Raw genomic sequence first — 243,072 nt, 5'->3', positions numbered from 1 at the left:
TTTGACTATTGGATGTTCTTATCGGCACTATAGTATTGCCAGCCTAATCTCAGGAGTTGATAGGCTTGAAGTCATAAACAGCGCTGTGGTTCAAGCATTGCTAAGAGCTGCTGGCAAACGCAGTAAAGTGCTGTTTGAATGAATGCTTACGAGCCTGCTGCTGCCTACCACCGCTCAGTCAGACTGCTCTATCAAATCATAGACTTAATTATAATAAACACACAGATATACGAGCCTTTGGTCATTAATATGGTCAAAACCGGAAACTATCATTTCGAAAACAAAACGTTTATTCTTCCAGCGAAATACGGAACCGTTCCGTATTTTATCGAACGGGTGGCAACCCTAAGTCTAAATATTGCTGTTACATTGCACAACCTTCAATGTTATGTCATAATTATGTAAAATTCTGGCAAATTTATTACGGTTAATTAAGAGTGAAGTTTGGCGAAGTTGAGGTAGACTGTGATTCGATGGTAAATTAACAGGCACCGCTTTGATTATATGCAACGCCGGACAAGCTAGTTAACCAAGTAATATCATCAACCATGTGTAGTTAACTATTGATTATGTAAAGATAGTTTTTTTTTTATTAGATAACTTTAATGCTAGCTAGCAACTTACCTTGGCTCCTTGCAGCCACAAGGTCCTTTTGATGCTGCACTCGTAACAGGTGGTCAGCGTCCCATGCAGTCTCCTCGTGGATTGCAATGTAATCAGCCATAATCGGCGTCCAAAAAGGCCGATTACCGATTGTTATGAAAACTTGAAAATCGGCCATGCCGATTAAATTGGTCGACCTCTAGTGAGGACCCGTAATTTCTCGACAGTGAGGACTCGTAATTTCTTCCCCAGACCATGCGAGACCAGCGGAGTAAAAAACTGAATTATCAGCTTCCATTCAGTCAGCGCATAAAACGCCTTTGCCAGGCCAAATACAGTTGAAGTCAGAAGTTTACATACACTTAGGTTGGAATCATTTAAACTCGTTTTTCAACCACTCCACAAATATCTTGTTAACAAACTATAGTTTTCGCAAGTTGGTTAGGACATCTACTTTGTGCATGACACAAGTAATTTTTCCAACAATTGTTTACAGACAGATTATTTAACTTGTAATTCACTGTATCACAATTCCAGTGGGCCAGAAGTTTACATACACTAAGTTGACTGGCTTGGAAAAGCTTGGAAAATTCCAGTAAATGATGTCATGGCTTTAGAAGCTTCTGATAGGCTAATTGACATAATTTGTGTCAATTGGAGGTGTACCTGTGGATGTATTTCAAGACCTACCTTCAAACTCAGTGCCTCTTTGCTTGACATCATGGGAAAATCAAAAGAAATCAGCCAAGACCTCATAAAAAGAATTGTAGACTTCCACAAGTCTGGTTCATCCTTGGGAGCAATTTCCAAACGCCTGAAGGTACCACATTCATCTGTACAAACAATAGTACGCAAGTATAAACACCATGTGACCACGCAACCATCATACCGCTCAGGAAGGAGATGTGTTCTGTCTCCTAGAGATGAACGTACTTTGGTGCGAAAAGTGCAAATTAATCCCAGAACAACAGCAAAGGACCTTGTGAAGATGCTGGAAGAAACAGGTACAAAATTATCTATATCGACAGTAAAACGAGTCCTATATCAACATAACTTGAAAGGCCACTCAGCAAGGAAGAAGCCACTGCTCCAAAACCGCCATAAAAAAGCCAGACTACGGTTTGCAACTGCACATGGGGACAGATTGTACCTTTTGGAGAAATGTCCTCTGGTCTGATGAAACAAAAATAGAACGGACCATCGTTATGTTTGGAGGAAAAAGGGGGAGGCTTGCAAGCCGAAGAACAACATCCCAACCGTGAAGCACAGTGGTGGCAGCATCATGTTGTGGGGGTGCTTTGCTGCAGGAGGGACTGGTGCACTTCACAAAATACATGGCATCATGAGGGAGGACAATTATGTGGATATATTGAAGCAACATCTCAAGACATCAGTCAGGAAGTTAAAGCTTGGTCGCAAATGGGTCTTCCAAATGAACAATGACCCCAAGCATACTTCCAAAGTTGTGGCAAAATGGCTTAAGGACAACAAAGTCAAGGTATTGGAGTGGCCATCACAAAACCCTGACTTCAATCCTATAGAACATTTGTGGGCAGAACTGAAAAAGCGTGTGCGAGCAAGGAGGCCTACAAACCTGACTCAGTTACACCAGCTCTGTCAGGAGGAATGGGCCAAAATTCACCCAACTTATTGTGGGAAGCTTGTGGGAGGCTACCTGAAACATTTTACCCAAGTTAAACAATTTAAAGACAATGCTACCAAATACTAATTGAGTGTATGTAAACTTCTGACCCACTGAGAATGTGATGATAGAAATAAAAGCTGAAATAAATCATTCTCTCTACTATTATTCTGACATTTCACATTCTTAAAATAAAGTGGTGATCCTAACTGACCTAAGACAGGGAATTTTTACTAGGATTAAATGTCAGGAATTGTGAAAAACTGAGTTTAAATGTATTTGGCTTAGGTGTATGTAAACTTCCGACTTCAACTGTATATACACTCCTTCCCTGAAACATTAATTTCTCATCGCCTATTGAAAACTGGGCTTTCTACTTTACTCATAACATTGTTGGAAAGTTGCACGCTCACTGTTAGTAAGGGGAGACTAGGGGGAATTGTAACAGAAGGAAATTGTAACAGTTTTTATATCTATTATAGACATGTTTGCTCGGTGGTGAACCTATAGACCTTCAGTATGTAACAGGTTAGTACAGTGGTGAACCTATAGGCCTTCAGTGTGTGACAGGTTAGTAAAGTGGTGAACCTATAGGCCTTCAGTGTGTGACAGGTTAGTACAGTGGTGATCCTATAGGCCTTCAGTGTGTGACAGGTTAGTACAGTGGTGATCCTATAGGCCTTCAGTGTGTGACAGGTTTGTGATTCTGAAAGAACAGCAACCATAATACCAGCGCACTCATGTAGAAGAGTGCACTTTTTGTAAAACACAAAGGGCCAGTGGTGTAGTGGAGGCTATACACAGGTATACACCACACCAATGTTCCCTCAAGTGTTTTCCATCACTGAGCAAATTTCAGGTCGGCCGAGCGCAAACTTGAACATTGTGAAATTCTGTGCAACTTCCAGTGAGCGTTTACTGTGAACTGAGACTGAGACTGAGACTGAGACTACCCGTTTTAAGTTACAGTTTTAACAGTGGCCAAGTAGACTACTGTGGCTATTTGATTATAATGTAGACCTACCAGAGTGGCCTACCATCACAATCAATGGAGAAAATGCATCCCATTACATTTTAACATGGAAATAGCTGTTCTATCATTCAGCCTACAGGAGCAGCCAATGTGTGGTGATCAATGTAGGCCTACATTTCATGAGACTTTTGAAAAAAACATGCAGGGCTTGTCCTTCAGACAAAGAGGTCACTGAAAATGTAGTGTTGTTTGATGCAAAAAAAACACAAAAAAAATAAAATGCATTACTATTCCCATACCATTATTACAGAGAATCAGACAAATTATGCAACCCTCTGCCTTTTGGCTACTTAGCTTATTCAAGCCTGTCTCAAAATACAACACTGCCCCTTTAAGACAAAAAAAAGCCCTTTACCTAACTTGCTTTTCAAAGATGTCTGGAAATGTACATGTGTTGTGCTCTTGTAGGAAGCATTCACTCCCCTATGGCTGAATACAAATGATCTATAACTGGGCTAATAACTCACTTATTAGCAAAGAACTTGTACAAAATGTGCACATGTGGTTACATGCAGCTCTCGCTCTGATCTCAAAACGAGCACATCTACTCACAGCCAGTTTAAAGTCTTCTTCTTCGATGGGGTTTAACGGCGGTTGGCATCCAATGTTAATGGTGCATTACCGCCACCAGCTGGACGGCGTACCAGTTCAAAGTAAATGGCGCAGATCCATATATGGAAATGGTCTATTTGCCTATAGGCCTACTGCAGCTATGATTGGTTAACCTTTCTGAACCACCCATCCCGGATCCGGGATAATTGTCATCAGCAACGCCGAATAGCATAGCACCACAGGTAAATAATATTACTAGAAAATATTCATATTCATGAAATCACAAGTGCAATATTGCAAAACACAGCTTAGCCTTTTGTTAATCCACCTGTCGTCTCAGATTTTGAAATTATGCTTTACAGCGAAAGCAATATAAGCGTTTGTGTAAGTTTATCGATCGCTCGACAAAACAATAAGTACACTTAGCATCAGGTAACTTGGTCACGAAAATCAGAAAAGCAATCAAATTAATCGTTTACCTTTGATGATCTTCGGATGTTTTCACTCACGAGACTCCCAGTTAGACAACAAATGTTCCTTTTGTTCCATAAAGATATTTTTTATATCCAAATACCTCCGTTAGTTTGGTGCGTTATGCCCAGGAATCCACCGGAAAGAGCGGTCACGACAACACAGACAAAGATTCCAAATTATATCCATAATGTCCACAGAAACATGTCAAACGTTTTTTATAATCCATCCTCAGGGTGTTTTTCAAATATCTATTCGATAATATATCAACCGGGACAGTTGGCTTTTCACTAGGACCTGGAGTAACAATGGCTGCCTTTCCCTTTTGCGCACAACATAAAAGCCTGAAACTTTGTCTAATGACTGTTGACACCTTAGGGAAGCCATAGAAAAAGGAATCTGGTTGATATCCCTTTAAATGCACGTTAGGCATGCATAAGAACAGAGGTTTCAAAAAAGAGGGACTTCCTGATTGGATTTTCCTCCGGTTTTCACCTGCAATATCAGTTCTGTTTAACTCACAGACAATATTAAGACAGTTTTGGAAACTTTAGAGTGTTTTCTATCCTAATCTGACAATTATATGCATATTCTAGTTTCGGGGGCTGAGAAATAGGCAGTTTCAAATGGGTACGTTTTTTAGCCAAAAACAAAAATACTGCCCCCTAGTCTTAAGCCTCAGGGCTACTGCGCGCCGGCGCATGCAGTTTAGACGGAACATTGCACCAGACCATATACCCACTTCTTTTTCAGTGGGCATTGTGTATACTGGCTTCTTAATCCCCACTGATGTGTATCAAAGTAGTGTAGTGGAGGTATACAATTTATCAATTATGTAGTTACGGGTTAGGTCGTCATTGTACATAATAATTTGTTCTTAACTGACTTGCCTAAAATAATAACACACATAGCCTAGTTTTGGAATATCATCTGAAGGCAGCAAGAGCATGCAGCTCTCATGGTTGTGGCATGGAGCAGCTCACAGAAGAACGGTAGGGTAGCAGGTAGGGTATAGGGTAGGTAAGGAAAGACGTTTCAACTGATGATACAGTGTCTTTGGAAAGGATTCAGACCCCTTGACTTTTTCCACATTTTGTTAGGTTACAGCCTTATTCTAAAATGTATTAAATCGTTTATCAATCTGAACACAATACCCCATAATGACAAAGCAAAAACAGGTTTTTCGAAATTTTAGCAAATTTATAAAAATAAAAAATCTGAAATATCACATTTACATAAGTATTCAGACCCTTTACTCAGTACTTTGTTGAAGCACCTTTGGCAGTGATTACAGCCTTGAGTCTTCTTGGGTATGATGGTACAAGCTTGGCACACCTGTATTTAGGGAAGTTCTTCCATTCTTATCTGCAGATCCTCTCTCTCTCCAACGTTTCGACAGACAAGCTGTCTTCATCAGGGTATAATGACAAACACTGCGGAATGACTCATTTATATAGTGTCAAAAGACACACAGGTGTCTGTAATCATGGCCAGGTGTGGCCTGATATCATTGGTTAATTCTCATATATTAAAATAGCATACAAAAAAGGTGAGGTGAACCTTAGCCTAAGTCTGGGGTCCTGAGAGCTCTGGAGCAGGTTTTCATCAAGGGTCTCTCTGTACTTTGCTCGGTTCATCTTTTCCTCGATCCTGACTAGTCTCCCAGTCCCTGCTGCTGAAAAACACCCGCTCTGCATGATGCTGCCACCACCATGCTTCACCGTAGGGATGGTTCCAGGTTTCCTCCAGACGTGACGCTTGACATTCAGGCCAAAGAGTTCAATCTTGGTTTCATCTCTCATCTCTCTATCTGGCCATTCTACCATAAAGGCCTGATTGGTGGAGTGCTGCAGAGATGGTTGTCCTTCTGGAATGTTCTCCCATCTCCACAGAGGAACTCTGGAGCTCTGTCAGAGTGACCATCGGGTTCTTGGTCACCTCCCTGACGACAGCCATTCTCCCCCTATTGCTCAGTTTGGCCGGGCGGCCAGCTCTAGGAAGAGTCTTGGTGGTTCCAAATTTCTTCCATTTAAGAATGATGGAGGCCACTGTGTTCTTGGGGACCTTCAATGCTGCAGACATTTTTTGGTACCCTTTCCCAGATCTGTGCCTCAACACAATCCTGTCTCTGAGTTCTACGGACAATTCCTTCGATCTCATGGCTTGGTTTTTGCTCTGACATGCACTGTCAACTATGGGACCTTTTTATATAGACAGGTGTGTACCTTTCCAAATCATGTCCAATCAATTGAATTTACCACAGGTGGATTCCAAAAAAGTTGTAGAAACATCTCAAGGATGATCAATGGAAACAGGATGCACCTGAACTCAATTTCGAGTCTCATAGCAAAGGGTCTGAATTCTTGTGTAAATAAGGTATTTCTGTTTTTTATCTTTAAAAAAATGCTAAAAAACTGTTTTCGTTTCGTCATGATGGTGTACTGTATGTAGACTGATGAGGAAAAACATGAATGTAATCCATTTTAGAACAAGGCTGTAATGTAACAAAATGTGGAAAAGGGGAAGGGGTCTGAATACTTTCCGATTACACTGTATAGGCAGCTGTTGTTCTCTGAGTTTGTGTGCTGTTACAATATTGATGTAGCCAAGCCTAGTTGTCATAGTGAATTAAATGTTCCACTATTCTTACATTGGCCTAACTGTGCAGACACCTCATTCCTTCCACATGGTGGAGGCATACACTAAAAAATGAAACGCCAGCGTGCACTGCAAATGCAGCCTAAATGTGGTGCATTTGTAGCAGACAGACGTGCAACACTGAAGGGAATTTCCACACAAACCTCAGTGATATGTGGTTGCAAACTTTGCCTGGCCTGTATCAACCATAGCACCACATTGCTTTTTTACATTGCTTTTCTTGTGTCAAGGTCGATAAATTAGACGTTTGATGTTATAGGCCAGACAATAGGGATGCACTGTTGGGTCAAACACGCTTTATTTATGGATACATTTAAATATAGATATTAGGAAAATGTGGCCTCTCTTCACATTTTATGGATTATTAATCAGGTCGCAAAGAAATCCACAATAATTTAATTTCCTATGGTTTACCCAATGCTAAAACCGTGTGTATTGTCATTCATGTAATCTTATGGTCATCATAAGCATCCGCGACGATATGGTTTTGAAAAATAGATAACGTATTGTTGTTATAGCTATGGGTGTATTTCAGGTGCAACGGTCAGTTTTATATAAAGTAAGCTAAAATAATCATATGTTCCAAATACCAGACATACCGAACCACCCCGATGATCCACCCCTTTTCCATGTATGTATGTATGTATTGATGCAATAGTCCCTGTTTATAACAGTATTTCCCCGATATGTTCCCGAAATGGAATGAGTAGGCCTACTCCAGAAAATAATATCCCAGTGTCTATCACTTGAGCACTTGGGATGCGCCTATGTCCTGACAGCCTGGTCGGCTCGCCTACACTGACTGTTGCGTCGCACTCCCCCATCTGGCATAGACAAGACGCGGCGCGCCGAGAAACTGACGTGTTTTGCGCATTTCCTGCAGCAGCGTTTAGACGGTCGGGGGGGAGAAGAGGTAGGTCTGCAGGAAACCAAGAACAGCAACGGCGAGAGAACATCCTGGGAGGATAAGGAGCGAACAGAAACCAAGAAAACCACAACCTAGAGTCGACCTGCAACTATACATTGCTTGAGCTATTCACAACTCGAGTAGCCTGTTTGGGAAACATCCCAAATGCACTGCAAGGAGGCAGGAGTCGCCCTATCTTCCAACAGTGGAATACGAGTGTTTCCAGAGCCTAGTGGAGTTGCCGAGGATAGATATCTTTGATAGATTTTGCTCTGTCGGGTTGCGGTTTGGGTAGGCTGTTGATATCCCAACTGCTGCATGGTCATATTTTTCCTGCGTATACGCTTCTCAATACGTGTATTAATTATATTCAAAAGAAAGGCTTTGTCTGGTTAAAACCCAAATGTGGATTATCATTGTGAAAACCGAAACTGTTAGAGAGCAAAAACAAGAACATTTACTGTCTCTGGACTGTTTCAAAACGACTGATAAGCATCCGATTGGTACGTGTGTGATAGAGTGACACGGGACGGCATTTTCCCGTTATATTCAAGTCACAACCTCTTGGAAAAACCATTCAATCCGTGGTCTTAATTTGAGGATTCAAACGCTACATAAAACTAGGCTAAATTATTTATGACCCGTTGAAGTGGCTGGGTTAAAGGAATATATTGTAAACAACCATTCTTGTTCCAAAGCCCATTGAAGAGGATTACATCACCGCAATGGTGGTTTTCAATGGGTTATTGAAGATCAAGATTTGTGAGGCGTTGGACTTGAAACCGACGGCTTGGTCTCTCAGGCATGCGGTTGGCCCAAAAACCCAGACTTTTCTCCTAGACACCTACATCGCACTAAACGTGGATGACTCGCGTGTGGGCCAAACCTCCACCAAACAGAAAACCAACAGCCCTGCGTGGAACGACGAGTTCGTTACGGAGGTGCATGACGGAAGGAAAATCGAACTGTCGGTGTTTCACGACGCGCCAATTGGATATGACGATTTCGTGGCTAACTGCATCATACAGTTTGAAGATATATTGCAGAATGGCAGTAAGCACTACGAGGAATGGGTAGGCTATGTCCCGTTATTATTTGGTGCTCCTTGCACATAGTGCCTTTTTACCAAGTTGTTTTCATCTCACCCTCAGCATCCTGATGCCTTTACGATTATAATAAATTATACAAAGTCTCCATTATTATTTGGCAAAACAGTCTAGACCTATAAATAATGTTACTTTATCATCATCATCAACAACACCATCCTCACAAAAAACCCTGGCTGGCATTCACCGTTAGTTTCCTGGCGCTTTGATACTTCTCTAGGCCACCGGTATCATCCCACGATCTGGACCCAGACAGATCCATGCGCATATAACCCTGTTTCGTAGGAACGGTGCAGAGGACGGCGCTTACAAGCAGGTCATAAATATTCCTATCAGCTGCGATGTAGGCCTGCATTCTGAGAAAAGCAACGTTTCCATGTCAAAAGCAACAGTGCGTTAAAATCCAATGTGGGATGACAAGGCCAGTCAGCTATGAGTCTCCCTGACAGAGCTGCTTCTGAGCCAGTAACATAACTTGCAATTGATTGGTCATTTGCATGTCTTGGAAACCATGATGCCCTTGAGATGGACACAGAGAAGAAAGTGGACACAGAGAAGTCTCTCTTTCACAGGCTTCCAGTTAAATACTGGAATCATGAGGTTACTTTAAGGCCATATGCTCTCTTATCAGATAAGCAGCTGCAGACTCATTTGAGAAGACATGCAGCACATTAGGCTACACCTAATGAAGAGTTATGCACATGTGGTTTCTCAAAATCTTAAATTGTCCACCAAATGAGATTATCAATGCTATGTCCAACACACAATACATGCTGACATGTTTCTTGGATTATGAGGAGACTTTAATTTGGATCATGTGACAGATTGGATCATGTGATCAACGTAGGCACATCTTCCTCGAGATTTTCACTATAGGAGAGTGGGTGAGGTTCACTGAGGAGAATAGGTTATGTTTTTAGGAAACCTGTATATCCCTACAGGTTCCAGCCCCGGCCAAGACATGCAAATATCAGCATCTGTCCTGACTACCACACTTCACATACACTGCCCAACATAACATAAACATCATAAATCCACTAAAACATAGTTAATAAATATGTAATTACAGTATTAGATTTAACTGTATGTGTTCAGTGCCCAGTTGACCACATACAGAAGAACTAAAGAGCTGTTCATATTAGGTCAATTAAAAACAATGCTGATTGTACTAACATAGACAGGAACAAAAGCTTCAAATAATAAAATCATCTATTCTCCTCATTGCTGATAATCAGTGGTAAGATGGGTAACATGGACATATTATTTTAAAGGGTATATTCACAGTAATACTGGGACTATTCATTGTCTTTTAGGCAATTATGTTCCTCAGGATGCCACCCAAATATATCATAACACTTTCCCTGTGAGGGAGGAACCTTTTCATAAATACTGGGTGGCTTTACTCTTGTGAGTAGTGTTTCCTTTCATGGTGAACCACTGACCCAGAACTAGAACGGCAAAACAACAACAAAAGGCGCAGGGCAGCACTCTAAAGCAGTTCTCCTGGCCTCGGCATGGCAGGTGGATCAGTGTGCTCTGTTCTCTACTGACAGACAGCCTCCACATACAGTACAAGCTGAAGAGGAATCTCTTGTCTTTGTTGTCAAGTTTATTTGTCATATGTACACAGTACAATGAAATGCTTACTTGCAGGTTCACTCTTAACAGTTTGTCTGAGGCAGGCGGGAGTTTGGATTATTGATTAGACTCTATCAGGTCCATTATGGAGTGGAGGAGGTACAGTACACTGTTTTTGGACGGGCCTGGGAGGCTCACGGCAGTAAGGGTTCTGTCTGTGTTTGGCTTGTCAGGCTGGGAATGTTCTTTGCTGACGTTGACGGCCCAGGCTATGTCATCTGCTTGCATGTCTGGCTGAGGAGGCTGTGCTTGGCTCAGAGGGCTAAAGGCACTCTGTGGTCGGCTGGATGGAAGGATCCCTACTAAGTAGTTTGGAGATCGCCTCCCTGGTTGCAAAATGTCTGTTTAGTGGTGTTGGTGCTGAGAATTGGGTATGGATTCTAGATGGAGACTGTTTTAATTCTGACCTAAACAGCATTGCTCTCTGGGTCCTTTCTTTCCATCTCTCTTTGCTCCTTTTGTATGTGCAGCTCCCGTGCACTTGCTTTCACCTTTACTACTCCTTTAATATTTTACCTTTTCATTGAATTCATTCTGAGGTCATGTCTCCATGACCTCAGAAAGAAGCCCCTCTCCCTCTCTCTCTGTCTGTCTCTCTCGCTCTCTCAAATTTGGATTGCTTTATTGGCATGAAATACAATTTGTAGATATTGCCAAAGCAGTATAGTGGTACAGCATTTCAGTAAATACAGTACAATGCAGTGAGGATAATGAAATACAGTTAATATCAGTAGTAATAATAATAGTACATACAATCATGTATACAGGTACAACACTACTGCTGTTTTATGGTGTAATCTTCGGTTGAAATTTTGAATTAATTAAAAATAAGATTATAAAAAATAATAATAATAATAGCTAATGTACATGGATGATGGTTACACTGTGTATTATTTATTTTATTTTTATTTAACCTTTATTTAACTAGGCAAGTCAGTTAAGAACAAATTGTTATTTACAATGACAGCCTACCAAAAGGCAAAAGGCCTCCTGTGGGGACGGAGGCCTGGGATTAAAAATAAAAAATAAATACAATATAAATATAGGACAAAACACACATCACAACAAGAGAGACAACACAACACTACATAAAGAGAGACCTAAAAACAACATAGTGAGGCAGCAACACATGACAACACAGCATGGTAGCAACACAACATAACAACAGCATGGTAGCAGCACAACATGTTACAATCATTATTGAGCACAGACAACAGCACAAAGGGCAAGAAGGTAGAGACAACAATACATCACACAAAGCAGCCACAACTGTCAGTCAGAGTGTCCATGATTGAGTCTTTGAATGAAGAGATTGACCAAGTAATGAAGAGTAATGACCAAGTTATTTACAATGTACATACTTCAGGGAATTAATGGTCATTGGATGTCCCTCAGGCTATAATATAAATATCTGGCAGTAATATTTGCGCTTTCTTCCACACCCAGAATAATTACCAGCTTTATGTCATTAGTAAATGCATAGAAGTTGGGAATTGAGATCAATAAAATCAAATAAAATTGTATTTGTCACGTGCCGAATACATGTGTAGTAGTCCTTACCGTGAAATGCTTACTTCCAAGCCCTTAACCAACAATGTAGTTTTAAGAAAAATAAGAGTTAAGAACATCAGCACAACAGTTTTCAGCTGTACTAACATAATTGCAAAATGGTTTTCTAATGATCAATTAGCCTTTTAAAATGATAAACTTGGATTAGCTAACACAACGTGCCATTGGAACACAGGAGTGATGGTTGCTGATAATGGGTCTCTGTACGCCTATGTAGATATTCCATTAAAAATCTGCCGTTTTCAGCTACAATAGTCATTTACAACCTTAACAATGTCTACACTGTATTTCTGATCAATTTGATGTTATTTTAATGGACAAAAAAATGTGCTTTTCTTTCAAAAACAAGGACATTTCTAAGTGACCCCAAACTTTTGAACGGTAGTGTACATGTAGGTAGGAGTAAAGTGACTATGCATAGATAGTAACAGTGAGTAGCAGCATAAAAAAGGGGGGGTCACTGCAAATAGTCCAGATAGTCATTTGATTAGCTGTTCAGCAGTCTTACGGCTTGGGGGTAGAAGCTGTTAAGAAGCCTTTTGGACCTAGACTTGGCGCTCCGGTACCGCTTGCCGTGCGGTAGCTGAGAGAACAGTCTATGACTAGGGTGGCTGGAGTCTTTGGCAGTTTTTATGGCCTTCCTCAGATATTGCCTGGTATAGGGTTCCCAAGTGGCGCAGCGGTCTAAGGCACTGCATCTCAGTGCTAGAGGCCTTTATCACTACAGACCCTGGTTCGATTCGAGGCTGTATCACAACCAGCCGTGATTGGGAGTCCCATAGGGTGGCACACAATTGGCCCAGCGTCGACCGGGTTAGGGTTTGGCCGGGGTAGGCCGTCATAGCAAATAACAATTTGTTCTTAACTGACTTGCCTAGTTAAATATATATATTTTTTTTAAATAATAGAGGACCTGGATGGCAGGAAGCTTGGCCCCAGTGATGTACTGGGCCTTAAGCACTACCCTCTGTTGCGCATTGCGGTCGGAGGCCGAGCGGTTGCCATACCAGGCGGTGATGCAACCAGTCAGGATGCTCTTGATGGTGCAGCTGTAGAACTATTTGAGGACCCATGCCAAATCTTTTCAGTCTACTGATGGGGAATAGGTGTTGTCGGGCCTTCTTCACAACTGTCTTGGTGTGTTTGGACCATGATAGTTTGTTGGTGATGTGGACACCAAGGAACTGGAAGCTCTCAACCTGCTCCACTACAACCCGTCGATAAGAATGGGGGCGTGCTCGGCCCTCCTTTTCCTGTAGTCCACGCCCCTCCTCCTTTTGTTGCCTACCCTTACCACCTGGGGGCGGCTCGTCAGGAAGTCCAGGATTCAGGTGCAGAGGGAGGGGTTTAGTCCCAGGGTCCTTAGCTTTGTGATGTGCTTTAAGGGCACTATGGTGTTGAACGCTGAGCTGTAGTCAATGAACAGCATTCTCACGTAGGTGTTCCTTTTGTCCAGGTGGGAAAGGGCAGTGTGGAGTACAATAGAGATTGCGTCGTCTGTGGATCTGTTGGGGCGGTATGCAAATTGGAGTGGGTCTAGGGTTTCTGGGATAATGGTGTTGATGTGAGCCATGACCAGCCTTTCAAAGCACTTCATGGCTACAGACGTGAGTAGTAGTCATTTAGGCAGGTTACCTTGCTGTTCTTGGGCACAGAATACACGTCCTGGTAATCCGTCTGGCCCTGCGGCCTTGTGACCTGTTTAAAGGTCTTACTTACATCGGCTACAGCGAGCACGATCACACAGTTGTCCGGAACAGCTGGTGCTCTCATGCATGCTTCAGTGTTGCTTGCCTTGAAGCACAAATAGAAGTAATTTAGCTCATATGGTAGGCTCGTGTCACTGGGCAGCTCGCGACTTGGCTTCCCTTTGTAGTCCGTAATAGTTTGCAAGCCTTGCCACATCTGACGAGCGTCGGAGCCGGTGTAGTAGGATTCAATCTTAGTCCTGTATTGATGCTTTGCCTGTTTGATGGTTCTCCAGAGGGCATAGCGGGATTTCTTATAGAAGTCGACCGATTATGATTTTTCAACGCCGATACCGATTATTGGAGGACCAAAAAAAGCCAATACCGATTAATCGGTCCATTATTTATTTATTTATTTGTAATAATGACAATTACAACAATTCGGAATGAACACTTTTATTTTAACTTAATATAATACATCAATAAAATCCATTTAGCCTCAAATAAATAATGAAACATGTTCAGTTTGGTTTAAATAGTGCAAAAACTAAATGTTGGAGAAGAAAGTAAAAGTGCATTATGTGCCATGTAAAAAAGCTAACGTTTAAGTTCCTTGCTCAGAACATAAGAACATATGATAGCTGGTGGTTCCTTTTAACATGAGTCTTCAATTTTCCCAGGCAAGAAGTTTTAGGCTGTAGTTATTATAGGAATTTTAGGACTATTTCTCTCTATACCATTTGTATTTTATATACCTTTGATTATTGGATGTTCTTATAGGCACCATAGTATTGCCAGTGTAACAGTATAGCTTCCGTCACTCTCCTCGCCCCTACCTGGGCTCGAACCAGGGACACATCGACAACAGCCACCCTCGAAGCATCGTTACCCATCGCTCCACAAAAGCCGCGGGCCTTGCAGGGCAAGGGAAACAACTACTTCATGGTCTCAGAGCGAGTGACGTCACCGATTGAAACGCTATTAGCACGCACCCCGCTAACTAGCTAGCCTTTTCACATCGGTTACACCAGCCTAATCTCGGGAGTTGATAGGCTTGAAGTAATAAACAGCTCAATGCTTGAAGCACAGCGAAGAGCTGTTGGCAAATGCACGAAAATGCTGTTTGAATGAATGCTTACGAGCCTGCTGCTGCCTACCACCGCTCAGTCAGACTGCTCTATCAAATATCAAATCATAGACTTAATTATAACATAATAACACACAGAAATACGAGCCTTAGGTCGTTAATATGGTCAAATCCGGAAACTATCATTTCGAAAACAAAGCGTTTATTCTTTCAGTGAAATACGGAACCGTTCCGTATTTCATCTAACGGGTGGCATCCCTAAGTCTAAATATTGCTGTTACATTGCACAACCTTCAATGTTATGTCATAATTATGTACAATTCTGGCATATTTATTAGGGTCTTTGTTAGGAAGAAATGGTCTTCACACAGTTCGCAACGAGCCATGCGGCCCAAACTGCTGCATATACCCTGACTCTGCTTGCACGGAACGCAAGAGAAGTGACACAATTTCCCTAGTTAAAAGAAATTCATGTTAGCAGGCAATATTAACTAAATATGCAGGTTTAAAAATATATATTTGTGTATTGATTTTAAAGAAAGACATTGATGTTTATGGTTAGGTTCACATTGGTGCAACGACAGTGCTTTTTTCGCGAATGCGCTTGTTAAATCATCACCCGTTTGGCGAAGTAGGCTGTGATTCGATGATAAATTAACAGGCACCGCATCGATTATATGCAACCCAGGACAAGCTAGATAAACTAGTAATATCATCAACCATGTGTAGTTAACTAGTGATTATGTTAAGATTGAATGTTTTTTATAAGATAAGTTTAATGCTAGCTAGCAACTTACCTTGGCTTCTTGCTGCGCTCGCGTAGCAGGTAGTCAGCCTGCCATGCAGTCTCCTCGTGGAGTGCAATGTAATCGGTCACAATCGGTGTCCAAAAATGACGATTACCGATTGTTATGAAAACTTGAAATCGGCCCTAATTAATCGGCCATTCCGATTAATCGGTCAACCTCTAATTTCTTATAAATGTCCGGGTTAGAGTCCCGCTCCTTGAAGCGGCAGCTTTTTTACCCTTTAGCTTAGTGCAGATGTTGCCTGTAATCCATGGCTTCTGGTTGGGATATGTACGTACGATCAATATGGGGACGACGTCATCGATGCACTTATTGATGAAGCCGGTGACTGATGTGGTATACTCCTCAATGCCATTGGATGAATCCCGGAACATATTCCAGTCTGTGCTAGCAAAACAGTCCTGTAGCTTAGCATCTGCGTCATCTGACCACTTCCGTATTGAGCGAGTCACTGGTACTTCCTGCTTTAGATATTTATTTTTAAAAGATTGTGTTATTTGGAAGTATTTCTCACAGTAGAGGAAGAAGTACATCTCTGTGTCTACTTCCCCTGTCGTGCGTGACCACATAGACACTCCTCTTTGGGTAGCCATGTCGTTTTGTGTCTCTTTTTGTATATCTAGTTGGTTGTCACTGAACCTGTATTTGGTCAGGATCTGTCTCTGTTTTGTATCTCTGACAGAGCAGAGATATTTTAATTCCTGTAACAATTTGATTGATTTCCCTGTGTGTTTACATATTAAGGTTGTTTAGTTTTTTAACAGCTGACCAAGGGGACTCTTTTCAAGGTTCAGTTCTTGGGTTTTCAATGCTTTGAATTGTAAGGATGTTTTGGGGCTTCATTTCAATATGGTGCTAAAATGAATGGGTTCTTTTTTATATTAAGGGAATCTTCCGAATTCCACTTTGCATGCATTATTTGGTACTTTCTTTGGGATATTTAGGGTAATTCTGCATAATTCTGTATGTAGATTTTCTATAGTTTTTCTTCCAATTCTTATCATCGTAATTACAGATTGGACCCCAAACCTCGATTCCATATAGTGCAATTGATAAAATTACAATATTGAATATTTTGCATTAGATTTGGATAGGAATATACATTTTTGAGAATGTTCTTTTTATGAAGTAAAATGTTTTGCGGACTTCTTTCTTTTAGTGCATTCACTGCCAGATCAAATCCACCAGAAGCACTGATTTTTAGTCCCAGGTAGTTCAACCTTGTTATTTCCTAATTTAAAAGAGTGTCTGCTGTATTCCCAAAGAATGTGCAGTTGTTCCTGTAGACCTTGCTCTGTTGGTGACAGTAGGACGAGGTAATCTGCGTAGAGCAGAAATCTGGGCTCCTCATCTTTGAGGGTGAATCCAGGGGCTGCAGATCGGTCCAACAACACTGCTAGTTCCTTGATGTAGTTGTTGAACAGGGTTGAACTTAAACTGCACCCTTGTCGCACACCCTTGTGCAAAATGTTTTGTTCTTTTATTGTTCAGTTTAATACTAAACTCAGCAAAAAAAGAAACATCCTCTCACTGTCAACTGCGTTTATTTTCAGCAAACTCAACATGTGCAAATATTTGTATGAACATAACAAGATTCAACAACTGAGACATAAACTGAACAAGTTCTCCAGACATGTGACTAACAGAAATGGAATAATGTGTCCCTGAACAAAGAGGGAGTCAAAATCAAAAGTAACAGTCAGTATCTGGTGTGGCCACCAGCTGCATTAAGTACTGCAGTGCATCCCCTCCTCATGGACTGCACCAGATTTGCCAGTTCTTGCTGTGAGATGTTACCCCACTCTTCCACCAAGGCACCTGCAAGTTCCCGGACATTTCTGGGGGGAATGGCCCTGCCCCTCACCCTCCGATCCAACAGGTCCCAGACGTGCTCAATGGAATTGAGATCCGGGCTCTTTGCTGGCCATGGCAGAACACTGACATTCCTGTCTTGCAGGAAATCACGCACAGAACAAGCAGTATGGCTGGTGGCATTGTCATGCTGGAGGGTCATGTCAGGATGAGCCTGCAGGAAGGGTACCACATGAGGGAGGAGAATGTCTTCCCTGTAACGCACAGCGTTGAGATTGCCTGCAATGACAACAAGCTCAGTCCGATGATGCTGTGACACACCGCCCCAGACCATGACGGACCCTCCACCTCCAAATCGATCCCGCTCCAGAGTACAGGCCTCGGTGTAACGCTCATTCCTTCGACGATAAACGCAAATCTGACCATCACCCCTTGTGAGACAAAACCGCGACTCGTCAATGAAGAGCACTTTTTGCCAGTCCCGTCTGGTCCAGCGACGGTGGGTTTGTGCCCATAGGCGACTTTGTTGCCTGTGATGTCTGGTGAGGACCTGCCTTACAACAGGCCTACAAGCCCTCAGTCCAGCCTCTCTCAGCCTATTGCGGACAGTCTGAGCACTGATTGAGAGATTGTGCATTCCTGGTGTAACTCGGGCAGTTGTTGTTGCAATCCTGTACCTGTCCCGCAGGTGTGATGTTCGGATGTACCGATCCTGTGCAGGTGTTGTTACACGTGGGTATGCCACTGCGAGGACGATCAGCTGTCCGTCCTGTCTCCCTGTAGTGCTGTCTTAGGCGTCTCACAGTACGGACATTGAAATGTATTGCCCTGGCCACATCTGCAGTCCTCATGCCTCCTTGCAGCATGCCTAAGGCATGTTCACGCAAATGAGCAGGGACCCTGGGCATCTTTCTTTTGGTGTTTTTCAGAGTCAGTAGAAAGGCCTTTTTAGGGTCCTAAGTTTTCATAACTGCGACCTTAATTGCCTACCGTCTGTAAGCTGTTAGTGTCTTAACGACCGTTCCACAGGTGCTACTCATTAATTGTTTATGGTTCATTGAACAAGCATGGGAAACAGTGTTTAAACCCTTTACAATGAAGATCTGTGAGGTTATTTCGATTTTTACGAATTATCTTTGAAAGACAGGGTCCTGAAAAAGGGACGTTTCTTTTTTTGCTGAGTTTACATGTGTTAAATAGATTTTATGGTGTCATATACTTTACCCCCAGTGCCGCTTTTGTGTGTATTGTAATATAATCCATCATGTCATATGGACTCAAAAGCATTCTTAAAATCAACAAAACATGCACATACTTTCCCTCTGCTTTTCTGATGAACATGCTGGTTTATTAGTGTGTGTAATGTCTGTATGTGGTCTGTTGTTCTGTATTTGGGTAGGAAGCCAATTAGTGTTTTGCTGAGAGCTTTATGTTGTATGAGGAAGGTCATTGAGAATACAGCAGAACAGTTTCCCCATGTTACTGGTGACACATATTCCGCTATAGTTATTAGGGTCTAATTTGTCACCTTTTTTATATATGAGCCACTGGTTCCAAATATCAGGGAAGTAGCCACTCTCCAAAAGCAGGTTGAATAGTTTTGATGAGGCATCCTGCAGCTCAGGAGTAGTGTGTTTCAGCATTTCATTCCTGATGCTGTCAGGGCCACATGCCTTTCCAAGTTTAAGGCTTTGTATTTTCTTCAAAAGTACAGCGTGTGTAATTTGGTAGTCAATTGGGTTCTGGATGTTTTTAATTGTGTGTTCTAGGGAGCTGAGTTTTTCTTGCATATTTTGTGGGATTTAAAGTAAGGTCTTCTGATGGTATTATTCCATAGAGTTTCAAAATCATCTTTCTGGTTCTTCCATCTTAGGTTTTGTCTTTGTATTTTTTTCAATGTTTCACAATTGTGTTGCGGAATGTGTCTATCCTGTGGTTGGTGATGTTTTCTATTTGTTTAAGATCTACCTTTTTCTCCTTGTGAGATTACATTCAGCATCAAACCATTTCTCTTTTTGAGGTTTTGAAATAAAAACTGTTTTCTCATTTGAATAAATGTGCTTTTGTGGCTGCTTTACGATAGATCTCATTTAATTTATTCACAGACAAATTTAAGTCAGGAAGGTTTGGGCTGAATGCACTTGAAAGGTCATTTCTGCGCAGTGCAATGCTGTGTAGAAGTGTGTCGCACTGTCAGGCACCCATCTGTATGTTCTATTTCGATGAATCAGTGTACAGTGATCTCCCGGGTGGCGCAGTGGTCTAGGGCACTGCATCGCAGTGCTAGCTGCGCCACCAGAGTCTCTGGGTTCACGCCCAGGCTCTGTCGCAGCCGGCCGCAACCGGGAGGTCCGTGGGGCGACGCACAATTGGCATAGCGTCGTCCGGGTTAGGGAGGGTTTGGCCGGTAGGGATATCCTTGTCTCAGTATGTAAAAATGTAATAAAATGTATGCACTCTACTGTAAGTCGCTCTGGATAAGAGCGTCTGCTAAATGACTAAAATGTAAATGTACAGAGCTCTGTTTGTGTGGTCTTTGGGTGGAGAAGTCTTTAAAAAAATACATTAATCTGGCAGTGGTCGGACAATGGTGGCTGTGATCTGACAATCAATGCACTAATAGGGGGTGGGGGTCCAAGTCTGAGATTGCATAGTCGACAACACTGGTCCCAAGAGCTGAGCAGTAGGTGAACCTTCCCAAAGAATTCCCTGTAATCCTGCCATTAAGAAAATACAAGCCTAAGGTTTGAAAGAGATGCACAAACTCCTTTCCATTTTTGTTCACTACCTGGTCAGGTGCTGGTGTTTTCTCCAGCAGTTGATGTGACTGAGGATATAGAGTATTCTCTCTCTCTCTCTCTCTCTCTCTCTCTCTCTCTCGTCTCTCTCTCTCTCTCTCTCTCTCTCTGCCTCTCTCTTTGAAAACAATCTGAATCAACTCACTGATAAGAAATCCATATGAATTGATATTGGAAATGTAGTGTAGTGCCATGGATGGAGGTCTGACACATGGATGTCAGATGTTGTTGTACTGTGGGTGAATGTGTTGAGTCATCAGGGTTACGGAGCTCCCCATTGGCTGGCTGTCCCTCTGTGATGGGTGTGGCCTCTGGGGGACAGATGTGCTCATGTGGGTTCCATGACTAATGGCGAAACAGCAAGGCATTTAGAGGCCTTGCCAACGATGACTCCTTGAAAATTCTGTCTGGACTTGTGCCCTTGTGGGAAAGTGTAGACGCGCAGGTATATGCATGCACAGACAGTACACTCTCTCTCTCTCTCACACACACTTTCTGAGGAACACACATACTGACTCAAACATTACTGTCACAAAAGCAGTATTTTCCATGGTTGTTTGAGTTTCTGTTAAAACCGGTTATTAAGGAGGCTTGAGCGGGAGTTTTGTATAATATGACTCTGATTGTAGACTATCTATGACCAAGATAAGTGTATTTGAGCTAATATATTCCATACAGTTTTAGTCCACAATAGGTAGTGTGTCCCTGGAACTGACCATGTATATACAGTAGTTTACTTACTTTCTCCTGTGTTTTTGTTCTACTTGACTTAGTACTACTAATATTGATTGCTGCATTATCTGAACGAGCAAGAAAGGCAATTCAATGTACCTGTGCAAGTGAAAATAAAAACTTGAAACGTCTTCATTTGCTTTCAGTCAAGGCAGTCACTCAAGCAGGGTTGGTACTAGTAAGAGTGAAGCGTGAGATTGTCCGGCTGTGTAAACTTTTGTGGTTTAGTATGCTGGGGGTGGTTTGAAACAGTAAGGGGTGGGCCTGGGCAGGCCTCTTTGTCTGGGCCCCTCCTTTGTCTGACTTATCCCCAGACAGCAGTTGCCTCTCTGCCCCTCCTGTCTCTATGTTAGCCCCAGGCTTTTGAGCCTCTCTCTGCTTCTCTGCCTCTCCTGTCTCTAAGCTAGTCCCAGGCTTCGTAGCCTCTCTCTGCCTTCCCTTTTTCTTAGCTAGTCCCAGGCTTCGTAGCCCCTCTCTGCCTCCCCTGTCTCTAAGCTTGTCCCAGGCTTCGTAGCCTCTCTCTGCCTCCCCTGTCTCTAAGCTTGTCCCAGGCTTCGTAGCCTCTCTCTGCCTCTCCTGTCTCTAAGCTTGTCCCAGGCTTCGTAGCCTCTCTCTGCCTCTCCTGTCTCTAAGCTTGTCCCAGGCTTCGTAGCCTCTCTCTGCCTCCCCTGTCTCTAAGCTTGTCCCAGGCTTCGTAGCCTCTCTCTGCCTCTCCTGTCTCTAAGCTTGTCCCAGGCTTCGTAGCCTCTCTCTGCCTCCCCTGTCTCTAAGCTTGTCCCAGGCTTCGTAGCCTCTCTCTGCCTCTCCTGTCTCTAAGCTTGTCCCAGGCTTCGTAGCCTCTCTCTGCCTCTCCTGTCTCTAAGCTAGTCCCAGGCTTCGTAGCCTCTCTCTGCCTCCCTTGTCTCTAAGCTTGTCCCAGGCTTCGTAGCCTCTCTCTGCCTCCCCTGTCTCTAAGCTTGTCCCAGGCTTCGTAGCCTCTCTCTGCCTCCCCTGTCTCTTAGCTAGTCCCAGGCTTCGTAGCCTCTCTCTGCCTCCCCTGTCTCTAAGCTTGTCCCAGGCTTCGTAGCCTCTCTCTGCCTCCCCTGTCTCTAAGCTTGTCCCAGGCTTCGTAGCCTCTCTCTGCCTCCCCTGTCTCTAAGCTTGTCCCAGGCTTCGTAGCCTCTCTCTGCCTCTCCTGTCTCTAAGCTAGTCCCAGGCTTCGTAGCCTCTCTCTGCCTCCCCTGTCTCTAAGCTTGTCCCAGGCTTCGTAGCCTCTCTCTGCCTCCCCTGTCTCTAAGCTTGTCCCAGGCTTCGTAGCCTCTCTCTGCCTCTCCCAAAGCCAACACATACTGGATTTGTCGGACTGCCACAGTTACGCTACAGTCCCAAACTTTATGATATAATATTTCTATTGTGAAAAGTCACAAGTAGTCACTTTGCATGAGCAGTCAGCTCATCAAAACAGTGTCCTTTTTTTTCAAGAGGCAATATTGTGGCAAAAAATATCTTGCACAAAACGCAGCCAGCTTGCTTCACCTACTTCCACGAGACATAGATTGAATCAGACTTAACTCCAGTGAGTGTGTGTAACAGAGTGTGAAAGAGAGAGAGAGACAGAAACGGAGCGAGAGAGAATGTGTGTGTGTATGTGTGTCTTTGTGAGAGCATGTGTGACGGAGCGAGAGAGACCTCTCTGAACTTCTGGTGGGATTCCATCCTTGCTGGTCTATAGTAGAGGAGGATAAGGATTCCAAATTGTGTTTGGGTTGGTCTGGTCTGGTAACACGATACTTCCTCTCCACAAGCCATCAAACCATGATTCAGTACTACTCTTACAGCTATATTGACACTTATTTCCATCCCACACAAAAAATAGGTTGAGAGACTGTGGAAATTGAAAAACCTGGATTTCAAAGTATGCAGGTTTGCCGCCAACAACACAAGAGAATGGCTGGGTTGGCTGACTGTGGGAGGTGATCTTTTCCTCTTCAGGGTGAACGTTAAAGTTGTTTAGATCAGGACAGGCTGATTATGGAGCTCAACAACGTAAAACAAAACCAATCAAACCCGTCTGAACCTGTCGTCCCAATTGTGTGGTGCCGACTCACTCAGCGTAGAAGGTGTGTGTGCAACACTCTTGAGTCATGCACTGCAATGTGTTCCCTAGAAAAGCTCCATGCCCTAAAGGTAGGAGAAGCACAAATTGCCCTAACTTGCAGTGCCCTAACCTTCTTCATGTACTACTTGTTATTACACATGAAATGGGAAATGTGGTCTTGTACTGTTGAGTATTTGTCAGAATTTAACCGTTTACCTGGGTTTAGGAAATGTCTTATTTTTTTATTATACAATTTCCTTTCTATTCCCTTCCTGCCTTCCTTGATCTCTCTCTCTCTCTCTCTCTCTCTCTCTCTCTCTCTCTCTCTCTCTCTCTCTCTCTCTCTCTCTCTCTCTCTCTCTCTCTCTCTCTCTCTCTCTCTCTCTCTCTCTCTCTCTCTCTCTCTCTCTCTCTCTCTCTCTCTCTCTCTCTCTCTCTCTCTCTCTCTCTCTCTCTCTCTCTCTCTCTCTCTCTCCCATCTCTGCATTGCCATTACAGTGGAAAGGTCTGCTGTAATTGTGTGTGATGGATTGTGTGTGCAGGCCCTGCTGTGTGTTGTTCAGCAGCAGCAGTGATGACAGTAGAAGCAGCACTCGTTTTGAACAGGGAGTTAATCCCTGAAATATGTCAGCGCTCAGCTCCATCGTGGGCATACCAGGAGCATTCAACCACTCTAACCTCTCTGACTGTGTCCTCCCCCAGTCCTAACCCCTAGCCCTAACCTCAAAGAAAGGGAAAAACTGACTCGAGATCATCGTTTAGAAGTAATTTCATCTCACCAACTCAATGACCACACACTGTGTTTGGGGGACTGTTAAAATAGGTGCACAAAACTGCACTCCCATGGGGAGGGAACTAAAAACACATGAGTGAGTGGGGAAGGTTAACAAAGGTTACAGGGGAGGTTTAGATGAGTGTTGAGAAGGTTTGTGCATGATAACAGCCCAGACGACCAGGAAAGTCAACACATAGGCTATTCCACCAGAGTTGGGGTCAATTAGTCACTGAGAACAATATAATGTCAGTCATTCATTTTCAGCCCAAAGTACAAATCATATTTCACAAACACAGACATTTTCACATAGGTGTGCTAAGCACTACACATCATTTACTGTATGTCAATGACTCTGACAACAAGCACTCCACTGATATGATACATCACAATACATTACATTAGCCCTGGGAAGGGTCGGTAGCTTAGCAGACATTCCTCCCTTACTTGCTGTTAAATTCATCTTGATCAGGTGGCCTAGTGGTTAGAGTGTTAGGCCTGTAACTGAAAGGTTGCTGGATTGAATCCCCGAGCTGACAAGGTAAAAATATGTCCTTATACCCCGGAACAAGGAAATTAACCCACTGTTCCCTGGTAGGCTGTCATTATAAATAAGAATTTGTTCTTAACTGACTTGCCAAGTAAAACAATAATTAAATAAAAAATCCCGGTGTAACGTCACTGCTCCAGCCATTTGCAGATGTTGTTACAGGGTGGCAGGTAGCCTAGCGGTTAGAACGTTGGGCCAGTAGCCAGAAGGTTGCAGGTTCAAATATCCGAGCCGAGAAGGTGTAAACTCTGTCCAGGTGCCCTTAGCTAAGCACTTAAACCTAATTTGCTCCAGGGGTGCAGTACTATTATTGCTGACCCTGTAAAGCAACATATTTCACCTTTCCAGTGTATATGACATTATTATTCTTATCTTTTTGGGACTGTCCGGTAGATGGACATGTTAAGTAAGGTCACACTAGTTCTTCCTTTCATAGACGCTGGGAGACCAGCGGTGGACAGCCTTAGAGATCAGCTTCACCGTAGGGAGTCTGTGTGTAGGACTCAGGTGTCAGGAGTCATTGCATGGTCACATCAACACTACACACAATCAACACTACACACACACACACACACACACACACACTAGCATAGACACACACAGCACACAAATTCACACACACACACACACACACACACACACACACACACACACACACACACACACACACACACACACACACACACACACACACACACACACACACACACACACACATCAGCCCCCCCTGCCTCCTTACTGTGCTGTCTCCTTGCCGCTGCTGCCCACACTCTCACTCTCATAATCCCATTTAATCTCTCTATCTCCCTTTCTCTATCCCCCGCTATCTCCCCATGCCATGCTGTATATCTTCTCCCCCGCTATCTCTCGTTCACCCACTCTCTCCTGGTCTCTCTCTCTCTCTCTCTCTCTCTCTCTCTCTCTCTCTCTCTCTATCTCGCCTCTTGCACACACGTTCTCTCTCTTAACTGGACCAAGTTTAAGTGAATGTATGGTGGGTCACCATATACTGTACTCAGATGCAAAGACAAAATGTAATACTGATACCTGGTGGACGGCACAGAACGTGTGTTTCAACCTACATATCTATTATTGTTGTTTCCAACTGGTCAACCCTACAGTAGCTATTTCTTTTGGTTTGGTGGGCTCGTACAGTATGTGATTGATGCCAGTAACAAAGAGGTTGCTTTGTACTGAAGGAGATGTATTTTTTCTGTTTGACTGTAACATTATCGTCACATGGTTTTTGCTCTTTCCATTCTCCATAAAGATGCATAGTATACGATTGTAGACATGGGTAATGCTGTATATATATGCAAAAATATAAACGCAACATGTAAAATGTTTGTCCCATGTTTCACGAGCTGAAATAAAAGTTCCCAGAAATGTTCCATGTGCACAAAAAGCTTATTTATCTCAAATTTTGTGCACAAATTTGTTAACATCCCTGTAGGTAAGCATTTTATCATTTGTCAAGATAATCCATCCATCTGATAGGTGTGGCATATCAAAAAGCTGATTAAAATTAAACAGCATGATCATTACACAGATGCACCTTGCGCTGGGGACAATAAAAGGCCACTCTAAAATGTGCAGTTTTGTCACACAACACAATGTCACAGTTGTCTGAAGTTTTTAGAAAGCGTTGAATTGGTATTTCTGTCTGTAATAAAGCCCTTTTGTGCAGAAAAACTCATTCTGATTGGCTGGCCTGGCTCCCAAGTGGGTGGGCCAATGCCCTCCCATGTCTGCAGCCCTGCCCAGTCATGTGAAATCCATATATTAGGGCCTCATTTATTTATTTTAATTGACTGATTTCCTTATATGAACTGTAACTCAGCAAAATCTTTGAAATTGTTGCATGTTGCGTTTATATTTTTGTTCAGTATAGTTGTATTGTGCCTCGGTGGTTGTGTGGTGAGCAAGCGATGGTTATTGGGCTAACAGGATCACTTTGTGTAGTGTTCTTACCAGGTTCTTCACCCCCAGCCTGTCATGATGCCTGTATCTGGGGCACTCCTCCCAGCCCTCTCTCACCACGAGACACCCCACTCCCATACCGCAGGCAAACCTTGGCCCATTCTTCCACCTTGACCCTGCTCCCGAGGATACGAACAGTCATGTGAACAACACTTACAGAGAAAAGGTGCTTGGTGCAGCAAGTTGCTAGATAGAGTATTTGTGGGGCCTTTTAGAGTAGGGTAATATACAGTAGCATTCATAGGTTCATTATTGACATAGGATAGTATGTTACCCTTACTGACTGGTCCAAACCCGTTGGGGGGTGCAGCACTCTCAGAAAAAACGGTTCCAAAAGGGTTCTTCGGCTGTCCCAATAGAAGAACACCTTTTGGTTCCAGATAGAACCCTTTTTGATTCCAGGTAGAACCCTTTTGAGTTCCATGTAGAACCCTCTATGGAAAGGGTTATACATGGACCCCAAAAGAGTTCTACCTGGAACCTAAAAAGGTTATCCGAAGGGTTCTCCTATGGGGACAGTCGAGAACCCTTTTAGGTTCTAGATCACCTTTTTTTCTAAGAGTGTAGTGTCATGCATAGAGAATGGTGTGAATGGGTTTGCATGGATCATTTTGTGGTTACGGTGTGGTTTAGGGTGTTGCCACTTGTGGTGTAGAGTAGACTGACAGATAGGTCAGAGTAGTTGAGTTGAGCTCAGCGGCGTGACTGGCGAGTTGTTTGTGAGCTATATTGTATGTTACAGTCAGCTAGTGTCAGAAGTGACAGGACCCTTTCTCATCGTTGACCCTGTTTCCCAGTGGGACGCTGTAGAGGAGCGGACAGCAGTGTCCTCTCTGTGGCCCGGCGGAAACTGGCTGGGGGCTGCAACTAAAAATACCAGCGGTGCGTTTGAGTCACACGGTAGGCTCCGCTTCCTGTTTTCACTCTCCAAGTTTACTTCCCAGAGAGAGAGAGTGCGGAGAGAAAGAAATTGGAAGAGGTAGGAAGGTAGAAAGGGAGAGAGATGGAGAAGAGAGAGGGACAGTCAGCTATACTTGTTGCTTGTGTTATAGTCCTCTAAGGTTTTCTTCTCTACAAACCTCTAGTGAAACTAGCTTAAAGACTTTCTGGAATCCCAGGATAGATGGGATGTAAAAGGATGACTTGCAGTTCAGCAATATTATGAAAAACACAAAAAAATACTCCCTGTCTCTTTGCCCTATCGTACTCCTGGCACGCACTACATATCAGATAGAATAGCAGACAGAGAGAGGCATGGAGATAGAAAATCCTTTTCCATTAATTGAATGGAACCTTTTACGATATTGATTGATTTCAAAACAACAACCGACACCTAATGTACTTGTGCATTTGCGCCTGATTTCATATCACTCAGTACACGTGATAGTCTATCTAGTTTTTGACATCATTTCCCCAGATGATCCTGGGGAAAAGGTTTGCCTCCTAAACGTGCTGACATGGACCTCAGTAGAGCAGGATGCTCTATTGTTTACCTGGCATGTTTTGTTCAGTTCCTCAAACAACAGAAGATGACAGGAAGTCAGATGAATGAACAAAAAAAGGACAAGTGAGGTGGTAGAGTAGAGAGGGACACCTGCGAGACAAATATCTGCAGCCTTTAATTAACTTTAAAACCAACCAACTAACCAACTTCTGTAGGCTACCACTGTGAGTTCATGGACTGGGGATGTGTTACACAATATAAAGCCTATTCTTGTTCCAGCTCTTTCAACAGCCCACTCCAAAGTCCACTCTCAGCTCCTATAGTCATCTCTCACAGTCTCCATGCTCCTTGTATCTGGTCCACGCCACACTGGCTTAAAAAAAGAAACTCTGCATCCTCACAAACAGGAAGTGAGGAGAGAAACCCCCCCTCCCCATCTTCTCTGCACAGGAAGTTGTGGAGAGTGGATCCCCTGAGAGGGAGCAAGCCCTGGGGAAGAAATGCTGAATTCCAAATCGGCCCCAGCCCCCCTACTCCCTAGCCACTCCTGTATATCTGAGAGGATTACATAGTGGGAAGACTAGGAAGTAGAGCTACGGGTCGATTTTGAGTTCTGTAAAAGAGGACAAGGGTACGGCTGCTGTGAGGATGGAAGGCAGGGCCTGCCTGTGTTTTATGATTGGCAGATATACAGTATCAGTGTATCTGAGGACATGAGCAGGGCTTTTGCTAACACTGCCTTCTGATTGGCTAATATAATATTTCTGGAGCATACCAGGCCAGGGCAGCATTTAGGTCTTGTGACAGGCAGATGGCATAGTATTGAACAGATGTAGAGAAGGTGGTGGGGGACATACAGTTGTTAGGGGTGATGGTAGGTCACCTGATGATACAGTACCTTAGGACCCTGATGACACATGAACTCCTGTTTGCTTGTGGTACATGTGATAGCAGCCCCTCCAACATTCTGTATACTTGTTCACATAGAAACAATCACACATCAAAACATAAGAACAGAGATACAGTGTTCTCCACTTAGGTCCTCTCATCTCTCTTTAACACACACAGCACACACACAGTTTGTATTCCTCTGTGGTGGAATGTGACTGTGTGTGTGTGTCAGGAACACTCTCAACTGTCAGCCTGTGATTATGTCTTATTAAAATGTAGCCGTTGGTCATTAACCCTAGTCACTGTTGTAAACTTTCCTAATGTACTTAGAGGGAGCCCCATTTATGTTTAGGAGACGTTTTATGAGTCTATTTTAATGTGGTCTGATATCCTTCGTTTAGAAACAAGATCAAACACATTGCTGACATAGATGTCTAGGTTTTAAGAGCATATTCAATATTCAAAGTCCTGTTTATTACCATAGCATCATCAGACATGTCACTCGTAGATTTTCAGTCTTCATGGTGGAGTGTGAATTGTGCCAGAAAAGTGTCCTTGTATTTGGCCAGTAGAGGACAGGTTTGGCTGTGGGCCATTTGGGAGAGTAATGGATGTCAAGCTGACCTTTGACCTTTCAGCAGGTGTGACCTGTCTCCATCAGATCAGCTCACTCTGCTGCACCAGATAGAACCCCTCCGGCTAGGTCTGTCCACAATGCTAGGGTGGGCTGGAAGAGTAACTAATGTTAGAAAGATGTGGGAGTTGATAGTGATGGGGGGAAAAATCAATACACAAAATCAATACTTTGACTTTTGTTTGTTGCTTGGTAGCGTTAGTTAGCGCTAGTCGGCTGTACCTGCACCAAAACTCCTGTATTTCTCATCCTATAGCTTGTTCTCCATCTTATTTTTAAATAGTGAGCCAACATGTTTTCAGAATTTTATCCATGACTGATCAAAACTCATTTTCTCATGCTCTCATCTGTCTCTCTGCAGCAGACATGCATGTATAGTGAACAATATGTTTCGAATACGAAATCGCAATGAATTGGCAGTATCGAATCACAAAACACATAGAATTGTGAGAATTGTGAGCACCTGGCAATTCCCAGCCCTAGGAGTTGATCCAGAATAAGACTGTAAAAGTACAATGGCAGATGAGTGTGTGTGTGTGTGTGTGTGTGTGTGTGTGTGTGTGTGTGTGTGTGTGTGTGTGTGTGTGTGTGTGTGTGTGTGTGTGTGTGTGTGTGTGTGTGTGTGTGTGTGTGTGTGTGTGTGTGTGTGTGTGTGTGTGTGTGTGTGTGTGTGTGTGTGTCTGTATCAGGGTTTCCATTAGGAAAATGTTTCGCCAGACAACGTGACCGGGAAAATTTTAATTTACCGGACATTTGAGAAAATGACTGGACACATACGCATTAGGTGTGTAACCCATTAGGGCATCCACCCACGGTGCACAGAATGACAGAAATCACATTGAGATTACGGTAATCCATTTTAACAAAACAACTGTTGTAATGAAGCAGGCAATAAAACAACATTTTCAAACATTTGCAAAAATGCAATTCAGGAGATAAAGGGAAAACACCATTCTAATCTCCAGAATCCACTCAGCTGTCTCCCTCCAATTCATGCGCATTCATTGTTTCATGTGAATTGTTTGCCCTTTGATTGTTTATTTCTATCAATTCCCAATTACATAGGTCACCAGTAGTAAATGTACCGTTAATCCCTATCATTTGGTTACATACATTACTGTTCAAAAGTTTGGGGTCACTTAGAAATGTCCTTGTTTTTGAAAGAAAATCACATTTTTTGGTCCATTAAAATAACATCAAATTAATCAGAAATACAGTGTAGACATTGTTAATGTTGGAAATGACTATTGTAGCTGGAAACGGCAGATTTTTAATGGAATATCTATATAGGCGTACGGAGGCCCATTATCAGCAACCATCACTCTTGTGTTCCAATGGCACGTTGTGTTAGCTAATCCAAGTTTATCATTTTAAAAGGCTAATTGATCATTAGAAAACCCTTTTGCAATTATGTTAGCACAGCTGAAAACGGATTAAAGAAGCAATAAAACTGGCCTTCGGACTAGTTGACTATCTGGAGCATCAGCATTTGTGAGTTCGATTACAGGCTCAAAATGGCCAGAAACAAAGAACTTCCTTCTGAAACTCATCACTCTATTCTTGCTCTGAGAAATGAAGGCTATTCCATGAGAGAAATTGCCAAGAAACTGAAGATCTGGTACAACGCTGTGTACTACTCCCTTCACAGAACAGCACAAACTGGTTCTAACCAGAATAGAAAGAGGAGTGGGAGGCCCCGGTGCACAACTGAGCAAGAGGACAAGTACATTAGAGTGTCTAGTTTGAGAAACAGACGCCTCACAAGTCCTCAACTGGCAGCTTCCTTAAATAGTACCCGCCAAACACCAGTTTCAACATCAACAGTGAAGAGGCAACTCCGGGATGCGGCAAGTAGCCTAGTGGTTAGAGCGTTGGACTAGTAACCGAAAAGTTGCAAGATCGAATCCCCGAGCTGACAAGGTAAAAACATGTTGTTCTGCCCCTGAACAAGGCAGTTAACCCACTGTTCCTAGGCCGTCATTGAAAATAAGAATTTGTTCTTAACTGACTTGCCTGGTTAAATAAAGGTAAAATAAAATAAAACTAGTCTAAAGAAGGACAGTTTTATTGCTTCTTTAATCTGCACAACAGTTTTCAGCTGTGCTAACATAATTTCAAAATTGTTTTCTAATGATCAATTAGCCTTTTAAAATTCCAACATGCCATTGGAACACAGGAGTGATGGTTGCTGATAATGGGCCTCTGTATACCCATGTAGATATTCCATAAAAAATTGGCAATTTCCAGCTACAATAGTCATTTACAACATTAACAATGTCTACACTGTATTTCTGATCAATTTGATGTTATTTTAATGGACAAAAAATGCTTTTCTTTCAAAAACAAGGACATTTCTAAGTGACCCCAAACTTTTGAACAGTAGTGTACATGTGTGTTAATGCATTTGTATTTGGTCTACAGTCATTTAGCGTTCTCATTCTCGGAGTGGAAACATAGCTTGCAGAGTTCACAACCTGCTACACACAAGTTTTGGTTTATTTCATAACCATCATTTACAAGTTGTCCATTTTTTCATTGTCTTTTGTTTGGAGTGCTCCGTGTGAGCAATGAGCTTTGTCAGGTTTCTCTGTCTTGTTAATGATGAGGGGGTGCGTAAGCCTGAGCACGTATAAGAATTAGCCTACCTGGCCTGCTGCACACTAGTTGCCCATTTGGTGATGTTTGAGTTCTGATTAGTCACGACGTCCACCACTAATAAGCTGAGCTTCTCAGTCATTTTTTCTTCACCTCACACAGTAAGTCAACGCAGTCTGTCTTTTTTTAACATACATTGCGAATTACAGCCTATTAGTTCCTCAAAGTAGGCCTAGAAAAATCTTTTTAACTTTCTCCCCCTCGATAATCACCAAGCCTCAGTGTGAAAGAGAAAAATATAATTTATATGATCAAAAACTGGAGTGGGAAACTCTGAGGGCCTGGAATAGGCTAGGTATACAATGTTGCACTTCACTAGTGATAGCTCAAGTCAAGACAAATAGAAAGGGAGGCAGACAGAATGAGTAGAGAGATGAATGTGATTGAAAGAACCAGAATATATTTTCTGCTGTTTTTATTTGTGGGCTTTATGTATTTTTACTTAGTTGACAATGGAAGTTGTAGGCCAACGGCTGCACTGGCCATCTCTGAGTTCCATGCGCTCATTTATGCTATCTAGCCGTCAATGATTAAGGTGTATGTGTCCAAATGGCAGAGGCTGGTGCTCTCACGTTAGTTGAATTTTAACTTTGATATTTTATCATTTTAATTAAGTTTTTATGATTAACCACGTGACAATGATTTTGAGAAACGAAAACAGTATTATTGAAATGAATGCACATATGAAAATCATAACTGACACGCAGATTGGTGGAAATGGTAGGATAAATTGTATGCTTCCCCAAACTTGAAACTCATGCGCCGCCTATGAAGTCTTTATAAAATAATTTCCTCCACATTTCTGTGGTCGGATTTTCAAGCAAGGTAAGACATGCCTCATAATGCCTCATAATAATGAAATAAAACATTCAGGTTTCAAACAATTAGGTATGTTTTAAAATACATTCTGCCTCCAGCTCACATTGTCAAGTGGTGGGTGACGTGCTGATAGTCTGCCTAATGTTGTTTTTTCTCCCGGTCAATTTGGCCTGCAACAATTTTATTTATCGGCTTTTCATTTTTTGGGGTGGCCAAAAGACAGCAATTACCGGCTAACGGAAACTCTGGTCTGTATGGTAATTGTCAGGGTTGGAGGAAGTAGTGATGGCAGATGGATGTGGGTGGCTCATACCACTCTCCTACTTTCACGCTGAGGATAGGAAGATGATGGATGGAGGAATAGAGAGAGATGGAGAGAGAGAGACTGAGGTATGTGTGGGAGTTGATAACCTTAGAGGAAGGCTTCATATGATAACATTCTCTAAAATAAATTCTGTATATATCTTGAATATTTGTCTGTATGATAAAAGCACTTAGCAGTTTCTAGTCATACACACACTGTATTATGCAGATACATTCCTTTGCTGGATGTACAGATTTGGCTAATGTGTGTGTTGTGTGTGAATTTTGGCAATGGCATTCATGTCTTGTGTGAATGGTCAGTGCTGTGCTGAGGAAACAGTGATGACAGATGGGAGTGGGAGGACTACCTCTCACTCAGAGAGAGAAAGAGAGTGGAAAGGAAGGATTGGGGAACAGTGTGAAATGACAGAGATGGAGAGAGCGGGAGGAGAGAGAGGGAAGAGAGAGCGAGAAAGAGATTAAGAGAAGGAGGAAAGGATGGATTGTGGAACAGAATGCGAGAGAGGAGAAAGGACAGAGAGAGTCCATGCACTATTTGATCCCCTGTATCATGGAATCTGTTCCAGGTTCCCAGGTCTCACACTAACGAGAAACTGTAATTAGCCAAACAGCTTAATGGACAGGCCTGGTTTCCACTCCCCCATCGCCCTCAGAAAGCCTGCACTGACAGACACACCCAGAGGGTCTCCTGGGTCTGGGCTGGGCTTGCCGTGGGGGAGCAATGTACACTATAGAGCATCACACTAAAGGCATACAGGCCTAATCATCTATTCACTCTTTTCAGTGTGTGAACAGGCTTATGTCCTGTTCTCACTTATATAACTGACATCTCCATCGCCCTGTGACTGTCCCCACCGTCCCGCCAACACCTGCCAGGTTGTGCTCTAAAACCACTCACTTTACAGGATTATAATTCAGTTTCAGAGGATATTAATCCAAGATTACATTTTAGCTCGCAACAGCAACATGACATTGTGGAGCAGTTGGAGCTCAACGTGACATCAACGGATGTGTCACCCCCCCTCAATTAAATTAAATTCATAGGGCTTTATTGGCAGGGGAAACACATGTTTACATTGCAAATGCAAGTGAAAGAGTGTCTTCCTGGAAAGCAGCTGGCTGGCAGTGTCAATCAGTAGTGTGGTAGTATGACTGACACATTGGCTTTTCATCTCTGAAGTATTGGACAGCCCGCGTCTGTGATGCTGGGCAGACGAGGAAGTAAATGTCACAGGCATGTGGTTAGAAACCCATAGACAGACAGGGAGGGGTCCATCTCTTGGGTGCGTCTTAATAGTCTAAAGTGGTTTTCTCTCCTAATCTCCTTGTCTTTCATCTCTGATGTTAAAGAATGGGATAGGTGAAAGCACATTTCCTGTGGACATATTCCATTCTGCTTTCACCTAACCCAGTGTTTTCCGATCAGTGTTATGTGAAGCTACAGACCTTTTTTGTAAGGCCACAATGGCGGCCATTGTTTATTTTCTGCAAAATGTTGGGATTTTAGTTTGTGGTCAGCACTGTGTATTATTTGTCTACTCCTCAGATGTCTTTAGGGTCCGCCTGATTTCGAGCAGATAGCTGTCCAGTCACTTGAGCTGCTCTCTGGCAAAAGGTGCTGCATTATTTATTCAGCAGGGACAAATTAGTGAAAGACTGACATGGCTGTCGAGGGGGGACAGGGATGAGTGGCCACTGACAGAAGAGTGTGTGTGTGTGTGTGTGTGTGTGTGTGTGTGTGTGTGTGTGTGTGTGTGTGTGTGTGTGTGTGTGTGTGTGTGTGTGTGTGTGTGTGTGTGTGTGTGTGTGTGTGTGTGTGTGTGTGTGTGTGTGTGTGTGTGTGTGTGTGCTTGTATGTACAAGCGTATGTGGTGTGTGTGCAAAGAGAGCTTATTGAATATTTAACAGTTTACTCTTTTAATCGGTGAGGAACCGTCAGAGCCTTCTAGGCCTTCAGATAAGGCCTATATTTCTATTACATATTTACAATAATAGTAATAATTTTCTGATTTAATCTCATCAGTTTGTGTTGGAAAGAGAAGGGTTAATACGCAATAGAAAAATTTATCCAATCAGGATTTTCTTTGGTGGTGTCAGGTAGCCATTGGCTAGGCCTTCAGATGCTGTCATTCAACTGTATTAAAGCAGAATGTTGGAGTGACAGTGGAATGAACCAATGGCATTTTGACTTGCAATGGGTGTGGCCGTAAAAAAAGTGATTCTCAAAGGTCTGGACATGTCACTATTGAGAGCACAAGAGATCATGAATTCATAAAACAGCAGTGGTGTAGAGTACTTAAGTAAAAATACTTTAAAGTACTAATTAAGTAGTTTTTTGGGGGTTTCTGTACTTCACTATTTATATGTTTGACAACTTTTACTTCACTACATTCCTAAAGAAAGTTATGTACTTTTTACTCCAGTTTCAAACTTAGTCTACAAATGATCATCATCTGGTTCGTGGCACAGTTTTCTGTTGCAGCTGGCTTGCTGTTAGCTAGGCTATCTCTTGCTGTTAGCTAGGCTATCTCTTGCTGTTAGCTAGGCTATCTCTTGCTGTTAGCTAGGCTATCTCTTTGAAAATATTGACTGTAAAGCATGGTTGCATTTAAACTTTAGATCTCCGGTTAGTATGATGAAAGTGATCAAATATATTTGCAATGGGAAGTTATAGCTGGTTTGTTAATTTCATTTTGGACATTAAGTGGTTGAGCTTTTGTATTGTCATGATTTCATGGGGCCTACTGGAGTGAATGGGCTCCTTATTCTTTAACATGATGCTGTGTGTGACTGCTGTCTCCTGTCTATCAGCCGTGTCTATGTGTTTGACCAAAATGGTCTCTCCTTCAGCGCCATGAAGTGCACAGGTATTAAGGTTGCAGTCCTTTCAGCACCATGAGCCTGTCACCTTTGATGTGACACTGTTGTTGTCGCTATTGGTGATAGTGTGATAGTGATGTTGGCTTCCATGAGTTGTGTAATCATGTTGGGTCCATGCCGGTTCTGTCTCTGTGTGTGTGCTGCAAGCTGAAGCGCGGCCAGGCCTGTTTCATTCATTCATAATGTCATAAAAAAGCATTGCTCCCCCTTCTGTAGAACTAGAATGGTCTGACTACAGAACATATCATGTCGGGCTTTTTAAGTGATGCTATGTTTTATATATATTTATATGTTATATTCTTGATTTTTGAGTTTGATTCAACGTATTGGAAGAGTTTTGGTCCCTCTGAAGACCTAGGTCCTATAGTCACGGTTCTACACTGCTTTTAATGGATGGCCTCCCTCACCCCATCCAAAAAGCATTGCTCTCATACGCAGTAGGGCACACACACACACACACACACACACACACACACACACACACACACACACACACACACACACACACACAGTATCTCCAAACAAGTCAGCCTTGGTGGGGAAATGAGGTATAATTAGGACTCTCTGGCTGGTTGTGGAAGAGGACAGAGTGTGTTGAGGGGTGAGAAGAGTGTGTATGTATGTACTGTATGTATGTATGTACAGTTGAAGTTGGATGTTTACATACACCTTAGCCAAATACATTTAAACTCAGTTTTTTCACAATTCCTGACATTTAATCCTAGTAAAAATCCCCTGTCTTAGGTCAGTTAGGATCACTACTTTATTTTAAGAATGTGAAATGTCAGAATAATAGTAGAGAGAATGATTTATTTCAGCTTTTATTTATTTCATCACATTCCCAGTGAGTCAGAAGTTTACATACACTCATTTAATATTTGGTAGCATCGCCTTTAAATTGTTTAACTTGGGTCAAACGTTTCGGGTAGCCTTTCACAAGCTTCCCACAATAAGTTGGGTGAAATTTGGCCCATTCCTCCTGACAGAGCTGGTGTAACTGAGTCAGATTTGTAGGCCTCCTTGCTCGCACACGCTTTTTCAGTTCTGCCCACACATTTTCTATAGGATTGAGGTCAGGGCTTTGTGATGACCACTCCAATACCTTGGCTTTGTTCTCTTTAAGCCATTTTGCCACAACTTTGGAAGTATGCTTTGTACATTTGGAAGACTCATCTGCAACCAAGCTTTAACTTCCTGACTGATGTCTTGAGATGTTGCTTCAATATATCCACATAATGTTCCTTTCCTAATGATGCCATCTATTTTGTGAAGTACACCAATCCCTCCTGCAGCAAAGCACCCCCACAACATGATGCTGCCACACCTGTGCTTCACGGTTGGGATGGTGTTCTTAGGCTTGCAAGCCTCCCCCTTTTTCTTCCAAACATAACGATGGTCATTATGGCCAAACAGTTCTATTTTTGTTTCATCAGACCAGAGGACATTTCTCCAAAAAGTACGATCTTTGTCCCCATGTGCAGTTGCAAACCATACCGTCTGGCTTTTTTATGGAGGTTTTGGAGCAGTGGCTTCTTCCTTGCTGAGCGGCCTTTCAGGTTATGTCGATATAGGACACCAAAGTACGTTCAGAACGCGTCTCCTTCCTGAGCGGTATGACGGCTGCGTGGTCCCATGGTGTTTATACTTGCGTACTATTGTTTGTACAGATGAACGTGTTAACTTCAGGCATTTGGAAATTGCTCCCAATGATGAACCAGACTTGTGGAGGTCTACAATTTTTTTCTGAGGCCTTTTCCCATGATGTCAAGCAAAGAGGCACTGAGTTCGAAGGTAGGCCTTGAAATACATCCACAGGTACATCTCCAATTGGCTCAAATGATGTCAATTAGCCTATCAGAAGCTTCTAAAGCCATGACATAATTTTCTGGTATTTTCCAAGCTGTTTAAAGGCACAGTCAACTTGGTGTATGTGAACTTCTGACCCACTGGAATTGTGATACCGTGAATTTATAAGTGAAATAATCTGTCTGTAAACAATTGTTGGAAAAATTACTTGTGCATTCACAAAGTAGATGTCCTAACTGACTTGCCAAAACTATAGTTTGTTAACAAGAAATGTGTGGAGTGGTTGAAAAACAAGTTTTAATAACTCCAACCTAGTGTATGTAAACTTCCGACTTCAACTGTATGTGTGTATGTTTGTCTTGTATGCTTCTCCTGTCCCTAGTGTTTAGATGCAGGCCCAGTCTTGGCTTCTAGAGTTGTGTTCTGTTCTGTTCTGTTCTGGCTGGTGTAAGTGCATTAGCTGCAGGAGCCAGGCCAATCCCCAACCTTGAACTACTCTCTGCTGACACACAGCAGGGTGTTAGTGGTGTGTGCGTGCGCCCATCCGTGTTTGTGTGTGTGTGTAACATCTCCAGTCGTATCTCTCAGAGGGTCCACTGAGGCAAGCTCCCCGGGTCTCAAGTGTGTATGTCTGTTTTGTAGAACTGTGTTTGCGTGTGTGTTAGGGTTGAGATGATGTTGGAATTTTGTTCCATGCTAATAAAAAAGTCTTCATCACACTAATTGACTTTGAAGTGAAGTGCTGTTTGAAAAAGTACCCCGGAGAAATGCTTGAAATGTAAACATTTTAAAATGTGGTGTTTTATTCGCTCTTCCTTTGACTTTGTGTGCAACTGGGCGTGTGTTTTCACTGCACACACTGCTGCAGTTTTCCTTCAGCATATCACCAGAGTCATTTCTGTGTTGCCATCCCCAGTTTTGATCTGTGTGCGCACACAAACACAGATATACACACACTAAAGGCTTACGATTGCAAATCAGTTGGCTGTACATTGCAGTTTATTTCCTCCTTTACAACATGTGGGTTCCTTGAGTGACACAGCGGTCTAAGGCACTGCATTTCAGTGCTAGAGACATCACTACAGACCCGGGTTTAAGCCCGGGCTGTATCACAACCAGCCGTGATCGGGAGTCCCATAGGTTTGCACACAATTGGCCCAGTGTCGTCCGGGTTAGAGGAGGGTTTGGCCGGGGTAGGCTGTCATTGTAAATAAGAATTTGTTTTTAACTGACTTGACTAGTTAAATAAATGTTAAATAAAAAATCTATACAAAAAGTGTTGTTTTCCAACAGAAAATAAACAGATATTCATGGGGTCTGTATTCTGAATCATCCTACTATAATTAAAGTATTGCCTGCCATGCGTGATAGCTGTTGTTTTTTAGACAGCAGTTGTACTGTTTCACTTGTATAGCCTGTGCCTTGATTGCTAATTGCAAATTATGATTGATTGACGCTTTGAAAAGGGTTTCTTGCCAAGGCTAATCTGGGTAAGAGGTCACTACCACATAAACTCAGTTGGTTGAATTTCACATGCGTCCCTTTCTAACTGAATGTGATTACCATAAAGAAATACTACAGTATTTGAAATTGCAATGATACATTCTATATCACAATACTCTGTGAGGATTCATAGGGGGCTCTGGTGAGTGTATGAGTGCTTTTCAATGTGTTTGTGTGTTTCACAGGGCGTGTGTGTTTTTTTTTAAGTGTGTCTGTGTATGTGTGTGTGTGAGAGAAGGCTCTGGTGTGTGTCACTCTTCGGGTGCACACTGTCACTGAGGCCAGAGATAAAACACAATGTGCTCTGTGTTCTCCCTGCTCCTGTAACCTTGCCCCCCCCCCCCTCTCTCGCTCGCTCTCTTTCTCTCCCTCTCTTTCTCCCTCTCCCTCTCTCTCTGTCTCATCCATTCTTTATCCCCCCTCTTTGTCTCTCCCTCTCCCAGTTCACTTCATTCAGTTTTTGACAATAGCGATAAACAGACTAGAAAGACCAAATAGAATAAACAGAAAAAGGAAAGAGAAAATTACCTAGAAACTGTAACTAAGAACTATTCAATGTGTGACTCATTGTAGCACTATGAATGAGCCACAAATACTGTATGCAGTTGTGTTAGTGTGTGTGTGTGTGTGTGTGTGTGTGTGTGTGTGTGTGTGTGTGTGTGTGTGTGTGTGTGTGTGTGTGTGTGTGTGTGTGTGTGTGTGTGTGTGTATAGGGCGACAGGTAGCCTAGCAGTTAGTGTTGGGCCAGTAACCGAAAGGTCACTAGTTCGAATCCCAGAGCCAACAAGGTGAAAAGCTGTCAATGTGCCCTTGAGCAAGGCACTTACCCATAATTGCTCCAGGCTTGCCGTTGATCATGGCTGACCCTGGCCGTGACCGCACACTCCGAGGGTGTCTGAGGGGGAGCTGGGATATGTAAAAAAATGAATTTCCAATTCACACATGCATATAATACACAGTTGAAGTCGGAAGTTTACATACACCTCAGCCAAATACATTTAAACTCAGTTTTTCACAATTCCTGACATTTAATCCTAGTAAATATTCCCTGTTTTAGGTCAGTTAGGATCACCACTTTATTTTAAGAATGTGAAATGTCAGAATAATAGTAGAGAGAATGATTTATTTCATCACATTCCCAGTGGGTCAGAAGTTTACATACACTCAATTTGTATTTGGTAGCATTGCCTTTGAATTGTTTAACTTGGGTCAAACGTTTCGACTAGCCTTCCACAAGCTTCCCACAATAAGTTGGGTGAATTTTGTCCCATTTCTCCTGACAGAGCTGGTGTAACTGAGTCAGGTTTGTAGGCCTCCTTGCTCGCACACACTTTTTCAGTTCTGCCCACAAATCTTCTATAGGATTGAGGTCAGGGCTTTGTGATGGCCACCCCAATACCATGGCTTTGTTCTCCTTAAGCCATTTTGCCACAACTTTGGAAGTATGCTTGGTGTCATTGTCCATTTGGAAGACCCATTTGCAACCAAGCTTTAACTTCCTGACTGATGTCTTGAGACGTTGCTTCAATATATCCACATAATTTTCCATCCTCATGATGCCATTTATTTTGTGAAGTGCACCAGTCCCTCCTGCAGCAAAGCACCCCCACAACATGATGCTGCCACCCCCGTGCTTCATGGTTTGGATGTTCTTCGGCTTGCAAGCAACCCCTTTTCCCTCCAAACATAACAATGGTCATTATGGCCAAACAGTTCTATTTTTGTTTCCTCAGACCAGAGGACATTTCTCCAAAAAGTACGATCTTTGTCCCCATGTGCAGTCGCAAACTGTAGTCTGGCTTTTTTATGGCGGTTTTGGAGCAGTGGCTTCTTCCTTGCTGAGCGACCTTTCAGGTTATGTCGATATAGGGCTCGTTTTACTGTGGATATAGATACTTTTGTACCTGTTTCCTCCAGCATCTTCACAAGGTCCTTTGCTGTTGTTCTGGGATTGATTTGCACTTTTCGCACCAACGTACGTTCATCTCTAGGAGACAGAACGCGTCTCCTTCCTGAGCAGTATGATGGCTGCGTGGTCCCATGGTGCTTATACTTGCGTACTATTGTTTGTACAGATGAGCGTGGTACCTTCAGGCATTTGGAAATTGCTCCCAAGGATGAACCAGACTTGTGGAGGTCTACAATTTGTTTTTCTGAGGTCTTTAAGTCGCTCTGGATAAGAGCGTCTGCTAAATGACTTAAATGTAATGTTAAATGTAATGTAAATGTCTTTGCTGATTTCATTTTATTTCCCCATGATGTCAAGTAAAGAGGCACTGAGTTTGAAGGAAGGCCTTGAATTACATCCACAGGTACACCTCCAATTGACTCAAATTATGTCAATTAGCCTATCAGAAGCTTCTAAAGCCATGACATCATTTTCTGGTATTTTCCAAGCTGTTTAAAGGCACAGTCAACTTAGTGTATGTAAACTTCTGACCCACTGGAATTGTGATACAGTGAATTATAAGTGAAATAATCTGTCTGTAAACAATTGTTGGAAAAATTACTTGTGTCATGCACAAAGTAGATGTCCTAACTGACTTGCCAAAACTATAGTTTGTTAACAAGAAATGTGTGGAGTGGTTGAAAAACGAGTTTTAATGACTCCAACCTAAGTGTATGTAAACTTCCGACTTCAACTGTACATGTGTGAAATAGGACAGATATTAGCACCCACACACACTGCTAGGGTCATAAGAAATTATTGTTTTTGCAGCACTAACTGACATAGAGGCACAGTGAGAAGGAGAGTGAGAGAGCCGGATGAAGCGAAAGCTACAGAAATTGAATTGCAGCCTGTGTTTTATATATATTTCCACACTATGAGGATGGAATAACACTGTGAAATTGTGAAAATTATGATAATGCCATTATGATGAGAACAGCCCTTAGCCATGGTATATTGGCCATATACCACACCCCCTCCTGCCTTATTGCTTAAGTATACCAATAAAAAATAGTTCCAAACCTCTCTGCCAAAAACAGCTCATTTTCATTTTTCCCTCCTCACTCACACCACTCCCAGACAGTCCTAGCAAAATTCTTACTTGACAAATTGCTGTTTGCTACGAAGCTGTTTTGGTTTCTTTTTTTACCATTTTAATTGAAAACAATCACAGTAAGGTACTTAATTGTTACCCAGAAATGATTTGATATTGTGATAAAAACAGCTGGATTGGACATTTAAACTATACAATTTAATTTTCTGGTGCATGTGTGTGGTTCTGGGGTGTACTCTGTGTGTGTGTGTGTGTGTGTGTGTGTGTGTGTGTGTGTGTGTGTGTGTGTGTGTGTGTGTGTGTGTGTGTGTGTGTGTGTGTGTGTGTGTGTGTGTGTGTGTGTGTGTGTGTGTGTGTGTGTGTGTGTGGAAAGCAAGGTTATTGTAGTAAACTAAAACTGAAGAAAAATAAAATATGATATGGGGTTTTCAACCTTTTTTTTCTAATGCGGTTTTCAAACTTCTGAATCTGGCGTGTCACATTGAGATTGACTTTAGAATTGAAAGGTAGACTCAGCGAGATGACGTTGCAGATATTGAGATGAAGTGATATAAAGAAGTGACATAAAAAAAACACTTAACACTTACTTATGTGTCCCGAACACAAAAACTAAAACTGAAATGAAATAATATAAAAACCATGAAATGTAAGCTAAATAAAAATGTGTAAATCAGATCAGAAAACTAACTGAAACTAAACTGAATTTCAAATAAAAATCTTCAAACTAATATAAAAACACAGAACTATGACCTTGGTGGAAGGAGACATTGAATGGGGATGAATGTGTCTTGTGTTTAGAGTACAGCACTCACTGACATATCAGTGTCTGTGCATATGGTGGCTGGCAGAAAAGACAAAGCAACTGACAGGCTGAATATGACTATAGAAGAATCTCATCTCTCTCGCTGTATCTGTCTGTCTGTTTTTCTATCTGTTTATATGTATGTACTATGTACAATATATCCCCTACTATTTCAATTTCAAGACTTGTTTTTGAAGTTTTCTGATTACACAAACAAGTAAGATTATACAAAAAAAGGTGTGAACTGTAATTCCTTTAATTCAGTGGTTCTCAAACCTGGTCCTGGGGACCCAAAGGGGTGCACATTTTAGTTTTTGACCTAGCACCGCACACCTGATTCAAATCATCAAAGCTTGATGATGAGTTGATCATTAAAACTCAGCTGTGTAATGCTATTGCAAAAAACAAAAACCAGGATTAAGAAACACTGCTTATATTTATTGAAAAAGTTTAGTAAAAAATATTTGATTTCCTGGTCCCCTAGCCATCTCCTCCCCTCCCCCACCCTGGCTACATGTAATCCCATTGGGCAAAGACGTAAATTCAGCATCTATTCCACGTTGGTTCAGTGTAATTTAATTGAAATGACGTGGAAATGTTCAACCACTGTGTGCCCCGTGGGATGCCATCACATTACGAGGAGTATAGGAGTGCTGCTGCACCTAAAGAGGTTGATATATAGGATGAGTAATCAAAGATATTCAAAGCATTCTGAGTGTATTGGTCACAGCACTAGAATGAGAAGCAATGTCTTCTGATTCATTCTGTTGTACCTAGCTAAACAGTCTTTCTGCAAGTCAGTTTAAGAACAAATTCTTATTTACAATGACGGCCTACCTGGACGACGCTGGGCCAATTGTGCGCCTCCCTATGGGACTCCTGATTACAGCTGGTTGTGACACAGACTGTGAACAAACCAGGGTTTCTAGTGACACCTCTAGCACTGCAATGCAGTGCCTTAGACCACTGTGCCACTCTGGAGTATGAAGATTAAGGGGAGGAGATAGGTTAAAGAAGGGTTTTTAAGCCTTGAGACAATTGAGACATGGATTGTGTATGTGTGCCATTCAGAGGGTGAATTGGCAAGACAAAACAGGGTAGTAGGTCCCAGGCCATTGGAGATGCTTAATGTGAGTCTGGAAGGAGAGTTTACAGTCTAAACAGACACCTAGGTATTTGTAGTTGTCCACGTATTCTAAGTCAGAACCGTCCAGAGTAGTGATGCTGGACGGGCGAGCAGGTGCCGGCAGTGATCGGTTGAATAGCATGCATTTAGTTTTACTTGCGTTTAAGAGCAGTTGGAGGCCACGGAAGGAGAGTTGTATGGCATTGAAGCTCGTCTGGAGGTTAGTTAACACAGTGTCCAAAGAGGGGCCAGAAATATACAGAATGGTGTCGTCTGCATAGAGGTGTATCAGAGAATCACCGGCAGCAAGAGCAACATCATTGATGTATACAGAGAAGAGAGTCGGCCCGAGGATTGAACCCTGTGGCACCCCCATAGACACTGCCAGAGGTCCGGACAACAGGCCCTCCGATTTGACACACTGAACTCTATCAGAGAAGTAGTTGGTAAACCAGGCGAGGCAATCATTTGAGAAACCAAGGCTGTCGAGTTTGCCAATAAGAATGTGGTGATTGACAGAGTCGAAAGCCTTGGCCAGGTCGATGAATACGGCTGCGCAGTAATGTCTCTTATCGATGGCGGTTATGATGTCGTTTAGGACCTTGAGCGTTGCTGAGGTGCACCCATGACCAGCTCTGAAACCAGATTGCATAGCGCATCTACAGATGTAATATACTGCAACTTAAACACATATTCAGTGTGAAAATAGATGATGTACTGTTCTTGCCTAAGGCACTCTATAGTGGTAAAGCACTGTTGTTGCTGCATAAAGATGTGGTTCTATACAAGTCCACAGAAACACCCACACAAATATAAATATACAACTCACATCCTCATCTATTTGGCTTTCTCTCTGGAACCCACTCACATACACAGGACACACAGAAACATTCTCTCTCTCTCTCTCTCTCTCTCTCTCTCTCTCTCTCTCTCTCTCTCTCTCTCTCTCTCTCTCTCTCTCTCTCTCTCTCTCTCTCTCTCTCTCTCTCTCTCTCTCTCTCTCTCTCTCTCTCTCTCTCTCTCTCTCTCTCTCTCTCTCTCTCTCTCTCTCATCTCTCTCTCTCTCTCTCTCTCTCTCTCTCTCTCTCTCTCTCTCTCTCTCTCTCTCTCTCTCTCTCTCTCTCTCTCTCTCTCTCTCTCTCTCTCTCTCTCTCTCTCTCTCTCTCTCTCTCTCTCTCTCTCTCTCTCTCTCTCTCTCTCTCTCTCTCTACTCTCTCTCTCACACACACACACACTCAGCCTTTCCTTCCTTAGCTGGCGTCTATATTTAGTGGCCACTGCACCTGTGAGACTGAGCGTGCCCAGAAGGCTGTTGATGAATGGAGTCCTGTGACCTCACAGGAAAGGAGGCAGGGGTGGGGGGAGTCGGGGGTCGCATGGCGGGATAACAAACATGTCGCCACTCCACCATGGCTCTGTCTCTACTCCGTCTGGACAACAACATCATCTTCTGAGCAGCACTCAGAGGCCTTCTCAACAGCACTGAGAGGGGAGGCACTATGCAGTAAGAATAGGCTACTTGTCCCTCTCACAGTCTGCATTCTACAGAATGCACTTCAAGAGCACTGATCTACAAAGTGCCCGACATCCTGTTCTTGGCTATCCGTCTGTAGTACACTCTTAGCAAAAAGGGTCCTGAAAGGGTTTTTCGGCTGTCCAGGTAGAACCCTTTTTGGTTCCAGGGAGAACTCTTGTGTTCCATGTAAAACCCTCTGTGGAAATGGTTCTACATGGAACACAAAAAAGTTCTACCTGGAACCTAAAGGGTTCTACTTGTCATGTTTAATGTTTTTTTGTGGACCCCAGGAAGAATACCTGCTGTTTCGGCAAAAGTTAATAGGGATCCCAATAAACTAATAAACCACTACCTGGAACCAAACAGGTTTCTTCAAACGGTTCTCCTTTTAGGTTCTAGATATAACTTTTTTTCTAAGAGTGTAGAGATCTATCTATTATCTATATGTTCTATTTCTATGTGTTTCTGTGGCCTCAAATACAGACGAATGTATTGTCTAACCTACTGCTTCAAGACTATTGTTCCAACATGCAGGCTGGGGAAGAGGCCTACTCCACCCTCTCTCTGTCTCTCTTCTTCCGTCTTTCTCTTCCTCTGTCTTTCTCTCCCTTTTGTCTGTTTACACTGCACATCTTCCAGACGACTACACCGGGGCACGGAACCTTTCTCAGGTTACCAGGGAGGGAGAGAGAGGAAGAGAGGGAGCGAGAGAGATTGCAAGGCAGTCAACACCTCACATGTGTGGGCCCTATTTGTTCTGCACTTTACCCCAGGCTGCGGGGGGGGTCCTGTACTGCACTGCTGTACCCTAGAAGGGCTTTATTTACTGGGCTGGCTGTGGGTTTGATGGATGGATCTGGGGCACCTGAAAGAGAGAGAGATGAAGGAAGGCTAGAGTGTTGTATTGTGTTAGGGTGGCTAGAGAAGGCTGCAATATCTATATAATTGTAGCATATAATCTGTGAAAGCCACCTATAGCTGCAGCCTAGTTCTGACATCTGCAAATGTTGCCATATCCCATTTTAGAATGCATTATGGTAGAATGATGGATTTTGTCACTTTAGCGCCTCCTCCTTCACCTCGTATCTAGCCCAAGCCCACGTCCTCTCTGCGGTGGAGATTGCACCAATTCTCAGCAATGTGTGTGCTCAAAACAGGACCAGATGAGGAAATTGCTGGGTGCAGTCTGTGTGTGTGTGTGTGTCTGTGTGCACTGTGCAGAAGGGGATTATGGATGGGCCGTGGGCGGCTGCTGCCGGTAGAAACTCTCTGAGCCCCAGCCGCCGCGATCCCTGCCCACTCTCTCTTATGAGATGAGCTAACACACACACACACACACACACACACACACACACACACACACACACACACACACACACACACACACACACACACACACACACACACACACACACACACACACACACACACACACACACACACACACACACACACACACACACACACTAGCTCCTGAGAGCCATACCAGAGATACTGTAATGACGAGATGGTCTTGTTTCCACCCTAACAATGGGAGTCATTTTCCCAAAGGAGGGAATGCAGGTGGTCTGCTTATCGCTTATCACGTGGACAGATTTTGACGGGTGTGGACCCTCTCTCTTCAGCTCTTCCTCTCTGGCCATACTGAATATTAGCCATTACTGTAGCAGTCTCAGTACCCTCAGAGAGAACGATGTGTATGTGTGGGGTGGGGGTAGGGGGGGGGGGGGGGGGGGGAGTCAGACATTGCTGTACACTACGTAATTTTCTACAAACACTGAAATGGTTTCATGCTTCCATACCATACTATACTTCATATTCAGTGTTTCTACTCCAGTATGAAAGCTGACAGTGTGTTCTGTTTCGTTCTTCTCTCCCAGATTGACTTGGAGCCTGAGGGGAGGGTGTACGTCATCATGGACCTATCTGGATCGTCTAGTGAAGGTAAGTTGTGAGCTGATATAGTATCAGCGATGAGTGTATCTGACTAGTTTACACTGAGGCACAGCTTGCCCAAACGTATGGCCACATGCCCAATTTCTACTTATCCCACGACTGACAAACTTTCCCTTGAAAGTGCATTATTAGAGTTTTATGCCAGATGTCACATTGTATACAGTCCCTATGTATTTATTTGAACAGTGAAGCTAAAAGTTTGAATAATACTCCAGCATTTTGGATTTGAGATCAAACGTTTAATATGAGGTGACAGTACAGAATGTCACTTTCTATTTAGACATAAAAGCACTTTATGTATCTAGTCCCCCCCATTTGAAGGTGTTTAGACAAATTTGCTTATACTGTTTTAAAGTAGTCAAAAGTTACGTGGTTGGACCTACACTACCGTTCAAAAGTTTTGGGTCACTTAGATATGTCCTGGTTTTTGAAAGAAAAGCAAAAAATGTTGTCCATTGAAATAACATCATATTGATCCGAAATACAGTGTAGACATTGTTAATGTTGGATATGACTATTGTAGCTAGAAACGGCTGATTTTTAATGGAATATCTACATAGGCGTACGGAGGCCCATTATCAGCAACCATCACTCCTGTGTTCCAATGGCACGTTGTGTTAGCTAATCCAAGTTTATCATTTTAAAAGGCTAATTGATCATTAGAAAACCCTTTTGCAATTATGTTAGCACAGCTGAAAACTGTTGTTCTGATTAAAGAAGCAATAAAACTGGCCTTCTGTAGACTAGTTGAGTATCTGGAGCATCAGCATTTGTGGGTTATATTACAGGCTCAAAATGGCCAGAAACAAAGAACTTTCTTCTGAAACTCATCAGTCTATTTTTGTTCTGAGAAATGAAGGCTATTCAATGAGAGAAATTGCCAAGAAACTGAAGATCTGGTACAACGCTGTGTACTACTCCATACGGGACTGTTTCGTTTTCGTTTCGTGTCATTCACGTTGTTATTTTTGTATTCTTAGTGTTCAGTTATTAAATTGAATATGGACACTTACCACGCTGCGCTTTGGTCCTCCTCTTCTTCCAACCACGACAAGCGTTACATTCTTATTTGAAAATGACACAATACATTATTTACCATTCATTTCTATTGGGCACAACATAATCTGAAACACAACCAAAACAAACTGCAAATGCATCCAACAAGTTTGTGGAGTTACAAGCTTGATGTACAGTAGTCATTGTGTGCTAGGAATATGGGACCAGTACCAGTCAAAAGTTTGGACACACCTACTCATTATTTTGACTATTTTCTACATTGTAGAATAATAGTGAAGACATCAAAACCATGAAATAACATCAATGGAATCATGTAGTAACCAAAAAAGTGTTAAACAATTCAAAATATATTTTATATTTGAGATTATTCAAATATTCACCCTTTGCCTTGATGACAGCTTTGCACACTCTTGGCATTCTCTCAGCCAGCTTCATGAGGTAGTCACCTGGAATGCATTTCAATTAACAGGTGTGCCTTGTTAAAAGTTAATTTGTGGAATTTCTTTCCTTCTTAATCCGTTTGAGCCAATCAGTTGTGTTGTGACAAGGTAGGGCAGTATACAGAAGTTAGCCCTATTTGGTAAAAGACAAAGTCCATATTATGACAAGAACAGCTCAAATAAGCAAAGAGAAACAACAGTCCATCATTACTTTAAGACCTGAAGGTCAGTCAATCCGGAAAGAACTTTAAATGTTTCTTCAAGTACAGTCACAAAAACCATCAAGCGCTATGATGAAACTGGCATTCATGAGGACCGCCACAGGAAAGGAAGACTCAGAGTTACCTCTGCTGTCGAGGATAAGTTCATTAGAGTTACCAGACTCAGATTGCAGCCCAAATAAATGCTTATTGAGTAACAGACACATCTCAATATCAACTGTTCAGAGTAGACTGCATGAATCAGGCCTTCATGGTCTAATGGCTGCAAAGAAACCACTACTAAAGGACACCAATAATTAGAAGAGACTTGCTTGGGCCAAGAATCACGAGCAATGGACATTAGACCGGTGGAAATCTGTCCTTTGGTCTGATGAGTCCAAATGAGAGATTTCCGCGGTGTGGTTCCCACCGTGAAGCATGGAGGAGGAGGTGTGAGGGTGTGGGGGTGCTTTGCTCCCGAGTGGCGCAGCGGTCTAAGTCACTGCATCTCAGTGCAAGAGGCGTCACTACAGTCCCTGGTTCAAATTTAGGCTGTATCACATCCGGCCGTGATTGGGAGTCCCATAGGGTGGCGCACAATTGGCCCAGCGTTGTCCAGGTTTGGCCGGGGTAGGCCGTCATTTTAAATAAGAATTTGTTCTTAACTGACTTGCCTAGTTACATAAAGGTTTAAAAAAAAAAAAGGTTTTTACAACAAATGTTTTGCTGTTGACACTGTTAGTGATTTATTTTCAATTCAAGGCATACTTAACCAGCATGGCTACCACAGCATTCTGCAGCGATACACCATCCCATCTGGTTTGCGCTTAGTGGGACCATCATTTGTTTTTCAGCAGGACAATTACCCAACACACCTCCAGGCTGTGTAAGGGCTATTTGACCAAGAAGGAGAGTGATGGAGTGCTGCATCAGATGACTTGGCCTCCACAATCTTCCGAACTCAACCCAATTGAGATGGTTTGGAATGACTTGGACCGCGGAGTGAAGGAAAAGCAGCCAACAAGTGCTCAGCATATGTGGAAACTCCTTCAAGACTGTTGGAAAAGCATTCCTCATGAAGCTGGTTGAGAGAATGCCAAGAGTGTGCAAAGCTGTCATCAAGGCAAAGGGTGACTGGATTGGCTAGCACTGACCAAGCTCTGATTGGTTTGCATGCTCCCATTCAAAAAGTAGATCTGTAAATTCTCTCTTTCAATTTCTTCCCTCCATCCTCTCCTTCTCCTGGATGCTGATTAGAGCCACTAAAAGGAGAAGTCCCTCTCATCTGTCTCTTTCTCTTGTCATTCTCTCACCCCCTTCTTTAGGGTGGCTGGATCACTCAACATGATGTCACTGATGTGTCACTCAAACACGGGGGTGGTAGTGCTCTGTCACAGTACGTCACACTCACCCATTTCTCATGAGGCTTCAATTCTTTCATTCGGTTCTTGCTCCTTTCTTCTCTAGTCTTTCTCTCTCTCTCGTTCTATCTCTCCGTAATGTGACTGTGGCCATGAGAGAAGTGTACATGAGTCAGAGTTTCAAGCTCCCTTATCATTGTTACGTCAGGAAATGGACAGTTAGCATTTCCTGTGACTTGCTAGTGTGAGCGAGTCATTGGACAGTGGCAGGAAAAAGACCTTGTCGTCATAGAGCGGCAACCATCTGTTTGTTCCTGTCTGGGGTGAAGAACAACAATAATAATATACACTGAGATTCATCATCAACTATTTTATCATAAGTACTCTGATTATTTCAATACCATTATCATGAATAAGTGTATCACGCCCGTACATTTCAAAGCTTTTCCTGAGACGGATAGGGTTAGGTTTAAGTCTGTGAGTGAATTAGCTGTACATATTTTAGCTGTACATTCGTTGTTGTAAAAGCTGATTTGCTTTGATAGTAAAAGACACTCATGTCCTTTCCTAGCTAGGTAGGTCAGAGCAAGGGTAGTGTCTTCAGCACCTGTATTATAAGACAGAGGATGTGTAAAACAGGGTAGTTATAAGGCGTCCTGTGTGTAGCTGGTGTGAGAGTCAGGCGCAGGACAGCAGATACGAGTAAATAAACGCGCTTTACTCAAAAAAGAAAAAAAGAAAAAAATCTTGAGCACACACAGACAGACCGAAATTTACAATAAACAATCACTCACAAAAACCATGTGGAGAACAGAGGGTTAAATAATGAACAAGTGATTGTGGGATTGACAACAGGTGTGTGAAACAAAGACAAAGCAAATGGAAAATGAAAAGTGGATCGGCAGTAGCTAGAAAGCCAGTGACGTCAACCGCCGAACGCCGCCCGAACAAGGAGAGGGACCGACTTCGGCGGAGGTCGTGACAGTAGTGTCTTCATCAGCTGTATTATAAGACAGAGGATGTGTAAAACAGGGTAGTGTAGAGAGCAAGGGCAGTGCTTTCCTCTGCCTTTGGCTACAGATGGTTGTTAATTCATGCATTATAACCCTGACTGTAGCTTTCGGCTGTAGGATTCTCTCTTTTAGTGTATCTTTACATATTCATTAATTATACAATTGTACACACATAGTTATCATTATTCTAGTTATCAGAGAAGTAGTTTTACTATGCCTGCTGCTTTGAATAAAAGTAATTTAACTGGGAAGGGAGGATAAGAGCACTGTGCTCATAATGTGTACTGTATGTGTAAATGTGTGTGCACGCACGTTAGAGTGTGTGTCTGTGTCAGTGTTTGTGTGTGTGACCTCTCATTTACCCCACAAGAACTCTTCTCTCTTCTAACCAGTGTCTTCCTCTCCCACTACTCGTGTTGCACTCAATCGCTACGTTGATGACCTGTGTCAAGTCCATAATCAATACAGGGATCAATATGTAGAACACATAATCCTGACGCTAGCTAGACTCAGGCGGGTTAAAGAGATGTAGGAACACCGAGTTCTGACACACAAACATGGGTTATAGCGGTGTTGTAACTGTGTTGTTCGTTCAGATTGTGGCTGTGGGGTCAAAGCTCTGCTTAAGGACAAAGCATCAAGTTGGAGAAGTGTTAGTGAGGAAAGGCAGAGTACAGGCAGATCCCCTGTCAACCATGTTGAGAGTATGCCCAACTCGCTGAGGGAAGAACAAAAGAGGAGAGAGAGGGAAAAGGAGAGAGGGAGAGAAAGAAAAGAGTGTGAGCAGCTTGTTTTGTACAAAAGGAGCTGGCAGGCGTCTGTGATGAGACTCACTGGCTGCCTGCCTCCCGTCAGTACTGGTCTGCATCAACAGGCCCTTACACACACACACCACACACACCACACACACACACACACACAGGGCGAGAGCACAAGTCAAAGGCAGTCAGGTAGTAAGTATAGGTGTGTAGAGTTTTAGAGTGATATAAAAGGAAACTGTATTTTTATAAGTGCAGACAGATTTTTGTGATGCATGATTGTGCCCACTCCTGTACTCACTGCAAGGCAACTCTAATACCATGCTCTGTTGTGAAAAGTAGACTTTTCTAAGGTTCAGCTTTGAAAGCAGTATCTTGCCACAGAGCCAGCCTCTACTAACTCCAATCCATTAACCACTTCTCCTTTCTTCAGCTGAAATATTGTAACACTTTCTAGAATGATGTCTTAACATTGCTATCTTCACAGATCAGATCACTTGTCAGGTTTTAAATTATGAGAACAGACCATTCTGTATGGGCTCTACCTTTATATCATAAGTGAAGCTATGACCTTACCTAGCATAAATGTGCTGGAAGTGCTCCTTGCATGACTGGGCTACAGCACTAGAAGTGATGAACTACAGTTCCCATCATTCAGTGGTGCAAGGATGTCATTCACTCTCATAGGAGGTAAACTGATGGAGGAAGGGAGTGGGCTCTTTTGTGCATTCTGGGGGAGTGAGGCAGAACATTTTGCTCCCTCAAAAGCACCATGAAGATTTAATCTGCCGGGTCAAGTTGTTTGTTATGAACCTTCTCTCTTTCTCCCTCCTCTCTCTCTCTCTCTTTCTCCCTCCTCTCTCTCTCTCTCTTTCTCCCTCCTCTCTCTCTCTCTCTTTCTCACTCCTCTCTCGCTCTCTCTTTCTCCCTCCTCTCTCTCTCTCTCTCTCTCTCTCTCTCTCTCTCTCTCTCTCTCTCTCTCTCTCTCTCTCTCTCTCTCTCTCTCTCTCTCTCTCTCTCTCTCTCTCTCTCTCACTCTCTCTCTCTCTCTCTCTCTCTCTCTCTCTCTCTCTCTCTCTCTCTCTCTCTCTCTCTCTCTCTCTCTCTCTCTCTCTCTCTCTCTCTCTCTCTCTCTCTCTCTCTCTCTCTCTCTCTATCCTCTCTCTCTCTCTCCTTCTCTCCCTCTCTCTCTCTTTCTCCCTCCTTCTCTCTATCCTTCTCTCTTCTCGCTCTCTCGCTCTCTCTCCCTCCTCTCTCTCTCTCTCTTTCTCTTTCTCCCTCCTCTCTCTCTCTCTCTTTCTCCCTCCTTCTCTCTATCTTTCTCTCTTCTCTCTCTCTCTCGCTCTCTCTCCCTCCTCTCAATTCAATAAAACATATGTTAACATTGCCAAAGCAAGTGAGGTAGATAATATACGAAAGTGAAATAAACAATAAACATTAACAGTTAACATTACACTCACAGAAGTTTCAAAAGAATAAAGTAATTTCAAATGTCATATTATGTACAGTGTTGTAACAATGTACAAATGGTTAAAGTACAAAGGGGAAAATAAATAAGCATAAACATGGGTTGTATTTACAATGGTGTTTGTTCTTCACTGGTTGACCTTTTGTTGTGGCAACAGGTCACAAATCTTGCTGCAGTGATGGCACACTGTGGTAATTCACCCAGTAGATATGGGAGTTTATCAAAATCTCTCTCACTCTCTTTCCCTCCATCTCTCGCTCTCTCTTTCTCCCTCCTCTCTCTCTCTCTCTCTCTCTCTCTCTCTCTCTCTCTCTCTCTCTCTCTCTCTCTCTCTCTCTCTCTCTCTCTCTCTCTCTCTCTCTCTCCTTGTCTTTCTCCCTCTATCTCTCTCTCTCTCTCTCTTTCCTTGTGTCTCTCTTTAGTAAGAGCTTTGATAATGATACTGCAAAGTTTTAGGAATTTGGGGTATTTGAGAGAGTGAAGGAGATAGAGAGGGAGAGAGATACAGTATATAAAAGGGAAAGAGAGATGGAGGGAGAGAGTGAAGGAGGGAGGGAGGTACATTGATTAGTGAAGTGGATTCTCTGAAATGGAGCTGCTGTTACATTATAGTAAAATGAAAGAGAAAGAGAGTCGGGATGAGTTACAGGAATACAGGAAATGCCTCTCACCTCCATAAAAGCCCTTCTATCCTACTTTACTCCATTTCTCCCTGTCTCTCTCCCTGTGTCTGTCTGTCCCCTCAGTCTGTCTCTCCCTGTGTCTGTCTGTTCCCTCTGTCTGTCTCTCCCTGTGTCTGTCTGTCCCCTCAGTCTGTCTCTCCCTGTGTCTGTCTGTTCCCTCTGTCTGTCTCTCCCTGTGTCTGTCTGTTCCCTCTGTCTGTCTCTCCCTGTGTCTGTCTGTTCCCTCTGTCTGTCTCTCCCTGTGTCTGTCTGTCCCCTCAGTCTGTCTCTCCCTGTGTTTGTCTGTCCCCTCAGTCTGTCTCTCCCTGTGTCTGTCTGTCCCCTCTGTCTGTCTCTCCCTGTGGCTGTCTGTTCCCTCTGTCTGTCTCTCCCTGTGTCTGTCTGTTCCCTCTGTCTGTCTCTCCCTGTGTCTGTCTGTTCCCTCTGTCTGTCTCTCCCTGTGTCTGTCTGTTCCCTCAGTCTGTCTCTCCCTGTGTTTGTCTGTTCCCTCTGTCTGTCTCTCCCTGTGTCTGTCTGTTCCCTCTGTCTGTCTCTCCCTGTGTCTGTCTGTCCCCTCAGTCTGTCTCTCCCTGTGTCTGTCTGTTCCCTCTGTCTGTCTCTCCCTGTGTCTGTCTGTTCCCTCTGTCTGTCTCTCCCTGTGTCTGTCTGTCCCCTCAGTCTGTCTCTCCCTGTGTCTGTCTGTTCCCTCAGTCTGTCTCTCCCTGTGTCTGTCTGTTCCCTCTGTCTGTCTCTCCCTGTGTCTGTCTGTCCCCTCAGTCTGTCTCTCCCTGTGTCTGTCTGTTCCCTCTGTCTGTCTCTCCCTGTGTCTGTCTGTTCCCTCTGTCTGTCTCTCCCTGTGTCTGTCTGTCCCCTCTGTCTGTCTCTGTCGCTCCCTGTGTCTGTCTGTCCCCTCTGTCTTTCTCTGTCTGTCTCTGTCTGTCTGCCCCCTCTGTCTGTCTCTCCCTGTGTCTGTCTGTCCCCTCTGTCTGTCTCTGTCTGTCTCTCCCTGTCTCTGTCTGTCCCCTCTGTCTGTCTCTGTCTGTCTCTCCCTGTGTCTGTCTGTCCCCTCTGTCGTGTCTGTCTCTGTCTGTCTCTCCCTGTGTCTATCTGTCCCCTCTATCTGTCTCTGTCTGTGTCTGTCTGTCCCCTCTGTCTGTCTGTCCCCTCTGTCTGTCTGTCTCTCCCTGTGTTTGTCTGTCTGTCTGTCTGTCTGTCTGTCTGTCTGTCTGTCTGTCTGTCTGTCTGTCTGTCTGTCTGTCTGTCTGTCTGTCTGTCTGTCTGTCTGTGTCTGTCTCTCCCTGTGTCTGTCTGTCCCCTCTGTCTGTCTCTGTCTCTGTCTGTCTGTCTGTCTGTCTGTCTGTCTGTCTGTTTCTCCCTGTGCCAGCCTGTCTGTCTTTCCCTGGTAAATCCTGTGGGTACCAATGGCCTGCTGTCGCCAGGCTTAGTGCAGACTGATCCTCGGGGCCAGTACTAATTGGGCAGTCTGGCTCTATGGCACAATTCTGGCTGTGGATGTGTGATTGATACCAGCACATGTAGTCGTCCTCCTCTCTCTCTCTCTCTCTCTCTCTCTCTCTCTCTCTCTCTCTCTCTCTCTCTCTCTCTCTCTCTCTCTCTCTCTCTCTCCTCTCACACACACACACACACACACACACACACACACACACGCACACGCACACGCACACGCACACACACACACACAGAGAGAGTGGAAGGTGTCAGGGTGACGATGATGTCTTCATTAAACACACTGTAGGCAAATGCTCTATTGGGCCTCACTGCGTCAAGCCTAACCTCTTAACACTATGACTGTCAGGACCAAGCGCCGAAAGACCAAAGCATCTTTATTGAGTTGTGTACAGGCCAGGGTTATGTTGGCAGCTCAGAGCTAAGGGTGTGTACACTACAGTGGATTATGTTGGTCAGACTCAGTGACATACAGACTCTGAAATAACAGTATAGTACAGTATGATAGCAGTAAAGTACAGTATGATAACAGTATAATACAGTATGAGAACAGTATAGTACAGTATGATAACACTATAGTACAGTATGATAACACTATAGTACAGTATGATAACAGTATAGTACAGTATGATAACAGTATAATAGTATGATACATGTATAATACAGTATGAGAACAGTATAGTACAGTATGATAACAGTAAAGTGCAGTATGATATCAGTATAGTACGGTACAGTATGATAACAGTATAGTACAGTATGATAACAGTATAGTACAGTATGATAACAGTATAGTACGGTACAGTAGGATAACAGCATAGTACAGTATGATAAGAGTAAAGTGCAGTATGATATCAGTATAGTACGGTACAGTATGACAACAGTATAGTACAGTATGATAACAGTATAATACAGTATGATAACAGTATAGTACGGTACAGTAGGATAACAGTATAGTACAGTATGATAACAGTATCGTACAGTATGATAACAGTATAGTACGGTACAGTATCATAACAGTATAGTACAGTATGATAACAGTATAGTACAGTATGATAACCGTAAAGTACAGTATGATATCAGTATAGTACAGCATGATAACAGTATAGTACAGTATGATAACAGTAAAGTACAGTATGATATCCGTATAGTACGGTACAGTATGATAACATTATAGTACAGCTTGATAACAGTATAGTACAGTACAGTATCATAACAGTATAGTACAGTACGATACCAGTAAAGTACAGTATGATAGAAGTATAGTACAGTACAGTATGATAACAATATAGTAAAGTACAGCATGATAACAGTATAGTACAGTACAGTATGATACCATTATAGTACAGCATGATAACAGTATAGTACATTACAGTATGATAACATTATAGTACAGTATGATAACAGTATAGTACAGTACAGTATGATGAAATTATAGTACATTACAGTAGCTCTGACAGATCAGAGTATTTACTACAGGTTGTAGCTCTGACAGACCAGAGTATTTACTACAGGTTGTAGCTCTGACAGACCAGAGTATTTACTACAGGTTGTAGCTCTGACAGACCAGAGTATTTACTACAGGTTGTAGCTCTGACAGACCAGAGTATTTACTACAGGTTGTAGCTCTGACAGATCAGAGTATTTACTACAGGTTGTAGCTCTGACAGATCAGAGTATTTACTACAGGTTGTAGCTCTGACAGATCAGAGTATTTACTACAGGTTGTAGCTCTGACAGACCAGAGTATTTACTACAGGTTGTAGCTCTGACAGATCAGAGTATTTACTACAGGTTGTAGCTCTGACAGACCAGAGTATTTACTACAGGTTGTAGCTCTGACAGATCAGAGTATTTACTACAGGTTGTAGCTCTGACAGACCAGAGTATTTACTACAGGTTGTAGCTCTGACAGACCAGAGTATTTACTACAGGTTGTAGCTCTGACAGACCAGAGTATTTACTACAGGTTGTAGCTCTGACAGATCAGAGTATTTACTACAGGTTGTAGCTCTGACAGACCAGAGTATTTACTACAGGTTGTAGCTCTGACAGACCAGAGTATTTACTACAGGTTGTAGCTCTGACAGATCAGAGTATTTACTACAGGTTGTAGCTCTGACAGACCAGAGTATTTACTACAGGTTGTAGCTCTGACAGATCAGAGTATTTACTACAGGTTGTAGCTCTGACAGACCAGAGTATTTACTACAGGTTGTAGCTCTGACAGATCAGAGTATTTACTACAGGTTGTAGCTCTGACAGATCAGAGTATTTACTACAGGTTGTAGCTCTGACAGACCAGAGTATTTCCTACAGGTTGTAGCTCTGACAGATCAGAGTATTTACTACAGGTTGTAGCTCTGACCGATCAGAGTATTTACTACAGGTTGTAGCTCTGACAGACCAGAGTATTTACTACAGGTTGTAGCTCTGACAGATCAGAGTATTTACTACAGGTTGTTGCTCTGACAGATGTGTAGATACTTTTCTTTTTCTACGTTAAATACCAGATTAACTTTAGATAAAACATTAGGAAACGTAGCTGGCTACATTCTTTCTATGATAAACATTAGACATAGGATGGCCATGTGTCGTTTTTGCTAAAAAGACCTTGCGTTTTCATTGTAAGCTCATTTACTTGTGTGGCTGCTAGCCAAATAGTGTTGCACTTCTGTTGTCATCTGATGAAAATTAAGCTAAAACTATTGTTGCACTTCCTTGATCACTCTATTGAAGTAAAAAATACACTGTTGACCTTCATAATAAAACGTGACCCGTGTCAATACACAGCTGGTCTCATCAGCTCTTGCTTTCTCCCTTTGTGCTATTTACAAACAAATATGTGACTGTTCTGGTGAACTAATGAAGAACGCAATCTGCTTTATCTCCTAACGTATTGCACAAATTGACTGCATGTATTTACTTAAAAAGTAGTTACAAATATTTCAATGTATTGAAAACTTCAAAGAAATAGTTTAAACGGTATTGACGGTATTGAAAAACCATCCCGTGACTATTTTCAAATTCCCCGGTATACGGTATATACGGTATACCACCCAAGCCTACTATCCTCCTACTATCCTCAAGCTAATGAATTGATTGTAGCTTCCAGGGCCTGTTGTCCCCCTCCTTCCCTGTTAGCGTGTCATGTCTCCTCTTCCAGGAAAACAGATAATTAGCCAATGAGTGCAGTCTCTGTTAGTAACCCCAGTGGGCCTGGATAGAGTCAGAGAGCCTGTCATTCACCTGCCCACCAAAGGCTAAACACAGACAAACATGCTAACCCGACAGTGAAGACAAAACAGGTGTAGATGTACTCATTCAGCACCTACAGCTTTCTTGTTTGTTTATTGTCTATTTAGAGGAGTCAGTTTGTTTTAGCTTTCTAAACCTACTGGGCACAGCTTTGTGTCAATAAAGGGACAAAGATATATTGGTCCATTACAGAACTATGGTAAACAATTATTTTAGAGCTTGTTTACATTCAACCTATAAGGGTCGTGGTGAGTTGGTACTGTACAACCTCGATCTGTACAGAAACTATAGCCTAAATGCTCAGAGTGGGATAGGAGAAGTGCCCAATCCCAACATGGCAATATCCGCAGGACTCAAAACTAGCCTACACAACACGTTCCTAGGGGAATGGGGTCGATTTGCGACTGGGCATCTGTCATGACCTCCAGGACTGGGCATCTGTCATGACCTGCAGGACTGGGCATCTGTCATGACCTCCAGGACTGAGCATCTGTCATGACCTGCAGGACTGGGCATCTGTCATGACCTCCAGGACTGGGCATCTGTCATGACCTGCAGGACTGGGCATCTGTCATGACCTGCAGGACTGGGCATCTGTCATGACCTCCAGGACTGGGCATCTGTCATGACCTGCAGGACTGGGCATCTGTCATGACCTCCAGGACTGGGCATCTGTCATGACCTGCAGGACTGTGCATCTGTCATGACCTCCAGGACTGGGCATCTGTCATGACCTCCAGGACTGGGCATCTGTCGTGACCTGCAGTACTGGGCATCTGTCGTGACCTGCAGGACTGTGCATCTGTCATGACCTCCAGGATTGGGCATCTGTCATGACCTGCAGGACTGGGCATCTGTCATGACCTCCAGGACTGGGCATCTGTCATGACCTGCAGGACTGTGCATCTGTCATGACCTCCAGGACTGGGCATCTGTCATGACCTCCAGGACTGGGCATCTGTCGTGACCTGCAGGACTGGGCATCTGTCGTGACCTGCAGGACTGTGCATCTGTCATGACCTCCAGGATTGGGCATCTGTCATGACCTGCAGGACTGGGCATCTGTCATGACCTGCAGGACTGGGCATCTGTCGTGACCTGCAGGACTGGGCATCTGTCATGACCTGCAAGACTGGGCATCTGTCATGACCTCCAGGACTGGGCATCTGTCATGACCTGCAAGACTGGGCATCTGTCGTGACCTGCAAGACTGGGCATCTGTCATGACCTGCAGGACTGGGCATCTGTCGTGACCTGCAGGACTGGGCATCTGTCATGACCTGCAAGACTGGGCATCTGTCATGACCTCCAGGACTGGGCATCTGTCATGACCTCCAGGACTGGGCATCTGTCGTGACCTGCAAGACTGGGCATCTGTCATGACCTGCAGGACTGGGCATCTGTCATGACCTGCAGGACTGGGCATCTGTCGTGACCTGCAAGACTGGAGTTGAGTGTTGTTGAGGGGAGGCAGATCAAAGATACTGTGTTATGTGTGTGTGTGTGTGTGTGTGTGTGTCTGTTCTATGTGTCTGTGAAAGCTACAGGGACACCAGTGTTTACTCATCACTATGAAAATGACAGTCTCGGATCCTCCTTACATAGTCAAGCTTTATTCGGGAAGCTCTACACACACACACACACACACAAATCCCCCCGCACTTTTTAATACGGGAGAGTAGCTCACTCCACCTGTGTTTATGTAAACGTGTCAACCAGCCCTGGGCCAGACCGACAGTAGCACATGTTTATTCGCATCTCTCTCTCTCTCTCTCTCTCTCTCTCTCTCTCTCTCTCTCTCTCTCTCTCTCTCTCTCTCTCTCTCTCTCTCTCTCTCTCTCTCTCTCTCTCTCTCTCTTTCTCTCTCTCTCTCTCTCTCTCTCTCTCTCTCTCTCTTTCACTCTCGCTCTCGCTCTCTCTCTCTCTCTCTCTCGCTCTCTCTCTTTCACTCTCTCTCTCTCTCTCTCTCTCTCTCTCTCTCTCTCTCTCTCTCTCTCTCTCTCTCTCTCTCTCTCTCTCTCTCTCTCTCTCAATTCAATTCAATTCAATTCAAGGGGCTTTATTGGCATGGGAAACATGTGTTAACATTGCCAAAGCAAGTGAGGTAGATAATATACAAAAGTGAAATAAACAATAAAAATTAACAGTAAACATTACACATACAGAAGTTTCAAAGCAATAAAGACATTACAAATGTCATATTATATATATACAGTGTTGTAGCAATGTATAAATGGTTAAAGCACACAAGTTAAAATAAATAAACATAAATATGGGTTGTATTTACAATGGTGTTTGTTCTTCACTGGTTGCCCTTTTCTTGTGGCAACAGGTCACAAATCTTGCTGCTGTGATGGCACACTGTGGAATTTCACCCAGTAGATATGGGAGTTTATCAAAATTGGATTTGTTTTCGAATTCTTTGTGGATCTGTGTGATCTGAGGGAAATATGTGTCTCTAATATGGTCATACATTGGGCAGGAGGTTAGGAAGTGCAGCTCAGTTTCCACCTCATTTTGTGGGCAGTGAGCACATAGCCTGTCTTCTCTTGAGAGCCATGTCTGCCTACGGCGGCCTTTCTCAATAGCAAGGCTATGCTCACTGAGTCTGTACATAGTCAAAGCTTTCCTTAAGTTTGGGTCAGTCACAGTGGTCAGGTATTCTGCCACTGTGTACTCTCTGTTTAGGGCCAAATAGCATTCTAGTTTGCTCTGTTTGTTTGTTAATTCTTTCCAATGTGTCAAGTAATTATCTTTTTGTTTTCTCATGATTTGGTTGGGTCTAATTGTGCTGTTGTCCTGGGGCTCTGTGGGGTGTGTTTGTGAACAGAGCCCCAGGACCAGCTTGCTTAGGGGACTCTTCTCCAGGTTCATCTCTCTGTAGGTGATTGCTTTGTTATGGAAGGTTTGGGAATCGCTTCCTTTTAGGTGGTTGTAGAATTTAACGGCTCTTTTCTGGATTTTGATAATTAGTGGGTATCGGCCTAATTCTGCTCTGCATGCATTATTTGGTGTTCTACGTTGTACACGGAGGATATTTTTGCAGAATTCTGCATGCAGAGTCTCAATTTGGTGTTTGTCCCATTTTGTGAAATCTTGGTTGGTGAGCGGACCCCAGACCTCACAACCATAAAGGGCAATGGGCTCTATGACTGATTCAAGTATTTTTAGCCAGATCCTAATTGGTATGTTGAAATTTATGTTCCTTTTGATGGCATAGAATGCCCTTCTTGCCTTGTCTCTCAGATCGTTCACAGCTTTGTGGAAGTTACCTGTGGTGCTGAGGTTTAGGCCGAGGTATGTATAGTTTTTTGTGTGCTCTAGGGCAACGGTGTCTAGATGGAATTTGTGGTCCTGGCGACTGGACCTTTTTTGGAACACCATTATTTTGGTCTTACTGAGATTTACTGTCAGGGCCCAGGTCTGACAGAATCTGTGCAGAAGATCTAGGTGCTGCTGTAGGCCCTCCTTGGTTGGTGACAGAAGCACCAGATCATCAGCAAACAGTAGACATTTGACTTCGGATTCTAGTAGGGTGAGGCCAGGTGCTGCAGACTGTTCTAATGCCCTCGCCAATTCGTTGATATATATGTTGAAAAGGGTGGGGCTTAAGCTGCATCCCTGTCTCACCCCACGACCCTGTGTGAAGAAATGTGTGTGTTTTTTGCCAATTTTAACCGCACACTTGTTGTTTGTGTACATGGATTTTATAATGTCGTATGTTTTACCCCCAACACCACTTTACATCAATTTGTATAGCAGACCCTCATGCCAAATTGAGTCGAAGGCTTTTTTGAAATCAACAAAGCATGAGAAGACTTTGCCTTTGTTTTGGTTTGTTTGGTTGTCAATTAGGGTGTGTAGGGTGAATACATGGTCTGTTGTACGGTAATTTGGTAAAAAGCCAATTTGACATTTGCTCAGTACATTGTTTTCATTGAGGAAATGTACGAGTCTGCTGTTAATGATAATGCAGAGTATTTTCCCAAGGTTACTGTTGACGCATATTCCACGGTAGTTATTGGGGTCAAATTTGTCTCCACTTTTGTGGATTGGGGTGATCAGTCCTTGGTTCCAAATATTGGGGAAGATGCCAGAGCTAAGGACGATGTTAAAGAGTTTTAGTATAGCCAATTGGAATTTGTTGTCTGTATATTTGATCATTTCATTAAGGATACCATCAACACCACAGGCCTTTTTGGGTTGGAGGGTTTTTATTTTGTCCTGTAACTCGTTCAAGGTAATTGGAGAATCCAGTGGGTTCTGGTAGTCTTTAATAGTTGATTCAAGGATTTGTATTTGATCATGTATATGTTTTTGCTCTTTATTCTTTGTTATAGAGCCAAAAAGATTGGAGAAGTGGTTTACCCATACATCTCCATTTTGGATAGATAATTCTTCGTGTTGTTGTTTGTTTAGTGTTTTCCAATTTTCCCAGAAGTGGTTAGAGTCTATGGATTCTTCAATTACATTGAGCTGATTTCTGACGTGCTGTTCCTTCTTTTTCCGTAGTGTATTTCTGTATTGTTTTAGTGATTCACCATAGTGAAGGCGTAGACTCAGGTTTTCCGGGTCTCTATGTTTTTGGTTGGACAGGTTTCTCAATTTATTTCTTAGATTTTTGCATTCGTCATCAAACCATTTGTCATTGTTGTTCATTTTCTTCGGTTTTCTATTTGAGATTTTTAGGTTTGATAGGGAAGCTGAGAGGTCAAATATACTGTTAAGATTTTCTACTGCCAAGTTTACACCTTCACTATTGCAGTGGAACGTTTTACCCAGGAAGTTGTCTAAAAGGGATTGAATTTGCTGTTGTCTAATTGTTTTTTGGTAGATTTCCAAACTGCATTCCTTCCATCTATAGCATTTCTTAATGTTACTCAGTTCCTTTGGCTTTGATGCCTCGTGATTGAGTATTGCTCTGTTCAAGTAGACTGTGATTTTGCTGTGGTCTGATAGGGGTGTCAGTGGGCTGACTGTGAACGCTCTGAGAGACTCTGGGTTGAGGTCAGTGATAAAGTAGTCTACAGTGCTACTGCCAAGAGATGAGCTATAGGTGAACCTACCATAGGAGTCCCCTCGAAGCCTACCATTGACTATGTACATACCCAGCGTGCGACAGAGCTGCAGGAGTTGTGACCCGTTTTTGTTGGTTATGTTGTCATAGTTGTGCCTAGGGGGGCATATGGGGGAGGGAATGCTGTCACCTCCAGGTAGGTGTTTGTCCGCCTGTGTGCTGAGGGTGTCAGGTTCTTGTCCAGTTCTGGCATTTAGGTCGCCACAGACTAATACATGTCCCTGGGCCTGGAAATGATTGATTTCCTCATTCAGGATGGAGAAGCTGTCTTCATTAAAGTATGGGGATTCTAGTGGGGGGATATAGGTAGCACACAGGAGGACATTTTTCTCTGTTAAGATAATTTCCTTTTGAATTTCTAGCCAAATGTAAAATGTTCCTGTTTTGATTAGTTTAATGGAGTGAGTTAGGTCTGCTCTATACCAAATTAGCATTCCCCCTGAGTCCCTTCCCTGTTTCACACCTGGTAGTTTGGTGGATGGGACTACCAGTTCTCTGTAACCTAGAGGGCAACCAGTGGGTCCGTCTCCTCTGTACCAGGTTTCTTGCAGGATGACAATGTCTGCATTACCGATTTCTTTGGTGAAGTCCGGGTTCCTGCTCTTTAGGCCAAAGGCAGATGACCTCAGGCCTTGGATATTCCAGGATGATATAGTGAAGGCTTTTTGTTCCATAAAGTGTCCAATGTTGTCTCTCTCTCTTTCACTCTCGCTCTCGCTCTCTCTCTCTCTCTCTCTCTCTCTCTCTCTCTCTCTCTCTCTCTCTCTCTCTCTCTCTCTCTCTCTCTCTCTCTCTTTCACTCTCGCTCTCGCTCTCTCTCTCTCACTTTATGTTTCTCCTGTCTTTGTGACTGTGTATATCCTCTCACTTTGTCATTCTCTATATCTCTGTCTATGTCGTTGCTTCAGTCTAGGTGTAAAACATATATTTTATAAACACACACACACACACACTTAGACTCCCTCCTGCCGGCTGCCACTGTAGGATCCATCCTTAAAGTGCTGTTGTGTAAAAGGAAGCTGAGTGTCTTGCTTTAAAAAGTCTCTTTCTCTGAGCAATGCCCCTTGAGGAGCTGTACTCTCCCTCTCTCCCAAACACAGAGGGTGAAACAGGAAAAGCCTTATGCTGAGGAGGTCATGTGACACTAGCGCATGGTGTGGCCTGGCCCGAGAGCTCATGTGACCAGTAGGGATCCATGGCTGTGCCCCAATCGCCTGGTGAAGCTTCCTCTCCTCATCTCCTTTCCCTCAGATTCTACCACTGAGGCCTTGATAGATGAAGGCTACGTGATGGAGAACTTTTCTTACACCAAATTTGCTCTTTGTCCCTCTGGGGATTATTAAAGTTAATTGTGTTCACATTTGTATTAATACCAAACAGGAGAAACAATAGTAGAATATAAAGGGAAAGGGGGATACCTAGTCAGTTGTACAACTGAATGAATTCAACTGAAATGTGTCTTCCGCATTTAACCCAACCCCTCTGAATCAGAGAGGTGCGGGGGGCTGACTTAACCGACCTCCACGTCTTCGGCGTCCGGGGAACAGTGGGTCAACTGCCTTGCTCAGGGGCAGAACGACAGATTTTTACCTTGTCAGCTCGGGGATTCAATCCATACAATGAGTATATCAAAATAAGGTTACAAATGGTACAATTTGGACATGACAGTGTGTAAAACAAAACATGTTATTGATAGATCATAGGAACCGCTTAATAAAGTGAATACGTACTCTCAGTTCATGTTTTCCTGGGTGTGGCAGTTGTAATGACTGTAGCAATGACTTCTGAACGACTTGTTAGGCAGCTGTAGTGATATTCCACTCTAGTTAAACTGGCCTTAGCTGCTATGGTCCTGTCCAGGGTGAATACTAACAAACACAGTGAAAGCAGTGAAGGTTGTGTACTGATGACTCTGAGGTCAGGAGGACTGCAGCAACAAGGCTAGGACAGCCACAAGGTATTTTCCAGCTCACATGGAGAGCAGCCGTGCAAGTTGTCTACCTGGCAGGAGCAGCCCCGGTGGGCAACGCCTGAAAATAGCTCACTAGCTGGGCTTGATTAGCACCTCACACCACCTGCCCTGAAGGCCCACACTGGTCGATGCAACGGAAAAACAGTCCCATTACGGCACTCTGTCAACTCTCCTCTGTAAACACGTTCTACCCATTCTCTCTCTCTGTCTCGTTCTCTCTCCCTCTCCCCTCTCTCTTTCCCTCGCTCTCGCTCCCTCTCCTCATCCCCTCTCCCCTCCCTGTTTGTGCAGAGTGAGTGATAGAGTGAGCGACTCCACAGCAGCACTTCCAGGCCTGTAAGGTCCAGATGGCTGGTTAGATAACTGCTGTTGTCTTTGACTATGATCCTCATTAGATCCCTTCAATTCCCCAGCAGTGGCGCTTATGGCTATCCATCTATCTCTGTCTCACCCTAACACACAGGACTGATGCCTTTGACCTTCACAGAGAGCTGTCCTTCCATGCCTTGTCGTGCTTTCACTGTGACCTGCTTCCAATGTCCTTCACATACCAGTGTTCACCATCTCACCTAGTGTTCTACATCCTTGTATGAGGTCACTCACATAGGGCTGAGACTGAAAGACCTGCTGTCATTGACTTGCTGTTGGTGACCTTTATAGAGGCATACTCGCACTAGAGATCACACACATGGGTCCAAAGACGCTGATGCACTAGCATGAACCTACATGAACACTGGTGGGCCAATGTAGTTGTGTTGTTACACTGTGTGTGTGTGTGTGTGTGTGTGTGTGTGTGTGTGTGTGTGTGTGTGTGTGTGTGTGTGTGTGTGTGTGTGTGTGTGTGTGTGTGTGTGTGTGTGTGTGTGTGTGTGTGTGTGTGTGTGTGTGTGTGTGTGTGTGTGTGCCGTGCGTGTGTGTGTGTGTGTGTGTGTGTGTGTAATATGCATATTGATGTGTGGGTGGTGGATGTGCTGCAGCGGGCTGGGTCAGGTGTCTGTGTCTGTCTACTGCCAGTGGGTTGTGATTAATGCAGCTTTAATTGGGCCTGTGGATGGCTCCTGTGTGAAGAGCTGTGGGCCTGGGGACATGGAGTAGACCCTATCACCCACACAGAGGCCTGGGAGTGCCTCTCATCCCTCCTCCCCTCTTCCTCCTATTTCTCTCTTTCTACACTCTCTCAGAGCCGGAGCAGCTCTCTGACAAGGACCTACACTCAAACACTCAATAGCACTGCTTGAATGGGTGTGTGTGTGTGCAGTTTTGTAGAATTTATATTTGTTTCTGCGTGTTTGCATGTTTGCATGTTTGAGTGTATGCATATACATGCATGTACCTGTGTAGTCCTGAATATATGCAGTGCTCAATCTCAGTGATGTGCAATGGGGATTGCCAGGAAGGTACTTCACTCACATATCTGCAGGCCTTATATAGTGAGCACATGTTGCCACACACTACTAGCACCCCCTTGTGTAGAGAGATCCTCACCAAGTGAGATGGTCACAGCGCTAACAGGGGACCGATGACATCACACATGAGTGACGTGTCCTCTACCATTGACAAAGAGCCATCTCCCCTCCTACAGCGGTATGGTTACGGCTGTTGCTAGGCAGCCAGGGCCAGTTGCTAGGCGATGGTGACGGCATAGGGGCTGGAGGGGTACGACTGAGGACTCATTGGAGGAGAAGGTCAGAGGGGAGGGACCTCTAGCTTTCTCATCCAATGGGTTTTGAGGAGGAGATGAAAGAGGACGTGAGGAGTTGAGATCTTCCTACAGAGTGCATGATGAAGCGGAAGGCCCAATGCACTGTGGGAACAGCCCTTAGAGAATGGTCCGATCTGGGTGTATCACACCTCTCCATTGACACATAGTTGATTAGTGGGTGGGCCAAAGCCAAAAAACATTAAGTTCATCTATCCCCGTCGAGAGAACTGCTAAACTTGCAACCAATCAGAACTCCCGCACGTACCCCTTGTGATGAAGGCAGCCAATGGCCTGCTTCTATCTGGGATGTAAACATCCTCAAATGAAAACTCGAGCTGCTTTCTGTATGTGTGTGATGAGCTCCCAAAGACTGAAATAAGATAAATATCTGTTTTTGAGTGCACTTGACATATGCAGCATACAATACGAAAGGTATTGATGGTATGAAGAGCTAACTCTGTTGACCATTTAGCTAATGTTACAGTTTGACTAGCCTAGCCAGCTACTGTAAATGTCAGTTTGCATGCTCAGGGGCTAGTGTTTCATTAGCTATCTCTCTGTTAGTTAATCACATTTTTGAATCATGTTTTGACATGATTATATGTCTCATTTCAAGTAACTAGATGCAATAATATACTTTGCATAGAAACCCAAATAAAAGCAGATCCTATAATGGAGGTTTAAAAAGGACAGCTGCATACTAGCCAACACAGCATATCCTACACGTGTATTTATTTGTAATTTTGTAATTTTTAATTGAACCTTTATTTAACTAGGTGCGTCAGATAGCATACCTTGCAAAAACAGCTGGGAAAAATGTAGACAATGTGCTCTCCAATGAGATGACCAGAGTTTGATTTGTAAACCAGAGGAGTTCTCAGATGAGTCCACAACACCATGATGTGCATGCATCACGTTGGATGCATTGGAACATAAGATATGGACAATGATAAAGAGTCTGCAGGATTATAGAACAAGCAGTTGGGAAATTAATGTTTGAGATTCAAATACTAAATGTTCAGTGAATGTGAGTATATTTAGGTGCTTTAAATGATTAGCCTAACTTTCCTACTAAAAGTTGAACGTGCCAAATTCTTGCCAATCCATTCTACTACTAACTATGACTGAGTGTGAGACATGTTTTCCATAATGTATGTTTCATGCATATACATTCAAACCAAGAACACCATCACATTTAGTGTATCACCCTTTATTGAGTACGGAGACAAATAGCAAAGGTGTCTCAGGCATATTTGAAGTATCTAAATATAGTGTAACCTACCAATCAATAGAGAGAGACGTGCCGTGGAGGGCATAATCTTACAATGTTGCAGTCCAGAAATGAGAGCTTTTTTTATCCATGCCAAAGCCTCTAATGGAGACAGTAGAACTTTCGTCAATGCATGCTTCAGTATTCCCCCGTCTCCCTAGGAAGCATTCGTGTGCCCAAGCCCCATAGCGCGTATCCCACCCTGTTCCCACCCTGGTCACCAATGTAGCTGACCGATGTAGAGAGAGAGACAAGTGCCTTAGCGGACTGAATCTTAAGATCGTGTGATTCAGAGACGAGAACTCTACCATCTATGTCAAAAGCCTGGGCTCCTGATGTGGACAATAGAATTCTCATCACTGCATTTTACAATAGTAAAACTGAATCTGTTTCTCACCTCGTCAAACTGATTCTACATTCAATTTAGTCTTTGAGATGCTCAAACAAGCATGTGTATCTGTAGTGGGTGTTCTTCAACTCTAAACTGCACTAGACTGTGTAAGACAAAATCCACAAAGAAAAGACAACAGGCAAATGCGTATTTGGTCTCAACGTCTAAATAATGACGACAGGGCTAGTTCAAACTGCAGTAGGATGGTTCTCCTCACAGGTGAATGAATCAGCTGGGCCCATGCTTGGTGATTAACACTTGTTTGATCTCTGGGCGCAGGACAAAGGAGAGGAGAGCTGAATAGATCATGGGAGACAAAAGTGAGAGAAGAATGAATCAAAGAAATCACAGCAAAGGATTGTAGTTTATGAGCTGGAAAATGAACATCCTGACAGACAATAAAGGCAACAGCTAGGCTACTAGGAGAAGGACAGAGGAGGGTGCTCTGCGTCCGACTCCAATTTAGCTACAGATTGTAAGCCAGATAATGTGATGTATCCAGTACTGAATGTTTCAGGTTATAGAAAACACCGCCATAGATTCTTCAACTACATGATTTTCTCCTCGTTCTCGATTCTGGAAAACAGGTATCTTATAAATGTCCATGTCCAGTTGCAGGTGGTTCCACAAACATCAGAGAAAACTCAGAAAGATATTAAATCCTTTTGTACTGTGTGAGTCGTCATCTTAGCTGCCGAATTTCAATTGGTTCTTTATTTAGTACTTGGCATCATTTGCCTGTCCAGCTAGCAAACATATAAGTACGTCTTTTTTTTATTGCGAGAATTGACAACAAAAACGGAAATTTGTTAAGAATAAATAAATAACAATATGTAAAAACCAGCTCCTCCCTCGCCAGGGACTGATAATCTCGTAAACTAAAGCAGATACGATGCTTTAACCCACCACCTAGATGTGATGTATTGCTTATTACTCCTCTGGATAAGGTCTGATTCATCCATCCCTACCCACGAAGTCATCCACTCCTCTGGATAAGGTCTGATTCATCCATCCCTACCCACGAAGTCATCCACTCCTCTGGATAAGGTCTGATTCATCCATCCCTACCCACTAAGTCATCCACTCCTCTGGATAAGTTCTGATGTCATCCATCCCTACCCACTAAGTCATCCACTCCTCTGGATAAGGTCTGATTCATCCATCCCTACCCACTAAGTCATCCACTCCTCTGGATAAGTTCTGATGTCATCCATCCCTACCCACTAAGTCATCCACTCCTCTGGATAAGGTCTGATTTCATCCATCCCTACCCACTAAGTCATCCACTCCTCTGGATAAGGTCTGATTCATCCATCCCTACCCACTAAGTCATCCACTCCTCTGGATAAGGTCTGATTCATCCATCCCTACCCACTAAGTCATCCACTCCTCTGGATAAGGTCTGATTTCATCCATCCCTACCCACTAAGTCATCCACTCCTCTGGATAAGGTCTGATTCATCCATCCCTACCCACTAAGTCATCCACTCCTCTGGATAAGGTCTGATTCATCCATCCCTACCCACGAAGTCATCCACTCCTCTGGATAAGTTCTGATGTCATCCATCCCTACCCACTAAGTCATCCACTCCTCTGGATAAGGTCTGATTCATCCATCCCTACCCACTAAGTCATCCACTCCTCTGGATAAGTTCTGATGTAATCCATCCCTACCCACTAAGTCATCCACTCCTCTGGATAAGGTCTGATGTAATCCATCCCTACCCACTAAGTCATCCACTCCTCTGGATAAGGTCTGATTTCATCCATCCCTACCCACTAAGTCATCCACTCCTCTGGATAAGTTCTGATGTCATCCATCCCTACCCACTAAGTCATCCACTCCTCTGGATAAGGTCTGATTTCATCCATCCCTACCCACTAAGTCATCCACTCCTCTGGATAAGGTCTGATTTCATCCATCCCTACCCACTAAGTCATCCACTAAGTCAGGGGTCGGCAACTCCAGTCCAGAGTGGTGTTACACTTTCCCTTCATCCCTAGCAAACACTGCTGATAGAACTAATTACATTCTAAACTGAAGATCATGATTAGTTGATTATTGGAATCAGGCGTGTTAGCTGGGGCTGGGCCAAAAGTGTGACACCAATCAGCCCCCCCCCCCGCCCATCCCTGCAATAAGTCATCCACAAAGTAATCCACTAAGTCATCCCCTCCACAGCCTCCCTGATCATCCTTCTGTCTGGCCAAAGGCTACAGATGGGACAACTGTCACAGATAGACTGAGCTGGGAATGTTCAGGTCCACAAACAGACAAATTCACAAACACACACACAGGCGCAAACACACACACATGCTCGGTGACACACACACTCACACACACACAGCCTGACACACACCCACGGTGACGTCGACACACACACGCACACACACACACACACACACACACACACACACACACACACACACACACACACACACACACACACACACACACACACACACACACACACACACACTCACCGGCACACTACACACCGGCACACTACACACCGGCATGCGCGCACATGCTCACACACACGCACATGCTGATACAGGCACACACGCATGCACACCTACACATAGGCGCACACATTCACACCGTGGGGGTGAGAATGAGAGCAGGGGCGTGTGGCGCAGTATGTCTGAGGGTTGGTTTCTCATCTCTGGAGTTGAATCATCATGCCTGCAGAGTGAGGAAGGGCCTAGCAAGAGACACTGTAGAGGGGAATGGTGTTGAACACTTACAGTATATATACAAAAGTATGTGGATCCTTCAAATTAGTGGATTAGTCTATTTCAGCCACACCCGTTGCTGACAGGTGTATAACATTGAGCACACAGCCATGCAATCTCCATGGACAAACATTGGCAGTAGAATGGCCTTAATGAAGAGCTCAGTGACTTTTAACTTGGCCACCTTTCCAACAAGTCAGTTGGTCATATTTCTGCCCTGCTAGAGCTGCCCCGGTCAACTGTAAGCGCTGTTATTGTAAAGTGGAAATGTCTAGGGACAACAATGGCTCAGCCTTGAAGTGGTAGGCCACACAAGCTCACAGAACTGGACTACTGAAGCACGTAGCGCGTAAAAAATCATCTGTCCTCAGTTGCAACACTCACTACCGAGATCCAAACTGCCTCTGGGAGCAATGTCAGCACAATAACTGTTCGTCGAGAGCTTCATGAAATGGGTTTCCATGGCTGAGCAGCCACACACAAGACTAAGATCACCATGCGCAATGCCAAGCGTTGGCTGGAGTGGTGTAAAACTCGCCGCCATTGGACTCTCGAGCAATTTATTTTAATTTTATTTTATTTCACCTTTATTTAACCAGGTAGGCAAGTTGAGAACAAGTTCTCATTTGCAACTGCGACCTGGCCAAGATAAAGCAAAGCAGTTCGACACATACAACACAGAGTTACACATGGAATAAACAAACATACAATCAATAATACAGTAGAAAAATCTATATACAGCATGTGCAAATGAGGTAGGATAAGAGAGGTAAGGCAATAAGTAGGCCATGGTGGCAAAGTAATTACAATATAGCAATTAAACACTGGAATGGTAGGATGTGCAGAAGATGAATGTGCAAGTAGAGATACTGGGGTGCAAAGGAGCAAGATAAATAAATAAATACAGTATGGAGATGAGGTAGATTGGATGGGCTATTTACAGATGAGCTATGTACAGGTGCAGTGATCTGTGAGCTGCTCTGACAGCTGGTGCTTAAAGCTAGGAGGGAGGTAAGAGTCTCCAGCTTCAGAGATTTTTACAGTTCGTTCCAGTCATTGGCAGCAGAGAACTGGAAGGAGAGGCGGCCAAAGGAAGAATTGCCTTTGGGGGTGACCAGTGAGATATACCTGCTGGAGCGCATGCTACGAGTGGGTGCTGCTATGGTGACCAGTGAGCTGAGATAATGCGGGGCTTTACCTAGCAGAGAATTGTAGATGACCTGGAGCCAGTGGGTTTGGCGACGAGTATGAAGCGAGGGCCAGCCAACGAGATCATACAGGTCGCAGTGGTGGGTAGTATATGGGGCTTTGGTGACAAAACGGATGGCACTGTGATAGACTGCATCCAATTTGTTGAGTAGAGTGTTGGAGGCTATTTTGTAAATGACATCGCTGAAGCAATGGAAATGCGTTCTCTGGAGTGATGAATCATGCTTCACCATCTGGCAGTCTGATGGATGAATCTTAGTTTGACGGATGCCAGGAGACGGATACCTGCACCAATGCATAGTGCCAACTGTAAAGTTTGGTGGAGGAGGAGTAATGGTCTGGGACTGTTTTTCATGGTTTGGGCTGGGCCCCTTAGTTCCATTGAAGGGAAATCTTAACTCTACAGCATACAATGACATTGTAGACAATTTTGTGCTTCCAACTTTGTGGCAACAGTTTTGGGAGAGGCCCTTTCTTGTTTCAGTATGACAATGCCCCCATGCACAAAGCGAGGTCCATACAGAAATGGTTGAGATCGGTGTGTAAGAACTTGACTGGCCTGCACAGAGCCCTGACCTCAAACCCATCGAACACCTTTGGGATGAATTGGAACGCCGACTGCGAGTCAGGCCTAAGCAGCCCAACATCAGTGCCCGACCTCACTAATGCTCTTGTGGCTGAATGGAAGCAAGTCCCTGCAACAATGTTCCAACATCCAGTGGAAAGCCTTCCCAGAATAGTGGAGGCTGTTATAGCAGCAGGGTGGACCAACTCCATGTTAAGGCCCATGATTTTGGAACGAAATGTTCGACGAGCAGATGTCTACATACTGTTGGTCATGTAGTGTACATGAATAACAATAATATTATTATTATTATCATTCTATTGTGTTTTTTTCAGTAAATTTGTCTTGTATCTCAACAAACCACAGCACAGCATCGCCACATAAGTACATAAGTACATAAACCACAAGCAATAACTACAGCAGGTAACACGTTGATACAGTTCACAGTTTGTAAATTCAAATTGACTTATACTAGTGCGGACGAATGATTTCTGGGCTCTGGCGGTTTTGTACAGAAGGTCTCTGTATGGACAGGCTGATGGTAGGAGCTGGTACTCTTGGTTCAGTGGGTGTGTCAGGTCGGTGGAAATTCTCACTCCTGCCTGCACCACTCTCTCCAAGAACAGATTTTCCATGCTCTTGAGATTAACTCCATTGATTTTACTGTGTGTGTGTGTGTGTGTGTGTGTGTGTGTGTGTGTGTGTGTGTGTGTGTGTGTGTGTGTGTGTGTGTGTGTGTGTGTGTGTGTGTGTGTGTGTGTGTGTGTGTGTGCGTGCGTGCGTGCGTGCGTGTGTGTGTGTGCCTGTGTGTGTGTGTGCCTGTGTGTGTGTGTGCCTGTGTGTGCGTGTGAGCGTGCCCCTGTGTGTGCACATCCCTGTGTGTGTAAACGTACACTACCGTTCAAAAGTTTGGGGTCACTTAGAAATGTCCTTGTTTTTGAGAGAAATATAAAAAAACACTCCTGTTTTCCAATGGCACGTTGTGTTAGCCAATGGCACGCTGTGTTAGCCAATGGCACGTTGTGTTAGCCAATGGCACGCTGTGTTAGCCAATGGCACGTTGTGTTAGCCAATGGCACGCTGTGTTAGCTAATAAGATCTTCAGTTTCTTGGCAATTTCTCACATGGAATAGCCTTCATTTCTCAGAACAAGAATAGACTGACGAGTTTCAGAAGAAAGTTCTTTGTTTCTATTTTTACCCTGTAATCGAACGCACAAATGCTGATCATTTTCTAATGATCAATTAGCCTTTTAAAATGATAAACTTGGATTAGCTAACACAACGTGCCATTGGAACACAGGAGTGATGGTTGCTGATAATAGGCCTCTGTACGCCTATGTAGATATTCCATAAAAAGATCTGCCGTTTCCAGCTACAATAGTCATTTACAACATTAACAATGTCTACACTGTATTTCTGATCAATTTTATGTTATTTTAATGGACAAAAAAGGCTTTTCTTTCAAAAACAAGGACATTTCTAAGTGACCCCAAACTTTTGAACGGTGGTGTATAGCTGCTCTGTTTTCTGTTCCTACTCTCACGTTCTTTCCTTTTCTCCTCTACTTCTCTGCTAGAGGTTGGTTGTATCTCAATTCAATTTCAATTTAAGGGGCTTTATTGGCATGGGAAAAATGTTTACATTGGCAAAGCAAGTGAAATAGATAATACAATAAACAAAAGTGAAATTAACAATACAAAATTAACAGTTAACATTACACTAACAAAAGTTCTAAAAGAATAAAGACATTTCAAATGTCATATTATGTCTCTATACAATGTTGTAATGACAGTTAAAGTGCAAATAGTTAAAGTACAAAAGGGAAAATAAATACAAATACATATAGGTTTGTTCTTCACTGGTAGCCCTTTTCTAGTGGCAACAGGTCACACATATTGCTGCTGTGATGGCACACTGTGGTATTTCACCCAGTAGATATGGGAGTTTATCAAAATTGGATTTGTTTTAGAATTCTTTGTGGGTCTGTGTAATCTGAGGGAAATATGTGTCTCTAATATGGTCATACATTTGGCAGGAGGTTAGGAAGTGCAGCTCAGTTTCCACCTCATTTTGTGGGTAGTCTCTCTCTCTCTCTCTCTCTCTCTCTCTCTCTCTCTCTCTCTCTCTCTCTCTCTCTCTCTCTCTCTCTCTCTCTCTCTCTCTCTCTCTCGCTCTCTCTCTCTCTCTCTCTCTCTCTCTCTCTCTCTCTCTCTCTCTCTCTCTCTCTGTCTCTCTCTCTCTCTCTGTCTCTCTCTCTCTCTCTGTCTCTCTCTCTCTCTCTCTCCCTGTCTCTCTCTCTCTCTCTCTCTCTCTCTCTCTCTCTCTCTCTCTCTCTCTCTCTCTGTGCTGTATAGAGTTAAGTGAGGAGAGGAGTGTGTGATTGATTAGCTTTAGGGGTCAATTTTGACTAAATCAAATTAGGTTAGGGTTAGGCAGACAGACAGACAGACAGACAGACAGACAGACAGGCAGGCAGACAGACAGACAGACAGACAGACAGGCAGGCAGGCAGACAGGCAGGCAGGCAGACAGGCAGGCAGGCAGACAGACAGACAGACAGACAGACAGACAGACAGACAGACAGACAGACAGACAGACAGACAGACAGACAGACAGACAGACAGACAGACAGACAGACAGACAGACAGACAGACAGGGATACAAGGCCTGATCTTGCAGCTCCACACAGTGGTCATATATGATACAACACCCTGGCACACTGAGGGGAGAGAGATATTTTTTCAACAATGGACATGACTTCATTGAGGCGCAGCTGTTGCTCCCAGTTACAGGTAAAATTGCACACAGCCTCAGTTGACCCCAGAAACCAAAATGTGCCAGTCAGTGTATTGTGTGCAGGGGGGCATGCAGACCTGGGGTCTTACTCAGCAGTAATACAACCAGCACTGTGCCGACACCTTAGGGTTGTGTCTGTCTGACAGTGAATCCCTCATATGGACCTAGATCCCACTGCTTTCACTCAGTGTTTTTTTCTGGGTCAGAGTGAACCACTAGACCTTTAGGTTATCTGAAAAGAACTGTGTGGCAGGGGGTTGTCACCTACCAGACCATGTGGCAGGGGGTTGTCACCTACCAGACCATGTGGCAGGGGGTTGTCACCTACCAGACCATGTGGCAGGGGGTTGTCACCTACCAGACCATGTTGGCAGGGGGTTGTCACCTACCAGACCATGTGGCAGGGGGCTGTCACCTACCAGACCATGTGTGTGTGTGTGTGTGTGTGTGTGTGTGTGTGTGTGTGTGTGTGTGTGTGTGTGTGTGTGTGTGTGTGCGTGCGTGTGCGTGTGCGTGTGTCCATGTACAAGTATGTGCTGTGTGCATACAGTAAATGTGTGAAGCTGTGTAAGAGAGAGAGAGAGAGAGAGAGAGAGAGAGAGAGAGAGAGAGAGAGAGAGAGAGAGAGAGAGAGAGAGAGAGAGAGACAGAGAGAGAGAGAGAGAGAGAGAGAGAGAGAGAGAGGGGTGCAGCTCTCTCCTGTGCAGCTCTCTGAGTGACCTTGTCTGCTGCCCTGGTGAGTAGGGCTGACAGGTCTCCAATATGGTTGCTCTGTGTCACAGCCTACACCGTCAATCCATTGATCCAGACCTCAGCAGCTACAGTACACTACATACACACTCACACTGGGACACTGGGAGAGAGCTCAATCACCAGCATGTCATATCCTGCATTCTTCTTAGTTAAGGTTGAATCAGTCACTGGTTAGCTAGGTAGCATATAGGCAATCCTATCCGGACGAGACAAATGTTTGATTACAAGTTTTCTGTGTGTGTGTGTGCGTGTGTGTGCGTGTGTGTGTGTGTGTGTGTGTGTGTGTGTGTGTGTGTGTGTGTGTGTGTGTGTGTGTGTGTGTGTGTGTGTGTGTGTGTGTGTGTGTGTGTGTGTGTGTGTGTGTGTGTGTGTGTGTGTGTGTGTGTGTGTGTGTGTGTGTGTGTGTGTGTGCGCGTGTGTGTGCGCGTGTGAGACAAGCCTGTTAATCACCTCTCCAGCGTCTGCATAGCGTTGAGGGAATTATCTGTGTTTATTCACCTCTGCGGAAGTACCACCATCTAGAGGTAGTCATGTGTAATTATAAACTGGGTGCTTCGATCCCTGAATGCTGATTGGCTGACAGCCGTGATATATCATGGGTATGACAAAACTGTTATTTTATTGCTCTAATTACGTTGGTAACCAATTTATAATAGCAATAAGGCACCTCAGGGGTTGTGATATATTGTCAATATACACTATACAGTGCATTCGGAAAGTATTCAGACCCCTTGACTTTAGGTTACAGCCTTATTCTAAAATTGATTAAATAGTTTTTCCCTCACCAGTCTGCACACAATACCCCATAATGACAAAGCAAAACCAGGATTTTTTAAATGTTTGCTAATTTATAAAATATAGAAAACTGAAATATCACATTTACATAAGTATTCAGATACACAGCCTTGAGTCTTCTTTGTTATGACGCTACAAGCTTGCCGAACCTGTATTTGGGGAGTTTCTCCCATTCTTCTCTGCAGATCCTCTCAAGCTCTGTCAGGTTGGATGGGGAGCATCGCTGCACAACTATTTTTAGGTCTCTCCAGAGATGTTTGATCGGGTTCAAGTCCGGGCTCTGGCTGGGCCACTCAAGGACATTCAGGGACTTGTCCTGAAGCCAATCCTGCGTTGTCTTAGCTGTGTGCTTAGGGTCGTTGTTCTGTTAGAAGGTGAACCTTCACCCCAGTCTGAGGTCCTGAGTGCTCTGGAGCAGGTTTTCATCAAGGATCTTTCTGTACTTTGCTACGTTCATCTTTCCCTCGATCCTGACTAGTCTCACAGTCCCTGCCGCTGAAAAACATCCCCACCGTATGATGCTGCCACCACCATGCTTCACCATAGGGTTGGTGCCAGGTTTCCTCCAGAGGTGATACTTGGCATTCAGGTCAAAGAGGTGGATCTTGGTTTCATCAGACCAGAGAGTATTGTTTCTCATGGTCTGAGAGTCTTTAGGTGCCTTTTGGCAAACTCCAAGCGGGCTGTCATATGCCTTTTATTAAGGAGTGCTTCCGTCTGGCCACTCTACCATAAAGGCCTGATTAATGGAGTGCTGCAGAGATGATTGTCCTTCTGGAAGCTTCTCCCATCTCCACAGAGGAACTCTAGTGCTCTGTCAGAGTGAACATCGGGTTCTTGGTCACCTCCCTGACCAAGGCCCTTACTCCCGATTGCTCAGTTTGGTCGTGCGGCCAGCTGTAGGAAGAGTCTTGGTGGTTCCAAACTTATTCCATTTAAGAATGATGGAGGCCACTGTGTTCTTGGGGACCTTCAATGCTGCAGAAATGTTTTGGTACCCTTTCCCAGATCTGTGCCCTGACACAATCCTGTCTCGGAGCTCTACGGACAATTCCTTCGACCTCATAGCTTGGTTTTTGCTCTGACAACTGTCAACTGGCACTGTCAACTGTGGGACCTTATATAGACAGGTGTGTGCTTTTCCAAATCATGTCCAATCATTTACCACAGGTGGACTCCAATCAGGTTGTAGAAACATCTCAAGGAGAATCAATGGAAACAGGATGCACCTGAACTCAATTTCGAGTCTCATAGCGAAGAGTCTGAATACTTATGTAAATAAGGTATTTCTGTTATATTTAATACATTTGCAAAAATGTCTAAAAACCTGTTTTTACTTCATCATTATGCGGTATAGTGTGTAGATTGCTGAGAAATGTTTTTTTAATACATTTTAGAATAAGGCTGTAACGTAACAAAATGTGGAAAAAGTCAAAGGGTCTGAATACTTTCCAAATGCACTATATGTACAAAAGTATGTGGACACCCCTTCAAATTAGTGGATTCGGCTATTTCAGCCACACCGTTGATGACAGGTGTATAAAATCGAGCACACAGCCATGCAAACTCCATAGACAAACATTGGCAGTAGAATAGCCTTACTGAAGAGCTCAGTGACTTTCAACGTGGCACCGTCATAGTGCCACCTTACCAACAAGTCAGTTCGTAAAATGTCTGCCCTGCTCGAGCTGCCCCGGTCAACTGTAAGTGCTGTTATTGTGAAGTGGAAACGTCTAGGGGCAACAACTGCTCAGCCACGAAGTATTAGGCCACACAAGCTAACAGAACGGGACCGCTGACTGCTGAAGCACGTAGTATGTAAAAATTGTTGCAAAACTGCCTCTGGAAGCAACGTCACCACAATAACTTTTTGTCGGGAGCTTCATGAATTGGGTTTCCATGGCCGAGCAGCCGAACACAAGCCTAAGATCACCATGCACAATGCCAAGCGTCGGCTGGAGTGGTGTAAAGCTCACTGGAGTGATGAATCACGCTTCACCATCTGGCAGTCCGACGAATGAATCTAGGTTTGACGGATGCCAGGGGAACGCTACCTGCACCAATGCATAGTGGCAACTGTAAAGTTTGGTGGAGGAGGAATAATGGTCTGGGACTGTTTTTTATGGTTCTGGCTAGGCCCCTTAGTTCCAGTGAAGGGAAATATTAACTCTACAGCATACAATGACATTGTAGACAATTTTGTGCTTCCAACTTTGTGGCAACAGTTTGGGAGAGGCCCTTTCCTGTTTCAGCATGACAATGCCCCTGTGTACAAAGCGAGGTTCATACAAAAATGGTTTGTCGAGATCGGTGTGTAAGAACTTGACTGGCCTGCACAGAGCCCTGACCTCAAACCCATCGAACACCTTTGGGATGAATTGAATCGCTGACTGCGAGCCAGGCCTAGTCGCCCAACATCAGTGCCCGACCTGCTCTTGTGGCTGAATGGAAGCAAGTCCCCTCAACAATGTTCCAACATCTAGTGGAAAGCCTTCCCAGAAGAGTGGAGGCTGTTATAGCAGCAAAGGGGGGACCAACTCCATATTCAAGCCCATGATTTTGGAATTAGTGTAACGGCTGTCCTCGCTGACAGAAGGAGAGGACCAAAACGCAGAGTGGTTAGTGTTCATTATTTAATGAAAGTCAACAAAACACTTCAAAATACAAAACAACCAAGACAAAACCGAAACAGTCCTGTGTGGCACAAACACTGACACAGGAACAAACACCCACAAACACACACGTGAAACCCCGGCTGCCTAAGTATGATTCTCAATCAGGGACAACGATTGACAGCTGCCTCTGATTGAGAATCATACCAGGCCGAACGCACAAAACCCCAACATAGAAAACAACACATAGACAACCCACCCAACTCACGCCCTGACCATACTAAATAAATACAAAACAAGAGAAAACAGGTCAGGAACGTGACATAACCCCCCCCCCCCTCAAGGTGCGAACTCCGGGCGCACCCCCTAAAACTCTAGGGGAGGGTCTGGGTGGGCGTCTGTCCGCGGTGGCGGCTCTGGCGCGGGACGTGGACCCCACCTTAACAATGTCTTTGTCCGCCTCCTTACTCGCCCCCGTGGCCTCCTCCTAACAACCACCCCCCATGTCAATCCCACTATACCAAAGGGCAGCACCGGACTGAGGGGCAGCACCGGACTGAGGGGCAGATCCTGGCTGGCTGGCTCTGGCGGATCCTGGCTGGCTGGCTCTGGCGGGTCCTGGCTGGCCGGCTCTGGCGGATACTGGCTGGACAGCTCTGGCTGGTCCTGGCTGGACAGCTCTGGCTGGTCCTGGCTGGACGGCTCTGGCGGATCCTGGCTGGACGGCTCTGGCGGATCCTGTCCGGCCGACGGCACTGGCTGCTCCTGTCCGGCCGACGGCACTGGCTGCTCCTCTCCGGCGGACGGCACTGGCTGCTCCTGTCCGGCGGACGGCACTGGCTGCTCCTGTCCGGCGGACGGCACTGGCTGCTCCTGTCCGGCGGACGGCACTGGCTGCTCCTGTCCGGCGGACGGCACTGGCTGCTCCTGTCCGGCGGACGGCTCTGGCTGCTCCTGTCCGGCGGACGGCTCTGGCTGCTCCTGTCCGGCGGACGGCTCTGGCTGCTCCTGTCTGGCGGACGGCTCTGGCTGCTCCTGTCCGGCGGACGGCTCTGACGGCTCGGGACAGACGGGCAGCTCTGACGGCTCGGGACAGACGGGCAGCTCTGACGGCTCGGGACAGACGGGCAGCTCTGACGGCTCGGGACAGACGGGCAGCTCTGACGGCTCGGGGCAGACGGGCAGTTCTGACGGCTCGGGGCAGACGGGCAGTTCTGACGGCTCGGGGCAGACGGGCAGCTCAGACAGCGCTGGGCAGGCAGGCAGTTCAGACAGCGCTGGGCAGGCAGGCAGTTCAGACTCTGGCTGCGCTGTAGAGGAGGAAGGCTCTGACAGCGCTGGACAGGTGGGAGCAACTGGAGAAAGAAAATGGAGAGACAGCCTGGTGCGGGGGGCTGCCACCGGAGGACTGGTACGTGGAGGTGGCACCGGAATTACCGGACCGTGAAGGAGGACACGCGCTCTTGAGCACCGAGCCTGCCCAACCTTACCAGGTTGAATGGTCCCCGTAGCCCTGCCAGTGCGGCGAGGTGGAATAGCCCGCACTGGGCTATGCTGGCGAACCGGGGACACCATTTGTAATGCTGGTGCCATGTACGCCGGCCCGAGGAGACGCACTGGAGACCAGATGCGTTGGGCCGGCTTCATGACACCCGGCTCGATGCCCAACCTAGCCCTACCAGTGCAGCGAGGTGGAATAGCCCGCACTGGGCTAAGCACGCGTACTGGGGACACCGTGCGCTCCACCGCATAACACAGTGTCTGACCAGTACGACGCCCTCTCACTCCACGGTAAGCACGGGGAGTTGGCTCAGGTCTCCTACTCGGCTTTGCCACACTCCGCGTGTGCCCCCCCCCAAGAAATGTTTGGGTCTGACTCTCGGGCTTCCGTGCTAGCCGCGTACCTTCATACCGCCGGTTCCTCTCTCCGGTTGCCTCTGCTCTCCGAGCTGCCTCCAGCTGTTCCCATGGGAGGCGATCCTTTCCAGCCAGGATCTCCTCCCATGTGTAGCAACCCTTGCCGTCCAAAACGTCCAATTCTCCTTTTTGCGCTGCTGCTGCTGCTGTCCTTTTCCACTCCGCTTGGTCCTTTGGCGGTGGGTGTTTCTGTAACGGCTGTCCTCGCTGACAGAAGGAGAGGACCAAAACGCAGAGTGGTTAGTGTTCATTATTTAATGATAGTCAACAAAACACTTCAAAATACAAAACAACCAAGACAAAACCGAAACAGTCCTGTGTGGCACAAACACTGACACAGGAACAAACACCCACAAACTCACACGTGAAACCCCGGCTGCCTAAGTATGATTCTCAATCAGGGACAACGATTGACAGCTGCCTCTGATTGAGAATCATACCAGGCCGAACGCACAAAACCCCAACATAGAAAACAACACATAGACAACCCACCCAACTCACGCCCTGACCATACTAAATAAATACAAAACAAGAGAAAACAGGTCAGGAACGTGACAATTAGATGTTCGACAAGCAGGTATCCACCCACTTTTGGTCATGTAGTGTACCACGGCTAAGGGCTGTGTCCAGGCACACTCTTAGGCGTCGTGCCTAAGAACGTGGTATATTGGCCATATACCACACCCCCTCGGGCCTTGTTGCTTAAATGACACCCCTGCAGCACTGGACATTCCCTCCCAGCTTTAAGGTGTTTGGAGTAGCACTAGACTGTTCCATTCCCTCCCAGCTAGGGTGTTTGGAGTAGCACTAGACTGTTCCATTCCCTCCCAGCTGTATGGGGGTTGGAGTAGCACTAGACTGTTCCATTCCCTCCCAGCTGTATGGGGGTTGGAGTAGCACTAGACTGTTCCATTCCCTCCCAGCTTTAAGGTGTTTGGAGTAGCACTAGACTGTTCCATTCCCTCCCAGCTTTAAGGTGTTTGGAGTAGCACTAGACTGTTCCATTCCCTCCCAGCTAGGGTGTTTGGAGTAGCACTAGACTGTTCCATTCCCTCCCAGCTGTATGGGGGTTGGAGTAGCACTAGACTGTTCCATTCCCTCCCAGCTGTATGGGGGTTGGAGTAGCACTAGACTGTTCCATTCCCTCCCAGCTAGGGTGTTTGGAGTAGCACTAGACTGTTCCATTCCCTCCCAGCTGTATGGGGGTTGGAGTAGCACTAGACTGTTCCATTCCCTCCCAGCTGTATGGGGGTTGGAGTAGCACTAGACTGTTCCATTCCCTCCCAGCTAGGGTGTTTGGAGTAGCACTAGACTGTTCCATTCCCTCCCATCTGTATGGGGGTTGGAGTAGCACTAGACTGTTCCATTCCCTCCCAGCTGTATGGGGGTTGGAGTAGCACTAGACTGTTCCATTCCCTCCCAGCTGTATGGTGTTTGGAGTAGCACTAGACTGTTCCATTCCCTCCCAGCTGTATGGGGGTTGGAGTAGCACTAGACTGTTCCATTCCCTCCCAGCTGTATGGGGGTTGGAGTAGCACTAGACTGTTCCATTCCCTCCCAGCTTTAAGGTGTTTGGAGTAGCACTAGACTGTTCCATTCCCTCCCAGCTTTAAGGTGTTTGGAGTAGCACTAGACTGTTCCATTCCCTCCCAGCTGTATGGGGGTTGGAGTAGCACTAGACTGTTCCATTCCCTCCCAGCTGTATGGGGGTTGGAGTAGCACTAGACTGTTCCATTCCCTCCCAGCTGTATGGTGTTTGGAGTAGCACTAGACTGTTCCATTCCCTCCCAGCTGTATGGGGGTTGGAGTAGCACTAGACTGTTCCATTCCCTCCCAGCTGTATGGGGGTTGGAGTAGCACTAGACTGTTCCATTCCCTCCCAGCTTTAAGGTGTTTGGAGTAGCACTAGACTGTTCCATTCCCTCCCAGCTTTAAGGTGTTTGGAGTAGCACTAGACTGTTCCATTCCCTCCCAGCTGTATGGGGGTTGGAGTAGCACTAGACTGTTCCATTCCCTCCCAGCTGTATGGGGGTTGGAGTAGCACTAGACTGTTCCATTCCCTCCCAGCTGTATGGGGGTTGGAGTAGCACTAGACTGTTCCATTCCCTCCCAGCTGTATGGGGGTTGGAGTAGCACTAGACTGTTCCATTCCCTCCCAGCTTAGGGTGTTTGGAGTAGCACTAGACTGTTCCATTCCCTCCCAGCTTTAAGGTGTTTGGAGTAGCACTAGACTGTTCCATTCCCTCCCAGCTGTATGGGGGTTGGAGTAGCACTAGACTGTTCCATTCCCTCCCAGCTGTATGGGGGTTGGAGTAGCACTAGACTGTTCCATTCCCTCCCAGCTGTATGGGGGTTGGAGTAGCACTAGACTGTTCCATTCCCTCCCAGCTGTATGGGGGTTGGAGTAGCACTAGACTGTTCCATTCCCTCCCAGCTAGGGTGTTTGGAGTAGCACTAGACTGTTCCATTCCCTCCCAGCTGTATGGGGGTTGGAGTAGCACTAGATTGTTCCATTCCCTCCCAGCTGTATGGGGGTTGGAGTAGCACTAGACTGTTCCATTCCCTCCCAGCTAGGGTGTTTGGAGTAGCACTAGACTGTTCCATTCCCTCCCAGCTAGGGTGTTTGGAGTAGCACTAGACTGTTCCATTCCCTCCCAGCTGTATGGGGGTTGGAGTAGCACTAGACTGTTCCATTCCCTCCCAGCTGTATGGGGGTTGGAGTAGCACTAGACTGTTCCATTCCCTCCCAGCTGTATGGGGGTTGGAGTAGCACTGTGGAGAATCATACTACTGGCAGACTCTTCACCAATGTGAAATAATTCATCAGCCTCCTTCTTGTGGCATTCTGTTGTGTACCAGTTGATACATTAAAGAGGAAGTCATGTGTTTCCCATGTTACAATCTTATGATTCCTTGGTTTTGCTAATAATGTGTTTCTCCAGCTCCAGGCTCCAGTGAGAATGCAGAGGAGCGTGTGTTTCGGGAGCGCATGCGGCCAAGGAAGAGGCAGGGTGCCGTACGAAGGAGGGTCCATCAGGTCAACGGACACAAGTTCATGGCCACATACCTACGACAGCCTACCTACTGCTCCCACTGCAGAGATTTTATATGGTGAGAGACACACACACACCTACCTATGTTAGCCTGTAGATACTGTATATGGTGAGAGACACACACACACACCTACCTACGTCAGCTTATAGAGACTTTATATGCGTGGTCATGGACGGTCGGCGCTCTTGTCTGTCAGTGTTGCCATGGAGACAATGGGAAAAGCCCCTAGGCTAGCCATTACAGTGTGACAGTGGAAGCTTTATGCTGGAGAGTCCAGCTGGTTCTCTGCTCCCCGATGGCACCAAGCTACATGCACCAAGCACGCATCTGTAGTACAAGCTGACAATTCCTGCTTCCCAGGGCTTATGACCTAACAGATCACTGTAGAGCACACAGAGTCCTAGTGTCTTAAAGCTGTGAGAAGAGTCTGATCTGAACTGGGAACAGTGCCTGCCTACAGGTTGATGTTACTTTTAACAGTATCTCATTGATACAACATGAGTCTTGATGGTAGTGCACAATAGTCTTTCTCTCACTGACAAGTGCCTCCAGTTCTCTGATGAACTTTGAAACACAGAGTGTCGCTGTCAAAAGGTCCCTAACTGACTGCAGGATACTGTCGCATTTTCAGAAGCTCCCATTTCCCCCTGAGACTTACCCCACACCATTGTGTCGTCAGTGTTTATGTTCATGTAAGCTCTAGTGTTATTTTTGGGGAACTGTGTTTCCATCAGGAGTGTGACACAAAAGACTTGTGAAAAGCAGAATCAACAACCTCTGCATCATTAAGACAGTTGCTTTGTGAGAAGGTGTTTGCCGTGGAAGTTGTTAACCCATGTTCACAGTTAGCCATTTTTCTGTAAATGCCAGCTAAAAAGACCCAGTTTCCAGGGCCTTGGCTCCAAGTCAGAGCAGGTCAGCTGAGGCCATTGCCCAGTGAGACACTGGAGATGGTCCATGGAGGTGGAAACAAAAAAGTCTGAGCCTTTTTGGTAAAACACTGCGGTAAGTCTCAGGTGGAAATTTGCCATAAGTGTAACAGGGGGGTAATGGTGTGACGTGTCTCCCTGACAGAGGTGATAAAGAGTGTTAGCACACAGCTGTGGCTATTTCAGGCCCAGCCTCTCCATCTTCCCTCCACCCCCTCCTCCCCCTCTCACACCCCGACTCAGCCATAAAATATGGCCACATTGCCACAGTGACAGCTCTGCTAAAGGTGGCAGAACACACTGCTATGGCTCAGGAACCTGACATGTAGCACCTAGCACTGTACCTGATGAACTTATTAAATTAGACTGAGAGGCACAGTCTGTAAGAATTCCTGCTGTTCAATGGTTCAATTTCAATTAAAGTCGCACTCCAGTCTGCATTTATAACCTGATTTACTTAGCAAAAGGCACATCTCAATTGGTGGTCCAGGTATCCTCATGACATGGCACTAGTGGGGGGGTGGGCCTTTCCTTTCCTTTTGTTCTCTATAGAGCCCCACGGTGGAGGTGTCATAATATCCATAACATTTATTGGTCAAACATGGAAATGGTTCCAATCGGTTTTCCACCATACATTTTATCCATTGTGGATTTTAGAAACACTTAAAATAAGGGCTGTGTTTCATGTAGTCTTACCCTGGCATGACATTTTGATAACCATGTAAATCTCTCTCGGACAAGGTGACTTTTATCAATATATTCGGCTCTATTTACTCTCAGATTCGAAAATCCTAATTAGCATCAAAGTAGACATCATGCAAGACTACAAATCCCTGCAATCTCCTGCACGTCATCTCTAGCTGACACCTTTGCTAACAGGTATTGTGTCAATTTAAAATGTGCGCAAGACAGTTTACAGAATTGTCCATTTAAAGAAATGTAGCCAATTTATTTAATACTAAATGTAGCTAGCTTTAGATAGTTAATCCAGAGATACTTACTATTGCCTCTTTTCGGCAGTCTCGTCCAGATCATCATGGCATTTGTAGTTCTTTATGATAGCCACATTAGCAGCTAATTACCATTTATTTTGGGGGTGTAAATACAGGTGAATATATTGATTAAAGTAGTCTTGTCCTCGAGAAATGTACACGATTATCAAAACATCACGCCAGGATAAGCCTACACGAAACACAGCCCTTATTTTAAGTGTTTCTAAAATCCCTTATGGGAAAAATGAATGGTGGACAAACGATTGGAACCATTTCCTTGTTTGACCGCTAGGTTTAATGGGTATTATGACTCATACTGTGGTACTCTATTGTTTCTCCATTGTTCCCCCAAGCAAGGGGGGAGGCCGATGACATCAGAGGGCACCATTGACCAACTCCCTGAATGGCCGACTACATAAAGTTTGCACTTGTGTCTAAAAAAACTAAATTCTGCTCAAAACATATTTTTTTACCTTCAAGTGTGTCCACATTACTGTATTTATACGTGGGATATTGTTTTTCAACAGGAAAAGGGAGAAATAGCTTTAATTACAGTATACTTGAAGCACAGTCAGGCTGTTGAAATAACAGATTGTGCCTTCAATCAGAAACATGAAAAAAATGTATGTGAATGTGACAAAGCTGCGAGGGTCTTCAAATATAGCAAGTTTGAAACGTTTTAAATTGGGTCAGGAAATATTTATTTTGGATCCAAACATATTCACTTCATTCTAAGCAATACCTTACAATTCCACTGATAATATAATACACACATAATAATGTTCCATTTTGAATCTGACTGTATGTTGCATTGAGTGAACCGTCAGTGAGACTATGTATCTATCTCAACAGGGGTGTGATCGGGAAACAGGGCTACCAGTGTCAAGGTGATATAGCTACTTTCTCTCTCCTTACTGACAGTTTCTCTGTGTGACATCTATCTGCACACCAATATGTATTCCTATCACTCTATACGTAATAGGGCCTTTAGTGATAAGTCAACTAACGTGTTGAAATGAAAGTGAATGACTGAGTTGTCTGGTGTCTCCTAGTGTGCACGTGTGTAGTCCATAAGCGCTGCCACGAGCTCATCATCACAAAGTGTGCTGGGATGAAGAAAGACAAAGAGGACACTACACCAGAGGAGGTAGGCATCTCCACATATTAGTTATTATGAGGTGAATCAATCTAGGGGTGTGACTGTGTTATCGTCAGTGCTCTTTGTCTCCCCCTGCAGGTTGGATCCCAGCGGTTCAGCGTTAATATGCCTCATAAGTTTGGTATTCACAACTTCAAAGTCCTAACCTTCTGTGACCACTGTGGATCACTACTGTGGGGACTGCTCAGACAAGGGCTGCAATGCAAAGGTATGCCAGCACACAAGCACACACACAGGCAAACGCACAAACACACACACACACACACACACACACACACACACACACACACACACACACACACACACACACACACACACACACACACACACACACTGACATATATAAACAAATGCACTACTACTCACTACTAATCATGGACATTGAAACTATAGTGGTGTGCAATAACATTATGTGCGACGCTCAGGGACCTTGGACATTAAGGGGACGTGTAGGATTGAGTATAGGATATGCATGTGTATATGTATGTATATTTATATATACGGTGCATTCGGAAAGTATTCAGACCCCTTGACTTTTCCCACATTGTGTTATGTTACAGCCTTACTCTATAATGAATTCATTTTTTAACCTCATCAGTCTACACACAATACCACATAATGACAAAGGTAAAACAAGTTTTTTTTTTTTTTGCAAATGTATAAAAAAATTAAAATCGAAATATCACATTTACATAAGTATTCAGACCCAATACTCTGTACTTTGTTGAAGCACCTTTGGCAGCGATTACAGCCTCGAGTCTTCTTGGGTATGACACTACAAGCTTGGCATACCTGTATTTGGGGAGTTTCTCCCATTTTTCTCTGCAGATCCTCTCAAGCTCTGTCAGGTTGGATGGTAAGGATCGCTGCATAGCTATTTTCAGGTCTCCAGAGATCGGGTTCGAGATCAAGTTCGTTCGGGTTCAGGAACGGGTTCTGGCTGGGCTACTCAAGGACATTCAGAGACTTGTCCCAAAGCCTCTCCTGCGTTGTCTTGGCTGTGTGCTTTGGGTCGTTGTCCTGTTGGAAGTTGAACGTTCGCCCAAGTCTGAGGTCCTGAGTGCTCTGGAGCAGGTTTTCATCAAGGATCTCTCTGTACTTTGCTCCGTTCATCTTTCACTCGATCCTGACTAGTTTCCCAGTCCCTGCCGCAGAAAAATATCCCCACAGCATGATGCTGCCACCACCAGGCTTCACCATAGGGTTGGTGCTAGGTTTCCTCCAGACGTGACGCTTTCCGTTCACGCCAAGGACTTCAATCTTGGTTTCATCAGCCCTGAGAGTCCTTTAGGTGCCTAATGACAAACTCCAAGTGGGCTGTCATGTACCTTTTACTGAGGAGTGGCTTCCGTCTGGCCACTCTACCATAAAGGCTTGATTGGTGGAGTGCTGCAGAGATGGTTGTCCTTCTGGAAGGTTGTCCTATCTCCACAGAGGAATTCTAGAGCTCTGTCAGAGTGACCATCGGGTTCTTGGTCACCTCCCTGACCAAGGCCCTTCTCCCCTGATTGCTCAGTTTGGCAGAGCAGAGTCTTGGTGGTTCCATACTTCTTCCAGGCCACTGTGTTCTTGGGGACTTTCAATGCTGTAGAAATGTTTTAGTACCCTTCCCCAGATCTGTGCCTTGACACAATCGTGTCTCGGAGTTCTACGGACAATTCCTTCGACCTCATGGCTTGGTTTTTGCTCTGACATGCACTGTCAACTGTGGGATCTTATATAGACAGGTGTGTGCCTTTCCAAATCATGTCCAACCAATTTACCACAGGTGGACTCCAATCAAGTTGTAGTAACATCTCATGGTCAGCTCATTTCTATTTTTGTGTTTTTATTAATTTGCAAACATTTCTAAAAACCTGTTTTCACTTTGTCGTTATGGGGTATTGTGTGTTGATTGATGAAGAAAACATTTAATTTAATCCATTTTAGAATAAGGCTGTAAAATAACAAAATGTGGAAAAGTCAAGGGGTCTGAATACGTTACGAATGCACTGTATGTGTATATATATATATATATATATAAAATATATGTGAGATTGGAAATGATGCAGACAATTACATTGATGGAAGCTACAATCTATCTGCAATATGAAAGCTGATCTACCCCCCCACCAACAACAAAAAATTATAATTAAAAAAGATTGAATATAGGAGGGACAGCTATGTAATGTGGAAGGAAGGGGTAAGAGTCCTTAAGCTGTCATTCTTGTTTTGTTTTTTCATGAATGTGAATGTTTGATGTTATGTCTGGTCTTTGCCAATGCCATGTCATTTCACAGTGCATTTTCTTGTACGTAAAGTAAATATCTGTGAAAATCAAACAATAAAGAAATCTAATCTAACATACGTACATTCTCACAACATTTGGTACTTGTCAAGAAGATTGTGATGCAGTCCAATAGCATGGATTCTCTCTGTTTGCAAGGTGAATGTGCATGTGGTGTAACCATGGTCTCTTTCTCAGTCTGCAAGGTGAATGTACACAGACGCTGTGAAAGTAACGTGGCCCCTAACTGTGGGGTGGACGCGAGGGGAATTGCCAAGGTTCTGTCTGACCTGGGGGTCACACCAGATAAGATCTCCAGCAGTGCCCAGAGGAGGAAAAAGGTCAGAGAAACCGCCATGAGCAAGGGGCACTTCCAGGGTCAGGCGGCACTGCCTTGGGCAGGAGCGAGGAGCAGGGGCATGGGGCAGGGGCGAGAGAAAGGGGTATGGGCAAGGAGCAGGGGTTTGGGGCAGGGGCGAAGGGTAGGGGTATGGGTATGGGCAAGGAGCAGGGGTATGGGCGAGGAGCAGGGGTATGGGTAGGTGTATGGGCAAAGAGCAGGGGTATGGGTAGGTGTATGGGTAGGGGCGAGGGGCAGGGGTATGGGTATGGGCAAGGAGCAGGGGTATGGGCGAGGAGCAGGGGTATGGGTAGGGGCGAGGGGTATGGGTATGGGTATGGGCAAGGAGCAGGGGTATGGGCGAGGAGCAGGGGTATGGGTAGGGGCGAGGGGCAGGGGTATGGGTATGGGCAAGGAGCAGGGGTATGGGTAGGGGCGAGGGGCAGGGGTATGGGTATGGGCAAGGAGCAGGGGTATGGGCGAGGAGCAGGGGTATGGGTAGGGGCAGGGGGTGATCAGGGCAATAATTGATGAGAATTCAGATTCAGAAAAATGTTATGTCCTCAATGAGGCAAGTCATTTTGCAGCAGTCACAATACATCAGAGGTGGGACCATGTCAATATTATTTCAGTCACAAGCAAGTCTCAAGTCATAAGGTCCAAGTCTCAAGTCGAATACCAAGTCGAATGGGTCGAGTCTCGAGTCAAGTCCAAGTCGTTGAGTCCCAAGTCAAACGGGTTGAGTCTTGAGTCAATACCAAGTTGTGCATTCTAAGAGCAAGTCAAGTGGAGTCGAGTCACCAGTTTTTCCAAGTCAAGTAAAAAAAAATCTATACATGCAATGACTTGTTCAACTACAAATCGAGACCTAGGGACTATAAGGTTCTATCTGACATTTTAGTCAGAAATGAGTTAGTCACATATAATAGATCTTTAGATGGTTCTTCATATGTTTGTAATATTATATTATTTTTAAAGCCAATTTTATTTGAAAAAAAAAATACAACTATAATGTTCTATCTGCATAAATCCATTTGAAATTGGTGCTATAAGGGTCTATCTGCAATCCAATCACAAGCCTGAACAAATATAGACGGACCAATCAGAACACATCTTTGCCATCTCCCTCTAAGTATGGTTTAGGCCAGTCTAGCCAGCAGGTAGGGTAAGAATGCAAGCAACAACAAAAAAAGTAAATGATGTCACATCGTTGTTCAGTGATGACAGTAATTTATCTAAAGATCATAATGCATTTCTTAATGTATTTGATGATGTATTCTGACTCTATCTTGGTAAAATAGTGTTATTCTATCATTTCTGTATTCGAATAGCTACAGTCTTCTTAAGATCTGAACATGTCTAATTCAGAAGTGATAGAGTCTTATGGCTGAACTGTATCTGCTATTGCACCCCCTTACCCCCTTTTTTTTTTTTTACAAATGTCTCAGGATTTTGATACTCTGTACTTTAGGTACCTTTAAGATGAGGACATTAACGGGTTTTGAAAAAATAATACACCACAAAACAGTTCTGAGATCTGGAGGTTACAGGATCATATGGCCTACCCTACCGGTATGCAGCGGGGGTTACAGGATCATACGGCCTACCCTACCGGTATGCAGCGGGGGTTACTGGATCATACAGCCTACCCTACCGGTATGCAGCGGGGGTTACTGGATCATACAGCCTACCCTACCGGTATGCAGCGGGGGTTACTGGATCATACAGCCTACCCTACCGGTATGCAGCGGGGGTTACTGGATCATACAGCCTACCCTACCGGTATGCAGCGGGGGTTACTGGATCATACAGCCTACCCTACCGGTATGCAGCGGGGGTTACTGGATCATACAGCCTACCCTACCGGTATGCAGCGGGGGTTACTGGATCATACAGCCTACCCTACCGGTATGCAGCGGGGGTTACTGGATCATACAGCCTACCCTACCGGTATGCAGCGGGGGTTACAGGATCATACGGCCTACCCTACCGGTATGCAGCGGGGGTTACAGGATCATACGGCCTACCCTACCGGTATGCAGCGGGGGTTACAGGATCATACGGCCTACCCTACCGGTATGCAGCGGGGGTTACAGGATCATCCGGCCTACCCTACCTGTATGCAGCGGGGGTTACAGGATCATACGGCCTACCCTACCGGTATGCAGCGGGGGTTACAGGATCATACGGCCTACCCTACCGGTATGCAGCGGGGGTTACAGGATCATACGGCCTACCCTACCGGTATGCAGCGGGGGTTACAGGATCATACGGCCTACCCTACCGGTATGCAGCGGGGGTTACTGGATCATACAGCCTACCCTACCGGTATGCAGCGGGGGTTACAGGATCATACGGCCTACTCTACCGGTATGCAGCGGGGGTTACAGGATCATACGGCCTACTCTACCGGTATGCAGCGGGGGTTACAGGATCATACGGCCTACTCTCCCGGTATGCAGCAGGGGTTACAGGATCATACGGCCTACCCAACCGGTATGCAGCGAGGTTGCAGGATCCTGTGGCTGGGGTGTTGCAGTATCAGATGGAAAGCATGATTTGTCTGTAGACTTTTTTTCTTCCTCACAAATATCCTAGTTAATTCGCCAGAATGTTACATCTTCATCCCATGAGTATTGCAGGTAGTACGATGTTAGACATATGCAGTACCACCACTGAGTTATATCATTATAACACACCCAAACTAGGCCTATCTGAAATATGAAAATGGTCAATGAATTCACCAGTTAGCCTATTGTGGAAAAGATGCATCCACAGCGGGTTGCAAAACGTTACTTTATATGGAAAATATTGACGTAGGTAAAACCGGGGGAAATTAAACCAGTGTTTTCTGGTCACTAATCTGGATGTGTGCGCCCGCCTTTGCGCCCCAATGCTGATGACTGGCCATTGGTCAACAGTCAAGGCGTGTCATTTTTGGGTTCTGAAACACAGATTTCAAGAATTTGGTGCAATGCCCTAGGCCTGTGTTAGTAACCAGATCAAATAAACAAAGGTATAAATATAAAATATAGATGGTAGGCTATATCTAGTCTATTAAAATATGAATGACATTTTTATGTATTTTTTCCGATTCAGTTTCACACTCGCAACCCCCCAAAACCTTCTCACAGCACTACTGTAGGTCACCCGACCTGTGTTGATTGACAGTTTGCTGATTCAAACTGTCAGTTTTTTTTGCAAGTGAGATACTGTCTTTGGCTACGTTGAGAGTAGCCTAATCCACGTAGACTCTGTGCCACAAAATCAGTGACAAAACGTTACAAAATCAGATAATTTTGGCCAGATAATTTCAAGTCATCAGTCTCAAGTCTAAATCGAGTCCCGAGTCGTGAGGCTCCAAGTCGAAGTCGTCTCAAGTTGTTTTATTTTCTACCAAGTCAAGTCCAAGTCATGTGACTCGAGTCCACGCCTCTGCAATACATACAAACAAAATCACATATTTTAAAACAGATAGCAAAGGATATTTACAAGAAAGTAGGCTGGATAAGTGCAATTTCATAAAAATGACAGAATTATGCTACATGTTGAAGTGCAAGTGCTAAAGTGCATTAAGTCCAACATCTAGATGTGGTGGATGTGGTAGATGTGGTAGAGAGATGTGGTAGAGAGATGTGGTAGAGAGATGTGGTAGAGAGATGTGGTGGAGAGATGTGGTAGAGAGATGTGGTAGATGTGGTAGAGAGATGTGGTAGAGAGATGTGGTAGATGTGGTAGAGAGATGTGGTAGATGTGGTAGAGAGATGTGGTAGATGTGGTAGATGTGGTAGAGAGATGTGGTAGAGAGATGTGGTAGATGTGGTAGAGATATGTGGTAGAGAGATATGTTAGAGATATGTGGTAGAGAGATGTGGTAGAGAGATGTGTTAGATGTGGTAGAGAGATGTGGTAGAGAGATGTGTTAGAGATATGTGGTAGAGAGATGTGGTAGAGATATGTGGTAGAGAGATGTGGTAGATGTGGTGGAGGGATGTGTTAGATGTGTTAGAGATATGTGGTAGAGAGATGTGGTGGATAGATGTGTTAGATGTGGTAGAGAGATGTGGTGGATAGATGTGTTAGATGTGGTAGAGAGATGTGTTAGAGATATGTGGTAGAGAGATGTGGTCGAGAGATGTGGTGGATAGATGTGTTAGATGTGGTAGAGAGATGTGTTAGATGTGGAAGAGAGATGTGGTAGAGAGATGTGGTGGATAGATGTGTTAGATGTGGTAGAGATATGTGGTAGAGAGATGTGGTGGATAGATGTGTTAGATGTGGTAGATGTGGTAGAGATATGTGGTAGAAAGATGTGGTAGAGAGATGTGGTGGAGAGATGTGGTAGAGAGATGTGGTAGATGTGGTAGAGATATCTGGTAGAGAGATGTGTTAGATGTGGTAGAGAGATGTGTTAGAGATGTGGTAGATGTGGTAGATGTGGTATAGCGATGTGGTAGATGTGGTGGAGAGATGTGGTAGAGAGATGTGTTAGATGTGGTAGAGAGATGTGGTTGAGAGATGTGGTAGAGAGATGTGGTAGATGTGGTAGAGAGATGTGTTAGATGTGGTAGAGAGATGTGGTAGAGAGATGTGGTAGAGAGATGTGGTAGAGAGATGTGGTAGAGAGATGTGTTAGAGAGATGTGGTAGAGAGATGTGGTAGATGTGGTAGAGAGATGTGGCAGAGAGATGTGGTAGAGAGATGTGGTAGAGAGATGTGGTAGATGTGGTATAGCGATGTGGTAGATGTGGTATAGAGATGTGGTAGATGTGGTATAGCGATGTGGTAGATGTGGTAGAGAGATGTGGTAGATGTGGTAGAGAGATGTGGTAGAGAGATGTGGTAGATGTGGTAGAGAGATGTGTTAGAGATATGTGGTAGAGAGATGTGGTAGAGAGATGTGGTAGAGAATGAGAAGGATTGCAGGATGATGATTATGATAATGGTGAAAATGAGGATGTTGCTCTCCATAGATAACCCAAGAACCCCAGCAGCCGTTACCATGTACCCCCCAGACAGAGGAGGACCGATCCAAATCGGCCCCCACCTCCCCATGTGACCAAGGTACACACACTTGCACAAACACACATGTCAAAATGTGCATCTGTACAGTACATTCAATTCATGGTGGTACTTTGGAGGGTTCCGGGGAATGTTTTTCTTATTATTTCCACCCCTGCCCTTACACAGAGGAACACACTCTTATTCCTCCTTTACCTCTCTGGTTTCTCTCCCAGACCTGAAAGAGTTGGAGAACATCCGCAAGGCGCTGTCGTTTGAGCAACGTGGACAGGAACACAAGTCAGCCTCGTCCTCCTCTTCCAGCAGGGTGGGGGTGGGCTCAGAGGGGGGCGAGGCCCGGGAGAACGGAGAACTCAAGATCATCCAGACCAAGAGGATGACCCTGCAGGACTTCCTCTTCATCAAGGTCCTGGGCAAAGGCAGCTTCGGAAAGGTACAGTACTGTCTGTCTGTCTGTCTGTCTGTCTGTCTGTCTGTCTGTCTGTATTTGTCTCTCTCTGTCTTCTTCTCTCTGTCATCTCTCTCTTTCTCTATCTCTCTCATTGGTCAATAATCAGTCCCTTCCATTGATGCTAAGAGCAGTCAGCTCTTCCATTGGTTCCATTGGGCTAGTTGTTGTACAGAGTACTTTGGGTTTGGTTGGTTTTTCCTCCTAAATCATTTCATGTGTCTGTCTTTCCTCTTAATTTAAACCTCAGATATAATGAGTCAGTGGCTTGAGTGTTGTTGCAGTAGCAGTGTGTGTGTGTGTGTGTGTGTGTGTGTGTGTGTGTGTGTGTGTGTGTGTGTGTGTGTGTGTGTGTGTGTGTGTGTGTGTGTGTGTGTGTGTGTGTGTGTGTGTGTGTGTGTGTGTGTGTGTGTGTGTGTGTGTGAGCGTGCTTGTGTGCATGTGTATGATAACCTCTGTGGTTCTTCCCTGTAGGTGATGCTGGCTGAGCTGAAAGGAACAGATGAGGTCTATGCTGTGAAGGTGCTGAAGAAAGACGTGATCCTGCAGGATGATGATGTGGACTGTACCCTGACAGAGAAACGCATCCTGGCCCTGGCTAGGAAACACCCCTACCTGACCCAGCTCTTCTGCTGCTTCCAGACCAAGGTAGGAAACACCCCTACCTGACCCAGCTCTTCTGCTGCTTCCAGACCAAGGTAGGAAACACCCCTACCTGACCCAGCTCTTCTGCTGCTTCCACACCAAGGTAGGAAACACCCCTACCTGACCCAGCTCTTCTGCTGCTTCCACACCAAGGTAGGACACATCCCTACCTGACCCAGCTCTTCTGCTGCTTCCAGACCAAGGTAGGAAACACCCCTACCTGACCCAGCTCTTCTGCTGCTTCCACACCAAGGTAGGAAACATCCCTACCTGACCCAGCTTTTCTGCTGCTTCCAGACCAAGGTAGGGACGAGTATGCACGCCACACACAAACACACAGACAGACAGACAGACAGACAGACAGACAGACAGACAGACAGACAGACAGACAGACAGACAGACAGACAGACAGACAGACAGACAGATAGATGGGTGGGCAGAATGACAGACACACTCTCACGTGCTCAGACCCTTTCTTGTCAGCTGCTTCCCGACTAACGTAGGGTTAAAAACCATCAAACACACAGGAACACTCCAAAGACAGCAGTTTCACTGGTTGGCATTTTGGTATGATTACCACCAGGTGGCGATATAATATCATAGTTGGAGAACACAACCAGAGTTAGTAACACTTTTTCCAAAATACATGTTAATCATGTTAATACACGTGCATACATACCAAACGTTCCACTGCCTAGAGATAGTTACTGACGTTAGGTGGTGAAGTGTAGGATGGTAAACCGGGTCGTCCCATGAATAGAGTGCCTTTTGGGTAGTTACATTTGTTCAGGAATATCTATTTATTTCACAGAATTTAACATTCTGTCAGAAAGAGCACATGCTCAACTTTATAACAAACATGGTTTCCCACATGAAAACACACTATTAGTGGAATATTTCAACATGGTTTAGTTTTATCAAAATGTACATACACAATGTCACAAGGTCATAAAAGGCACTCTATTTGTGGAACGACTCATCCATAAGTAAACGGTACCCAGTAGCTTAGTGTTGTGTGGGTTCTTTACCAACACTTCTGCATTTCTTTACATTTCTGTGCATTTCTGTGCATTTCTGTGCATTTGGCACATTAAATATGTATCTAACGCAGAGCTCATGAAAATTCATGAAAGCAGTTTGTGTGTATCTTTCCTCCCACATATAAACTATGCCTACTGTATGTGGAAGCTGGTAGGTTTTTATCATATGCACTGACCTCTGTACAGTTTGCCAGGCTTTCTGAGTCAATGCATTTGAGTTAATGAGCCTTTGTTAGAAGTTGTAGACATCTTGCACCCTGCCGTCCATTCTGTACCTGTCTCGTCTTTTCCACTGGCTCTCTTTCAACTGATGGACAATGACAGACATGGTTGGCTTTGTTGCAGTTCTGGGCATCCACCCATTTAGCTTGACACACAAACTCACGCACAGCTCAAGCCAGGTGCCTCATCTCACAAGTCCTTGCAGAATCAGTTACAATTTCTCCTACACACTTTTATGCACATACAGTATATGTAAACATACATACTTTTACAAACATACACTGAGTGGACAAAACATTAGGAACACCTGCTCTTTCCATGACATAGACTGACCAGGTGAAACCAGGTGAAAGCTATGATCCCTTATTGATGTCACCTGTTAAATCCACCTCAATCAGTGTAGATGAAGGGGAGGAGACAGGTTATAGATGGATTTTTAAGCCTTGACACAATTAAGATATGGATTGTGTATATGTGCCATTCAGAGGGTGAATGGGCAAGACAAAATATTTAAGTGCCTTTGAACGGGGTGTGGTAGTAGGTGCCAGGCACACCGGTTTGAGTGTGTCAAGAACTGCAACGCTGCTGGGTTTTTCACGCTCAACAGTTTCCTGTGTGTATCAAGAATGGTCCACTACTCAAAGGACATCCAGCCAACTTGTCACAACTGTGGGAAGCATTGGAGTCAACATGGGCCAGCATCCCTGTGGAAGGCATTCGATATCATGTAGTCGAGTGGTTCTCAGTCCTGGTCCTGGGGACCCAAAGGGGTGCACATTTTAGTTTTTGCCCTAGCACTACACACCTGATTCAAATCATCAAAGCTTGATGATGAGTTGATGATTTGAATCAGGTGTGTAGTGCTAGGGCAAAAACAAAAATGTGCACCCCTTTGGGTTCCCAGGACCAGGATTGAGAACTAGTGTTGTAGTCCATGCCCCGACAAATCAAGGCTTTTCTGAGGGGGTGCAAGTCAATATTAGGAAGGTGTTCTTAATGTTTTGTGAACTCAGTGTACTGTACATGTACTGTAGACACAAGCGATAAATGAGGCACTTCAAACTTCAAACCCAGTATGACCACATTTCTCTTTATTATTTGCCTGTGGGGTTAAGTGGTCCCTGAGTGGGTTTTGGGCGATCAAGGCAGGGTTTACAGAAGGGAGAGGAGGTAACCTTTTTTCAAGCATCTTGTTTATTTTCTCAGAGTGGCCTGGAATATACTGCAGTAACTATATGACGTGCTCCATTCCTCATTTATTTATTTCTACCGATTCCCCAAACACGCCGGGGAACATTGTGTTCTGGCAGAGAGAGGGGGGGAAGGGGGCAGAGAGTGGAGCGAACAGAGGAGAGGAAGAGGGGAAGGTGCTCAGGCAAAGGGATGATTGAGGAGGACAAGTAGGGAGAGAGGAGGAGAGGGATGAAGGGTTTAACACATCGTAACGCAATTGAATCTCTACTCATAGTCAAGTCCCTCATCCTCTCTCTCCACCTCTCCCTGTCTCTCTCTCTCTCCCTGTTCCTCTCCCTCTCTCTCCCTGTCTGTCTCTCTCTCTCTCTCTCTCTCTCTCTCTCTCTCTCTCTCTCTCCCTCCACCTCTCCCTGTTCCTCTCCCTCTCTCTCCCTGTCTGTCTCTCTCTCTCCCTCTCTCTCTCTCTCTCTCTCTCTCTCTCTCTCTCTCTCTCTCTCTCTCCCTCCACCTCGCCCTGTTCCTCTCCCTCTTTCTCCACCTCTCCCTTTCTCTCTCTCTCTCCACCTCTTCCTGTTCCTCTCTCTCTCTAACACACACACACACACACCTTAAAGAGGCAGTTGTCTAGGGACGGAGATGTGGGGTTTGTGTTTGGCCCAAACAAGTGGATTGTTACAGGTTTTACATAAGAGGGTCCTGATTCTTATCAGGCTTGATGTGTATTCCATATGCTGTTTGTTTTCTCTGCCCCCCTCCTTCCATCCCCACTCCCCCACAATGGCAGGTTGATGTTTATTGTCATGAATCTTGCCCTGGAGGCAGAACTGAGTGGTTTCTGCTAGATGGGCCAGCTGCAAAGTCAAAATGTACTATATCATAAAAATGTATGAAAACAAAAATGTGCTTTTTGGTCAGCTAGTGACCACTGCAAAGATGCCTCCAGTACATGAGTAATCGCAATGAATGCCAACCTGCCCCACAATGGGGACTGGAGGACCAGGAGGGCTTCGCATTGGTCCACTTGGAACTGTCACGCTTAATCACGCCCCCAGCTCCTGCTGCCTTATGTAACATTGGTTCCACATCAATTGAGAAGAATGATGTCCTATACGTCCTATAATAGATTGGGAGTTCCACCCGTTAAAGACTCTCAAAGGGTCTGCGTCTCAAGTGGCACCCTATTCCCTACATAGTGCACTGCTTTAGACGAGGTGCACTATGTAGGGAATAGGTGCACTATGTAGAGAATAGGGTGCCATTTGGGATGGGGTGCCAGAATAGGGTGCCATCTGCAGGCTACTTAAGGGCAACGAGGCCCTTGGAGAGAGTTGGTGAGCAGAGCTGATAGGGTTATTGAAACAGAAGGCCTCATACACTGCAGGTTTACAGCATGGAATGTGGCAAGGCTAAGTAGAGGAAGGGCCTCAGTTAAACAGGGATCCATCTCTGAGCAATACTGTGCAGTTTTTATTTTTATACAGTATATTGTTTCTACCCTTTTTCTCCCCAATTTCGGGGTATCCAATTGATAGTCCAATTGGTAATCTTGTCTCATCGCTGCAACTCCCGTACGGACTCGGGAGAGGCGAAGGTCGAGAGCCGTGCGTCCTCCGAAACACGACCCGACCAAGCCGCACTGCTTCTTGACACAATGCCCGCATATCCCGGAAGCCAGCCGCAATGTGTTGGAGAAAACATTGTACACCTGCCGACCGTGTAAGCGTGCATGCGCCCGGTCTGCCACAGAAGTCGCTAGAGCACGATGGGACAAGGACATCCCTGTCGGCCAAACCGTTCCGTAACCCGGACTACGCTGGGCCAATTGTGCGCCGCCCCATGGGTCTCCCGGTCGCAGCCGGCTGCGACAGAGCCTGGACTCGAACCAGGATCTCTAGTGGCACAGCGATGCACTGTGATGCAGTGCCTTAGACCACCGTGTCACTCTGGATGGCAATACTGTACTGTATTTATCTATTCTTATTTTACCAGGTCAGTTGACTGAGAACACATTCTCATTTACAGCAACGACCTGGGGAATAGTTACAGTGGAGAGGAGGGGGGTTGAATGAGCCAATTGGAATATGGGGATGATTAGGTGGCCATGATGGTATGAGGGTTAGACACCGGGGTTAACACCCCTACTCTTACCATAAGTGCCATGGTATATCTTTATTGACCACAGAGAGTCAGGAGTCAGAATTTGTTCTTAACTGACTTGCCTAGTTAAATAAAGGTTAAATAAAAAAATAAACACAGGGCAATGTCCCCAATCACTGCCCTGGGGCATTGGGATATTTTTTAAGACCAGAGGAAAGAGTGCCTTCTACTGGCCCCCCAACACCCCCCAACTGTTGATAGGGAGGTGATATCAGAACAATACTGTTGATAGAGAGGTGATATCAGAACAATACTGTTGATGGAGAGGTGATATCAGAACAATACTGTTGATAGAGAGGTGATATCAGAACAATACTGTTGATAGAGAGGTGATATCAGAACAATACTGTTGATAGAGAGGTGATATCAGAACAATACTGTTGATAGAGAGGTGATATCAGAACAATACTGTTGATAGAGAGGTGATATCAGAACACTACTGTTGATAGATAGGTGATATCAGAACAATACTGTTGATAGATAGGTGATATCAGAACAATACTGTTGATAGAGAGGTGATATCAGAACAATACTGTTGATAGGGAGGTGATATCAGAACAATACCGTTGATAGAGAGGTGATATCAGAACAATACCGTTGATAGAGAGGTGATATCAGAACAATACCGTTGATAGAGAGGTGATATCAGAACAATACTGTTGATAGAGAGGTGATATCAAAACAATGCTGTTGATAGGGGTGATATCAGAACACTACTGTTGATAGAGAGGTAATATCAGAACAATACCATTGATAGAGAGGGGATATCAGAACAATACTGTTGGTAGAGAGGTGATATCAGAACACTACTGTTGATAGAGGTAATATCAGAACAATACTGTTGATAGAGAGGTGATATCAGAACACTACTGTTGATAGATAGGTGATATCAGAACAATACTGTTGAGAGAGGTGATATGAGAACAATACTGTTGATAGATAGGTGATATCAGAACAATACTGTTGATAGAGAGGTGATATCAGAACAATACTGTTGATAGGGAGGTGATATCAGAACAATACTGTTGATAGAGAGTTGATATCAGAACAATACTGTTGATAGAGAGGTGATATCAGAACAATACCGTTGATAGAGAGGTGATATCAGAACAATACTGTTGATAGAGAGGTGATATCAAAACAATACTGTTAATAGAGGTGATATCAGAACACTACTGTTGATAGAGAGGTAATATCAGAACAATACCGTTGATAGAGAGGTGATATCAGAACAATACTGTTGGTAGAGAGGTGATATCAGAACACTACTGTTGATAGAGGTAATATCAGAACAATACTGTTGATAGAAAGGTGATATCAGAACAATACTGTTGATAGAAAGGTGATATCAGAACAATACTGTTGATAGAGAGGTGATATCAGAACAATACCGTTGATAGAGAGGTGATATCAGAACAATACTGTTGATAGAGAGGTGATATCAGAACAATACCGTTGATAGAGAGGTGATATCAGAACAATACTGTTGATAGAGAGGTGATATCAGAACAATACCGTTGATAGAGAGGTGATATCAGAACAATACCGTTGATAGAGAGGTGATATCAGAACAATACCGTTGATAGAGAGGTGATATCAGAACACTACTGTTGATAGAGAGGTGATATCAGAACACTACTGTTGATAGATAGGTGATATCAGAACAATACTGTTGATAGAAAGGTGATATCAGAACAATGCTGTTGATAGGGAGGTGATATCAGAACAATACTGTTGATAGAGAGGTGATATCAGAACAATACTGTTGATAGAGAGGTGATATCAGAACACTACTGTTGATAGATAGGTGATATCAGAACAATACTGTTGATAGAAAGGTGATATCAGAACAATGCTGTTGATAGGGAGGTGATATCAGAACAATACTGTTGATAGAGAGGTGATATCAGAACAATACTGTTGATAGAGGTGATATCAGAACAATACTGTTGATAGAAAGGTGATATCAGAACACTACTGTTGATAGATAGGTGATATCAGAACAATACTGTTGATAGAGAGGTGATATGAGAACAATACTGTTGATAGATAGGTGATATCAGAACAATACTGTTGATAGAGAGGTGATATCAGAACAATACCGTTGATAGAGAGGTGATATCAGAACAATACTGTTGGTAGAGAGGTGATATCAGAACACTACTGTTGATAGAGGTAATATCAGTACACTACTGTTGATAGAAAGGTGATATCAGAACACTACTGTTGATAGATAGGTGATATCAGAACAATACTGTTGATAGAGAGGTGATATCAGAACAATACTGTTGATAGAGAGAGGATATGAGAACAATAATGTTGATAGATAGGTGATATCAGAACAATACTGTTGATAGAGAGGTGATATCAGAACAATACTGTTGATAGAGAGATGATATCAGAACAATACTGTTGATAGAGAGGTGATATCAGAACAATACTGTTGATAGAGAGATGATATCAGAACAATACTGTTGATAGAGAGGTGATATCAGAACAATACTGTTGATAGAGAGTTGATATCAGAACAATACTGTTGATAGAGAGGTGATATCAGAACACTACTGTTGATAGAGAGGTAATATCAGAACAATACCGTTGATAGAGAGGTGATATCAGAACAATACTGATGGTAGAGAGGTGATATCAGAACACTACTGTTGATAGAGGTAATATCAGAACAATACTGTTGATAGAAAGGTGATATCAGAACACTACTGTTGATAGATAGGTGATATCAGAACAATACTGTTGATAGAGAGGTGATATGAGAACAATACTGTTGATAGAGAGGTGATATCAGAACAATACTGTTGATAGGGAGGTGATATCAGAACAATACTGTTGATAGAGAGGTGATATCAGAACAATACCGTTGATAGAGAGGTGATATCAGAACAATACCGTTGATAGAGAGGTGATATCAGAACATTACTGTTGATAGAGAGGTGATATCATAACAATACTGTTGATATGGAGGTGATATCATAACAATAATGCTGATAGAGAGGTGATATCAGAACAATACTGTTGATATAGAGGTGATATCAGAACAATACTGTTGATAGAGAGGTGATATCATAACAATACTGTTGATAGAGATGTGATATCAGAACAATACTGTTGATAGAGAGGTGATATCAGAACAATACTGCTGATAGAGAGGTGATATCAGAACAATACTGTTGATAGAGAGGTGATATCAGAACAATACTGTTGATGGAGAGGTGATTCAAGTATGTCATGTCTGCTCAGTGGATACTTAACCAGCAGGCTTCTGATGGGGTGTTTGTGGCACTGTTTGTGTGTGTGTGTGTGTGTGTGTACCCTTCTGCTGTACCTTCACCAGTATCACTGGACCCTGGCCAAAACACAGTTGTATGCCCCCCAACTACTACACACACACGCACGCGTGCTATCACCCCCAAACCTACCATTACCTCAAATACAAGGAAAGCTAAAACGATGATGCCACAGGTTTTGATTGACAGGCAGTGCGTGAGTTACGGGGGCAGTGCGTGAATGAGTGACTGGTGTTAACCCTTTACACTCGTGGGAATTGGCCAATATGGATAGGGTTAAATTGAAATGTTTGAGGACACAACAGTTGACCCGACACAAGACTGAATCTGAACACTACACTGTGGATTTTATGTGCATTTTACATTTACTGTACTTTTCGCCACAACGAAATCTGAAATACTCTGAGTACGTTCAGTAACATGATAAGCACATTCCCGGAAAATGTGGGGTAGGTGCAACATAAGACAAAACAATTACAAGGGTTTGAGTGAGAGGACTTAGGTTGTCCGCATGCTTCCCATCCGAAACAGTTGGGAACAGTTGGGGACGTTTTGTTCGTTCTGGTCTTCGGCAAGGGTTTTTTCGGTGTTTGTGCAAACACATTTTTTCTCTCGAGGCAAGCCAAAGTTCGGTGCCGAAGTCTATGCCCTTTCGATGGTTATTGGTCAAGAGTATGTATTCTTCAATTAAGTTGTCACGACTTCCGCCGAAGTCGGCTCCTCTCCTTGTTTGGGCGGCGTTCGGCGATCCACGTCACCGGCTTTCTAGCCATCGCCGCTCCATTTTTCATATGTCCATTTGTTTTGTCTTGTCCCATACACACCTGGTTTTCATTCCCTAATTTATCTACATGTATTTAGCCTTCTGTTTCCCATCATGTCTTTGTGTGTAATTGTTTATTGTTATGTGGTTTGTCAGGCACATTACTTTTGTTATTTCTGTGGTTTTGGCACTTGTATGTTTTTATTGTGCTGCCAATTTGGAACGGAATTAAAGTGCGCCTGTTCGCTACACTCTGCTCTCCTGCACCTGACTTCGCCTCCGCTACACACGTTTAACATGTTTGTTGACATTCACCGACAGACAACTCGTCTTCATGCACCTGAGAAATACTGCACCAAACAGTTTACTTAAATTAATGGCAGATTTCTTGAATTATCTTAGATTAATTCTGACTATTTTGAGGAAGTGTGTACTGGCTACGGAGTCTCTAGATAGACATACAATAATATTTCTGCTTTTTCTTGTTTATCAAAGGTCTTTTAAGGGAGTATGCGAGCACACTCATTCGGTTTGCCTAGCCGAACCGAAGCATGTGGAAGCCTTAACTGGTGTCTCCAAGTGTTCACACACCTCTCCAAAGTGCGCACAGTTCCTAAGTAATTTTAATGCACTTTTATGACTCAAAGAAGAGGCTTCAACAATACGTTGTTTTTTTTGCTCTCCTAGCTGTGCCGTTGAGGAACTGCAGATGTAGGATCTTAATTTGAGCCATTTTGCTACAGCAGGAAAATAATCCTGCAGCAACAGGAAATGTGAATTATTATGTGGATTATAATATATTATTATATATATTTTTGGTAATAATATAATAATATATTATTATATATATTTTTGGTAAGGGTTGATACATTTTCCTTTATGGCAAATCAAGTTTGACATTTTAAAGTGGAAATCATAAACTTTAGAAGCCTTTTTAAACCTTGAATACACAAGTTTGCATTTCCTGCTGTGCAGAAATATTCTCAGCAACAAAAGAGTGATCAAATTAATATCTTACATCTGTAGAACAAGCACACTTGTAGTTGTTTTGTTTGGAACACAACCCTGCATCCCCGCCATCACACAATTACTGTTGTTGTTTACGCAATCCAAATACAGCCCATTATAAATCGCAATCTGGGTCAGGTCGGCATCATTAGAAAGCTTGTTCTATTGCCAACATGACTAGCTAAGTTATCAAATACGATTCGGATCTTACAGTGTAAGGCTTTCACAGGGAAATTCAGAGAAAAATATCATAATTTTGGTGTGCATAGAAAGGAGTCATGCATAGGATTTTCTTCCCAACTGACAAATATAGTTCCATTCTACTCAGTTGGGGCGGCAGGTAGCCTAGTGGTTAGAGCGTAACCGAATCCCCGAGCTGTCAAGGTAAAAACCTGTCGTTCTGCCCCTGAACAAACCCACTGTTTCCAGGTAGGCCGTCATTGTAAATAAAGATTTGTTCTTAACAGACTTGCATAGTTAAATAAAGGTTCAATAAATAAAAATAAATAAAAATAAATAAAATGTCATTGTGTAACGCCAGGTCATCTTGTAACTGTACATCAAACATAGTGATCATAAACATTGACATTGTATATGACCTGAGTTTTATGATATGGAAATGTGAAGTGCACATTTGGACTCACGCATGTTTGGCTTGTATGACATCAAAGCGGTATTTATTATAATCCTCAACGCCTCATCTTTCTAAATACATAGAGTCCTCTTAATGTACAGCATTTCCCTCACTCAGACAACAAAAAAGTTGCTCAATTAGCAGGAGGGATGGGGGCAACTTCTTGTTGAATGCAGTGCTCAAGTTCAGAACGGCTGTTAGTCAAAACCCATAGCTGTGAAGCGCAGAGCCAGAGCTCTGACGTCATGTATAGCATGTTACTGTACAGCCACTGCGTCACAATTTAGGTGCATATCAGTGCCCAAATATGTCATTTTCAACCTGCATATGGGTATGAGTGTAAAGGGCTACAGCGTAAACTCTTAGCGACCCGTGGACTGAGCTCCAGCCTCCAGTCTTAATCACCGTCAGGATCACAGCCCTTATCGGCCTAATTACCATTCTGAAATGTAAGTAATGTTATACAAGAGTTTCATGCAGAACCTGCTTAGGCCGTGTATAGCTGCTTATGCTGCCGGACAGAGACAAAGGGACAGGGGAAGAGGGGGGGGGGGGGGTGGGGGGGGCAGAGTTTAGCCAGGTATCCAAAAGAGCCTTTCTTCTGTGGGAAGAAAACGAGCGAGAGTAAGACTGTGAGAGAACGAGGGAGTGAAAGAGAGAGGGAGTGAAAGAGAGAGAAAGAAAGAAAGAAAGAGCGAGGGGGAGAGAGAGAGAGAGAGAGAGAGAGGGGCAACGATCTAAAAGGGAGAGACAGTGAACTGTTCAGGGCATTATTTGAGCCCATGTAAAGACAAAGCAGCCCTGCCACCTAGTCCTTGGAGCTCTTCCCACCTTTGCACGGTACTTTCTGTTCTCTCTCGATTCCCCTCATTCTCTCCTAATGGCATCAGTGAGTGAATGGGCCTTCTTTAGGCCGTTGGCTGGGCCCTGGAGTCTGACTCTGGGTTGGAGGTGACTTGGCAGCCACCAATAGGTTGGTTCTCTGTTTTTACTCCATTAATTGTGGCGGTTTATTGTAGTTCTCCTCTCCCTGACAGCTGTGCACACAGCCAAATAGGAGCCGTACCATAACCAAAACACACCCGCATGCTGGACGAGCTACATGCACATGCACACACACACACACACACACACACACACACACACACACACACACACACACACACACACACACACACACACACACACACACACACACACACACACACACACACACACACACCAGTCTGGCCAAGTTTAGAGTATGTCTCTACCCCCCAAATTAATCACTGTATAGAGTGATTAATGAATGACGTCCGTGGTTGAAATACGGTGTGTTTTTAAACTCATTCAGATTCATCCATAATGAATAATTTGGCACAATATGCACAGTATGCATGTCTATGCTTTCTAATGGGCCTTTTATTTGCCTTTTGGTCCTGAAAAATAATTTGCTCACAGGTAATTGATTTACTTTTGAGGTTCATGTACTTTCATGGAATGATGAAAGATAAGCTGCAGAGCATTCTTGCTGAGTGACACATTGGCAGAGGTCCTTTGTCTTAATTTGTTGTGATTGAGATTGTTCCATGGCTGGAGAGTCTTCCATTAACTGAATTGAATGTGTGTTCTACCTTGGGTATTCAAATGGTCACTCTAAGTGGAACCTATTAATGATAGTGTTAGAACAGGGGTGGGCGAACTACAACCCTGGGGCCGTAAGCGGCTACAGAGCCCTTTCAATTTGGCCCACGTGAGGTTGAGGTGGGGGGGATTATTCTTTTGGGTAAGAAAAACACTCCAGGTCACTCTTGAATGTCTAAAACTAGATGATAATGGGCCTATATATTTTGAAATAATTGTAATTTTTCTGGCCCGCAAATTGATTTTGACAAACAAATCGGTCCCCAAAAAATCTGTGCCGCCCACTGTTGAACTTTGAAATCCTGTTGTGGCCCTCGAGCCAAAAATGTTGCCCACCCATGGTTTAGAATGGTGATATAGGGACATCGTTATTACACAGTGGTTATGCTCACATCTTCCAAGTGTCCCATTTTAAGGTTCTGTGGCTCTTCTTGCTCAGGATCCTCCCCCTGACTCCGCCCTTCCTGGCTGACCCCAGCAACGGGGAACGTGGGAACGTGTGTGTGTGTGTGTGTTTGTGTGTGTGTGTGTGTGTGTGTGTGTTTGTGTGTGTGTGTGTGTGTGTGTGTGTGTGTGTTTGTGTGTGTGTGTGTGTGGGGGGGGGGGGGGGGTGTTTTCTTCGCACAGCCACAGCAGAGGCGGACTTCTGTCTGTCTAAACAGTACATCATCTTTCTATCTCTCCACCTCTCTCTTCTTGTTATCTAGCTATGCTCTCTGTCTCACCCCTTTAATTTTCTAGCTATCGTATTGTTCACATAAATCATTCCCCCCTGTCATAGAGGGACTTTGACAATGTATTCTGAAGACAAATGCCCTTATGGACATAAAAGCGTTTGATTATTTGAACCTTGAAGTGTGCATTTCAGTGGTTTGTCTGACCAACTCAATATTGTGTACCACAAGATTGTTGATCTTTGAGTCACACACACACACACACACACACACACACACACACACACACACACACACACACACACACACACACACACACACACACACACACATGCTATCTGTGTGTGTAGTTTGTGTTGCGGATACAACTGTTGTGGGAGATACCCGTGTCCCAGTGTGTATCCCGGAGGGGTCTTTGGCCCAAGCTGGGTTTAGACAGGATTAACGACTTTCTGATTGCTTCAGCAAATGGAAAATGGCTGCTATTTATGGCCTTTGTGGGGGTGTTCAGCATGTATGTGTTTTACTTTGAGTGCCTTGTCAACAAAAAAAAATTTTGCCAAGGGGTTTCACACAAAGAGAGGGGCTTTTATATCTTAGAACTAATAGTATAATGGACATATAATACAGACATGAAACAGACTATTTCTCTGGGGGTTACTAGTGGTGTGTCAGGATCAACTCATGACTGAAGCACTAACTTCAATCCTGATGTGAGAAACAACTAAATACTGGTCCCGGCTCAGAGTTAAGGGAATACAAGTTACAGACTACCTAACGACTCCATCTAATTGAAATCATCCAACTCCCAGTTCTCATGGAAACAGTCCACCCTCTACAGCGGAGACACCATGCCCTGTCTCACCCCTGCCACTACCCACCCCACCAACCAGGTGTGCCCAGTCTGACCATGTCTGGTCCTGCGGCAGGTAGCCTAGCAATTAGAGCGTTGGGCTGAATACCTGAGCCATCAAGGTGAAGCATCTGTCATTGTGTCCTTGAGCAAGGCACTTAACCCTAATATGCTCCAGGGGTGGCGTAATACTATGTCTGACCCTGTAAAACAACACCTTTCACTGCACCTATCCAGTCAATGTGACAATAAAACATGACAATTTTCCAGTTCCACACAACATGTAGTTCAATAACATGACAAATGAAGTGGAGCTTGTATATGTCCAAACACACAGAGCAGAACAGGCTGATTGTGAGTGTCTTAAAGTGCGTTCGGACCTGAGAGCTCTGCGCTTCACCCTTCAGCCTCAGTCACTATGTAACGCTCCGATTAGAGCTTTCTGATTAGAAGGGAGGGGGGAGATGGAGAGAGAGAGCGTGTCATGATTGCTGGGATTTTTCTTATGTAAAGATATCCGTCACGAGGTTGTTTGTTTTTTATTCTCCCTCCCCAGAACGGGAAAAATGCCTCAGCTAATGACGACCTTAGAAAAGAACACTCTCTCCTGCTGGGGATTGACAGCTTCTTGGCTTCTTGGTAAAGGGTGTGCATGCATGTGTGTCTGTGTGTGTGTACTACTGTACATGAGTGCATGTGTGTGTGCATGAACTGCACACTCTATAAAAATGCTGGGTTGTTTGGTTGACCCAACTGCTGGGTTGCAGGCGTTGGGTAACTTAGTTGGGTTGTTTTCTTTAAAGGGTTATTGGTGCTGGGTTATTGAGATATGACCCAGTGGGTCAGATCAAAAGACTGAAGGCTTAGGTTAGTAGGGGCGTGGCTAGTTCTTTTTAGCCACCCACGAGAGTAAATGTCATTTCTGTTCATCTGTTGTATAGTTATCACATGTTAAGGTCGGACATTGACATTTTTTTGTAGCTTCAATGATGCTTCCAGAAGTGTATGAATTCCCTAAAAGCCTATGTAAATCCCAGTGTTTGGATACAATAAGGTGGTATATTTAAGCAATAAGGCCCGAGATGTTGTGGTATATGGCCAATATACCACGGCTAAGGGCTGTTCTTATGCATGATGCATCGCGGAGTGCCTGGATATAGCCATTAGCCGTGGTATATTGGCCATATACCACAAACCCCCGAGATGCCTTATTGCTATTAGAAGCTGGTTACTGAAGTAATTAGAGCAGTAAAAACAGATGTTTTGTCTCATATATATGTTCTCATATACCATTGCTGTTAGCCAATCAGCATTCTGGGCTGGAACCACCCAGTTTATAATGTACCTTACTAGGCAATAAGGTGGTGTACCTTATTAAAATATGTAATAAATAATCATAATTTTATAGAAGAATGTGTAAAAATAATAAGGAAAATTTGAATTTGCAGGATGTAAACTTAAGACCACCCGTGTTCTCATAGGTGGCCAATAAGATCTAGCTGAAAGCCACGCATCTAATAAGCCACACCTCATGAAAATAACCTAACGATTACATTAAAAAAACAGCTGCTATGTCACTCCAGCATGAGAGTAAAAAATACCCAACTGGCGGTTAAATTAACCCATGTTTGGCTAATCCCAACAACCCAACTTGGTGGGTTATGCACGCAACCCAACTGGCTGGGTCAAAACAACCCAACATGTGTTCTGTCCAATATTTACCCAGCGCTGGGTTACCAAAACAATCCAAATCAAATAGTTTTTAACCCAGCATTTTTTACAGTGCATGTTTTGTGTGAGAATATGTCTGTACAAATGTGTGTGTGTCCAAAAGTCAGAGAAAGATTGCAGTCTGATGGAGTTCACCAGCATTCTATTCAGTATCACAGAGAGAAAACCTCAGCTTCCATCAGAGCAGTGGGTCAGATTTGACAGCTCTGGAAAAAGGTATTGTTCTGTAATTGAATAGTTTGCCTTGATTCATTTCATGTGAAACACATTTTTCATCATGTAATGGGACACAGCGCCTGTGGAGGGAGACTGGGGGTAATGGGAGTACTGTGTGTGTGTGTGTGTGTGTGTGTGTGTGTGTGTGTGTGTGTGTGTGTGTGTGTGTGTGTGTGTGTGTGTGTGTGTGTGCGTGCGTGCGTGCGTGCGTGCGTGCGTGCGTGCGTGCGTGCGTGCGTGCGTGCGTGCGTGCACTTAATCTCTGAATGAGAATGAGTAGGAGCGGGTGAGAGGTTGAGTGATTGTCCTGTGTGTGTACAGTATGTGCGTGTCTGTCCTCATGTGGATGTGTATGGGTGACTATGTTACAGACTTTAATTACATCAGTTTGTGTCTCTCATGAGTCATGTATTACAATTAATGAAGGTGTGTGTGTGTGTGTGTGTGTGTGTGTGTGTGTGTGTGTGTGTGTGTGTGTGTGTGTGTGTGTGTGTGTGTGTGTGTGTGTGTGTGTGTGTGTGTGTGTGTGTGTGTATTCCTCTGGCCAGTGAGTGTGTCTCACTGAGCAGGGTCAGCCTGCTGTTCTGGGCTTAAGGATAAACATTCTTGAGCTGTGTCCAGGGCCACACACAATACGCTCTGTACCGAAATTATAATGATTTCCTGCTGCTATCAGCATCACAAAGCTGCCTAGTTTTTAACGGGAAAGAACTGTGTGGTAATCTCCTACTGTAATTACTTAAACTGTGGTGGAAAAAAATTGAACACCAATTCTCAAAGAAATGAAAGTTCAATCTGACTTTCTTTTTTTGCTGTACTATACTGATGGGTTATATTAATGTTCATGTCTTGAGAAACTGCTTGTCAGAACATGGAATGAAACGAAAACATTAATGACCAGACCAACCTCAGCATGTACCTTCCCTTTGTAAATGTTATGGAACATATCCTTTGAAAAGAGCTGAAGGAAATCATGATTGGGTTGTTCAATACACCCCCCCCCCCCCCCCCACACACACACACACACACTCACACAGATATTGTTTTGGGTCTTGGCGGTTATCTGGCCATCGGGGCTTTTCTCTGTGTCGGCGCTGGGAAGCCAGTATCTGTACCTTTTTTAATTAGAAGAAGGAAATGTTTATTCACATTTGATTGGGTGGGACTTGCTCTGACTCGGACACATTTAAACAAACTATTTCAGCATCCTGTTTAAATTAGCTTTCAGAATGAGAAAAAAACGCTGAGGTGGACTGCTAGAAATGTAAGGCTTCAGCCGAGAAAAATTGTTCCAATAACTGTTCAGAGAGTTTTATAGCTTTGATAAAATACTGAAAGCACCACGAGTCAACTAAATTGCTAAATTGCTCAATGTCCTGGGAAAAAAACAGAACACTCATTTACTGGACAGAACATAAGTTTGCAGCACAGCATTTACTAGAAGGAGAATAGGTCACAGAAATGTGTCTTCTGCTCTATCCAACACTCCGATGTACAAACACATACACACATTAGGTTGGAGACGATGTAGCAGAGGACAGCTATAGTGCAGCACCCATAAGCAGTTTACACTGTAACAATGCTTTACCACATTTAGCCTTCTCCTCATCTCCTACTGAATGTAGCATTAACAACCAAGTGAGGGCAGTCTACCATTCCCCTAGCAGTGTGAGAGGGTAGTCTACCATTCCCCTAGCAGTGTGAGAGGGTAGCCTACCATTCCCCTAGCAGTGTGAGAGGGTAGCCTACCATTCCCCTAGCAGTGTGAGAGGGTAGTCTACCATTCCCCTAACAGTGTGAGAGGGTAGTCTACCATTCCCCTAACAGTGTGAGAGGGTAGTCTACCATTCCCCTAGCAGTGTGAGAGGGTAGTCTACCATTCCCCTAACAGTGTGAGAGGGTAGTCTACCATTGCAGTGTGAGAGGGTAGTCTACCATTCCCCTAGCAGTGTGAGAGGGTAGTCTACCATTCCCCTAGCAGTGTGAGAAGGTAGTCTACCATTCCTCTATCAGTGTGAGAGGGTAGTCTACCATTCCCCTAACAGTGTGAGAGGGTAGTCTACCATTCCCCTAGCAGTGTGAGAGGGTAGTCTACCATTCCCCTAACAGTGTGAGAGGGTAGTCTACCATTCCTCTAACAGTGTGAGAAGGTAGTCTACCATTCCCCTAACAGTGTGAGAGGGTAGTCTACCATTCCCCTAGCAGTGTGAGAGGATAGTCTACCATTCCTCTAACAGTGTGAGAGGGTAGTCTACCATTCCCCTAACAGTGTGAGAGGGTAGTCTACCATTCCCCTAGCAGTGTGAGAGGGTAGTCTACCATTCCTCTAACAGTGTGAGAAGGTAGTCTACCATTCCCCTAACAGTGTGAGAGGGTAGTCTACCATTCCCCTAGCAGTGTGAGAGGGTAGTCTACCATTCCCCTAGCAGTGTGAGAGGGTAGTCTACCATTCCCCTAGCAGTGTGAGAGGGTAGTCTACCATTCCTCTAACAGTGTGAGAAGGTAGTCTACCATTCCCCTAACAGTGTGAGAGGGTAGTCTACCATTCCCCTAGCAGTGTGAGAGGGTAGCCTACCATTCCCCTAGCAGTGTGAGAGGGTAGTCTACCATTCCCCTAGCAGTGTGAGAGGGTAGTCTACCATTCCCCTAGCAGTGTGAGAGGGTAGTCTACCATTCCCCTAGCAGTGTGAGAGGGTAGTCTACCATTCCCCTAGCAGTGTGAGAGGGTAGTCTACCATTCCCCTAGCAGTGTGAGAGGGTAGTCTACCATTCCCCTAGCAGTGTGAGAGGGTAGTCTACCATTCCCCTAGCAGTGTGAGAGGGTAGTCTACCATTCCCCTAGCAGTGTGAGAGGGTAGTCTACCATTCCCCTAGCAGTGTGAGAGGGTAGTCTACCATTCCCCTAGCAGTGTGAGAGGGTAGTCTACCATTCCCCTAGTAGTGTGAGAGGGTAGTCTACCAATCCCCTAACAGTGTGAGAGGGTAGTCTACCATTCCCCTAACAGTGTGAGAGGGTAGTCTACCATTCCCCTAGCAGTGTGAGAGGGTAGTCTACCATTCCCCTAACAGTGTGAGAGGGTAGTCTACCATTGCAGTGTGAGAGGGTAGTCTACCATTCCCCTAGCAGTGTGAGAGGGTAGTCTACCATTCCCCTAGCAGTGTGAGAAGGTAGTCTACCATTCCTCTATCAGTGTGAGAGGGTAGTCTACCATTCCCCTAACAGTGTGAGAGGGTAGTCTACCATTCCCCTAGCAGTGTGAGAGGGTAGTCTACCATTCCCCTAACAGTGTGAGAGGGTAGTCTACCATTCCTCTAACAGTGTGAGAAGGTAGTCTACCATTCCCCTAACAGTGTGAGAGGGTAGTCTACCATTCCCCTAGCAGTGTGAGAGGATAGTCTACCATTCCTCTAACAGTGTGAGAGGGTAGTCTACCATTCCCCTAACAGTGTGAGAGGGTAGTCTACCATTCCCCTAGCAGTGTGAGAGGGTAGTCTACCATTCCTCTAACAGTGTGAGAAGGTAGTCTACCATTCCCCTAACAGTGTGAGAGGGTAGTCTACCATTCCCCTAGCAGTGTGAGAGGGTAGTCTACCATTCCCCTAGCAGTGTGAGAGGGTAGTCTACCATTCCCCTAGCAGTGTGAGAGGGTAGTCTACCATTCCTCTAACAGTGTGAGAAGGTAGTCTACCATTCCCCTAACAGTGTGAGAGGGTAGTCTACCATTCCCCTAGCAGTGTGAGAGGGTAGCCTACCATTCCCCTAGCAGTGTGAGAGGGTAGTCTACCATTCCCCTAGCAGTGTGAGAGGGTAGTCTACCATTCCCCTAGCAGTGTGAGAGGGTAGTCTACCATTCCCCTAGCAGTGTGAGAGGGTAGTCTACCATTCCCCTAGCAGTGTGAGAGGGTAGTCTACCATTCCCCTAGCAGTGTGAGAGGGTAGTCTACCATTCCCCTAGCAGTGTGAGAGGGTAGTCTACCATTCCCCTAGCAGTGTGAGAGGGTAGTCTACCATTCCCCTAGCAGTGTGAGAGGGTAGTCTACCATTCCCCTAGCAGTGTGAGAGGGTAGTCTACCATTCCCCTAGCAGTGTGAGAGGGTAGTCTACCATTCCCCTAGTAGTGTGAGAGGGTAGTCTACCAATCCCCTAGCAGTGTGAGAGGGTAGCCTACTATTCCCCTAGTAGTGTGAGAGGGTAGTCTACCATTCCCCTAACAGTGTGAGAGGCTAGTCTACCATTCCCCTAGCAGTGTGAGAGGGTAGTCTACCAATCCCCTAGCAGTGTGAGAGGGTAGCCTACTATTCCCATAGCAGTGTGAGAGGGTAGTCTACCATTCCCCTAACAGTGTGAGAGGCTAGTCTACCATTCCCCTAGCAGTGTGAGAGGGTAGTCTACCATTCCCCTAGCAGTGTGAGAGGGTAGCCTACCATTCCCCTAGCAGTGTGAGAGGGTAGCCTACCATTCCCCTAGCAGTGTGAGAGGGTAGTCTACCATTCCCCTAACAGTGTGAGAGGGTAGTCTACCATTCCCCTAGCAGTGTGAGAGGGTAGTCTACCATTCCCCTAACAGTGTGAGAGGGTAGTCTACCATTGCAGTGTGAGAGGGTAGTCTACCATTCCCCTAGCAGTGTGAGAGGGTAGTCTACCATTCCCCTAGCAGTGTGAGAAGGTAGTCTACCATTCCTCTAACAGTGTGAGAGGGTAGTCTACCATTCCCCTAACAGTGTGAGAGGGTAGTCTACCATTCCCCTAGCAGTGTGAGAGGGTAGTCTACCATTCCCCTAACAGTGTGAGAGGGTAGTCTACCATTCCTCTAACAGTGTGAGAAGGTAGTCTACCATTCCCCTAACAGTGTGAGAGGGTAGTCTACCATTCCAGTAGCAGTGTGAGAGGGTAGTCTACCATTGCAGTGTGAGAGGGTAGTCTACCTTTCCCCTAACAGTGTGAGAGGGTAGTCTACCATTCCCCTAGCAGTGTGAGAGGGTAGCCTACCATTCCCCTAGCAGTGTGAGAGGGTAGTCTACCATTGCAGTGTGAGAGGGTAGTCTACCATTCCCCTAGCAGTGTGAGAGGGTAGTCTACCATTGCAGTGTGAGAGGGTAGTCTACCATTCCCCTAGCAGTGTGAGAGGGTAGCCTACCATTCCCCTAGCAGTGTGAGAGGGTAGTCTACCATTGCAGTGTGAGAGGGTAGTCTACCATTCCCCTAGCAGTGTGAGAGGGTAGTCTACCATTGCAGTGTGAGAGGGTAGTCTACCATTCCCCTAGCAGTGTGAGAGGGTAGTCTACCATTCCCCTAGCAGTGTGAGAGGGTAGTCTACCATTCCCCTAGTAGTGTGAGAGGAAAGTCTACCATTCCCCTAGCAGTGTGAGAGGGTAGTCTACCATTCCCCTAGCAGTGTGAGAGGGTAGTCTACCATTCCCCTAGCAGTGTGAGAAGGTAGTCTACCATTCCCCTAGCAGTGTGAGAGGGTAGCCTACCATTCCCCTAGCAGTGTGAGAAGGTAGTCTACCATTCCTCTAGCAGTGTGAGAGGGTAGTCTACCATTCCCCTAGCAGTGTGAGAGGGTAGTCTACCATTCCCCTAGCAGTGTGAGAGGGTAGTCTACCATTCCCCTAACAGTGTGAGAGGGTAGTCTACCATTCCCCTAGCAGTGTGAGAGGGTAGTCTACCATTCCCCTAGCAGTGTGAGAGGGTAGTCTACCATTCCCCTAGCAGTGTGAGAGGGTAGTCTACCATTCCCCTAGCAGTGTGAGAGGGTAGTCTACCATTCCCCTAGCAGTGTGAGAGGGTAGTCTACCATTCCCCTAGCAGTGTGAGAGGGTAGTCTACCATTCCCCTAGCAGTGTGAGAGGGTAGTCTACCATTCCCCTAGCAGTGTGAGAGGGTAGTCTACCATTCCCCTAGTAGTGTGAGAGGGTAGTCTACCATTCCCCTAGCAGTGTGAGAGGGTAGTCTACCATTCCCCTAGCAGTGTGAGAGGGTAGTCTACCATTCCCCTAGCAGTGTGAGAGGGTAGTCTACCATTCCCCTAGCAGTGTGAGAAGGTAGTCTACCATTCCTCTAGCAGTGTGAGAGGGTAGTCTACCATTCCCCTAGCAGTGTGAGAGGGTAGCCTACCATTCCCCTAGCAGTGTGAGAGGGTAGTCTACCATTCCCCTAGCAGTGTGAGAGGGTAGTCTACCATTCCCCTAGTAGTGTGAGAGGGTAGTCTACCATTCCCCTAGCAGTGTGAGAGGGTAGTCTACCATTCCCCTAGCAGTGTGAGAGGGTAGTCTACCATTCCCCTAGCAGTGTGAGAAGGTAGTCTACCATTCCTCTAGCAGTGTGAGAGGGTAGTCTACCATTCCCCTAGCAGTGTGAGAGGGTAGCCTACCATTCCCCTAGCAGTGTGAGAGGGTAGTCTACCATTCCCCTAACAGTGTGAGAGGGTAGTCTACCATTCCCCTAGCAGTGTGAGAGGGTAGTCTACCATTCCCCTAGCAGTGTGAGAGGGTAGTCTACCATTCCCCTAGCAGTGTGAGAGGGTAGTCTACCATTCCCCTAGCAGTGTGAGAGGGTAGTCTACCATTCCCCTAGCAGTGTGAGAGGGTAGTCTACCATTCCCCTAGCAGTGTGAGAAGATAGTCTACCATTCCCCTAGCAGTGTGAAAGGGTAGTCTACCATTCCCCTAGCAGTGTGAGAGGGTAGTCTACCATTCCCCTAGCAGTGTGAGAGGGTAGTCTACCATTCCCCTAGCAGTGTGAGAGGGTAGTCTACCATTCCCCTAGCAGTGTGAGAGGGTAGTCTACCATTCCCCTAGCAGTGTGAGAGGGTAGTCTACCATTCCCCTAGCAGTGTGAGAGGGTCGTCTACCATTCCCCTAGCAGTGTGAGAGGGTCGTCTACCATTCCCCTAGCAGTGTGAGAGAGTAGTCTACCATTCCCCTAGCAGTGTGAGAAGGTAGTCTACCATTCCCCTAGCAGTGTGAGAGGGTAGTCTACCATTCCCCTAGCAGTGTGAGAGGGTAGTCTACCATTCCCCTAGCAGTGTGAGAGGGTAGTCTACCATTCCCCTAGCAGTGTGAGAGGGTAGTCTACCATTTCCCTAGCAGTGTGAGAGGGTAGTCTACCATTCCTCTAGCAGTGTGAGAGGGTAGTCTACCATTCCCCTAGCAGTGTGAGAGGGTAGTCTACCATTCCCCTAGCAGTGTGAGAGGGTAGTCTACCATTCCTCTAGCAGTGTGAGAGGGTAGTCTACCATTCCCCTAGCAGTGTGAGAGGGTAGTCTACCATTCCCCTAGTAGTGTGAGAGGGTAGTCTACCATTCCTCTAGCAGTGTGAGAGGGTAGTCTACCATTCCCCTAGCAGTGTGAGAGGGTAGTCTACCATTCCCCTAGTAGTGTGAGAGGGTAGTCTACCATTCCTCTAACAGTGTGAGAAGGTAGTCTACCATTCCCCTAGCAGTGTGAGAGGGTAGTCTACCATTCCCCTAGCAGTGTGAGAGGGTAGCCTACCATTCCCCTAGCAGTGTGAGAGGGTAGCCTACCATTCCCCTAGCAGTGTGAGAGGGTAGCCTACCATTCCCCTAGCAGTGTGAGAAGGTAGTCTACCATTCCTCTAGCAGTGTGAGAGGGTAGTCTACCATTCCCCTAGCAGTGTGAGAGGGTAGCCTACCATTCCCCTAGCAGTGTGAGAGGGTAGTCTACCATTCCCCTAACAGTGTGAGAGGGTAGTCTACCATTCCCCTAGCAGTGTGAGAGGGTAGTCTACCATTCCCCTAGCAGTGTGAGAGGGTAGTCTACCATTCCCCTAGCAGTGTGAGAGGGTAGTCTACCATTCCCCTAGCAGTGTGAGAGGGTAGTCTACCATTCCCCTAGCAGTGTGAGAGGGTAGTCTACTATTCCCCTAGCAGTGTGAGAGGGTCGTCTACCATTCCCCTAGCAGTGTGAGAGGGTCGTCTACCATTCCCCTAGCAGTGTGAGAGAGGTAGTCTACCATTCCCCTAGCAGTGTGAGAAGGTAGTCTACCATTCCCCTAGCAGTGTGAGAGGGTAGTCTACCATTCCCCTAGCAGTGTGAGAGGGTAGTCTACCATTCCCCTAGCAGTGTGAGAGGGTAGTCTACCATTTCCCTAGCAGTGTGAGAGGGTAGTCTACCATTCCTCTAGCAGTGTGAGAGGGTAGTCTACCATTCCCCTAGCAGTGTGAGAGGGTAGTCTACCATTCCCCTAGCAGTGTGAGAGGGTAGTCTACCATTCCTCTAGCAGTGTGAGAGGGTAGTCTACCATTCCCCTAGCAGTGTGAGAGGGTAGTCTACCATTCCCCTAGTAGTGTGAGAGGGTAGTCTACCATTCCTCTAGCAGTGTGAGAGGGTAGTCTACCATTCCCCTAGCAGTGTGAGAGGGTAGTCTACCATTCCCCTAGTAGTGTGAGAGGGTAGTCTACCATTCCTCTAACAGTGTGAGAAGGTAGTCTACCATTCCCCTAGCAGTGTGAGAGGGTAGTCTACCATTCCCCTAGCAGTGTGAGAGGGTAGCCTACCATTCCCCTAGCAGTGTGAGAGGGTAGCCTACCATTCCCCTAGCAGTGTGAGAGGGTAGCCTACCATTCCCCTAGCAGTGTGAGAGGGTAGCCTACCATTCCCCTAGCAGTGTGAGAGGGTAGCCTACCATTCCCCTAGCAGTGTGAGAGGGTAGCCTACCATTCCCCTAGCAGTGTGAGAGGGTAGTCTACCATTCCCCTAGCAGTGTGAGAGGGTAGCCTACCATTCCCCTAGCAGTGTGAGAGGGTAGCCTACCATTCCCCTAGCAGTGTGAGAGGGTAGCCTACCATTCCCCTAGCAGTGTGAGAGGGTAGCCTACCATTCCCCTAGCAGTGTGAGAGGGTAGCCTACCATTCCCCTAGCAGTGTGAGAGGGTAGTCTACCATTCCCCTAGCAGTGTGAGAGGGTAGTCTACCATTCCCCTAGTAGTGTGAGAGGGTAGTCTACCATTCCCCTAGCAGTGTGAGAGGGTAGTCTACCATTCCCCTAGCAGTGTGAGAGGGTAGTCTACCATTCCCCTAGCAGTGTGAGAGGGTAGTCTACCATTCCCCTAGCAGTGTGAGAGGGTAGTCTACCATTCCCCTAGCAGTGTGAGGCCTATTTTCTCCTGTGTTAGGTTGTACAGTTCAAGGCTGTAGTCAATGAAGCAGAGGCCAAGCATTACACTAATATTGTAACACTAAGCATTCTAGTCTCCTCATGTCACTTAAATCCCTAAACCACATTGATCTCCGTGATTCATCACAGATTTGCATTGCTTGCTCTTTAGGGTTTTGGGCGAGTGTCTCTCAAACACTGTGTGACAAATGCTGATGTATAAAAGGCTGACGTTTGAGATCCAGCTCATCATATCCCATACTAGAATCCATGAATCCTGGGGAATTGACTACATGTTATAGTACCTTTAATGACCTTCAGTAAATAACCAGACTGAGACTCCTCAATCTGCAAGTACTAGACCTGCTCCTACACAGAGTGCAGTAATACAGTACTGTAGGTGGGGTGTCAGTAATACAGTACTGTAGGTGGGGTGTCAGTAATACAGTACTGTAGATGGGGTGTCAGTAATACAGTACTGTAGATGGGGTGTCAGTAATACAGTACTGTAGATGGGGTGTCAGTAATACAGTACTGTAGGTGGGGTGTCAGTAACACAGTACTGTAGGTGGGGTGTCAGTAATACAGTACTGTAGGTGGGGTGTCAGTAATACAGTACTGTAGATGGGGTGTCAGTAATACAGTACTGTAGATGGGGTGTCAGTAATACAGTACTGTAGATGGGGTGTCAGTAATACAGTACTGTAGATGGGGTGTCAGTAATACAGTACTGTAGGTGGGGTGTCCATAATACAGTACTGTAGGTGGGGTGTCAGTAATACAGTACTGTAGGTGGGGTGTCCATACTACAGTACTGTAGGTGGGGTGTCAGTAACACAGTACTGTAGGTGGGGTGTCAGTAATACAGTACTGTAGGTGGGGTGTCAGTAATACAGTACTGTAGGTGGGGTGTCAGTAATACAGTACTGTAGGTGGGGTGTCAGTAATACAGTACTGTAGGTGGGGTGTCAGTAATACAGTACTGTAGGTGGGGTGTCAGTAATACAGTACTGTAGATGGGGTGTCAGTAATACAGTACTGTAGGTGGGGTGTCAGTAATACAGTACTGTAGGTGGGGTGTCCATAATACAGTACTGTAGGTGGGGTGTCAGTAATACAGTACTGTAGGTGGGGTGTCGGGAATACAGTACTGTAGGTGGGGTGTCGGGAATACAGTACTGTAGGTGGGGTGTCAGTAATACAGTACTGTAGGTGGGGTGTCAGTAATACAGTACTGTAGGTGGGGTGTCAGTAATACAGTACTGTAGGTGGGTTGTCGGTAATACAGTACTGTAGGTGGGGTGTCAGTAATACAGTACTGTAGGTGGGGTGTCAGTAATACAGTACTGTAGGTGGGGTGTCAGTAATACAGTACTGTAGATGGGGTGTCAGTAATACAGTACTGTAGGTGGGGTGTCAGTAATACAGTACCGTAGGTGGGGTGTCGCTAATACAGTACTGTAGGTGGGGTGTCAGTAATACAGTACTGTAGGTGGGGTGTCAGTAATACAGTACTGTAGGTGGGGTGTCGGTAATACAGTACTGTAGATGGGGTGTCAGTAATACAGTACTGTAGGTGGGGTGTCGCTAATACAGTACTGTAGGTGGGGTGTCCATAATACAGTACTGTAGGTGGGGTGTCAGTAATACAGTACTGTAGGTGGGGTGTCGGTAATACAGTACTCTAGATGGGGTGTCAGTAATACAGTACTGTAGATGGGGTGTCAGTAATACAGTACTGTAGATGGGGTGTCAGTAATACAGTACTGTAGGTGGGGTGTCGCTAATACTGTAGATTTAATATATATATTTATACACCCTCCCAACCCCTCTTTTACACTGCTGCTACTCTCTGTTTATCATATATGCATAGTCACTTTAACTATACATCCATGTACATATGTACATACTACCTCAATTGGCCCGACCAACCAGTGCTCCCGCACGTTGGCTAACCGGGCTATCTGCATTGTGTCCCGCCACCCACCACCCGCCAACCCCTCTTTTATGCTACTGCTACTCTCTGTTCATCATATATGCATAGTCACTTTAACCATATCTACATGTACATACTACCTCAATCAGCCTGACTAACCGGTGTCTGTATGTAGCCTCGCTACTTTTATAGCCTTGCTAATGTTTTCCACTGTCTTTTTACTGTTGTTTTTATTTCTTTACTTACCTATTGTTCACCTAATACCTTTTTTGTGCTATTGGATAGAGCCTGTAAGTAAGCATTTCACTGTCACTGCCTTAATACTACCAAGGACCATCTGTAAATTCCCAGTTGTGGAAGACGAGTATCTAATGAAGGTATTTTTCTCGATTGCTGGGTTAAGCACCATTGTAATAGGAATGATGGAAGATGTGTCATTGGTTCTTATAGCTTTGTGACCCCTGTGGCGTTAAACAATGGTTCGGACGGGGCCACTCCTTTCTTATATAGAGGGCTTTTTATATACCCACCACCCGCCCGCCTCAATCTGATTTCCTATATGGGGAGCTGGAATTCAGGAAGGGGACCGTTGTTCCCAGAGAGACAGCTCTCTGTGCCTGGAGAATAGGGGCTATGGGTGGGGTGGGGATGGCTGTGGGGCTTAGCCTTAGGGGCAGGTATTGATTGCTGACCATAAGGACCACAGTTATTTGTGAAGGTGGAAGTGTGGAGGGGTTAATGCAGGGTTAAGGCTGGTTTAATATGCTCTAATTGATCGGTAATACTGGTTCTACTCAGAGGGTCACACTGTCGAACTACAGGTCAATCTTTATTGAGCTGAATTGACTAGCTACATGATAATTGTAACAGTCTACTTCCACAATGCGATCTGATCATTAACTCTTTATTCTTTGAGACACACAGTACAACTAATCTCTGGTCTTTATAGTGGTTGTTTTAATCATGGGTGAAAAAGATGTAACACTTCTTCCTGTCTTTCTCTCTGTCTCTCCTCCTCCTCCTCTCCCTCCATCTCCAGGACCGTCTGTTCTTTGTGATGGAGTACGTGAACGGAGGAGACCTTATGTTCCAGATCCAGCGTTCCAGGAAGTTTGACGAGGCGCGCTCTCGCTTCTACGCCGCCGAGGTCACGTCTGCCCTCATGTTCCTTCACCAACATGGAGTAATCTACAGGTAACACACACACAAATACACACAGGCACGTACGCACGCGTGCTCACACACACATATACACACACACAAACACATATACACACACACACACACCCCTATACACACACACACACACACACACACACACACACACACACACACACACTAGCCTGTTAGTGGTAGCACCTAATAACATTGTATACAGAAAGACTTAACCCGACTCTAAGGCGCTAAACTTCACCATATCATACTAGCCTGGTTAAGGGTTGCAACATTCTGTTAACATCCTGGAATCCTGGAAGTTCTGGAAAACCCATGGGGATTTTCAGAAAGTTACTGGAATTTTGCAGTTAACCCACTGTTCCCCGGCAGGCTGTCATTGTAAATAAGAATTTTTTCTTAACTGACTTGCCTAATTAAACAAAGGTTAAATAAAATAAAAATACACATTTTGCTACCCTCGTCTGGTTACAGATCAGTTTGTGATTTTTTTGCTCCCTTTATCGTAATTGTTTTACCAAACATGACAGACTGATCTGGGGCCAGGCTTATAATTATAGACCTACAGTATACCATAACGCTATCCTGTTATTTCAACATTCCAATTCCAATGCTATCTGAATTCTATTATATCAAATTATATTCAACCCAGTTGAACTCAACTTGAACTCAATTGCCTCACTATTACAGTAATTGTTCAATGATTACTATTCTGTTATGGGCTGATATCCAGGTACAGTAGCCCAGTATGTCCCTAACCCAAGGACTGTGGGGGGTGGGGAGGTGGGGGGGGGGGGGGGGGGGGAGAACATCTGTGGTTAGACTGGGCCAACACTACCTCACTCTCTCCTCCGTCAAACAACATCCTTCCCAAAAGTAACTCTTTTCTACCAGTGACAGTCACAGCATCATTGTCAACCAATAACAACACAGACAGACTATCAGAATGCATCTCCATGGCAAATCATAACATCATTGTAACAAGACAGTAGATTCAATCCAAATGTATTCCCACTTTCCCCCCCAAATAATAATAATAATGTACAGTCCAGATTTCGGTCTCACGCTAACTTTGAGTGAGGAGAATCTGACTTGGGATCAGGGGCCTTATGTATCAATCATCCCAGAGTAGGAATACTGATCTAACATCAGATCCCTCGTCCTTGCAATCTTATTCATTGGGATCTTAGATGTAAAACTGATCATAAACCAACACTTCTCTGAGATGCTTGATACAGGTCTTAGGGAGTCCAAAGCAGACTGAACTTTCAACTGAACTGGGTCAAAGTTCTAACGGGTTTATGTTGTGTTGTGTTGTTCGGGGCCATGGAGCCGGTGTTTATACCAGGTTGTTTACTGCCAGTGCTGATTTATCCTGTTTCTGGCGCTCTGTTTATCCTCTCATCTCACTGTCGTTTACCACACACAAACCCAGACTCCCTCTGGGCTGCACAACTATGTTGCCCCTATGGACAGTAGTTCCCTTCTGGCAGCTATCAACTATGTTGCCCCTATGGACAGTAGTTCCCTTCTGGCAGCTATCAACTATGTTGCCCCTGTGGACAGTAGTTCCCTTCTGGCAGCTATCAACTATGTTGCCCCTGTGGACAGTAGTTCCCTTCTGGCAGCTATCAACTATGTTGCCCCTATGGACAGTAGTTCCTTTCTGGCAGCTATCAACTATGTTGCCCCTGTGGACAGTAGTTCCCTTCTGGCAGCTATCAACTATGTTGCCCCTGTGGACAGTAGTTCCCTTCTGGCAGCTATCAACTATGTTGCCCCTGTGGACAGTAGTTCTCTTCTGGCAGCTATCAACTATGTTGCCCCTGTGGACAGTAGTTCCCTTCTGGCAGCTATCAACTATGTTGCCCCTATGCACAGTAGTTCCCTTCTGGCAGCTATCAACTATGTTGCCCCTATGGACAGTAGTTCTCTTCTGGCAGCTATCAACTATGTTGCCCCTATGGACAGTAGTTCCCTTCTGGCAGCTATCAACTATGTTGCCCCTGTGGACAGTAGTTCCCTTCTGGCAGCTATCAACTATGTTGCCCCTGTGGACAGTAGTTCCCTTCTGGCAGCTATCAACTATGTTGCCCCTATGGACAGTAGTTCCCTTCTGGCAGCTATCAACTATGTTGCCCCTGTGGACAGTAGTTCCCTTCTGGCAGCTATCAACTATGTTGCCCCTGTGGACAGTAGTTCCCTTCTGGCAGCTATCAAATATGTTGCCCCTGTGGACAGTAGTTCCCTTCTGGCAGCTATCAACTATGTTGCCCCTATGGACAGTAGTTCCCTTCTGGCAGCTATCAACTATGTTGCCCCTGTGGACAGTAGTTCCCTTCTGGCAGCTATCAACTATGTTGCCCCTGTGGACAGTAGTTCCCTTCTGGCAGCTATCAGTCTCCAACGCTTTGAATATACCCAGCTCTAAACAGCCACCACCTACAGTACATGGGCTTTCTAGGAGTTTCTGTGCCCAGTGTTCTTGGTGCCCATCTTGACATGAGGACCCCTCAACCACCCGTGGTTGGGAGTTTGAAACCCACCCAGTCTGTTTTCACCTCCACCACCATGACCTCCTAACAGGAAAAGTCCCATTTAAACCTTAATGTTGTATTGAATTAAGGCTTCGTCAACGCCTCTCTTCCTGGACTTAGTCATTCCGAGAGTTAAAGGAAACAGCCAGGCTCCAATGGAATGCAGAGTAAAAATAAAGTCACCCCCCCACTCACTCTCTTACTCACTCACTCGCTCACCCACTCACTCACTCACTCACTCACTAACTCACTCACTCTCTCAGTCACTCACTCACTCACTTGCCCACTCACTAGGTATTTGTCAGTATACTGGCCCTCTCTGATTTAGACAATAAGCACTCAGAGGGAAATCTACAGTCTTCTGTTTAGTCTGTAACTCCAGGGGTCATGATTTAGTATCCTCTTAGAGTGAGCCACCTGCATAACATTAGGCCAACTGACAAACAATGCTATGAATCGGTCTCCTTACGCTGAATGTGCAATGCAGGTATTGTTTAGTATTGGCTGTACACCCAAAGCTGCCTTGGTTAATGGGTAGATTAGTGTTATTGTGTCACCTACGTGCAGAAACGTTTTGGAAAGTTATAAAATCCTAAAGTCATAATTTCTGTTAATGTCATTTCTTTAGAAACAGTTTAAAATATATATTTGATCAATTAAATAAAAATCAACATATCAGCCAGGGTTGGAATGACACTTTAGAGCGTCTGTGTTTGCGCACATCACCTGCGAGTGTGAGGCGTGTTGGCCATTGCTCAAGGAGAGAGAGGCAGGTAAGCCTTTAAAATATGATAGAGAACAGACTAATAACTAGGTAGCCAATTCAAAACATACCTTGTACTCTAGATAACTGTTTAGCTATTATTAGCATGTATTCATGTTTTTGTCATGTCATGTCCTAGCAGACTCAACTCAAGTCGAGTTTAGTCCGCTAGTCATTTCCCAAAAAGCTTTCCACTGACACTAGCAAATAAGGCCATACACAGTTGATTAACTTTCTTGAACGATTCATATGATTCATTTAGACGATTCTTTCTGACAAAATGAACAATTCACTTCGCCATTGTATTAGTTGGGATTCAGGTCAATCACGGTGAATCTAATCATGTGAATCAAAATAATAATTTGTGAATCACGAACAGTAATTTTAGGAAAAGATATTTGATGTAGCCTTTCTTTTGGATTATTTGGCTTCAAAACGTGTTTTGTAGATACTTCCAGTTGATTTGGGCATACAATGTATGGGACATTGCAACTCAATAGTTAGTCTGCCTGCAAAATAAACACGTCTAAGGTAGCTATGATAAATATGACTAATCTCGAAAAGGTACATTTCCTGAAGAACATTTTTGGGCTTGCTTCAGCTGAATAAATAATTTTTTGCCTACCATAGCCATTTGATCTTTGATGTATTGAATGAGCTAATTATTTCAAAAGGCATGAAACGTATTTGGTTGTAATGTTGCAATGTTATACATCAAGGCTGGTCAATCATTTTCCAGGAGAGCTAATGGGTGTGCAGGCTTTTATTCCAGTCCCCCCCCCTCTAACAAACCACATTTTAGAAATGAGCTGCTTGACCGGACCTTGATAAGCTGTCTCTGATGTGTTTGAGCAGGGCTTGATAAGCTGTCTCTGATGTGTTTGAGCAGGGCTTGATAAACTGTCTCTGATGTGTTTGAGCAGGGCTTGATAAGCTGTCTCTGATGTGTTTGAGCAGGGCTTGATAAGCTGTCTCTGATGTGTTTGAGCAGGGCTTGATAAACTGTCTCTGATGTGTTTGAGCAGGGCTTGATAATCTGTCTCTGATGTGTTTGAGCAGGGCTTGATAAGCTGTCTCTGATGTGTTTGAGCAGGGCTTGATAAGCTGTCTCTGATGTGTTTGAGCAGGGCTTGATAAGCTGTCTCTGATGTGTTTGAGCAGGGCTTGATAAGCTGTCTCTGATGTGTTTGAGCAGGGTTTGATAAGCTGTCTCTGATGTGTTTGAGCAGGGCTTGATAAGCTGTCTCTGATGTGTTTGAGCAGGGCTTGATGAAAAGTCTGCACACCCAGTAGCTCTCCAGATTGAGGGTTGACCCCATGCACTGGCATACCGGACACCCCCGCAGGGGGGGGGGGGCACAAGCTCTGGGGGCCCATGCGCCAGTCATCGATGTCTAACATGTTTTATGTAATAAATAATCTTGACAGTAACCCTCCAAAAAGTAATTAATTCATGAACCTTTTTAATTTCCATATGTACTAGGAAGCAAAGTGTTTGTTTCTTGGGCTTTTTTTAACTGGTTGTATAAGGGGAATATCGGCGAACAAATGCCGTGGTCAAGACTACGACGGTGCCAGTGCAATGAGTGGAGGTTACTCAGATGTTCAAAAGTGCATATCAGACCAAGAACCTAATGCATCTTAGGTAGTTCTTTATGAGTTTTAGTTTAGAAAACCATCTCTCCGCAGAAGCGACAGTTACAGGGATGCTAAAAACAGCTTGGTTACTTTAGCAACATCAGGGAAACAGGGCAGAAGGGAGGAGTGCTTCAAATACAGCAGTTCTGTAACATCTTTAATTGAGCCTCTCATTCTCCTTAATTCCCTATAGGAAGCTCTGAAGACAGGTCGTCTGGATACTGGACAGCCAATAAATTAGCAGATGCAAACAGTTTATCATATTTAGCGGACAACAGTTCTGGAGAGCTTGAGCAAATAAAGCGTTTTTTGATTTTGGTTCATATTGGTGAACCGGCATTTGAGTTGTGTGGTTGCAGTATTAACTGCCCCTTATCTCTGGTAGATCATGGCATTCATCATTCAAGACTAAGTTTAAATTTTGTGCAGTGCAATGGACATATAATGCACAATGTCTTAGGACAGACTGTCTGAGTTGGCAACACACTACCGGTCAAAAGTTTTAGAACACCTACTCATTCAAGGCTTTTTCTTTATTTTTACTATTTTCCACATTGTATAACACATATGGATGAAATAAACGTATGGAATTATGTAGTAACCAAAAAAGTGTTAAACAAAACAAAATATATTTTAGATTTGAAATTCTTCAAATGGCCACCCTTTGCCTTGATGACAGCTTTGCACACTCTTGGCATTCTCTCAACCAGCTTCATGAGGTAGTCACCTGGAATGCATTTTAATTAACTGGTGTGCCTTCTTAAAAGTTAATTTGTGGAATTTCTTTCCTTCTCAATGTGTTTGAGCCAATCAGTAGTGTTGTGACAAGGTAGGGCGGTATACAGAAGATAGCCCTATTTGTTAAAAGACCAAGTCCATATTATGGCAAGAACAGCTCAAATAAGCAAAGAGAAATGAAAGTCCATCATTACTTTAAGACATGAAGGTCAGTCAATACGGAACATTTCAAGAACCTTGAGTGCAGTCGCAAAAACCATCAAGTGCTATGATGAAACTGGTTCTCATGACAACCGCCACAGGAATGGAAGAGTTACCTCTGCTGCAGAGGATACGTTTATTAGAGTTACCAGCCTCAGAAATTGCAGCCCAAAAACATGCTTCACAGAGTTCAAATAACAGACATTGTGGAGGAGACTGTGTGTCAGGCCTTCATGGTCGAATTGCTGCAAAGAAACCACTACTAAAGGACACCAATAAGAATAAGAGACTTGCTTGGCCCAAGAAACATGAGCAATGGACATTAGACCGGTGAAAATGTGTCCTTTGGTCTGGTCCAAATTGGAGATTTTTGATTCAAACCTCAGAGTAGGTGAACGGATTATTTCCGCATTTGTATTTCCCACCGTGAAGCATGGAGGAGGAGGTGTTATGGTGTAGGGGTGCTTTTCTGATGATTTATTTAGAATTCAAGGCACACTTAACCAGCATGGCTACCACAGCATTCTGCAACGAGTGGGACTATTATTTGTTTTTCAACAGGACAATGACCCAACACACCTCCAAGCTGTGTAAGGGCTATTTTACCAAGAAGGAGAGTGATGGAGTGCTGCATCAGATGAACTGGCCTCCACAATCCCCCGACCTCAACCAAATTGAGATGGTTTGGGATGAGTCGAACCGCAGAGTGAAGGAAAAGCAGCCAACAAGTGCTTAGCAAATGTGTCCTTCAAGGCAAATGGTGGCTATTTGAAGAATCTCAAATATAAATATATTTTGATTTGTTTAACACTTTTTTGGTTACTTCATAATTCCATATGTGTTATTTCATAGTTTTGATGTGTTCACTATTATTCTACAATGTAGAAAATAGTAAAAAATTAAGAAAAACCCTTGAATTAGTAGGTGTTCTAAAACTTTTGACCGGTAGTGTAAATAGCAGCTAAATACAGTATATAGCTATAGATAGTACACTGCATAATGAAACAATCCCTAGTACGCTAGTGTTTTGAAGGTGGACTGACTGTATTATTTGGTATTAATAGACTGTTTTTGCACACAACAACTTTCTATCTGGGGCTGGGAGAGAGCACAAGGATGGCTCAAGTCTTGCACGTTCAGGTAGCCTATACCGGACAGCTGTATATTCTAAAAAATCTATTGGTACCTGATTCTGTTGTATGGAAAATGTATTTGACAATCTGCAGTGTTTAAATTTCCAACATGAATTACTGAAAAAGTAATTGCATTATCACCACCAGCCAGCAGTCTAAAAATGGCAACATTGCGACACCTTGTATATCTTTGTGAAATGTTAGGCTTAACCTGAGAAAATGACGACCAAATAGACCTACCAATAAACATTTATCCATTAGCTAAAGCAAAGCTGAGCCATTGCACCATAGAAAGCCTATCATCGATTTGATAGTCATGCAGCTGCATAGACATGTTGCAATTTCAGCACCATGGACATTGATCGGTAGTTTACTTTGTGAGTGGCTATCTGGCTGACACGTTCAATTAAAATGTTTCGTTCCTAGCAGTGAGTCACGTGGCCGTGGCTTGCTATATAAAGCAGGCAGACGTGCATTGAAGCATTCAGTTACTGTTCGATTGAATGTTAGAATGGGCAAAACGGGTGACGTAAGCGACTTTGAGCACGGTATGATCGTCGGTGCCAGGCGTGCCGGTTCCAGTATCTCAGAAATGGATGTCCTCCTGCGCTTTTCATGCACAACAGTGTCTAGGGTTTACAGAGAATGGTGCGACAAACAAAACACATTCAGTCAGCAGCAGTCCTGTGGCCGAGAACAGCACGTTGATGAAAGGTCGAAGGAGAATGGCACGAATCGTGCAAGCTAACAAGCGGGCCACAAACAGGCAAATAACGGCGCAGTACAACAGTGTTGTGTAGAACGGCATCTCGGAACACACAACTCGTGCTTCCTTGTAGCGGATGGGCTATTATTGCAGCAGACGACCACACCGGGTTCCACTCCTGTCAGATAAAAACAAGAAGAAGCAGCTCCACTGGGCAGGTGGTCACCAACACACAATTAAGGAGTGGAAAAACATTGCCTGGTCTGACAAATTCCGGTTCCTGTTGCGTCATGCTGATGGCAAAGTCAGGATTTGGCGTAAGCAGCATGAGTCCATGGCCCCATCCTGCCTGGTGACAATGGTGGTGGTGGTGTAATGGTGTGGGGAATATTTTCCTGGCACACGTTAGGTTGCTTGATACCAGTTGAGCAACATTTTCATTCCCTGAAGAATTCAGGCTGTTCTGGAGGCAAAGGGAATCCGACCCGGTACTAGATGTACCTAACAAACTGGCCACTGAGTGTACATACATAGACGCTGCCAATTGTTGGTAATGGAAATTTGTATAAAAGTAATGGAAAAGTCATGAAATTCCTTCTGTCAATATGTGTAGGTAGTTACCAGGCTAAGAAGTGACCAGCCGGTGTGAATTGTGTATTGTGTAAAATCAAAAGAATAATAGTCTGGCTACAGTATGTACTGTAGGTTGAAGGTGCTCTTTCTCTCTCTCCCTTTCTCCCCCTTATTCTCACTGTCTCTCTCCCCCTCTCTCTCTTTCTTTTGCTCTCTCCCTCTCTCTCTCTCTCTGGCTCTCTCTTTGTCGTTCACTCTCTCTCCTTCTCTCTGTCGCTTACTCTCTCTCTCTCTGGGCTGTGCAGTGAGCTTGTGTTCAAGACAGGAAAGTGGGTGAGACTATAGTCTGGACTCATTGTCCCTGTTCCTAATCAAAGGGTTCTGGCTACGTGATTTTAGCAGCGCAGAGTATAGCCAGCCTTCTTGGTGCCTTTTTGATTCGACGTATTGTCTGAATGACTATTTATTTCAGTGTTTATTAATAATGTCAGGGAGCAAGTTTTAGCTTGAAAGGTACACTCAGCAATGTACAAAGTAATAAACAGCAGTAGTGGGTAAATTTCCGCAACAACTAAAAGTATTGACACGCAAGGCTAAACTTCGCTGTTTTGGTGCCGTAGCTACCACATTGTAGCAGCGTGAAGCGAACCCGCGCACATGCACAGATACCCTGTGTGACTGTGTGAGAGCAAAGTCTTGCATTGGGCTCATCGCAATATCTGCGGTGCTGCTTGTTGCAACGTCATAACGCTGAGTCTACCTTTAACAAAATCCATTTGTTATTCAAGCATTTGATATTGTAGAGCTCTGCAAGCGTCAGCTTTGTCTTCCAGAGAGTAGTCATTGAGCGTAGGATGACAATGAAGAAGTCTTTATGATTTCCACTCAAGGCTATTCTGTCGTATTCTGTCAGTGGATTTCGCTTTGTTTCGGACTTGGCAAATCAATGAAATCAGTGAAAGCCAGGATTGACGAATGTGATGCACGCACCTTTGCGTGGGAGGTCTACAACATTTAACGTAACGCCACATACTTAACCTGAGTTGACTCAGCCTTACCTCTCTGTGACCTGTTGAGCACACCAACCAAGAATACAAACAACCCTTTTGGGAATACTCTGGGAAGTAGGTACATGACTCCCCCTCACCCCCCACTTCTGAGAGAGAGAAAAGAAAACAGTGGCTAAGTTTCGTTTGAGACAGTAGCAGTTTGATCTGTTAGTGATGTGGGACGAGTCTGGACTGGCATGCAGTCGGCTGTATGCCACTATAGACAGGGAGGGGAGATGGGAGGAGTCTATCACCAGGCTATCTGTCCGTCTTCCTCGCTCTGCACAAGCTTACGTGAGACTGGAGCCTCTATGGGCGGCACTCACAACAGAGCACAGCACAATACACACGCAATCATACTCACATGTACCACCAAGCCATGTATACAACCACATATTGTGTACTGTACATGCTCAGTTCACACTCATAAACCTATAAACTAATGAACCTGGCAATAAACACACTATGCAGACATACAAACATACCACCTACGTGTGCGTGTGACATGCATACAGTACAATCAAAATAAACAGCCATGTATAGCTACTCCAGATACCATACCATTGAAGACTGTCCCACATAATGCCTGTTCTCCATGACTTCCCTTTGACCTTTATTCAGACACCTCCACGGATTGTCCTCATGTATACCAGCTTTCTCTCCCTCTTTCTCTCCCTTGCTCTCCCTCTCTCCCCCTTTCTCTCCCTTTCTCTCCCACTTTCTCTCCCGCTTTCTCTCCCTCATTCACCTACCCTATTGCCATCTTTATGCATGTTGAACTTGAACTTGCAACATGTATTGCTATGTCAATAGGTGATTTTCTGACAAAAAGTATGGTTCTTTTTGCACCAACTTCAATAATTATCTGAAGGAAAATAGCCCATATTCTCTATATGGACACCATTTGGGATCTGCGTGTTAGCTCGGGAATTTAGGTGTAGTAATCTGGAGAAAGAATAACATGACATTTTAATGCTCAGGTCTCGGATAACTCTCATTGGAAGCGGGCATGTACTTAAAACGACTTAGTTAATATGGTTCAGCTGTAGTTGTGTACTTAAAACGACTTAGTTAATATGGTTCAGCTGTAGTTGTGTACTTAAAACTACTTAGTTAATATGGTTCAGCTGTAGTTGTGTACTTAAAACTACTTAGTTAATATGGTTCAGCTGTAGTTGTGTACTTAAAACTACTTAGTTAATATGGTTCAGCTGTAGTTGTGTACTTAAAACTACTTAGTTAATATGGTTCAGCTGTAGTTGTGTACTTAAAACGACTTAGTTAATATGGTTCAGCTGTAGTTGTGTACTTAAAACGACTTAGTTAATATGGTTCAGCTGTAGTTGTGTACTTAAAACTACTTAGTTAATATGGTTCAGCTGTAGTTGTGTACTTAAAACGACTTAGTTAATATGGTTCAGCTGTAGTTGTGTACTTAAAACTACTTAGTTAATATGGTTCAGCTGTAGTTGTGTACTTAAAACTACTTAGTTAATATGGTTCAGCTGTAGTTGTGTACTTAAAACGACTTGGTTAGTATGGTTCAGTTGTACTTTAGCGTGGACAGACAACAATACTTCCAGATAGAAATAAATATTAAGGGCAGTTTGTTCTTCTAAGTATTTGAACCATTGTCTGCAGTGCAGGGGTCGTGTCTCATGTTCAAAGCTATTCTCATTATGTCTCTTTTTAGAACTTCTAGGAAATGTACTTACTCACTATTGATCATGGGCTGGTCCATGGGTCCTAGTGAATCATTTGTGTGTGTGTAACGGAATTCCTCCGGCGAGGTGGAATAGCCCGCACTGGGTTATGTAGGCGAACCGGGACACCATGCGTAAGGCTGGTGCCATGTAAGCCGGCCCGAGGAGACGCACTGGGGACCAGACGCATTGAGCCGGCTTCATGGCACCTGGCTCAATGCCCAATCTAGCCCTACCAGTGCGGGGAGGTGGAATAACCCGCACCGGGCTATGAACACGTACAGGAGACACCGTGCGCTCTACTGCGTAACACGGTGTCTGCCCGTACTCTCGCTCTCCACAGTAAGTACAGGGAGTGGGCGCAGGTCTCCTACCTGACTTCGCCACTCTCCCTTCTAGCCCCCCCCCTCCTCTTCATACGAAGAGGAGGAGTAGTGATTCGACCAAGGCGCAGCGTTGTGATATGACATAATGAATTTATTAAATAAAGACGAAACACGAAGAACACTTGAATAACTTACAAAATAAGAAAACGACGTAGACGAAACCTGAACATGGACCTTACATAAAGACACGAAAGAACTCACGAACAGGAATAGACTACATAAAACGAACAAACCGAAAACAGCCCCGTGTGGTGCACAGACACAGACACGGAAGACAATCACCCACAAACAAACAGTGTGAAACAGCCAACCTATATATGGTTCTCAATCAGAGGAAAACGTCAAACACCTGTCTCTGATTGAGAACCATATAAGGCTAATTACAAGTGACCTAAACAATGAAACACAAAACATATAATGCCCACCCCAACTCACGCCCTGACCCTCTAAACATATACAAAAACAACATAAAATAGGTCAGGAACGTGACATAACCCCCCCCTCAAGGTGCGTACTCCGGACGCACTACCAAAAGTCTAGGGGAGGGTCTGGGTGGGCATCTGACCACAGTGGTGGCTCAGGCTCTGGGCGTGGTTCCCATCCCCTCTTAGTCACTACCCGCTTTCGTAGCCTCCCCAAAATGACCACCCTCCATATAACCCCACCTAAATTAAGGGGCATCACCAGGATGAGGGGCAACACCAGAATGGGGGGCACCACCAGACTGGCTGGCGGATCCTGGCTGGCGGAAGGTTCTGGCGGATCCTGGCTGGCTGGCAGGTCCTGGCTGGCTGGCTCTGGCGGATCCTGGCTGGCTGGCTCTGGCGGATCCTGGCTGGCGGAAGGCTCTGGCGGATCCTGGCTGGATGACGGCTCTGGCCGGTCATGGCTGGATGACGGCTCTGGACGCTCATGGCTGGCTGACGGCTCTGGACACTCATGGCTGGCTGACGGCTCTGGACGCTCATGGCTGGCTGACGGCTCTGGACGCTCATGGCTGGCTGACGGCTCTGGACGCTCATGGCTGGCTGACGGCTCTGGACGCTCATGGCTGGCTGACGGCTCTGGACGCTCATGGCTGGCTGACGGCTCTGGACGCTCATGGCTCACTGGCGGTTCTGGACGCTCATGGCTCACTGGCGGTTCTGGACGCTCATGGCTCACTGGCGGCTCTGGCAGATCCTGTCTGGTTGGCGGCTCTGGCAGATCCTGTCTGGTTGGCGGCTCTGGCAGATCCTGTCTGGTTGGCGGCTCTGGCAGATCCTGTCTGGTTGGCGGCTCTGGCAGATCCTGTCTGGTTGGCGGCTCTGGCAGATCCTGTCTGACGAATGGCTCTAGCGGCTCCTGACTGACTATCGGCTCTGACGGCTCGGGACAGACGGGCGGCTCTAATGGCTCGGGGCAGACGGATGGCTCAGATGGCGCTGGGGAGACGGATGGCTCAGATGGCGCTGGGGAGACGGATGGCTCAGATGGCGCTGGGGAGACGGATGGCTCAGATGGCGCTGGGGAGACGGATGGCTCAGATGGCGCTGGGGAGACGGATGGCTCAGATGGCGCTGGGGAGACGGATGGCTCAGATGGCGCTGGGGAGACGGATGGCTCTGGCCGGATAAGGCGCACTGTAGACCTAGTGCGTGGTGCCGGAACTGGAGGCACCGGGCTAAGGACACGCACCTTCATGCTAGTGCGGGGAGCAGGGACAGGGCACACTGGACTCTCAAAACGTACTCTTTGCCTGGTGCGTGGTATCGGCACTGGTGGCACCGGGCTGAGTGCACGCACATCAGGACGAGTACGGGGAGAAGGAACAGTGTGTACAGGGCTCTGGAGACGCACAGGTGGCTTAGTGCGTGGTGCCGGAACTGGAGGCACCGAACTGGATACACGCACTACAGGGAGAGTGCGTGGAGGAGGAACAGGGCTCTGGAAACGCACTGGAAACCTGGTGCGTAGTGTAGGCACTGGTGGTACTGGGCTGGGGCGGGGAGGTAGCGCCGGAAATACCGGACCGTGCAAGCTACTGGCTCCCTTGAGCATTGAGCCTGCCCAACCTTACCTGGTTGAATGGTCCCCTTCGCCCTGCCAGTGCAGCGAGGTGGAATAGCCCGCACTGGGTTATGTAGGCGAACCGGGGACACCATGCGTAAAGGACCAGACGCGTTGAGCCGGCTTCATGGCACCTGGCTCAATGCCCAATCTAGCCCTACCAGTGCGGGGAGGTGGAATAACCCGCACCGGGCTATGAACACGTACAGGAGACACCGTGCGCTCTACTGCGTAACACGGTGTCTGCCCGTACTCTCGCTCTCCACAGTAAGTACAGGGAGTGGGCGCAGGTCTCCTACCTGACTTCGCCACTCTCCCTTCTAGCCCCCCCCCCAAGAAATTTTTGGGGTTTACTCACAGGCTTCTCGGGCTTCCGTGCTAGACGCGTCCCCTCATAACGCCTGTTCCTCTCTCCGGTTTCCTCCGCTCTCCGAGCTGCCTCCAGCTGTTCCCATGGGAGGCGATCCTTACCAGCCAGAATCTCCTCCCATGTGTAGCAACCCTTGCCTTCCAAAATATCCTCCCATGTCCATTCCTCCTTCTTGCGCTGTCCCTTCCTCCCGTTACACCGCTGCTTGATCTTTTGTTGGTGGGTGATTCTGTAACGGAATTCCTCGGAGTAGTGATTCGACCAAGGCGCAGCGTTGTGATATGACATAATGAATTTATTAAATAAAGACGAAACACGAAGAACACTTGAATAACTTACAAAATAAGAAAACGACGTAGACGAAACCTGAACATGGACCTTACATAAAGACACGAAAGAACTCACGAACAGGAATAGACTACATAAAACGAACAAACCGAAAACAGCCCCGTGTGGTGCACAGACACAGACACGGAAGACAATCACCCACAAACAAACAGTGTGAAACAGCCAACCTATATATGGTTCTCAATCAGAGGAAAACGTCAAACACCTGTCTCTGATTGAGAACCATATAAGGCTAATTACAAGTGACCTAAACAATGAAACACAAAACATATAATGCCCACCCCAACTCACCAACTAAACACATACAAAAAATAACATAAAACAGGTCAGGAACGTGACAGTGTGTGTGTGTGTGTGTGTGTGTGTGCACGCGTAGGTTGACATTTATTGTTGGAGTCCTGGAGGCAGAACTGAGCAATTTCCCCTTAGATTTCCCCCTACAAATTCAAAATTAGCTACATTGTAAAAAATGAATGAAAACAAAAATGTGCTTTTTGGTCATAATTTAAGGTTAGGGTTAGCAGTGTGGTGAAGGTTAGGTTTAGGATGAACGGCTTTGTGGCTGTGTAGGTTGGTAACCACTCTGCAGAGTTGCCTCCAGAACAAGATTCATGACAAAAAAACACTAACCTGTGTGTGTGTTTGTGCGTGTGCATACGCGCACGTGTACGTACATGCATATGTGTGTGTGCATATGCCTGTGTGTTTGTGTCTTTTGGGCTGAATGGGGAGCTCATTTGAAGCGGAGGGAGGGAGGTTAACTGTCAGAGCAGAGAGGGTTGCTGTGTACGTAATGGAAAAATCACTCCACAAGATTAACATGAAACACAGGAAATGCTCTCAATTGAGCCTGATTGGTGTGTGTGTGTGTGTGTGTGTGTGTGTGTGTGTGTGTGTGTGTGTGTGTGTGTGTGTGTGTGTGTGTGTGTGTGTGTGTGTGTGTGTGTGTGTGTGTGTGTGTGTGTGTGTGTGTGCAGCGTGTGCGTGCGTGCGTGCGTAATATAACATTTCTATGCCTGCCAACATCCTGAGTAAAGGTCCTGACAATGGTGACAGTAGTTCCTGTTCATTTACCATATGTACAGTTGAAGTCAGAAGTTACACTTAGGTTGGAGTCATTAAAACTAGTTTTTTAACCACTCCTCAAATTTCTTGTTAACAAACTAAGGTTTTGGCAAGTCGGTTAGGACATCTACTTGGTGCATGACACAAGTAATTCTTCCAACAATTGTTTACAGACAGATTATTTCACTTATAATTCACAGTATCACAATTCCAGTGGGTCAGAAGCTCACATACACTAAGTTGACTGTGCCTTTTAACAGCTTGGAAAAATCCAGAAAATTATGTCATGGCTTTAGAAGCTTCAGATAGGCTAATTGACATAATTTGAGTCAATTAGAGGTGTACCTGTAGATGTATCTCAAGGCCTACCTTCAAACTCGGTGCCTCTTTGCTTGACATCATGGGAAAATCAAAAGAAATCAGCCAAGACCTCAGAAAAAAGTGGTAGACCTGAAGGTACCTCGTTCATCTGTACAAACAATAGTATGCAAGTATAAACACCATGGGACCACGCAGCCATCATACCGCTCAGGAAGGAGACGCGCTCTGTCTCCTAGAGATGAACGTACTTTGGTGCGAAAAGTGCAAATCAATCCCAGAACAACAGCAAAGGACCTTGTGAAGATGCTGGAGGAAACGGGTACAAAAGTATCTATATCCACAGTAAAACGAGTCCTATATTGACATAACCTGAAAGGCCACTCAGCAAGGAAGAAGCCACTGCTCCAAAACCGCCATAAAAAAGCCAGACTACGGTTTGCAACTGGACATGGGGACAAAGATCGTACTTTTTGGAGAAATGTCCTCTGGTCTGATGAAACAAAAATAGAACTGTTTGGCCATAATGACCATCGTTATGTTTGGAGGAAAAAGGTGGAGGCTTGCAAGCCGAAGAACACCATCCCAACCGCGAAGCACAGGGGTGGCAGCATCATGTTGTGGGGGTGCTTTGCTTCAGGAGGGACTGGTGCACTTCACAAAATAGATGGCATCATGAGGAAAGGAAAATTATGTGGATATATTGAAGCAACATCGCAAATGGGTCTTCCAAACGGACAATGACCCCAAGCATACTTCCAAAGTTGTGTCAAAATGACTTAAGGACAACAAAGTCAATGTATATGAGTGGCCATCACAAAGCCCTGACCTCAATCCTATAAAAAAATGTGTGGGCAGAACTGAAAAAGCATGTGCGAGCAAGCCAGCTCTGTCAGGAGGAATGGGCAAAGATTCACCCAACTTATTGTGGGAAGCTTGTGGAAGGCCACCCGAAACGTTTGACCCAAGTTAAACAATTTAAAGACAATGCTACCAAATACTAATTGAGTGTATGTAAACTTCTGACCCTCTGGGAATGTGATGAAAGAAATAAAAGCTGAAACAAATCATTCTCTCTACTAATATTCTGACATTTCACATTCTTAAAATAAAGTGGTGATCCTAACTGACCTAAGACAGGGCATTTTTACTAGGCTTAAATGTCAGGAATTGTGAAAAACTGTTGTATAAATGTATGTATTTGGCTAAGGTGTATGTAAACTTCTGTATTCAACTGTATACTCGTACAGCTGTTTGCTTTCTCTTTTGCCAGCAATAATCTCAGTTGGAGTTTTTTGGTTGGAAGCACACTCTGACGCAAGTTTCTTGTTGGGGTTTTAATGTCAGATTTTATTTTATTTTTTATTCATGAGAGATGTGGCCCATGTTGGTGCATGGTATGATATGTTATCCGTTGTAATGTCGACATAGAAATATATTGAAGCAATCATTGATTTTAACTACTCACCAGCCAGCTTAAGACTCAAAAGATAATTTCCAAGCTATTTAACATTTGAGAAATGCCTTGCAGCATTGCAATTTCTGTAATGTGATTTCTCTCCAAAAGGCCTTCTCTTTAGAGCAAAATGGGCTGATTGTGCAAGGAAGTAAAGAGAGATTCAAGGGCCAGAACTTTGATCAAACTACCAACATGATAGCATTGGTACCTGACTGACTTCTACCTGCAAGACTTAAAGGGTTCTGCGACTGTCCCCATATGAGAACCGTTTTTAGTTTGAGGTAGAACCCTTTTTGGTTCCAGTTAGAACTCTTTTGGGTTCCATGTAGAACCCTCTGGAAACGGTTTTGCATGGTACCCAAAAGGGTTCTATCTGGAACCAAAAGGAGTTATTCAAAGGGTTCTCCTATGGGGACAGCCGAAGAACCCTTTTTTCTAAGAGTGCACACCTGTTAGTCGCTTTGGATAAAAGAGTCTGCTAAATGGCATATTATATATTATATTATTCAACGACAACAAATTCAGTCAAAGCAAAAACATTGGCATTGGCACCCAGGTTATCTAAGTGTAACCGTCACAGGGTATACTCAATGAACTTCTTCAAATAACTATCATTCCATTAGCGCTCTTGAACACCTGCTGCTACACACGAAGAGAGCACTGGTACACAGTGCTGTGCAATAAAATCATTGATCATTGTCATCATCTATTGTGCAGACTACATCAAATAGCTCATTTAAGACATGCTGGGTCATTGTGTTGTATTCATTTTCCTTGCCGCAGGTAGATTCATTTTTAGAACTGAAATAATTGGAAAAGGAAATTGAAAAGAAAATTGTTTTCAAGGTTAGCTTGACCTTAAAGCTACAAGTGCCTTTGTACTAAAATGTCTTTTTGAGACCATGGCTGTGTCCGAAATCTGGCTTCCATACTACTTAATTAAACTTCATACTGTGTACTAAACTACACACTGTACTATTTAGAATGTACTGTTTAAAAAAAAAACGAATGCAGTAAGCAACACATATCAGCATAATAGGCTCATCCTACTGAGAATGCCTCATCTAATGCTCAATTGCATTGATTCCTGCCATTGGTTCATTTTGGTAAAGCGCGACTCTTTGTCAGACACACGTGGATCTCAAAAGACGATTCTCTTCCTCAATAGTGTGCAGAAAATTCTACTAGATGAAAAGTCAAAATTAGTATGTCATCTGTCATTTAAAGCATAAAGATGTTTTTTTCCCTTCACATACTATAAAACTTAATTGTTTCGCAAACGCAAAATGTCTCCTATTTAGAACTCAAGTACAGGTATTCGGACACAGCCCATGCCTACTTGACATTAGGCATGTCACGTTGTATAATGATAGGAGACAGGTGCAGGAATGCAAAAATAGTTTTTTAAATTTCTCTTCCCAAAATAGCACACGTAATAAAATAAAAAATGTTTTACCTTTATTTAACTAGGCAAGTCAGTAAAGAAAAAATTCTGATTTACAATGACAGCCAACACCAGCCAAACTCAGACAACGCTGGTCGCCACCCTATAGGAATCCCAATCACGGCCGGTTGTGATACAGTCTGTATTTGAACCAGGTTGTCTGTAGTGACACCTCTAGCTGAGATGCAGTGCCTTAGACCAGTGCGCCACTTGAGAGCCCATGAACATGATGGGGACGAAGCCCAAAACAAACATGTGCACATACAGTTGAAGTCGGAAGTTTACATACACCTTAGCCAAATACATTTAAACTCAGTTTTTCACAATTCCTGACATTTAAGCCTAGTAAAAATGCCCTGTCTTAGGTCAGTTAGGATCACCACTTTATTTTAAGAATATGAAATGTCAGAATGATAGTAGAGAGAATGATTTGTTTCAGCTTTTATTTCTTTCATCACATTCCCAGTGTGTCAGAAGTTTACATACACTCAATTAGTATTTGGTAACATTGCCTTTAAATTGTTTAACTTGGGTCAAATGTTTCAGGTAACCTTCCACAAGCTTCCCACAATAAGTTGGGTGAATTTTTGCCCATTCCTCCTGACAGAGCTGGTGTAACTGAGTCAGGTTTGTAGGCCTCCTTGCTCGCACATGCTTTTTCAGTTCTGCCCACAAGTTTTCTATAGAATTGAGGTCAGGGCTTTGTGATGGCCACTTCAATACCTTGACTTTGTTGTCCTTAAGCCATTTTGCCACAACTTTGGAAGTATGCTTGGGGTCATTGTCCATTTGAAAGACCGATCTACGACCAAGCTTTAACTCCCTGACTGATGTCTTGAGATGTTGCTTTAATATATCCACATAATTTTCCTTTCCTCATGATGCCATCTATTTTGTGAAGTGCACCAGTCCCTCCTGCAGCAAAGCACCCCCACAACATGATGCTGCCACCCCCGTGCTTCACGGTTGGGATAGTGTTCTTCTGCTTGCAAGCCTCCCCCTTTTTCCTCCAAACATAATGATGGTCATTATGGCCAAACAGTTCTATTTTTGTTTCATCAGACCAGAGGACATTTCTCCAAAAAGTACGATCTTTGTCCCCAAGTGGAGTTGCAAACTGTAGTCTGGCTTTTTTTATGGAGGTTTTGGAGAAGTGGCTTCTTCCTTGCTGAGCGACCTTTCAGGTTATGTCGATACAGGACTCATTTTAATGTGGATATAGATACTTTTGTACCTGTTCCTCCAGCATCTTCACAAGGTCCTTTGCTGTTTTTCTGGGATTGATTTGCACTTTTCGCACCAAAGTACGTTCATCTCAAGGAGACAGAACGCGTCTCCTTCCTGAGCGGTATAATGGCTGCGTGGTCCCATGGTGTTTATACTTGCGTACTATTGTTTGTACAGATGAGCGTGGTACCTTCAGGCATTTGGAAATTGCTCCCAAGGATGAACCAGACTTGTGGGCTACAATTTTTTTTCTGAGGTCTTGGCTGATTTCTTTTGATTTCCCCATGATGTCAAGCAAAGAGGCACTGAGTTTGAAGGTAGGCCTTGATGTACATCCACAGGTACACCTCCACTTGACTCAAATTATGTCAATTAGCCTATCAGAAGCTTCTAAAGCCATGACATAATATTCTGGATTTTTCCAGGCTGTTTAAAGGCACAGTCAACTTAGTGTATGTGAGCTTCTGCCCCACTGGAATTGTGATTCAGTGAATTATAAGTGAAATAATCTGTCTGTAAACAATTGTTGGAAAAATTACTTGTGTCATGTACCAAGTAGATGTCCTAACCGACTTGCCAAAACTATAGTTTGTTAACAACAAATTTGTGGAGTGATTGAACAATGAGTTTTATTACTCCAACGTAAGTGTATGTAAACTTCCGACTTCAACTGTATATAGATGTCCTAGCCTACTTCTTTCAGGTAATACATTCAATGCAGTATTAGCCTTATATTTAGATAATTAATGATGGATTATGCATAATAAGCTTCTAATTTATACCCTCTGTCTCTTGCGCAATACCCACGCACCTGTGCTCCGCTGGCCTCTCCTTAAAAACCACTCCTTAGCTCTTGGAGTACCATTTCTTTTAGCATTTCTTATACCAATAGACCATTCGAAGAGGGATGCAAGCTCTTGTTTGCTGAATGTTAAATATAGCGGCCAGTAGAACTCACAGGTAGTTTGAAAGAAGCGCGAACGCGCAATGGCAGTAGGCTATAGCAGTTATTTATTCAGACTCATAACCATTCAATCTTCATGAAGAGAGGAGAAAGCCTTCTGCATTTAATTCTAGTCCTATATTATTCAAGGATGTCATTAGAATTATGAAAATAAGGACAACGAAACGTATTTAATTTAACTGTTGAAAGCGAAGAATGAAGGAAGCGACAATAAAGAAAGAAATAGGAAGTAGGTGTCACGACTTCCGCCGAAGTCGGCTCCTCTCCTTGTTCGGGCGGCGTTCTTCGATCGACTTCACCGGCTTTCTAGCCATCGCCGCTCCAATTTTCATATATCCATTTACATTTACATTTAAGTCATTTAGCAGACGCTCTTATCCAGAGCGACTTACAGTCTTGTCTTGTTTCCATACACACCTGGTTTTCATTTCCCAATCAAGCTACTTGTATTTAACCCTCTGTTTCCCATCATGTTTTGTGTGTAATTCTTTTCATGTTATGTGGTGTTAATTTAAGCACTTTACTTTTATGGTCCGTTTTTTTAGCGCGTTTGTTTTCTGTAGTGCTCTCATGTTTGGAACTATAATAAAAGTGTGCCTGTTTATTATACTCTGCGCTCCTGCACCTGACTTCGCCTCCAATACACCTATTGACAGTAGGCTAATAACATCAGGGGAAATATTATGAAAGGTATACAGTATATGCGTCAGCCTACTAATTATACAAATAGGCCCTATTATATTTCAAAATTAAAATCTAATTCACTAGCCTATACTTGTAACTGTGTAGGCTGCATGTACTGCACCAGAATCGCATGTTCTCTCCCTGCTTTATCATGGTTTGAACGATGTGTGTAATTCCAGTCCATATAATACAGTATTATATACTGAGTGTACAAAACATTAATGACACCTGCTCTTTCCATGACATAGACTGACCAGGTGAATCCAGGTGAAAGCTTTGATCCCTTATTGGTTTCACTTGTTAAATCCACTTCAATCAGTGTAGATGAAGGGGAGGGGACAGGTTAAAGAAGGTTTTTTAAGCCTTGAGACAATTGATACATGGATTGTGTGTGTGCCATTCAGAAGGTTTTGAATGGGCAAGGGTACAGTAGTGGAAAGCATTGGATTCAACATTGGCCAGCATCCCTGTGGAACGCTTTCGACACCTTTCCCCAATTAATTGAGCCTCTTTTGAGGGCAAAAGGTGGAGGTGCAACTCAATATTAGGAATATGGTGTAAAGTACTTAAGTATTTTGGGGGGGTATCTGTACTTTATTTTACTATTTATATTTTGGACTACTTTTACTTTTACTTCACAACATTCCTTAAGAAAATATTGTACTTTTTACTCCATACATTTTCCTTGACCCCCAAAAGTACTTGTTACATTTTAAATGCTTAGAGTAGGACATGGAAATGGTCCAATTCACGCACTTCTCAACAGAACATCCCTGGTCATCCCTATTGCCTCTGATCTGGCGGACTCACTTTACACACATGCTTCATTTGTAAATTATGTCTGAATGTTGGAGTGTGCCCCTGGCTATCCTTAAATTGAAATGGTGTAGTCTGGTTTGCTAAATATAAGGAATTTGAAATGATTTATAACTTTACTTTTACTTTTGATACTTAAGTATATTTTAGCAATTACATTTACTTTTGATACTTAAGTATATTTTAAACCAAATACTTTTAGACTTTTACTCATGTAAAATTTTACTGGGTTACATTGACTTTTACTTGAGTTATTTTCTATTAAGGTATCTTTACTTTTACTCAAGTATGTGTACTTTTTCCACCACTGGATGTCCTTAATGTTTTGTATACTCAGTGTAAAATACAGTGCAGTGATACAGTTCACACTCAAAAAGATTAGCCTACTGGAGATAGTTTCATTTATTTACCCAAGAGAGCAAATAGCTATCTACATCTATGGGCTTTTATGTTTTTCTGTCGTGGGTAATGTGTAGTAGCCTATGTCTTATATATATTGGATAATGGCACAATCATTTGGACTGTTTTGGGCTTGGGCTCATTAAATGTCTTTAATGTAGGGCTCATAAAGTGTATTTAATGTATGGCTCAGGCTCAGGATATACTTTTTGATCAAAGCTCTAATCAAATCCAGACATAGGGCTATTTATATGCTTTATAATGCTTTTGAATGACACATCCGGTTTTGGCAGGAAGTACCTGGTTGCCCGGGAGAAAAGTGATATATTCTCGGGATGGAACATTTGTAAAATATCAACAAAGTAATTACACAGATGAGGCGACGTGACCTTGTGGGTGGAAAGAGAGGGTGGGCTGACAGATATGGAAAGACATAGGGATTCGGGCAGAGAGAGAGGGTTGAGAGAGGGGGGAGATGTCCTGATGGAAACGCCTGGAACATCTTTGGAACATGAGGGCTTAGCACAAAACGTGGGGCTTGTAAGAGTGCATGCATGTATTCAAACACTTTTTGAATTCTTGCAATGTACGCTAGATACCAGATGTTATTACATCAACCCCGATTGTCACAGCATAGTTGAGTTGCCATATTCATACATAGCACATTGGGCCTCATGAGCCCTTAATTTGCGGCTCGCTGTGATTTTCCTATTTTCCATTCATAATACATAACAATGATACAATTTCAATTCAAAGTGTTTAATGCATGCCTGAATCACTACATTGAATAAATATATTGTTCCGTGGACGGCAGATAGATGGCAGTATAGCGCAGCTGTTGAACAGAAAGGCCGCAATAGAACGTTTGCCAAAATAGTACGCAACTGCTCAGCTACAGCGACCGACATCAGTTTGCTACTAGCTAATCTTGAAACGTAGAAACGTAAATCTATTGACAATGAAAATGAGGGGGAAGAGCTGGAGAACAACGTGACAGCTATGAACAAACAACCACCGGAGAACCAGGAAAATCAGGAAGATGGCAGCGGGGAAATGCAGCTAGCTAACGTAGCTAACAGAAAGGCCAAAATAGCGTGGCTCCGGTGGCTAAGAGAAGGATACGGTCGATTCAAGAAGCACACCGAAGGTTCCAAGAGAAATTGACATACAAGTATTTTTTGTACTGCATAATGGGACTAGCTCACTTTGTCTTATTTGCCAGTACAGAAGGCAGTCAATTGTTTTAAACGAGCAAATTTAGAGCAACATTTCCAGTCGCACCATGCCCACTTTGACAAAACATATCCGCCACAAAGCAACCTCAGAAACAACAAAATAGCGCAACTCAAAGGACAACAACAAATTATGGACAGATCTAGCACAGTTGCAGAGAAAACGACAGCGGCAACAGATTGCTTGGATACTGGCGAGAAACAAGAAGGCCTTCACAGACGCGGATATTGTCCCAAAAAGTTTTGGGCCTCAGCCGAAATAGTGTATGCTAATTTCACAAACAAGGAAGCTATTTTAAAGCAAATTAAGGGACTGCAACTCTCAGACTCGACCATAACAAGAGGCATAAAATACATTGGCGAGGACATCGGTAAGCAACTGATTACTGACATACCCGTGGCGCCGTGTTTTAGTATTGCGCTTGACGAAAGCACTGACGTAAGAGACATTGCCCGATTATGTGTTTGGGTCCGTTTCCCTCAAAACGAGTCGTTCAGAGAGGAACTTTTATGTTTACTGCCCCTTCAAGGACAAACACGAGGAGAGGATATTCTGAAAGACCTTGTTCCATTATTTGCTGATAATAATATTGACTGGTCAAATCTGGCATCTGTGTGCACTGACGGCGCCACAAACATGCGAGGGAAGGAGAAGGGACTCAACAATGAACATTGTGAAACAAAAACAGAGAAACAGACTGCCCAATGCTCATCTTAATTGCCTCACAAGGATAGCAACAACAGACTATACATTTAGAATGAATTCAGTCAAGGTGCAGAAGGGACATTTTCACTCATCCAACTACTGAGGTAACCCTTAATATGGGTCTTATACATGTGATGTAGCCTATTTGATGTGTGTGTATATATTTGTGGTGTGCTGTACATCAAATCAATTGCATATGCTCTACTGCTCTGAATTTGCTCTCAATTGATAATTGATCATATTGGAAGAAAAAGTACAACAAATTCAAGATCTGTACGACCCTATGAATGATTGTATCAAGCCAAAGTGGCCCCCTTACAAATAATTGTAACACTGCTCTATAGTAATATTACCTGCACTAATCAATGTTTTATAAGGATGAATGAACCCACCTAAACCTACCACTTCACTCCCAAGGAGAATCATGCAGATTGTTGATGTGTCCCTTTTAGGTCTCTCTGAAACAGAACAGTTGTGTAACGGCCTCACACTCACACACACACACTCCCAGGTCGGGGAGGCTGTTTTGTGAAAACACCTTGGGCTGAATGGCATCTGTTAAAAGATGTTGACATATTTTCAGCAATCAACCATCAAACCCTGACCTGACTGGTTTCATGCCACTCCCTGGCATCTTTCATCAGAGACCTCTTATCTTCTCCTGTTCCTCCCCTCCTGCCATTTCCAACAGCACCCTCCATCTCTCGCTCACTGCCCTCGATAAAGGAGAGGAGCGATGGCGAGACACACGACTCTGTGTCTGTGGAACAGTGTGTGTGTGTTTGTGCGCATACTGTACGTGTGAGCCAAGAGTAGCCTCCATAGTGCAGATAGCACCTCATAGTGCTCTTGGCCTCCATACTGGGAAAGTCCTTTGGCATTGTGTCAGTTCACTGAGTAGGAACCCTGAGAGTATATTTGGCATTGTGTCGGTTCACTGAGTAGGAACACTGAGAGTATATTTGGCATTGTGTCTTTTGGCTGAGTAAGAACACTGAGAGTATATTTGGCATTGTGTATGTTCACTGAGTGTATCTGTTCAATGAGTAGGAACACTGAGAGTATATTTGGCATTGTGTCTGTTCACTGAGTAAGAACACTAAGAGTATCTTTGGCATTGTGTCTGTTCAATGAGTAGGAACACTGAGAGTATATTTGGCATTGTGTCTTTTTGCTGAGTAAGAACACTGAGAGTATATTTGGCATTGTGTCTTCGCTGAGTAGGAACACTGAGAGTATATTTGGCATTGTGTCTGTTCACTGAGTAGGAACACTGAGAGTATATTTGGCATTGTGTCTTTTTGCTGAGTAAGAACACTGAGAGTATATTTGGTATTGTGTCTGTTCACTGAGTAGGAACACTGAGAGTATATTTGGCATTGTGTCTTCGCTGAGTAGGAACACTGAGAGTATATTTGGCATTGTGTCTGTTCACTGAGTAGGAACACTGAGAGTATATTTGGCATTGTGTCTTTTTGCTGAGTAAGAACACTGAGAGTATATTTGGTATTGTGTCTGTTCACTGAGTAGGAACACTGAGAGTATATTTGGCATTGTGTCTGTTCACTGAGTAGGAACACTGAGAGTATATTTGGCATTGTGTCTTTTTGTCGAGTAAGAACACTGAGAGTATATTTGGCATTGTGTCTTTTTGCTGAGTAAGAACACTGAGAGTATATTTGTCAGTGTGTCTTTTGCTGAGTGAGAACACTGAGAGTATATTTGGCATTGTGTCTTTTTGCTGTTTAGGAACACTGAGAGTATATTTGGCATTGTGCCTGTTCACTGAGTAGGAACACTGAGAGTATATTTGGCATTGTGTCTGTTCACTGAGTAGGAACAATGAGAGTATATTTGGCATTTTGTCTTTTTTCTGAGTAAGAACATTGAGAGTATATTTGGCATTGTGTCTTTTCGCTGAGTAAGAACACATAGTATATTGAGTAGGAACACTGAGAGTATATTTGGCATTGTGTCTTCGCTGAGTAAGAACACTGAGAGTATATTTGGCATTGTGTCTGTTCACTGAGTAGGAACACTGAGAGTATATTTGGCATTGTGTCTTTTTGCTGAGTAAGAACACTGAGAGTATATTTGGCATTGTGTCTGTTCACTGAGTAGGAACACTGAGAGTATATTTGGCATTGTGTCTGTTCACTGAGTAGGAACACTGAGAGTATATTTGGCATTGTGTCTGTTCACTGAGTAAGAACACTAAGAGTATCTTTGGCATTGTGTCTGTTCAATGAGTAGGAATACTGAGAGTATATTTGGCATTGTGTCTTTTTGCTGAGTGAGAACACTGAGAGTATATTTGGCATTGTGTCTTCGCTGAGTAAGAACACTGAGAGTATATTTGCCATTGTGTCTGTTCACTGACTGGGAACACTGAGAGTATATTTGGCATTGTGTCTTTTTGCTGAGTAAGAACACTGAGAGTATATTTGGAATTGTGTCTGTTCACTGAGTAAGGACACAGTATATTGAGTAGGAACACTGAGAGTATATTTGGAATTGTGTCTTCGCTGAGTAAGAACAATGAGAGTATATTTGGCATTGTGTCTGTTCACTGAGTAGGAACACTGAGAGTATATTTGGCATTGTGTCTGTTCACTGAGTAGGACCACTGAGAGTATATTTGGCATTGTGTCTGTTCACTGAGTGGGAACACTGAGCGTATATTTGGCATTGTGTCTTTTTGCTGAGAAAGAACACTGAGAGTATATTTGGCATTGTGTCTTCGCTGAGTAAGAACAATGAGAGTATATTTGGCATTGTGTCTGTTCACTGAGTAGGAACACTGAGAGTATATTTGGCATTGTGTCTGTTCACTGAGTAGGACCACTGAGAGTATATTTGGCATTGTGTCTGTTCACTGAGTGGGAACACTGAGCGTATATTTGGCATTGTGTCTTTTTGCTGAGAAAGAACACTGAGAGTATATTTGGCATTGTGTCTTCGCTGAGTAAGAACACTGAGAGTATATTTGGCATTGTGTCTGTTCACTGAGTGGGAACACTGAGAGTACAGTGGGGAGAACAAGTATTTGATACACTGCCGATTTTGCAGGTTTTCCTACTTACAAAGCATGTAGAGGTCTGTCATTTTTATCATAGGTACACTTCAACTGTGAGAGGCGGAATCTAAAACAAAAATCCAGAAAATCACATTGTATGATTTTTAAGTAATTCATTTGCATTTTATTGCATGACATAAGTATTTGATCACCTACCAACCAGTAAGAATTCCGGCTCTCACAGACCTGTCAGTTTTTCTTTAAGAAGCCCTCCTGTTCTCCACTCATTACCTGTATTAACTGCACCTGTTTGAACTCGTTACCTGTATAAAAGACACCTGTCCACACACTCAATCAAACAGACTCCAACCTCTCCACAATGGCCAAGACCAGAGAGCTGTGTAAGGACATCAGGGATAAAATTGTAGACCTGCACAAGGCTGGGATGGGCTACAGGACAATAGGCAAGCAGCTTGGTGAGAAGGCAACAACTGTTGTCGCAATTATTAGAAAATGGAAGAAGTTCAAGATGACGGTCAATCACCCTCGGTCTGGGGCTCCATGCAAGATCTCACCTCGTGGGGCATCAATGATCATGAGGAAGGTGAAGGATCAGCCCAGAACTACACGGCAGGACCTGGTCAATGACCTGAAGAGAGCTGGGACCACAGTCTCAAAGAAAACCATTAGTAACACACTACGCCGTCATGGATTAAAATCCTGCAGCGTACGTAAGGTCCCCCTGCTCAAGCCAGCGCATGTCCAGGCCCGTCTGAAGTTTGCCAATGACCATCTAGAAGATCCAGAGGAGGAATGGGAGAAGGTCATGTGGTCTGATGAGACAAAAATAGAGCTTTTTGGTCTAAACTCCACTCGCCGTGTTTGGAGGAAGAAAAAGGATGAGTACAACCCCAAGAACACCATCCCAACCGTGAAGCATGGAGGTGGAAACATCATTCTTTGGGGATGCTTTTCTGCAAAGGGGACAGGACGACTGCACCGTATTGAGGGGAGGATGGATGGGGCCATGTATCGCGAGATCTTGGCCAACAACCTCCTTACCTCAGTAAGAGCATTGAAGATGGGTCGTGGCTGGGTCTTCCAGCATGTCAACGACTCGAAACACACAGCCAGGGCAACTAAGGAGTGGCTCCGTAAGAAGCATCTCAAGGTCCTGGAGTGGCCTAGCCAGTCTCCAGACCTGACCCCAATAGAAAATCTTTGGAGGGAGCTGAAAGTCCGTATTGCCCAGCGACAGCCCCGAAACCTGAGGGATCTGGAGAAGGTCTGTATGGAGGAGTGGGCCAAAATCCCTGCTGCAGTGTGTGCAAACCTGGTCAAGAACTACAGGAAACGTATGATCTCTGTAATTGCAAACAAAGGTTTCGGTACCAAATATTAAGTTCTGCTTTTCTGATGTATCAAATACTTATGTCATGCAATAAAATGCAAATTAATTACTTAAAAATCATACAATGTGATTTTCTGGATTTTTGTTTTAGATTCCGTCTCTCACAGTTGAAGTGTACCTATGATAAAAATTGCAGACCTCTACATGCTTTATAAGTAGGAAAACCTGCAAAATCGGCAGTGTATCAAATACTTGTTCTCCCCACTGTATATTTGGCATTGTGTCTTTTTGCTGAGTAAGAACACTGAGAGTATATTTGGCATTGTGTCTGTTCACTGAGTAAGAACACTGAGAGTATATTTGGCATTGTGTCTGTTCACTGAGTAGGAACACTGAGAGTATATTTGGCATTGTGTCTGTTCACTGAGTAGGAACACTGAGAGTATATTTGGCATTGTGTCTTTTTGCTGAGTAAGAACACTGAGAGTATATTTGGTATTGTGTCTGTTCACTGAGTAGGAACACTGAGAGTATATTTGGCATTGTGTCTGTTCACTGAGTAGGAACACAGAGTATATTTGGCATTGTGTCTTTTTGTCGAGTAAGAACACTGAGAGTATATTTGGCATTGTGTCTTTTTGCTGAGTAAGAACACTGAGAGTATATTTGTCAGTGTGTCTTTTGCTGAGTGAGAACACTGAGAGTATATTTGGCATTGTGTCTTTTTGCTGTTTAGGAACACTGAGAGTATATTTGGCATTGTGCCTGTTCACTGAGTAGGAACACTGAGAGTATATTTGGCATTGTGTCTGTTCACTGAGTAGGAACAATGAGAGTATATTTGGCATTTTGTCTTTTTTCTGAGTAAGAACATTGAGAGTATATTTGGCATTGTGTCTTTTCGCTGAGTAAGAACACATAGTATATTGAGTAGGAACACTGAGAGTATATTTGGCATTGTGTCTTCGCTGAGTAAGAACACTGAGAGTATATTTGGCATTGTGTCTGTTCACTGAGTAGGAACACTGAGAGTATATTTGGCATTGTGTCTTTTTGCTGAGTAAGAACACTGAGAGTATATTTGGCATTGTGTCTGTTCACTGAGTAGGAACACTGAGAGTATATTTGGCATTGTGTCTGTTCACTGAGTAGGAACACTGAGAGTATATTTGGCATTGTGTCTGTTCACTGAGTAAGAACACTAAGAGTATCTTTGGCATTGTGTCTGTTCAATGAGTAGGAATACTGAGAGTATATTTGGCATTGTGTCTTTTTGCTGAGTGAGAACACTGAGAGTATATTTGGCATTGTGTCTTCGCTGAGTAAGAACACTGAGAGTATATTTGCCATTGTGTCTGTTCACTGACTGGGAACACTGAGAGTATATTTGGCATTGTGTCTTTTTGCTGAGTAAGAACACTGAGAGTATATTTGGAATTGTGTCTGTTCACTGAGTAAGGACACAGTATATTGAGTAGGAACACTGAGAGTATATTTGGAATTGTGTCTTCGCTGAGTAAGAACAATGAGAGTATATTTGTCATTGTGTCTGTTCACTGAGTAGGAACACTGAGAGTATATTTGGCATTGTGTCTGTTCACTGAGTAGGACCACTGAGAGTATATTTGGCATTGTGTCTGTTCACTGAGTGGGAACACTGAGCGTATATTTGGCATTGTGTCTTTTTGCTGAGAAAGAACACTGAGAGTATATTTGGCATTGTGTCTTCGCTGAGTAAGAACAATGAGAGTATATTTGGCATTGTGTCTGTTCACTGAGTAGGAACACTGAGAGTATATTTGGCATTGTGTCTGTTCACTGAGTAGGACCACTGAGAGTATATTTGGCATTGTGTCTGTTCACTGAGTGGGAACACTGAGCGTATATTTGGCATTGTGTCTTTTTGCTGAGAAAGAACACTGAGAGTATATTTGGCATTGTGTCTTCGCTGAGTAAGAACACTGAGAGTATATTTGGCATTGTGTCTGTTCACTGAGTGGGAACACTGAGAGTATATTTGGCATTGTGTCTTTTTGCTGAGTAAGAACACTGAGAGTATATTTGGTATTGTGTCTGTTCACTGAGTAAGAACACTGAGAGTATATTTGGCATTGTGTCTGTTCACTGAGTGGGAACACTGAGAGTATATTTGGCATTGTGTCTGTTCACTGAGTAAGAACACTAAGAGTATATTTGGCATTGTGTCTGTTCACTGAGTAAGAACACTAAGAGTATCTTTGGCATTGTGTCTGTTCAATGAGTAGGAACACTGAGAGTATATTTGGCATTGTGTCTTTTTGCTGAGTGAGAACACTGAGAGTATATTTGGGATTGTGTCTTCGCTGAGTAAGAACACTGAGAGTATATTTGCCATTGTGTCTGTTCACTGACTGGGAACACTGAGAGTATATTTGGCATTGTGTCTTTTTGCTGAGTAAGAACACTGAGAGTATATTTGGAATTGTGTCTGTTCACTGAGTAAGGACACAGAGTATATTGAGTAGGAACACTGAGAGTATATTTGGAATTGTGTCTGTTCACTGAGTAAGAACACTGAGAGTATATTTGGCATTGTGTCTGTTCACTGAGTAGGAACACTGAGAGTATATTTGGCATTGTGTCTGTTCACTGAGTAAGAACACTAAGAGTATCTTTGGCATTGTGTCTGTTCAATGAGTAGGAACACTGAGAGTATCTGTGGCATTGTGTCTGTTTGCTGAGTGAGAACACTGAGTATATTTGGCATTGTGTCTTCGCTGAGTAAGAACAATGAGAGTATATTTGGCATTGTGTCTGTTCACTGAGTAGGAACACTGAGAGTATATTTGGCATTGTGTCTGTTCACTGAGTAGGACCACTGAGAGTATATTTGGCATTGTGTCTGTTCACTGAGTGGGAACACTGAGCGTATATTTGGCATTGTGTCTTTTTGCTGAGTAAGAACACTGAGAGTATATTTGGCATTGTGTCTTCGCTGAGTAAGAACACTGAGAGTATATTTGGCATTGTGTCTGTTCACTGAGTGGGAACACTGAGAGTACAGTGGGGAGAACAAGTATTTGATACACTGCCGATTTTGCAGGTTTTCCTACTTACAAAGCATGTAGAGGTCTGTCATTTTTATCATAGGTACACTTCAACTGTGAGAGGCGGAATCTAAAACAAAAATCCAGAAAATCACATTGTATGATTTTTAAGTAATTCATTTGCATTTTATTGCATGACATAAGTATTTGATCACCTACCAACCAGTAAGAATTCCGGCTCTCACAGACCTGTCAGTTTTTCTTTAAGAAGCCCTCCTGTTCTCCACTCATTACCTGTATTAACTGCACCTGTTTGAACTCGTTACCTGTATAAAAGACACCTGTCCACACACTCAATCAAACAGACTCCAACCTCTCCACAATGGCCAAGGCCAGAGAGCTGTGTAAGGACATCAGGGATAAAATTGTAGACCTGCACAAGGCTGGGATGGGCTACAGGACAATAGGCAAGCAGCTTGGTGAGAAGGCAACAACTGTTGTCGCAATTATTAGAAAATGGAAGAAGTTCAAGATGACGGTCAATCACCCTCGGTCTGGGGCTCCATGCAAGATCTCACCTCGTGGGGCATCAATGATCATGAGGAAGGTGAAGGATCAGCCCAGAACTACACGGCAGGACCTGGTCAATGACCTGAAGAGAGCTGGGACCACAGTCTCAAAGAAAACCATTAGTAACACACTACGCCGTCATGGATTAAAATCCTGCAGCGTACGTAAGGTCCCCCTGCTCAAGCCAGCGCATGTCCAGGCCCGTCTGAAGTTTGCCAATGACCATCTAGAAGATCCAGAGGAGGAATGGGAGAAGGTCATGTGGTCTGATGAGACAAAAATAGAGCTTTTTGGTCTAAACTCCACTCGCCGTGTTTGGAGGAAGAAAAAGGATGAGTACAACCCCAAGAACACCATCCCAACCGTGAAGCATGGAGGTGGAAACATCATTCTTTGGGGATGCTTTTCTGCAAAGGGGACAGGACGACTGCACCGTATTGAGGGGAGGATGGATGGGGCCATGTATCGCGAGATCTTGGCCAACAACCTCCTTACCTCAGTAAGAGCATTGAAGATGGGTCGTGGCTGGGTCTTCCAGCATGTCAACGACTCGAAACACACAGCCAGGGCAACTAAGGAGTGGCTCCGTAAGAAGCATCTCAAGGTCCTGGAGTGGCCTAGCCAGTCTCCAGACCTGACCCCAATAGAAAATCTTTGGAGGGAGCTGAAAGTCCGTATTGCCCAGCGACAGCCCCGAAACCTGAGGGATCTGGAGAAGGTCTGTATGGAGGAGTGGGCCAAAATCCCTGCTGCAGTGTGTGCAAACCTGGTCAAGAACTACAGGAAACGTATGATCTCTGTAATTGCAAACAAAGGTTTCGGTACCAAATATTAAGTTCTGCTTTTCTGATGTATCAAATACTTATGTCATGCAATAAAATGCAAATTAATTACTTAAAAATCATACAATGGGATTTTCTGGATTTTTGTTTTAGATTCCGTCTCTCACAGTTGAAGTGTACCTATGATAAAAATTGCAGACCTCTACATGCTTTATAAGTAGGAAAACCTGCAAAATCGGCAGTGTATCAAATACTTGTTCTCCCCACTGTATATTTGGCATTGTGTCTTTTTGCTGAGTAAGAACACTGAGAGTATATTTGGCATTGTGTCTGTTCACTGAGTAAGAACACTGAGAGTATATTTGGCATTGTGTCTGTTCACTGAGTAGGAACACTGAGAGTATATTTGGCATTGTGTCTGTTCACTGAGTAGGAACACTGAGAGTATATTTGGCATTGTGTCTTTTTGCTGAGTAAGAACACTGAGAGTATATTTGGTATTGTGTCTGTTCACTGAGTAGGAACACTGAGAGTATATTTGGCATTGTGTCTGTTCACTGAGTAGGAACACTGAGAGTATATTTGGCATTGTGTCTTTTTGTCGAGTAAGAACACTGAGAGTATATTTGGCATTGTGTCTTTTTGCTGAGTAAGAACACTGAGAGTATATTTGTCAGTGTGTCTTTTGCTGAGTGAGAACACTGAGAGTATATTTGGCATTGTGTCTTTTTGCTGTTTAGGAACACTGAGAGTATATTTGGCATTGTGCCTGTTCACTGAGTAGGAACACTGAGAGTATATTTGGCATTGTGTCTGTTCACTGAGTAGGAACAATGAGAGTATATTTGGCATTTTGTCTTTTTTCTGAGTAAGAACATTGAGAGTATATTTGGCATTGTGTCTTTTCGCTGAGTAAGAACACATAGTATATTGAGTAGGAACACTGAGAGTATATTTGGCATTGTGTCTTCGCTGAGTAAGAACACTGAGAGTATATTTGGCATTGTGTCTGTTCACTGAGTAGGAACACTGAGAGTATATTTGGCATTGTGTCTTTTTGCTGAGTAAGAACACTGAGAGTATATTTGGCATTGTGTCTGTTCACTGAGTAGGAACACTGAGAGTATATTTGGCATTGTGTCTGTTCACTGAGTAGGAACACTGAGAGTATATTTGGCATTGTGTCTGTTCACTGAGTAAGAACACTAAGAGTATCTTTGGCATTGTGTCTGTTCAATGAGTAGGAATACTGAGAGTATATTTGGCATTGTGTCTTTTTGCTGAGTGAGAACACTGAGAGTATATTTGGCATTGTGTCTTCGCTGAGTAAGAACACTGAGAGTATATTTGCCATTGTGTCTGTTCACTGACTGGGAACACTGAGAGTATATTTGGCATTGTGTCTTTTTGCTGAGTAAGAACACTGAGAGTATATTTGGAATTGTGTCTGTTCACTGAGTAAGGACACAGTATATTGAGTAGGAACACTGAGAGTATATTTGGAATTGTGTCTTCGCTGAGTAAGAACAATGAGAGTATATTTGGCATTGTGTCTGTTCACTGAGTAGGAACACTGAGAGTATATTTGGCATTGTGTCTGTTCACTGAGTAGGACCACTGAGAGTATATTTGGCATTGTGTCTGTTCACTGAGTGGGAACACTGAGCGTATATTTGGCATTGTGTCTTTTTGCTGAGAAAGAACACTGAGAGTATATTTGGCATTGTGTCTTCGCTGAGTAAGAACAATGAGAGTATATTTGGCATTGTGTCTGTTCACTGAGTAGGAACACTGAGAGTATATTTGGCATTGTGTCTGTTCACTGAGTAGGACCACTGAGAGTATATTTGGCATTGTGTCTGTTCACTGAGTGGGAACACTGAGCGTATATTTGGCATTGTGTCTTTTTGCTGAGAAAGAACACTGAGAGTATATTTGGCATTGTGTCTTCGCTGAGTAAGAACACTGAGAGTATATTTGGCATTGTGTCTGTTCACTGAGTGGGAACACTGAGAGTATATTTGGCATTGTGTCTTTTTGCTGAGTAAGAACACTGAGAGTATATTTGGCATTGTGTCTGTTCACTGAGTAAGAACACTGAGAGTATATTTGGCATTGTGTCTGTTCACTGAGTGGGAACACTGAGAGTATATTTGGCATTGTGTCTGTTCACTGAGTAAGAACACTAAGAGTATATTTGGCATTGTGTCTGTTCACTGAGTAAGAACACTAAGAGTATCTTTGGCATTGTGTCTGTTCAATGAGTAGGAACACTGAGAGTATATTTGGCATTGTGTCTTTTTGCTGAGTGAGAACACTGAGAGTATATTTGGGATTGTGTCTTCGCTGAGTAAGAACACTGAGAGTATATTTGCCATTGTGTCTGTTCACTGACTGGGAACACTGAGAGTATATTTGGCATTGTGTCTTTTTGCTGAGTAAGAACACTGAGAGTATATTTGGAATTGTGTCTGTTCACTGAGTAAGGACACAGAGTATATTGAGTAGGAACACTGAGAGTATATTTGGAATTGTGTCTGTTCACTGAGTAAGAACACTGAGAGTATATTTGGCATTGTGTCTGTTCACTGAGTAGGAACACTGAGAGTATATTTGGCATTGTGTCTGTTCACTGAGTAAGAACACTAAGAGTATCTTTGGCATTGTGTCTGTTCAATGAGTAGGAACACTGAGAGTATCTGTGGCATTGTGTCTGTTTGCTGAGTGAGAACACTGAGTATATTTGGCATTGTGTCTTCGCTGAGTAAGAACAATGAGAGTATATTTGGCATTGTGTCTGTTCACTGAGTAGGAACACTGAGAGTATATTTGGCATTGTGTCTGTTCACTGAGTAGGACCACTGAGAGTATATTTGGCATTGTGTCTGTTCACTGAGTGGGAACACTGAGCGTATATTTGGCATTGTGTCTTTTTGCTGAGTAAGAACACTGAGAGTATATTTGGCATTGTGTCTTCGCTGAGTAAGAACACTGAGAGTATATTTGGCATTGTGTCTGTTCACTGAGTAGGAACACTGAGAGTATATTTGGCATTGTGTCTGTTCACTTATTAGGAACAATGAGAGTATATTTGGCAATGTGTCTGTTCACTGAGTGGGAACACAGAGTATATGTGTTATTGTGTCTTTTTGCTGAGTAAGAACACTGAGAGTATATTGAGTAGGAACATTGAGAGTATGTTTCTCATTGTGTCTGTTCACTGAGTAAGAACACTAAGAGTATCTTTGGCATTGTGTCTGTTCAATGAGTAGGAACACTGAGAGTATATTTGGCATTGTGTATTTTTGCTGAGTAAGAACACTGAGAGTATATTTGGCATTGTGTCTTCGCTGAGTAAGAACACTGAGAATATATTTGGCATTGTGTCTGTTCAATGAGTAGGAACTCTGAGAGTATATTTGGCATTGTGTATTTTTGCTGAGTAAGAACACTGAGAGTATATTTGGCATTGTGTCTTCGCTGAGTAAGAACACTGAGAATATATTTGGCATTGTGTCTGTTCACTGAGTAGGACCACAGAGTATATTTGGCATTGTGTCTGTTCCCTGAGTAGGAACACTGAGAGTATATTTAGCATTGTGTCTGTTCAATGAGTAGGAACACTGAGATTATATTTGGATATTGTGTCTGTTTACTGAGTAAGAACACTGAGAGTATATTTGGCATTGTGTCTTTTTGCTGAGTAAGAACACTGAGAGTTTATTTGGCATTGTGTATTTTTGCTGAGTAAGAACACTGAGAGTATATTTGGCATTGTGTCTGTTCACTGAGTAAGAACACTGAGAGTATATTTGGCATTGCAGTGTTTCCCCTATCATTTTTTTCAGCAGTGATGGCAGAGTTTTTAAAAATGCATTATTTTCACCTAACCCTACCACCCCTCCCCTATTTCGTGCTAGAGTGGCAGATCTATACATCTCCAATAAATGTGATGACACAGTGACTTTTTATTTATTTTTGTCTCATTTGTCTCTGTGACAGATTAATACTCTCCTATCTCTGACCTTTGTAACTGCTTCACTCTGACTTCTCACACCCCTTTTTGTCTCTGTCTCTCCAGAGATCTGAAATTGGATAACATCCTGCTGGATGCACATGGCCACTGTAAGCTGGCTGACTTTGGCATGTGTAAGGAGGGGATCCTCAACGGAGTCACCACCACCACCTTCTGCGGGACCCCTGACTACATCGCTCCTGAGGTAAACCTCAACCCTCCCTCTACCCACTAGCCTTCACCCTCTACCCTCCACCCTCTGCCCTTCATCCTCTACCCACTACCCTCTACCCACTACCCTTCATCTTCTACCCTCTACCCTTCATCCTCTACCCTCTACCCTCCATCCACTACCCTTCATCCTCTACCCACTACCCTCTACTAACTACCCTTCATCTTCTACCCTCTACCCTTCATCCTCTATCCACTACCCTTCATCCTCTACCCACTACCCTTCATCCTCTACCCACTACCCTCTACTAACTACCCTTCATTCTTTACACTCTAACCACTACCCTCCACCCTCTACCCTCTACAGACTGACAGTAAACCACCCATTCATCTGGGACAGTCTGACAGTAAACCACCCATTCATCTGGGACAGTCTGTCAGTAAACCACCCATTCATCTGGGATTGTCTGACAGTAAACCACCCACTCACTTATCTGGGACAGTCTGACAGTATTCAACCACCCATTCATCTGGGACAGTCTGACAGTACTCAACCACACATTCATCTGGGACAGTCTGACAGTACTCAACCACCCATTCATCTGGGACAGTCTGACAGTAGTCAACCACCCATTCATCTGGGACAGTCTGACAGTAGTCAACCACCGATTCATCTGGGACAGTCTGACAGTAGTCAACCACTGATTCATCTGGGACAGTCTGACAGTACTGAACCACCGATTCATCTGGGACAGTCTGACAGTACTGAACCACCGATTCATCTGGGACAGTCTGACAGTAGTCAACCACCGATTCATCTGGGACAGTCTGACAGTACTGAACCACCGATTCATCTGGGACAGTCTGACAGTAGTCAACCACCGATTCATCTGGGACAGTCTGACAGTAGTCAACCACCGATTCATCTGGGACAGTCTGACAGTAGTCAACCACCGATTCATCTGGGACAGTCTGACAGTAGTCAACCACTGATTCATCTGGGACAGTCTGACAGTACTGAACCACCGATTCATCTGGGACAGTCTGACAGTACTGAACCACCGATTCATCTGGGACAGTCTGACAGTAGTCAACCACCGATTCATCTGGGACAGTCTGACAGTAGTCAACCACCCATTCATCTGGGACAGTCTGACAGTAGTCAACCACCGATTCATCTGGGACAGTCTGACAGTACTGAACCACCGATTCATCTGGGACAGTCTGAGAGTAGTCAACCACCGATTCATCTGGGACAGTCTGACAGTAGTCAACCACCCATTCATCTGGGACAGTCTGACAGTAGTCAACCACCGATTCATCTGGGACAGTCTGACAGTACTCAACCATCAATTCCATAAGTTACTCTCTCACATGCTGTACTCTTTCATTGACTCCATTCTTTACCCTCTAGTCTGCTTCTCTCTCACCGTTTCATATAAAAAAAAGCTCACTCAATAAATTACTCACTCAATCACTCTATAAATTACTCACTCAATCACTCAATAAATTACTCAATCAATAAATAAATTACTCAATCAATCACTAATTTACTCAATCAATCAATAAATTACTAAATCAATCACTAAATTACTCAATCAATCAATACATTACTCAATCAATCACTAAATTACTCAATCAATAAATTACTCAATCAATCAATACATTACTCAATCAATCACTAAATTTCTCAATCAATCACTAATTTACTCAATCAATAAATTACTAAATCAATCACTAAATTACTCAATCAATCAATACATTACTCAATCAATCACTAAATCACTCACTCAATCAATAAATTACTCAATCAATCAATACATTACTCAATCAATCACTAAATTAATCAATCAATAAATTACTCAATCAATCACTCAATCAATCACTCAATTTATCACTCAATCAATCAAACTCATGTACTCATTTGTTCTACTCATTCTCTCATTATATCATTCCTAATGAGCTGGTGTCACAAGTATTCTGTTCCCCCTTACTACCATATAAATCCTGCTGTAGTGTAGCTGGTGTTAGTGTTTCCTGTGCCCCTGTGTTTTTTAGATCCTAAAGGAGCTTTTTTATGAGATGGTGTTACATTGTTTCCTGTCCACCTGTGTGTTTAGATCCTACAGGAGCTAGAATATGGCCCCTCTGTGGACTGGTGGGCTCTGGGGGTGCTTATGTACGAGATGATGGCGGGCCAGCCCCCCTTCGAGGCTGACAATGAGGATGACCTGTTTGAGTCCATTCTCCACGATGATGTCCTCTACCCAGTGTGGCTAAGCAAGGAGGCCGTCTCCATCCTGAAAGCGGTCAGTAACCTACAGTATACCTCCCTGTCCTGGTCTGCCTGTATCTCTAATCATCCTTCTTTGCTCTCCTTTTTATCCCCTCTTTCTTCATATCTTTCCCACTCCTTATTTCACTTATTCTTTATCAGCCCCCCTTTCCTCCCCACACCTTACCTTATTGTCGTCTCCTCCTCTTCCTCCTCCTGCTGTCTCTTTCTCTCTCTCTGCCTGTCTCTGGTGAGGTAGTAAAGTGGTGTTCAGTGATTAGCAGAGTGAGGAGCAAGGATGAGCAGGGCTGTGTGGAGTTAGTTCAGAGAGCCAGACTGGCTGTGCAGTGCTGTGTGGGCTGGGGAGAGAGGCCTGGGAGACGTTGCACTTCATGTGGGAAAAGAACAGCGTGTTTGTGTTCTCTGGTGGTTTCGGGGCTTGTGTAATCGCACAATCGGGGAGGCAGGGGTGGACCGCCCCAGCATTCAGAGGGTCCTCCTCTTCCAAGAATGCGGCCGGCTTTCTGTGGGGGGGGGGTTAGTGTCCTGTGCTTGTGTGTGGATGTGAATTACGTGCTTTTTCATTTGTGTCCTGTTTGCTGGTGTGTATGGATATTGTGTAATTCTATATTTGTGTTTTAGTGTTGCAGGATATTCCGGTGAGTGTGTTAGTTTGTGTGTGTGTCCCAAGTTCCTGTGTGATCTTTTTTCCATCACAAGTCATGCGTTTACTTTGGCCGTCCCCTGCCTGTTTGCAAAGCCTTGTGGGAAAGCAGGCGTGCTTGCCTTGGACCGGCACGTGTCACTCTGTGATCAGTCTCACTGGTACTTTGGTCACGTTACCCGGCCCAGAGGTCCTAATGGTCATATCTGACCACTAGATTCTTCAAATGACCACTGGTCTCTTAACGATGACCACAGAGCAGATCACTAAGACCACTCTGCACCACTTGACTGTCTGAACCCCTCACTCTTGCTCTTTCACCTCAATTTCTCTCTTCCTAACATTCACATCCTTGCCCCATGTTCCTAAGGGGGCCAAGAGGATTAAGTCAAGTACCTTTATTTCCCTTCCCCCTTTACCCATCTGCCTGTTTCCCTGTCCTGTAGTTCATGACGAAGAGCCCAAACAAGCGTCTGGGCTGTGTGATCACCCAGGGCTTGGAGGAAGCCATCAAGGTTCATCCCTTCTTCAAGGAGATCGACTGGGTTTTGCTGGAGCAGAAGAGAGTCAAGCCACCCTTCAAACCTCGCATTGTGAGTTAGCACTTATAGCTCAGACCATGTAGGGTGAAGTTGGCTGTAAACGCTGATCTTGGTTCAGTTTAGCATTTTAAGGTTAGGATTGGAGGAGGGGAAGCTGATTCTAGATCTGCACCTAGGGTTAACTTCACCATGGAGTGTGTCTGAACTCTTAGGGAACATACCGTACTGTATGTTTTAGGGCCCTTACTGTTCCTCCTTCACCATTATTAACCTCTAACCTTCAACATGGAAATAAGTCGTAGACTTGTATGTGTTTATCCTCTATTATGCTTATTCAAGTGTATACTTAAGCAATAACGCACAAGGGGGTGTGGTATATGGCCAATAAACCACGGCTAAGGGCTGTTCTTAAGCACGACGCAAAGCGGAGTGCCTGCATACAGCCCTTAGCCATGGTATATTGGCCATATACCACAAACTCCCGACCGAGGTGCCTTATTGCTATTATAAACTGGTTACCAACGTAATTAGAGCAGTAAAATAGATGTTTTGTCATGCCCATGGTATGATTGCTATTGATGTCTTATTTTTGTTTACAATTCTATACATTTTGCTTTCAATTGTTTGGTTTTTGATTTCAACATCCATTATTTCACCTGTCCTCAAAAATATATTGTTTACATTCTCAACTTAATTTTTCATGTTCACAATTTATTTTATTTTGAATTCAATACATATGGCGTGAAATTGACCCCATATAGGATCTTAATTTGATCACCTTGTTGCAGCAGAACTTTACTGAAATGCAGGACATTTTTTACTTGTAGTGTATTTGACGTTTAAAAGGCTTCTGAAGTTTGTAATTTCCACTTTGAAATTTCAGACTTGAATTACGCTTAAGATGTTGTTGTTTTTTATCCCTACAAAAATGTCTATTAATTATAATCCACACAATAATTCTGTTAAGGCTGTGTAAGGGAGGCGAAGTCAGGTCCAGGAGAGCAGAGTAGAGTAAACAGGCGCACTTTTATTCCGGTCAAAAAATAGGCACAACATGACATCTAAGTGCCCCAAAAACACAGAACATGAATACAAAAGTATAGCGCGTGAACATACACCATTAACAATAAACAATTACACACAAAGACATGGAGGGGAATAGAGGACTAAATACATGCAGTGTGATTATGGAATGAAAACCAGGTGTGTATGAAACAAGACAAAACAAATGGATATATGAGAAATGGAGCGGCGATGGCTAGAAAGCCGGTGACGTCAATCGCCGAACACCGCCCGAACAAGGAGAGGAGCTGACTTCGGCGGAAGTCGTGACAGTGCCCCCCTCTTGACGCGCGGCTACAGCGGCGGTGAAACTCCCGCAGCAGTTCGGGGTCCAGAACATCCGCGACCGGAACCCAGCACCTCTCCTCCAGACCGTACCCCTCCAACTCCACGAGGTACTGAAGACCCCCTGCCCGACGCCTCGAATCCAGGATGGAACGAACGGAGTATGCCGGGGCCCCCTCGATGTCCAGAGGGGGAGGAGGGACCTCCCGCACCTCAGATTCCTGGAGCGGACCAGCCACCACCGGCCTGAGGAGAGACACATGGAACGAGGGGTTAATACAGTAATCAGAGGGAAGCTGTAATCTGTAACACACCTCGTTCACCCTTCTCAGGACTTTGAATGGCCCCACAAACTGTGGACACAGCTCCCGGCAGGGCATGCGGAGGGGCAGGTTTCGGGTCGAGAGCCAGACCCGGTCCCCCGGTGCGAACACCGGCGTCTCACTGCGGTGACGGCCCGCGCTGGTCTTTTGGCGAAGCGCGGCTTGCTGGAGGTGAACATGGGCGGCCTCCCATGTCTCCTCCGCGCGCCTGAACCAGTCGTCCACCGCAGGAGCCTCGGTCTGACCCTGGTGCCATGGCGCCAGAACCGGCTGGTACCCCAATACGCACTGAAAGGGGGAGAGGTTAGTGGAGGAGTGGCGAAGCGAGTTCTGTGCCATCTCGGCCCAGGGCACGAACGCCGCCCACTCCCCCGGCCAGGACCGCAGAAACCTGCCCACATCCTGGTTGACTCTCTCTACCTGCCCGTTACTCTCGGGGTGAAAACCCGAGGCAAGGCTGATCGAGACCCCCAGACGTTCCATGAACGCCTTCCAGACTCTCGACGTGAACTGGGGACCCCGATCAGACACTATATCCTCAGGCACCCTGTAGTGCCGGAAGACGTGCGTAAACAGGGCTTCCGCATTCTGTAGGGCCGTAGGAAGACCGGGCAGAGGGAGGAGACGACAGGACTTAGAGAAACGATCCACAACGACAAGGATCGTAGTGTTTCCCTGTGAAAGAGGTAGATCGGTTAAAAAATCCACAGACAAGTGTGACCAAGGTCGTTGTGGAAAGGGTAAGGGGTGTAGCTTACCTCTGGGCAGGTGTCTCGGAGCCTTACACTGGGCACACACCGAGCAGGAGGAAACATAAACCCTCACGTCCTTAGCTAAGGTGGGCCACCAGTACTTCCCAGTCAGACAGCGCACCGTCCGACCAATCCCCGGATGACCAGAGGAGGGTGACGTGTGGGCCCAATAGATCAACTGGTCACGGACAGCAGACGGAACGTACATACGCCCGACAGGACACTGGAGGGGAGCGAGTTCTGTACGCAACGCCTGCTCAATGTCCGCGTCCAACTCCCACACGACCGGCGCTACCAGGCAAGAGGCCGGGAGTATGGGAGTCTGATCCATGGACCGCTCCTCCGTGTCATACAGCCGGGACAGTGCGTCTGCTTTCGTATTCTGGGAACCTGGTCTGTCGGACAGGGTAAACACAAAACGGGTAAAGAACATAGCCCACCTTGCCTGATGAGGATTCAGTCTCCTCGCTGCCCGGATGTACTCCAGGTTGCGGTGGTCAGTCCAGATGAGAAAAGGGTGTTTAGCCCCCTCAAGCCAATGTCTCCACGCCTTCAACGCTTTAACCACAGCCAATAGCTCCCGGTACCCCACATCATAGTTACGCTCCGCTGGGAGCTGAGAGCTGTGAGAGCATGGCTCCTATCCCAGCCTCGGACGCGTCCACCTCCACTATGAACGCCAAAGAAGTATTCGGATGGGCCAGCACGGGAGCCGAAGTAAACAGAGCCCTTAGCTGCCCAAAAGCCCTGTCCGCCTCAGCCGACCACTGCAACCTTACCGACCCTCCCTTCAGCAGTGAGGTAATGGGAGCAGCCACCTGGCCAAAACCCCGGATAAATCTCCGGTAGTAATTGGCAAACCCTAAAAATCGCTGCACCTCCTTTACCGTGGTGGGAGTCGGCCAATTACGCACGGCTGCAATGCGGTCACTCTCCATCTCCACCCCTGATGTGGAAATGTGATACCCTAGGAAGGAGACGGCCTGCTGAAAGAACAGGAATTTCTCGGCCCTGACATACAGGTCATGCTCCAACAGTCGTCCAAGTACCTTGCGTACCAAGAACACATGCTCGGCGTGTGTAACGGAGTATATCAGAATGTCATTGATATACACCACTACACCCTGCCCGTGCAGGTCCCTGAAAATCTCGTCTACAAAGGATTGGAAAACTGATGGAGCATTCATCAACCCGTAAGGCATGAATAAGTACTCATAATTCCCTGAGGTGGTACTAAACGCTGTCTTCCACTCGTCTCCCTCCCGGATACGCACCAGGTTATACGCACTCCTGAGATCCAGTTTCGTGAAGAAGCGCGCCCCATGCATTGACTCAATCGCCGTGGCGATAAGAGGTAGCGGGTAACTATACCTCACCGTGATTTTATTGAGACCTCTATAGTCAATGCACGGGCGTAGACCTCCCTCCTTCTTCTTCACAAAAAAGAAACTCGAGGAGGCGGGTGAAGTGGAGGACCGAATGTACCCCTGACGCAGGGATTCGGAGACATATGTCTCCATAGCCACCGTCTCCGCTTGCGACAGGGGATACACATGACTCCTGGGAAGCGCAGCGTCTGCCAGGAGATTTCTTGCACAATCCCCCCGTCGATGAGGTGGTAATTGAGCCGCCTTCTTTTTATATTCTGGGGGGGGGGTGTGCACGGTGGAGACCTGGTCTGGACTTTCCACCGTGGTAGCACCAACAGAAACCCCTACACACCTCCCCGAGCACTCTCGCGACCACCCCGTGAGAGCCCTCTGTTGCCAGGAAATAGTGGGGTTATGACCCACCTGCGTCTCCATGGCCAGGGAGATGGTGGCTTCCATGATTAGCCCGGAGCCTAATGGTCGACTATCCAGAGTGTGAACCGGGAAAGGTCTAACTACAGGTATAATGGGGATCCCTAAACTAAGGGCTAACGCTCTGTCGATAAAATTCCCAGCTGCGCCTGAATAGACGAGCGCCTTATGCTGGGAATGCAGGGGGAAATCAGGGAAACAAACAGGTGGTCAACAGAGGACTCTGGATGAGTGTGGTGCAGACTCACCTGGGGTGACGCCAGAGTGCCCTGCCTGTTACCTTGACTCCCAGAGGAACCGACACGGCACCAACTGTTAGTGTGCCCTCTGCGGCCACAGATGGTGCACGTGATGGTTCCTCCTCCAGTCTCCCTACGCGCAGCCCCTCCCAACTCCATGGGCACCGGAGCAGGGGTGCTGGAAGATGGCACCGACAGAGCCCCCTCTGGACATCCGCGGGTGACCAGCAGGTTATCCAACCGAATAGACAAATTCACCAGTAGGTCAAAGGAGATGGTGGCATCCCTGCAGGCCAGCTCACATCGGACGTCCTCGCGCAGGCTGCACCGATAGTGGTCGATGAGGGCCCTGTCGTTGCAGCCTGCTCCGGCGGCCAAGGTCCGGAATTACAGGGCGAATTCCTGGGCGCTCCTCGTCCCCTGCCTCAAATGGAAGAGCCGTTCTCCCGCCGCTCTCCCTTCGGGCAGATGGTCGAAGACGGCCCGGAAACGACGGGTGATCTCCTCGAAGTGGTCCAACGCCGCGTCATCTTCTCCCCACACGGCGTTTGCCCACTCCAGAGCTCCCCCTGAGAGGCATGAGACGAGGGCAGACACTCTCCCTTCCCGAGGGATCTGGGTGCACAGTGGCCAGGTAAAGGTCCAGTTGTAATAGGAATCCCTGGCACTGTGTGGTCGTCCCATCATACTCGCTGGGAAGGGAGAGACGTATCCCACTGGGACTGGCTCCGGATGGGACGGGTAGAGGCAACCCCGGTTGCGCTGGTCGAGGCACTGGAGAGACTTCCTATCTCTCCCAGTGGTCCATAGTCTGGACAACGCAATCCATCACGGCACCAAGATGTTGTAACATAGCCGAATGTTCCTGGACGCGCTCCTCGACTCCATAGTAGGTGTGTAATTCTGTAAAGGCTGTGTAAGGGAGGCGAAGTCAGGTGCAGGAGAGCAGAGTAGAGTAAACAGGCGCACTTTTATTCCGGTCAAAAAATAGGCACAACATGACATCTAAGTGCCCAAAAAACACGGAACATGAATACAAAAGTATAGCGTGTGAACATACACCATTAACAATAAACAATTACACACAAAGACATGGAGGGGAATAGAGGACTAAATACATGTAGTGTGATTAATGAATGAAAACCAGGTGTGTATGAAACAAGACAAAACAAATGGATATATGAGAAATGGAGCGGCGAACAAGGAGAGTGACGTCGACCGCCGGTGACGTCGATCGCCGAACGCCGCCCGAACAAGGAGAGGAGCCGACTTCGGCGGAAGTGGTTTCCTGTGGCTGCAGGAATATTTTCCTGCTGTAGAAAACTTAAGTTACGATCCTACATCTGTATCTAAGCATCAGTATTTCTTTGTGTGTATAGTTTAAAGATAGAGAGCTGCGGAATGGGCTGGGTATGAGGTGGTAGGAAATGCCTGAAGGGGTGTGAGGGGAAGGGTCCGTCCTGTTCCCATGTACACAGAGAGGGGGCGACGAGCACCTCAACATCACACAACGGGAATGAGAGAACTGGGGGCATGAAAGAGAGGTTCTGTGATTATTCCATCCATGTCTATTATGTCAATCAGCCTTGTTTTATAATGACTTTATCAAGGAAACACAAACAACAGTCAATCCATGTGTGACACTAATTCACTGGTAATAACACTATGACTGTCTTCAGAAATGTTTTCAGAGATCTAATTTGGCAGTCATCATCCTGTTTTTCCTTACTATCCCTCCTGTTTCCCTTCCTTCCTGCTCCTGTACAGAAAACCAAAAGGGACGTGAACAACTTTGACCAGGACTTCACTCGCGAGGAGCCTGTCCTCACCCCTGTAGAAGACGCCATTATTAAGCAGATCAACCAAGACGAGTTCAAGGGTTTCTCCTACTTCGGAGGGGAGGAGACTCTGTCCTAAGGCCTGCACACACACACACACACACATATGCTGTCCGCCTCATCTTTGTGTTTATGCACGCACACCAACACACACACATGCATGTATAGACACACATACATGTATATGCAGAAACACTGACATACACACTCGCATTCACGAACACACATACATACATATATTCTCACATACAGACATCCAGAAATATACTGTACAATACACACAGAGTAAATTATTACATTCACACACTCATACAACACTCCGGCCATTAGGGCCTCTGAATAGTAACAACTCCAAAACATAAACCTGATCATCTACAGCGCTGTACCAGTATATGTTTCTGTCTGTCCATCAGTGCATGTTTTCTATGGTAAAAACCAATGTAATTCGAGAGTAGGTCATATAGGAAGCCCATCTGCTTTATTATCAAGTTCCTATTGGCTGGTCCAGATCACTCCTGATCCAATCAGAGCGGTAAAAAAAAATAACTCATTGTGGTGGGTGGCCAATGGATTGGCCTCCTGAGACTGAATATAGCCTGGCCCTTGGCCCGGGCTGATAACAGTGATGAAAGCTCCTCACAGTCCTGCCCCAGATTATGTCACAAGGCCCTTTCCAGTGGACTATGAAATGAACAGGGAATGTTTGTGTGACGGTGTCAACTTTATGTGTATATAAGGATTAAAAGGTCAGGGGTTATGTGTGCTTTGGGCAGGGGTCTTGTTCGACATGGTCTTCGTACGATAGGTCATACTTTCAACTGTTTCATCAAATATCCTAGTTCCTCAGTGAGTATATGACACTGAAACAATGATATTATTATATTAATCTGTAATTTCTCAAGCTGTCCTTTAAGTCTCTCGATGTACTAGAATCTCCTCCTCCTCTTGTCGTGTTTGAATGCGAAAAACCAAATCCTTAGAACCAATGATTGTATTTAAAAAAGCTAAAAAACGATTGGTTCACAGTATCAATAAAAAAGAGAAGCCTGTAACTATTGATACTGTTTCAAAGTTTCCTCAAGATCAAAACGACGCCAGAATTAGAATGAGTCCATGTATAGTACATCAAATGCCTTTTGTGTGTAACTGCGAACCAGTTACGTATTGTAGATATGCCCACAGTGTTATGGTAGTCTAGATTCATATATTCCAAATGAATGCCATGGGTTTCAATGTGGAAGAATGTGCTTGTATGCATGAGTGATCGTGGGGATACAACTGAATGTATCGCATCTGTTTGCGTGCACGTGTGTGTGTCAGTTAGTATACTGCACGTATGTTAGTTTGTGCGAGTCTGTTTTTGCGTGTGCGATATAGGCAGTGGGTTCATGAGAATGGCCCTTTTGAAGCTTTTACATTTCATTGGGTCAGTTTTATTTCATTGTGTGTTTTATTTCATTATGTCTGATTTGTCGTGATTTTACTGGATTGTCTTGTTGTTCAGAGTTTGAAATCCTGGATTTCCCTGCTATGCAACAAGACTCACAATCATGTCGGTGAAGGCATCACCAGATAGCCGTGTCTTTCCCTCTGTACAGACCACGTATATAGAAGCCTGTGGACTTCTTGGAGAAATAGAGGTATCATCCTTTGCATGGTCATGCATATGATATTATTGTGTATTATTAGAATATGAAAAAGTTACAGTGTCCATGTGCAATATTCTGTGTATGTTTCTGTCTGTTTTTGCTTTCCTTTTCTTTCTTGCCGGGTGTCGTCACTGTTCTTCCCTCCGCTGACTCTTTGCTATTGCGGTCTGTTTGGTTTTTACAGTATATGCATGGCTGTTTTCATTTGCCTGTCCTCAACTCAGTTGATAGCCATGTCTATGTGCTTCCTTCAGAATGCTCCATCAAACCACCTCACCACCCCTTTCCCTGCCCTCTCTCCTTAACTCTCTTTGAAAAGGTCGACATTTCCTATAGCATATCTCTTTAAAACATCAATGTAACCAAAGGTAGCAGAGCTATTGGATTAATTAATTTTATGGAAACCGTTGACCTTCTTAATGCACTTATGCCTAATAACTCTCTGGCCAATACATGGTTTATTGTAGGCCTACACCAAATCAAGGTAAAGTCCAATCTACGGTCAAATTCTATCAGTAGACCACAAAAATAACCATGTTACATTGTTTCAATACTACAAGTAGTACATTCCATTTTGGAGTAGAAACTTTAAAGTAACGTTTGAAATTTGGAGTCATAATAGTAGGACTATTTGCAATTGAAGAGGCAGGGGTGGCACTGTGGTAGTGAAAGTAGCAATACTGTAGAAGTAGCCGTAGCATTTGTTATTGTAGTAGTAGTTTTAGTAGTAGTAGTTTAAGTAGTGTAGATGTAGTATTATTAGTAGCATGTATAATAGTGCTAGCTCCACTAGCAGTAGCAGTTATGGTATGGGGAGCAGGAGTAACTGTAGCAACAGTGGTAGTAACAGTAGTAATAGTGGACAGTATCATGGCATCAACTGTCAAATCAATACTGATCAAGCAGTATTTTAAAGGCTTTAAACATGCCTCTCATACTAGATCCTGAAAATGCTTAACGCCTCCCCAACACACACACCACTGCATGTAGGCCTTTCATACACCTAAAGCACCCATGCATTTGACACGTAGGCACCTGTGTCAATGAATCACATGATCCCCCTCTGTTACCCAGTTAGTGCATAGCAACATGAGAACCGTGTTAAAGGATCTGAAGGTGAAGAGGACATTTGACAGACTTCACCATTCAGGCTGGCACAATGCTGTTTCTTTATGCCAGTTTTTTAGGATTTAACCATTACAGTACTTGTCTCCCCTCGTATAGCTCATATCTACACTCTTGTCTCTCTGTCTGTATCATGTCCTTCAATTTCATTTACCTGTCTCTTTGGTTTACAGTCTCTGTGTTTTGTCTGTGCTTCTTGATGTTAGGCCTCTTATGTTTGTGTTTTGTAAGATGGCGGATCCCAGTCCTACTCCGACCCATAAGGACGGTGGCCCTAGAGGTCCAAAATCCTCCATGCCAAATGCTAACTCCAATTTTCCATCCTTCTTTTATTTTGACTTTTTAAACTGTTTGTAATAGGAAGAAGAAGAAAACAGCACATTGGAAACCCATTTGGTCTGTTGTAAAGTCATTGAAGCAGTAACGCTCAATAAGTATAATATACTGTACATGGCTGGAGAAGTACCTCTTAAATTGTGTGTAAAAATATGTCTGGCTGAGTATTATGTATTTTTTTTTACATACAGTAGAATAAAACATACAGACATATGCATTATATTACTGTATGTACCTCTATACATTTAGGATTGGTTTTCCGGACCCAAATTACGACTACTTCTGGACTAAAAAGCATGTTCAATAAAGAATATCTGGTGAAATTGCTTTTTAAACCAGGACAAGGCTTATTTCTGGGTCTGGGAAACTGGATTTAATTTTCGGTTTCTGTATTGTGAAGCTTTATATGTACAATTTGTCACCTGACTGATGTTTTATTTTGAATTCCTTTGCCATTTATTAGTGTTATGTCATTGTAAGCATTTTGCTGTGTGCCAAATGTACTGTATTCTAAAGGATGTGAATGTGTATTGTTTGTTTTTGGAACCTATTAAATATGATGATGTCAAAACAAATAGTGGGTTTGCTTGTTTAAGGGGTCATTTCTGTTCAGTGTTAATCAATATTTACTGTATGTATGCAGGGCTCCCTTGCAAAAGAGACCTTGGTTCCAATGGGACTCCCTGCTAAAATAAAGTTGAAAAAAAAAGCTCTCTATGCAACACTGTTTATATTGCCAGGGTTGAATGCATATAGAGTACTGTCCAGTGTCCATAACTGACCACTGTTGGAATGTACTCTGAGATATGCACCGCTAAAATGGTACCACGATGTGCCATTAATCATTGACTGATGTTCCACATTTGGGTATTCTTCCCTTTCAAAGCAAACATTGCATTCCCTGCTAGTGTCATGGAAACGGATAAAATATCGAGACAATATCTAGAGGGAAAAAACAACAGAAGATACCTATTATCACACATTATGGACTATAAACACCAGTGTTAGACTACTGGGCCATAACTTTGACATTGCTGTTATTGTTATCAATGACAATGTACAGCAACTGTTAAAGTCAAACACAGTTCAGCTACTCGATTAGGGCTCTTTCTCTGATCGATGTCTCACAGGTGATAATTCATCCATAATCACCATAGCTACATTATTCATAATCACCCTATGAGGGTACAGATATACACTATATATACAAAAGTATTTGGACACCCCTTCAAATTAGTGGATTTGGCTATTTCAGCTACATGTATAAAATTGAGCACACAGCCATTCAATCTCCATACACAAACATTGGCAGTAGAATTGCCCTACTGAAGAGCTCAGTGACTTTCAACGTGGCACTGTTATAGGATGCCACCTTTCCAACAAGTCAATTCATCAACTTTCTGCCCTGTTAGAGCTGCCCCTGTCAAGTGCTCTTATTATGAAGTGGAAACGTCTAGGAGCAACAACGGCTCAGCCACAAAGTGGTAGGCCACACAAGCTCATAGATCGGGATCGCTGAGTGCTGAAGCTGGAAGCACGTAAAAATTGTCTGTCCTCAGTTGCAACACTCACTACCAAGTTGCAAACTGCCTCTGGAAGCAACTTCAGCACAAGAACTGTTCGTCGGGAGCTTCGTGAAATGGGTTTCCATGGCCAAGCAGCCACACACAATCCTAAATTCACCATGCGCAATGCCAAGCGTAGGCTGGAGTGATGTAAAGTTTGCTGCCATTGGACTCTGCAGCAGTGGAAACGTGTTCTTTGGAGTGATGAATCATGCTTCACCATCTGGCAGTCTGACGGATGAGTCTGGGTTTGGCGGATGCCAGGAGAACACTACCTGCCTCAATACATAGTGCCAACTGTAAAGTTTGGTGGAAGAGTATTCATTGCCTGGGGCTGTTTTTCATGGTTTGGGTTAGGCCCCTTAGTTCCAGTGAAGGGAAATCAACGCTACAGCATACAATCACATTATAGAGGATTCTGTGCTTTCAACTTTCCTGTTTCAGCATGACAATACCCCCGTGCACAAAGCGAGGTCCATACAGAAATGGTCGAGATCAGTGTGGAAGAACTTGACTGGCCTGCTCAGAGCCCTGACTTCAACCCCATTGAACACCATTGGGATGAATTGGAATGCCGACTGCGAGCCAGGCCTAATCGCCCAACATCAGTGGCCGACCTCACTAATGCTCTTGTGGCCGAATGGAGTACCTGCAGCAATGTTCCAACATCTAGTGGAAAGCCTTCCTAGAAGAGTGGGGCTGTTATAGCAGCAAAGGGGGACCAACTCCATATTCATGCTCATGATTTTGGAATGAGATGTTCCGCGAGCAGGTGTCCACATACCTTTGGTCATGTAGTGTAGGTCACTACAATGCTATTTACAGTTCAGTTGATGTGTGTCGAACCCATTGAACACGTTGACAGCCTCCTCTCCCCCTCACAATGGAGAGGATAAGAGTGCATTTTAAGCAGTTATATTCTGATCATAATTATACTATCCCATAATCATACTATTATAATCATATCCCCTAATTGGGACAAGAAAATATTTATTTAAATGACAAATTCACAGTAGTTTGAGCCCCTGACAGGCCTATGCCGAAACGCGTCAGAGTTTTAAAATCTTATTCCATTGAACATGCCATAAAAATGCAGGCATTGAAGAGTCCCTTGGTCCTCCTTGTTTTTTTGATTACCACTTAACCCCTTCACCAAAGAGCACCTTCTATCTACAAAGATCTACTGTTTTATATGCTAGCACCACTTCCCTTCCTTTCTGCATGATTCATCAAATACAGTATTTGAGAAGGATGGCAGCTTGTATATTAGTTACTATGGGTCACTTTGACCCAGTGGGGTCTAACTCAACAGATTACTTACTGAAAGCAGTCAGTGAACCTTCAGTTTACTTGTTTAATCCTTGAGATGAATAATATTTATCACAAAGCTGTTTACAAGGGCAGTGAGATTCTGATCTTTTATTCACTAATTGTTATTTTGACTAATCAGATCAGCTCTTTTACCAATAATTGGTCAAAAGATCAGAATTAAAATGCCTGTGTAAACCCAGCCTTGTTTTAATAATTGTAAACACACATGCTCAGTGCTGTTAATCCACCAATAATTAAACACTTTAAGGGAAAATTATGTGAGTTTCTTAGTAATGTTTGTCAGAATGTCAGATTCACTGCAGCCCATCCAATCCATTCATTTGGCCAAAGAGGAGATGATGCAGAACATATTGCATTTAATAAGTGACCTTAAGATCATGTGAAATTTCCAAAATGTGAAATAAATGTGACAAGATGTGTCTGGAGTTTGATAAACGTCATTGGCACTTGGATTGGAACCAGTGCTATGGACAGAAAACATGAAAATAAAGCTCTTTGGCCACGCATACCACTGGTGGGTTTGTTGTTGAAAAACAGAAGCATATCTTTGCAGAAAAGTATCTCATACTTACGGTAAAATATGGTGGTGGATCTTCAATGTTATGGGGCTATTTTGCTTCCACTGGTCCTGGGCTCCTTGTTAAGGTCAATGGCATCATGAAATTTACCAAGTACCAGGACATTTTAGCCAAAAACCTGGTTGCCTCTGCCAGGGGGCTGAAACTTGGCTGCAAGTGAATCTTCCAGCAAGACAATAACCCCAAGCACTAATAAAAATCCACAAAGAAATGGTTAATTGACAACAAAATCAACTTGCAATGGCCATCTCAGTCTCCGGACTTAAACCCCATTGAAAAGCTGTGGTTTGAATAGAAGAGGGCAGTGCATAAGAGCAGACGAAGGAGATCAAGGATCTGGAAAGATTTTGTATGGAGGAGTGGTCTCAGCTCCCTCCCAATGTGTTCTCCAATCTCATGAAACATTTTAGAAAAAGGCTCAGTGTCATTATCCTCACAAGGGGAGGGTGCTGGAGTATTGAAGAGGGGTGCCAATAATTTTGACCCGTCTTTTTTTACATTTCATTTATTAGTTTTTAAACAAAAAATCTTACTCTGAGCAATTGTATTAGTATAAAATATAATTCCCCCTTTTTTGCATAAAATATAGCTCAGGATTTGTATTATTTATTTAATAAAGTATTTTTTGATTATCTTTATTAAAGGTGTCAATAATTATGGACTTGACTGTATATCACATGTGAAATGTCAACAACAAAAAAATTGTGAAACGTCTTCTTCAACATTTCGGAATGGCTAAACAAGCAACAGTTATCTGAGGATAGACTAAAACTGTTATTTCTTCAGAAAAAGGCATTTTTAGTACATCCATCTTTAAAGATAGCAAAGACTCATGGGAACTCTGAATGCCCCAATTGGCTGGCTGGCATGAATGACAGGCGTGTGTTTTTCTGTTGCCATCACCATACAAGCACATGAACAGATGAATGGTTGGGATGGTTGACATACTTATCTGCTCAATGCAAGGCCGTAAATTAAGCTACCTACAGTTGAATTCGGAAGTTTACATACACCTTAGCCAAATATATTTAAACTCAGTTTTTCACAATTCCTGACATTTAATCCTAGTACAAATTCCCTGTCTTAAGTCAGAAAGGATCACCACTTTATTTTAAGAATGTGAAATGTCAGAATAATAGCAGAGAGAATTATTTATTTCAGCTTTTATTTCTTTCATCACATTCTCAGTGGGTCAGAAGTTTACATACACTCAATTAGTATTTGGTAACATTGCCTTTAAATTGTTTAACTTGGGTCAAACGTTTCAGGTAACCTTCCACAAGCTTCCCACAATAAGTTGGGTGAATTTTTGCCCATTCCTCCTGACAGAGCTGGTGTAACAGAGTCAGGTTTGTAGGCCTCCTTGCTCGCACACGCTATTTCAGTTCTGCCCACAAATTTTCTATAGAATTGAGGTCAGGGCTATGTGATGGCCACTCCAATACCTTGACTTTGTTGTACTTAAGCCATTTTGCCACAACTTTGGAAGTATGCTTGGGGTCATTGTCCATTTGGAAGAACCATTTGCAACCAAGCTTTAACTTCCTGACTGATGTCTTGAGATGTTGCTTTAATATATCCACATAATTTTCCTGCCTCATGATGCCATCTATTTTGTGAAGTGCACCAGTCCCTCCTGCAGCAAAGCACACCCACAACATGATGCTGCCACCCCCGTGCTTCACGGTTGGGATGGTGTTCTTCTGCTTGCAAGCCTCCCCCTTTTCCATCCAAACACAACAATGGTCATTATGGCCAAACAGTTCTATTTTTGTTTCATCAGACCAGAGGATATTTCTCCAAAAGGTACGATCTTTGTCCCCATGTGCATTTGCAAACTGTAGTCTCGCTTTTTATGGCGGTTTTGGAGCCGTGGCTTCTTTCTTGCTGAGTGGCCTTTCAGGTTATGTCGATATAGGACTAATTTTACTGTGGATATAGATATTTTTGTACCTGCTTCCTCCAGCATCTTCACAAGGTCTTTTGCTGTTGTTCTGGGATTGATTTGCACTTTTCGCACCAAAGTACGTTAATTTCTAGGAGACAGAACGCGTCTCCTCCCTGAGCAGTATGACGGCTGCGTGGTCCCATGGTGTTTATACTTGCGTACTATTGTTTGTACAGATGAACGTGGTACCTTCAGGCATTTGGAATTTGCTCCCAAGGATGAACCAGACTTGTGGAGGTCTACAATTTTCTTCTGAGGTCTTGGCTGATTTTTTTTGATTTTCCCATGATGTCAAGCAAAGAGGCACTGAGTTTGAAGGTACATCCACAGGTACACCTCCAATTGACTCAAATGATGTCAATTAGCCTACCGGAAGCTTCTAGAGCCATTACATAATTTTCTGGAATTTCCCAAGCTGTTTAAAAGCACAGTCAACTTAGTGGATGTAAACTTCTGACCCACTGGAATTGTGATACAGTGATAAAGTGAAATAATCTGTCTGTAAACAATTGTTAGAAAAATTACTTGTGTCATGCACAAAGTAGATGTCCTAACCGACTTGCCAAAACTATAGTTTGTTAGCAAGAAATTTGTGGAGTGGTTAAAAAACTAGTTTTAAAATGACTCCAACCTAAGTGTATGTAAACTTCCGACTTCAACTGTACTTACACAACATACAAGGGCAAGTCAACTCAAAGGTGTAGGCTACCGTATGTAGGCCTACAGAGACTCTGAACGACAGCATAAAACGACGAAATCATCAGGGTAGTGGGTGGGGATATTTAAGGCGGTTCTACACAGCATTTTCACCAATCACTGCGGTCAGATTGACGCGTGAGCGGCTGTCAACGGGCCAGCTGAGCGCAGAAGAGTGAACAACGAACTGGGCTAGAAGTTCAGTAGACCAGCACAACCAACGCAACGAAGGAAACTTTGACAGCGGACCCTATTTTATCCAACTTCTAAAGCATTTGTAGGCTAAAGGTTGTGGATTGTAGGCCTACCTTTAGTGAATCGGTGAATAGGCTGTACAATCCTTGGCAGTGTTCTGAGACTGTACAGCTGCCTACTGCTTCTGAAAGACAACTTGCATCTGAAATGGACTGTGCGTAAAGAGCAGAGAAATTACATAATCTCGATTTGATTTTCAATCATTTTCATTGTGTATGTTATCTGTTACTTGAAAATTGTTGCGTAAGTGGACTGATTCGGACTTTCGGGGAAATTCCATTTGTCACTGAACTTTGCAAAAGAAAACATGACGGCTGATAAGGACAAGAAAAGGTAAAGTAGATTTGTTTTAGATTTATTGTTTGGCCTATTTGTTCTTAGATGTATACATTTTATAAGAAATTATCATGTTAAACCCACAATCAACACGTTAAATGGTAGGCCTTGTAAGCGATTTTCCTCGCAATCTATGAGTGACATTTCGCCGAAAATTTGCAGCTCGGGGGACCTGTTGCTCTTTAATAAAAAGCTCCCTGTGCTTTATAGGGTATATTATTAGAATAAAATGTTCCTTATAGAACTAAAAAGGGTTCTATCACTTGCTACATATATGGAACCACAAAATGTTCTATATATAGAACCATTTATAGGGTTCTTTGATCGCAACCGTAGAGGTTATTCTTCACTGAACCAAAATGGTTCTATATAGAACCTTGCATGGTGCCATTTATTAATTGTACTAAAATTAAATAGTAATATTTTGAGCTGAGAATATAATTTAATAAACAATTAAATAATGGTCAAAAGAATACCAGCATAGTTTTTAGAATTTATTGTCATTATTTGCAAACATAGTTTGGAAATATGCACTGATGGCCAGGGAGGAATCTCTGTGGTTGAATGATGGGCCAGGTTAACACTGGCTGACTTCTTTACAACACAATAATAAGACCCGGCGCCAAGATAAAGTTAAAAGGGGCTCTTGAAATCGCCGAGATTGCAACATTTTGGGGGGTTCTTGCATTGGAATGATATTGAATTCTGCTTATATCACGCTATACCACAATAAACATATACTTAAAATGCAGAGACTCCAAGATCATGGAGTGCTTTTGAAGTGACAGGTTGGCACGAAATCTGTAGCCCATCTCTGCTGCGCTGTATCAACGTAAAATACTGGCCTTCTAGCAGTCGTACGGACAAAGATTCAGGCAGGCAGATAAAGGTGCAAATGAGTGTCGGATTTATTTACACAGCGCTGGTGTTTCAAATATGACGGTGATATTTACAAATGTATGTACAAAGTTCTGACTTCAAAATGTCAGCACTCAAAAGAAAAAGCCTGTTTTAACCAGCATTCAGGAAAAACCTGTTTTAACCAATAAAGCACATGTGGGGTCTACAAGGCTCAGATACAGACTCCTCTTGAGTTACCCAAAAGTGAACTAACTAGAACATCCCCTAAGGGAATTAAATACATTTAGCCGCACCTATTCTTGGCGAGCAGGCCAGGTATATCTATAGATAGCTAAAGCGCGCGCGTGCACACAACATTAAACATGACAGAGAAACCAGACACATGTTCTCCAATCAAAGACAATGAATAAATTGACAGTAAACTGTTAAATGCAATTAAATAAACCACACGTTATTTATCCACAAGTGTTGCGCAGTTTGTGAGCTCTCCAAACAACTTTTCCACTTGGAGAATGAGAATGGTATGAATGTATATTGTATTTAATGAATTGTCAACATTTTCATAACCAAACATTCAAAATAAATAGGGGAATATGCTGTGATTAACAGTAACTTCACTGATGAATATATATTTCGTGGTGCATTGATAAACATTGACAAACAACTGGAACGCTGATACAAATATCCCGCAGGAATTGGCAGGAGTCAGTGCGCAATAGTGGAGAGAGACATGTCTACAGCATGTCTTTACCACACACCTGGTCTCCACATTTTAAATGATGCTCATGTCACGTTCCTAACACATAAGCAGTAACCTTAATTAACATTGTCAGGAGATGTTCCCTTCATCTGAAGACATTATGGTTCAGTATTTCGAACCATCCCCCTTAAACGCACACACTCCCTAAACGAATGGACATGTGACAGCCACACAATGGCACATTCCAAACAAGCACTGGGTACATGATACATATTGACCAACATGGTATGTCCATTTAGTGAATGTAGATTGGGGGAGCAAATAAAGGAACATCATAGATGTTGCCCTGAGGCAGATTAACACTTTGCTTAGGCCCTAAACACTGTCCACTAAACTTTTGGTGATACTGGTGCACAAACCTCCCTGCATGGGCCTTTGTTGAAGCAGGTAAAGGAGCATTCTCTCCCAAAGGATGCACAGCGGACACTGGGGTTGTCTCCAGACCCCCCAGCAGTTACATAACTTCCTTACCACACTCAGGAACATTTTAGAGATGTAGTAATTTTCTCCCAAGCCCGGGTGCTCTCCTGGGTGCTCTCCTCTCCAGACTTAGGAGAGAGCTCGGTCATAATCAATTCAGTGTCAGTCAATGTCGGGATGAAAACCTCACAACCCCATCATAGGGCAGGACACTCCTGCAGAGCGCCCCCTATAGGAACAGCAGAAGAGCAGGAAGGTGACAGTTCGGCCTCCAACATGGCGTCCTCACCAGGACCCAACTGGTAAACTTGATCACGTTATTCACTTAGCCATCCACAGAGATGACAAACATTTCCCCCGCTTTTTATGGAAATACAAAGGAGTCATACCTAACCACCCCAGTGGCTTTCCATAGTCCCCATACACACACCGTGGTGTGCTCTGTCCGTTGTGCTGACAGCTCAGCGGCGATACAGATCTTTTTTTTCCGCCAACCTGTCACTCAACTTTTTTGCTATTTTTACATAGGGACATAAAACTAAAACTGAGGTGCCACAAGATTGAACTGAGGGTGCTAATCCCCCTTTAGGCCTCTTGTGGAACTGGGTATTAGTACAATATAATGTACTTTGTCCATTAGTTACAATGAAAAAACAAAAATAGGTCTTCTGTTCTCAACCCCCCAAAACATACAGTTGAGAGGAGCACAGGTTCTTAAGGGCCTTGATCAAGTGCCCAACCGTAGGGGAATGTTTTGATGATGTGAACCCAGCAGCCCTCCAGTTGTCAGATCACTACTGTCATTTTTACCCCAGAGCCCAGCCTGGGATTCAAACTGGCCACCTTTCAGCCACAGGTTCAACTCCTGCCACAGGTCCATCTCCTTATCCACTGGGCTATCTGCTTGACTGGTTCCAGAGAAGAAAAATGGAGCAAAACATGAGTTCATCTTCAGAAATAAGCATGAGTTAATCTGACAAAATGAAGACAAAATGTTATGCAGTCTTCTAATTATTATGATGTAGAAGAACATTTTACATGCAGTTGTCAGCAGCAGCCGAAAGAGAGATCCTCTGCATCTGATAGTTCTGGGTTACTGCCAGACAGAGCAAAACATAGTGTGCCAGTTGAAGACTTGTGAGGCGTCTGTTTCTCTAACTAGACATGCTAATCTACTTGTCCTCTTGCTCAGTTGTGCACCAGAGCCTCCCTCTCCTCTTTCTATTCTGGTTAGAGCCAGTTTGCGCTGTTCTGTGAAGGGAGTAGTACACAGCATTGTACGAGATCTTCAGTGTCTTGGCAATTTCTCTAATGGAATAGCCTTCATTTCTCAGAACAAGAATAGACTGATGAGTTTCAGAAGAAAGTTCTTTGTTTCTGGCCATTTTGAGCCTGTAATCGAACCCACAAATTCTGATGCTCCAGATACTCAACTAGTCTAAAGAAGACCAGTTTTATTGCTTCTTTAATCAGCACAACAGTTTTCAGCTGTACTAACATAATTGCAAAAGGGTTTTCTAATGATCAATTAGCCTTTTAAAATGATAAACTTGGATTAGCTAACACAACGTCCCATTGGAACACAGGAGTGACGGTTGCTGATAATGGGCCTCTGTACGCCTATGTAGATATTCCGTAAAAAAATCTGCCGTTTCTAGCTCCAATGGTCATTTACAACATTAACAATGTCTACACTGTATTTCTGTTACATTTTATGTTATTTTAATGGACAAAAACTGTGCTTTTTTTTCAAAAACAAGGACATTTCTACGTGACCCAAACTTTTGAACGGTACTGTATATAACCTTTATTAGTAAATTGTTCTTTAATCTCATCTGAAGAACCAGAGGGTTCTATATCAAACCCAAATAACCAGTTTTTCTAAGAGTGTAACCCTCTAATATAGAAAATGTGCTGTAAGCTACAGTCAGAGACAGTGGGGCGATTCTTTTTACAGGGGTGCAGGATTGTTTGTTGTTGCCTAATTTACATTGCCTTCAGACAGTATTCAAACCCCTTGACTTTTTCCACATTTTGTTGTGCTGCAACCTGAATTTAAAATGTATTACATTTTGATATTTTGGCACTGGCCTACACACAATACCCCATAATGTGAAAGTGAAATTCTGTTTAAAGACATTTTTACTAATTAAATCAAAAATGAAAAGCTGAAATGTCTTGAGTCAATAAGTATTATGGCAAGCCTAAACAAGTTCAGGCGTAAAGATTAGCTTAACAAGTCACAATATAAGTTTCATGGACTCACTCTGTGTGCAATAAACATAGAATTATCTGTAAGGTCCCTCAGGCGAGCAGTGAATTTCAAACACAGATTCAACCACAAAGACCAGTGAGGTTTTCCAATGCCTCACAAAGAAGGGCACCTATTGATAGATGGGTAAAAATTAGATTACATTGAATATCCCTTTGAGTATGGTGAAGTTATTAAATACACTTTGGATGGTGAATCAATACACCCAGTTGCTACAAAGATACAGGCGTCCTTCCTAACTCAGTCGTCGGAGAGGGAGGAAACTGCTCAGGGATTTCACCATGAGGCCAATGGTGACTTTAAAACAGTTACAGAGTTTAATGGCTGTGATAGGAGGAAACATTGTAGTTCCTCCACAATACTAACCTGATTGACAGAGTGAAAAGAAGGAAGGAAGCCTGTACAGAACACAAATATTCCAAAACATGTATCCTGTTTACAACAACACACTAAAGTAATACTGTAAAAAATGTGGCAAAGCAATTCACTTTTTATTGTAAATACAAAGTGTTATGTTTGGGGCAAATCCAATGCAACATATTACTGAGTACCACTCTCCATATTTTCAAGTATAGTAGTGGTGCATCATATTACAGGTATGCTTGTCATCGTTAAGGAGAGAAGTTTCTCAGGATAAAACATAAATGTAATAGAGCTAAGCACAGGCAAACTCCTAGAGGAAAACCTGGTTCAGTCTGCTTTCCACCAGACAGGAAAATAACCTTAAACCCAAGGCCAAATCTACACTGGAGTTGCTTACCAAGAAGACAGTGAAGGTTCCTGAGTGGCCAAGTTACAGTTTTGAATTAAATCCACTTGAAAATCTATTGCAAGATCTGAAAATGGTTGTCTAGCAATGATCAACAACCAATTTGACAAAGCTTGAAGAATTTTGAAAAGAATAATGGGCAAATGTTGCAGCTTTTCTCTTATTGAATTCAATTCATTTTCCTTTTTGCCTCCGTGGATCAATGACATGACCTTTTTCTGCCCGTTCCCAAAAGCATTTGGCGACACGTGTGTAGGCTATTAGGCTCACGTACAGTTAGGCCCTAAAGCTTAGGCTTACACTCTAATGCCAGATAGCCTACAATCATGAAAGAAAAACCTCAATGTAGCCTATAGATAGGCTATAAATTGCACAATAATTTTACATTTACGGATTTTTTAAGGTATTGTTTTCTCTGTTTTCTCTTTATACAGCCCATGGATATATCCGCTGGGTATGCGGGTTATGAGTCAACCCACGCATCATTAGTTGGCTATGTAGGGCTAATGAAGAGTTAAAAAAACAGAATCTGTTAAACAGACATAGCACACATTATCTGCTTAACAGAACTTCTCAAAGTAATAATAAAGATAGTCTATACAGTAACTAGAGTGGTGAACAGGTAAGGAGAGAGAGTGATGAAAGGGAGAGTGAATTTCAGTGGCTGTAGCCTACTTCATCTATAAGGAAGGTTTTCAGAAGATATAACACCTGTAACTTTGACTTTAATCTCAGACCTCAGAGCAAAACTAAATATTGACCATGTGACCATTTTATATTAAGAAAATGGACAAAAACATTCTGAGAACCACAAAGATTGCCACATACATATACAGTACTACTGTGTAGTATGTATGTATTGAGTGTTGCCTGATGGTGAGCCTGTAGTTCTGGTTTACAGTACGCAGAGCCCACAGCGTACTGTACTTCAGCCTATGGCCCCTACAGCAAAAAAATACTGGCCGATAATTGTTCGCCAGTGGTGGTGACTTGTGAAGTCGGGTTTGTTTCACTTATTAACTTATTTACTGGTATCAGTTTTCACTGCCCACAGCTTATTAATGGTCTATCCCATGTGCGAGCCAAATCATGAAAAATATATTTAACATCTTCTAATTCTTAGCTCCTTAGCTCTCCTCCGGCTCCCTAGGAGAAGACAGTGGATTTGTGCGTCCTTTAGTTCTGGAGCGTTTTCTGTGTTGTTTGAGTAAAAGGGTTAGATAGAGACACCATATCCCCATGAGGAGAGCAGTGTGAGAGAGTCTAGTAACGAGATGAGCGCCTCTCAGTCTGCCCCAGCCTCGTGACTGCACTGAAGAGCTCTCTCAAACACACACTATCAGATCAACCCCAAACATCCAGAACATAAACAAGACAGGTATTAAGAATCGAACAGGGACACTACATCTTTATGATCAGGAAATCATGGACTGGAGGGGCTGTAGAGAATGAAGTGACATTTCCTTTGGGCAGAGAAGGGTTTCCCATTAGACATAACAACTTATACAACAAAAGAGACATGTCGGCGGCCATCTTAGAGAAGACTACCAGATCACTGGTTCAATGAGGTTAGAGATTAAAAAGAGAAAGCCCCAAGGGGGTGTGTGTGTGTGTGTGTGTGTGTGTGTGTGTGTGTGTGTGTGTGTGTGTGTGTGTGTGTGTGTGTGTGTGTGTGTGTGTGTGTGTGTGTGTGTGTGTGTGTGTGTGTGTGTGTGTGTGTGTGTTTGTGTGTGTGTGTTAGGCCTTGCCATTTATTGCAAGTTTAAATAACTAGTCTTTATGGCATTGTCAATGGGGTGAATCATTGCTTCTGGCCTGGCTTGTACAGCAATGTTTATTTCAGCGGTGATATTGCATACTTAGTTTTATAGACCATGTGTTATTGTGAAAGGATACACTTATGGGATTATTTGATGTGTTTATTTACTTACTGTTCTCATATGGCTATACAATAACAATGTACAAGCTGCATGACAAATGTAGGTATCCACTTTTTTCCCCCATTCATTTATCATACATTTCATAAGTAAAGGATCTGTCTATTCCCATGTTTTTCACATACTGTTACCACAACGTTTATTCTCATAGCTAGCACTGTGAACTGATAAAGCATTCTGGCTTTCTACACCAGTCACTTAGTGTTGGTCTGTCTTGGTTTGTGGCTTTGGTGAGGTTATGTCACCTTTATTATGGGGTTCTCTCTGTCTCTCTGTCTCTCTCTCTGTCTGTGGCTTGTTCTGTGATGGGTCCTCTAAAGGAGCCAGTAGCCTGTTAGGGAGTAGAAAGGCCCTGCTTTGGCCAAAGCCCCTGTCAACTCAGCCATTCCATCCATTGGCCTGTGCAGACAGAGCTGGGACTGTGCCCACTGCCTTGCCACAGTGCTATTCTAACATTACCCAAACATTGACATACCCCACTCAACGTTTCTCCTCTAGGCCATGATTACAGATTGGCCATGGTATGAAGAGAGATAAACCAAATTCACACTGAGAGACAGTATGTGGTTGCTGGTCCCACACCTCTGGAAGGTCTGTGTCTGTCTTACCTCAATTTTTTGGGGATCCTTTTCAAAGTAGTCGATCGAATGGGGCCTTGTAGTGGTTTAGTTCTTTCCATCAGTATTGAATATGATTTGACATTGAGTAGATGCATGACTAGCGTTGAGCAGAGAAGAGAGCCTAGAGAGGGCCAGGCAGTGTTATACATGTTGTGTCAGGTAAGTGCCCCTAGGAGACTTGGCACTAAAGATTTTTGCTCTCTAATCCAGAACTTTACTCACACACACACACACACACACACACACACACACACACACACACACACACACACACACACACACACACACACACACACACACACACACACACACACACACACACACACACACACACACACACACACACACACACACACACACTGTTCAGGCCAAGCAAAGTGCAGGTCTTATATTCTCCCAGATAATGAGTAAGGTCTCAGTTTGGTTTCTCTTTCACAGTCGTTTGATGGAGCTTTAAATGGCAGGCTAGTGGCACAAAAACGACCTTTGTGTAAGACCACTGTGCTTGTGTGAGGTTTTAGGGCTCTTTTAGAGTTTAATGTGAGGGTTTTAAAGAGATAGAGAGGGAAACAGTATTTCCCAGCTGTATGATGTCTCTAAACTGAAACATGCCGTTTATTGTGACAAGTTCTCAGGAGGGGTCATGAACGCAGGCTTCTGAAATCCCAGCCCCAACCCCGCTGGAGAAACAGCATGGGGGAGGGGCTGAATTCTTGGTATTCTCCATATCTCTGTCCCCCCCCCCCCCCCCTCTCTCCATTCAACTTCATCTCCTTCTCTGCAAGTTGTTGTTGTAGACCTTCTTCAGTAAACTGTCACCTGGTCCTTCCAGCCCCCAGCTTCCTCTTCCTCTACCCAGCTTTACCGTAATGCCCTTGCTCACGTCAGCTGGCCCCAGTCCAGCCCTCAGTCCCAGGCCCATTCCCGTCAATACCCCCTTTTTACTGGAGATATTAATATGTCTGTATAGAACGTTATCCACCAAGCCCCTATTTCTTTGAAGCTATGATTCATAAGGTTTTTATACACGTCTTGGGCCCTTATGACACACTTCTGTATTGAGCTTATGGTACTCATATAGGATAGGCAGCTCCTTGGCCCAGACTGCAAGCCTTATAAAGCCTGTGTCTGCCCATGTAGTTGTAGCTTGGAAGTTACTATTAGAATGTGCCAAAACAAGCAGTGCGGCTTGGCAGGGTCGTGTTTCGGAGGATGCATGGCGCTCGACCTTCGCCTCTCCCGAGTTCGTAGGGGAGTTGCAGCGATGGGACAAGACTAATTACCAACTGGATATCATGAAATTGGGGAGATAAAGAGGTAAAAGTACAAAAAATACAAACACATAAAATAAAAGAATGTGCCAAAACATTGTTTTTAAAATGTTAATCCACTGTCCACATGCTGGACAGCAACTCAACTGCAAAAGGTCTAACGTGTGTGGTATAGTAGTTCATCAACCAACGTCATTTGAATTGAGTCATTTTGCATTGGAGGTAGGCAGGGAGACACTGACAGTAAAAGCATGGATCAGAGGTGCATTTCCTTCTTACTAAATCCTAATCTTTTTACTAAATCCTAATCTTGAGATTATACTTAAATCACACCATTTTCAGCTGTTATCTGATAAAACAGTAGAGAAAGATGAAAGGCGATGAAACAACTCTAGCCCCTCCCTCCCTCCCTCCCTCCCTCCCTCCCTCCCTCCCTCCCTCCCTCCCTCCCTCCCTCCCTCCCTCCCTCCCTCCCTCCCTCCCTCCCTCCCTCACTCACTCACTCACTCACTCACTCACTCACTCACTCACTCACTCACTCACTCACTGACTCACTGACTCACTGACTCACTCCCTCCCTCCCTCCTTCCCTCACTCTCACTTAAATCATTATTCTGCCAAGGCAGCGGTTGCCTAGTTTGTATGCAGTGGCAGAGCGGCACTGGGCAACTGTGGTCCGCCACCTGTGTTTTTGAATATTAGCCCATCACAGTCAGCAAATCACAGAAGAATGTTTATCCTCCAGAAAAATGTGCCTGTGGCCGCTCTGCAGGTGGTCTTGCCTGTTAAGATGTCAAATATTTGTTGACAATCTCATTAAGGTGTTGAAGTGGCACGAGGGGAGAATGATGGACAGATGTGTGGTGTGGCACATCAAGTTATGAACATGAAGATGTGGGTGGCCGTTATGGCGTGGGAAGGAGGGAGCAGGGGGCAGCCATCGTCAGAACGGACTGGGTGTGATCCCATCATGCCTTTCAGTGAGTGTATCAGATGGATCAGCCATCTCTTCTTATCTCCCTTCCCCTGATTGAGAGCAGCTCGTTGGGCTGCGCTGCACTTGGTTGGGCTGGCGGCTGGTGGCTAGCTGGCGGGCGCTGTTTGTTTGACTGTGTGCAGGAACACTATGTTCCAGAGGATCAGAGATTAGCCCGGGCCGTATTGTTCACTGTTTGTGTTTAGCAAGACGCCACTACCACAGGAAGACAGACTGTAAGCAAGCTTGGAAGGTGTGTGTGTGTGTGTGTGTGTGTGTGTGTGTGTGTGTGTGTGTGTGTGTGTGTGTGTGTGTGTGTGTGTGTGTGTGTGTGTGTGTGTGTGTGTGTGTGTGTGTGTGTGTGTGTGTGTGTGTGTGTGTGTGTGTGTGTGTGTGTGTGTGTGTGTGTGTATTTGGGAGGGAGGCGTATGGTCTGTTCCAATTATGTGACCTGAAACCACCTTTATCGACATTACATTGCATGTATTTTTTATTGAATACAGATGGCGAAAATGGAAGCCATGTGAGTAACCTTCTTTTGGTGTTTAAAGTAAAAATCTGGCCCCTTAGCTCTTCCTAACTCTAATGGTGTTTCTGTTGTACTCCAGGCACAACAAATAGTGCATGAAAATACCAAATATTAAACAATACCTGTACAGGCAAGAGGAATGTAGCTAGTGTATAGATGTTTAATGATAAATTCTTTGCTACTTATGTAAGCGTGGGAGACGGAGAGGGAGGGCTGGAGAAGAGAGAGAGAGTGACAATGATTCCTGAAGAGAGCAATACTTTGTTTTGGTCCCTCATCAAAGGTGACAGCCTACACTCACATTTAGGCTGTCACTCACCGTGGCCATGGAGATGGGTTTTTTCTATGTAGGTGTTGATTTAAATTGTTGGGAAAGAAATGTTGAGATATATTTTTTAGTAGTTTCTGTTATGCAATGATCCTAGCTAATAGCCCCAACTGTTCAAAAGCTATAGCCAAATTCAGATGAAGAAAACAGAAACTGCCCTGTTTGTCACTACTGCTAAATAGCGCACATCGGAGGTTACTCATGAGCAGAGTAGGACCTCAAGCGAAGGATGAAGGCAAGATAACAGAAATGATGTATTATTAAACAACATTACGCCAATTTCACGAGGCCTCTGATGATGTGAGACCCCAGGCAATTGCCTGAGTTACCTAATGGTAAGTCCGGCATTGCCTGTACAGGCGAGAGGAATGTAGCTAGTGTATAGATGTTACATGAAATTTCTTTGCTACTTATGTAAGAGGGGGAGGGAGAGAGGGAGTGCTGGTGAAGAGAGAGAGTGATTCCTGAAGAGCAAAACTTTGTTTTAGTCACTAATGAAAGGTCATAGTCCAATCACGTATCTTGTTTGTGGATTTTGGACGAACATATCTAGATTGTCCCTGTAGCGTCCCTGCAGCGTCCCTGCAGCGTCCCTGTAGCGTCCGTGTAGCGTCCCTATAACTTCCCTGTAGCGTCCCTGTAACGTCCATGTAATGTCCCTGTAGTGGCTTGTATCTAGCCACCTGGTTCTCTACCACCCCTGTCCTACTTCATCGACTGCCCAGACCTTGTAGGTCCTTCAGGGCAGTTCTGGAAGGGAGTGTATGTATGTATATGTTTTGTGTTTCCTAAGCATTACTCTGTTTGTTATGACATTAACCCTCTGACAGAAGAGGAGACGTGGGGAGGGATGAATGACACAACAGAAAAAAGGTAGGTTGGAGTGCTAGGTTAGGTATGTTGAAGCAATGTCTTTGACTGACATGTTAATCAAAAACAGGAAAAAGTGGAGGTGTGGCAGCCTCATTATTTTAACGTAGGCTGTCACTCACAGTGGCAATGGGGGCGTTTTTTGATATAGGTTTTGGTTTAAACAGGAGGTTAAGCAAGGCCCCTGAGGTTTTTCTGCAGAGCAAATTCTCTAGTGTCTATACGGCTCCACACTTTTCAGTGTTAAATTAACTCACTGTTTAGTGTTGAGCCTTATTTGCATATTTCTAAGAGTGCCTTGCCTTTTGAATTAATTATAGAGTTACCACCCATGACTGTATTTATTAATGAAAGAGACATGGTTGTTGCATTCATAAATTTTTTGTCCTCTGGCCGTCACCAAGTGAGATCCTAAGTGAATATGTTATCATTCAAATAGAATTCTTCAGCACAATATAACACATTTCAGAAGGCGTTATTTTGAGTGCCTAGTTTTACCATAATACAGTGGCCTGAAACTCATGGTTTACAGGCAAAATCAGGCCTGCAAGTCACATTATGCCGGCTTGCAAAGGGATGTGTAATTCCTATTGGTATCCAGCCGGAATGGGGATATCCAACATTTGTAATTTTTATTCACCAGCAACCTGCATTCAGAATAATTGCTGGGTTGGGAAGACTAAGATATGAGACGACCTAACATATCTAAACTGGAACAACCATTTCAGTAACGAGTGCAATAAGTCCAAGTAACATTTTGGTTTAGTTTAGAAAAATGTAAGTATTTTATATTTGTGATGTCATATTATTCAATGTACATACAAAAACATACACATTGAAACAAACTATTCAAATAAATCCATCTGCAATAGAGCATGCTGGGAAATATGATAATGATGGGCGTGGTTTCGGTTTAACTCGATTATTAACACCAACACAGGGGTTATTTTACACCAGTGAGTGTTAATGTAACATTTATAGAGTTACTTTAACACCTGAATCAACACTAGAAATGTTACACTGAAAAATCAACACTGACCAATTTGCTGTGTGACTATGTGGACTTTCTAAGAAAAACCTAAAGTACACTGCTCAAAAAAATAAAGGGAACACTTAAACAACACAATGTAACTCCAAGTCAATCCCACTTCTGTGAAATCAAACTGTCCACTTAGGAAGCAACGCTGATTGACAATAAATTTCACATGCTGTTGTGCAAATGGAATAGACAACAGGTGGAAATTATAGGCAATTAGCAAGACACCCCCAATAAAGGAGTGGTTCTGCAGGTGGTGACCACAGACCACTTCTCAGTTCCTATGCTTCCTGGCTGATGTTTTGGTCACTTTTGAATGCTGGCGGTGCTTTCACTCTAGTGGTAGCATGAGATGGAGTCTACAACCCACACAAGTGGCTCAGGTAGTGCAGCTCATCCAGGATGGCACATCAATGCGAGCTGTGGCAAGAAGGTTTGCTGTGTCTGTCAGCGTAGTGTCCAGAGCATGGAGGCGCTACCAGGAGACAGGCCAGTACATCAGGAGACGTGGAGGAGGCCGTAGGAGGGCAACAACCCAGCAGCAGGACCGCTACCTCCGCCTTTGTGCAAGGAGAAGCAGGAGGAGCACTGCCAGAGCCCTGCAAAATGACCTCCAGCAGGCCACAAATGTGCATGTGTCTGCTCAAACGGTCAGAAACAGACTCCATGAGGGTGGTATGAGGGCCCGACGTCCACAGGTGGGGGTTGTGTTTACAGCCCAACACCGTGCAGGACGTTTGGCATTTGCCAGAGAACACCAAGATTGGCAAATTCGCCACTGGCGCCCTGTGCTCTTCACAGATGAAAGCAGGTTCACACTGAGCACGTGACAGACGTGACAGAGTCTGGAGACGCCGTGGAGAACGTTCTGCTGCCTGCAACATCCTCCAGCATGACCGGTTTGGTGGTGGGTCAGTCATGGTGTGGGGTGGCATTTCTTTGGGGGGCCGCACAGCCCTCCATGTGCGGCCCCCCAAAGAGGTAGCCTGACTGCCATTAGGTACCGAGATGAGATCCTCAGACCCCTTGTGAGACCATATATTGGCCCTGGGTTCCTCCTAATGCAAGACAATGCTAGACCTCATGTGGCTGGAGTGTGTCAGCAGTTCCTGCTAGAGGAAGGCATTGATGCTATGGACTGGCCCGCCCGTTCCCCAGACCTGAATCCAATTGAGCACATCTGGGACATCATGTCTCGCTCCATCCACCAACGCCACATTGCACCACAGACTGTCCAGGAGTTGGCGGATGCTTTAGTCCAGGTCTGGGAGGAGATCCCTCAGGAGACCATCTGCCACCTCATCAGGAGCATGCCCAGGCATTGTAGGGAGGTCATACAGGCACGTGGAGGCCACACACACTACTGAGCCTCATTTTGACTTGTTTTAAGGACATTACATCAAAGTTGGATCAGCCTGTAGTGTGGTTTTCCACTTTAATTTTGAGTGTGACTCCAAATCCAGACCTCCATGGGTTGATACATTTGATTTCCATTGATAATTTTTGTGTGATTTTGTTGTCAGCACATTCTACTATGTAAAGAAAAAAGTATTTAATAAGAATATTTCATTCATTCAGATCTAGGATGTGTTATTTTAGTGTTCCCTTTATTTTTTTGAGCAGTGTATTTACTACCCACATGTGTTCGACCTTGACTGTGACCCTACACACCTCACTTGGGTGTGTGTTGAACTTGGGAGTACCAAGAAGGACATCCTCTGTGGTGTACATGACATTTAAAAGCATATGTACATTTCCAACATGTGAAGTTCATAGGAGCATGTCAAATCTGGTGTCAAGTGCAAGCTAAGAGTCTATATTTTTGATAAATTAAGGCATACACTATATCAATTATTCAACAATTTTCTAACCTAAGTATTGGAATAGGCAAAGGTTTTGATTTCTGGACAAACAGATGCAAAGGGGTTTTTAACAGAATAATGCAGGTGTAAAGTTCCCTGCCAACTAATATCAACACAGTTTTGGAGAAATGATTTGCCTTGTGTAAGTTTAAGAATCCTGTCCCTTTGAGATCTTTAAGATATTTTCTAATTTATGTCTCTAATGAGGAGGGAAGATAAGGAAAGATCACAGAAGTAACAAGTAAAGTTAGAACTACCAATTAGTTATAGTGATGTTATTGATATCTATTTGGTTTACAAATTATAAAGTGATTAAAACTCAAAATTCTGTTACCAAATTGGTAACAGAATTTCCCAAAAATCTGTAACTAATGAATGCAATTGAATTGGCTACAATGGGAAATCATAGTAGTCACGAACCACAGGTGGGTCACCTGCTATAGTCCTCCCTTTCACTCAGATCATAACTGTTATCTTTCTCTTTCTGTCATCTGGTGGTCAAAGCAAGTGCGAAACCTCTCTCTATTTCTAGTTATTGTCACCTCTCCCTGCTCTTTCTGACACCAACACATGAGCCCCCTTCTATTTACATTAACTGTTACCAGCATCCTCGCCCATTGAGGACTGACCCACAGAGGACATCCATGGATGTTGAAAAGTAGTTGAAATTTGGTTTTTATATTTTAATTTATTTCAACTTCCACAGATGTTGAATTTTGGTCACGTCTGGACCAGCCTTGATTTGGCCCAAACATAGAAGTCCATGATTGGTTCAGATTTGGTCCAATCCAGACCAGACCAAATCTGAACCAATCATAGACGTCTATGTTTCACAAGTTTGGAGAGCACAGCACAGTACAGTAGAGCACAGTAGAGTACTGTGCTCTAGAGTAACATAGAGTAGAGTTCAATACAGAGCACAGCTGAGTTGAATACACTATAATGTACTGCATTGTACTGTACTGTACTGAACTATACTCTACTCTACAGTACTGTACAGAACTATACTGTACTGAACTCTACTGTACTGTACTGAGCTCTACTGTGCTGTACTGTATTGTACTCGACTGAGCTCTACTGTGCTGTCCTTTGATATCCAAATTTGTGAAACATAGACGTCTACAATAGGTTCAGATTTGGTCCAGTCGGACCAACCAAATTTGGTCTTGTTTGGGGGTTAAAATAATAGCTAGTGTGTAGAATAATACTCAAATATGCAAAGGTGGATATTGCATATGTCTAACTTTGTCTATGTATTTAGGATACATTACCATAAAGAGAATGTCATTCATATCCATAATTATGATTTTCTGTGAAGTACAGTTAAAAACTCAGGGATAGTTTACCAAAATTCTGTTACCAAACTTTGCATCCTTAAGTGTGTTTTTGTAAAATGTTCTGTGTAAATTGGTCAAATAAATCCTTGTGCACAGAGTTGTCTGGTTTGTTAAACTTTGAAAGCTATGGTTTTTGTTTGGCATACATTTTAAATTGAAAAATCAGTCTCAGCGCTATTCCCTTACAGTGGAATTGCCCATAATTCAAAAAAGGTTGATGGAAAAGAAAGAATTCCCAAAGAATATGAGGGAAAATGGATATTGATACTCCCAAGTGTATTTGTTGCCTTGACGTTTACCAACAGAATGTGTGAACCAGACTGGTCCTCATTAGGTAACACGCCTACTGGATGAGGATTACTCTGGTACTAGGAAATCTCATGACTCTGGAGCAACAGTGCACTGAGTTCAACATGCCTCACGAAAATGCATCAACCCATACAAAAATGTCCATTAATTATATTCCACATAATAATGAACATTTCCTCTTGCTGTAGGATTATTTTTCTGCTGTAGCAAACTGGCTCAAATTAAGATTCTACATACTATATCACACTCTTGTATCACATTAAACTCTTACAAAGTTCTACACTCTGCTCTTCATAGCTCTTCAATCATAGCTACATCTCAAAATGTCAGACTTGTTCTGCCTTTTTGAATCCTCCTTAACAATGTGCCTGGGCCCCTGGGGCCTTGTGACTTGCCACAGCTAGGAGTTTAAGTACCATCAGCGTTAATGTCAGGTGATGTAGAGAACAGTAGAGAATGTCAGGTATGCATTCTCTGCCAAGGGGCCCTGAATTTATCAGAATGCATGCTGGGTCGTTCCATGTCATTTCAGCAAGCCATAACACCCACCATCTCAGATTGTTCTGAAACCATTTCTGTAGTTAGAAATAAATAAGATTAGCATTCCTGCAACATTATTTTGTTAAAAGCTAATTAATTGCCCCAAAGATTCTGACCCCTAGATGGTGCTTTTCCCTTCAATGTTAAAAGGATAGTTCAACCAAATCCAAATTTACATATTTGTTTCCTTACCCTGTAAGCAGTTTATGGATAAGGTATGAGAGCACCCCATACTTTGGTGTTGTTTACCTGGTCACTTTTTGAAATGCTAACTTTGTTTAATTTGTGGCACAAATCCAATGCAAGTCAATGGTACCTACAGTGCATTCGAAAAGTATTCAGACCCCTTTATTAAAAAAAAATAATGTTATTCTAAAATGTATTAAATTGGCCTCCCGGGTGGCGCAGTGGTCTAGGGCACTGCATCGCAGCGCTAGCGGTGCCACGCTAGCTGTGCCACTGGCTTCCGGGTTGGATGCACGCTGTGTTAAGAAGCAGTGCGTCTTGGTTGGGTTGTGTTTCGGAGGACGCATGGCTTTCGACCTTCGTCTCTCCCGAGCCCGTACGGGAGTCGTAGCGATGAGACAAGATAGTAATTACTAACAATTGGATACCACGAAATTGGGGAGAAAAAGGGGGTACAAATAAAAAATAATAAATAATAAATAATAAAAATGTATTAAATTATTTCCCCTCCTCATCAATCTACACACCCCATAATGACAAAGCAAAAACTGTTTTAATTTTTTTTTTGCAAATGTATTAAAAAAAACAACAACTGAAATATGAAATTTACATATGTATTCAGACCCTTTACTCAGTACTTTGTTGAAGCACCTTTGGCAGTGATCATAGCCTTGCGTCTTCTTGGGTATGACGCTACAAGCTTGGCACACCTGTATTTGGGGAGTTTCTCCTATTCTTCTCTGCAGATCCTCTCAAGCTCTGTCACCTCCCTGACCAAGGCATTTCTCCCCTATTGCTCAGTTTGACCAGGTGTCCATCTCTAGGAAGAGTCTTGGTGGTTCCAAACTTCTTCCATTTAAGAATGATGGAGGCCGCTGTGTTCTTGGTACCCTTCTCCAGATCTGTGCCTCGACACAATCCTGTCTTGGAGCTCTACGGACAATTCCTTTGACCTCTTGGCTTGGTTTTTGTTCTGGCATGCACTGTCACCTTCGGAACCTTATATACAGTTGAAGTCAGAAGTTTACATACACTTCGGTTGGAGTCATTAAAACTCATTTTTCAACCCCTCCACAAATTTCTTGTTAACAAACTATAGTTTTGGCAAGTCGGTTAGGACATCTACTTTGTGCATGACACAAGTAATTTTTCCAACAATTGTTTAAAGACAGATTATTTCACTTATAATTCACTGTATCACAACTCCAGTGGGTCAGAAGTTTACATACACTAAGTTGACTGTGCCTTTAAACAGCTTGGAAAATTCCAGAAAATTATGTCAAGTCTTTAGAAGCATCTGATAGGCTAATTGACATCATTTGACTCAATTGGAGGTGGATGTGGATGTATTTCAAGCCCTACCTTCAAACTCAGTGCCTCTTTGCTTGACATCATGGGAAAATCAAAAGAAATCAGCCAAGACCTCAGAAAGACAATTGTACACCTCCACAAGTCTGGTTCATCCTTGGGGGCAATTTCCAAACGCCTGAAGGTACCACATTCATCTGTACAAACAATAGTACGCAAGTATCAACACCATGGGACCACACAGCCATCATACCGCTCAGGAAGGAGACATGTTCTGTCTCCTAGAGATGAAGAAGGGAAATCAGTCCCAGAACAACAGCAAAGGACTTTTTTAAAACACTTATTTAACTAAGTAAGTCAGTTAAGAACAAATTCTTATTTTCAATGAAGGCCTAGGAACAGGAACTTGTTCAGGGGCAGAATGACAGATTTGTACCTTGAGGATTTGAACTTGCAATCTTTCGGTTACTAGTCCAACACTCTAACCACTAGGCTATCCTGCCGTGAAGATGATGGAGGAAACAGGTACAAAAGTATCTATATCCACAGTGAAACAAGTCCTTTATCGACATAACCTGAAAGGCCGCTCAGCAAGGAAGAAGCCACTGCTCCAAAACCGACATTAAAAATGCCAGACTACGGTTTGCAACTGCACATGGGGACAAAGATCATACTTTTTGGAGAAATGTCCTCTGGTCTGAGGAAACACGAATGGAACTGTTTGGCCCTAATGACCATCGTTGTGTTTGGGAAAAAAAGGGGGACGCTTGCAAGCCAAAGAACACCATCTCAACCGTGACGCACGGGGGTGACAGCATCATGTTGTAGGGGTGCTCTGCTGTAGGAGGGACTGGTGCACTTCATAAAATAGATGGCAAGGAAAATTATGTGGATATATTGAAGCAACATCTCAAGACATCAGTCAGGAAGTTAAAGCTTGGTCGCTAATGGGTCTTCCAAATGGACAATGACCCCAAGCATACTTCCAAAGTTGTGGCAAAATGGTTTAAGTACAACAAAGTCAAGGTATTGGAGTGGCCACTACAAAGCCCTGACCTCAATCCTATAGAAAATTTGTGGGCAGAACTGAAAAAGCGTGTGCGAGCAAGGAGGCCTACAAACCTGATTCAGTTACACCAGCTCTGTCAGGAGCAATGGGCCAAAATTCACCCAACTTATTGTGGGAATCTTGTGGAAGGCTACCCAAAATGTTGGACCCAAGTTAAACCATTTAAAGGCAATGCTACCAAATACTAATTGAGTGTATGTAAACTTCTGACCCACTGGGAATGTGATGAAAGAAATAAAAGCTGAAATAAATCATTCTATCTACTATTATTCTGACATTTCACATTCTTAAAATAAAGTGGTGATCCTAACTGACCTAAGACAGGGAATTTTTACAAGGATTAAATGTCAGGAATTGTGAAAAACTGAGTTTAAATGTACTTGGCTAAGGTGTATGTAAACTTCCGACTTCAACTGTAGACAGGTGTGTGCCTTTCCAAATCATGTCCAATCCATTGAATTTACAACAGGTGGACTCCAATCAAGTTGTAGAAACATCTCAAGGATGATCAATAGAAACAGGATGCACCTGAGCTCAATTTAGAGTTTCATAGCAAAGGGTCTGAATACTTATGTAAATTAGATATTTTATTGTTATTTTGTAATAAATTTGCAAACATTTCTAAAAACCTGTTTTCGCTTTGTCATTATTGGGTATTGTGTGTAGATTGATTAAATTAATTGTTTTCCTGATCAATTTTAGAATAAGTCTGGTGGGATTGGCATGGGGTGGGGGGTGGGGGTCCGTGGGTGGTTTTTGACCATCTCTTTGGATTCCTCATGTCTCTCATTGTTAGAAAAAAGTTTGGCCCAAATCGGATGTTAGGTACTATATTTATTGAATATTATATGAATCCTATATATTAAAATAGCCAATTTGGGTGCAATAAGTAGCTCAATTTCTTAGAGTTCAAATTATATTTCAACAAAATAATATTCCAGGAATGCTAATCTTATCTGTTTCTAACTACAGAAAGGATTTCAGAAAATCTGAGAGTGTGTGTCAATCCTTTTCTTGTGCTTTTTTAGGTGGAACGACGCTAATGCTTTCTCCTCTACTGGCTCAGTACCCCCTGTCCTCGTCTCACATTGAAAAGCTAAAGGGACAGTTCTTGGTCCCATGTCTATACAGTCTATAGAAGGGTCATGCCATCGTTCTGTTTTTACCAGCTTCCTATAATTAATGCGCAGGTTTACGACACAGACACACGCTAGCAGCTACAGTGAATAGAGAAACAATGGCTGACTAGATGGGCTGTACGGAGATCCACAAGTTCTGAACTGCATATCTATTCATACTGACTCACATTAGAGGAATGTGTTGGAATGGAGAAAGTGTAGCGGCCCTGCATCTCTCAGCCAGGTGCTAAATCAGGTCAAATGCGTAAGCTAGCGGTGAATATGTGTAAATGAAACAGACAATATCAAAGGCAACTCTGTCATTGTAGTGTTACATCATGATCTGGCAGAGCTTAAAAGCCCACTGTTTTCCTACAGATGTAGGATCTTAATTTGAGCCAGTTTGCAACAGCAGGAAAATAATCCTGCAGCACCAGGAAATGTGAGTTATTATGTGTATTATAATTAAAGGATTTTTTTTTGTAGGATTTGATAGATTTTTTTTTGGGGGGGGGGCAAATCCAGTCTGACATTTTAAAGCGTAGATTACAAACTTTAAAAGCCTTTTTAAACCTTGAATAAACTACAAGTTTGCATTTCCTGCTGTGCAGGACAATTCCTACAACAGGATGGTCAAATTAAGATACGGTATATGTATACGTGTTTTCCTGTACAGACTTCTCACAATCTTGTTGAACAGTCATGTGTCTTTGTAAGCCTGTTAAAAAGAAATAGAAGGTCCGGAAAATCGTCAAAGACCATAACCACCCAAACCATAGACTATTTTCTCTGCTGCCACACGGCAAGTTTTACCGGTGCATCAAGTCTGACAGCTTCTATCCCCAAGCAATAGACCTATAAATAGCTAACAAAATAGCTACACGGACTGAGTTTACCTTGTATCTCTATTGAACATTTAGTTCAGTTTGTGCACTTTCTCTATGCACACTCACAGGGCCCTACACACTCACACACACTGTCACTCCAACACACACACACAAACACTCACTCCATAATTTGCTCACTCACATATAATATGCACATACATTAATACTGACTCTACACATGCACACACCCACTCACATACAAGCTGCTGCTACTCTATCTTATATTCTGTTGCCTAGTCACCTTACCCCTAAACATCTCTACCTCTATCACTCCAGTATCCCTGCACACTTAAATATAGTATTGGAACCGACTTTTAAAATATTTCCTGTATATAGTATGCTTACTTACTTTATTGTGTATTTCATATTTCTTATTCTTATTTCTTGTGTGTTTTTTTCCTAGTAATACATTGTTATTGATTATTGCATTGTTGGGTTTTGAGCTTGCAAGAAAGGCATTTCACTGTACTTGTGCATGTGGGACTGAGTGGCGCAGTGGTCTAAGGCACTGCATTGCAGTGCTAGAGGCGTTACTACAGACATGTGTTCAATCCTGGGCTGTATCACGATCAGGAGTACCATAGGATAGTGTGCCATTGGCCCAGTGTCTTCCGGGTAAGAGGAGGGTTTGGCTGTGGAAGGCCATCATTGTAAATAAGAATTTGTTGTTAACTGTCTTGCCTGATTACATTTTTTTTTAAATGTGACATTAAAACTTGAAACTTGTTAAGCAAGATAAGGTAGGCTTCTCATGAAACGTCAAGTGATACTGAGAGCAGTTAAAATAAGATTAAATCCATCTAACACTTTCTCCCCCAAAGAAAACTGTATCCATTTAATGATCATGACATTTAATATGGTCTGTGCACTGAACATTCTGAAATGAACAAGTGTATCAACACATTTGAATTGAATGATGACATTGTTTGTGTAGACATCAAGGTACAAGGGGTGCTAGTTTAGTCCTAGAAAGAGATATTTTGTGTGTGCGCCTGCATGCGTGTGGCCCTGGTCAAGGACAGGGGTCTGATCCAGGAGGATTCCAGCCAGTGCAGGACTGGGATGGCAGCAGAGGCACACAGATTATTTTAGGGATGTTCGCCGCCCTTTCAAGATGTCACAAGGTATTTTGTGACGCTGTTGTTGGTCGCAGCGAGAACACCTGACTGCAGCTGGAATGCTGAGTCAAAAGCCTGACGTTTGTTTGTTTGTTTGTTTGTTGGTGTGTGTGTGTGTCATGTGCAAGGATTGAGAGTTTGCATTTAAATGTGCATTCAAAGTGGGATCTGTCAGTGTATTTGTTTCACAATGTTTTACTTGGATGTTAGTTAGTGTAAGGTCATAAGACTAGATTGATTGACTGCTGTGTTATGTGTGTATTGTGACCACAGGAGGTTGGTGGTACCTTAATTGGGGAGAACGGGCTCGTGGTAATGGCTGGAGCAGAATAAATGGAATGGTATTAGCTCTGTTCCAGCCATTATTATAAGCCATCTTAACCCCTCAACAGCCTCCACTAATCAAATAGACACTGTGTGTAGCTAGTTCTAGTGTGTAGCTTTACTCAGTACTTTGTTGAAGCGCCTTTGGCAGCGATTACAGCCTCAAGACTTCTTGGGTATGATGCTACAAGTTTGGCACACCTGTATTTGAGGAGTTTCTCCCATTCTTCTATGCAGATCCTCTCAAGCTCTGTCAGCTTGGATGGGGAGCATCGCTGCATAGCTATTTTCAGGTCTCGCCAGAGATGTTCGATCGGGTTCAAGTCCGGGGTCTTGCTGGGCCACTCAAGGTCATTCAGAGACTTGTCCCGAAGCCACTCCTGCGTTGTCTTGGCTGTGTGCTTAGGGTCGTTGTCCTGTTGGAAGGGGAACCTTTGCCCCAGTCTGCGGTCCTGAGTGCTCTGAAGCAGGTTTTCAACAAAGATCTCTCTGTACTTTGCTCCGTTCCTCTTTCCCTTGATCCTTACTAGTCTCCCAGTCCCTGCCACTGAAAAACATCCACACAGCATGATGCTGCCACCACCATGCTTCACCGTAGGGATGGTACCTGGTTTCCTCCAGACGTGATGCTTGGCATTCAGGCCAACCAGTTCAATCTTGGTTTCATCAGACCAGAAAATCTTGTTTCTCATGGTCGGAGAGTCCTTTAGGTGCCTTTTGGCAAACTCCAAGCAGGCTGTCATGTGCCTTTTACTGAAGAGTGGCTTCCGTCTGGCCACTCTACCATAAAGGCCTTATTGGTGGAGTACTGCAGAGATGGTTGTCCTTCTGGGAGGTTCTCTCATCTCCACAGACGACCTCTGGAGCTCTGTCAGAGTGACCATCGAGTTCTTGGTCACCTCCCTGACCAGGCCCTTCTCCCCCTATTGCTCAGTGTCGCCCGGCAGTCAGCTTTAGGAAGAGTCTTGGTGGTTCCAAACTTCTTCCATTTAAGAATGATGGTTCTTGAGGACCTTCAATGATGCTTCCCCAGATCTGTGCCTCGACACAATCCTGTCTCGGAGCTCTATGGACAATTCCTTCGACCTCATGGCTTGGTTTTTGCTCTGACATGCACTGTCAACTGTGGGACCTTATATAGACAGGTGTGTGCTTTTCCAAATCATGTCCAATCAATTGAATTTACCATAGGTGGACTCCAATCAAGTTGTAGAAACATCTCAAGGATGGTAAATGAAAACAGGATGCACTTGAGCTCAATTTCGAGTCTCATTGCAAAGAGTCTGAATACTTAGGTAAATAAGGTATTTCTGTTTTAGATTTTTAATACATTAGCAAACATTTATAATAACCTGTTTTCGCTTTGTCATTATGGGGTCCGAATACTTTCTGAATGCACTGTATATCAGCTACGCTATGCCCATTTAGTGCTACACTTGAATTGTGTTTACATGCTGGCAAATCTAAGATGATTACCACTAGCCTGTACTGACCCTGAATGTAAAAAAAAAAAAAAATGATGTTTTTCCAATGCTTCTCAAGGAGATGAGAGAGATGTGTGGTTCAGTGATAGGGGTCTGTGTTGACATGGTACCTCAAAAGAAATACATTTTAAGGCCCTGTAATCTCTGCCTAGTCCCCGGGCTTCTGATCTGTTTTGTAGATAACTTTGATATACAGATGGATTTCAGGAGACAAAGAATGAGGAAACCTCAGTAAGCGGTTTCCATGTTTCAACCTGAACAGGCTTGTTGAGTCTCTCTCTTCATCTACATGTTTTCTTCTTCTGTTAATGCTGAAATTCTGTCATTCTCTCTTTCTCTCTCATCTTGTTGAGTCTGCATACTGTACACATTGTTTTCTCTTTGTGCAAAAATTCTCTCTATCGTTCCCTCTGTTCTTTCTCATTCTCTCTTGTCCACAACAGCCACCTCTAGCAGCATGGCAGCTTCGTAGTAGATTACCTCTAGGCTATGTGGCCAGATCGTTGAATCCTGATGATCACTCTGTCAAAACGCTCCCTTTTTCTTTTTGACCAAATAACCATTAAACAAGCCTTCAGAGTGGCTGTGCCTCACTTTTGACAGTAGTTAATTATGCCACTTGACAGCTAGAATGAAACACAAGCCTGTTGAAGACCTGATAGACCCTTGGGGATTGTAAGTAATGGCCAGTTGGCTCACCCCTGGATGTCAGGGTTGAAGCCGGGCTCACTGTGAACTGGGTTGACGTATTGACCAACTTGGGGTCAGCCTGTAGACTTCATGGGCTGTTGGATATGTAGTTGGATTAAAGGGTCGTCTGATGATTGATGTTAAGAATGTTTGAACTCTTCGGCGGATGGATCTGTATTGGCTACTGTCTCCTGTGAGAGGGGTCGCTGAGTACACTGGGAGGCTCAGTGCCCGAACAGTGCTGGGACTCCATTGTTTCATATCCTGGATCTTCCACTGGGACTGAGCAGTACAATAGGGCAGACTATCAAACAGTGGCACCACTAGCGGCGCACGCGCACACACTCACACACACACGCAGATACTAGCCAGACAGTGAGGAGTGGCTAAATCACATGACCAGGGTTAATGAGGTCAGACCTCTGGGATAGTTTAACGTGACAAGGGTCAGTGTAAAAACACCTCGATAAGATATTGACCCACAGTAGCTCTTCACTACACCACAGGAGGTTGGTGGCACCTTAATTGGGGAAGACAGGCGGGTGGAATGGTATCAAGCACACGGTTTCTATGTGTTTGATGCAATTCCATTAGCTTCATTCCAACCATTGTTATGAACCGTCCTCCCCTCAGCAGCCTCCACTGAACTACACATCTCCATTGCCTCCAGTTAAATGCCCCGGATTGTGTATTATTGTCCACAAGAGGTCAGAGTGCATGGCCATGGCAAGATTCCTAACTGATCACTCTTGCTCCCAACCATAGATAAGACAAGCATGACTTTGCAATACAGTGATCCCTCGCCACTTCGCGGTTCACTTATCGCGGATTCGCTATTTCGCGGATTTTCATAATGCATTTTTTTTTTTTTTTTGGTGCATTGTGCTCTGCATTCTGATTCGCTAAAAACTCACTCCCGCTTCTTGTATCAAAACATGCTACGAATTGTGCTATCATTTTGTCGTCTCGTGCAGTTATGTGTACGTACATAAAACAGCTTGGCAAATTTACATTAAGTTGGCCAAATTATCTTGTAATTTCGAACATCTCCTAAACCCATAATGTCGACGAAACGGCCTACACGTGAGTCACTGTATTTGTATACATGTAATAGTTGCTAATTGTAAAAAAAAAAAAAGTTTTCTATTTCGCGGATTTCACTTATCGCGGGTCATTTTCGGAACGTAACCCCCGCGATAAACGAGGGATTACTGTAAATCAATTCCTTGTCTGTTTGAGGGCTAAAATGACAGATAGTAGGACATGGTGTGTAGCAAGATGAAGCAAGATAACAGTATGCTATTGCAGAATTCCTCCAGAGCCTGAGGGAAGTCTGCTCCGCCATCTTCCTTTGGCCGATGGGATACAACACAGGAAAGGAAAATGTCTCCCGTTTTTAGAACATGGCCTCTGTTACACCGTTCCGTCCAAGGCGGTCTCTGTGGAAACCAGCTTAATGTCGATTTATTTTCTGGTACAAATAGAACAAGAGAGGGAGGAAGGAGGCGGTGGGGTGTTGTTTCTGTTAATGTTGGCAAATATGGGACCCTATTGTGGGGAACGACTTGAACGTCTGAGCTTCTTACCCTGGCGCAGACCCAAAGCACCAACTCCTCAGAACACCACAGTCCGGTGTTTATCCAAAACTGAGGGAGGAAACAGAACAAGGTCTGGACAACAACAAATTGGTGCCACCACTCTCAGTCCAAGTCCACCTCAGATCAGTCTTGCCACTTATCGAGTGAGTTCCTGACAAGTCCCGTCAGATATCATATTTTGGGAACCTTTGCCAAGACCCAAATAAATCTCTCAGTGAAAACCAAATATATATTACACTGAGTGAACTGATTTGAAGCAAAGAAAACTTGATATCAAAGTAAAGGATTCTGTTGCTTTGTTTAGTTTTCAACTAAACTAAACTTGCTATTTTATTCATTGCTTGTCTTGGCAATTTATTCGTACTCTTATCTTGTGGCTTTTAAGAGTCACAAAAAGTCAAACCCCTGAACATACACCATCTTTTACTGTGTGTGGCATGTGACTACAGTAGCTGTGGTGTGCCAGGGCTCAGGGCACACAGAGTTCACCCTCCTTGTGCCACGTGCCATGCCCCAGTAAAACCGCCAGCAAACCCCATCCCTGGGCAGACAACACACCAAGGAAACAAAACTCATTACACACTATTACCATCACTTACAAGTCTTTTACACTTTCTTCAACCTGACGTTCTTTCACCCTATCTTGTATAACCACCCCATTTTACCTCACCCTTTTGTGGTTTAGTGTAATTGTAGCTTTTTTGGCAGCCTCTCCTCTCCTTTTGTCAGACTCAACCCTTTTTTATTGTTTAACCTTTTACTGCAGTGGGCTAAATCAGGGTCACACAGAACCTTTTACTGCAGTGGGCTAAATCAGGGTCACACAGAACCTTTTACTGCAGGGGGCTAAATCAGGGTCACACAGAACATTTTACTGCAGTGGGCTAAATCAGGGTCACACAGAACCTTTTACTGCAGCGGGCTAAATCAGGGTCACACAGAACCTTTTACTGCAGTGGGCTAAATCAGGGTCACACAGAACCTTTTACTGAGGTGGGCTAAATCAGGGTCACACAGAACCTTTTACTGCAGTGGGCTAAATCAGGGTCACACAGAGTGTATATTGGTCGTCTTAAACAAATCTACTTTGAAACTAAAGTATACACCTCACATACATAGAGTTGAAATGTATTACATTGAGTTTAAATTCCAATATTACACTTTATATACATCACAGAAGACTGATATATAACAAAACTGTTTGACACAGAAACACCATATTATTTTTGATTTGCTTTAATACACTCTGCTATTGTAATATGTGGTTCTGACATAGTTTTGGATTCATCGTGAATTCAGAAGGGATCAGAGGTCAGGGGTTAGAGTTTATAGCAATTTATAAAAATGGAGGAAATACATTCCAGTACTATTATATCAGTAATTATTTTCTTGGCACTGGGCCTGTGTTGTGCTCACTGGAATGGGGGTATATTAACTCTGTATGTTTGTGTTTGGTACATCCATAGCCGCGTCTATGAATTTGAGAGTGGTTCCATTTCTCCAGCCCCATCCCTAAGCTGTTTTTGTGTTGGAATTTGTGGGTGTAGGCAAAGCCTATAGCACACAAAATGTTTTGTCTGTGTCTCTCGGTTTTTGCAAATCTGTATGCCTTTGTGTGGGTCTACCACAGGACTCCCGTCGCACTCTTAGTTTTCTGTGCACTCTCACTACCCACCCCCGCTCTGAGAGTGGGACTCCGTCTAAGCTCTATTTAGGTGTAAGACACCACTAATCCTATCATATGATTGACTGCTAAAGAACCTGTCTGTGCTCTCTGCTCCGCTTCCCAAAAACCTCTCAGAAATATTTCAACCCCACCTGTCTGTGCTCTCTGCTCCGCCTCCCAAAAACCTCTCAGAAATATTTCTACCCCACCTGTCTGAGTGTGTGTGAAGAGAGTTATGTCTTGTTGGGATGTTGGAAGATCTTTTATTCAGAGCCCTTTGTGTGTGGTTATGGTTATCACAATGGCTTTAATAATCTGTTGTCGCGATAAGTAAAAAAGTGTGTGTGTGTGTTTGAGAAGCTAAGAAGCTTGTGGTGACAAGGCTTGGGTACTGACCTGCTTTCGGAGACAGAGGACGTGGGTTCAGTGATTGGGTGCATCTTTAGCAAGCTTTTTTACTCTCCATCTCTCTCTCTCTCTCTCTCTCTTTCTCTCTCTCTCTGTGTCTCTCTGTCTCTCTCTCTCTCTCTCTCTCTCTCTCTCTCTCTCTCTCTCTCTCTCTCTCTCTCTCTCTCTCTCTCTCTCTCTCTCTCTCTCTCTCTCTCTCTCTCTCTCTCTCTCTCTCTCTCTCTCTCTCTCTCTCTCTCTGTCTCTCTCTCTCTCTGTCTCACAGCATTGTGAGTAACAGTTAAGTATCAATTATACCAATGATCGCATCTGCAGTCTGTTACCATTGTTACCAAGTCCCCAAACTCACTTATCCAAATAGGTTATTTTACTGTTTTACTTTTATTTACTGTTCTTTAAAAAATGTATTCTCACTTGGATTTTGTGGGTTACTGTGTGTAAATAAAGATGAAAAAAGACACATTTTATGTGTTTACATTTTAGGCTGTAAGGCAACAAAAGGTGAACATTTTGAAAAGGGGTGGTGACTTTCTATACCCACTGTATCTATCTAGACCTCTATGGTGAGAACCACCAGAGATTGTGTACAGAACTGAGGGACAGGATTGACAACAGACGACTAGAGGGCTATATTAAGACATGGAAAAGTTGCATGCTTAATTATTCTCTGCGTGGTTCTATTTATCTTTCAAAGAAGTTGAGCCACGGACTCTCTTGAGATTTGGGTCTCTTTTGTTGCTGAGCACAATGAGTATATCCTATACGTGTTTGCCAGTTTGTGTCCTCTCACCGTATACAATGCAGGGGATTGGTGCTGGTCCTGAGAGAAAGAACACAAAGAAACAATACATTATTTAAGAGTTGGGTTCAAGTTTGAGGTCAATTCCATTTAAATTCCAGTCAATTCAGGAAGTACACTGAAATTCAAATTCAAATCCACTTCAATGATTTTCAATGAGGAACATTTGGAATTGGAATTTGGTTTACCTTCTGAATTGACTAGAATTTAAATGGACATTGAGTGGAACATTCTACCAGTAGCCTATAGATCATTTGACCCTTGACATCCCCACCTGACCTGACTTCTCTTCCTGTCAAGGAGCAGTTCGGAGCGGCGGAAGGAGAAGTCTCGTGACGCGGCACGCTGTCGTCGAAGTAAGGAGACAGAGGGGTTTTACGAGCTGGCCCATCAGCTGCCCCTCCCACACAGCGTCAGCTCCCACTTGGACAAAGCCTCCATCATGAGACTGGCCATCAGCTTCCTGCGCACCCGCAAGGTCGTCGGCCCAGGTCAGCGCTATATCATGCACACATACACACACAAACACACACACGCACAAAGACACACATACACACTTAGTCAGACACACACACACACACACACGCACACGCACACACACACACACACACACACACACACACACACACACACACACACACACACACACACACACACACACACACACACACACACACACACATGCCTTCATTACTCTTCTCCTGATAAAGTTTATACTTATTACTAAATACATATGTTTTATGAAGATATACTTATGTCACCTGTCTGTCAAGACTATCAAATCCATAATCCCTGGTGTGTGTGTTGTTATCTAGTCATAGCAAGATAATTATTGCTGCACTTGGTTACTATAAGGATATCAATGTCCCAGTAGGTCACTGATATATGGGATGAAGATTATGAATCACTGATCTGCCTCCTCCTCTACTATAATTGTGACAGTGAAGTAAACAAAGGAAACAGCACTGGGACAGATGATGTAAAACCTTGGTGAGAGGGGACAGACATGGAGGAAAGAAGAATCTGGCAAGCATGTCTCTGGAAGTTTCTTGGATCCAGGGCGGATGTGTGTGCATTGGGAGGGAGGGTGGGGGAGGTCATTACACTTGTCCTCCTTCCCGTGCTTTTATAAAATTAGAATCTCCGGAAGACAGACAAAGGAACCTCTTTATTGTTCTGGCATTCCACAATGTCTGTGTTTTGGAATGAGGAGACATCAGACTTCATCGCATGAAAACACTACTGAAGCAACTCCAGATGCAAAATGTATCTATATTATTTACAATAGTTTCTGGTCCTTTCCATGGCACCCTGGTCATCTCCTGCCTCTCTTTGCCATCTCCCCTGGTCAAGCAGTGCAACTTCACTGCAACAAGTGAAATCTATGTAAGCCTAAATATCTTACAAGACAATTAAGGTAAAATATCTTGAAATAAGATAAACAACTTGAATTAAGACTTTTTTTAAAGGTTAAAATAAGCAACATTATCTGGCAATCGCGTTAGCTAATTTAGCCTGGTAAAAAAAAAAAGCATTTTAAGTGAATTATCACTCAACATAAGATATTTAGGCTTGCTTAGATTTAACTTATTTCAGTGTTCTGCCTAGAGGTGGTTCAGTGAGAAGGTGAGGGATATTGAGCAAAGGAGATGGGATGTATAGGTTCAGAATAGGCTGGAGTTTTGCAGTGAGGGACAATAGGGGATGGCGAGGGACAGAATCGCTGCTCTGTAGAGGGGAGATGGTACAGACGATTGTCTTATCTGCACGGCTGTGCTTCTGATTGGAGTGGGATGGAGAATGTGATTGGAAGGCACTCAGAGGAAGGCCCGGCTCTGCCACCGTGAGACTGGCGCTCCTTCTCTCAACTCAGCCATAACACAGACCTGCCTTGGCGCTATGCAACACACACACACACACACACACACACACACACACACACACACACACACACACACACACACACACACACACACACACACACACACACACACACACACACACACACACACACACACACCCAACCCACCCCCCCTTTTGCCCTCAGAACAGCCTCAATTCGTCAGGGCATGGACTCTACAAGGTGTCGAAAACGTTCCACAGGGATACTGGCCCATATTGACTTATGTCAAGTTGGCTGGATATCCTTTGGGTATTGGACCATTCTTGATACACATGGGAAACTGTTGAGCGTGAAAAACCCAGCAGCGTTGCAGTTCTTGACATAAAGCGGTGCACCTGGCACCTACTATCATACCCCATTCAAAGGCACTCAAATCTTTTGTTTTGCCCATTCACCCTCTGAATGGCACACATACAGTACACAATCCATGTCTCAATTGTCTCAAGGCTTTTAAAATCCTATAACCTGTCTCCACCCCTTCATCTACACTGATTGAAGTGGATTTAACAAGTGACATCACTAAGGGATCATAGCTTTCACCTGGATTCACCTGGTCAGTTTATGTCATGTTTTGTATACTCCGTGTATAAGAGCAGCCCATGTGGTTCTGGGACACTGATACACTGGCCCCTCAGCCACTATGACACTGAATGAATGATTGACTGATTGAGTCATTTACAGCTATTCACAGGGATAAAGTTTCAATGAATCTTATGGTTGCTGACAAGCTTGATTTTGATGTGCATTAAACATTTCCTCTAAAACTACCAGCCTTATTATTCTTACTCAGAATACGAAATATGTTTATTTCCATCTGAGAACAGCATCAGGCCGCATTTTAAACTATGTTGAGATTGTTGCATTTGCACTGAGCTGTAGTGTTGCTGAGATGGGGTAAAATGTAACAATCAACAGGAAAGTCCTCTGAGTTCAGATCAGTAGGATACAGTACAGACACTACAGGAAATGATGCAAGACATGGCATCCTGTAACCTGTTTTATAATCTATGCTTTTGTTGAAGCTTTTGTAGTCCTGTAGTAGTTTGATGTTAACATACTGTACCTATTACCTCATTTAACCATGTCTCAGCTCAAATGGGAGTTATTACAATCCCAAACATTCTACTCAAAATTGTAGAGAAGAAAACTACAGATGCAAAAATCAAGTGTTCAGGCTAAAAGGTGGTCCTATAGAGTTGAATCTCCCATCAGCCGAAGACCCATGAGAAAGTCGTTGCTCCCCTGGGGCTACATTCTCTGGGCTGGGCCAAAATCCCAAATCCAGGCCCAGGCCTTCTCGGCCCCCCGTAGGCCTTGAGAACAGCTCTTATCTAAGGGAAGCACACTGGAGGAATCACAGGCTTCCGACCCCCAGCATGGAGCCACGTTTTGTTCACTGGGACTCTGTAGTCGCTCTGCTGCCTCCCTTTTGAGCCCATGCCAGATTAACTTTATCTACATTTTCTCACTTGGCTTCAAGTAACGTGGTGAAGACTGCAGAGAAGTTTTTGGGGTTGTGTAGCTTTCATTAGATTTAGCTACAACATCTTGGATACTGAGATTCCAATTGGCTCATTCAACCCCCCTCCTCTCCCCTGTAACTATTCCCCAGGTCGTTGCTGTAATTGAGAATGTGTTCAGTCAACTTTTTAAAAAACATACAAATACTGTGCAGTATGTATTGTACGTTACACAGTGACTTTCAGTGTGCTGAGAATGTTTGTCTCAAGGTTAAGGCTAACTCATTAGTGTGTGCCTTAAGACGGACACTGTTAAAGCAACAGCCTTTCTCAAGTGTGTGTGTGTCTGTGTGTGTGTTTGCGTGTCTGCGTGTGTGTGTGAGGGAAGCGACCAAGGGAAGGTCAGGGGATTTGGGAGTGTTCAGAGATGCAGGATGAAGTTGTTCTGGTTTGTTTTGGACATGGGCCAGGGCTTCAAGAAGGAAAAAAGCTTGACACACACACACACACACACACACACACACACACACACACACACACACACACACACACACACACACACACACACACACACACACACACACACACACACACACACACACACACAAACAGGTCCAGAACAAATTCAAGAAAGCATACAGTATTATGCAGAGCCTTGATTGCATGGAATTCCCTTCCATCTCATATAGCACAAGTGAACAGCAAACCTGGTTTCAAAAAACAGATAAAGCAACACCACACAGCACAACGCCTCTCCTCCATGTGATCTACTTTGTGTGTGTATGTACTGACATGTATGTGTAACTGATAAATGCACACACACACACACACACACACACACACACACACACACACACACACACACACACACACACACACACACACACACACACACACACACACACACACACACACACACACACACACACACACATACTACATGTCAATGTTTTTAAATGTATATATACTGAACAAAAATATAAACGCAACATGCAACAATTTCAAAGATTTTACTGAGTTACAGTTCATATGAGGAAATCAGTCAATTGAAATAAATTCATTAGGCCCTAATCTATGGATTTCACATGACTGGGAATACAGATAAGCATCTGTTTGTCACAGATACCTTAAAAGAAATGGGCATCACAATGTAACTCAGATTCTCATCAAGGTATTTCTGTGCATTTAAATTGCCATCGATTTAAATGCAATTGTGTTTGTTGTCTGTAGCTTATGCCTGACCATACCATAACCCCACCCCCACCATTAGGCACTCTGTTCACAACGTTGACATCAGCAAACCGCTCGCCCAGATGACGCCATACACATGCTCTGCGGTTATGAGGCCGATTAGACGTATTGCCAAATTCTCTAAAACGATGTTGGAGGCGGCTTATGGTAGAGAAATTAACATTCAATTATCTGGCAACAGATCAGGTGGACATTCCTGCAGTCAGCATGACAATAGCACGCGCCCTCAAAACTTGATACATCTTTGGCATTTTGTTGTGTGACACAACTGCACATTTTATTGTCCCCAGCGCAAGGTGCACCTGTGTAATGATCAATCTGTTTAATCAGCTTCTTGATATGCCACACGTGTCAGGTGGATGGATTATCTTGGCAAAGGAGAAATGCTCACTAACAGGGATGTAAACACATTTGTGCCCAACATTTGAGAGAAATAAGGTTTTTGTGCATATGGAACATTTCTGGGATATTTTATTTGAGCTCATTAAACATGGGACCAACACTTTACATGTTGCATTTTATATTTTTGTTCAGTGTAAAGTGTAAAGTCTTTTGTCTGTATGTATTTTTTGTTATGTGTCGGACATCAGTAAGACTAGCTGTCGTCATTCACAATGAGACACACTTGTGCCGAACACACACACGTACACACACAAACACACCCACACAGTTATATAATGTTGCACATCTGACGTGTGTGTTTTCCCAAAGGCTGCTCCAACGGTGCAGAGACAGAGGAGGACAGACAGACGGACAGTATGTATTTGAAGTCACTGGAGGGGTTTGTCACCGTGGTTACATCAGACGGCGACATGATCTTCCTCTCAGAAAACATCAACAAGTTCATGGGCTTAACACAGGTGAGCAGAAACATTACATGATTGAAACATCATACATAATCAGGTTGTTTGTTATGTACAATACATCCAGTACTCTCTCCCTGGAGACAGACAGACAGACAGACAGGCAGAAAGACAGAAAGACAGACAGAAAGACAGACAGGAAGGCATAAAGACATACAGGAAGGCAGAAAGACAGACAGGCAGGCAGGCAGAAAAATATAGACAGACAGACAAGCAGAAAGGCAGACAGGAAGGCAGACAGACAGGAAGGCAGACACACAGAGATGGGCTGTAGCTGGTGATGTCTCTCATAGCCGTGTGAAATGTCAGCCCTGTCAGAGGCTTGTTTGGCACTACCTAGCTATGTAGGACAGAAGGCCCTCTACCACTTTTCACACTATCAGTTTCATCTCCTATATTTCCTTCAGCTAATGTCTCTTATAACCAATGCTCTCAGAGAGCCAGAGTCTTCATAACCTCTTTACTGTGACTGAATGCTGAATGTAGGTGTTACTAGTCTCTTTGGCAATGTAACAAATGGCTGTCACTGTCTGTGTCCTTGCTGACATGACACCATATGTGTGTCTCTACAGGTAGAGTTGACTGGACAAAGCATCTTTGACTTCACCCACCCCTGCGACCACGACGAGATTCGCGAGAACCTGAGTCTGAAAAATGGTACGTGTTCTCTCTGTTCATGTGAAAGAGTGTGTCGTAACTGTCGTTTAAGTAACACGTGCACATACCAAAACATGCAGAGACCACATAGTGTAGAGTGGAATCTATAGCTCGCCAACAGAGAGATAGAGAAGTATGTGTGTGCATGGTGAATGTGTGCTGGGACAAGGGACTTGGACTGATACGAGAGGAGAGGAAGGAGAGAGGAGCAGAGCAAAGTGGCTCTGATGTAGGCAGGATGGAATGCCATACTCACACGCACACACACACAGTAGTGTTCTCTATAGCAGCCTTAGCCTATTGTGTTAATCAGAAGTTGTAAAATTGCACACACAATGAATAGTTAACATAACTTCATGTTCCAGGCTATAAACACTACTCCACTACCAAATGAACACTACTCCACTAACCTATAAACACTACTCCACTACCATATGAACACTACTCCACTACCCTATAAACACTACTCCACTACCATATGAACACTACTCCACTACCATATGAACACTACTCCACTACCATATGAACACTACTCCACTACCCTATAAACACTACTCCACTACCATATGAACACTACTCCACTACCCTATAAACACTACTCCACTACCATATGAACACTACTCCACTACCCTATAAACACTACTCCACTACCATATGAACACTACTCCACTACCATATGAACACTACTCCACTACCGTATGAACACTACTCCACTACCCTATAAACACTACTCCACTACCCTAGAAACACTACTCCACTACCATATGAACACTACTCCACTACCCTAGAAACACTACTCCACTACCATATGAACACTACTCCACTACCCTATAAACACTACTCCACTACCATATGAACACTACTCCACTACCCTATAAACACTACTCCACTACCATATGAACACTACTCCACTACCCTAGAAACACTACTCCACTACCATATGAACACTACTCCACTACCCTATAAACACTACTCCACTACCCTATAAACACTACTCCACTAACCTATAAACACTACTCCACTACCCTATAAACACTACTCCACTACCATATGAACACTACTCCACTACCCTATAAACACTACTCCACTACCCTATGAACACTACTCCACTACCCTATAAACACTACTCCACTACCCTATAAACACTACTCCACTACCATATGAACACTACTCCACTACCCTATAAACACTACTCCACTACCATATGAACACTACTCCACTACCATATGAACACTACTCCACTACCCTATAAACACTACTCCACTACCATATGAACACTACTCCACTACCATATGAACACTACTCCACTACCCTATAAACACTACTCCACTACCATATGAACACTACTCCACTACCATATGAACACTACTCCACTACCCTAGAAACACTACTCCACTACCATATGAACACTACTCCACTACCATATGAACACTACTCCACTACCATATGAACACTACTCCACTACCATATGAACACTACTCCACTACCATATGAACACTACTCCACTACCCTATAAACACTACTCCACTACCATATGAACACTACTCCACTACCCTATAAACACTACTCCACTACCATATGAACACTACTCCACTACCCTATAAACACTACTCCACTACCATATGAACACTACTCCACTAACCTATAAACACTACTCCACTACCATATGAACACTACTCCACTACCATATGAACACTACTCCACTACCCTATAAACACTACTCCACTACCATATGAACACTACTCCACTACCATATGAACACTACTCCACTACCATATGAACACTTGCTGTTGGACAATAAACTGCTATAATTACGTAATAACACTAAAATGACAACTATCTCGGCCATGTCTTGTGTGCCATGCCAAGAGAAAATACTGTAATGATGGTAGAAATAATATTCTGGACACACTGTCTCTTTCCCTGCGTCTCTCTCCCCAGTTCTCCTCCAATCTCCCCGTGTTCTGCTGTTCTGTTTTTTTTGTTATTGAATCCATTTCTCTCGCTCCGCGGTGGGCCACACCACGGTGATCAGACCAGGGGCCTAGTAGGCTGACTCCTAGGGCCCCTTCCTGGGACTGTTGATAGAGGAGGGGCTATGGGGGCCAGAGGAGGGTGGAAAGGTTGGTGGACGAGCGTGCGCTGCTGTTGTGTCCACACACAATCCATGCCAGGCCTTTCCCTGGCGCCACCCCCCTCATGGCGCACCCCTTTAACAGTCCTTATCAGCTGTATCCACAAGTCTCTGCCTTGCACCACGGCTAGCGGCCAGTGTCTGAAGAACGCCACCCAGGGCTGAACTCTGGCTTTGTGGTTTAACAGCTTGGCTGCAGCCACTCTGTGGTGAATGTGCTACAATGTAGTGATGCTGTCACCACTAACAGCTTTCATGATCAGACGTTTTGGACTGAGTTGCTGATCCAGGTATGCAAGGGATTACTACAGAAACACAGAGCAGAGTCCTTTGTGTGTGTGCTTGTGTTCACATTGGTGGTATAGAGAGGAGTGTAAAGAAACCGAAACCTTGACCTCACACAAACTTTAATCTCACAAGCATGTGATTGGAAAATGAAGGTGAAAATGTCACATTCTTGAACGCTAACCCTCAATAATGATCTGTGTATGTTTGTTCACAGGCACTGGGAAGAAGGGGAAAGCCTTGAGCACTGAGAGAGACTTCTTCATGAGGATGAAGTGCACAGTGACAAACCGAGGACGCACTGTCAACCTGAAATCAGCCAGCTGGAAGGTGAGTGCACGGAACTAACAGAAGATACAAGATCACTGCCATCACTACTCATGAACAACACATGTTGTTTATTTTTTATATTCAATCCTTTTTAGTGTTGTTTATTTAGAATAGGACCGTACTGACTCAATGAGATGATATCCTGAGGTGTGACATCAGACGTTGCATCTAATCGTTTTTATATAGAATATTATTGATATATGTGTGTCCCCTCTTTCCTAGGTTCTGCACTGCACTGGCCACCTGAAGGTGTACAACAGCTGCGCCCCTCATGGGCTGTGTGGGTTCAAGGAGCCTCCTCTCACCTGCCTGGTGATGATGTGTGAGCCCATCCCCCACCCCTCCAACATCGACACGCCCCTGGACAGCAAGACCTTCCTGAGCCGCCACAGCATGGACATGAAGTTCACCTACTGCGACGACAGGTAACGCACACGGTCAGATACACACACACACTCACACACTGTCAGATACACACACTCACACACACTCACACACTGTCAGAAAAAACACACTCACACACACTCACACACTGTCAGATACACACACTCACACACACTCCCAGCAGGGACACAAAGTTCACTTACAGTACTATAGCAACAGAGAACACACACACAAACCATATCACATACTCACACACAGGCATACACTCACTCTCTATATATGCATAGTCACAGACTAAAATACATACTCATACATAAAGTATGTACCCATTTCATTCTCATACATAGAGTACAACTCACACATCCACATCCTGGGCAAGAGAAGCAGCAGCTGCAGTGACTGGTAAAACTCCAAATCAAGTGCAGTCACTGAACGACAAATTATGCAAAAATACACAAACACACACAAGCATGCAAACAGGCTGGGGGTAATGATATACTGACTGAAGGAGTTTGATTTGGCAGAACCAGATAGGAAAAAACATTAAGAACGACATGTAAATACGCCTTTCGCACGGCATCTTCAATGAGCGCCAGACGTTACCCACAACATGTTCTCAGGGCGTTTTACACAAAGAGAGCCCTATGCGCCTATCACCCCGACAACCATGGCACCATGTCACCGTGACAACTGTGACACTAGTGACAAGTCCAGGTCTTACCGTCATGTTTCCGTTATGATTGATGTCCCTGTTAGGAGTGTCTGCTGTTCCCTCTGGGCCAACTGCATCGCGAACAAAGCAGCCATCTTTGAGCCAAAACTGGTCTCACCGGCAGAGAAAAACATTCCATCCTCCTCGCTGCTTGAAACCACACCGGTCAGGTTTTTCTGTAATCTGATCAAGCACTCATGCAAAGACAAAAGGTTCCTTTTGAGAACAGCGGGTACCTTCCTGCGAACAAGAGGCCCGTTTTACTTTTGTAGCATTTTGTTAAACTTAATCGTTGCACAAATCGTCTCCAATTACGCAAATGAGGTGAGGGCCCATGATGCCTGGCACACGTCATTATGCTCATTAGTGGTCCTGGTCAGTGCTCCCACCTGGCACGCCACGGATTGCTTTAGGACGGCCCCCTAGGAGAGGAGAAAGGCTGAAAATAAGAGAAAGAACTGTTTATGTAATGTTGATTTACACTTCAACATTCAAAACGTTCCTTCTTGCTTGGGTCAGAATATTTTGACCCGTTGCACCTGCAAGGCTAAGAGAAAAGTTTCATGATTGAGGTGACTTGGCACATAAGCTTCCAATCATCATTATTGTGGCTATTTCAACATGGAAACTACGTATTAATCCAGGGTCTGCATCGTTGTTTTACCTTTTTAAGACATTTCTCTGATTTTATAATAAGTACCTGATTGAGGTCCACCAGCTGAACTGTAAAAATACAAACCAATCCCCCTTCATCTTTCTGAAGATTATGCAGGCATCATTGGGAGAGTTCAGAGCTCTCTATTGTACTTAACACCTAAACCCACATCCCTCAGAGGTAAAAACACAAATCACTCAATCGCATAAACAACACAACCTATGTGTGGGTATGATGCAGTGAGGGAGGACTTATCTGTGCTCGTGGTTGGCTAGCTGGCTGGCGAACTGGCTGTCTGGCTGACTGGTTGGTTGGCTGGATAGCTAGCTGACTGACGCCCCTCTGGTTGCAACTCATCCACAGGAAGTGATTAGTGAAATGGGTTTAGAATAGAGAGGCCTTCAAAGATCCCCCCCACCTCCCTCCATCACAAACCCTCCGGGTGCAGCTGTCAGGGGTTACATAACAACAGGACAAGAGCCCAGGACCACTAAGAGAGGGCCTTTGTCTAACACACTGAGTGTACAAAACATTAGGAACACCTTCCTAATATTGAGTTGCACCCCCTTTTGCCATCAGAACAGCCTCGATTCGTCAGGGCATGGACTCTACAAGGTGTCGACAGCGTTCCACAGGGATGCTGGCCCATGTTGACTCCAATGCTTCCCACAGTTGTTTCAAATTGGCTGGATGTCCTTTGAGTGGTGGACCATTCTTGATACACACAGGAAATTGTTGAGCGTGAAAAACCCAGCAGCGTTACAGATCTTGACATGCTCAAACCGGTGCGCCTGGCACCTACTATCATACCTCGTTCAAAGGCACTTAAGTATTTTGTATTCACCCTTTGTATTCACCATCTGAATGTCTCAAGGCTTAAAAATCCTTCTTTAACCTCTCTCCTCCCCTTCATCTACACTGATTTGAAGTGGATTTAACAAGTGACAGCAATAAGGGTTCATAGCTTTCACCTGGATTCATCTGGTCAGTCTGTCATGGAAAGAGCAGGTGTTCCTAATGTTTTGTACACTCAGAGTAGTTGTTCACAAATAATCCCCACAAGCATTGTAATATATGCCATTTAGCAGACGCTTTTATCCAAAGCAATTTACATTCATATGTGTATACATTTTACATACGGGTGGTCCCGGGAATCTAACCCACTATCCTGATGTTGCAAGCGCCTTGTTCTACCAACTGAGCTACAGGACCTTGTAGATTAGTGACCTGAGTGCAGTGACTCAAAACCACTAGATTAGACAAGGAGGTACAGTTCTCCTACAGTACAGGGAAATACTGAAGTTTGGTGTAACCACCAAGGCGATGACCTATAACCTCCTGAATCGAGCTTTTGGAATCCGATATCAGAGTTTCCAATGCTTTTACTCCATTTCCCAAAATATGAATGGAATGGAACATCCCCAGCAACACAGCGATCAATGGACCATAAAGATCTAGGATTCCCATGCCCATTGACCATTCCCCACTTACCATTCTTACTCCTGCTGTGGTAGAGGAGAGAGGGAGAGAAAGCGTTAGACAGTAGAACATGGAAAATAGAGAGTGATAAAAAGAGATTGAGACAGTTTGGCTCGAACAGAACATCACGTTTGGTCCAGACAGCTCAAACTAAAAGGATTATGGGTAAAACAATTAGCGCTTAACAAATCAGATCACGAGAGAGTAGATGGACTTTATGTCAGAGGTGAGAGTTCAGTTGTGAATGAAAGAGAGTTTTTCCACTAGAGATCTGCCTGGAGAGGGAGAGAAGGTGTCTCTCCTATTTCACAAAATCAAGGTCTTATCTGCTGACAAAAGGCCTGTAAGAGCTGAAATATGCCATGCTCTTTCGGGACTTAACTAAATATATATTTTCATCCGGGGTTCATGAATTGCACAAGATGCTCTCAATGTGTTTGAGGGTGAGAAGTTCAATATTTATACTTGTGTCTGGGAAGGGGGAAATTGGAGAGAAAGTGTTTAATTAGTGCACTATTTAGCAATAGTACAAGTGTAGTAGCAGCAGTCGTGATGTGTGTGTAGCATGAATGTATATCAGTGGAGGCTGCTGGGGGAGGACGGCTCATAATAATGGCTGGAGCTACGTGTATGGAATGGCATCAAACCATGTGTTTTATGTATTTAAGACCATTCCACTATTCCGCTCCAGCTCTTACCACGAGTCCATCCTCCCCATTTAAGGTGCCACCAACCTCCAGTGATGTATATGTGCGTGAGTAATTTAACTAAATTTTGCAGTAGCTTGACGAATGGTTGAACTAAATTTAATTACTGTAACTACACACTACTTTATTTGCAAAAATAAAATAAAATATGGGTGAAGTAGCCAATCATTTTCTTTCTTTTTTGGCATCAGATCTACCTAATTTTCACTTCAAACATACTTCTTGTGTTTAATAGGCTAAATTACACATTCTGTTAACATCTGACTCCAGAGTAATCTGTTCTTGCAATTTTTTGTCTATGACATTTCAGATAGAAGATATGATAATTTATCACTAAGTAGTTGTGATGTAGTTAACTACTTTTCAAAGTAACTTCAGTTATGTTAAACTATATTTTTCTTAAGGGTAGCTTTACTGTAGCTAAACTTCTTCCGGTGTGAAGTAATTGGTAGCTTGGTAAACTATATTTTCTTAGTAGTTTCTCCAACACTGTGTGTGCGTGAATGTGTGCAAGAGACAGAGAGAGAGACAAATAGAGGAAAAAGCGAGACAGAACAGTGTGTTTGTATTTCTGTATGTTGCAGAGTCACTGAGCTGATGGGCTACAGTCCTGAAGATCTGCTGGGCCGCTCTGTCTATGAGTTCTACCACGCCTTGGACTCTGACAGTGTCACCAAGAGCCACCAGAACCGTGAGTGTCCACACTAAAACTGACTACACTGAAAAGGCATCCGCATGCTTCCCAGCTGAAACATTTTGGAAGAGTTTGTGCATATATTATCACGACATTCTGTGACGTTTTGGACTTCGGCAAGGTTTTTTTTCGGCCGTTGGGCACAACATATTTTTTTCAAGGCCAGCCGAAGTTCTGGAGCCAAAGTATACGCCCCTTCATCCGTGATTGGTCAACTGTAGGGATTCTTCAATCAAATCTTTGTCGCCATTCAATGAGTGACGACTCGTTGTCTTGCAATTTTTTTTATTGTTAGATGTAAAATTGCGCCACTAAGATCTCCTCAGCAAAAAGAATACAACATTAATGACAGTTGTCTTAGATTAATTCGGACTATTTTGAAGAAGTGTATACTGGCTCTGACTTCTCAAAATGGACAAACAGTACTATTGTGCTTTTTTCTTGTTTTTCAAGCAAAGGTCTTTTAATAAGGGAGTATGCGAGCACACCCGTTCAGTTGGCCTAGCCGACTTCGGCTAGCCGCCAGCCGAACTGAAGCATGCTGACTCCTTAACTCAGGGATGACAAAGAGCATGCTGACTCCTTAACTCAGGGATGACAACATATAGAATGATTTTGAAGTGGGGGGAAATGTCTCATCCACGTGTTGATGACCTTAAATCTCCTCTTCTCTCCCTTGTAAAGCCCTGTATGAACCTCAGCTAGCTACACACACATTTACACACTCACACACATATTAACACATGCGTACACGTCTGCAATTGCGCTCGCAGGCACGCGCGCACACACACACTATCCCCCCAGTTCTGTTGTGAAAAAGCAGTCTCTTAGCCCTAGGCCCGTACTTAATGAATTACTCCTACATAGGGACTCTAATAGCCACAACATGTGAGCTAAAAAGGAGAGAGGGAGAGAATAAAAAAGAGGGAGAGAATTAAAACAGAGAGAGAGAGAGAGAGAGAGAGAATGAGGATCTAGCAGAGCTGCAGAACTGGTTCTTAGAGAACTGGGTGGATGGTCCAGTCTTAGCCGCTGCGGCCTGGTTCCCAAGCTCTCCGGTGTCACTGGTGTAGGGGGGAACAAGGCTTTACAGTAACAGTGTCAGAGCAGCACCACACTCAGTCTATAGGAGACCGGTACTGAGCTCCCTTTCTCTGCATTTTATTAAAACCATTAATCCACTTCATCGTTTTTAGATTGTTGCCTTAAACGTAACACAAACGTTTTTTAAATGTTTGTGATACTGTAACAGGCCGTATTCAAATCCCTGTAGATTTCTATCCCTAGCCCTCCTTCTCTGTTTATGTATATGTATTGATTTTACCAGCCCAGAGATGAAACCCAATCCATGTTGACGTCCACCAGCTTCTCTAACACAGAGATCAGCCCCCAGCCCCCAGCCCACCTCACACACAACACCCTCACATCACATCTAAACCGCACTAGGCCCCTCTCTCTCTCTCAGCCAAATTACATTTCAGATGCATGTGTGAGTTATGACTATAATTCAAAACAGGCCTTATTACATTAGTGAGGCTCTGTGGACCTGGGACGGTATTAAGATGTCTTCAATCCCATTAGGGCTGACCTGTGACGGGGGAGATAAGAGGAGCGCAGGGCGTCTGTGATGACAGGGGACCAGGTGTCCCACATTGCCCCTGTAATGAGGCCCTCCAGTGGGATGGCTTCTGTCCCCCAGTGACATTTACACATCATTAAAAGCCTCTCTCTGTAACAGGAGAGAGGGGAAAAAGGGAGAAAAACAAGCCAGGGTCTGGATTGTGTTGTTCGCTGAAAGCAAATCTACCTGGAGCAGGGACAGTTCTGTGGGCTTGTGTGGTGGTGGTGGTGGTGGTGGTAGGAGTGTGTGTGTGTGTATGTGTGTGTACCCCTCTATGTTTGTGTGTGTTTGTTTACGTCCTAGTTGTGGTAGCTCTACTCTCAACACATCAAGTGAGCTCCCAGCTCCTTGTTACAGTCTATGAAACCGCATCCATCTATCAGTGGTGTGGTTAGCCCTAGCAGACTGAATGCACCACCTCCTCCAGAGAATAGCCTCTCTATGTGGCCCCCTTTCCGGCCCAGAGACACAGACGGCCAGGCTGGGCCGGGTCTCTGCTGCAACGTGACTGGCCAATAGAGCAGCAAATGCTCTGGTCTGTATTTACTCGCTCTAATCCTGCCCTAGGATGAACCCTACGACCCCGGGCCTGCTGCTTTCCCACGCCAGTCCTGGGCCTGGGCCAACCCACACTGAGGACAGCAGCTAGGCCATCCCTTCCTTCTCTCTCCTGATACTTATCTATCTCTCTATCTCTCCTCACCCCTACATTTCTCTCTTCTTCACCCTCTTTCTTAGTGTTACCCTGGCCTGAATCTCTTACCTCTTCACCCTCGTTCTTAGTGTTACCCTGGCCTGAATCTCTCTCCTCTTCACCCTCGTTCTTAGTGTTACCCTGGCCTGAATCTCTCTTCTCTTCACCCTCATTCTTAGTGTTACCCTGGCCTGAATCTCTCTCCTCTTCACCCTCGTTCTTAGTGTTACCCTGGCCTGAATCTCTCTCTTCTTCACCCTCTTTCTTAGTGTTACCCTGGCCTGAATCTCTCTCTTCTTCACCCTCTTTCTTAGTGTTAACCTAGCCTGAATCTCTCTCTTCTTCACCCTCTTTCTCAGTGTTGCCCTGGCCTGAATCTCTCTCTTCTTCACCCTCTTTCTTAGTGTTGCCCTGGCCTGAATCTCTCTCTTCTTCACCCTCTTTCTTAGTGTTAACCTAGCCTGAATCTCTCTCTTCTTCACCCTCTTTCTTAGTGTTGCCCTGGCCTGAATCTCTCTCTTCTTCACCCTCTTTCTTAGTGTTGCCCTGGCCTGAATCTCTCTCTTCTTCACCCTCTTTCTTAGTGTTGCCCTGGCCTGAATCTCTCTCTTCTTCACCCTCTTTCTTAGTGTTGCCCTGGCCTGAATCTCTCTCCTCTTTGCTCTGCTATTTGCTCTCTGAGTTGCTCTTCTTTTCACCTTCATCCAGCTAGTTTTATACTGACTCTCTCTCTCTCTCGCTGTACAGTGTGCAGTAAAGGTCAGGCAGTGAGTGGACAGTATCGTATGCTGGCCAAACATGGAGGCTACGTGTGGGTTGAGACCCAGGGCACAGTCATCTACAACAGCCGGAATTCCCAGCCGCAGTGCATCGTCTGTGTCAACTACGTCCTCAGGTAGGGTCAAAGAACAAGCAGAAACAGAACATAGGGCCCATTAATCTGAGGTTCCCAGACCATAAACCTACTCCTGGATGAAATAGCATGTTTTTTCACTGGAGATCTTCTATTGAAAGTATTTTTGAGTCCAGGACTAGGCCTTACCTGTGTCCAGGAAACTGGCCCATTATGTACAATATTGGGGGGAGGAAGTGATGGTGGAAGGCTGCTGGTTCAAATGTGAGATTACAGTATGACAGTAGCTTCATTTTAGTCTTAAAATCTGGTGGTAACATAACACATCCCTGAGGTATCCCTCTGTCTCTCTGTGTGTTTTTTAGTGACGTGGAGAACAAGTCCATGATCTTCTCCATGGACCAGACTGAGTCTCTGTTCAAGCCCCACCACATGAACAGCTTCTTCACCCAGAGCGGTGCTGCGGTGGCCGCGGAGCCCATCAAGACCCTGTTCACCAAACTCAAAGAGGAGCCAGAAGACCTTGCTCAGCTGGCCCCCACACCTGGAGACGCCATCATCACCCTTGACTTTGGTCAGAACACTCCCCAATATCTCCCATTCTGCTTTAGATGTCTCCCTAACCATACCAATATCTTCCGTTATAATGTCCATTTCCCCCTAACCATACCCATATCATCCCATTACTACAATACATCTCCCCAATGCCATGCTCCATGTCACATGATATGGTAGAAGTTAAACATGTAGTTATAGTTATGCCGTCTCTAACGTCGTCCCCAGACTCCAATTGGTGGCGCATAAAGTACATCTATGTGAAAACTATTTCTAAGATGTGTACTTTCAGATTTTCCTAACTCACTTTCTTGTTTAAATCACTTACGCTGATCACACTTTGAAGTCCACAATGAAGGAAGGAGGTTCTATGAGTTAAACTAGATGGTGATGGACTGACAGATCAGACAATTAAAAACAGAGGTTGTTTCGTCCGCTCCAGCCATAGACCAGTCAGGTCAGGTTCTGAGGCACTGTGAAACTAGACGGTTCTACAGAGAGACAGCCGGCTGGTGGACAAGATTACACCATCTCTAGTTTAAGGTAATGGCCTAAGTTCTATGAAAACAGGAATACTAACCATCTACTGTTTATATGATTGTGTCCTACAGGAAGGCCACCGTTTGAGGAGCCTCATCCTCCTCTTTACCCCAAGATGTCTCCCATGCCCCCTCCGGCCACCCAGGGCTGGGTCAGTGATGCCCACAAGCCCTGCCCGGCAGGAGACATGTCCAACCACATGGCTGCCACCTTCTCAGTGCCCCAGAACCCCACACCAGGCAGTGCCACCCCCAGCACGGCCCCCCCTAGCCTGAGCAGTTGTTCCACGGTATGTAGCTGCTACTGTCCATTATGTCCTTTTTCACTCTTCTATCATTCTTCTGTCATCTACTATTTCATTCAACAATACCACATCCGCCAGCACAAGCCTTCGTTACCAGTTTTTCTTCCACTGCAAATGAATGTGACTCATGGTTTATGGTTTGTGTTTTGGTACGCTTGTGTGTGTTCGTGTTTGTGTGTGTGTAGCCTAAGTGTGTGTCACAATGTGTGTGTGTGTTTGTCACCATGTGTGTGCTTGTTTGTGCGTGTGTGTGCATGTGTGATGGAGTGGGCACGGATCCTGGGTGTTTGGGACAGGGGGCAGAGTGTGGTGAGAATGGAGGGGGTGGATGGTTGGAATAAGCAGTGGTCACTAGTTACTCAGGGCTCAATGGAGCTTTTGTCATGTCACGTCCTCTCTCTCTCTCTGTCTCTTGGTCTCTCTCTCTTGGTCTCCCTCCCTCCCTCCTCTCTGTGGGTACAGCCCAGCAGCCCAGGGGATTACTACAGCGAGAGAGAGAGTGACCTGAAGGTAGAGCTGACTGAGAAGCTCTTTGCTCTGGACACAGAGGGGCCCAAGAGCCCCGGCAGCACCCAGGTCAGTCTTACTGGCACTTCACAGACCCACTACTCAACCAGTGTGCATGAGATGGAGGGTAGACATTATAATAGATTTACATTTATTTGAAGGGCAATTCTGCCACTTTTCAACTTCATATGCATTATCTCCATCACTACATAAAAAATAACATCATGCTTCTCTGTGTCATCACAGGGTAGGATTAAAAGTAAGAAAAACTGTGATTTTCTTACTTTTTACCGTTTTAACATATGTAGACACTGGTATTGTGTTGGAGATGATGAAAAGGAGGTTGAAAGTGGTGGAATTGCCCTTTAACCAAAGTGTGCAGTAGGGTTGCTTTCTGGTCTGACTGTATTTTGGACACTTTTTGTCTTGCAATGTCCTAATGCACTTCAGAAGTTTGATTTGATTTGATGTGACCCTCTCAGTCGGTCCTGAGTGATCTGGACCTGGAGACCCTGGCTCCCTACATCCCCATGGACGGAGAAGACTTCCAACTCCACCCCATCATTACTGAAGAGGCCCCTGGAGGCCCCGAGGGGGCCGCTGACCAAATGGGACACCGCACCACACAGAACGGGTTCAGCAACATCGCCAGCCTCTTCCAGTCCCTGGGATCCCCACAGTCTGCCCACTACCAGCCCGCCAAGTGGGCCCCAGGAGACAAGAGAGGCCCGATCCACAGTGAAATGAGCCCCATGGACTCCAGGCCTACTCTGCCCTACACAGGCCCTGCACAGATCACCCCCTACCACACCCTAGCCAGCACCCCTTTGTCCTCCATAGGCGGACGTCAGAACCTGCAGTGGCCCCCCGATCCCCCGTTACACTACCAACAACAAGTGGACGCCATGGGCGGAAGCCACTCATGTCAGAACATGCCGGTCAACAGGATGCACAAGCAGAGGTACTATAGTGGACCTTCAGTGTGTCTGTCCTACTGATTCAATTCAGTTCCTGTACTGATGCTTGATAGAGCTAGAGTTGATCTACAGAGATGGTCAAGTAATGTGATGTTCTTCTGCAGGTCAATGGAGAACTTTGTCCAGGCCTACAGAGACATGAGTCCTGCTAGAATCGCCATAGCCAACAACTTCAAGCGCTCCTTCACGCAAATGGCAGTGGTACGTATACCCTCTCACTGATTTCTAACCGTAGGCTATGATGTGTGTATTCAGTTTGTGTGTGCTCACTGTTAAATATTTCATGAGAGTTGTATTAGATGCGGAAACTACAGACTGGTTTTGACTAAGTTTTCGACTGTAATGTGTGTCTGTTTTTGCGTTTATCAGGGTGACGCCACCCTGAGTACGCCATCAGAGATGATGTGGAAGAGGATGAGGAATGAAAGCTGTGCCATCCTGGATAGATCTCTCAGCACCAGCTCACTGGCAGGTACTGGATGGTGGACAATGTGGGACATACAGTGTGCAAACCAAAATGCCAAATATCACTTATAGTAAAAACCATAGTAGAGAAAATATAGCAATATTGAACTCATCTTAATATCTCTCTTCCTCTTTCTTTTACAGATAAAGGTATGTGCATACATGGGGGTGTTGACCAGTGTCTCAGCCCCCTTCAACGGCACAGGAAGTCCCAGTATCCAGGATGTGGAAACAGTGCACCTAAAAAAGCCTTCCCCGAACAGTGGTGCAACTACAGAGAATACCGTATGCTGCCCTCTCCCAAAACAGAGGGTAAGCCTGGCATTTTTATTTCCATTCTAATGCAACTCCCATGTGTCGTATGTCATTTAAAAGATTGACTGGTCAAACTAGTAGCAACCAGTTGGCCAGGTTGTGACCAGGCAAAGAAAATACGTTAATGTTCACGTGGGGATTTAGGCAATGATGAAACAACATGTTCAAATCTATTTTTAGAAATCGATTTGGACAATTGATATCCTTTGTTTTGTAATCACAGTCCTTTTCCATGACTTGGCACCATAGTCAATTGACTGTCCTCCTCAGATGAAGGTTGATTGGCTTTTGCCCCAAAGCCATTTCCTCCCTACTAACGGACTGTCTACATGTTTGTTGTGTGTGTAGGGGTTGCCAGTCGGCTGTTGGGCCCGTCCTTTGAGACCTATTGTCTGCCAGAGCTCACCCGCTATGACTGCGAGGTCAATGTCCCTCTCCAAGGCAATCTACACTTGCTGCAGGGCAGTGACCTACTGAGAGCCTTGGACCAGTCCACCTAGACCCAGCACTACACCCCCTACTCCCCCACCCACCCTACCCTGGACCAGGCCTCCTAGACGCAGACATATACCCCCTACCCAGCCCTGGACCAGGCCACCTAGACCCAGACATATACTCCCTACTCCCCCACCCACCCTACCCTGGACCAGGCCACCTAGACCCAGACATATACTCCCTACTCCCCCACCCACCCTACCCTGGATCAGGCCACCTAGACCCAGACATATACTCCCTACTCCCCCACCCTACCCTGGACCAGGCCACCTAGACCCAGACATATACTCCCTACTCCCCCACCCTACCCTGGACCAGGCCACCTAGACCCAGACATATACTCCCTACTCCCCCACCCACCCTACCCTGGATCAGGCCACCTAGACCCAGACATATACTCCCTACTCCCCCACCCACCCTACACTGGACCAGGCCACCTAGACCCAAACATATACTCCCTACTCCCCCACCCACCCTACCCTGGACCAGGCCACCTAGACCCAGACATATACTCCCTACTCCCCCACCCACCCTACCCTGGACCAGGCCACCTAGACCCAGACATATACCCCCTCCCGTACTTTATCTTACCCTACCTAGACATAGCCCTCACCAACCTCATCTCTACCCATCCTTACCCTCCAATAGTCTTAGCCAATACACCCTAGACTAACACCTCTCTACAACACTGACTGGCACCTCAGCCAAGCCCCTCCCCCTGTCCTAAAGTCCTGGCACATCTAACATAGTACTACTACACCACGCCCCACCCACCCTACCATACCAAGCCCCATACAAACCTGTTTCATCGTCAAAGCCACACATACCCTGCCTCCTCCTCATCCATCCACCCTACTGCCCCTATGTATCATTAGAAAAACGTGTGGCTTCTGTTCTATTTTTGTTGTCTTTATCATCATAAATTATATACGTGTATAATTTTTAGTTATTAGTCTATTTCTGTTAAAAGATTTGATCTGTTTCAGTGTTCTCAAGCTCTATTCTGTCCCCCAATTGTGTGATCTGTAGCATACTTTTCTTCTTTCACCATCTGTCTGTCTGTCTGTCTGTCTGTCTGTCTGTCTGTCTGTCTGTCTGTCTGTCTGTCTGTCTGTCTGTCTGTCTGTCTGTCTGTCTGTCTGTCTGTCTGTCTGTCTGTCTGTCTGTCTGTCTGTCTGTCTGTCTGACAATACGACGCTGTCACAGACACACTAACAAATAAAACAGTCTGAAATCCAGATTAAACTTCACCGAATGTAAGCATAATATCCAGTTTTTTTTAAATAAACTTTTTTGTTGTTCTTTTACTACCCTTTGCCCATTCCCTACTGTCTAGTTTCCTTCAGTCACTGGTGTCTGTTTGCATGTTTCTCTTGTTTCCTCAGTGTGAGCTCACTGGATAGTTACAGTGCTTGTCAGGCCATGAAGTTGATTGGTCAAATCAGAGCGTGCCCCAACATAGGGAGGAGAGTGCTATTTTTGGTACCTTTTTCATGGCATTAGAAGTCATATCAGAATCAGAGAGACTTTGGCCTAGATCACAGAAGGCTGCTGACAGGAGGACGGCTCATAATAATGACTGGAATGAAGTGAATGGGATGGTATCAAACACAATAAAACCATGTGTTTGATGTGTCAATACCATTTCATTCATTCCATTCCAGCCATTACTATGAGCCCATTTACTCCAATTAAGGTGCCAGCAGCCACCTGTGGCCTAGATTCACTAAGATCAAGCGTTAACCGGTGATAGCCAACACCCGCATAGCTGGTGTTTTAGCGGTGTTGCAGGTTTAACTGCGTTACAGCTGTTAAATAAGAGAGGTTGCTCGTGTGGTCGTTGTCACGAAGCCACACCGGTCCCACTCGCATTACAAGTTCAGAATGAGTAAGTCTAGGCTATATAGAAATTACATGACACTCAAATTGAGAATCATTAAACTAAATAATTAGGATTTCTATCAGCCTAATCGAGGTGTAAATTAAATATCACATTCCAGTGTTTGAACTTGTAAACAAGGTTGCATGGGATTTCTCTTAATGCGACTCCTTGTAGCCAATGGCAATGTCTTCCTTTAGGTATAATGCCGGGAGCCGCTTGTGGATTTGACCACTTCCGACACCGCCAAAACAACTGCTATGCAGGTGTCGACTGGCCCTTAGTTTAAGAGATGGCAACTTGCTATCAACATTGAGACTCTTTTTCTGTATTCCTTCTCTTTCTTTCTATTTCTTTCTCATTTATAAGTATTTGTCTTTGTGTGGTGACCACTTAAAAGTTTGAATTTAGCTTTGTACACACATATATGTATTTAAAGACAGAAGCTATAAAGTTTCTACTATAATGTCAAGATAGTGTTTTAGTGTTTATGTGCCTTGGTACTTTGTCTTATCTACCCAGTAGATGCAGATTGTATTCCTGTGTTTTAGATGTTACTCCATAGTGCCTGTGTCTGTTTTGTTTTGTTTTTAAGTGGAATTTTTTCAGAGTGTATGCACAAGTATAATGAAATTGTTAGCAGGCCAGTACTGATCTGTTGTTGCGCTTTAAAGAAAAAAGAAAATGGAGAGGAAAAAAATGATAACATTTTCTAAGTTCCACTTTTGACATGTAGCATTTTGAATATTGTAAACAAAAGAAATTGACACAAAAGTAATATCTTTCAACAGTATCTAAACAGGTGATGGTGCTTTATAGATATAACCATCTTGCATTTGTAGAGGCAACTTTATATGTTTCATGGATCCACTTTCAGTAACACTGTATTTTGATGTTATGGTTTATTTTTCTTGCTGAGATTGTCTTTAAAGGTGATTCATAACAGACATGATGTGCCTTAACATTGCCTTAATGTTGTCTCAATGTTGATTCAGCCCAGTGTTATGCCCTTCAAATGCACAGATTGTAGACGTAGACGTACAGTAGATTGTCCAATAAAACTACACTAGCCTATACAAATCCAGATGTTTAGCTTGGAGAGCTCTAGTGTCAGATCCAGTATGTTGAGTAGATGTAATTAGAAGTCCAGTCCAAACAGAGAAACGCTCTAAAGGAGAGAATTCTAGAAAGATAAAGAATCAGATTCAGCACATCGGTCTATGTGTCTGGCACCGTGTTGATTTAATGCGGGTTTAGGTTGTTAATAAGAAACCAGAGGCTGTAATGTGGTGTAGGGGGTGTTAAATTAGTGAGGGTGATACACTAAACACTTTAAAGACCAATCGTCAATATCAAATACTCAGGCACTTCCCTTGACAGCTTGGTAGAACATGTTTTGTCAATACAAAAATCTCAAAATTAAAACTGTTGAATCTAAGATTATTTCTGGGTTAGACGGCGCAATAGTTAAATATAGACTTAGAGCAATGGGTGGCAGATACCTCTGGAAACCTGTTGAAACAGATGCAGGTGGTGATAGAGCTATGAGACAGAGACGGAGATAGAAGTGAGATGGGGAACTGAGAGACAGATAGAGAGGGACTGTGGTGCTGAACTGTGACTGACAGAGAGAGATACATCCTGCTCAGCCTGCCCACTGATGCACTGATCTCTTCACACGCTACTTCACTCAGTAGTCAGCTCATCTCTCTCTCTCGGTCTCGCTCTCTCTCCCCCCCTCTCTCTCATCCCTCTCTCTCTTTCTCTTTCCCTCCCACGTTCATTTTTAGGTACATCCCTGCCAAGTTTAGCCACCTTGTCAACCCTAGCACATTCTAACAAAGACAAAACATTGCTTCCACTGTTAATGGAAATATATCGACACAGTGAGTTCCTCCAAAGACATGAGAAAATATGCTCCTTGTTTTCGTTGAGCCAAAGTGAATGGAATGTGGGACATTTCCTCAAATTACCCACGTCCCAGATAAATTAAACACAAGGATAAAATGTTAGGATGTATAATTGTATGTGTTTATTTATTATGTGGGAACAATGACAAATTACAGATAGTTAGATCAGACCACTCCGTTAGCTGACAAGTATCTCCTTTTGGTCCCTATATGCGCTGTCTAAAACACCCAGATATGCAGTATTTAACATGTAAAAGCAAGCAAAAGTCCCATGCTTTGCATTTGTTATATTAAACTTATATGAGATTAAATGTCTCGTTATTACTTGAATTCTAAGCATTAGAAGAAAACCAAAGTAAGATAGAGATTAAGTTCTCTGCCTCGCAGGCCATGTTCCTGTTCCTGATGGAGAGGAGGCAGGCCGAGCTCCTGTTCCTGATGGAGAGGAGGCAGGCCGAGCTCCTGTTCCTGATGGAGAGGAGGCAGGCCATGCTCCTGTTCCTGATGGAGAGGAGGCAGGCCATGCTCCTGTTCCTGATGGAGAGGAGGCAGGCCGAGCTCCTGTTCCTGATGGAGAGGAGGCAGGCCATGCTCCTGTTCCTGATGGAGAGGAGGAAGGCCGAGCTCCTGTTCCTGATGGAGAGGAGGCAGGCCATGCTCCTGTTCCTGATGGAGAGGAGGCAGGCCATGCTCCTGTTCCTGATGGAGAGGAGGCAGGCCATGCTCCTGTTCCTGATGGAGAGGAGGCAGGCCGCGCTCCTGTTCCTGATGGAGAGGAGGCAGGCCATGCTCCTGTTCCTGATGGAGAGGAGGCAGGCCGTGCTCCTGTTCCTGATGGAGAGGAGGCAGGGATGTCAGATGGAACTGTAGATGGGGTGTGGCCTAAATTGTGCTCCTGTATGTGAAATGAGTACGCTAGAGGGAAGTCCCAAAATGGTAACTGCAGAAGGAAGGCTATCCACCAGTCCTAGCTGTAGCTACTGTGACACTTGAAGGGCCCAAAAAGTAACCATACAAATATGAATAATTGAACAATCTCAGTTCTCATCCTCTTTAAAGACAATATCAGCATTCTAGGCTACTAAATATAATGAGGGTTGTTTTTTCCTTGGGATATGTTCTGCTTTTATCCATTACATTTGTGGATGTCTTATAGTTATTTTAGATCAGTGGTTTCCAACCTTTTTTGGTTACCGTACCACCAACTGAATTTTGCTCTGCCCGGAGTACCTCTGAAGTACCCCCTCGTGTGCATTTTACCAGTAACCCTATGGTCTCATGTGCATTTTACCAGTAACCCTATGGTCTCATGTGCATTTTACCAGTAACCCTATGGTCTCATGTGCATTTTACCAGTAACCCTATGGTCTCATGTGCATTTTACCAGTAACCCTATGGTCTCATGTGCATTTTACCAGTAACCCTATGGTCTCATGTGCATTTTACCAGTAACCCTATGGTCTCATGTGCATTTTACCAGTAACCCTGTGGATAGGCCAAGTACCCCCAGGAGTCCTAGTACCCCTGGTTGGGAACCACTGTTTTAGATGATCCTATGATTTATATTGAATTCATATTGACATTATTATATTGTTATTATTTTTGTTATTACTGTATGGGGAACTGAACCCAATAAGAAGACGTATTTCTGCACTGACATCTTATTAAAGCGAACTGATCTTACCTGCCGTTTGTGATGTGATACATGTTTCATTGTTTTAATGTCACTGGTCAGTTCCAGTACCATATTTACAATGTGCAGGGATACTGGAGTGGTAGAGGTAGATATGTATAGGGGTAAGATGACTACATGTAGGTATCAGGATATATGATAAACAGAGTAGTAGCAGTGTATATGATGTGTGTGTGTGTGTGTGTATATAGAGTCAGTATGAATGTGTGTGTCACGTGTGAGCAAATTAGGTATGTGTGTGTGTGTGCATAGAGTCAGTGCAAAAATAAAAAAATATTAACACTTCCTATACAGCCTTCATAATGCATTATAAGTACATTTACAATGCCTTATCAGATACTGTATGCCTAATGCATTAAAATGCACAACATCTTCCATTGGACCCGCCAACATTCTAAAATGAAATTCCTATTCACAGAAGACAGGAACTTCATAATGACTGTCATCCAGTGCTTGATGAAAACACTCTCCCTTCTACATAGATATGTAGATCTATTGATATTTGAGTAGTGTCTTATAAAACTGCGAAAGAACATTCCAAAGACACTCCATCACAGTTGACATGGGCTATTGACTAGCTTTTTATATCTATATTCATATCCATCACCTGTTCTGTTGTAAGTTATGCTTCCTGCAGGCCAGCTGTCTTCTGTTTTCTTTAGTCGGGTTTATCTGCATCTTTTAAATCTCATATAATACAGTCATATTAAAAGTGCCACTCTCATACAGTGGTTCTTACTTTTGTCCTAGACAAACACACATTGCAGTCAACTCTGACAAGTGCCTGCTGTGGCAGGGTTAGCGTGAGTTCACTCCTTGGGAATAATAACAACACTGCTCCCAGTCACATGAACTTTCTGACACCTTAAGTTTCTTTTGAGACAAAAGCATTTGAAAACATCTAGAAATGTTTCCACATCATGTCTCATCCTGCACTGTGTGTGTTTGATACAGAATTAATCTCGGCACCCAGAACAAGTCTTGTCTGCGTGCTGGTCTGGCCAGCTACTCCATTTGGTTCTAGGACCAGAAATAAAAGAAGTACTCTGTTATAACACACTATTGCTTCACTCTATATCACGTAGACAACCAGACATCCATCCATCCATCCATCCATCCATCCATCCATCCATCTATATATCTAAAAAACATGACAATTGTGCCGCCTGGCTTGCTTAATATAATTTATACTTTTACTTTTACTTTTGATGCTTAAGTATATTTACTAATTACATTTACTTTTGATACTTAGGTATATTTAAAACCAAATACTTTTCGACTTTTACTTAAGTAGTATTTACTGGGTGACTTCCACTTTTACTTGAGTCATTTTACATTAAGGTATCTTTACTTTTACTCAAGTATGACAATTGGGCTCTTTTTCCACCACTGAATTGAGGTAGCTATGTACTGTACATATACAGTTGAAGTTGGAAGTTTACATACACCTTAGCCAAATACATTTAAACTCAGTTTTTCACAATTCCTGACATTTAATCCTAGTAAAAATGCCCTGTCTTCGGTCAGTTAGGATCACCACTTTATTTTAAGAATGTGAAATGTCAGAATAATACTAGAGGGAATGATTTATTTCAGCTTTTATTTCTTTCATCACATTCCCAGTGGGTCAGAAGTTTACATACACTCAATTAGTGTTTGGTAACATTGCCTTTGAATTGTTTTACTTGGGTCAAACGTTTCGGGTAGCCTTCCACAAGCTCCCCACAATAAGTTGGGTGAATTTTGCCCATTCCTCCTGACCAAGCTGGTGTAACTGAGTCAGGTTCGTAGGCCTCCTTGCTTGCACACACTTTTTCAGTTCTACCCACAAATTTTCTATAGGATTGAGGTCAGGGCTTTGTGATGGCCACTCCAATACCTTGACTTTGTTGTCCTTAAGCCATTTTGTCACAACTTTGGAAGTATGCTTGGGGTCATTGTTCATTTGAAAGACCCATTTGCGACCAAGCTTTAACTTCCTGACTGATGTCTTGAGATGTTGCTTCAATATATCCACATAATTTTCCTGCCTCATGATGCCATGTGTTTTGTGAAGTGCATCAGTCCCTCCTGCAGCACAACCACAACATGATGCTGCCACCCCCGTTCTTCACGGTTGGGATGGTGTTCTTCGGCTTGCAAGCCTCCCCCTTTTTCCTCCCAACATAACGATGGTCATTATGGCCAAACAGTTCTATTTTTGTTTCATCAGACCAGAGGACATTTCTCCAAAAAGTATGATCTTTGTCCCCATGTGCAGTTGCAAACCGTAGTCTGGCTTTTTTATGGCGGTTTTGGAGCAGTGGCTTCTTCCTTGCTGAGCGGCCTTTCAGGTTATGTTGATATAGGACTCGTTTTACTGTGGATATAGATACTTTGTACCTGTTTCCTCCAGCATCTTCACAAGGTTCTTTGCTGTTGTTCTGGGACTGATTTGCACTTTTCGCACCAAAGTACGTTCATCTCTAGGAGACAGAACGCGTCTCCTTCCTGAGCGGTATGACGGCTGCGTGGTCCCATGGTGTTTATACTTGCGTACTATTGTTTGTATAGATGAACGTGGTACCTTCAGGCATTTGGAAATTGCTCCCAAGGATGAACCTATAATTTTTTTTCTGAGGTCTTGGCAGATTTCTTTTGATTTTCCCATGATGTCAAGTAAAGAGGCACTGAGTTTGAAGGTAGGCCTTGAAATACATCCGCAGCTACACCGCCAATTGACTCAAATGATGTCAATTAGCCTATCAGAAGCTTCTAGAGCCATGACATAATTTTCTGGAATTTTCCAAGCTGTTTATAGGCACAGTCAACTTAGTGTATGTAAACTTCTGACCCACTGGAATTGTGATACAGTGAATTATATGTGAAATAATCTCTCTGTAAACAATTGTTGAAAACATATATTGTGTCATGCACAAAGTAGATGTCCTAACCGACTTGCCAAAACTATAGTTTGCTAACAAGAAATTTGTGGAGTGGTTGAAAAACAAGTTTTAATGATTCCAACCTAAGTGTATGTAAACTTCCGACTTCAACTGTAGGTAGGGGTTAAGTGACTAGGCAACAGGATAGATAATAAACAATAGCAGCAATAATAGACAGTGTGCTGTAAATGCACTCTATGTAGTTCTGTCCTTGAGCTGCTCTTGTCTATTATTCTGTATTATATCATGTTTTATGTTTTGTGTGGACCTCAGGAAGAGTAGCTTCTGCTTTTGTAACAGCTAATGGGATCCTAATAAAATACCAAAATACCACCTGGAATGTACAGCCTTGTTGTTGTTATTTTATTGTGTTGCTTTTTTCCCTTTAATTTATTTAGCAAACTACTTACTTTTGAAAAACTCTGCATTGTTGGTTAAGGGCTCGTAAGTAAGCATTTCATGGTAAGGTCTACACCTGTTGTATTCGGCTCGTGTGACAAACATTTGATTTGATTTGATCATCAGTGTGGGGTCCTTAGGGCGAGGGAGACGACCGGCCCGTCTGGTTTGGCAGTTCCTCTTGATGGAGCGCTCACTCCTGCCTCCTCGGGCCTGCCAGCACTGAAGCATGCCAGAGGAGAGAGCAGCTCCAGAACATTGGGCCGTTTCAGACATGTTAATTAAAGGAACATTCCAGCCCTGCACTCTCTCTCTCGCTCTGGGTCCCTCGCTGTCTCTCTCAATCTTTCCCTCCTCTCTCGAACTACCCCCCCCCCTCTCTCTCTCTCTCTAAGTTTCTCTCTCTCTTTCTCTCATCCTTTCTCTCTCTCTCTCTCTCTATCTCTTTCTGTGACTGTGTGAGAGAGGCCTTCGGTGCCAATAACCACAAAACCTGTACCAAACCGCTTCCTTCAACTGGGATGGAAGCAGGATATCTGGCAAATGTATTAGATTAGTGATTATTATGATGCCCAGGAACTAATTCATTCACTATTGTCTATTTTAGATCCCAGCTGAAGTGACTGTGAATTCCCCTCTCGGTGGAGGGAGCTGAGGAGAAAGGTCAGAGAGAGATCAGTGGACATATTTCGTGAATGTTTAGGCGGACTGAAGTTAATCAGGACAGTCCACAGTCTGTTTGAGGTCTGTCTGTGCTATGTGAGATACAGCATTTTGCATCAGGGATCTCTTGAATAGGACCGTTTTTAGGACAGGTCTGAGAAGAACCACCTTTGTCCCCATCTGACCCGATGCGAGGTGACACATCAGACGTTTTCAATCCAAACTCTTTCCTCTCAGTGCTAAGTCCAGAAGACCATGAGTCCCCCCTATTGATTTTCTCCAGTTGTGCCTCAGGCTAAAGGCCTGCCAACACCATCACACTCCCCCACCTCCGCCTCCCCACCTTTGTTATTGTCCCTATTATTTTAGTTTTTGGTTATGACGCACTTCCTCTTCCGTCCTCAACAGACAGGGGCAGACACAGACTGGAACTACCTCCCATGGCTCCACTTTATTTACCAAGGTAATTTTGTTTGCTTCTTTTAAATGTAACCTTTATTTAACTAGGCAAGTCAGTTAAGAACAAATTCTATTTACAATGACGGCCTACCCCGGCCAAACCTGGACGACTCTGGGCCAATTGTGTGCCGCCCT

General features: G+C 44.0%; 2 protein-coding genes and 1 long non-coding RNA gene across 5 annotated transcripts; 2 read left to right on the top strand and 1 right to left on the bottom strand.

The window, feature by feature from the left end:
* The first annotated feature begins 7,784 nt into the window (after positions 1-7,784).
* On the top strand, positions 7,785-176,683 carry LOC139580562 (protein kinase C epsilon type-like). The gene is made up of 15 exons (XM_071409388.1): positions 7,785-8,939; positions 47,767-47,830; positions 86,223-86,391; positions 89,108-89,142; positions 89,308-89,402; positions 89,493-89,622; positions 91,879-92,021; positions 96,994-97,084; positions 97,258-97,475; positions 97,965-98,138; positions 125,644-125,798; positions 163,112-163,250; positions 165,337-165,525; positions 166,602-166,748; positions 172,928-176,683. The coding sequence occupies exons 1-15, from the start codon at positions 8,592-8,594 to the stop codon at positions 173,075-173,077; spliced, it is 2,247 nt and encodes a 748-aa protein (XP_071265489.1). The 5' UTR covers positions 7,785-8,591; the 3' UTR covers positions 173,078-176,683.
* LOC139580563 (uncharacterized) lies at positions 167,705-180,114 on the bottom strand. The gene is made up of 2 exons (XR_011676063.1): positions 179,578-180,114; positions 167,705-168,290 (listed from the first exon to the last, which is right to left on the bottom strand). It is a non-coding gene; the product is annotated as an uncharacterized lncRNA (long non-coding RNA).
* A 2,256-nt stretch (positions 180,115-182,370) lies between these two features.
* Positions 182,371-238,482, top strand: epas1b (endothelial PAS domain protein 1b). Of its 3 annotated transcripts, none has more exons than XM_071409385.1 (16): positions 182,371-182,815; positions 212,477-212,661; positions 217,496-217,644; positions 218,220-218,304; positions 220,941-221,053; positions 221,276-221,478; positions 225,575-225,681; positions 228,747-228,894; positions 229,218-229,426; positions 230,019-230,236; positions 230,714-230,827; positions 231,241-231,719; positions 231,840-231,936; positions 232,105-232,207; positions 232,345-232,512; positions 232,864-238,482. In XM_071409385.1, the coding sequence occupies exons 1-16, from the start codon at positions 182,790-182,792 to the stop codon at positions 233,013-233,015; spliced, it is 2,556 nt and encodes an 851-aa protein (XP_071265486.1). In that variant the 5' UTR covers positions 182,371-182,789; the 3' UTR covers positions 233,016-238,482. The 3 variants fall into 3 exon arrangements, with proteins under 3 accessions (XP_071265486.1, XP_071265485.1, XP_071265488.1); XM_071409384.1 differs by having other exon boundaries at positions 212,471-212,661; XM_071409387.1 differs by lacking the exons at positions 182,371-182,815; positions 212,477-212,661; positions 217,496-217,644; positions 218,220-218,304 and adding an exon at positions 220,580-220,728.
* Positions 238,483-243,072: the final 4,590 nt, after the last annotated feature.

Source organism: Salvelinus alpinus, chromosome 7, assembly GCF_045679555.1.
Source record: "Salvelinus alpinus chromosome 7, SLU_Salpinus.1, whole genome shotgun sequence".
NCBI classification, from domain to species: domain Eukaryota; kingdom Metazoa; phylum Chordata; class Actinopteri; order Salmoniformes; family Salmonidae; genus Salvelinus; species Salvelinus alpinus.
This window is presented reverse-complemented; position numbering and strand designations above follow the sequence as displayed.

Bases quoted from the DNA above. Each gene is read 5' to 3' on its own strand.
- LOC139580562 (XM_071409388.1), top strand. From the start codon at position 8,592: ATGGTGGTTTTCAATGGGTTATTGAAGATCAAGATTTGTGAGGCGTTG. The intron at 98,139-125,643 runs GTAGGAAACACC...CTCCATCTCCAG, and splicing joins TCTGCTGCTTCCAGACCAAG to GACCGTCTGTTCTTTGTGAT. The intron at 163,251-165,336 runs GTAAACCTCAAC...CTGTGTGTTTAG, and splicing joins CTGACTACATCGCTCCTGAG to ATCCTACAGGAGCTAGAATA.
- epas1b (XM_071409384.1), top strand. From the start codon at position 182,790: ATGACGGCTGATAAGGACAAGAAAAG. The intron at 217,645-218,219 runs GTGAGCAGAAAC...GTGTCTCTACAG, and splicing joins AGTTCATGGGCTTAACACAG to GTAGAGTTGACTGGACAAAG. The intron at 232,208-232,344 runs GTACTGGATGGT...TTTCTTTTACAG, and splicing joins CAGCACCAGCTCACTGGCAG to ATAAAGGTATGTGCATACAT.